Here is a 285,838-nt window from a genome sequence, read left to right as displayed (position 1 = left end):
GGAATTTATATTTGCAACCGTGATAAAAAAACTAAGAAAAATAAAAACAAAGTTAGTTAAAAACAGTAAAAGCAACCCTGACATTGTGTAGAGAGAAGTGCAAATGGCATTAATAAGTGATATGTACACTTTAAAGGTAAGAAAAACGTTTGGATGAAGGTATAATAGAAAATATGTTTGGGATCTTGTGCCTCACAGGTGTGTTCACCTGTGACAGACTGAAGCCTTATTGTACAGATATAACTAAAGATCAGTAGGAATGATTCCCCGAAGTGTTCTTTATGGCAGTGAGGCTGAAAGGTCTGAGGGAGAAGTGTGAAGTGGGAGTGACGGGTCGTCCATGAAGGAGAGCAGCTTATCTGTTTCTTCAGTGACCTTTGACCCTCACCGACTAAATCGCCTCCAAATTCTGACCGGTGATGCTTCCAGCTTTGGAGATTAGTTTATTAATTTACACAATACAGTTAAATAATAATAATGGATTGCATTTATAGAGCGCTTTTCGGGGCCCTCAAAGGGCTGTACAATCCCACTATTCATTCACTCTCACATTCACACACTGGTGGAGGCTACAGGTGTAGCCACAGCTGCCCTGCAGACTGACAGAAACGAGGTTGCCATATCACGCCATTGGCCCCTCTGGCCAACACCAGTAGGTGGCAGGTGAAGTGTCTTGCCCAAGGACACAACGACAGAGACTGTCCGAGCCGGGGCTCGAACCGGCAACCTTCCGATTACAAGACGTACTGCCAACTCTTGAGCCACGATCGCTCTTGTAAATTATATAAACAGACGTGGAAAAGTCACAATAAGAGTGTCCAGGTGGAAAAATAGACAAAGAGGCAAAACTGGCAACTAAAAAATGACAAATACCTCAAATCGACGGCCAAATCGCAAAAATCAGACACTAGAAAACACCTCTGCAGGTAAAACCACAGCAGCATAAAATCCCTTAACATTGTTTTTTATATTTCTGACAGTTGCTTTTGAGTGTCCATACAAAGTAGCAGAGGATGAACATCATTTCAAAGGTGAAGTGAGGCATGATAGTAGGACGATGCTTCTGTTTTTTTTTTCTTTTCGTATATTATGGCATAAACCTTGGTTATTTAACTTAACCTGTAAGTTTAACTGTTACTATTACAGAACATGTTCTTCATTAAAAACACAAAGTTTCATCAAACAATAATAATATCCTAAATTTAAAAAAAGAATAACAGCATATTAACACTGATTTGCTAACGTTTGAGCTTCCTCTGAGCTCCACGTTTCAGTTAGTGTGAACACCTAGGAGAGTAAAAGACGATGTGGTTTTCAAAAGGCATAAACTTGACACATTTCTTGACTGTTCTGAGCAAGAATACTTCCATCTTTTACAGTTTTAAAATAATAAAAAGGGCTCAAAGTAGATGTTTAGGGACCCCACAGTTCTTGCAAGCACCACTTTAGTATGACAGCAATGTAAAGCCTTTTTATAGCAGTTGAGTCTCTTTTAGTTCTTGTTTTGTGGATTTCTTCCTTCTGCGTTCTTCTGTTTCTGATTCTCAGTCCATCTTGCGTGTGGCTTTGTTTGGAACAGATTTTCTACAATGTTATGCTCAGGGAAGTGAGAGACAAGGTTAAACCTTCAACTTAAAACCTCTGAGGTAGTCCACTGTGGATTTTGAAGTATATATTGGCTCAAAGCAGGGTTTGGGAAAGCTTCCAAGTCTGCATTCTTGATAAGAGTGTAGAATGTTATGATAGGCTACCTCTGAACAGATGGACGATCCAGTTTTGGCAACAATAAAAACTGAAAACATTGAGCTATGACTAAAAGGAGGACCTGTTGAACCGCAATGAAATCTTTTTAGTTTCTCTGAAATTATTTTATTTATTTTATGAAATTCTTTAGGATTAAAATTTAATGACACAACAGTTATAAAGTCAATTGTTTTGAAATAAATCTGTAGTTGGAGCTTGTGTGTGAATACTAGAGCCTTTCACACAGTTTTCCAGCTGCTGTGAAGTCTTTCACCTGCAAAACATAAAAGAAATCATAGATAGCATATAGTTGTTTATATGAACAAGTTAACAGAAAGATCAACTCACTGTCCAGGTGAGATGTCTAATTTCCTCCACCGGCTTCTGTGACTGAAAAACACAAATGAATCAAAATGTTAGCCTCCATGTTAGCCTCCATGTTAGCGGTGTAACAGGAGAGCAGTTTTAGTTTCAGAATGAAAATAAACTCTGACAATTGCAATTTTAAAATATCAGTGTTGCATATGTTTTATCATTTCGCTGTTACAGCTGCCCTGTTGGCTGCCCCTTCAAAAAGACAAAAACAAATCTGGAACGTTGCACTATCAAGCTGCAGGGCCAGACTCTCCATTGTTATGTAATTTCCATGGAACTAAATTTGACTGTTGAGCAGCAAGTCAGCACATGTCCAGAGTCACATCCTGACACTGGAGTGTCACACAGACTTTAGAAAAAGGTTGAAGAATTCAGAGATTCTGTCATTTCTCTGTTTTTCTCTGTTTTTACTGCATAAAGCTGGTTTCAAGTGTGATGCTACAAAAAGAAACTTTAGCACTTTGTTACTGTAGGGCTGCATTTTAACGCAGACCAGACCCGTGTAAATGCTGGGCGATTGAGAAAATAAAAAAAAATTCAAAATGTTATTGCGCCAGAAATCGAATAACTGGCCAACTCTTCTTTGTAGAATTGCTTTAATTTGGCCATATTTGAAGGTTTCCAGCATGAACCGCATGTTTAAAGTATCTCAGTCTGATTGAACTTGAACTATTTAAGTTCATGCCAGATACAACTGGTTTTTCACACAAGTCTTGGGGATCATTCAGATGTTTTTTTTTTTTTTTTTTTTTTTTTTTTTTTTTTTTTTTTTTTTTGGTAAACGTGAGACGAGCCTTCATTTTTTTGCTTCTTTGGTTGGCAGTGGTTTTGTCCTTGGACTCTCCTATTGAGGCCATTTTTGCTCATTCTCTCTTTTTTTTGTTGAACCATGACCTCTGACCTTAACTGAGCCAGGTGAGGCCTGCAGTTCTTTAGAAAATGTTCTGAGTTCTTCTGTGACCTCCTGGATGAGTCATTGATGCACTCTTGGAGTAATTTTGGTCGGCTGGTCAGGTTCAGCACTGTCCTAAGTTTTCTCCATGTGTGGATAATTTCTCACTGTTGTTCACTGGAGTCCTGAAAGCCTTAGAAATGGCTTTGTGAACCTTTCAGACTGATAGATGTCAGTGCCTTTTTTTCCTCAGCTGTTTCTTTAAATCTTTTAGCTTACTTCACTTTGTCAGACAGCTTCTATTAAATGATTTCTTGATTGGTCTGGCAGTAATCAGGCCTGATTTAATATGATATGAGGGACAAGTCGTTTTGCTTCAGGTAGGTTTTTCTTCATAAATCAAATCATTATTTAAAACTGCATTTTGTATTTGGTCTGGTTATCTTTTAATAGTACTAACATTTTTAATGATCTGACGCATTAAAAATAGAAATCAAGAAGGGGAGCAGTTCTTTTCCACAGCACTGTATTAACTCTTGTTTTTGTTTTCTCATAATCAAATATTGAAGTCAGAGACCTCTGCTTGGTTTCACCCCTTTTGTGACACGGTAAGCCCCAAATGACAGCAGCGATCAGTTTAGGAAGTTTAAAAGTGAAAGTAAATAAATGAGACCCTTTTATTGTTGGTTAAAAATGTCTGCAGTATTGTTTCTGGTTCTGTTACCCATCGATCTCTGTAGTTAGTTTTTACCCTGTGATTAACTGTGATGACGCTTCTGTGTAAATCCAGATGTACAAATGACCACTAACTGAAACTTGGACATTGATCTCACCGAGTGTTTCCGCCTCGTTGCTACATCCAATCGCTTTCAGCAGGTCCACAGTCACCCCAAGAGCCCCCTCCTCGGTAAAGTGGGACACCAGCACGTCTGCGATCTGCAGGCGGCTTTTATTTTCCACCCTGTTGCGCTTGACGCGTGGCGCTTCCCTGCGGTCCAGAAGCTGGTGGCAGAACTTCTCAAAGTCTTCCTTTGATATGTCCTCCAGCGCGCTCACCAAAGCAAGCTTTATAGTTTTGTCTGACATTTCGTGGCCCAGAAAGTTCTTGTAGCTCTGTCTGAACTGCAAAATACGCTTTTGTCTCGAACTTTAAGGAAGATGACTTTAGAAGGCGCACCCGGAAAAAGACGCATTTACTGCGACTGGGAAATATGGGTGCTCTAAGAGCTATAAGCGGAACACACACAGCAGCAAACATCTGGAACACACTCTGTCTTACGATAACAGTGGGGTCATGTTCCAAGTACAGTAAGACTTGCTGTAGGGATCCACCAACAACGCCTGTGTGAGTAGATCTGTCGACTCATATTGTGCATTGGTTTGCAGTTTTCTTGGTATGTTTGATTTTATAAATCCTAACAACCACATGGTATAGCGCCGCTAGGGGGTTTCGTCCTATTATTGTAGCACGTCTGTGGAGGCTCTGAGTTATGGAGGATCACAAGAGCCATTATTCTCTCGCCTCTGTCAGTGCGCCCCAGGGTGGCTGTGGCTACAATGTAGCTGCCATCACCAGTGTGTGAATGGGTGGATGACTGGATGTGTAAAGCGCTTTGGGGTCCTTAGGGACTAGTGAAGCGCTATACAAATACAGGCCATTTACCATTATTTCGATGCGCGTGGCTCTTGTGGTCCTCCATACTCAGTCATCCAGGTCATCATAGTCTAAGGGCGATGGGGCGATCGTGGCTCAAGAGTTGGGAGTTCGCCTTGTAATCGGAAGGTTGCTGGTTCGAGCCCCGGCTTGGACAGTCTCGGTCGTTGTGTCCTTGGGCAAGACACTTCACCCGTTGCCTACTGGTGGTGGTCAGAGGGCCCGGTGGCGCCAGTGTCCGGCAGCCTCGCCTCTGTCAGTGCGCCCCAGGGTGGCTGTGGCTACAATGTAGCTGCCATCACCAGTGTGTGAATGGGTGGATGACAGGTTGTGTAAAGCGCTTTGGGGTCCTTAGGGACTAGAAAAGCGCTATACAAATACAGGCCATTTACAGGCCATTTAAGGAACCTGGAAAGAAAAGCGTCTGGACTCTGCCTTTCTTTCTCTTCCTTTCCAAGCTCCCTAGAATATTATTGTAGTTGTTGGAGAGTCTCCTAATGTGAGTGCCGCTGCAGCCTGCTGCTCTCCGTGCATCTGTTTAGAGCAGGGCAACTCCAGGTCTGTTGTTCTACACTGTTAAAAAAAAACATCTTAAAAAACAGTAATATTCCGGCAGCTGGGGCGCCAAAATACTACCGTAAAATAACAGAAAACAACTTCCTCATAAAAATATGGTTATTTCCAGCAATGACAATACAGTTTGTTGCGCTAATTTTACATGGGATCTTGCCTTTTCAAGTGATCTTAAACATTAAATTGGGAACATGTTAATGTGATTAAACAATGAAATTATCTATAAATAGGGGGGGAAAAAAAACAAATCCTAATAAAACAGTAATATTCCGGCAGCTGGGGCGCCAAAATACTACCTTAAAATATCAGAAAATAACTTTCTCATGAAAATACAGTTTTTTTTTTCAGTAATGAAAATCGAGTTTGTTGCGCTAATTTGACATGGGATACTGCCTTTTCCAAGTGCTTTTAGACATTAAATTAGGAACATTTTAACGTGATCAAACAATGAAATTACCTATAAACAAGGTCAATGATTGTGGTAATATGATATAATACGTAAATGTACAGAAATATACAGTTAATAGTTGGTGTAAATTATAATGGATTGCATCCCCTGGGATAGACTGACAGAGGCGAGGCTGCCATATCGCACCACCGGCCCCTCTGGCCATCACCAGTAGTCTTGACCACGGACACAATACCGAGAGTGTCCGAGCCGGGGCTCGAACCGGCAATCTTCTGATCACAAGCGAACTGCCAATTCTTGAACCACGATCGCCCTAAACAGCAATGATAATAATACTTATGTGAAGTAACACAAGCTTATAGGAATCATGTTATATACTTTTCCATAGCATTACATTTGAATTCAACAGTTCAATCTTTCAAATAACGGACAGATATTTGTGAAATCACGATACATTTGTGAATGTATTTTAACAATCTAAATATGCATATGTACAAAAAATATATTAAAAAAAAAAACAAGTAAATCGTGTTTTTACTATATTTACAGTGATGTTATGTTATTTTACCTTTGACATGTAAAATCAGTCTACTTATGTAAATTTAATGATATTCTAGAAAGACAGCAGGCTACAACGCTTTAAAATATACAGTAAGATACTTTGACATTACTATTTTTTGGAACAGTGTATTTAACTGACTGGCCTCCGAGTTGTCCGGCCAACATCCACACCACATGCCCGCTGAACCTGCTTGGTGTTCCTTCCTTGCCAGACCGCGGTTACAAAATGTATAACTTCATTTTATGTATTTAAGACAAAACAAACAAAAAAACCCAACAACCTCAACTTGCCATAATGTCGTTGTACAATGAAAATAAAGAGCTGTTCTGTCCGCTTTTTCCTCAAACATGGACACGTGTTTTAGTATTTTGTGGGTGGAATATTTTCTAATCCATGTGTGGGGTGAAAATGTCCCATAATTGGGTCCTGTAAAATGAAAAATGTACAAGGTGTTATAAATGTCAGATTTGCATTCTTGATCAATAACAAGGGCATCAAATAATTTTCTAATGCATTTTCCTTACAAACGTGGCGCCATTTAGGGGGACATAAAAAGGCTTTCCAATAGTATACGATTTATTGCCAAGTAGCAAATAAACAAATGACCACAAGACACATTTCCTTATGTTTTGTAAGTATGTAGTATGTTTACGTTGTTTTCCTGGGGGCTGAAACTTGACATGTTGTGTATATCCCGCTAATAGCCTGTATATGCCATACTGCACATTTTGGTATCAATTTGATACAAAGTAAATAAAGGGCAGTGTTGCTGATACCGATACTGTTGTCTTATAAAGGAATCTTGTGTAGAGGAGAGCTATGTGTCATGACTAATAGTTTACAATGAAGTATATGATATAGATGACAAAAGGAACCATTGTGGTGAAGTGATTCGATCTTTCTGTTAAGTTACGCCAGTGCAAAGCCAAACAAAGAGAAAAGAGCAGGATAAAACTCACGGAGCAAGTCATATAAGACGAAGGGGAGCAAGGAAGTGATGCATATGGCCAAATGAGTATAAAAGGGGGCTCTTAGGAACATTCAGGGTTCTCCCTCTAGTTCTGATCGAAGATCTGAACAGTTTGAAATTATTAGATTAGAAATCCGAATTAGCTCAAAGTAGATTAACTTGAAAAGTATAATTTAAGTGATTTGATTCTATTTGATTCTGATTTGATTTTGAAAATGAGAAAAAAACATATATAAGATAAATCTTTCAAAATTGTTGAATTTTTAAAAAGTTCTCTTTTTTTTTAAATTAGTTGTAGACGCATGAATCCCTCTTTGTCCACCAGGGGGAGCTGCAGTATCATTAATTCCCCCAGCCTAATTTTATAAAAGAAGACTTTAATTCAACACGTTTATATACAGTTTATTTACATCAGACAACCATCACACGTCACTGAAACCTTCACAGCAAGTGCCTGAAAACCGCCAGTTTGTTATTCAGAGTATCAACAGAGGTAGACACGAGTTTTGTATTTAGAAAATAATAATAATAATAATATAAATGCACAAAACTCTACATAGGGTTCATATAAACACTATTTACAAATCCATTCTTTCTTTAGAAAACAAACAAACAAACTATCAAACATAACAACCCCAGAGGAACAAAGTACAAGTAACCCGAGTGCTTAAAATACCCCTGGCTGGTGTCTGTGCTGCACTTAAAACAACCTGAGGTCAAGTAGCTCTTTTTATAGAAACATTTAAGAAAATATGATATGATGTCATTAAATATTGGCTGCACTATGGATCTATATACTTTTAATTATTATTCCCTGAAATGCAGCATCTGTAAACTGCCTACATCAAGTTCGTCCTCTTCCACGAGGCTTGAGGAAGCAGAGTTCACTTTGAAGGCTGAAGTACTCAAAACGTTCAGGTCTGTCAGCCAGCAGCACCGAGGCTCCTGGGGTCGGCCCCTACTGTGAAACCCACGTTTCACTGCTGTGATCAGAGGCTGTCGATACCCCAGAGCACTGCCAGGACTCTGTGTTTGTGGGTAAAACGTTCATACTGCTCAGGACCTCCTGTGCTGACTTCCCCAGCATGCCCTGCACGTCACAGACGAAGCGGTAGACGTAGCGCTTGCCCGCCGTCTTATGGATGATGTTTTTGTGGTAGTAGTAACGCAGGCCACGGCTCAGCTTCTCGTAGTTCATCTTTGGTTTGTTCTTGCACTGACCCCAGCGCTTCGCCACCTGTGGGATCACCAGCAAACACATGCTCAGAAAAATACAATAGAAATGAGTAATGTAATTAAGTAAATGTACTAATAAAAAAATCTGTTAAAGTTTATAATAAGTAAGATGATTTATTTAAGTGCTTCTAAAAACAGAAGAATCCAAGTGTTTATTCAAATGCATTACATGTTTGTGTAAAGCAGTAACATAAGCAGATTCTGTCTTTCAGTAAAGCTGTGCAATGCTCGTTTCTGCCCCCTGTCAATCTGGCTCTATAAGTACCAGGATGAGCAGCATCAGCACTGCAGGTAATATGAACAGGGGCCCCCATCCAGTCATTGCTCTGTTAAATGGTACAAAGTTTCAACACCAGCGGCTCCATTTTTAGGAAAACAAGTGATTCCCGGCCTGACTTTCTTAAATGTGATCAACGTTTCTCCCCAAAGTACAAAGACACACTCAAATGGAAAGTTTTGTGAAGCAGGTAAGAAATAACCTTTTATCGGTTCCATGTAGTGCTCAACAGTGGCTTTGTCTAAAACAGGATTCTTACCTCTGTGGGGTCAGACATCTTGAACTCCCATCCGTCTCCAGTCCAGGAGATGAAAGTGCGGCAGGCAGAGTCCAGCAGAAGCTCCAGTAAAAACTGCCACAGCTGGATTGGACCGGAACCTGAATGAAGAGTTTGTAGATAAATGAATGAGGTCAAAGTAAGTAGCTGGCGCTGTAATGTGTAATCCATGTGTCATTATACAAAGAGGAAAAGAAGCAAACTCTAACCTGGATAAGCCGACATTCCTGTCATCTGCCCCTCCCTGTCCAGCCTCTGTGGAGGGGTGTTTTTTCGTTTCACCACACGGGGGCAGTACTGCTCTGAGGACTGGAGGCCGGGGTTTGAGGGACATGAGGCCATAGATGGGTGTGATGGAGGGGCAGCTAAGTTGGGGGACTGATATTCAGACCAAAAGGACGAGGACTGTCTCTGTGCATCCGAGTCAAAGTAGCTCTGATCTGTTTCGCCTGCACCAAACAGAAGAATCACACACTGAACTACAAAGATCAGGTCACTGGAAAAGTGTTTGGTTTTAACCCACGAGTGAAATGTCTTACTTTGTACTGAGTTTGATCCCGCTCCTGTGAGGAAGGGGCTGTGGCTGCCTTCCACGGCAGGGCTGAACTGTCCGGTCTGGGGCACCAAGTTCTGGTATGTCTGAGGAGACTCCTGGTATCCAGTTTGTGACTGGTCCACTGCCAGTCCATCTGTGCACCAGGAGAGAGTTAGTCACAAACACAATTCCCTTAAAGTCAACTTTAAATGAGGTCAGTGTATGCACAAATAAGCCCTGTAAGCTCGGGCTTTAATCTGCTCTGGAAGCTCAGTTCCAGAAGATTTTTTTTCTGCTCATGGTTCTGTGTGATGTCACAAAGAGGAGACACACACACACACACACACACAAATATCTGTTTTTAAAAAGTAGCTACTCAAAAAGCAACTCTCTGGTGTTCTCGAATAAAACATATGAACACTATAGGTCTCCTTTAGAGTTATTTCACACGTAGCATCAGTGAACGTGAGACGCTCACCTTGTGGATACGAGGCCCACCAGTTGAACTCCTGGTATGTATCCAGGCTGAAGAGGGCAGCGTCACTCACTGAAGGTAAAAGAGCAAAAAATACAAGATAAGTCAAAAATATTTGACTTTAATAAGCAAGCAAAGTATACCAAAACACGTTTTTCTTTTTACCTTTGGTGCCATAAGGATGGGAAGCTTTTGGCGGCTCCGGGTAGCCGCTGTCTGCCGCGTACTGCTGCTGCTGCTGCTGTCCGGGCGCTTTACTGTCTAACAGAAAAGACAGGTCTTCACCAGGGTAGTCTGGAGGTTCAACATAATACAGACAGATGGAGTCAGTGAAGGATGGTGAAGACAGCAGGGAAGCACAGCTCTTTTTAAAGCACCAAGCCGATACAGGATTACCTGTTTAATCGTGCAAACCTTAAACTAATTCATTTTACAGCAGTTTTTTTGCAGCACAGGATGACACTGCTCTTTGTGTCTGGGGGGCATCTTATACATAATATATGTATAAGATTTGCTATAATGAGCAAACAATGAGGATAAACCTAATATTAGGCTACATAATTAAGATTACACTTTTTAATTTAGTAAAGGGTTGAAATACTTTTTTGTAACTTTGTAAAACAAAGTTTGTCTTGCTTACACAGCTGTACTTACAGCTGAGTAAGCAAGACCTATTTGCAAAATGCTTAATTCCTGATAGACTAAGGTGATCCGTGACTTTACTTTCTTTTGCAAATGTTTAAATTATGTTTGTTTTTAAGGTGGATTTTTTTTTCTTATGACTTAACAGATGTGATGACACTGTAAACTCTTTGGCACTGAAGGCACCACCAGCCCTCTGCTGCTTATAGCCTCATAAGGATAACTTTGATCCAGCAGTAAGAGCAAGTTAGCTGCATTATCTTTAAGCTGATTTTATGATTATATTAAGGCAAACAAATACAAAACATGAACTCAAAATCTGCTATGAATGTATAGTTTGCTGTAAATATGAAAGACTATGCTAAAATGCCGGTGTGGTGCTTTAAGAAGGAGGTTAATCAAAGCTCAGTTCTGCAGAAAAAGTCATGGAGAGAAGAATTGTGGGAGAAATCTATAAGTTAGACTTTGGAGTTAGGCTGAAATCGTGACGTGGGACATGAGAAAAAAGAAAAAAAGGCCCCCCAGGTTTTTTCAGTTCTATGGATGGAGGCAGCTTGGAGGAAACAAGGCAGGGAGGGGGAGGAAACGCCAGCGGAGGGAGTGTGACAGAGTAGTGATGGAGGGATGGGGAGTGGGGGGCGAGGGCTCTAAATCTGTTGGAGGAGGAAGTCTGGAGGAAAGGATTAGGAAAGACAGAGAGGGGAGTGCAACACAGAGACCGTCTTTAACCTGACCACCCTGCGTCTCTCTGTCTTTGCAGATCTCAGCCCATTCAGACAATTTCACACACACATAATCACGGGCGTGTCAAGGACTCGCAGGGAAAGCTCTGACAGATGTGATGACACTGTCTGCGAACATGTTTCCTCTGTCCTTCAGCCGCTCGGCTTCAGAGGAAACAGATCGCACAAACATAAAAAAAAACCTGTGTCTGATGTGTCTGAGAGTTTCAGCGCCGTGCACCAGGATCAGCAGGAAAGCCAGATGAAGCAACATCAGAGGGATCCACTAAACTCACCATAAGATGCAAAGTCGAAACCAGCTGGCACTTCCTGCGTCCTGAAGTCTTCTGTGTAGTATCCGCTCTGGCAAACCTCCATCTGCGGTCATATGATTACAACTTTTTGTCACCATTGGGAATGAATTCAAACTTACAAACGCAGTTTAGAATCACGCGAGTGGGGCTGTAACGTTTCCCACTGGTGTTTATCTCGATGAATAATTAGGGAATAAATACATTTTTTAAAAATCGGAAAAGCCAAGAATCCTGCAGTTTTCTGTCAGCTGACGTCCATCCGTGCAGCACAGTTCACGCTCTAAACTGCTCGTTGTGGATGAACGACACTTGCTGCTCATTTTGTGTCGCGTTAAAATATATTTTAGTTTAAATGACCGAGCTTACCTTTACTTTGGAGTCGGCGCTTCTGTCTCCTGCTTTGATCGAAGTGTCCCAGTACATGTGGCTCCTTCACAGCTTCTCCTTCAAACTTGTACCGGCTGCAGCAGCGTGGAGTGGTCACTCTGCGGTCGGCCGCGTCCCGTTATAAACTCAGCGAAAAGAAGTGGGCGGGGCGCGTGCCCGCGGTGAGTCGTGACCTGCTGAGGCACTGAGGTTTGTTTAACACCCCCCACCCCCGACCCCCTTTCCCGACCCCCTCAGCAACAAGTCAATCAAACTTTCATTCATAAAAGCGTCTCAGGTAACAGACACGCGAATGTAGCTTATTCCAAAAAGAACAATTTATTTATTAACTACACAGAAGTTCAAGATTTAAAAGGGGGGGGTATAAATGTTGCTGTAGAAAACAAACTTGCATGTATGAGGGGTGTGTAATTGAGGAGAGAGGATTAAAAATGGGATTAAAAGAAGATAACACGCTGAAAATATAGTATTCATAAAGAACAACATTTGGAATTCAAAAATAGTCCATTATTGAAGTTAAAGTAAAGAAGTCCATTTCTTTCTTTCCATGCCATTCAGACTGAGAACATATACAGATACTGACAATTTTACCATCTTTCTTATTCCCTTTGTTATCGGTAAACTTGTTCCTCTTACACTGCACCCGTATTTAAGTCTTTTCTTAAAACTGACTGTTTTCTTCTTTTGTGGAGGGAAAATGGTCACTGCAGATGAAAAAGTGAGGGAGGAATTTCGTGACATGGTTTAGAATAAGGACAAAGAAAAAAAGGTGTCTTCAAAACGAGTATGCAGACATGATCACATTTAAAGGTCGTCCATCAGGACATTTGGACACATTTTCCTGCATTAAGGACACTTTGGTACCTTTGCATGGATTTGTGGGAGAAAAGTTTCATACAGAGGAGTTCAGCATTTAAATGGTGATGCTCCCGGGTACAATTTCATTTAATTATTCCAAACTATTCTCATTTATTATTAGCCATGCTGAGTCAACACACATTCAGACATGTTTTCCTGTTTTTCTTTTGTGTTTGTCTCCAGACTGAGTTCAATGAGTTGATTCAATTCCCTTTGATATTAGGCTTTTGTTAACCTGCTTAAACGGGGCCCCTCTTTGTGTCACAGAACTTTTACACACAAAAGTTCTCGAGTTCTTTTAAAGCTCAGGTGAGTTTTACTTTTAAACTTTCCGTACATTTGAAACTTGTTGCAGTCTGTTGTGATTTTCAAGACTTGTGAACATCTCATTTCTGTTACTGACTAAAATGAAGGAATACAGACAAACATTAACTTCAGATTAGTTTGAAGTGGCCCGACAACGTTGGGTTTTCAGATTTTTTATCGTAGGACTTCCTTTTCCCTTACAGCTCCTACATGACTCAGATTAAACTTCTATGTGTGTCAGAGGGAAAATTACTTTTGTGATGGGGGGTTTTCAGTCCAATCCTCCTCTTAAATGCAGGTGGCTGTGAAAGTTTGTGAAAATAGTCAGTAACACGACGTTAATTATCTTTTTGTCTCTCTCACACACACACACACACACACACACACACACACACACACACTGTTCATTTTTATCCTGATTATTCTACAATAAAGGGTTACAGTCAGCACTAAACGTACATTTATGCAGAGCTAGAGAACAAAGCAGATACCTGAAGGGTAAACATTTGGATACATAAAAATGGGCAAATTAATGGAGATTATAAAGGCACAGAATAATAAAGTCTAAGATTACATGTAATACTTAACACACTTTAGCCTAAAGTCATAACTCTACCACACAACTCATCACACTGCAGCTGTTAAACAGTTCATTGATGTCACTGCCAGTGAAGTGATTTGTAGGAATAAAACACACTAAAACAACAAGATCCGGATTTGTGAGTCAATTAAATGATTAGTCATTCGACAAATTAATAGCCAACACATCTAATAGTCGGCTAATTACTGAAGTCACACTTTTTTATGATAGAAACAAATGTTTTTTTGGACTGTAGGCCAGATAAAAGAAGACATTTGAAGATGAGATAAGGATTCCCGTTTAGTTTGACAAAAAAAAAAAGTGTCAATTAATTAATTAGTTCCCTGAAAACATTTAAGTGAGAGATTTCTGTCTTGTCTTTCTGTGAGTGAAAACAAAGACAACCTTTCATACAGATCATGCAAATAGGATGATTTAAAAACTAACTAACTGAGAAAAAGTCAAAGTCACAGCACTTTCTCTTAATATCCTTGGTTTTTGGATATTTAGTCAAAACAAAACAACTAAAAGACTAAAACATGAAATTAGTTATTTAATCAGTTAGCAGATTAAGAAAATTAATAAGAAAGAATTCAGAGTAAAGACTGAATCGACTGTTTTTCCTTTCATGTCTGTGGATTTTTGACATTTTTAGCTTTTTATCAAATTTAGTCAAAGTAAGAATATCTCCCCAGCATGAGGCCCCTAAATTAGCCAAATATGATTAGCTGTAAAACAAAAATAGCCAATTTTGTCATGGACAATCATGATAATCAATTAATAATTCAATCATGTATGTCATTGTTTTTTCCACTGATAGTTGGACAAAAAAGAGACATCTGAATATCAAACTTAGTATTTCTTACTACTTTGAGTTCTTTTAGGCCACAGGCCGAACAATCGGTCGATAAAACAATCAATGAATGAACAAAGAAAAATCTGGTTATTAATTAATGGTTCTCTCACTTTTTTTCTTTCATTCCGTTGTTTTCTCTCAGTCTTCTCTGTGTGTGTCTGTAGTGTCTGGTATGTTACACAAAATAAAATTACTTTTCTTTTTCACATTTTGATATTTAGAGGCACCAAAGATTGACCCTCACGAAAATAACACATTAACTAATGTACCACCTGTAAAGCACGATTTTCAGTACAATAAAAAATGACAAATTCTTTCTTTGCTAAACATAATCAATAGTTCCACATACACCGCTGCAGGTTTTACAGCAGATGGGTGGCCTTGTAGAGTGTATTTTTATCGCGTCACTGAATGGCTTTAACATATTTCAGAGCTGCGGTCACTGATTGTCTGACCAAATAACTGAGCCATAGTTTGGGTGGGGTTGAAGTGGAGCCTTTTGAAATCAGAGCTTTTGCCAGTCGCTTTTTTTTTAATGAGGTGGGAGGAAGAAAAAATCTCAGTATCTTTAGCAACCATTCGACAAAACAATGGCCCGTAAAAAACACACAAGCAGCCGCTGAAGAAAGTCTGAAATCACGGCGTGAGTGGCTGCAGCAGATAAGGCCGAGCCCAGAGGCTTGTATAAACAAACATCTCTGCTATTCAGCTCGGACACACACACACACACACACACACACACACACACACACACACACACACACACACACACACACACACACCGCGCCGACTCCATCTGGAAAAGTGCAGCCGGCTGAAATCGTGCGTGGAGACGGGAGTCGTGATTGGGGGCCCCACCCCAACACAAGGACACAACCGGGATAAAGTTACACAACAGACCAAGTGATTAACAACCGTCTGCAGCAAACTGTCAGCTCTGGAATCCACCGGGAATAATCACACACACGGACAGCCTGCGAAAGGAAACTGTCAGCGACGGCACCAGAACGCCCCAGAAATGAAATTCATCAGATTTACTGGAAATCATGAAGGTGTAACCACAACGCAGAGACACACCGGTTACAAAGGCACGGGAATGAAACCGGCAGGGAGAAATCATTTCGACCAGAAACACCAAACTAGATTTAATCCGTGGCCCACGAAAAAAGCTCAATTTGATCCTTTAAGTGGGCCGGAACATTTATTTGAATGTAAATAGGTCTATTGTGATGACATCCACGGAGCAGACGATCAACAGCCTGAGACACAGTTCATTAAAGATGAAAAAACAAAACAGAAAAGCCTCACCTGCATTGTTTCTGCTGTTAAACAGCTATGTGATCATTTATTGACGTGATGAAGATATATCTTCAGTATATCTTCATGTCTGTGTTGTAATTTAATCTAAAAAAAAAAAAGATCACCATAATTACGTCACTGCTGTTTTCATTGACGCGTAAAGCAAAGTATGGGCCGGTTTGGATCTTCGGAGGATGTTTTCTCAGGCCCGGGCCGCATGTTCGACAGCCATGTTTAATACGTCAGCATAATGTTAACGCAAAGGTTACTTTAGCTCAGATGTTGAGAGCCATTTTAGGCCATCTTTTTTCGCTTGCAGTCCTTTACAGCAAGACTGCTACGTATCAGAATGTCACTTCACAGATCAAAATAAAATCAACATAACAATATTATTTTAAAAAACATGAAAATTGGTTGTGTTGTGTGATCTAAAAGTAAAAGAAATCCTGCTTTTTACTATCATATAGGCATTATTAAGAAAATATTGATATTTCATTTTAAATATCCTGATTATCACAAGTTCTCAGTGTTGTGTATGGTACACATTTATAAAGACAACATTTATTAAAACACACACACACACACACACACACACACACACACACACACATTTAGTTCATTTAGTTCTTAAAGCAGCAGAAACATGAATTTCATCTTGTTGAATATAATCGTGTTTTGCGTGTATTTACTAACCTACAGTTACGTCATGCGGTTATGTGGGGCTTTGGATTGCACAGTACTTTTTGAATTGTGATGGCAGAGTAGTTTTACCTGCTCTAATCCCTTTATCTTTACAGCCAGTTTATTTTTTTGTGCTGCTGTAACATCTAATCCTCCCAGCAGGGCATCAATAAAGTGCTATCTTATCTCACCTTTCCCCTGCTGGTAAGTTTTTCAGTTTTACTTTAAAAACTTTGTTTGGTGATTTGTGACTGTTACTGTGTGGCTAAAATATATTTTCCCCAGAAGCCCCGAAGGATAAAAGTGGACTAATTAAAAATATATCTTTTATGTTTCATAAAAATCCAAAAGTTCCTTAGTTAACGAGCCAAGGGCCACATTTTCTACAGCAGTCCTGAATGAAACAGGAACCTCTTATTAAGAGGGCCTGTAAATTTCATGAACTGCACCGTGCTGATGCACTCTGTCAAAGCACTAACTGCCACCATGAACAGCTCTTTTTTCCCCACTGAATGTAGATCTTCTAAAGGTCAGACGCGTTTTTCAAAACGTTACGATCTTTATGAACATGCAGGAAGTTGAAGATTTTTTTTAAAGTGACAAAAAGAACACAAACAGGGGTTTTTTTGTGATATAATCTTTCCTTCTCTTATAAGTGGGGAGGTGAGCATGGGGCTGCAGTACTTCTTATTGGAAAACTTACTCTTCACACCAGGGAGATGTGTCTACATTTTCTGAGCAATATCTTCTCTTTATGGTAGCATGACTTCACTGCAGCTCAGGAGGGAAACAAGACGACCATCTGCTGCACGATGCAAATTGTGGAAGTCTCATCTAAGCTGCAGGTGGACTTTTGAATACATTAGTGTTCATGTGGGCACCTATGCAGCAATTTCAAAACACTTAAAAAAAAGAGGCCTGTGCCCCAAATCCATCACTCAACACTAACATCTGCCACCAAAATGAGACAAGAGCTTGTTAACATAATGGCCCTTAATCTGCTACAGGTTCATAATATATGTGAAAGGTTAATATCCCATAACTGTCTGTTTGCACTTCAAATGCAATCAGGTGGGAGTCTGACAGGAAGTTTAAAAAACTGCTGCACACTGCAATCCCAAACCAAATGAAATAATTGAAGAGCTCAATCACCTACAACGCCGAGCTACTGCTAGAAATATACTTTTAATGTTAACTTTACTTGTGAAAGAAAAATAGGAGAGAGAAAGGGAGGCTTAGAGACAGTAGAGTCCAAAAATACACTTTTATGACTGGTAGGTGCTTCCCTGTTGGTGAAGTAACGGTGAATTATTTTTCTTCTCCACAGGCACAAAAAGGCCAGTTTTACTTTCTGCTTTTTCTAAATGAATCTTTTTCAGTGGGTTTCCTTAAGTGTAAACAGCCAAGGAAAAGCAATTTTTCACATGAGGAGTTTATTAGTTTATTAGTCATGATACACACCTACATCTACTGTGAAATGAAACCAAATGACAACAACAGACACACAATTTCAGGCTGAGCCAGCTGTTTACAACGAGACACGTGCTTTGCTTGATTTTTTTTTTTTAAGAAAATACATATTTTTAAAAAAGGAACCAGTGCTCGCCAAGTACAACATAACTGCTGTTAATAATAAAACCTTATTTTCAAAATATGAGGATTAATTGATCTCATATGTCCTACTCTCAGGGAATGTTTGATATTTATCACAGGAATAAAGATTAAAAGTTGCAGTTATTTATGGAACTCTGTGTGTAGTTTCAGTTATTGTTGGATTTACACCATCGTGGGCGCTGAAACGTGTGGAGTGTAGGGTGTGCAGTGATGAACTTCAGCCTGTCCTATGACTACAGGCTAAAAATGGCCTTCATATGTTCATATAGTCAGGTTGTCTAAATATTCACAAGATCAGTGGAAAAAAAATCAAAACAAAATAATGGCTTCAGTACAACGTGGGACTGAATGAAACATACTCAAACACACAAACAGGAGTTTTATTTCTAGGAGATTTTGTGATTTTCCTTTAATAGCGCTTAAAAACACAAATTTACTAGACTCTATTTCTAATGTCGTGTAGTAAGTTGTTCTAAATCGTGGGCACCTATTACCCAATAAGAATATTTTTGTAATCAAATTACATGCAAATAGTGTGAAGTCTGGCTGTTAACCATTTAAAGCCGCTGGGACTAAAATCACAGAGGCTAGTTGTATTTGACAAATATATATATTCAGTCACATCTCTGCTCTGTCGAGGTGATGCTAAGCCTCGCGCGCTTCAGACAGTGTGTTGATGCTTTGACTTCTTATGAATCTAATAAAGCTTTTTTGTTTTTCCTTCTAAGCAGGACGTGTTGGTTTCATGAGAAGTGACTTTACTGCTTTCAGTGTTGAGAGTGACTTCACTTCCCAATTTAGAGTGTGAAAGAGAGAGAGAGAGAGAGAGAGAGAGCGGGTGAGAGAGGGGGGGGGGGGGAGAAAAAAACTTGCCATCCGGTTTATGGTCTGTGAGCAAAAATTGTAACTGCAATGGTTTGCGCCATAGAGCCAATGCAGCCGTGCACGATTTGAAGTGAGGTTAGGAGCTAAATTAACTGAAACAATCACAAAACGACTAAATGACAAAGACCGCGAGGCTGCTGCTGCAATGGACTGTTCGATAAAGGTAGGTGTTTGCGCCGTTTTTTTAACGCCCGTGTTGAAGATGACAGGCGGCCACCCACACCGTGAGTCTGCTGAGTGAGAGAGTCAAGGCGGTGATGCGAGCTCCCCACTCTTTCCTTCTTGTACAAAATTTCCTCTTCCTTCCCGTTCGTGGTTGTATGTCGGCTCTATAATAACACAACTAACCACTACATCTTTACACTCAGATAAAAACACTAATTGGTGGCCGGTTATACGCGTAAAAGAGGATTTCCAAACGCACGCCTTTCGACTTTTTTCGTAATTTCGTCGAGCTCTTCCTGCATTATTCACGGACCCACAATTAACGACAAGCATAAGGCACGGAGAGTCAAATTACTGACCACCGATCGCTTTCATAAACGCTTTTGTTTCTTTAACGAAGATGAAGTAGATGAAAGGGATGCTGGACTTTCTCGGTGCGCGTAAGGCAGGTGTCCTCGAAGGCGTCATGGATCGAATTGGAGCAGGAGGATCCATTTCCATCAGATGACTGGTATTTCACATTCCACACTATTACAGCTACAGCTGTTTATCGTCTCCTGAGGACCGTTAATTGTTTCGATGTCTTATCTTCTAAGAGAAGCTGAAATAAAGGCCTCTGTGTCAGAGAGAAAACGAACTTTTTACCGAAATTAGCGCCGACTGTTGCGCAACGAGGGGAAAATGCAATTATTTTAATCCGATTGTGCACTCAAGTGACCCAATTCACGCTCGGTTTCTATTAAATTGCGCCTGTATGCAACACTGGGCCTTTATATGCATGTATATAATTCTGTACTGTGATTTTTGCAGTATGCACGATCACAATTCTTAATTTCGACGCTATTTTAATATTGACATTTTTAATTAGTTCAAAATTAATTACTATAACGAATTCCTTTAAAATTTCATTACGGCTGCAAAACCTTTTTTGCAAGAAAAAGCGTTCCTCGGATGCAGGAAGTCATTATTCGCTGATTTCTCGGGTTGTTTCTAACATGCATTTGTATGTGCAGCTGTTTTTAGGCGCTAAACATGACCGAGATACGTGGTTTCTCGTTATGAAAAGGACAGCAATTAAAGGGCTAGTACAAAAAAGGGGCAAAATGAAGCCATACTAAAAGTAAACCTTAAATTATTATTAACATCCTTTATGACGAGTTTTTTTTTTTTTTTTAATTCTTTTTAGTTTGTAGTTTCAGTGTCGGGAGACTCTTTGGGATTCTTTGTTATTTTTATATAATTATCCAGATGCTTATTCTCTTGTACTCTGTAGCTGTCGATTGTGTTTGAGGTTATTTTAAGAATAATTTATAGCAGCAAACGGGAGCACTTGTCAGGTGTCGTTATCTGAACGCAGCAGGCTTCCTGTCTCAAACCTCAGACTTTCCGCACACATTTCCGCTCCCTGGACCAGAAAAAAAAGTCAAAAAGGCAACAAAGGCTCTGAAAGACAGAAACAAAGTGGACAGAGTGAGGCGTTGCGTTGTCGTAGCCGCGCTGCCCGCTCCCTCGCTGACAGGGAGCTGGAGCAGAGAGGCCTGGCCCCGAGTTTGCGGCCTGCAGAGGCCTGCGTGCTGTCAGGATCCGAGCTGTGAAAACCGCACCGTTGTTTGTGCAGCACAAAGCGCAGCTGCTCGAGCCTTTGCAAAATCAGCTCAACTTTTACTTCTCCTTTCTGCCACTTGTTGCTTCAGACATGGCGAGGACAAAGGGCTGTGCCTTTGCACAACGTGATCTCTGGTCTTTTACTGCAGCAGACACCTCATGCGTGGGCTGCACTTAAACACAAATGTAGGTGTTTTTTTTATTATTATTATTATTTAAATTAAACTTAAATAACCCGAAATCAGACTCTTATGTAAGCAGGAGCTCAGTTAAGCTTTAAGACTTTTAGTCTCTATAAATAAAAACACCGAGGGGGGGAAAGAGGAACTCAGAAATCACCAAAATACAATGTTTCTCATTAAAATACCAGCGTTTGAGATGGATATGTGGAAGTCCTGTTTGCGCTGCACTATTATTTATTCAAATATCAATCCAGGTTATTTGTCAGGCTGCATGCAGCATATTTTACTGAAGGCAAGATAATGCAGGCATCAACATATATCACCCAATCCGCTTCTTCAGCCCAAGATAAGCCTTGAGGGGCGTCATAAACGACTAAATATAAAACAGATTTTAATCATGTAACTGCTTCTTGCAAGTTGTTAACCACATCCTTTGTTCCAGCTTAGGGTTAGTGGCTTACCAACCTTTTTGGCCTTTAACCCCTTCATACAGTGTATTGTTTTATTAAATATTGCGTAGAGGTAGAGTTATGGAACATTTATGCAGTGAGCCAGATAAAAGACATATCTTTAAAATAAAATTGTTACACAAATATTTTCTAGTTGTCTTGCTAACCATTTGGCAACCTGCTGGAAACTACGAATTAAATGAACAACAGTAAATTCATCTAAAAGGGCTACTTTTTGTTTTTAGTGCACCTAGATTCCAAACTGGGGAACTGACAGTTTTCCCTCCCCTTTAAAAAGTAGAACCAATGACCTTCTACCTCTATGGTTAGGGGATGTGGTGATTTTGTTATGCTGTGTTGCAAGCATGTTTTGGGTCAAATGATCCCCTCAGTGGTAAAGAGCCACTGTAAATCTATATAAAGTTGTTTATGAAATATTTTTCTCCTATTTAAGGATAACACTGCTTATCCAGGGAGTGAGGGTGAAAGGTGAATGGTTTGAAGAGAATGAAAATGATGTGAATCATAATTGTTTCAGAGTAACCAAATCTCAGCCCACCTTAACAGTTTTGTTAGACCGCAGTCTTCCCTAATATTGCCACACAACAAATACAGAAATAATTGGAAAACCGGTGTTTCATCCTTCCACTAAATGCTTCAGACTGCAGAATCATTTCATTTAGGTTAGTCTGGCTCACTAAGACCTTTTATGTTGGTTTCCTTTAATTTGTTACCCGTTTGTAGCATTTTAAGGCTTACACAGGAATTTCTACAATTTTTGTTTGTTTGTTTATAGATCAAATTATTAACCAGGACATATTCATTAGATTGTAGGATACCTAAATGGTAGTTTTTGGTTGCAGCCCTGGTTACAGGTGAACTTTAGCAGTACAAATACATGTAAAATAGTACATGCAGCAGGATATATTTAAGGGGAAATTTCCTTTAAATGAAAAGGTCTTGGCAGTAAAAACTAAGAGTCTTTGAACACCAACATCCTTCGTGTGTGATTCATAACAGACTACTACCTAACGTTATCTGATTCAGGCTCTGTTGCAATGGCCTTCTCGTGTGCTACTGAAAAATGACTTTTGCAGGTAGAGTTATTAAAGTGAGTCTTGGAATATAAGGCATTTGGATTCATGGTTAAATGTGGATAAACTATGAATCTTATACAAATTTATACAAAGATGAATAAAGATCCCCATCTCGACAGGCCTCCTGTGAGCACGCTTTTAGTTGCTGGCTTGGGCAAGACTGCACTGATGCAACCTGCAAAGCTGCTGACAGCCATGTCAAAAGTTTCCATGCAGGACTTCGTGTTTGTGCGCTCACTCAAAGTGGAAAGTGCGTGCTATCAAAGTGAGCAGCAGCGGCGTAAATTTTAGGACATCGAGGCACAAGGCGGCCTCAGTTTCAAGAAGGTCATGTTTTTAAAAGCAGTTTTGTGTCACTGAGCAACAGCCTGAAACGCTCTCAACAGGAAGTCAGTTGTGGCATCGGCGGTCAGGCCGCAGTTTGGTATATTTGTATCAGTGAGCAGAGGAGATGAAGAGAGAGGGAAAGAGCAGAAAGAAACAGATAAAGAAAGAGCGGGAGTGTGCATGAGCTTTTCACTGAGCTCACTGTGCCAAAGAGCAAACGTTTGGATGAGAAACTGCAAGTGACGATAATATCAGCTTGAATTTTGAGCTCTAAATAAAATTAAAAAACTAAACAAAGCAACAAAAAAAGATACAATCTTCAGCTACGGCTCACAACTGCCTACTATCACGCATTCTCGTGAGAATTTGCTGTCAGCAGCGAGTTTTATCCCGCCTTCAGTTGACTGTTTCACTTCTGCACAGAGCAAAGGGCCCTGGAGTGTGAGAAGACAAACTGACAACACGAGGACAACAGAAGTAAAAGAAAGCAAAGAGATGGAGAACAAAGCACAACATGCAGTCCTGCTAACCACTTCTCAAACATACAACACACACACAGAGCCCTACATTTACAGCATTACATGCGTCAGACTCTGTTGCTGGTCTTTCATATGCGGAAGTATTCCTGTAAACAAAGTGTGAATAAGGTTTTGGTTCGGCTACATTAAGCGTGACAAGAAAAAAAACTGCAAACTCGAAATAAAAACAATATTAGATGGTAGTTTACAAAAGTGTCAGCGTTCATGTTGCATTATGGGTATTGTAGGCAGTTTTTTTTTAAATGACAGATATTCATCTGAAGTAACCATCTGCATGAATTTTGATCAAACAGCAGCCTGAAGCTGAGAGTCCCAAGTTAAAATCTCCAACTTTACAGCACAAATAAACATGTTTACAGTAGAAAGAAAAAACGCACCCCTGAATCGTATTTGTGTGTTCACAGTGACTATACTTGGCGGAGGGGGTTCTCATCTGTGTAGATTTTTATCACGTGGCATTATGAGGCCATCCTACTTTGTTGGTGACTGTAGTCACTGGCTTCATCTCCAGTAATATGAGTCAGAGAAATAGACCCGGCAGTTGTATATTTGGTGTTGGTGCTTTCTGAAGAATTTTCTAAATCAGTTATCTGATATACTGACACCTGCTTTGTAGCCATTTGTAATATAGGACCATCCAAGAAGTCTGGATGGTCCTATAGTGCAGCTTCTCACCTCATTAGTTAATTAGTTTAGAGGAGGCGAGTATTAGCATTGAATTTGGGCACATTAACACTAGTCAGCAGGTGTCTGTGTTTGTATGTAACACTGCCATCCGTCATCCAAATATGGCCACTTTTGGCTCAAATGTTTCCAACGACTCACATTTTGAAACCTAAATCTGAGGCTTCAACAAAGCAAGGAGTCCACAAACCAGTAGGTGCTGACATCCATCTTTTACATACAGTCTATGATTTTGACAGTAGTGCAGTGTTCAATATTTTTCGTAACAATTGTGTCTTTAAAATCTTGAGCAACTTTTTTGTGTAATCGTGGGTTGGAGTGAAATGAAAACGTAACCTTCTTCTAGAAAAAGGGCGTATCCATTACACAGCAGCAAACGCTCCACGCAGCAGAAGCAGTAGCTGACTTCTGTAGGAGTTTGTCTGCAGCATGAAGGAAATGCCGAATTGTGTGCCATGCATTAAGATGTGGTTCACAGTGCTCAGGCAACAATTGAGCTACAAACAAACAAACAAACAAAACAACACACACACACGCACAAATGAAAAACAATGTGATGGCGGCACTTCAATCAAGGCTCATACTCTTCTTTCCGTCCACCCCTCTCCTCTCCTGACCACAGGCCTTTAAGGGTTGTTTTCCAGCTTTAAAATGACCCACATTTTTACACTATGCACCCCCTCCTCCACCATTTCCTCTCCCTTGGCCTGTGCCAAAAGGTTCCTGTGCACATGGCGGCCTGGTTTCCTGTAGGCCACTGAAAAAGCACGGCACTGACGTACAAGGCCCAAAGACAATGCTCAGCTCCTCTAAACAAACATGCACTTGCACCCACTTAGATGGCCGTGGTCGCATCACACATGCACGCACTTAATTTGAGCAGCAGACAGAACAACGGGTCCGGTCTCTGGCCTCCTGAGTATGTGGGATGAAAGTGCCATCTTCGAGCGGTTTTGAGGCCACATTTTGGGCGCTGAGCACAGGAAGACGGACTTAAATCTCAATTAGACTCCACCTTGAGCTAACACCCCTCCCCCTCCCTGCAACCCCGATCCTAACGGCAAAATAAAACTGTGGTTAAGGTTACTGATGTTCTTTATGATTAGACAGCCTCCTGGCTGCTTTCACAGTTCATTTCGCTCCTCATTGTAGTGGTTTCATAACCTCCTGTAGCTTTTTACGTTAAACATGCATTTAAAGTTTTAAACAGTCACAGGGGAATTCTTTATCGTGCAGAGAAGAGTTGAATCCTTCAAACTCAGCCCAGGGCCCAAATCTGGCCTCTTACAAAGGGAATTTCAGCCAGACAGTTGAAGTTCAGGAAAACTGCAATATGTTTGATTGACAGATTTTCATGTGCTTCTGTTTTCAAAAATATGCTCCATTATATCGACATGATTACATTTTTTTAGGGCTTTCTAAAAATACTTTTTCTTGAAATTTGTCATTCAAGTTCTCGTCTTGAGGCCTTCAAGAAATACATGAAAACACAATCAGGGATTATTTTGCTTTTACAAAATCAAAGGAAAATAATCTGCAATGTTATCAAAATTAACAAATTAAACACTTTTAAACATAAATAAAACAATGACAATCTAGACAACACACCACAACATAAACATACATTTTGCAACATAAACAAAAAAACAAAAACAAAAAAAGATTTTCAACATTTTAAAGTTGACAGTTTTCCTGGTTTCTTGTGTAATTACTTCCATTCCTGCACAGTTCATCAAAAATAGTTCATCTGACTGAATTCAACCTTCCAACCAGACAGTTATGTTTCAACGCGGATTCGTCTATTTTGTGCCACTTAGCATTTCTTTATCGGATCCTAAAAACCCATCATTTTGTTTTTGGTTTTTTGGGTCAGAATTTTGCACATCTTTTAATTATATAAAGACCAAATCCCATGTTAGCAACTATTTTAAGTGAAGTATCGGTAACAAATCTACAATAATACCCAGGAACCCAGACTCCCAAACTGGGTTTAGAAGCAGTTAATTTATTAAAAAAAATAAAATTAGATCGTTTATTTTACAAAATGGATTGAACCAAATATAATGGTAAATGTCTAAAACACATTCAGAAGCAGTTTATCGGTGTAGCCACTGAGTGCAACTCTAAAAGTGTGTAATGCAGTCGTGAATTTAACTGAGTTTGAATAAAAGTGAACAAAAACAAACTGATTACACGTTTCATCCACAAGAAATCAAATTAAATATTAAAACGAGACTTCACAACGTATTCAGCCCATATTAACTGACATCGGCATTAATTTGTTGCTTTTTGATGTTTGCTGATTCTCAACCATCGAACTTCTGTTGGAAGCCATTTTTCCCTTTGTTGAGCAAGTTTCCAAAAATAGAAATGTGCTTCCTCGCAGCAGGTATCTGATCTGATATATATGTTTCCTCTCTGCCATTGTTGTCCAAAAACTATTAAGAACCCTTGACTGGGGGACTAGTTTGTTTTGACTCAGTCACACATACATCATCCTGTTGCTCACTAACGTGCATTAATCCACTGGCGAAAATAGTCGCCAACAAATTCATTACTTCCTGCTGTTTGAGTAACATTTCAGAAACAATGAAATTAATTCGTATTCAGTGAAGATCACTTAACCTTCTTCTTAAACTCTATATGTGTGACACAGATTTAACACTTCATGGCAGCATGAATTAATATACTTGAAATACGCGATATTATTTCCTGATTCCAAATCCTGGATGTGATTAATTCAATCTGGTTTCATACAAGCAGAAAACATTTTAGCATTAAAGCTTCAATGCTGCTGCTACAATCAGCTCCTGCTCGTTTCGGTGGATAAAAATAAGTGTTTTGAAAAAGCAGTTTCCACAGGTTGTGACCCGGCAGACACTGACCCGCGGTTCTGTTGAACAGGAAGCGCTGTCCGTGGTGAGTGAGGATCAGCCCATATTCGAGCCAACCTACCCCGCAGCCCCGGCCATGCACATGAAGACCGAGATGACGTCGCCCGGCGGGTTCAGCCAGACAAACAAGCAGAGCCCCGAGCCCACTGAGCCGGAGTGGGTGGGGCCAGGAGCACCAAGTGCTGGGAAGAGAGAACAACACGTCAATGGCACCAGGTGAGTCACGGCACGCCGAGGCCACAGGAGAGCGCGGGTTCCCGTATTATCTGACTCGAGTCCACGTTGGTATGTCGGGTTTTCCACATACTAAAAATATTTGTTTATCGTTCACTTCCCAGATTCCCGCCTCTGATTGTGATCACGGCTTTGTTCATTTCCCCCCCCATCATCGCTACAAAGCGTGGGCCGGCTGTGATGGAAATTTGGGTCCCTATGTTCAATATTTTAATTTCCTGCATTATTGTGGTCCACCTGAACACGCTGCTCACTTTATACTGCGCTGCGTTTACACTCCGCAGCTACGTAATAAAACATGAAACACACAAAAAACATTAAGCATATACTTTCCAAAACTTTTGGCTTCTGAGATATCAATGTTGTGAGCACCTCACAGATTCATTTGAAAACACAGACGTAAAATACAAATCAGTTGTTTGGTTTGTTTGTTTTTCTGTCCCCGCTTCTTCAGTCAGAAACCGCTAAACTACTCAAACGTAGGCTGTTTATCAGCACCCACCTCCCACTGTGAGACATAAACACTATTAGACTGTTGCCGTTCTATTAATTTCAAATGTGACATCCATCACAGCTGACATTTGAATGAATAAGTACTTCTACTTTTGCTACTTAGACTGAAAAAAGAAAAATCTTGTAGAACTTTTTTAAAGCATTTTTCCACATTTGCATAAGGCTCTGTGTAGATCTAATAAGATATCCTAACAAGGCTTGAACAGCTTTTTCATTTAGTAAAGTCAGTGTATTTTTTTAAGTCTTTCTTTTCCTATTTGTTGCATGTTAAATCTAATTGACAGGGATTTATGTCCATTTTTAATAGAAATCCTTTAATTCAAATGGACTTTTTTTAAAAGTTAACTTATTGCAGCACAAGTAATCCCTTTGCACTGAAAGCTCAGACTACTCTAAATGCTCAGTTTTACAGATTTCTTTGGCTCAGTATGATGTCAGAAATCATTATTAAGGCACACAAGCTCAGGCTTTAAGCACAGAAGCCACGTCTTCTTTCTGTTCTTACCTTGTGTTTGTGATAGGCACCCAATCACACTGCAATCCCATTAATGGCGAGGTAGCTAACCAAAACGGATTGTTTCAGACCGCATGAAGCAAGTGGCTGCATGAGTCATTCTCAACAGGACCAGCAGGTTAACAGTGCTGATATGGAGATGGTTGCCAGTTTAGCAACCAACTTTCACAACTTTGACCATCTAATGTGACGGTAAATATTACCGCTTCAATAAAAGAACTGTATAAATACAGAACGTGCAAAACACTTCGGGTAAAGCTCAAAAGTTTTGCTCCTACCAAAACTACCAGATACAAGTGCCTGTATTGTGTTTACTGGGATTCTATGATCAGCAAGATTTCAGCTGGACTTTGAATTTGAAGTAAAATCCCAAGTCGGTGAAATATTCTGGAACCTCCTTCAACTCTGAAGCTTTTAAACAGAATAAATCAAACAAGAATAACATGAAAAATGACTTCAACAAGTTACATTCACAAATACAAATGATTTTTAACCTTGACACATTTACATCTGCTTTCTATATTTAAGTGTAGTACACTCTGCTCATACCATTTCTGCACCGTTATTTAAGTAGGGCTTTTAATTCTAGATCAGCGCTACTGAGTGCAAGTATTTTCTAACAACTTCTATTTTTATGCAAAAACTGTCTATGTGGTGAAAACTGGGTTAAATTAGTGATGCACGCCACCTACTCCTGACAGGTCATTTCAGTGGAAATTGTTGCAGAGAAACAGTTTGACTAAATTTACCTCCTGTCATATACAGACTAGCAAAAACTCTGAGAGGAAATGTAGCTGGCTGAAACTGCATCCAGTCTATTGTCACAGATTTTTCTCTCTTCATAATTTGACTGTGGAGAGTAATTGATATATTCCCGAGACATTTAGAAGACTGAAATTGCTCCTCAGATGCTGACTAAAGCCTCTCTTTTCCTTTTGTCGTAGTCGCGAGTCCCCAGTGGATTGCAGCGTCACCAAGCGTTCCAGACACATGAGCAATGAAGGGGCCTCGATGCAGTACCAGGCCTCCTCGTACACGGAGCCCCGCGTCAGCCCCCAGGCCACCACCCCACCCAGCAGTGCCACTGAGGAGAAGAGGGTCATCGTGCCAGCAGGTGAGCTGAGCCACTCACATGAGCTGGCGCTCAGCCGCCATGATGCATCACTGTCCCCATCACGAGACGGTTTCCCAACAGCCGGCACAGCCTGGGCTTGTGCAACATCAGTACTAACTGAATCAGAGACGGGCATGTGCGTGTAATTATTCGTCTCTTAAAAGAGCCCCAAGAGCCCCGGAGCACAACAGATAAACAATAGCAGGTTTCTAGCAGTTGTGGCACAAGGTGACATCAGGCTTTCAAAAAAAGTGTGAAGTCTAAAGTGCAAAATTAACGCTCAGGACTGTGATATTAACAAAAGAGAGAACAAGCAAGAACAGACCTGATGAGCAGGCTTCAACATTTTCAGTTTTAATCAGCTCGCTTCCTTTTTCAGGACTGTAATGAAAATACATAAATAACCAGCAGCTACGTCTGAAAACACAGTATTTAAATATTCTTTGAAATGAATTCTTTTTTAAACTCAAAGCAAACCTAAGAAATCACATAAATATGTGTGCACCACATTAATACATCACAGGAATTTATCTCAAGGGATGCTTTAAATAATTAACTGAGCACTTCTGCCATAGTAGTTCATTTACTCTCACTTTATTTTACTTTTTATTTTAATGCAGAATTGCAACGAAGCAGGTATGTAATACACAGATTTCACTGTAATATACATCAGGAGATCACATGAAGATTATTATAATAGTGTAATGTAACTCAAACAGCTGGTAGTATTAGACTGCAAAGCTCCTATTTGCTGTGCTTTTATAGCAAGAAACTGTGTACAACATGGTTTTTATGGTATATTAATCAGCAGGAACATGCAGGCATATTTCAGCAGCTTTCATACCTGTTAGTAAATCTATATCGCTATAAAGCTAATAATAAATGTTTGTCCAACCAAACATCCAACGATTTAAAATCAACAAGCCACTGCTGCACTGCGGTAAGATTTTGTAAGGCAAAAGAAGTCCAATATCCAGAACTTGAAAGTTGCTTTTTATGATTTATTTATCCAGTTTGGCAAGCAATAAACAAAGATCCATTTTTGCTGCTTCCAGCTGCTTCTCCTGCTCTGGTAAAAAAACCATAGGCCCACCCCAGTGCATGCTGGTCCTATACCAGTCCCTTTACTTGCAGAAAATGGCCCTACTGTTCTTCCTGGCTGACTTAACAAGATAAACAACAAAACAAAGCAAAAAATGAAACAAGTATTGACCTACAAATAAAACTTATAACGAAAAATATAAGTAAACCAACAACAAATTTCAAAATAATAAAAATAACGAATAAAAAGCTCCAACAATAAATAAACAAATATTTACTTCACATTCTTCTACAGCAACAGTATCTATCTTTAAAAAGTACACATTTGAAAGGTATTAAAAAAAAATCTGAAATGAATGAGACTGATGTCGTAGCCACCGGCTGCTTTTCACATCTGTTGATCTTCTGAGAGTACAGAACAACACCAGCCCTAATATTTAATACACACAAGGCTGATACTCATCAGACGAATGTGAACATGACAAAACAGGAAGGATGTGTCGCTGCGACTAATTCAGTGTATCGTTTTTATAAGTCGTGGTGTCGATGCAAGTTTGTTTCAGCTGAGCGATGTGAAAAATGCACCGATCTCTCTGTTTGCAGAGGAAAAAAGTCGCCCATGCACAAACTGGATTAAACACGCCGATGTGTCATTTCTAGCTGAGTAGTTCAGTTTGCTGTCCCTTTTATCGCTGCTATGAATCACGGGTCCAGTCATCTAAATTCTTCCTCTGTCACAGCTTCCCTGATTTTGTCATCCCCAGAGACTCGTTAAACAGACAGCATGTTTCAGTGCACGTTTCAGCTGGCAGGTGAGGTGGATGATTTTAAAATTAATGTAAAAATCATCCGTGAGTCACCATCACAGAGTTATTCTGCCTTATAATACACGGATGTTGCATCACAGCAACACGTGTTGATCAGAACAATCAGGAGCTAAAGGGCAGGATAACGTCCGCTCAGAGCTGAAGCTGCCGTCCAACATCACAGCCAGTTCACAGCACACAGTCATTGTTTGCTGCTGGAAATGAGCTTCCTGAATCGGACCAGGTATATTTTAACAGATCAACACCAAGCCAAGCTGAAGCTGCCACTGACTTGAGCTTAAAAACATGTTAGGCTCTTAGCACACAGGATACAATTAAAGAGTACAATATTCAGCATTATATAAATGAACAAGAACATGTATTGGATCCCTCAAACAATAACAAAAAAGACAATGAAAATCTAAATGAGCAAAAAGAAATATTCAAGATGAAGTCTATCTCTGTGAGATGCATATTACTACAACACGATTAAAAAAAATACTTTTAAGGCTAGAATGAGTAAAAAAACAGTAGAGTTTAGAGTTTAGGAAATTTCATCATGCGGTGTATATATATCAGAAATATGTTCGTTATTACTTCTGCAGATTATATCAGTAAGGAAGCTGATTAAATATTGACTAATGACATATGGCAAAGGGGTGAGATTAAAAAAATATTTCTATGTCCGAACAAACGTGTAATCAGAGTTTACTCAAAAATGTTTTTGTTTTTTTTAACATGTATTGTATGTAGATTATGAAATATTGGACTCACACCAATGTTTCACCTTTACAATAATAATTTGACCAATAGCAGACCGGTACCATCAATACCAATGTTTCTCTCATTTATTCCCAGTTTGTGTGCAAATCGAATATTAAAATCTTTTTTCATTATTATAAGTTTCAAAGCCTTTCAGCGCTTCATAATAATTTAGAACACACAGCTGATGGGCCATTTTCAGTCCCACCAGCTGCCACTACAACACTAATGCATGTCAAAAATGTAAAACACTCCCACGTACATGAAATATGCTTAATGAACGTAAATATAGACGGCTTTGTCAAAGCCACTGTAATATTTCTAAAAAGCTGTTTTCAGCTCAGTATTATGGTCATTATTTACTCCCTGAATATTGAGCCCTTCAGGGAAATCAAGAGCGCAGATGGAGAAGCAGTTGAACAGTCAGAAGAAAAAAAACAAAAAGAGAAAACACATGGCTGAAACCAAAGAACAGCTTATTTTAAATGTAATTTTCCTAATTATGCACGTACATATAACAGAAGTGTTGTCATAAATTTTAAGATGACTATTGATTTATTAAAAGAAAAAAGAAAAACAATCCCGGCCTCAAATTTCAGTTGACTTCACAGCCCTTTAAAGATCACCAGATACCCTCTGAATGGCTCCACTGGATGAACTTTTATGACTATAAATATAAGCAGGACCCATTTAAACGTGTTCTCTGGTTAGGGGTGTGTTATCTGTTTTGACAGTGTGGTTATTCCCACCCTACCACCTATTTTACAATCACTATCAGAATCACTAAGAAGTATCCGGTGTTAATCAGCACTTTCATGACCTCCAAAACAAACAGGTCGTATTTAGCTGTGTGCTGAGTGCTCTTTAGACCGTTGACTCTTTCATCCCCCCCAATGTGATGGTGTGAAGGATTACAGGCGAGCACTGCTGGTATTTAAAGATTCCTTCCTGACATTTTAGAAAACGTAATTTTCCTGACATCATAAAGGTAAAACTTCAATTTTGTAAAAATTAACATCTTAATAATCTTCACATCCAGGCTGCAGTGCTGAGTTAAAGAAAATCCAGGTTTTAAACTCGTGTGAAAGTCTTCACATCAAAGCTGAAGTTACTGCTTGAGCTAACCACTCCTGGAAGTGTTTTCACAGGAAATCAGTGACCAGATTAATCAGAGTAATTTATGGTAATTCCCCAGTAAGTAGCTTCTACAATTTCCTGTTTGAAAGTTTCTGATACACAAAAAGCAGAACAGCCTCACAAAGGATGTTCAACTCTTCAAAAAAATGCCAAACATGAGTGAAAGTCTGTGTAATAAATGACTAAGCGCCTCTCTTCAATTCCAGATCCTGAGGTGTGGACGCAGGACCACGTGCGCCAGTGGCTGGACTGGGCCATCAAGGAGTACGTCCTGGAGCAGGTGGATGTCATGCTTTTCCAAGCGCTTGATGGGAAAGCCCTGTGCAAGATGACCAAAGACGACATGATGCGGCTCACGTCGGCCTACAATGCAGACATCCTGCTCTCGCACCTCAATTACCTCCGGCAGAGTAAGGCTGGCTTCATGTGTGAGATCTTGCTCTGCAGCTGATAACATTGTTCACGTCTCGCAGATTTCAAAGGTTTTCAAGTGGCAAAAATGCATCGAACACGAGGATCTAACAGTTCCCCGACGCAGCTGCGTTAGTCTCGCTTCAGTCTCACTGAAGCATTTCCATTTTTGTCCGTGTAATGAAGATCTTCTGAAATTAAACACTCGGAAAAGAATTGCAGCAAAAACCATTTTTAAAAGTGTGCATTTGGATTTTTTAAATATTTTTCCTGAGGTTTGTTATCTCAGAATTGGATTTACTGATAAATAAACTCCACCCAGGTATCAGTGCAGTTAAGAGAAACGCAGATTCATTGGGGGCAAATAAAGAGTTCATGATGTTTTTTGTTTTGAGGAACATGATGTCACTTCAGGCTCTCGTTTGTTGTTCTGTTAACCAAATTTGTGGTCTTCACTGAGCGTTGTGGCCACTGTTCCTCTTTGCAAAAGCAGGTTTCCTGTGTTTCGCATAACACACGTACGTCACCATGAGTTTGGATCCGTACTACATTACATAATTTACCAAGTGTTTGTGACTGAAGCAGCAGCAGTTTGACGAGTGCAAATCACTGCAGTCATCGTGTCTGAGCTGGTTCGACAAGAGGTGGACAAATGAACAGCAGCATCCAGTGTTGCACTGAGGGTGGGCTGTGAGGAAGACAATGTGGGTGCTTAGTAGCCTTGAGGTTAGGGAAGCAGACATTTTGAATTAACAAAAATCAAAGTAAAGGTTGCAGGAAAAGGTTTGAGGTTTTAAATGTTCGAAAGCCGATTTAAAAAAAGATTAAAAAGTAGTGAAACAAAAACAGCCGTGGCGATTAATTTACTGCAGAAAATGATGCAGTGTTTGTAAAAGTATTTCTTTCAGTATCACAGGAAATGGTCCTCTCAGATCCTTCCAGAACTTTTCTGGTGAATTGGCACCTCAGTCTTTGATAGATCCTCATTTCTTTAAATAAAGCCTGAGTTTTCACCTTCAAGTTATCCTACTGGTTCACGAGGCATTCACAGTCCATTCTTTTCAACTGGCTGGACAAAAAAGTCGAGTCTGTTGAAGCAACAGGAAAAACAAAGCACCCCCACCCCACAGTTATAACGTTATGCTTCTGACACACAGGACAGGCACTACTCTTTCTACTCTGCTGTGCTTGTTTAAAAGAATATAACATTGATTTTTATTTCATTCTTGAATCTTTTTTCCCCAGGTAGTCCAACGTTCTCCTACCCAACAACTCCCACCAACAACACACCACCACAACAACAGCCGCCCAGACAGGTGAAAACAGGTGAGATCAACCTCTGGCACATTTCACCCATTTTCAGGACAACACATTCTCCTAATCAGCTTCTTTGTGTGATGAGGTCCCAAATATTTTAATACCTAACATGAGGGATTTTGTGTTGTTGCTTAGTGAAAAATCATAATTAGCAACACTAACATCAAAGTTGTTCAGTTATCCACCGATTCCACATATACTAAAAGGTGCCCTTCACCTCAGAATTGAATATAAATATATATATTTTAATGTATTCATTTTGCTTTCGACTGTCTGCATCCATCACCCAAAAGTTGTGCACAGCTAGCTAACTTCAGTTCAGTTCAAAGAGGCAGTGTTGGTAATATTTACCTTCCGTCACGAGCACGAGGCCTAGTGTCAGATACACACTTCCTTCTGCACTGCGATACAGTTAGCGGGTGTAGTTTGATAGAAACAAATAGTTCCTACATGAAACCACTCACAACAAGGTTTGTGGAGGTTTTCAGTAACCTGGTCACGATTTCTGGTAAGACACACGGCTGCTTAGGTTCTCAGATGTATTTTGTGTTTTTGCCGCTTTCAGCACCACAAAGTTACTGTGAATTAGTTGCATTACGTACAAGGAAAGGACGACATTTCTTGGGGTCATGCAAGGTTCATTTTGGGGTGAACTGTAATTAAACTCAGTTATACCTTCATCGTGCAGATGAACCTGATTAGCTGACTTGTGTTAAATTAATAAATAAATTCTAATTTGAGGTTTCGGTTTACTGGGACTGTTATTTACCAAGTGTTGCATTAAAACCAAATCTGAAGGGAGGTGCATTTTTATTTTATGCATCGTTTCTATAAAAGTACATTTCCATTTAATACAGGATGTTAGGGTTCTGAAAAATAGAACAGTTCATAATATTGTGGTCATTCTTCAAAATGAGGTCGCGATAACAACTGTGCAGGACTGAAATGTATAAAACGCTTGGCTGTTAGACTGTCACGAGTCACTTTCTGCAGCAAAACCATCACAATCATCAGAACTGATACTGAAATGATAAAAACAAACCAGTTTTTAATTAAAATGCAGTGGATGTTTACTCGAGTATTGTAGTTAAAGTAAATTATGGGCACCTCAAAATAATTTGATTTTAGGGTATTTTTATGTGTTTAGTCTTAAATTTCAGAGGGAAACAATACCTTCCTTTCTCCTGCACTGCATTTTTCTAGCGGGCACGCTCTGTTTTGCGTAACTATTTTTAAATCCCGGTAGCTCTGCAACCACGTCAGCTAGCGCAATAATTTTTTTTTTTTTTTTTTTTTTTTTTTGCATATGAAACCGGAGGAGTTGTACTTACATCTTATGCCATCAGCTTGTCCTCGGTCACAGTTTCCTTCCACATATAGCTTTGCAAAAACTGCATAAAAGCACTTGCAGCAACAAAAACATAATATTCCAGAAACAGGCTTTGCCGATCCGATCAGCTGTTCGTAACACTTCCTAAATTGGAATAGATGTCAGCGCAAACTTTTGCATGTCCGCCATGAACTGCCCGAAATAGGAAGTGACGTCATTTTCGCGGAAATGTAGTTTTTTTTACCATCAGGGCCTCATGAGCCTATACTGGTGTTTTTAAAAGTTATCTTTGACTTTCTAACTTTCTGTGTCGTTTCTGGGATGCTTAGGACTCATATTGCACTGCTGGAAATAGTTTATTTTGATGCATATGCTGCTTTTTTGCTAATTTGCAGTATAATATTTATTTTCGTTTTTCCTGCAATATATAAAAATTGGTGTATTTCAGAAATAAAACTATGAAGACACTCAAAATAAATTTCCTGTGGTGGGAAACTATTTTGTGCAACTTTTTTCTATTTACAGTTTTGAGGGATAAGCCTCTTAAATTTCTCTAACTAGAAATATATGTTAAAAAACAAAAACCATTTAATTTTTTTGTAGTTTATTGCACTTTTTTGCAATTTATGTAATTACTATGCACTTAATGCAGACATATTATTAAGATTTGGGCTATAATGGTTGCATTGATGTATAGCAACTTGAAATGCTCCCAAAAATGGCACTACAACATGTAAAAATATAATATAAGCTCTGGCGGGCTTGGTTCTATGGTAGGTCTTAAAGGGTTAAAGGTTGCTGATCACACAAACATAAAAACACACACACACAAAAAAAACAAAACAAACAGCTACAGTAAATGAAACCATTGTGAGACATCAGGATTTCCAACCTTTTCTTGTTTCAGGTTTATGTGAACAGCAGTCTTTCCTCTAAACCTCACTGCAGACTCTTATTTAGATCATGTCCTGAACTCTGAGGTTACATTTTCTAATAATACAAACAGCATAACTGTCTTTCATTTCTTTCATGCTTACTACCAAACTACTTACCTAAAAGATTTATAATTAAAAAAAAATTAGAGTAGTTCAAACTAGGCTTTCTACCATGACCAGTAAACTGTACTTGGTGTACTCTGTAACTGTTGAGCATGAGCACTATTATGGACAGCCTCTCCGTTGCTACTTTAAGCATTCATAGCAGATACTGTGGTATGATTTTATTTGGAGCATTGGAGGATTCAAAATTAACCCATTGGGCTTTTTTTGTTTCATACTTTAATTGCTGTACTATATTCAAGTAGCTTAGTATGATCACTATTCAAAATAATCTATATGCATCTATATCCGCCCCCTTAATCCTCCATCTGAAAGAAGACATTGTAGCAGTTTCTCCTGTAAGACAACTTATGATTGGCTGCTGCTCATAAACAGTATCTGAGCTGGGTGGGGCTTTGTATTCACGGGTAGAGATGTCTGATACCATACAGAACCAAGAGTTAAATTAAAAATATATCTTTTAGATGTGTCCTTGATCCAACATAGCTGATTTAAATGGCTAAATTTCCTCCTCAACATGTCTTGAAGTTCTCCAGAGGCCTGGTAATGAACTAATCATCTGATCCAGGTGTGTTGACTCAGGGCGATGTCTAAAACCTGCAGGACACCGGCCCTTGAGGCCTGAAGTTCCCCACCCCTGGATTACATGATGGTGGGGCAATGTCTTAGAGATGTTTCACACCTTGGCCCCGGTGACAGTAACTTTTTTTCTACACCTTGGCTCATGTGACAACAAATGATTAATAACTGATCAGTGACCCAGAGGTGAAACATCTTCACAAACATTTGAGATGGCTTCCTGTACAGCTTGTGTAGGAGGGAGTAGCTTGTAATAAGTACTGATGTGTCTCAGCATTGATAAAGTGTTTCTGTAAGAGGTGGATCAGGACACATTAGCATCTACACTCAGTTACTGGACATTCAACTTGTAGTACTCACTGCACAACTGTGCAGTAGTTCATGTTTGCCACAGTTTGCTATTAGTCATAGTCTGTGTTTCAGGTTGCTTGATGCAACTGGTGGTTTTTTCCATTTTTTCATTTCCATCACCCACAGCCCCTCTCTGTGGGGGCCGGGTTCTGGTGGGGGTCTCTTCCTTTGACTTGTGTCGCCTACGATCATCTGATTATTGAGGTTCTCGCCTTGAGTTCAGAGTTATTATAGTTTTGTGTTGTTTCATCAATTTCCATTTCATTTGACTACAAAGCCTTGAGGTGACTGTTGTTGTGATTTGGCACTATATAAATAAAACTGAAATGAACTGAACAGACTTAAGTCTAGCTTGAAGAGGAGGTTTGCTCATTTTAGTTTGAGTTTTTATTATTATTGTGTGGAGGGCATATGTCAGGGTCAGCACAGGTCTTACAATAAAAACACAGTTGACTTACATTTTGTAGACATCCAAGACAAACTGTGATTAAATTTGACTTAAGTACGAAGTAATAAAACGTCCTCTATATTTTTGTTTCATTCGTTAGTTTTCCAAGTTCACAAAATTGTTTCAGTTGTATTTTCCAAGTCTATTTTTTTGTTGAGTAAAATATTTTGGGGGGGGGGTTTACATCTAGTTTTAGAGTTTAGTTTTAGTTAACTAAAATTAACCTTGCTTGAGAGAACCATTGTTGTGAATTGGTGCCATATTACCAAAAAAACCCTGAATGAAATCAAAGCTTATGAGCGCAGGGTTTTAACAGAGGCCTGAACTACCTGAACATTTAAGGATTTAAAAATGATGTGCTGAGTTTCAGAACCATGTTGCCCAGTGCCAAAGTCTGAAAGGCTCCTTGGCACAACATTGGCCCCAAAACCGACGAGTCCAAACTCAACAGCCAGTTTCAAACAGGAAACAGCTGCACCGACAAAGGAAATGAGGGGGTATGGCTTCGGCTCCTGGGACAAAATTCACAATCTTGTGGCAACAAGGGTGGTCTGAACAAAAGAATGCTCTCCCAAGAAACTACGGGTCATCTCAAGACCTCCAAAGCCTTATCATTGTGGTCTCGGTTTACTAAACTTCCTTCCTACTATAGCTCACTCGTCTTAATGTCCACTTCAAAGATTTTAATGCTCGTCAGTGTCTGGTCTCATCCTCATTGTGTTTGTGTTCATACAGAGAACAGTTTTGATGAAATCAGCCGCAGGAACAGCTGGCCGACAAACACCATGACTACAGTGCCTAAAGGTATGAAAAAAAAGACGATATGAAACCGATAATGAGGATGAACTTTTTCATGCAAGAACACCCAATGGTTTTGCATTTTCTCTGGCTTTAACACAGCAGAAAAATCAAACAATTTCACACATTATACACAAGTTTTATTTTTTTTTTTTTTTAGGTTCTTCAATGGAGCACCAGCACAGTACACGAGTTACAGAGCCTGCTCCAAGGATTGGGCAAGGTACGAAGACCACGTGTATGTTTAGGCAGATCCTGGTTTACTGCTAACATTTTCTTCTTCTTTTTTGGCTCTAACTCATTGCACCCCTCACTGTAGGAAGTATGGGAAAATGAGGAGTCACACAAAATGATATGCAAATGACATCGGTGCCTTTTTAAATGTTTGTTTTCAGTCTATCGAGTCAACGAGCTTCATCTAACAATTATTTCCTTCTTAGTTAACTCACCACAAGCACAATATGGGACAATGCTGTTAGTTTTAATTAAACTGATGCACAAACCTAAACTTTGATTGTAAAGAAAGACAAAGCTTGTGGCCTGAAAGGTCACAGGATCACCAAAGAAACTGCTGAAACACAAATCTGACTGCAATCATTTAACAGTTGGAGACGATCAGATATTGGTTGTGGCTAAAGTGGTGAACTGATCACACATCCCTTATCCCTTAGGCATTATATTAGTTTGACAGGTTTCATTGTGCTCACGTTAGAACATTTGAACTAACCTCCTCAAAAGACCACATTCAAAGCTCTGATTGGTCGAGCGTTTCTTCAATCTCAGCTTGAATTATGCTTATGTGTGCAAGAAAATGTGTTTTAACTCATTTCAGGGCATTTAAATCTTGGAGCATTAATATTAAAGTGACAATGTGTAAAAGTAATATTCCTTTTCTTCTTTACAGACCCATACCAGACATTAGGACCCATTAGCAGTCGGCTAGCCAACCCAGGTAAGAATCTGAACCATCATCAAGATAAATAGACAAGGACGATACAAATGAGGCCTTTACACTGTCTGCTTTGGCATCATGAGAAGCAAGCAAGCAAGCAAGGGCTGGCACACATGCACTTACTTTCCAAAGTGGAGTAAACACCAAGCAACAGCTGTTGTGTCATCACGCTTTACGCTATGACAAAATCCGGCTTCCCTCTCACCAGAATGACTGTTTGCCCTGCTGTTTCCTCACAGAAGGCCAAGCCCTCAACTCATCCAAGAACCGAACAGGCAAACAAAGTGCATACAAGCTCCCTGACCCCAGCGCTCACAGGCCTGTGGGTAGGTTTCTGCCCTGATGTCTATCACTTCAACCAAGCCACACAGTGAAAAGGTCACATTTGCTGAGAAAACAAATAAAGCATATTCTGACTTTTGTTTGGAACTCGTTACACTCAGAAAACCTGACGAGCTATCCAAGAGCAAATGGATCCATGATGAGGCATTTAATCCTATGAGGCTGAAGTAGCCAAGTTACCCCAACTCTGTATTTATTCATTCACTTATCCTGGAAACTAAAAGTGTTTTGACTTTTTTCCTGTCAACACTTGAGAGAACTCATTTAGAAATTGGAGAAAAAAAACAAAAACAAAACCTTTATCTTTACACAAATTTAAATGCTAATTTTAAAGCCGACCTGTTTACATTTTTAAACACTGATGATTGTATTCCTTGAAAATAAATAAATATAGGCACAAACCGTTTCCTTTCTTGTTTTGAGCATGCAGTCACTGTTAAATCAGAACTCTGTGCCTTAACTCTCCTGCGTTTATCCTCCCAGGCTCAGGGCAGATCCAGCTGTGGCAGTTCCTTCTGGAGCTTCTGTCTGACAGCAACAATGCCAGCATCATTACCTGGGAGGGTACCAACGGCGAGTTCAAGATGACCGACCCGGACGAAGTGGCCAAACGCTGGGGTGAGCGCAAGAGCAAGCCAAACATGAACTACGACAAGCTGAGCCGCGCCCTGCGCTACTACTACGACAAGAACATCATGACTAAGGTGCACGGCAAGCGCTACGCCTACAAATTTGACTTCCAAGGCATCTCGCAGGCACACCAGAACCACTCAGGAGATGGTGGGATTGTTAAGTACCAGAATGAGATGTCTTATGTCCAGACCTACCACAGCCACCAGCCCAAAATGAACTTCATGGGTGGCCATCCTGCACCTATGCCCGTCTCCCCTGGAAACTTTTTCGGCCCACCGTCACCATACTGGAACTCACCCAACAGCCCCATCTATCCTGGGTCAGCCATGACCAGACATCCTGCCACTCACTCCCACCTGAGCTCGTACTACTGAGCATGATGCCAACTGAACAGAAAAAACAAAAAAAAGAAACAGGAGAGGAACCCAAGTGCACCAAAGCACGCTCCGTCTCACCTGCCACCGAGCTGAACTCTGTTGAAAGAAGGCAAAATGACGCCATCATTCAAAGTTTAAAGGCATTATTAAGTTGTCTTTGTTACGTTCCGTCTCAAAAACAAAAACAAAAAAAAAAACAAAAAACAAAAACCACGGACAAACATGAGGGTATATTAACCCTGGTATTGTATGCTTCCAGGAGTTTTATAAATAAACTCATAATATACTATATTAATGGTTATTCAGTTATGAATTTTTTCACACATCTGTAAAATACTTTGTTTGATATTGACTGTTGTAAAGACAGACGTCATAGTAGCATAACAGATCTGCAACTGTTCTTTTCACTTCACAGGTCAAAACAGTTATCCCTGACTTTTTGTAAAAGGGAAATTGTACAGAATTAACATGTAGCAATAAAACATAAATGCTTGATGTAAAGCTAATAAATAACACCTGTATGAGGAAAAGAGATCTGATTTTATGTTTACAGTTAAACAAAAACAGCAACAACAACAACCACCCAATCCACTCGGAGGAAAGTTGACCAAAGAAGGTCCCATACTGCAGCCCACAAAACCCAAACCATCTGTCATCAGAGGCCCCAGGACATCCTCAAAGATCCCACACGCCTTACAGCAGCACAAGACACCTTAGATGGTCCTATATTAAATTATAGCACAGCAAATCTTTTAATTCATAATAAACAAGCTAACAAGAAGCTGGATGCAGATTTGCCATTTACAAAAGATGGATGTAGCCTTTGGGTCTGAGATGTTCAGTCAGTGTAGAAGTGCTTTAAACTCCTCGGGATCTAAACAGAAGACCAACTGTATACAAGACTCGGGGAAAACTATAACATCCATTCATCCACCCACTCTATCACCCTGTAAGAGGGGCCCATCCCAACTGTCACAGGGTGAGAGAAGTGGGGCACACACAAGACGGGTGGTCATTCAATCACACCTTCAATTTAGGATGGCTATGCCTTTACTTGTTTTTGTACCGTGGGAGGATCTCTGCATAACCACGAAGAACCATGTAGACACAAGAAGAACATGCAAACAGGGCGCAGCTGGCTGCTCGATTCAAACCAACAAGCTTCTTGATGCGAGGCGACAGCGCTGACCACTGCACCACTCTGCCCCACAAGTTCTCGCCGTGCCGTCTTATGCACGACAACATGGTGAAAAATAACACTTCACTACCAGTGCCTGAATTTTTACAGAAATAGAAATGATGACAAAATGCTCATTGAATTGAAATTAGTTGCATTCATATCTTCTCTTACTGTTGGAGAGATGATCCAGTGTGAGTCCTGCATTTCTTTCTCTCTGTGATTGAAGTCCAAATAATTATTGATAGTACAGAAATGTCTAAACTGAGTCACTGCACACATTCAATTCACACTGACATGCTTTGACCTACACATCTGGTCCTCACAAACGACAAGATGGCAGACCTGGAGCTTCACAATGAAGTTTATTTTCTATAGAACCTATGGGGGTGTCCACTTTCTCACCCATCGCTCAGTAAGTATGAGATTGAATTTCCAATAATCTTTATGTCATTGTTTATAGATTTAGTGATGCAAATCAAATAAAGGTAATCAATTTGCTCAGTATCAACAACAACTTTCTCAAACTTGTTTACCACAGAAAACATTTTTGCAAAAATATAAGTGGAATTGATTTGGTTTGAAATTAGAGACCCGGAGGAAGCTCGTCGCTGATCAAACTCCAGCTTTATTTGTCAAAATCAAATATTTCTTCAAATATCCGGCGGGGTTCTGCGATCACCTCCTCCACAGAAGCAGAGCCCTTCCCCTGCTTTTCCTCACCTTCCTCCTCAGTCCACATCACTCCACCACCTCCAAACGGCCACTCCAAATCCTTCACCGTTTTCTCCACCTTATCCATCGGAAGCGCTGCTGTCACCACCGGCTGTGACGTCCACCTCCACTCAGTCATGACTGACTCCGGTGCCGCTGTTGTTTTGGTGGAGATCGTGTTCCTCTTCAGGGAGCCGATGGCTTTCGCTTTAGGTTCTATGGTCCACGGCCGACTGCTGATTATTTGAGTCTCTGGAAAAGTTGAAAATGTTTTAATATTCAATCATTTAATTCCAGCAGAAAGCAAACAATTATTTTTTTTTTTTTTAAACAAAGAAAAGTTTAAGTGATGATTCACCATTGGATGCTGAAGAGCTACAGTTGGAGTCACAGCAGCTGCACACTGTGTCTGATCCATACAGCTCAGCCCATCTGCACAAAGCAGCAAAGACAACAGACGCTTTCAATATCATCATATCACAGCGTTTTTAAGAAGAGCTTCAGGGGAAATCTAACCTTCTGGCCTTTGTGTCGTAGTTGCAGGACTTGGCTGTGGGTGTAGGCACCGAACTGCTCACAGACATGATGCAGTGCATGTACAGCTGCTGCAGCAGATACAGAAAAAGTAAGTTTACTCTATTAGCTTTTAAATCGCTTTATTCAGTCAAACCACACTGACTCCCAGATATTCCCAAAAATGTTGTTTTTTTTTTTTTTTGTTTTGTTTTTTTTTTTAATATGGGGACCAAATCTAACCCAATTTAATTTAAAAAGGGGTCAGCCATCCAAAACCACTGAATTTTTACAGTTACACATGCACAGGCTTAGCAAACAATTAATTTGCATGAAGCAAATGATTAACAGTGAAAGATGAGTAACTATAACAATGCGCCTGCATAAAGAAGCTCTTTGCTTGTTTTAAATATAAGACTTCTGCTTTACTCAAATTTTTAAATCAAGCGGGTAAAGGCACATGTCGAGATCTACTTACTTCTCAGTACACATGCAAGCCATCACTGATTTACGGCAAAGAACTTGGGATAAAATAAAGTACAAGAACATATGAAGCACATTATAGTCTGGTGACACTTCGGCTGACCTGGCCCATCATTCCCTTGAACAGGAACGCATCCACAGAGAATCTCACAGCATCGTTTCTGTACGGGATGAACCTGGAGCGCCCGCCTTTGCTTTCAACCATACATCTTTATCAGAAAGAGAAAACAGCTGACCATGGCATGATTTTTTTTAATAATGCTTCAGCTTTTTTGACGTGTGACATTCATTACCCAAAGTTTCTCACAACAGGGAATCTAAGCGTGAATGTGTGGGACTTCTCTGGAGTGGCATAACACGAGTGGATGTACAGTCTCTCATCGTGGGACATGGGCAGGGCCTCGGCCTGAAAGTACATGGGCTTTCCGAGCACGTACTGATCTGATGGGGACAGCCTTTCCCATTTCGCTAAAAGGAAAATAGGACAGTAAATTAGCAGTAAAGCGACAGGAAAAGCACCTGCAAAGCTCACTCACACTTTAAAAACAAATCATTTTGATAGCAGTTGTGTGAAAGCAGCTTTGCAAAGTGCTCAAACTGCAAAAATTCACCTGAATATCGACGGAATATCTACTGGACAAAGTATTTTCCAGACAATCTGCAAAATCCTTGACGTGTCAGTTAGGAGTAAAGTTGGTGCCAAAAACAAAATATTAGTAGCAAAGAATGAATCTCTGAAGTCAGCTTGCTACATGATTAAAACCTTGTGTTCCCTGGATATCTTAGCTCATAAAGCATCAACATATTTATGAGGGTGACGTCACCATGGCGCCACCAAGCAGTTTGTTTGTTAGCAGCATGACTCAAATAGTTATGAACACATCTGGATGAAATGTGGCACCAACTTAAGAAATTAATGTTTCTATTCAGATCTGGATTCAATCACTATAGGGAGGATTTTTTATCTTTATGAAATACAACAAAACTGGACATTTAACTTGTGATCTTCATAAACACATCAAATTGAAATAATTAAATGTTTGGTAATCTAAATAAAATACATCATTATTCCAGATATAAATGTCCTCCTGGATCCAAAGACTCATGATTAGTGTGGAGGTGTGTACTAGGATACTGTGCTTAAAGAAACAGTGACTCAGCAAAACCACACGAGTGATTTTGACATTAATCTGTTTCTAGCACCTGCACAGAGTTGCAAGCTTTGCATTTGTCACATTAACATCAAGGTCTTGCTTCTGAATGATATTGAAAAATGTTTATCAAAAATTAATTTAATTTGATAAACAAAGACCACCAAGAACCTCAGAAATCCACCGGGGTTTAATAACTGCACACATTTCTGTAGGTTTACCGTTTCGTGGCGTCAGACTGAATTTAGCTCCGTTCTTTACTCGTTTGAAGAGCCTGCGTATGGGCACCTTTGGTATGTAGCCAATTTTGTAGGTGTATTGGTACCTAAAAGGTTGTTAGCATTAAAAAAAAAATAATGGAAAAACAGCATTAATAAACAGTTTGTGTGTTATGAATAAGTTTCTGTCTGTCCTCAATTTAATCTTTTAAGCTCACCTGTTAAAATAACATGACACAGGTAGGTTGAAGGGCACCACTCGCCTGATTGGTCCTTTGAGTCTCGGTGGGTCGTAACGAAGTGTGTTTGAATAGACAACCTGGTTATCAATGATCTGCAACCAGAATTTTTATATTAACATTTAAATAAAACTTTGTCTACAGTTATGAGACAGGCTTTTATGGCTCAGCAGTGAGCTGAATGCCAACAGTGAATCACAGCAGGTGTAGACATAATCTTACTCAACATGTAATCCTAATCTTATGACTGAAGATTTAGTCAAAAAACTAAAATTCAAATATAAATTACTGCAGTACATGAAAATGTTATGGAAACATACATTTAAACTACTTTTATTGAAATATATCTATTGTTTTCTTATTTGTTCAATAGGAATATGAAATCTTACAGTAATGCTGACATCATCGGGTGTTTTGTGTCACCTGACCAAAACTCCAAACACTCAAAAAGGTTTATCTGACTGTGGTGTCCTACTACAGAGCCCCTTAGTGGACAAACGAGGGTATAAATATATAAATATGTCCACATCTTTCCAGCACAGAAGATTTCTCTATGCAATCAGATGAATAATGCAATACTTTGATTAATTTGTGTGACAGAAATAAGTGCATATACAGACCGGTCATTGAAGCTAGGAACAGGGGGACAAAGACTTGTCCTCCAGCTCTCAGTAAATATGTGTCCTTATGTTCTGTTAATAAATTTGCATTCATTGTGACTTGTTTTGCGCTACATATTTAGCATTTTGTGTTTTATTTAAAGGCAGATTTATTGATTAATAAGTCACTTGTTTAAGTTGGACTTTTGGCAGATTCTGTTCTGCATGGTTCTTGTAAAAAACAACAACAACAACAACAATCTCTTCCAGTATTTTTTCCCCATTTTGTGATCTTATTAAAGATGAATACGCTTAAACAGCAGCACAAAATTCCTGCTCTGAACTAAAAAAAATAATTTTACCCTGCCTGTGCCAAGAAAAAGTCAGATATTGTTGAAATAGTATAATGGATGCTTCTGTATGCAACTCCAAAGATGGACATATTTATAGCTCATCTATAATTTTTCTTTTTCATATTTTCTGTGTGTGTGTGTGTGTGTGTGTGTGTGTGTGTGTGTGTGTGTGTGTGTGTGTGTAAGTAACAGTAACCCCTGTGAGCCAAAGGTCCAGTTTAACAGTTTCCCCCCCGACTCTTGGCTCGGTGTGACGTCATAAAGTTAGTTCCTCTGGCAGTGAGTACAGAAAACCAATCGCCTCCTGATCAAGCCTACATTTGCCAGGGGGAACCAATCAGAAGCAAGCTTTTTTTAAAGTGAGGTGAGGCATCTTGCTCCAGACAGAGGGTGAACTTGGGGCTGTAGGCCCGGTAATCGGTAAAATTAAACAAATCAAGCAAAGCTACTCTAGTGAGTCCAAGAAATAAGTAGTACCAGGCCCAGTTTAACCTACTGGAGCAAAGCCTGGCATATAACTGACATGTTCACCGTTTTAGATGTCGTCATTGGTGTAACAGTTCTGTGTCCACTGTAACCCACTAAAGACGCAAAACAAAGCTGTCTTTTTTAACTGGTTAATCATCTCGGACAAGAACAGAAAATCAGTATAATTCCGTTTTTAATTCTCTGGGGTCCTTTCTTGCCTGAGACTCACCGTGCGCTTGGTTCCACACATACCGAGGCCATACTCAAAATAAAAGTAATCCCTCGTGGATTTGCTGGCTGTGCACGTGCCCAGCTTGAGCTGAGACCGGGCTTCACCCGTTCCCAGAAGGCTCCTCTCCACCTGGACTTGCATCTTTGTCCGCTTACACGTAGTCTTCACGGAAACATCCGAGACGCTGGGCGGAGTGGATTTGGGCGGAATAGGGAGCAGGATGTCCCGGACGCGCTCGGGCAGAGGCTCCACTCCCGTGCCCCTGAGCGGAGAGAAGTACTCCTTATCCACCAGCGGCACTTGAGAGTCCAGAAACACCGGGAGGTGGAGGTACGGCGGCGAAAGGAGAGTCGGCGTTTCTCTCCGGGGAACTTTTCTCATCACCTGCGCTGTCTGCTCCGAAGGCCGAGGGGCCGCTGTCCCCGCTTCAGTGGACGCAAACACGGGCAGCAAGAGAAGGAAAGGTAGGTAAAGCATGCCCGGAAATCCCAGTGACATACAACAAAGTGTCCGAAAGGGCGGAAGGTTGGCTGTCACGGCTGATGATGCTCTCCTCATGTGGAGGTAAATTAACAACACCTGGCGCAGATGGACAGCAAAGGGCGCCACTCACCGGCTGTTTGAAGTAAAAACAACGTTTTGATGTTTTCCAGGAGGATCACCTGACCTCCCCCAGAATCAGCTGCTTTTTCATAGTTAATTAAAACGCGCAATCTCTCATACTATGAAAGATTTCCCAGTTACAGGCTCTGTTAGTACAGAAGGTTGCGTTGACATTTTGTGCTTTTACATTTGCTTTATTTTTCCAGCATTTTTTTTTGTCTTTCAGAAGTACAGAAGAAGACATATATTCAGTTTTCAGGGCAGAAAACAGCATGATTTTTGTTATTGAGCATCTGGTCATGGGATCAGCATCTCATCATGAAACATATATTTTCAATGCAAAATGCCACCAATTTAATGTCTATGATACAGAGGAACAGGAACAATTGGTACCCTGGATGTTTAGTCTACATTTTGGTGCCAGGCTGTGACTCGTCACTGTTTGTGTTCTAAAAGGAGTGAAAAGATTCACCATCTGGTGACAGATGTTCTTATCCTGACTGTTTCAATAACAGGAATCGATTCAATCTGAATAAAAAACCTTTACACTTCTACAGGTTGCATGCTTTGTAAAACCAACACATTTAACTCAATGGACCTCCAAAACACCTGCTGATATATACAAAGGACTGTTAAAGAAAGGCAGTAGTGATGTGCGATACCACTGATTTCCTTTCCGTCGAGTCGTATCGACGATACTGATCCGATACCAATACTCTCTACAAAAACTTAATGTTTCATTGTATTTCATAATACAATATATAATTGTATTATGTAGTCGTAATAATATAACTTCATAATGATTACAGGACATCAGACTACTTGTTCATATTGCTTAATAATGTAGAATTATCATGTAGAAATTAAAAACAAAACTGAAGTTTTGCACTATTTGAACACGTTGCCTGCCTGCAGCACTAAAGGACTCCGCGAAATTCATCTGTCTCCCCTAGCAGCACCTGTCCCTCTCCTCCTCTTCAGTTCGCCTCAACATACGCTCGTCATATTCTGTGATATGATTTACTCTGAGGTGTTTGACAGGTTAGTGGTGTTGACACAGCACCTCACTGTCTTGCCACATGTATCGCAAACCACGTCTCGGCCGTTTGTGGAGGTAAAATACGTCCACACATGACTCCGTTCACGCTCAGCCATTGTTGTGAGTGCCCACGCCAGGGGCTGCCACACATTTATACATTTATATTTCGCATATGACTGTGAAAGGCGTAAGAGGAAGTAGTTCCTTCCAATTTAGACGATCAGAATGATATAGTTTCTTTCCACTGTGTTCCTGTTAATGAAAAACTACAAATTTACCTCAAAGTACTAAAATACCGATATTTTAATATGAGAATCGATTCTAGAATATAAATTACTGGTATCGGAAGAATCTGCACACCACTAAAAGGCAGTCATATCAGTATTTTAGAATGTTTCCATCCTGCTCGTCAGAAACTTCAGGTCATGAAATAAATGCACAGAACAAAGATTTTAAAATGAAAATATCCGCAGGTGAATTCATGCCTCAGATTAATACACTGTAACTGGTTAATGCAGGTAAATTGTTACGATATAAATATGCATATGAACTAAATGTGCAGAGGCTAAAGAAAGCCTGTTTCACTGTGATTCACTGGGATTGGTTTGTATCCAGAAACACAGACATATCATAAAAATGAGCAAAAATTAATGAAGACAAAATATTATAAATGGACTCAAACCTTCAAGACCTGCATATACTGAACGACAAAACGTTTTTTTTAATTTTGTGAGATTTTTGGATCCAACAGAAAATTTACCAGGACATTGTTTGTTTTAAACGTTGTACTTTTTCATGTGTGTCTGTGTGAATTTGGATATTACAGGATGGCTGCTGTGTTGCCTGGGATTACTCCTTATCCCCTACCCATCCCTGTTGCTGGTCACGTGCTCTATAATGTTGTACTGTGGACATTTCTGTGCAGAGGAGTTTTTTTGTTTCCTGTTCTCATGCTGTCCTCCTATAGGAGCCCAGCATGAGTAGAGGTCTCTTTTTTTCCTCTTGTACTTTCCCATTGTAGTGGACATTTCAGTGGTTTTTCTGTAATGCAACCGTTCTCTGACTTGTATCCCCATGTGATGTCTGTGTAGTGTGTGTAAGGTCGGGGGCGGGTTCATTCCACTGCAGGGCAACCTGCCACTGCATGTGGCGAATAAAATTTGAACTTGAACTTGAACTACACTGGTGCGCTTGCCTTATTGTTACCGATTTACTGTTAGAGTAAAAATAAATAAATATAGTGTTTTAAAAAAGTTTAGTACAGCTTTTGTCCATTAGAGGGCGGAAATAGGAACTCTATCTCTGCCAAACTGCTTTATATCATTGACTATTCACCAAACGGAGTACAGAGTTAGAAGTGTGAATAATGTCCCAATCCAGTAGGGGGCAGCAGATGTAGCAGCGCCATTACACAAGTGAGTGTTGCAGCATTCATTGGTGAAGGTGAAGTTGAGTCCCAGCGCGTATTTTTCACCCGTGATTCCGCACAGGGAGGGCAGGACGCAGCTCTTCTCGTACAAAACCACACGGAAGTCCCCTGAAAGAAAGAAGCAAATCACACTGACACACTCCTCCCCGAGCCGGGCGCTGACCTTTCTCGCTTCTTTTTCTCAGTTTTGATTCATTTAAATTTGACTTTCAGTGACTCGAGTTGAACTCACCTTTCTCACCCACGGCTCGGCTGGACAGGCAGAGCTGCCCAGGTGGACACTTCAGGGGGAATCTGATGCAGTCCAGAGGGGAGATGGTGGGGAACACACAGGTGTAACAGAAGAGGGGAACTGAAGTACAGATGTGAGTTTTGCATGTGAGCCACAGTAAAAAAAAGTCAACTGAATCATAATAATCACAAAATACAAGGATGGTAAAAACGGATGTCTTTTAAACTGCCTTTTAAAATGTACTTCAAAATGATTAATCACCGAGATTAATCAGTGGTTAGAATATTTATTTGTTGCAGCCCTAATATGATGAAACACACTGCTTTCTCTTTACCACTAACACGAATGTTAACCACTTCTTCTTTCAGCTGCTTCCTTTAGAGGTCACCATCTGCAGATCCTCCTCCACTACATCACGCATCTTCTCTGAGGTCTTCCTCTTCCTCCTGCCTGGTGTTAAACATCCTTTCTAAAACATATCCACCATCCCTTCTCTGCGCATGTCCAAACAAACTCAGGCTCGCCTCTTCTGATATATTAGCTTCTAATCCTGTCCGGTCACTCTCAGTGAAATCCTGCCTCGTGTTGTTTTATCAGTGCCACAGTCTCCAAACCATACGTCACAGCAGGTCTCACTACCGTCTTATAAACCTTCCCTTTTACTCTCACATGTATCCTTCTGTCTCACCTCCACCCACTCCACCCTGCGTGCACTCTCTTGTGCACTGTCTGTTAGCCTCAGCTATTTAAACTCTTCTATGTTAACTACCTCTGATTGCTAATGCACTTGGATATTTCTTATGGAACGGCATCATGTGACACAAAGAGGTTTTTTATATGTACAAGTAATACAAAGATCAAACATATTCATTACTAAACAAAAATATTTCTGTATTTTAAAATAATTTTATTTGGGCAGTTTTATAAGGTGTAATGGTTCCAGTTTCCCAGTTACATCTTTCTTCATCTCACATTAAAGCTACTTAAATAGTTCTTTTCCAAAAATTTCATACATCAAACAATGAGGGGAAAATAATAGATCTTAATTATGCAAGAAAATAAGGTTTTTTATATTAATGTTAACCTTGGAGTTTTCTGTCTGCTATAGCTGCATGGATTGTGCCTTTAAACACACGAGCAGAAGCATGCACACACCGTCTTTGCTGACTTACCCACAGCTGGAAGTAAACACAGGAGAAGCAGAGAGCCAAGCAGCTTCGACATCACTGATGTTTCTGTCTCACCAGGAGAAAATCCTCCTGCCGGTCGACGCTTCAGCTCTTAAAGGCGTTTCTTTCAGAATATTTTCTAGAATGAATCCGCTGTTTTCATCTTGAATTCAAGAAATCAAGTTGTTTTTTGTTTGTTCTTTTAATTTAAAGCTAAAGTTTTACAAACTAGCTTCACGCAGACGGAGCAGCCACAGAGATCTGAAGGTAAATCTCTTACTGGTTTCTCTTAATATTCCCTTAATCAACTCTGGGAGAATCTCCCACCCCACTCCTTATGATTAAATTAGACTGTTAGACTTCTGTTCGAAGCCATGGCTGCTTAGAAAAGGTCCATTCAGACTTAAGATAATCAACGGGGCTTTATGAAGAAAATCCACATCTGTGTAGCTTAAAATGTGGAAAAAGTGGAAAGTATTAAGCTTTCTTGAGGTTTTTTTTCTAAAGAATGATGTGACATGTGTCTGTACTGAGGTGAAGCAGGGCAGGTTTATTAAATCACATCTCATCTCCTAATGAAAGACGTTGAGTTTGGTGGGAGGGATGTCAAGTGACCTGCAGTCCCATGACGAGAAAAGTGATTAGAAGCAATGAACAGTCCCACAGTTTCAAACTGAACACAGGGTGATTTCATGTTTTTGCACAGTAAGATTTGTTCATAGTGTTTGCATTGAGATAATCTGCAGTATATGATTATTGTGTGTTAGATAAGATAATCGAATTACTCCATCTCTGGATACTTTTTCCTATTTCTGTTTTTCAGGCATACAAAAAGTCATTCTTTCCATTGTTGTTATTATTGTTATTTCAATAACAGATAGCCTAATTAGATCAGAATGAAAGTGTGTGTGTGTCTGTGGAGTGATACGCTGTCTTGAGAGAAACCCACAGAATTATACTGGTTTCAAACCCAGAGCTGAATTCTGTGGAGCTGCTGAAGATTTCATCCTAACAGCACAGGCGTTAAACTCTCCAGTGAGAGAAGGCAGCTCAAACAAAGCTCTCTTTTTTATTTCATCTCTCCTACTGTACATCACAATTTCATTGCACATGTACAATGACAATAAAGGCTATTCTATTCTATCAGGCCAGACTGCAGAATAACAGCCTGCAGTATTTAGCATGCGATTCCTAAATGCTGCAGTTCTTTGAGTGTCCACTTGATGATAGCTCCAGATGCCTGTTGGTGCAAACAACAAACAGACATACCCCATGGTCTTTGATTTTGTATTTTAAGTGTCAAAGATGGTGTTTTGCTTCTCCCACCCCAACCAATCACAGCAGATGGCCCCGCCCCTCCCTGAGCATGGTTCTGCCGGAGGTTTCTTCCTGTTAAAAGGGAGTTTTTACTTCCCACTGTCACCAAAGTGCTTGCTCATAGGGGGTCATATGATTGTTGGGCTTTTCTCTGTATCTACTGTACAATATAAAGCACCTTGAGGCGACTTTTTTTGTGATTTGGCGCTATATAAATAAAATTGAATTAAATTGAATTGAATCGAACAGTGCTCATTTTTTTGGAGCCAGAAGTTGTCGTATTTAACAAGATGATGCAGTATGAGGCTATCAGCTCAGAGTTTGGTTAGAATATCCATCCTCAGATCAGACAGCTCAGACACACTAGAATTTAAATCTGGAGAACAGGATTTTTGGATGGGCTGTACCAACAGAAGAGTCTGAGATTAACATGAAAAGTTATAATAATACTTGTCGGTGTAAAAAACTCTCTCATCATCTGCATGATGGTGATATGCAAATGATGATCAAGTCAAAACTCTAAACTGTATGCCTGTGATCGTTGGACCCTCAGGCAGCCCTGCATTAAAAACCAACATGATTCAGTCATGGAAACAACTGCATGGACTCAGCAACATTTCCAGAAATCACAGTCTTTGAACACAGCTCTCTGCGCCATCCCCAAAAGCAGGGTAACGCACAACCATGCAAAGAACTTCTCTGGGGAAAAAGCTCGTTAAAAGGCAAAGTGGAAAATTGTTCTGTGGACAAACTGAAATCTGAAATTCTTACTGGAAAACATGGACACTGTGTCCTCCAGACTGAGGACGAGAGGGACAATCTGACTTATTATCAGAACTCAGTGCTGGAGAGGCCTGCTTGCATTCCAGACTTTTCATCAACATAAAACCTTTGAAGCATCATGAAACAAGAAATATAACTGGTCCAGCAGCTGCTCTCCCCAGACCCTGGACATTTAGGGACTGGATATAAAAGAAGAGGGGCCACAGGACACTGCCACACAATCTGTCCCAACTTTTTTGAGACGTGTTGCCACATCAAATTCAAAATGAGCTAATATTTCCAAAATTGTATATTTTCTAAGTTGAAACATGTAATGTTTTGGTTTGTGAATAAAATGTGTTTTTTCTGAAATTTGCAGATCACTTGTGTATTAAATATCTATGATTATGTAATACAGTTCAACTAAAACTAAACAGCTTAGGAAAAAACATAAATAAGCCAAAGAAACAAGACTGTGCATGAACATTTTACCTTAAAGTGCATTTTCAAGCTGTTCTAATGTTCTTTAACCTGTAAATAGTTCCCCTCATTAACTAAATTAGCATCACAGCGCCCCTTGCTGGAGGAAGGCGGGCATGGCTCGCTTGTCGACCTGCTGACGCCTCATGCGGACCACAGCTGCGTCCACCTGAGCTGCAGCTCTCTTGCCCTGCAGGTCATCCAGCAGCTGCAGACATGTGTGTTCCAGCTTCCCCAGCTCACCCTCAGAGGACTTAAGACATCGTCTGAGCGCTGCACCGCTCTGAGAGACACACAGGAAACACATTTCAAAATGATTTTGTTTGTCTGAGGAAAAATGAGAGGTTAGAGTGATAAACCACTTTGCTTTTTTAATACAAGTGAACACCAGCCACTGTACTCCATAATGATAATGATACGAATCCTGGTAAATGTTCAGTTTGTGTTTATTTTTAGTCGTATCTGACATGCAAAGCATTATTAAGCATCATTTTAAAGACTGAGCTGAAGAGTGAGACTGTGCTTCACGCCTATCGTTCTGCTTTGAGGTCACAATTTATTTTTGCAAACTTTAAAATGCATGAGGCAGAATTTAGAAACAAGTCTCAGCTTCAGTTTCTGCAGACAAACATGCAGATTAGTTTCTGCTGAGTTCAAGTGCAAACTAACATCACCCCAGAGCATTCAGCTCACCCTGTATTTGGATTTTTTTTTTCTTTGTACAAATGTGTATTAAATATTTATCCATCAGTAATCAGTAAAGTTATTAAATGTTACCAGAATATAAAAAAGAAAACATGATTGGAAATATTAAAGCTGCAGATTAATTATGTTCAATTTATCACTGGTTCAGTTTGCATGTGAAAGGCACCGTCCATGTTGACACACCTGCAGCAGAGTCTGTTAGCTTAGTCGTTTCAGCACAAAAGGTCCAGCTGGCTTAGAGTACACTCCCAGCTTAGCATCACAGTGCAAACACACACACGTAACCTCAGCAGTCAGAGACTCAGATACCTGACATCAGGACGAGGTAAAGGCCAAAACACACTTCAGGAAGTATGATAATGAATGTGGCAGCCGAATGTGTGTCGGACGCACCTGAATGAGCTGAGCAGCTTCAGGTAACTGTGTCCCCGGGTGTCTCTGATAAACCTTCACCAGAGGCCTGTTGAGCTTCTCTCTGGACAGAAGATCGCCGCTGTACTCTGGACCCTGTGAGCAGGACAGCGTGAGCCAAACGTTTTCATGAAATCTCAAATAAACACGCTCCACACGCTCTCTGACCTGTGCTCTGCCGTGGCTGTGACGAATGCAGTTGATCTCCCTCTGCTTACGAAACATGGCCTGCCGGGTGGCTGCAGACGTCAGCGCCAGATTTTGCTACAGAAGACAGAATGATAGTTAAGTATGTGTTATTACTTTAATACAAAAATGCACTTCTGCATTAATTCAGGATCTTTTTACCTGCAGAGTGACTGTCTCTGCAATTTTTTTCACCAGGCCGTCGTTGACAGCGCAATGAGCAGCTTTCTGCCTGCTGATGGCGCTGGTTAGCGTCCGTCTGATGGTTTCTCTCAGTAGCTGCGACTGGTTGACCCTCAGGGAGGACGACTCTGAAGCCTTTTTACACTCTGCAAGAGAAGCAGGGGATATCCTATCTGTCAATTTTAATCCTGAGGACACAGGAGATCTGTTTTAAGATGATCTGCTCTTTCTCTGAGTGTGAGCAGGGACACTGGCTGTGTAGATTAGTGACCACACACAAAGCAACTAATTCGTTTAATTAAAGTTCTGGAGTTTATACTTCTCTGTTTTTAGGATCTTGTTTTGAAAATATATAATTTATGTGTGGTGTAAGAACTGTGCTGTTCTTTTTCTCACTTGTTTCATTGATATTTGGGCAAAATTTGCTCTTATTTCTTATATAATTTCTTAACGAGAGCTTCTCCTTGTCCTGAGTGTACCTGGAGTAAAGGGGCTGATGGGGTCTGTTTTGATAAAGGTCTGAGGTGCAGAGTCATGTCCTCCAGCAGATCCACTGAGAGGGAGCAGTTCCAGTACTCGAGCCCTCTCACTGGCACAGTCCAGCAGCTGTCTGCTGCTCTCACCCAGGGCCTTAAAGAAGAAGGCAGGAAATAATGCATTAGGACAGCAGCTGGCAGACAAATATATAGGTACGGGTTACTTTGCAGAGAGAAAAATGTGGTAAAAAATAACAATAAAAAGTTTCATAAAATAAAATATGTGAGATTTACAAGTGGGGGGTTTTTTCGACTGAAAATGCAAACCGCAAACCAATCGGTTATTTCACAGTGGCTACATGTATCTTTCTGTACAGTCTATGTACATTATTCAGTTATACTCTCTGTTCAGTGCGCTTAGCCAATGCTTGACAACAAACAGCCCATCCAGTTCAGGGGCATTCGGGCCTTTAGCTTATCCCAGCATCCCAGCTCATAAGGCAAATGGTGGACTAGACCCTGAACATGTCCCCGTCTATCACAGGGCCAACACAGAAAGACCTTCATTCAAGCTCACATTCACACATACAGCCTATTCAGAGTCAACAAGCAGTTCTGCTGTGGGGAAAAGCTGCAGCAGCCTAAAGAAACCCATGCAGGCAATCTTTCAATTCTTCATTCAGCTGGTCGAGGCATCAACAGCCTGGATACGCAGCAGAGTTTCAGTAACCCAGTAAACATAAAGATGTTAAGTTTAGCAACCTCAAAGATATATGCTACATGGCTGTTACTTCCTGTTACTCATCCCCTGAAATGCCTGAGCTTTAACTTAAAGGAACAGTTCACCTCAAAAGTGAATTTACATATGTTTCCTCTGGCCTGTAGTTCTAACCAACAAGACTGGACAACTGACTCTAAAACAGACACATCACCGTACCATCTTATCAGTGGGTCTATGCCTTTTCTTGAATATAATGCAACCTAATGGCACTCGCCTTTTGGTCTTCAAAGAACCAAAACAAAGGAACTACTTTTTTTCTACTATCTACATCCACCAAACTTCTAGTCACAAAACTTCTCACAAGTTTTTTGGATTTTTAAATGTGTTAAATTTAAGAGAATTCACTCGGCTCACATCGGAACAGTTTAGGTGGATAAACTGTCCCTATAAATCCAGCAACAACAAAATCTAAAGAAGAAGGGTGGAGGTTAGTGATACCTGAGCATTGTTGTTTTTCTAACCTCTCTCATGCCTGTGAGGGTAGAGTAGAGGGAAAACAAGTCAAGCGATGAAGACAGAGGACTGTAAATCACCTGAAGCTGGCTCAGTGTGGTTTTCAGTGTTCCCTCCAGATCCTGTTTCAGCTCAGCCAGCTCTCTCCTCTCCCACAGCAGCAAGTAATCAGCACCATCTCTCTCCTGCAAAGGGGCAGACCTGTCAGGGCCTCAGTCAACAGCTCTGAACTTCATCAAATAATCCTTGGTGCTGGATTAACTCTCAGTGACACTGGAGGTAATAAAGATTTAATGCTGTATGTGTGTGAGGCAAGCAGGCAAGTTTTTGCACTTGAAATCCTGAAAATGATCCTGAGGTGCCGGGCAGAAAATACTTCACCACGGTTGAGCATCTTTAACACCAAAGTAGACAGAAGAATTTCAGCATTTTAAGTGTTGTGTAAGCTTGCCGTCTCAGTGGTGGATGGCCTCCTGGTTCTCCCCTCCGAGCTCTTCTGGTTGATGGTCAGATTGGTCCTAAGACTGCGCAGCATCCTCTCCAGATGTCCTCGCTCCCTCTCCAGCTTGACACCTTCCTCGGTCACTCTGCCAGCCTGCCTGCGCAGCTGGACCTCCACCTCCCGAACTCTGCGCATGTAGTCAGCAACTACAGCAACACTGGCTCCGGCACACTGCTCACGCAGGCTGGAAGGTGGGAACGGGGCCACAGGTGTCCTCTGAGAGCCACCAGGGAACTTTAAAAAAAGCTCAATGTCTGAGTCCAATACTCAAAAACATCAGTCAACTTTAAAAGATGCAGAAGATGAAAATCTAAATAAAAACAAGTGAAGGCTTTTAATATAGGAAGAGTTCGAAAATAAAGGTGTTTTAAGTCTTAAAATGTCTCAGAGATGAGAGTGTTAAATGAATTTAGCTCTGCCTCTACCAACAAGTGTAAAATATTGCTGATTTATAAAGCTGTACTTTCCTCCGTGGGCTTTTCATTGCTCTGCAGTGTTCTGTAAAGAATGTTTCAGTCTGTTTATCTCCTAAAACATCTCATCCTGGCTCCCTACGAGCTGAGATTCCAACCTTTTCAGGCTCATACCCCATAAATTTAACGTCTGCATGCCACTGGACTGGAGTACTGTTGAGCTCACAATGCCCAACACCACAGGATGAGGGCATGGATAGGGTGAGCAGTGGAATGTAGTAGTAGCAGCAGTTTAGTAGATTTACTTAAATACTTTGCTGATTCAGTTTTAATAGACTTTGTTTAAGTATTTCTCTGTGATTCTGTTTTTTAGATGCTTGAATCCAGGAAGAAAATACTCCACATCTGTGTGCACCACACCATTATTTTTGCTTTGCAGATTTTAAATCTATGAATATGTATAATGCTGTATTAAATAAAGCTATTCAGGGGTATAAGTAATTAAAATCACCTCCAGTGTGTTAATGCATTATGAGTAATTTTAATTTAGGTACTTTTAGTATATTTAGATGCTAAAACAGTTGCTCGTGCTGGGTTATGACATAATTAAAAAGACTGATTAAGTCTTTTATTCTATCTTAGTTATTCTGGTCTGTTATCACATTGGATGTTGTATGCATGTGTATATGTATACATGTATTTATGTCCACGTGCATACCTGTGTGTGTCTATACGTATATGCATGTATGTGTACATATATACTTGTATAGACAAGTGTATTTAAGAGTCTGCTTATGTGTATATATATGGATTTTTTGGATCTTCTTTACCTCCTTTATCTTAATTCCTCTTTTTTTTTTATTCCACGTCCCTCTGTTCAGCACTCTGGCCGATACTTGATGTCTTTTAAATTTGCTCTACAAATAAAGCTGCCTTGACTTAATTACAGAGCAAAACAGTTATTCATTATTATTCAATATGAAATGAAGTTTAAACTCTTGTGCAGTTTTCATATGGATTCCTGTAACTGTGAACGCTAGTTTAGAATAGTTTACATATATTTACTTTTAAAATCTATAACTTCAGGCTTTCACACCACCCTGGCACACTGTGGATCGTTTGTCTCACCATGGCTCCTGCACTTTGGGGTCTTGATATCTTCTGGTTGCAGACGCAGTCACGACTCCTCGGTCTGCACGCCTCCGCTCTTATCTTATCTCTGGCTGTGACTTCCGCTGTGCCGTCTGAGCGCTTTAGGCTTACTCCTGCAGCGGCGCTGCTGCTGCCGCTCCGGGGCTGGCTGCACGCAGCGGGCTGCCCGGCTCGAGTCTGCCGGACCAGGCGCTCAGCACGCCGAATGGAGCGGACCGTACCCTCGCGCCAGGACTGCGGTCCGATGGTAACAGAGCCGAGGGGAACCGACTGAACCTGCATCACTATGCTATGAACTGGCCTCATCTGTGACTGCTACCAAGTATCCAGGGTGAAAACTTTGTGTCATCTCCATAGCAACAGTAGCTAAAGTAACTAGAAACTCCAAGCTGTTTGGTGATTGGAGAGAAAATGGAACAGAGGACACGCAGCACTCAGTGTGATCTCCCCCTTAAACTTTCACAGAAACTCTTAAATGACTGTGAAACACAGCTGTGGCGCATCAGTGCTCCTCTCTACTTCGTATCTGGTTCTTTAAAGGAAGGCGAGGACTGATAGAAGACAGTTTACTTAAAAACAAGACAAAACTATAAGAGATGTGAGAATTCTGCAACAGGTGGGGGTGGAAGTCTACAGCTTTAAGCCTCGTGCTTTTAAAGCTTCAGGAGGAGGAAGTCAGGAGCTCTGTGAATGTGCGTGTTTTTAAATATAAAATCTGACTGAAATTAAAATTTAACTTAGACAGTGCTTTAAACCTGCGTTCTCTATAATGACCAGCAGGGGTCGACTCCCTGAAGCCCCCTGTGGCTCCCGTGATCTTTGACCCTAAATGCCTTCCTGATGAGTTTATGGTTTTAGTTGATAGAATGCATTGTGAAGTCTCATCTACATCAGAGTAAAGTGGAAAATAAAGCAGTCTGCTTTAGCTTGTGCGACTTTGACTGACAGCACTGAATCACTCCTGTTGCATTACTGTAAATCAAAGTGTGCACTTTCCCACAGTGAGAGACTCGTGCTCACGACAGTCTGACAGCATCTAAACATTAAAGCCGTTCCTCTTGGTTGAGCTGTAATGTTAGACGCACACTTCTCAGGGTTGGTGGAACTGCTCACGTTAGGTTTGGGAATTTTTCTTCCAAGTAACTGCCTCGTGAACTTTAAGAGAGACATTGCTGCTGAGTTTTTCAAACATGTGGTTTGCTGCTTTGATTACCATGGAGTGTGAACTGTTTACTTACATTATATTAAAGTGAAGGATCACTACTGCAGAGCAGTCTAAAGGTAAGCAGATTGAACTTTAATTCTGGAGTGAAGTGTCCCTTTAAGAAAGAACAAGTTGAAATGCAGTTTAAAATAACAAGAACTGCAGACTGAACTTATTTGGATCAGAGTTTTTAATCCTCTTGAGTTAAAAGGCAAAAAATGGGGGGAAAAAAAAATGTCTCAGTTCCCGACCAACAATACGAGACATGTAAACATTAAAGATGGTTGAAAATAATTCCAGAAAAATAGAAAGCGAGACAAAGAAAAATGGAAAATTAAAACAGTTAAAAACATTTCTTTGGTTGCACGTTTCCACTTAACAAAGCGTGACATCAGCACTGTAAACAGCAACTAGGCAGTTCTGTACTAAGGAAAAAGATGAATACAAGACGCCACCATAAAGAGTTTTAAAGATTATAATTAGCCCCCCCCCCCCCCGAAAAAAACAAACACCTTTTAAAGCGATATTGTGCCCGCTCCTGCCCTAAAGGACAATGACACCATTCAGAAATGTTCCCGCTGCATGAAATGATCTCACTGCGTAAACCCGTTACATTCAAAATCACATTTATACAGTAATCTGCTCGTATCTGAATCAAGTATTAAACATCCAGCCACAAGGACACACCAAACATTTCCCCTTCCAGAAAACAATCACACCGCCTCACTCACTCCACAGAGAAAAGTAGCTTCTTTCCTTCAAGTCTCATTAATCTGCGAGGATAAATATAAATAGACTTAATGTACACCAAGATAAATATGCTCAGGAGGCAGAAAGGAGGTGCGGAAAGTGCAAAGTGCTCCTCCGTCTTTGTGCAGTGAGTTTGCATGGCGTCGGTGCAGTGTGTCAGCCCGGCTCCTCCTCCTCCTCCATCACAGTGTGTGTTTGACGGCCGTCAAAGGCTCACGTTTGTTCTGCAGGTTCTGCTGCAGCTCTCTGAACAGATGGTCCCGCTCCTCAGCATCCAAAAGGATTTGCTTTAAAAAGAAAAGCACTCATAAGTACAGTGAGTTCATTGTTAGTTCTGTACTCCTCCTACTGCGAACAACAACACTGAAGACAACTTAACCAAGAAGTAATATTTGAATTCAAGTGGCAAGCAAAAAACAAAAACCACCTGTCTGAGCTTAACGATTCTTCTCGCGGTTTGGAAACACAAACAAAGGTTCATAAGTTCGAGAAGTTCCTAAATTAGTGCAGTGTTTCCATATTTTCTGTGATATTTTGATCAAAACGAAGCCTAAAGAACGCAACAAAGAACAGATTCTTTACTGCAGTCGTGTGAGGAGTCTATCAGCAGCAGATGTAAGCAGCAGTGCTTTCCACTACAAATCTTAGGCCCTGTATCAGGTGCTCTGTCTTCACATATATGACAGCAAGGATATACACAAACACTGGCACTCACTCACTTCTTATTTGCCCAACAATAAATATTAAAGAAACATCAAGTATCGGTATTATTATCAAAGAGAGCAGATGGGGCACTCAAAGGATCCTGAACAGAAATCTATGGGTGGATTCAACAAACATGGCCTCCAATCAAGCTGCCAGGTGCATAAAGTGGTTCAGCGCTCTCATTGGCTGAGCAAAAACGCTGACAGTGTTGGTACTGAGCTGTTAATGAAGCTCAAATGTTCTGAGACACTGGCATGTGCAGCACAAGTGCATCTTCCTGGGGATGAAAAGCTTTTTAATATTTATTTTGACACAGATGCAAAATATTTTAAAGCTTTTGTTATTATTTGAGGCGTTCAGAGTAGCTGCCTAAAATGCTGCAGAGTGGCACGAATTGCTTCTTTACCTCGATGAGTTTGTCCCTCTTCTCCAGGCTGTCCCTGAGTCTCCTCTCGCCCCGCTCTCTGTCCTCCCTGTCGTTCTGCAGCGCTCGGTCCGCCTCCTTCTTCTTCTTCTCCTTCTCCCTCAGCTCCTGCCGAGCGTCTCTGAGCTGAGCCGTCAGAGAGGACACCGTCTGACTGTGACTCTCCTGCTGACTCTGGTGAAAAAGCAGAATGAACGGCTCAGATTTGTTGTGGCTGTGATGTGGAGCTTTAGGGTCACAAACAGGAGGCAGCTTATGGCGATGATTTCATTTTAAATTTCAGTGTGGTTTTCCAGCCAGCACTGATTAGAAGCAATTTCTAAAAAACGAAGCACCACATTGTTTTGGAAGAGCAGCATTTTTACTGGTTAGATTATTAAGTTATTCCATTTTTTAAATTTCCTGTCATTTCTGTAAATCACTTGCTCTAACCTGTAGGAAAGGTACATTCAAAAGAAGTTTAACCGCTCGATCAGAGAAGCTGGGACTTAATTATTTTTCACATTATTTTGTACATTAAAAGTTTACAATTTAATATTTTTCCCTGTATTTTCAAAAGTTTCTGTCTTATAATCTATTATAAACTATGAATGTGTGTTTGAATGCAGACTTATTAGGTAAAAGTGGAAATTCATCACAAACTCAGCGGCTTTTTGCTTTTTCAGTTTTCTAATTCACTTGAAATAATTAACTCGTGTGGCCGGGCTAATCTCCCACCTGCACCATGTCCTGGTATTCCTGCAGGGTTGTTGTAAGCTTGGTGACCTCCTGGCACAAGGTGGCGCTGCTTTCCTCTTGATCCTTCAACATAGCTGCCAGTTCAGCCCCGCCCCCTCCTGACTGCTGGCCAATCACAGAATCTGAGAGAGCCTGGAAGAAAATGACACGTTTCTACTTACTGAAGTCAGTATTTACTGACAAACCTCAGCTTAGCCGTACAGAGGGAGGAATGCAGAGTTCATCCAGTCACACAGAGGAAAAAAAACCCACATGTCATATCCTAATAATACGAGAGACATGGCACTAAAAAGATCCTGACTTTAAATCTGGGGGAGAATACAGAAACATAAAAATGCTGATAGAAGTAAAACTTGCAGGGGAACCTTTCCAACTAGTTTTAATCACATCTGACTGATGCTCCTCATAGAAGCAGCTTTGGTTATTAGTCAAAGTTAACTCAGATAACTGCCCACCAGTGCATGGAGGCATTGCCCAGCGTTTCCCGGGGACTAAATAAGCACACAGACAGGCTCATAATTATACTGTTAGCACACTAATGACTGGTGGGTGTGTTTGTGTTCATGTGCATGTGCATGCTAAATACAGGCGAAGCTTTTTCATTATAGTGATTAAATTCAATAAATTCAATTCATAATCTAATTCTAACCCAGAGAAACCAATCTAGCTCACTTTCTAGATTTGCTGATGCTACTGCAGGTTCATTCTGTCTGTGCACAATGACTTCCTGTCTAGTGCCAGGCTGTTCCTGTCTCTCTGCATAAAGCTCCAACAAACCTTCAATAAAGAGATGTGAGATTTGCTCTCAAAGCACTGAAGCATCAGCAGACTACAGCGAAGCGAGCCTCAACAGTTAAGGAGGGCGCGGCTACTTTAGGGGTTTTTCTGCCCTGCTTCTGTGAGTGCTGTGCAAAAACATTTATATATCTCGTGTTTTACGGCCACAGGACAGTAAAAGGAGAAGCTTCAAAGAGGTTTGTTTGGCTGCAGGTGTATTACCTCCATCCCTTTCTCCAGTTGCTCTTTGAAGGTGCGGATGAGAGCCTCCTTCTCCTGCAGGACAGCAGTGAGGGCCCCGTCTCTCTGCCTCCACAATTCCCTCTCTTTCTCCACCTCCTTCAGCAGTTGCTCCTTCTCTCCCAGAGCCACCCGCAGGTCCTGAGTCAAAAACAGAGAGCTTCAAGTACATGTAGCACGACTAAAGTGCTGAGCGTGCGGTTGTGTTTTGCGTTTAATTGAGAGTATTTGAATTAAATAAAGTAACCAAATAAACAGATCAGTATGTATGCAATGTATGAATGAGCATGCCTGCAAAATAAACAGTATGAGAGGAGCTGACAGGATTGTTTTATATTCCCCGAGTTGTCCTGCATCTCTAACCTCGTATCAAAAAGAAATAGAGGCACAGCCAAACAGGAGACCACCCCTGTGGCAGTGTGTGGTCTTACACTGATGATGTCCTGGTTGCACTGCAGCACAGTGTTGAGGGTGTCCAAGTCTCTCTCTCGGTCTCGTCCAGCCTTCTTCAGAGCCTCGATCTCGTTCTCCATGCTCTTCTCTTTTTCAGTTATTTCAGACCTCAGAGCCTCCAGCGCAGCCTGAAGATCAGAAAATGAAACAATCAGCTTATCGACAGAAAATAAACATAATTTTGAACTCAATAAAAAGTGTCCATCACAGTACTTCCACCCTTTCAGGGACAAGAGAGCTCAGTTTGCTGACTATCAGCAAAAATGTGCCTGCTTGTGCCGACAACCGCCGTGCTTCAGTGAGCGGGTAACATGTGTCATCATAAGCAGAGCAAGCTTTGCTTTAATGTCAACAATCAGCATGAGAATGACAGACAGCGCAGCTCTAACCTTGTTGTCAGAGATAATCTCTCTCAAGTTCTCAGTCAGCTTGTTGGCCAGCTCAGTCCCTGCTCCCTCCTCCACACACAGCCTGCTGATCAGACTCGTGCACTCCTGGAAGACAGGAAATATCTGTCTGTGAACACATTCGTGATCAGGGAAGACATTTTACCTGCATTTTCTGGATGTTAAATGATTGAAATCCTTACTAAACGAGGATTACAGCGAGCTTTTAAAGCAAAATACTACAGAGAGTTACAATACCCAGAGGCAATGACTTGATATGGATGCAAGTGAGAAGCAGGTACACGGACATGCTCAAATCTGTTTAAAACCACAACTCTCAGTGTTCAAGTGTAAAGAAGGCAGAGGTGTGGATCAACACAAAATGAAGTATAATGCTGAAAATGTCAGTATTATGTTGGTTCTGCTGCTTTTACAGGACATGGTTCTCCTTTTGTAGCATATATTTACTGTCTTACTCAGTGGTTTCTGCATTAAACGGCTGAGGTAAGCAGACTTTCTTTGAGTGTTAGATGTAAAAATATAAAGTATGTGCATATTTTAAATGGAAGAGTTTCAGATTCAGATAAGGTTGGCAAAGAGAAAGTAAGCTGGAGCCAGAAGCTTGTTAGCCCAGCATAAAGACTGGAATAGAGAGAAAGAGCCAGTGTAAAGCTAGAGACGTGCAGTCTCTGTCCACAAGCACATGTAAAACCAACTAATTATATCATCATATTATCATTGTCCACATAAAATACTAAAACGATTAAAAGATTGTAACTGAAAAGCTCCATCCTATTACATTATCCTTAACCATAAATGTCAATATTTTCTTTAATAGTCTCCATGATCCTCCAGTAACCTTCAGGTAAGAAAAACTTTCTGCTAGGTGAGCCCGGTTTTGTTTTGTGTTTTTGTGAGTCCACAAATTTTCCTGCTGTTAATCATCAACATGACAAGTAGCTACAAACACCGGCAGTCATGATGAAAGCTTTCTCCGATCACTCCTGAACACACAGATTTGGCACTGCCACTTTAAACGTACAGCAGCTTCACAGAAAAACAACATTCCAGAGAGCTTTCGAGTCGGAGCCTCAGCAGCAGCAGCTCGAGCTGCCGTAACGCTTTCCACCTCACCCACCTGGATCAGACGCTCGCGGCTGTGCAGGGAGAGGCCGAGGCTCTGCAGCAGGGAGCTGCCAGCCTCCTTCTCCTGGACCAGCTGGAGGAAAGAGAAAAAACAGCTTCATTCAAAAGCCACAGAGAAGCCATGGAACAGCTCAGACTCCAGTACCTCATCAGAGAGTTTAAAGACGACCATTTCCATTATTGATAATTTTTTTGTGCGTTTGAAATGGTATTGGCTCAGAGTTTACCTACTTTTATAAAATAATTTTAAAAAAGAGAAGCCAATTTTCTTATTTGAGAACTTAAACGCATTAAATATTTGAAGTATTTACTTAATAGGAAACTAATAATAATTACAAAATTTATTTTCTACAGAGTAATCCCTGAAAATTCTCAGCATTGTTTAAACAGTGATTACAACTATTCCAACCTGCTGTGTGATAACTCATAAAACATTTAATAAATATATTTAAATATGCTCAGAATAAGCACTTTAGTCCTTTTTATTATTTCATTTCTGTAAGGATCCATTTAATTTAATACTTGGCAGCTTTGTTTTGGGTTTTTTTGCAAATCCCCAAAACTTAGAAATTAAATACCAAATTTTCCAAAGAGAAAAAAGCTCTTCATTTGTTGATCTGTCATCACCCAACACTGCTTTAAAACTGAAAAGTTTCAATATAATGTGATGAAGAGGCCATGAGAAAATAGGTGGCTGTTGTGACTGTATTCATTTATGTTTCAGTTCAGCCCATTTCTTACAGTTACAAGCCAGAAGCAGCAGGAGGCAGTTTTCAGCTTTTTAATGGAACATAAAAAAAAGCATTCATCTGTTCATGAGGAAAATTCTTCCCTCAAGAGCTGCTGGAGATCAAAGAAAGCTAAAAGAGAGCGAGTACTGAATTTAAAAACATCAGTTTCCTGGAAAGAGAACAAAAACAAAATAAACTGTAACTGCTCGGGGATAAATTAGTAACTTAAATATCAGTTACTGCACGTTTAAACCTGCTGCTGTTTTCAGAGATTTCACATTAATTATTAATAATGTTCACCATGTGAACACAGCAGCCTCGCTGTGACAGGTCATGAGGCCGGTTAATGATATCCTATCATAAGACTACCGAGCCCGGGGCAAACTCCACCGGTCGGGGAAGATTCCAGTGAGAGGCTGTGAGTGTGTTTGTGTTGTGCGTGTCTTTATGTGCACCTGAAAATGAGGAAATGTAGACACACCCTGCACAGATACAAAACCAACCACCCAACCTCCATTCCTTTCATAATGCTATATTTGTACTCGGTCAACACTCGCAGGGTGGCTCACGGAGCTGTTTGGACATGTGACAGAGGAGCTGCTGTGTCACACTGCTGTAATAAACCTGTTTTTCTTCTTAGAAATAAAAGGCTGGAGACATTTACCTCGTGTGACAGTGGATAAAAATAACTCTGTGGTAATAAATAAATATCTCTTAAATCACAATATCAGCAGCATCTCCGTTCAGTTTACCCTTCAAGCTAGTCTAGATACCAGTAGTTAGTAAATATGGCCTTTGGACTACCGAAGCCTAGAATGAGATGTTTTCACCTCCCACCTGGCTTTGCTTTTGCTTTCATATCCACAAGAGAAATGATGGCAATCAGAAAACTGTGTGATGCCACTGTGACATTACCCACTGTGACATCCCAATCTGAAGCTGCACCTTTTAAATTTTGACTGTTGCCATCTTTTTGTTTGTTTTTTTCAACTCAGACATTATGAATTTCAAAGACACCGATGACCCACTTCATCATCCATTTGAATTAAAGTAGGACCATGTTACGGTCCTACCATAATTTATAAAATGAACATGATGCTGCGTTATAAAGGACTATCAAATTAGCGTGTCAGATCAATGAGGTCACAAATTGAGTGAGAAGTAGGACAGTTTTCTTACAGGCCCTGCCGACCTTTTGAGAGAACGCAAATTTTAGGGACTCTAAAGCTTTTTTCAAACTGAAAACTGGATTCATTTTATTATTCAACATCTAAAGAACAAACTGAAAGCTTACAGGGGCCCAGTCTTGTGATCCGTTGACTTCCACTTGTTTGCTTCTCCCATGTTTCAGCTCAGCCTCCAGGGTCCTGATGTGGGATGCAGCTTGGTCAAGTTGGCCTTTTAGGTGCCGGATACCATGATGAACTCTATCAGTAGTCTTCTAAAATAAAATAAAAAAGCCTCACAATAAACACGGTGTGGGCTATTATGCAATACACAAAGAAAAGTAACGCGTGTAATTCTAATCATGTTGGACGTTTGGACAAGCTGCAGCTGTTCCTGGATAAACTATTGCAGCCACGGTCAATATTTACAGCTACTAGCACACATGGCAACTGCTCAAAGTTCATCCAGGCCTGCATGATCTTCTACAGCACACTCACCTCTCGGTGAAGAGGCACGAACTCGTCCCTCAGCAATGTTAGGACATCCCCATTCTCTTCATCCGTTTCATCCCCTCCGTTCTCCACATCCCTAAAGTTCAGCACCCTGGTCACTGTGGGTGATGCAGTCTCCTCGATTTTTCCCAGGTACCTCCCATCCCTTTTGCCCAGAACGGGGATTTTACTTCCTGATGGCGAACTGACCGGCTTCCCTCCAATACTTCTCAGCTCTCTCAGCATGAAGTTGACTGACTGATCACTTGCTGAATCAAAGGGGTCATTCCCATCCAGAGAATCAAGAGACTGAATGGACTCCGTGTGGGAAGGAGCTCGTAACGAGAGACTGGACCCTGCCAGGGAGGCTGGGCTGGAGTTGACGGATGGCACCCTCTGCCAGTGGAGGGGCACGCTCTGGGATCTATCCTGGGACAACGGGGAGAAGGGCTGGAAAGGCATGTGACGAGGAACCCCACAAACTGACTCGTAATCAGAGTCGGACACCCGTAAGGAATCGCAACCTTCGCACCCCTTCCCTTTTCTGCATCTTTTTCCCGTTCTGATAAAATACGGACACGTGTCCCACTTCTCTGACCAGCACTCATACTCTGAAAGCGCCATATTCTCCTTGAGCATCTCCCTGTAGCCTTCCTTCTCCACCTCTCCTTCCTCCTCGCTGGTGCTGCTCCTGCTCTGAAAGTCCTGCAGATGCCTGTGGCAGTAGTTTTGGCGCACCCACTGTCTGATTTTATCCCTCTCATGCGTCAGCTTCTGAAGGCGCTCAGACGAAAGCACCCTCACCCTGGCTATGACCGTGTCAAACTTGAACACGCGTTCTAGCAGGCACACGCATTTGCCACATACAAACTCCCCCTGCCCGCCGCCCCGTGGTACAGACTGCCCCAGTATGTGGGTCAACACCGTGAGCAGATCCACGCTCTTGGAGGGGGAGCTCACGGACATCAGGGACTTGGAGAGAGAAACGGAGGAACCAAGAGATAACGTGCTGCCTGTGAAGAGAAACAAAATGTTTACTTTTACATTATTACAATATGTTAAGCATTTTTTAAGCTCTATACTCACCCCAGGAGCTGCTCTGTGATGACTGGGACCGGCTCCCTCCTCTCAACGACCCTGTTGGGGTCTGAGGCTGACCAGTTTTCTTATTCTGGCCCCCAAACAGCCACCGCCGTTGGTTTCCCTGGAGAGCTCCGCCACATATTTGGCACTGGTCCTTTTTACTTCTGGAGGACATCTTGGACAGATGGATGGATGGACTTCTTCCCCTTGTTGTCCAATAGATGAGGAAACTGTAAATTAAAGCAGAATTTAGCTCAGATGTTTCATACAGACACTGATGGAAATTCTCATCATTTACTACTGACGGCCTGGTGTTGTGAACACTGTATGATCAATATTAGGCAGAACAAAGTTTGCTTTTGAACTACACACATAAGCTGGATCCATTTCCTTTTTGGCCTGGAGGGCAAAAATTCCAAGATTTTCAAACACAATTTTGGATTTTGATTGATCAGACCACAGGAAGCTTTTACTTCCACCCACTCCATCACAAACGAGGCCCAGAGAGGGCTGCTGGGGTTCTGGCCTCTTTTTGTTTTCTTTTGTTTTGCTTGGTGGAGTTCTAACTTCCATTTATGGTTCCAGCACTGGTCTGTTGTAAGCCCACAAAGTGATTTCCACTACAGAACCATGTGTGTTTTAATGTAATTGCAGCTTGAGGATCCAAACATAACACACATTAGTATTTTTCCACCCTTGTTCCTTGTGTAGAGAAGTTTTTTCTCTATTCTCCAATTCTTTATTTGATATATATCATTTTTACACATCTCAACATTTCTGGAAACAGGGTTGTGCATTTTTATGATGTTTGGATTTACATAACGAGGAGACGCTCAAGCTGGTTTCTTTGTGTCAACAGAAAATATATTATGTTAGTGTACTTTGAGGGCTCTGCAGATTACCGTCTTCTTCTTTGGCTTCCTCCTCTGTCACACCCTCTGCTTGTCCTCCATCACTACATCCATAAATGCCTGGCAGCTCTAGCTTCAACATCCTTTCTCCATCATATCCACCATCCCTCCCGTGCACATGTCTAAGCCACCTCAGCCTCGTCTCTCTAACTTTGTTTCAAAAATGCTCGACCTGAGCCGTCGCTCCCAATGACAACTTTAACACCTTCAACTCCGCCACCAGCTCAGCACCACCGTCTCACAGCAGGTCTCCCTACCATATCGTAAAACCGTCCCTTTCTCTCTGCCTGCTATCCTTCAGTCACAAATCACCCTGACGCCCGTCTCCACCCACTCCACCCTGCCTGCATTCTCAACAACAGGTATTTAAACAGCTACTTTTATTGTCTCTGCTCCTTGCATGTTCACCACACCACCTAAATCCCGCTCCTTCACACACGTATTCGGTTTTGGTTCAATTGACCTTCACTCCTCTTCTGTCCACAGCATACCTCCACCTACTCCAACTACAGGTCACAGTGTTGTCTGACAACATGATGCAGAGACTTCTGCCTTACCTCACCTGTCAACCTTTGACCCTCTCTTCTCTATGCTTCTCCATCAACACTCTCAAAGTAAACATCAGGTGTGTGGAGCTCTTTCTCAGAATGAAGCCGCACTGATGCTCACTGTTCCTCACCTCTCTTCTTAACCTAGCTTCAACAATTCTTTCCCATATCTCTAGTGTGTGGCTCATCATCTTCATCCTTCTGTTACTACAACTTTGCACATCAACCTTATTGTTGAAATGGATGAGTAGATCCAAGATTCTGTTGAACAATCTGATTAGAAACTTAACTGCTGTCTCTGACATCACCATAGCTCCACAGGTTTGTCATCGGGGCAAACCACCTTTACACTCTTCATAGCTGCCCTCACTTTCTTTTAATCCTCTGCACTTCCTCATTCTCTAGCTTTCCTCCATCCATCCTAGTAACCCTCCTCTCTTTCTCCTTTTCTTCAGTCATCAGCTCCTCAAAGTACTTCTTCCATCTTCCTAGCACACTCTCTTAGAATGTTATGAAAGCTCCATCTCTATTCTGAATCACTCTAACCTGCTGCACATCCTTTCTAGCTTGACTTCTCTGCCTAGCCAACCATTACAAGTCCTTATCTCCTTCCTTAGTGTTCAGCCTCAAACAAAACTTACTTTTCCTTTGCTGTACACTTAGCTTTTTAGTACTTCTGTCTACAGACTTCATCTCCCTGACTATACCATTTTTTCGTCGAATACCTTCTTGTACTTCCTCATTCCACCACCAAGTCTTCTTGTCCTCAGCCCTCTGCCCAGAGGATAGGCCAAAGAAACTTCTGCTGTGCTTCCTCAGTCATTTGGTAACTCTTTCCTATCACCCAGGGCCTGTGCCAGCTCCACACTGAATCATCTTCCACCATTTAATCCTTGCCTCTGCCTTCATTTGCTTTCTCTTCTTCATTTTCAAAGCCATCCTACAGCCTGCAGACACCCAATCCTGCCCAGCTACATTCTGTCTTTCCGACTGTTCCTTTTGCATAAGATATACTCCCCCACTGTTGCATAAAGCCTTCTGTCTTGATGAAATGTTCACTTTAGCCATGTCCAGCCTTTTGGCACAAACTACTACCATCACCATACCTACCAACACCTATTCATCTACAAGTTCACTCCAATCGTCATTCTTCCCCTGGGGATCCTCCCTGCAGATTACAGTATGTTGATCTAGTTCCACTATCACAGTGGCATACTAGCTTACTGAGAAGGTAATGAATTTCTTCTGGTACAACATTCATCATAGGCAACAGTGTTCCTGACTTAAAGTTTAAATGGATGGCTGAGAATTGTCTGTATTTTCCAGCTGCCTTCACACTTAGCACGACTCGTTCTGACATTATCAGCAGCCTGACTGGTGCTCTGATTTACAGCTTTCTGTTCCCTCCGTGGATGTTTTGAGCCCTGTGCTGTCTGCAGCTACAGGCTGTTTACAGTAGCTCCCCACAGGGCGGGACACGTCGACCTTGAGCCACGCTGACAGTGAAGTGCAGCCAGACTGTCGATGAATGAATCTGTCTTTCCAGCTTTCAGTCCCTCCGAGCGGCTTTCGCCCTTCGAAGGGCGCTCAGCTGTTTTAAACCCCAGCCTGTCCCGTCCCACAACATGTTTCCAAAAAGGAAACCCATCCCCATCTAGTGGAAAACATTTCAACTCCGTCTATCTGCCTCTATTTTAAGCTACCGAGGTCTAGAGATTGAACGTGAAAGCAGCGTAGTTGATCCAGCACGAGACAAATCCACGGGGAAGTTTTCGAATCGGTGTCAACTTACGCTGAAAGTCCTGCGGGCCTCTCAGAGGGAGGAAGGTTTGAAAGAGCCGGCGGAAAGCTTCATGGTCGCGACAGAAAGAAAGAAGCAGGAGACACAAAAGATTTCCAACCAGAAAAATCTCCACCGGGAACTGAGCCGGAGCTGCGTTGCAACACACCGGAGAGGAGGAGGAGAGGTGGGTGTCACCTTAGTGACGTCACCGTCATACCTGTTAAAGAGCAACAGCTGGAGCGAGTCAGTAAAGATCGTTACTGCTCTCGTGTGGCTCTGCGCTGACTCGTAGGCCCACTACCACGCCTGCTTTCACTAATGTAATGAGACACGCAATCGGCCTTTCTGTTATGGAAGCTTTTTTAATTTTCGCATTATGTACTTTTCATATGAAAAGTAGGCTACATAATGCTAAAATTAAATTTTTTTTTTAAAAAAAATGTGTTTTTATTTATATATTTAAGTAGTAGTAGTAGTGTTACACAATAAGTCGATGTAAAATCATTAATTATTACAGATCCACTTCTTGACTCTGACCTTTTTAGTAATTCAGCTGCAGGGTCAAATACTAAGTCATTTTTATGCTATTTTGTCACATAGAATCTAATCTGGATGTAAGAAATAATTATGAGGGGGAAAACTGCGTATGGAAGATTAAATATATTGAATTTTTTCCTATAAAAATGAAATGAAATGAAAAATATATTAGCTAATCACAATTTAAAGTGAGACTGTGAATCAGTAACCCTTGTTGGAGAAAATGAATTGGATTAAGTGATTGATCACACTCCACCATGACGCTTTAATCTAATCATGAGTGAAGTGTCAGCAGTGGGACAAACTGTATGTAAAATCTAAGCCAGGTCAAAGAGCCGGTTTAGATTTTCACTGCTGTTTAACTAGAAAATATGTTGACTTACAATAACGACTTCAACTAGACGCTGGAGAAAAGTTTGGCAGAAGCATTATTTGCTGGTTTACATTCAAAAGTAATTAAGTCTCTATTCTTATGAGCAAAGCTAAATTTGACAATCGTAGGTAGCATCATAAATCTGCAGTTAAAGTCACAGAGAAGCATGAAAATATGAGAAATTTCTGAGAATGCATTTTAGAAAAAAGTTCATATAATAAAGTCATTCAGGTCATTAGCTGAACTGTACAGTCTGGGGGAACCAGACCAAGCATTGCAGAGATGCAAGTTTTCATGAAATATGTTAATGCAATAATGAAATACACCTCATGAAGAGGAAAATAGGAAATAGCTTTGATATAAATACATTGTTATAAATTACAATACAGTTCCACCAGAGGGCACTGAGTGATTAATCAGGAGCTCAGCTATGCATACAGCCGATTCTTCACCACCACGGGTGTGATACTGACAGCAAGCACACAGTGGACAGGAAGTCTCATTTAGTTATACTCTGTACTCCTGAGTATACTACTTCCTCTCTCCTTGTATATCTTGCTCACCTCCTGCCCTTACACCGCCATCTGAAGGTGCACGGAGCGGAAGTGAGGATGTACAGAATGAGAAATGAGAGCAGCAGCTACGCTCAATATTCAAGACATTTCCATTAAGGACTTCTCAAGGTACAAAAAAGGATCACAAAGTTTTGGCTGTGTACAAAATGCACTTTCTGTGAATCAGACAAAAACAACAGTTTAAAAGATGTTTCATAGATAGTTATTATCAACACTGATCAGTGGAAAACGTTAAAACATTAAATAAGATGGCTTATAAAGAGATAGTTCATCATAACCTGAAAGCTGATTATAAATGCAACATATACACTTATATAAGCAAATCATGTTAATAAAATAAAAACCTTTTTAAAAATTTACAGCAGTCAGTTGTGCAGTATGAATAGTGCAGTAAGCACAAATCCTGCACATTTGCACAGACAGGAGTTAAATCATTGTTTTCTTTGATTGCACTAAAAGTATTCACATCTGGACGGACGTCCACGGTTTTACTGTTGGAGAGTTTTTATGTGAGCCACTTCTCCATGCAGTTCCTGAACACTGTGAAGTTGGAGTGCCAGGTTGTGTGCTTCACCCCCGAATGAACACACGTCACCAAGTCGCCACGTTGGTCCAGCGTCTTCAGCCCAAACGCATCGTTCAGGTAAAACTGAGAGGGCAGAAGAAAATGACATGATTCAAGTTTTGTTTTTGAATGAACACAGTGGAGGGTCTGCAGTGAAAATAGTAGAGATATTAAAAAAATCCAAGTTTAGTTTAACACATTTGCAATAAAATACATTCAGCTAACATTTTATTCTCTACAAGAGAGCAGTCTAACACAGCAGTCCAGCAGGAGGAGCTTTTTTGTGTTGGTCTCTGTAACATCCTTTAGTTTTGAGTTCTTTCTTAAACTTCCTGTGCCTACTTCTGGTTTTCTTTGTGTGCTCATTCTCATTTCTCACATTTGTGCCCCTTCGATCCTCCTACCTGTTTATCCAGAAAACAATCTCATTACCCCATTTTGAAGAACGTCTCGATTCCTAAAACACGTCTGGTGACAGACAACAGAGGAGGCTTGCTGCAGGAGCTACGACTGAAGACGCACAGGCGCGTCCTTTTTCAAAAGCATTTTTTTTACCTGTGATGCATGATAGAGGTGTGATACGCTGCTGGAACATGTTGGTGGGAGGAGAACTCCAAAATGAAGTATTCCTACATTTGCAGCATCTGCACAAATTGTATGTTCTGTTCCCTGCCTGACTCCAGCCTCTGCCTTCCTCCTCTTCCTCCTCTGGCTCAGCTTTGAAACCTCTGCACCTAGCTCCACCCGTCTCTCCCTTCATCTCTCCTCAGCAGACTGACCCACCTTCCTTTCAGCCTCAATTCCACCACCACTCCCTCCCCATCAACCACCCTGAGTATTTTTATTTTGCTAATAAAATGATCTGTTCATCCTTAATTTCCTCCCTTCAACATTTGTGTGTGTGTGTTAAAGAAAATGTGTATAATATCCTGCCACACTTGCATGCTGTGAATGTCACTAAAAGTAGCTCTGCTATGAGATAATAAGATACAGCAGACAAATGATTCAGCTTTGCCACACATCCATCCATCTATTCTCAATTCATAAATAAAACATGGACTGTATAATGCAGCACAACTAAGAAACACCACCAATTTCCACAAAGCTGAATCAACACCTCTGTAACAGACTTAATATTATGTCAGTCATTAAGTGAAAACCTACAGCAGGACTGTTTTTTTAGCTACACCTCAATAAAAATGAAGTGTGTTGTACAGGCAGCACTTCAGTTTGCCACTAACCTCCTGCTTCTGCATTTCTACGACGTTTTCGCTGCTGTCATAGAATCCGAAGTGGCTGCACAGAAAAAAGGAAACAGTTGTTTCAGGTAAAGATGTTTCATAACTTTTACCACGAACTGATCACTTTGCAAACACATCGAAGGCTCTGCTGGTAAAAACGTTGTTGTCTCCAAACAGAGTATCTTTACAGTTTTAGTATAGGATAGAATAGAATAGCCCTTTATTGTCATTGTACATGTATAACGAAATTGTGCGTGCTCCACATAACTGTTCTGGAATAAAGTTTTATTAGCAGACAGCAGGAATAAATAGCAATCAGAAGAAATGTGCACAAAAATAAGAGAAAGGCACACATTTGAGAAGAAAACAGTTGCAAAGAGCAAAGAAAAGACTTGGTCTGGCCTGAGTGATGAGGGTTACTCTGGCTCAGACCCTGGCTCAGAGCAGTGAGGTGAGTGGGGGGATGAATGGCTCAGGGGGAGGAACTGTTTGTGAGTCTGAAGGTGGGACCTGACTGACCTGAGTGCAACTGAATACAAATATTGTACTTTGAATCCAATATTGAAAAGGACCGACATGCATCTTAAGGTGACCATCACATAAAGTGCTGCTTTGTGGCCCACAAGCAGCAGAATGCACTACAGGAAATTTTGTTCCTCCAAAATTCATGTCAGGATTTTTTCGATTGATTGAAAGCCAACAGAAGGAAATTGATGGGTCACTTTTTTTCAAACAGTCTCGTCAGTGTGACATAATGAGCCACCTCTCATTTATAAAATGTAAATGAAAGAGAACAAAGAGTGTGCGCTGTAAAGCTGATGACAGTGAGACCTTGACTGCCACGGTGTGATGACACCATCATCCGGTCCTCCAATTAGCACCAACTTCTCGATTTGCAGGAAGTTTTCCCTCCACGCTGTGAAAGGAAAAGCCAAAGGCGTGAACGTTTGTTTTCGTGCTAACCAGTGCATATGATGACTAAACCAGATCCAATACCTTTCATGTCACTGTGAGGTCTTTCACCATTAAGGAGAGGCAGAAAGATGTTGTTCCGCAGGTAGCTGAGTCTTTGGTGAGGGTCTGTGGACAAAATATGTTTTATCTTTCAGTAAATGTGCAGACTGTCTTCAGTTAAATCTGAAGAACTCTTGTTTTCTCACCGTTCCAGTAGTCACAAATAGACACTTTTTGACCGAATTTGTTGTAGCAGATAAAATGCACATTCTTCTTTAAGGTTTTGTGGAATACCTTCTGCAGGTAGTCTGTGTCTGTGGAGTAAGAGGATAAGATCAAGTTCATCTTAAACATCCTGGTGACTATTGAGAAGTGTGTTAAAAAGCTCACATTCTTTAAATGTTGAAGCTTATGCAGACAAGTTTTTAAAAGCTCTCTGACCTCCGTACTGTCCAGCCAGTGGGGATGAAAGTGAAATGAAGGTGTGCACGTTGTGGTTGGGAGTCGTGGAGAGAAGTGCTCGACAAATTAGACCACCTTCATGGAAAAAAAGAGACTAAATATGAGTCTCAGCTTCAGAAATTTCTACCTTAAATTCATCAGTCCTCACTATTATGCAGTTTCTCTATATAACTACTGCGTACTACGATAGAGATGAACCAGCGGCTAGAAGTGGAAGAGTGTGATGTGTCATATTTTTACCTAAACTTGCTTAAACCTAACCAATGAATAAAAGTTAAAACATGATAACAATAATTAATTTAAAAAAATTAAATCAATCACACAGACAAAGTAAAAGCTAAATTCAAAATTCAAAAAGTCCCAGTGGGATATAAACTATTGTCTCCTGGATGAAAATCCTCTAAATTATGACTTTACCACCTCTCCAAACTCTAAATGTGGACCTTCTAAGTCCCCAGAATTGGACCTTTATTTCTCAGTTGTCAGGTGGGCATCAACGCTATAAGACTATGTTTTTGTTATTTTTCTATCAAATCTGTTTTTCTATTAAATGTTTAAGTGTACGGCAGGAGCACCTTGTGAAAAGCACAGAAGATGGACACCATCAGGAGCATTTTTCATGATGGAGTTGAAGGACTGCCTGAAGTCTGGGACCTGCTTCCACAGCGGCTGCAGACTCAACAGGTCGTCGTACAAGTCGATCACTGTGACCTCAGTGCCTGGATGCACCTGAGAAGTGCAAAGAAATTGAAGTGGAAGTAAAACTTTTGGCACAATGAGGGGAAACATCAGCTGTCATAAATCTTCAGCCAGGTGCTCGAATGCAGAACTCTTAAGTCAAAACTGATCCTGAGGAAATGAAAGACACAGAGGAACAGAAATCGCTAACTGGAAACCATTTGCTGATTTTCACTTCACTGTTTTGTTTTATCTGATATGTTATCAAGTCCAATATCATTTTAAGTATTTTATTCCTACTTGAAATACAAAATTCTGCCTTGAACCTACAGTAGGATAGAAGCTCTTGATTTGAGTGTTGAACATTTGGTGGATTCAGGTACCGTTGAGGAAATACCAACCAGTTCAATTTACACACAAACAGATTGTTGTTTAACCAGGAAAGACCCACTGAGATTTATAATGTCCTTTACACGGCCAACCTGGACAACAACAGCACTAAAACACATGACACGTAAATCTTTACAGAGCATGAATTTTTATGTTGATCGAGATTATTAACCCTGTCATGCATGAATTATGAAAACCTCGATCCAGATTTTTAAGCATTTTTATTCATCTTTAGGAATTAAACATGAATAAAAACACTTAAGAAAAACTCTGATTGAGGTTGTCATAATTCATGCATGACAGGCTTAAATAAGATTAATTACAATGAAACACGTCATACATCTATAGTAACATAAAAGGACCAGTGGGTGGTGTGGAGTGACACATCAGTGTCCAGTGTAGAGGTTTATGTGCAAGTATGCCATCGACACTGACACAAATACAAGAAAACAGCCTTTGAATAGCTGTCACTGTAGTGACCACTATACATGAACGGGTTAACATATTATTAACATATAAGGTGAACAAAATTGGCCCCAGAATTGATCCCTGGGAAACACCTTCAACCACATCAAGGAAGCAAGAGGTGATGCGTTCAGCATTCACACACTTAGTTCTGTTGGAAAGATCATCTTTGAACCACTCACAGTTTTTGCTTCAATAGCTCATGATCTACAGTGTCAAAAGCCTTGGAAAAGTCCATGAAAAAGGCTGCACAGTGTTTCTGTGCAAAGCCTCAATAAAATCATTTAGTACTTTTAAGGCTGCTTGAACAGACTGAACACGTGATCTAATATCATGACTGATGAGATATTCCTTCCTATTGCTCACTTACAAGAGACACTTTGGGGGCTTTTCATTCGTCTTTGGAAAGGATCAAACAACAGTCGAGCGCACAACTGTAGTTTATATGGTTTTGGATGAATAATAACAAGCATAGAATCATAAGCACATTATCTGCCTGCTGCGGTGACAGAATACAGTCAGAACATCCCGTGCAAAAGATACTCGGAGCAAATCCAGTTTAAAAAGTAATCATTTCAAAGTCTTTTAACTTGAAATGTAAGTCAAAGAAGTAAATCTTTAAGCGTGATCACTGAGTTCTAATAACTAGTACTTAATGATCAGACTTACCCCCTTTTAGCATTGTTCTCTGTCAATCAACAGCTTGGCGGCTGGATCCCAGCATCCATAAGAGTGTGAGTGTTAGTTCGGTTAAAAGCACCTGAAAATGTTTTTAATGCTCAAATAGAACAGGAAAGCTCTGTGTGAGTACCAGTTTATTTATTATTTTAAAAAATAAAATAAAATCACTGTTGTGAACTGTAATGTTTGATAAAGTTGGCTTTAGTCGAAAAATATGCAGACTTGTTGCCCCAAAGTTACTGAAAGTCAACCGAGAAAATGATACAAACTTGTTTTGACTGCGTGTGCAAATGAGGACAAGCCTCAAACTTGAAAACACATTTTCATTATTTTATAATAAATATGTAAACATGCTTGTACGCAGTATTAAGTACCGCTTTAGAGACAACGCAGGAAAACTGGTTTTAAATTTGAACAGCTACTCTGAACATGAACTTGGCCTGGAGACGTTAATCACTGAGCCCGAGTCCTGCGGTCCGTTAATAGCTAAACACTTCCACCAGAAACACATCCCCGAAAAACCAAAGTCTAAACGCAACCGTGGACACAACAGGGCCGCCTTAAGACTCTAATATCGAACATTAACAGGCCCGTGAGTCTTTGTGCACATACAAGTTTGCACAAAACACATCAAAGTAAAGACATCACCACAAGCACGAATAATACACCACTTTTAATTCCTGTGGTAAATAAAGCGGCTCTAACGCATTTGGAGCTGTTTTCGAGCCTTGTTGTTCTGCAGCAGAGATATCGCACGCTGTGCGCGGTCCTACCTTCTTTATGAACCTTGACAGGTTCTGGAACTGCTGTGGTCCATCAAAGATGCCATGCACGATGATGACTGGTTTATAGCTGTCCACGCAAACACCTGCGACCACCAGCAGCAGCAGCAGCAGCATCGGGCCACGCGACCCTGCGGCTACCCGTGGACACTTCATCTCCGCCCGGATACAGGTGAGAAGCAGTGCGGGGGGCTGTAGATGATCCCGAGGACTTTGACCTGAGGTGGTGTCGTTAATACGGCCGATGAGGGACTACGGCTCTCTTCATACTGACAACCAACCATACATGAGCGCGAGCTGCTTCCTCTTTATACACATGTATTTTTTCCACAGGCCACATCCGCTTTTACAGAATCACACCCCTTCAACATTCAACGGTCTGAACCCCATCGATAAAGCAAAAGTCTTTTCGACCTTTTACTCACTTATAATTAATTTGAGACAATTAAAAAAATGTTGCATTTTAATAAATGAAAGTTTTTTAATTTATATTTTCATCTGTTAGATGAACTCACAAATACACACAAGGCATACGTTAACATCACGTTGCTGATCATCTCTTGCTTCTGTTCATGTGTTTGACTTCATGTTACAAGTGACGTGAACGTTTGTTTGTTTAAATTAAAGTTGTCTGTCTTAGCATTAAGTCTGTTGGTGGTGGTGATATTGTGTGTGTTAGACTGTTATTATAATAGCAGGAAGTTGGGGTGGATCAGTGGCTCAGCTAATATAACTTTATATTGACTCATCATGTACCACTTGTAAAAGCCGCGTGTTTTTGTCATGTTTAATTGTGATCAGAAACAATAAGCTTTAAAATTGTTGTCCAACTAAAAGCCAGAACCTAAAGATTTTTGTTTACAATAAAAGAATTGGGAAATTGAGTTCTGGTTGTGAAATATCTCTAAAAATCATAATATGAATTGAAGAAGCTGGAAACATAGATTCGACAAAGACACAGGACAGTACTGTATGTGAGGCTATGCCCGGTGTATTCAACGCCATTTTCTTCGCAGATTCTACTTCTGATAACATGTTATACTTTCCCCTGTTTACTTTTTTCATAGTGTTTTGTCAGAGAATATATACCTTATTTTATGATATCTTATGAAAGTGGAAAGACAGGCTGACATATGAGATCAGGCAGGACTCTGCAGATGATATTGTGACCTGTAGTGAGAGTATGGAGCAGGTGGAAGAATAAGAAGAGAATTATTAAATGTAAAACGTATTGTCCTGCTCTTATTTTCTGTTTGTTTGCGGAACTGGATGTTTTGGTTTGTTTTATTGCTAGCTGGTGTTGCAGTTCTTTACATGGCCACACGGGGGCAGTGAGTGCTGGCGCCTCTGATGCAGCCCGCTCTTCTTCCCTAGTTTAGCCTGACGTATTTCCGTTTGGAAGTTCAGCGTGCGTTAAGCTAAAACAGCAAAACAGTTTACAGTGTATGAGTGTGTGTGATGTACTTTTAGGACAAATGCACAGTTTTTCGTGTCTACGGCAGGATGCTCGTGTCCGCTAAGTGTCCGAACCGGAGACTTGTGCGCTGCAACTCAAGCTAACGCCTCATCTGTAGCTGGAGTTAGCAGTCGGCTAACTCAACCTGCTGTTTCTGTCACAACAAGAGCGTTTGAGAAGCGGTGAGTGGACTTCAGAGACGGTTGTGTTGTGTCTCCTCTAACGCTCACACTTTGTATAATGCAGGTGTAGTAGTGGATGGATAACTACGCTGTAATATGAAAACTGACAGTATTGGTGCAAAACACTGCGGTTTGAAACGACGCTGAATCCAGATCTGCAGTTAAAGGCGAAGTTATTGGAAACTTGAGCTTGTTTAACGAAACCTAAATGTGAGGAAACATTTTTATTTAGTAGTTTTGCAAAAAAAAAAAAAAAAACAACCACTCACTGCTCTGACTCTTTAGCTTTCACAGAGGTTATCAAATCTAGATTGTCAAAGGTTAATGCTGAAGGTTTGTAACTGGACCTGGTCTGAATGTGGGAAAGGCAGCAGGGAAATCATCTCTTTTTGCACATTTACTGTCCTGGAGCATCCTCCAAGTTGAAGCTGACATGTTGGCTGGCTCCTTTCAGTGTGGAGGTGTAGCATCTCCATTATGAGCTCCTTCACGTCCTGGTTTCTAAAGTCTCCCTCTTAAACCCAGATTTTAAAAGTCTGGATAAAGTTGCTTTTACTTTTGTTCTGCTGTAGATGCTCCAACAGTCATAGCATTGCTGCCTGTTTTTGTGTTTTCACAAAGGGATTCACTGCAGCTCTACAGTTTAGTAAAGTTTTCCCTTTCTAAGGGTGATCCTGTCCATATTTGAAAATTCTGGATAAATCATTTCAAATTTTGTTTTTATTTTTTTAAGTTGCAGTGATCTGTGACTTAATTTAAATCCCGTCCTGGAGTCTGTTAAAACAAGTCTGGTCAAATGTAAAAATCTGTTAGCCTTTTTAAAACAAAAAAACAAACAAACAAACTAATTTGTTTACTCATCATATGGCCAGGTGTGGTCCACATGTGCAGAACAGTATCTACAGTGTTTTAGATCATTTGAACAGTGAATCATGCAAAGCCAGTCTAGGTCATCTTTAAAGAATAGTGTTTAAAATGATCCTTATTTATCCTAAGCTGGGCCTTGGTGCAGCCCTCCATCCACCCTGTGTCTGAAAAGAGCCACGCTGGCTCTATTTTGATTCAGCCTTTCTTTACAACAGCATTCTTTTGATTGGCCGCTTCATGCAAACAGCAACTTGGCGGATGCTGTGCTGATAACCATATTAAGGATATCCTCTGTGTGGGACATCATACATCTAGAGGAGCTGAAAAAGGGGTTTTGGCTCCCAGGCATTACTTATACATATGTTGACCTCATTATCTAAAACTTTGGCGATGTTTAAAATGATCACCCACTGGAACGCTAATTATATAAGAGAAAGTAAGGAAAAATATGTAAGATCCTTTATTTGTTAATTATTTTAAGCTCGTTCTGCAGTCTTTCATGAAGCTGCTGTGGGATTATTTTCTTTGGGAATCAGTTCATTCTTAGGAAAACTTTTTGAAAACATCACAGCCTTCTAAACCTTTATTTTTCAGGCCTTGTATGAAGATAATGGTAACCAGGTACCTGCGCATGTGTCTGTCGCACCGGGACTTTGGATAACCCTGTTTTTGTTCTGTGACTTTGCTCTTTCAGAAGACACCATGGCCAATCTGGAGCAGTGGGTGAGCGACCGTCTCCACGACATCCTCGGGCTGAGTGACAGATACGTGTCTCAGTTCATGATCGGCACTGCTCGGAAAGCATCGAGTCCCGAAGACTTTGTGGCTCGCCTCGAGCAGACGGGCACGATTGACATCGACCAGAGTGTGGCCGCCTTCGCAAAGGAACTCTTTGAAAAGGTTCATTCATGAAATTCTACCCGCGTTCCCTGTGACGTTCACCAAAACTCATTTTCTTTTAGCTCTGGTGGTTTAAAAAACCCTCTAATGTTGTTTTACTGTTGCAGGTTCCTCATAAACAGGTCGTTGAGAAACCGTCCCGAGCGGTGGAACGGCAAGCGATCGAAATGGAGAGGAAGAACCGGACGTACACGTTACTGGAGGACAGCGACGATGCCGATGAAGATGCTGCGAGGGAGAAACAGAAAGGAAAAAAGAAAAGCAAAGACAAGGAACGCGGGAACAAGAGGAAGCACATCAGACAGAAGAAAGGCAGCGAGTCGTCCAGCGAGGAGGAAGCACCTAAAAGGTAATCTGCTTATTTTCTGCTTTTTTAAGATCTTGGTGCTTTTTTGTTTTTTGTTGGGGTTTTTTTTATTACGATAATTTACATTCATATTTATTCTTAGTTGTGGAGGAGAGATAGACACCAGTGTAAAACTATGTATCCTGTTCTCTAACATCAGGGATAAGTCAATTCAAGACGACCACAAGACAGTAAAGAGAGAAGAGGAGGAAGAGGAAGAGTGGGAGAAGGAAGAGAGAGAGCGACTGCAAGACATCGAGGAGAGGGATGCGTTTGCCCTGCGAGTGAGGGAGAAAGACAAGGAGAAGACGCGCAACATAGCCGAGAGGACGGACAAGAAGGTGGGCACGCAGCTCTTTTACGGTCTTTCACAGGTGACCTTGTGTCTCACGCAGGCAAATATTTATCCTGTTGTTTTGTTCTCCACAGGCTTATGAGGAAGCTCAGAAGAGGCTGAAGATGGCTGAAGATGATCAGAAGAATATGGTGGGTGGTACGGGACAATTTGTGCGCTCATTGATTCCTGAAATGGACCTCAGTTGCTCAGCTGTGTGATAAGGTTTCCTCTTCCTCTTTAAAGTTGCCGGAGTTGAGGAAGCGCTCTCGATGGGAATATCTGAAGAAGAGAGAGTCGGAGAAGCTGGAGGACCTGGAGGCAGAGATCGTGGATGACGAGTACCTCTTCTCCACTGAGGAGCTGACAGAGAGGGAGAGGAAGGAGCTGGAATACAAACGCACCATTCGGGATCTAGCTAAAGATTACAAAAAGGCCGGTGCCAAGGAGCAGGAGGAGAGAAAGAACAGATACTACATGCCGGAAGAGAATAGAAGAAAGGTGGGAACGAGGAATGTCACGTGTAGAAACTCGTCTGACTGCAGTTGTCCATATATTTACCGTCTCTCCACACTTACAGGAGGTGCCACAGAGGGACCTGGAGCTGGAGGAAACCCCCATGGAGCTGGGAGGAGAGCAGGGTCGCTGGGAGGAGGAGAGGCTGAAGACGGCCTCCCTCAGCTTTGGGGCCAAGAAGGAGCGAGAGCAAGGAATGAAGCAGGAGCAGGAGAAGTACCAGCTGATCCTGGAGGAGGACGAGATGATCGACTTTGTCACCACCGCCATTACCATGAAGGGAACTCGGTCTGAAAAGGTGACGCTCATCAGATTCCTTATTCTTTTTTATCGTTGTGGGTCTCATTTAATTTTGATCTAGTCTGCAGCTCCGTGTGCAGTACTGATTAAAAGGAAATATCTGCTTATTTTCACCGTCATAGCCGGCGTGCAGGCGTTACACAGCCTCCTGCCCAGCAGCAATAGTTTGTGTAATTTCACCGAGTGCTGTGCTTGATGGAAAATGCAAAGATACTAATTATTACCCGTTTAGATATCATATCTGAAATACCAGCTCTTTCTCAGCTGCATTTAAAAACAAAGAAAAAGACATGAATGGAAAAAAAGTATCAGCAGAAAAAATGGTGACCACCTATTTGTTAAGATTACGTGTTGCATTCGGTTTTTACCTCTTAGACAGATGGACATATTTTTAGATTTGTCCTGATCTGCACTTTTTAACATGAATGTTCGTTCTTCTTGCCTTATTCCCAATGTTCAGCTTGGAAAAGTATAGAAAATTACCACATAATTACATTTCTTTAAAAATATGTACATTTTCTATTTTAAAAAAACTCTTAATGTAAGCATAGAAGTGTAGAACCAAAGAAACATTTCCCAGCTCGGTCTAACAAAAATGTTCATTTTTACTTGAGAGTGATTTTTAAAATTTTCCACACGAAGGAAATTCCTAAATGCAGAGAAGCAGGTGATTTCCAGTTACAGTAATAACAGCAGAGGGGAGAGTCCACTGGCTAAGCCCCAGTTTTTCATGTATTATATCCCATAAATGACACAAGCCTCCAGGCCTCTTGTTTCACCACTAGATGGCAGAACTGATGATCTAAAAAAGCAGCCTCAGTATTTGATCCTTTGCCTGATGAGCACGGTGAAGTATTTTGGACTGTAGTGTTACATGACCTCTGACATCAGCGGATGTTGAGATCTGATCAACTTTTAAGTCATTTTTTTGAACTTGTCAGTGAATCTGAGGAAATAACTACGAAGAACCAAATCTGCAAAGTCAAAACATAATTATGCACCTTAAACGGATCAGAATTTATTCGTTTCCGTTTTCATTTCCACGTTTCTTTTTGCCTTTCTGCTTCAGCGCACAAACGATCAGGTTGACTTCAGAGAGTGCAGTGGGATCAGCCTTTCACCTGTCAGATAATCAATGCAGGTCTCAGAATAATGAATGCCTGCGTTCAGAAAAGAGCTGAAAAACCAGGGTTATTTTGGGTGTCATTTGCATGATGACACAGAAATCCTTAGAGAGGCGTGTAAACAGAACGAGAAGTAAAGAAATTTAGGGAAATAAGAAGAGACTACGTGCAAAAATAATAATTAAGTGATCAAACACAGAAGCCAGTTCATACAAATGTTTTGCATTTAGTAACAATTTAATGTATTTGCTCATGTTTTCACGGACAGTTTCAGCCACATGTGTGTTCCCAGGGTGCAATGCAGCCTGTGTTGTAGTGTGATCTTTGGAGTGATGAAAGGCTGTATTACAAGGAAACATGTTTGAGTTGGTGGAAAAACGAAAATATCTTCCACCTGCGTGCCTTTTTATATGAGTGTAAATAAAAGAACCAGTCGACTGTGTCCTTCCAAACCTTCTGTAAACATCGCTGACACAAATTCGCCTCTGATTCAACCCGACGAGTACACTGTGCATTAGTGTTATCTGTGCAACAAGGTTTCATTTATTACTGAATGATTGTTTTTAAATTAATCTTTTGTAATTATATTTAAGCTTTTCTTTGGTGACACCGCAGGGACTGCACTTATTTTCCTTGTACTTGTTACAGTGAAGAGATTGTGATTCTTCTGCTTCACTGTAAAAACTCAAACTGCCTTTTCTTCTGACCGTGTCACCTTGAGGATCAGGATGCTCCGGCTCTGTCGCAGGCTGAGCTGAAAAAACAGTCAATGCAGGAAGTCCGACGCAGCCTTCCCATCTTTCCCTACAGAGACGACCTGCTGGCCGCCATCCACGAGCACCAGATCCTCGTCATCGAAGGAGAGACGGGCTCGGGGAAAACCACCCAGATCCCTCAGTACCTCCTGGAAGACGTGAGTGTAGAATTTAAATGTAGCTTCATATATTCACGTATTAAACGTGTTAGAGAACAGCGACTGGGGTACCCAACCGAAATATTGGCCTCTACCTCTTGGAGTAAAAAACAAAGTCCACCACATTGTCCATGTATCCTAGGATGTTGAACTATAGACTGCTGTTCCAGTGTGAAATATTTACTTTCCAGAGTAAGGAAAATCCTGAGCATCTTGAAAGTGCTGTCAAAGTAATCCTTAAACACTTTCCATCAGGGCTACACCAAAGGAGGCATGAAGATTGGATGTACGCAGCCTCGCAGAGTGGCAGCCATGTCAGTGGCAGCCAGAGTAGCAGAGGAAATGGGTGTGAAGCTTGGTAATGAGGTGAGCTTAGTACATGACTACACCAACACTTGATGTGTTACTGCACCTTCAAGCAGACTGAAATTGAGTGTTTTACTGTCATCCAGGTGGGTTACAGCATTCGTTTTGAGGACTGCACATCAGAGAGAACCGTGCTCAAATACATGACAGACGGCATGCTGCTCCGAGAGTTCCTCACCGAACCGGACCTGGCCAGCTACAGGTGCCATTAATGCGTCTGTGCCCTCTGCTGGGTTTTTATGTTGCTTTTCATGAAGAGCAGAAAGCACCTAAAAGTAACAGTGCTGACATGGGAGAGTGTACTTCTGTACTGGCTGCTCTTTACGTGTTTAAGTAGTTTATGGAAGCAGGGTAAACGATTCTCATAAACCATTTTCTCTATTAAATCTACATTCTGGGAGCAAAGTAATGCTGCAGAGGATTTGTGGAGTTATGTAGGCTTTACTAGGAAGACAGGGCAGTTGACTTTCAGCCTGCAGACACAACCAGGCGTGCACGCTTGTTAAAGATTATCTTGGTTTAGGCAGGTACACAGTCTTAAAAGTAGGTAACTTTACCAGTACTGACCTTCTCTGTTTCTTGGCCACTACCTTTTTCTTCTGTGGGGGGTTTGGAAACCTCATCTGATTTAAATTTGGCCTACCTCTCCATCAAGATCATTTGGTCATGCGCCTGTGAGCTGCTAGGCTGTAGCGTCTCAAAATAGCAACCGTTCAAACCAACACTGACATTTTCATAATGTGAATGCAGCAGCAGAGTGGTGGATCTTGTGAACAGAGGAAACTGCAGTGATCACTTCATTCCTTCAGCATGTCATTGGTTCTGCTGCTCACTGGATCTGTCACCCTTGAGCTTATTAGAAAATTGCTCAACCTTAGCCAAAGCTGTCGTCACATGAGCGTCCGGTCAGTTTGAAAAGGAAGGTGACATTTTCTCTCTGCACACAGCAAAGTGCAGGTGGTCTAATCTGGTTTAATCAGACACTTTATTTAGTTTTATAAATCCTCTGCTGGCTTCTCTGTAGTTTGACATTTATCACCGAACCCGTTCGTGTCGATCGTTTTGCTCCCCCCACGATCTCTGTCTGTCTCCCCCCACAGTGTGATCATCATAGACGAAGCCCACGAGCGAACGCTCCACACCGACATCCTGTTCGGTCTGATTAAAGACATCGCAAGATTCAGATCGGACCTGAAGGTGCTGGTGGCGAGCGCCACTCTGGACACCGAGCGCTTCTCCTGCTTCTTCGATGACGCGCCTGTTTTCAGGATCCCTGGCAGGAGGTTCCCCGTCGATATTTTCTACACGAAAGTACGATTATATTTGAATCCTCGCCACAGTAAACGTTACAATTTAGAGCCTATAAACCAAACTGTGGTGTTGATGTGTGTGTGTCTGTGTGTTGTCTTATCAAGGCTCCAGAGGCAGACTACCTGGAAGCATGTGTGGTGTCGGTGTTGCAGATCCACGTCACTCAGCCTACCGGAGACATTCTGGTCTTCCTCACTGGACAGGTGCGCTTCATATCATATTCCCAAGAGATCCAGAGCTTCAGACACGACTGTGATGCTCTGCAGCAAACATCAGACTGAAATCTCTCTCAAAGAGTTACACCTAGTTTAACATCATGTTCTCTCCATGCTTTCCTTTGTGTGCAGATGTTTTTATAATATAATCACATTCTAACTGATGGCTGTGAAACAACATTGATCTTCACGTGTTCTGTAGAATAGTTTGGACATACCACTTTATCAAAATCCTGACACAGAGGATCGCAGGTTCATAATGTGAAAGTAAAGTCTTTATTAAATATGGCTTAAGTGAATAAGAAAATCAGCTGATTTTAATGAAACTGATGAAATTGCCTTCACTTACCTGAATCCTTTTTCGTTTCTTTTTTCGTGGAATGAGGAAAAAGGTGAAACGACAGAGTCGCTGTTGCTCAGGACGATTCTTTCTCCATAAACTCTTTGTCACAGTGAACACATCACTTTCTGTGGAAACTTGATTTTCCCATGTGGCTCCTGCAGCACTGATAAAACACAATGAACGTCAGAAAAAGGCCACAGTGAACCTGAAACAGACCTGATCTAAAGCCAAAGAAGGATCAGAGTGAGCTTGATCATCCATGCATGCGTTCATTCATATATTTCTATATTTATTCTTAAGATTTGACTCTGTTTTTGTTAGAAAACAGGTAAAATCCCACGTTCACTCTGAGAAAGTTGATCTTGTAAATTCTACAAGTTTAGAAAACTGTCCTGACATGTACGGATGCAAAGGGAAGGAGAGGGATCAGAACAGATATGTTAGAAACACGGGTACAGTGTCCTTGTGTGTGTCGGCTGATTGTTGAGCCTCGCTGAACGCGTGTCTTGCAGGAGGAGATCGAAGCGTGTTGCGAGCTGCTGCAGGAGAGATGCAGGCGGCTTGGTTCTAAGATAGCAGAGCTGCTCGTCCTCCCCATCTACGCCAACCTGCCGTCTGACATGCAGGCAAAGATCTTTAATCCTACTCCGCCTGGAGCGCGTAAGGTGAGACAGTGTCTTATTTCTGAGAAGCTTTTATTGTTTCTTAATACAGCTGCCCTACAACTAATAGGTCAGTGAAGGACTAATATTTCATTTTGGCTGACACAAAATAGACCAGCAGTCGACCATGACGGGTTTTTGTTAAACCCTTATTTAACCAGGATACCAGAGTCTTGATTTAAAATCTGTTTGCACAAGTGTCCTGGTCTGTTTACTCTGCCAGCTGGATCAGCCTCGGATCATTTTCCTAGACTGGAATATTCACAGTTTGCACCAGCTCATAACAATCACAACAGGCTAACAGGCCTGTTTTTTGCTTTGTTTTGATGAGAGCTGCTGGAGCATTGCAAAGTATCATTAGCATTATGCCAATACGGTGTTGAATACTTGACATAATTTATTAGCTAGCGTGCCTTAGTTGGGAGTTGGATTCTCTGGGAGAAACAGTTGCTTCTCACAAGTCCATCTCACAACCACAGCTGTGGTCCCTGCTGGTCTGCCTCCACTGCAGATGTCTGATGGTGCAGATGGAGGTGAACGGATCTGCGCTGTAATCACAGGGTGAAACCAAACGCTAGCTGTCATGCACTGCTGAACGTGAACTGGATGTGAGGCTCTGAGTGATGTTGGGACAAAGGGAGCTTCAGTTAAATCTTTCCACAGGTTCACCTACGAAACCTTCAAACTTTTAGGCTCTCGCTGGCCCAGGTCGTTCTTTCAGTCTTGACTCCAATTATAATCACTAGAAACATGAATCCTAATTCACATTCAAATTTGTTTGACTGCCCAATCTTAAGACAAAAGTTTCAACCACAGATGATCTTAGGTTAAAAAACGGCAGCTATTAAGACCTAAAACAATTCCAGCTGTTCAGGAGATTTGCGTCCCGTAATCAAGGTGAGCTAAAGCATTTAGTGCTGCGTGTAAACAAGGTTAAGTGTTATATTGGTACATTAAATTCCACTGAGTCAACCCGTCGTATCCTTTGATTTTACAGCTTCTCTGTTAGAAATCCTGGTAAATAAATATGAGCTTCCTGCAGTTGTAAATCATGTTTTTGACGTCTTTTTTTTTTTAACCTCTCATTTATCATCTGGATTTAATCTTTGTTGGTGCAATGTTTTCTAACTTTATCTCTCGGTGTTTCTTTTCTTATCAATCCAAGGTGGTGGTGGCCACCAATATAGCAGAGACTTCATTGACCATAGATGGCATCATCTACGTCATTGACCCTGGCTTCTGCAAACAGAAGAGCTACAACGCCCGCACAGGCATGGAGTCACTCATTGTTACACCTTGCTCACGGGTAACTGCTTTTCCTTAATGTTTAACTAGCAGGAAATCAAAGTGAAGTGACGATAAATTTAAGCCATTTCCTTTTATTGCTGTTCTAAACAATGACGGGTGCATCCTTGGGATTGGTACAGGCTGGTCTGTGGGGTTAGACCAGTCTTCACCACCATGGAGGTACTGAATGGAGTCTTTGTGTCTTTAAATATGAGAGCTCAAAAAGTTTTGAATGAATTTTGATAAAGTTCTTTAAGTGTTTATTAATAGAACAAAGAAAAGTTGAATGCATATATACAAAATACAAAAGTAAATGCTACCCGGTGTGAGCTGCGTGGGTGGAGCTTTTACTTACATATCACTCTAATGTGAGATAAACTGTTACATAAAAAACTAATATTTGGAATATAAATATATTGTTTATACATATTATATTGTTTAAAGACCAAGTCCTAGAAGCTGAATTGAAGAGAAATGATGTCTCGTTTATTAGCTTCTCTTTATTGGCTCACTGTTAAATTGAATTCCTTCTCCTTGTGCTCAAAGTGCTGAATGATTAGCCAACATCATAACTTCATAGTACCATTTTATCCTAATAGAGCACTTTGCTCTCAGACTGCAGGTCTACTTGTGTTCTTAGAGTTTCTCAAATTAAAATGGGAGGCAGAGCCTTCAGCTTCCAGGTCCCTCTCCTGTGCAACCGACTCCCAGTTCAGGTTCAGGAGACAGACACCCTCTGCTTTTAAGAGCAGGCTTCAAAATGTCCCTTTTAAAAAAAAAAAAGCTTATAGTTGGGGGGTGGATCAGGCGACCTTGAACCATCCTTTAGTCATGCCGCTGTTTGAGGCGAACCAAATTAACTGAACTACAGGTGTGAAATCACCTGGAAGGTCAAACATTTGCTGAACTTTATTGTAGCTGCAGCTGAGACATCGAAAGTTCGGTTCAGTTCGTTGGATTTCTCGTCTGTGATTGCTTTTGACTCATTCGTTGTTTTAAGGTGGATTGATTTTGGAGTTTTGTCTCCTAACAAGGCAGCTGGTGCAAACCTGTTTTGTGAAAACATCTTACTGAATATATTTGATTTGATCTGACTCGCACTGTTTTGGCTGCTGAAAGCAGCCCGTGGTGAAATTGTCTTTGAAATATAATCAAAGGTGGAGGAGGGCCTGATTGGCACACTCGAGTCAGCCAGAGATCCTCAGAAGAACAAACCTCTCCAGCTTTCCAAAGAAAAAAATAAATAAGTAAATCTCCTGATAAGCTTGTGGACTTGTGGGACTGTAAATCACTTTGACCCAGGTCAAACATAAAAATACTATGTTAAAGAGACCTCAGAGATATCCTCCACTGGCTTCACAGACATGTATTGTAGCTCAGGTGTGGTGGTGTATTAGTGCAGGTGATTTATCTGTCTGTTTTTTTTCTGTGTGTTTAACTCTCAGGCTTCAGCCAATCAGAGAGCAGGCCGAGCAGGCAGAGTGGCTGCTGGGAAATGTTTCAGGCTTTACACAGCCTGGGCCTATAAACATGAGATGGAGGAAACAACTGTGCCTGAGATTCAGAGGACCAACTTGGGAAATGTAGTCCTGCTGCTAAAGAGTCTAGGTAGGGGAAGAAATGGGGATCCTGTGATTTTAAAACACCAGGTGGCTGCTGTTGTGTAGTGAGCTAATCTTTTTTCCTTGCAGGTATTAATGACCTCATTCACTTCGACTTCATGGACCCACCTCCTCATGAGACTCTAGTCTTGGCTCTGGAGCAGCTCTACGCCCTGGGAGCCCTCAACCACATGGGAGAGCTCACAAAGGTGCAAACCTGGAGACGCTCTCTATATTTTTAATATAGTCATATATATTTATAGAATTTCTGCAATCACAGGTTGCTTATAGACATTAACCTTCACAGTATCGTGATGTGAATATGCACCGTCCGACAGAGTTAATAGAGGCCAAAAACAAAGCTAAGGGAGGGTCGCCAAAAAACTCCACCAAAATCAGATCGCACAGATCCCTGGGTATGTACAACAAAGAGCTGGTGAACTATCTCATCCTATATTTGAATCTGCAACAGGCGCTGCAGAGTTGGACATATTTTACATTCTTACTGTAACTTAAGCTGCGGGAGAGAGATACACCACCTTTTATTTTTACAGGAATAATCTGTGACCATCTCTGCCATGCTCGGCTGCATATTTGCATCACGTACTTTGCACACCTGATGCTCGTAAGGCTGTAAAATGGCTTCCAGCACTGAAGAGTCACTCACTTCCTTGATCGAAAGTGCTGATGCATTTTAACTTGGAGCTTTTATTACCAATCTGATCGTGTTAATGAGTAATTATCAGGGACAGGAGGATGTTTTTAAGAGCGTGTGTAAAGGTGTCATTAGCCAGTTTTGTAGGTCATTGGGTTTGTTTGTTTTTTTAATTAAATGAAGTGTTTATTGGTATTTAACTCTTTCTTTCTCTCGGTCTCTTTTTGGGGCGGCTCAGCTGGGTCGCAGAATGGCTGAGTTACCTGTGGATCCCATGCTGAGTAAGATGATCCTGGCCTCAGAGCAGTGAGTCTCCAGTTTGATTGCATCATAGTCACCTGCTTGAGTCTGTACTACCTGCCAAATTAGCTGTTTATTTATTCAGTCACATTGCACCATGAAAGCGTTAAACTATTAATTATCAGGAAATCTGATTCCCACACTTTATGTACAGGAAGCTTGCATGGTTTGTTGAAAGATTTGTATGGCGAAGTTGTAGAACAGGTAAGCTTGTGTGCACATATTAGCATAATTCCAGTCTGTCCCTCCATCCTCACATCTGTGCTGATTTTAGCTGCACGTGGAGTCTCAGTTGGGTGAGCTGAAGGGTGTCTTTGACGAGACGAAGGCTAGAAATAAAGGTTAGAAATATGGTTTAACACAAGTCGCTGCGGTTTTTACCAACCAGAACACGTCAGTGATGCTCGGTCACTACATCAAAACCGTAACCGTAAGGAAAGAGAGCATCACGACACATCTGTGTGTGCAGATTGTGTCTTTAACGCCCTCGCTGTCTTTGTATCTCGGACATCTCGTTTTATGAACATATGCAGTAAATGGTAAATGGCCTGTATTTGTATAGCGCTTTTCTAGTCCCTAAGGACCCCAAAGCGCTTTACACAACCTGTCATCCACCCATTCACACACTGGTGATGGCAGCTACACCCTGGGGCGCACTGACAGAGGCGAGGCTGCCGGACCTCTGACCACCACCAGTAGGCAACGGGTGAAGCGTCTTGCCCAAGGACACAACGACCGAGACTGTCCAAGCCGGGGCTCGAACCGGCAACCTTCCGATTACAAGGCAAACTCCCAACTCTTGAGCCACGATCGCCCCCCAGTAGAAGATGAAGATGGACTAGAGCAGGGGTGGGGGAACTCCATGCCTCGAGGGCCAGTGTCCTGCAGGTTTTAGATGTCCTTGATCCAACACAGCTGCTTTAAATGGCTGAATGACCTCAACATGTCTTGAAGTTCTCCAGAGGCCTGAAGTTTCCCACCCCTGGACTAGAGGCTGCTGGTGTCCACCTACTGAGAAACTCAAACAAAAAAACAGCTAGTGTGCTTTCGTTGCTAGTTTTTCCACTGATGACTGCTTGGGAAAAACATCCTGCCTGTAGCTAAGCTGACACAGGATGCCATCATCTTTATCTAACAGAAATAGAACTTCCATTCAGCATCTACAGCGATTTACACTGCTGTGTATTCACTTTCTATTTTAAGCGTTTTTATGCATTTTGTCTCGATTTCTTGTCTGACCTGTTGCTATCATTTCCCATTATTATTAGCATTTATATTAACAATAGAAATTATTAATTTTGATGCACTTTTATGAAACTTTTAAATCTGTCATGCATAAATGAAAGACTTTTTTTGTTTGTTTATTACTCCTGCAAAAACAAAAATCACATGGAAGTCGTATCTGTAGCTGTGCGGACTTTCCCCCTTTCCATAAACAAAAAAGCTGTTGCACTTTAACAAAGTGTGGTCAGTAAGTCTGCCTGAGTCCGGTCTGAAGGATTTATAACGCTCATACACTTACGGGCAGTTGGTTTGGAGCAGCATGTGGCTGAACCTCCACATGACAGAGAAACAGACTGAAAGACTGGATTCAGTCAACTCAACACGTCATTGTTCAGCGAATCAGCCATGTTTACCAGTTAGAAACATGATTGTTCATCACTTTGACAGCAGAACGTTGCTGAATTAAACACTTACACTTATTAGAGTGTTGGGAACTTGATCAGCTAGTTCAAGTTTTGTTCACTAAGAGAATGGAAAGCAGTTTCATCAAAGACAAAGAGAGAGAATTAAAAAAAGAATACATAGGATTTTAATTAGCAGAAGTACAAATGAAGACTGTGTAGGACTGGTGGTGTCTCAGAGGGTGGGCAACATCTCATCTTAACACTCGGGTGGTCTCAGAGTAAACAGCATATGATGTTGAGGGGAAAAATGTGACAAATCCCAGTTAGAGATCAGTGGCAGTAACTGAAGGAAGGCTATAATAAGATGAATGAGTGATTCTACATGACCTTCTTGTAACATTCAGTAGTATGAAGGTAAATATGGGTTTGAGGACACTTTTCCACCGCGGAACAAGACTGATGACAAAACAAAAGTGTGATTCACAAGGTTAAAACATGACTGTAGAGATTAAAATTGGATTAAACTCAACTTATGGACTTCTGTGTTTACATCAAACAAAAACATTATGTGCGGCCTGTGAAAGCGGGTCTGCTGTGGAGGAAGAAATGCAGTCTGTCTAATGTGTGGGTATAAAGGATGCAAGCAGGTTGAGTGAAACAGTTCCTTTAAAACCTGAAAAATGTGCATGAATTCAAGACTCGCACAGAATTTCATTTCGGGAACATTTGTTTTTTTTCTCCAGGTACAAATGTTCGGAGGAAGTGTTGACGATCGCGGCCATGCTGTCTGTAAACAACTCTATCTTCTACCGTCCCAAAGACAAGGTGGTGCACGCCGACAACGCCAGAATGAACTTTGTGGTGCCCGGAGGAGACCACCTGGTGCTGCTGAACGTCTACAACCAGGTATAAACTCAGCCGGGTAACATCAGGGCTGGAGATATGTTTGACGTTTAGAAACACATTTGATGCTGTGTTGAAGTTGGCAATCTAAATTCAGGTAAAATCACTGATAAAGACACAAGTATCAGGGCATCATTTTAGAGGCTGATTTAAGAAACACACTCAGCACTGGCTCAGCGCACAGTTTGATTATTGTGTGCTAACTGCAGCTGTGATATCTTCCTCCCACAGTGGGTGGAGAGTGGTTATTCCACACAGTGGTGCTATGAGAACTTCATCCAGTTCCGCTCCATGCGAAGAGCCCGGGATGTCAGGGACCAGCTGGAGGGTCTGATGGATCGCATTGAAGTCGAGGTGGTCAGCTGTCAAGGAGACAGCGTGCCCGTTCGCAAGGTTAGTGACACTGATGAACTACAGTACAGCGTTAGCTGTTCCCAGGCAACAATATGGAGTCTTATTATCAGTCACTTCATATTAATAAGGAACTACAGCTAGTCCCACTCTGGGCTTTAGCTTCATCTGACAGCTGCAGCACTGCTGAGTGAGGCCTTTTTGAGATGGAAACACAGATTGAGATTGAGCATAACTTTGCAAACAAAGACTTGTCTTATCTGCCACGCTCTGGGAAAATAATACCAGTGATATTTATAGCTTGTACAGAACGAGAAAAAGGAAAGTTTGAAGCCTAATCTTGAAAGTAGAGATAGTGTCTGTCTCCTGAATCCAAGCTGGAAGCTGGTTCCACAGAAGAGGGGCCTGAAAACTGAAGGCTCTGCCTCCCATTCTACTTTTAAATACTCTAGGAACAACAAGTAGGCCTGCAGAGCGAGAGCGAAGTGCTCTAATGGGGTGATATGGTACTACAAGGTGTTGATGCATGCTCAATCATCCAGGTAAGTAAATCCCAAAAAGTTGATTCTGTTCATCTGGTCGTAGCATTTTGTGGGAGAAACGTGTCGTGACTCATCAGCTGACTTCTTCAGTCTCAGCTGACTGCAGGTTTCAATCTTATAAACAGTACATTTGCATAATGACTGAAACCAGCCCACTGAGGGAACAATGGGCTGGGAGGTCAGTTCCTTGATCATTAATATACAAATTCTCATTACCATTGATCAACAACCACTGATCAAAGTTCATTGATCAATGGCCAAGAATACCATTCACAGAGAGTTAAGGAATGGCTGCAATCACAGCATTGTAAGATTGTAAGATGATGACAGATGCACCCTCAGGCCCCCTCTTCGATTAGAGCCTGAGGGTGCATCTTTCGCCATCTTACAATCTTACAACACTACGTCCAGATGAACAGAATCAACTTTTGAGGATAGTACTATAAGGTCATTAAGATAAGATGGGGCCTGATTAAGACCTTGTATTTAACAGGGAGCCAATGAAGGGAAGCCAGTACAGGAGAAATCTGCTCTCTCTTTCTAGTCCCTGTCAGGACTCTTGCTGCAGCATTTTGGATCAGCTGAAGGCTTTTCAGAAGTTTTTAGGACTTCCAGCCTGGAAGTAATAAATGCATGAACTAGTTTTGCAGCGTCACTCTGAGACAGGATATTTCTAACTTTAGAGATGTTGCGCAAATGGAAGAAAGCACTCTGGCCTATTTGTTTAATATGTAGCACTCTATTTTATTAGATTAAGCACTAATTAGCTGGCATCTGTATCTGTGCTGTGTACTTAAGCACATTATGGATTCTCCTTACAAAGCAAGGTTGCTTTTAACTCTCCACCCTCTCACCCAGTTATCGTCTTCCGGTTTCAGAACACTGACATGTAAAAATCAAGCCTTCAAGACTGGACTTCACAAACTAAGTAACTATATTCATCTTTAAAGCGGCAGCAACAAACATAAATGTTAGATTGTTAGTTAAATTATTAATTGTTATTAATGAGAGTTGTCCATATAAAAACAATGCTAAAGTAAAAACTACGAGGGCTGGTTTGGTATGCCCTGACTCAACCATTTGATAGAGAATTGGTCTTTATTTGTGGATGTGTTTTCTTTACATACTTACATCCTGACACATCCTGAAAGCAAAAGCTGAAACTGGTTATTCAAGAGATGGGATGGTTCCTCTGGCACATTGTGACTCAGCGAGTTGCTGTGCTGATAAGATTATTAATGTTGTTTACAGTCTGAAATGGCACTGCCGGGTTTAACTGTTTTTAGCACCGTGGCCTTTAAACAGTCAGATATTTCAACCAGGATATAATTAAGAATGAGAACATTTTCTAAATCAGACTTGGAACCGACCACGTTTCACAGCTGCAAGTTTCTTGCCATCAGGAAGCACATTCACTAAAAAGTTTTGTCCTTAAATCAGTGGTTCCCAAATGGTTGTGGCAGTCGTGCAGTATTAGTACACTATACAGCTACACAAGAAGATAGAAATGACCTGTCATTTTTGTGTGTCGATACTTTTGTATGTACTCATTTACTCTCAAAACTGACTAAAAAACACTTGTGCCAGAGGGTAAAAACTAACATCCCTCTAAGAGAAAACTGGCTTACTTCTAAAGAGTGTTGGATCTAAACCAGAGGGAGTAAGACTGATTTTGTGAAGTGTTTGATGACTCAATGGAAGCAAAGTATTTGCTAGTGGAGTGGCAACAATCTTGAAAACTGGGAACTAGCGCGACATTTGCCATTTTTGATCTGCCAATTTGTCAGTAAAATCAAAACAACTAATGACATGCCACATGACTTAGAGACTGTGTAGTGCACGTATGATTGGAGATAGGCCTTGAAATAATTTCAGCTAATTTACCTAGTGAACAGATGTTGCTGTTTTTAGGGTTTTCTGTCCTCATCGGGCATATCGGAGCTCTGTGTTTTTTAACATCCATGCAGAAGCATATAAATCAGCCCAGCCACCGCTTTCATCACCCTCTGGAACTTGTTCTGATATATGGCATAGAAATATTTTACTATATCTCTTAAAACTTCATTTGTATTATAATTTTTAATTATTTCTGCCCGTGTTACAGCAAAATGCCCGAGTAACGAAATCCGCTGGCTCTGATTGGCTGAGCCTACAATGCCTACAATGCCTTCTGAATCATGTGACAACCCCTTGGCTTCCATACTTGCGCTTCGCTGTTCCACTTGAACGACGTATTGTTGTTCTAGTTAGCAATTAGCCTATAGCCTATCGTTCAGCATCGCCTCACTCAAAACGCGCAACGGGTGCTTCGACTTACGAAAGTTTTGGACTTATGAACGAATTAATTTCGTAAGTCGGGGTTCCGCTGTATTCAGATTTCTCCAATTGATGTTTCTGAGTTAACTTAAATAATTTCTTCCTCTTGACCATCAGCACATCTAGACTCTGACAAGACTGTCGAAAAATGTCCTACCATTAATTAATGCTTAAATTAAATATAATCAACATGTCTATGGTATCTAAGCAGATTCTTACTCTGGATGGCATTACCTTGGCCTCCAGTAACGCTGTGAGGAACCTTGGAGTCATTGTTGACCAGGACATGTCCTTCAACACACATATTAAACAAACATGTAAGACTGCTTTGTTGCATTTGTGCAACATCTAAAAACAGAAACTTCCTGTTTCAGAGTGAAAAACTAGTCCATGCATTTATTACTTCTGCACTGTGCTATTATTATTCATTATTGTCAGGTTGTTCTAAAAGCAAGGTTACTAACAGGAACTAGACAGAGAGATTATATTATCCCATATTGGTTCTATTCACTGGCTCCCAGTTACATCCAAGATCAAATTTAAAATAGTTCTCCTCACCTAGATCGTCTTTCGTCCTCTGTATCGTTGTAGGTCTTTACCTTAGAATATAAAGTATCCTGAGTAAATACATAGAATTAAATGGAATTGTTTCTGCAGCTGTAGTTTTAAAAGACACTATGCTCTACTTTTTTATTGGTACATCAGAACTATTAATATTAAACCGAATAAGATGAAATGAAACAAATGAATGGTACAAACAATCCAGGGGAGTCGATGCAAGGTAAAGATGAGTTTCACGACATAATGAGAGAGCGAGGAGAGAACAGGGTAACAAAACCACCGGAAAGATGAATAAAACGGAGTCAATGTCAGAAACGTAGTGTAGGTAGTGACCTGTTCGAGGAGTAATCAACACCATTTCATATTTGCTTCTGCTTTGAATGTTCACAGGTAAACATCAGTGATGCAGTGCAGTGAATGTGATGCACAGGAGGGTGGAAATTTAAAATAATCTGAAGGCCCGAGGGCAAAAAATTGCTTCATTTTTCTCTGACACAAGATTGATGATTTTGTTGTAATGTCTTCCTCTTCTGTGAACAGTGATTTTACTTGCTTCACGTTCACGCTCCAGTACAGCTCAGAGCAGCTCCTATATTGCTCAAGGACAAGACATTAACAACATAACAAGCTTTAAAGAAATCTGGATTCTGGTTCTGTAACTAAAAGAGTACAAGGATCTGTCAGAGGAAGCCTGTAAATCATCAGCAGGCAGAAGCTGTGTGAGTTTCCTTCACATACCTGTACCTGTGTGTGCGGTGAACACCTGAAGTATTCGCGATAAGGAGAGGGCGTTTATTTTCTTAGCTGAGTCACACCTCTTCCCTTTGCACGCTGCCTTCACTCAAGTCAAACATCCTACAGCTTATAGAAAAAAAGACGACGCACAACTTACTTAATGATATTAAATGATAATTGGCGTAAGGAGGATTGTGTGTGTCCAACGTTTAAATCCAGGAAGCATCAACTTCTCAGCTCCTCTACACAACACATAAAAAGCCGAGTCAGTCATCTGATGATTATTCCGTTTTGAAGTGAGAGACAGTTAGGTTACATGCTACATGACTTGTACGTGACAGCTGCTGTCTGTCTGCTGTATCAGCAACTATCAGCACGCCCATGAAGGCGCCCGACACCACCCGGCCTACGTTACAGAAAGTGTGAGTGTTGTAAGGAGGTTTCACTGTGGAGAGGATCTCCATGGTTTCTGTTTGTGAATCCCACATGGATCCTTTCTCAGACCCTGATGTTTCAGTCTCAGTGCTGATTGTCTTCTTTTCCTTTAGTTTCAAGCAGAACAGTCGAGTTTTTCCACACAATCCAGTAACATCAGAGGATTTCATCTCAGCTAAACGAGAACTGATTTCTCTACCTGTCTACAAAGTTGTAATTGTACAATAACAATATAATAACAACAATAAACTTGCATAAAAAAGTTTTTTATCACAGAAAAAATCCACATAAGACTACATATAGCAACTTTCTATTCACATATTCGCTCATTATACTTCAATCCAAGCAATGATAAGAGCATGGTCTGAAATGCGTATCTGCCCTGACCTCTGCTCAGCAGAAACAAACAAACAAACAGAGTCAGCCGACCTGAGTGGCTTGAGGCAGTTTAGGTGCTAGAACCTCTAAATCAAGGAAGTCAAAAACATTTACATGAGCCACATGCAGCCCGCTTTGATGTTATGTGGATCGGGCCAGTGAAACGCCAATCATCAATACGATATCTTAATACTAGACAAAGAAGTGCTATTTCAACAGTCTTGTGTTTTTTACATGATAAAGATATCAGTCAGCACAACTCTTTGGGCTTCAATTATAAGAAGTAAATGTGTAAAATACAGAAATCCATCACTTCCTTATTTTGGTGTATTGTGAATGGCCATGGGGGAGGTCTTTATCAGTAGGAAAAGCTGTACAACAAAACAGTTCATGTTTTTCTGGAGTCTTTACCAGACCAAGTCAGGCCCCCAGGCCTTTTGTTTGACATCCCTGCTCTAAATCATGGTCACTATTGTATTATAAATAACAGCGGCGAAAGTTAAAAGGTTTAGACTAGAGTTAGTGGTAGACAGTCCCCTCACTCTTATTTAAACCCATCTAAAATCTTCCCTTCAGGCAGGATGGCTGATGTCGTAGTCCTGGAGTTCTTTCACTCTTTTATTTCATTTGCTGTGCCCCGTGCTACCAGCACTAGACTAATTCTGGTCACGCTGAACTATATGAGATGAGATAAGGTGTACTTTGTTTATCCTTAAAGTAGGGAAATTCTTGCACTAGAGCAGCCAAAACATTAAACACAGCCTATAGCAGAAGAGCTTGAATAAGCAGAATAGACATATAAAGGTCGATAAATTACACAACAGAGATCTTAATAAATTAAAAAGTGACATAAAAGAAAAGTTAAAGTTCAGGTTAAATGGGGCAGCTAACCCCTGAATATTCAGATCATAAAACACTGCTTTATTATTTAAAAAAAAATCATTTAATGTGTTTAAGTTTGAAAGACTATAAGACTGTAAAACTTGTTTTTAAGAGTATCTCATAAAATAACCTAGTTTAACCTTCTTCAGCCTTGTGCCCAAAGGTAAATGGAGTGCATTACTCGTACTGTACTGATCAACAGACTGGAGGAACCAGTCATCAATGTGCTGAGTCAGCCACAGTGCTGTGGCAGCTGCTTCTCACGTCTTCTGCTTTATCGTTGTTGTTGTTGGTGTTATTATTAAAGTCTTTATTATCATTGTTGTTATCATTAATACTCTTATTTAACACTGTTACACAGTACTTCATGTGTAACGCTTGTATGGAAGTGTGGAGCTATGAACTGTGGCTACACACAGTGGGAGAAAGGATCAGGAGATCCAAGCACAGATTCAGCCGGGCGGATGGGCTGAACCAAGTGTGTGGAACAGGTCTCAGTAGCTCTGAGAAATCAGCGTTTCGAATGCTGGTCAAAAGTAATACCAAGCTCTTAGCAGAAGATTTGATATTGGCGGTGAGCGTGCTGATGTAGTGACTTGGTAAAGAACATTAGATCCTCAGGTTTTCCTCAGAGGTAAGAGAGGAGGTTAAATACAGAAAATACGTCTGAGTGTCATCAGCACAGCAAAGGTAAGAAATACTTTTGAAGCTCACAAGTAGGTGACATGTATTAAAAAAGCAGAACTGGTCCAAGGGTTGAGCTGTGGGGACTCCAGATACGTGGGATGTAAATGAGAACATACAGTTGTTCATGTGAATTCAAATAAGTATGAAAACCATTACGAGAGCCGTGCCAGTGACGCCGGCTCAGCTCTGTAATCTGCATCATCAGTGGTCTCAAAGGTGGGGTTAGCGTCTAGTAGGACTAAAATTCACTGTTGTCACTGGTAATTTTCAGTAATGCTGTTTCTTTGGTAATCGGATTGGAATTTATTATTTGTTTTCCTCAACGCGCTGAAGGAGCTGATGAGCAGCTGTGAATGGACCTGTGGTTATCTGAAACCCGGCAACTCAGGAGGGTTTTTTTAAGCACACGGAAGATGTTGGCTGTGATTGTTTTATAACCGTGAGAAGCTATTGGAAGATGACAGGTAGAATCTCTTTAGGATAATATCGAGTTTGCAGAAAGATGGGCACATGTGACAAACTATATCAACGAGATCTGTTGGGGAAATCGGATTAAACCCAAATAACATAACTGGATGAGACACTTGGGCAGGTTGAAAGGATCCACACTTGAATTTGAACTTTTTCCACAGTCATTGGAAGATACAGCAGGAAAAGCAGACATAGCAGGATTAAGGAGTCTGATAATGGTGTTAACCAAGAGCCTCAGATTGTTAATCAAACCAGCAAAGTTCTTGTCTTTATGGTTGGTTGTTGTGTGTGGTTAGTAACTTCTTAATGTGCAGGTAGCAAACATGGAAATTTGTGAAGACTCTTCTCTTCCCTCCACAGACGTTATCTGCTGTTTGTGTCACAGTCTTGAGCTCAGTTATGGGAAGTTTGTTTTGGGCTGCAGCTCCCCAGTATCTCCTTTCAGACATGAGTTCTTCTAATAAGCAATTAATCTTCTAATAAAGAGTAAATGTTTTATTCTAATCACACTTTGTTCATTGCGTTATATTCTAACGCCATTCTTTTTTGTGCCCAGCGCTTGTGTATTTTTCTTGTTGTTCGTCCCTGCAGAGCCAGGAATCCCTGCTTTATTAACCCATCTGCCCTCCACTGCTTCTTATCCTCCCCTTCTGCAGGCGGTGACTGCAGGATATTTCTATCACACGGCCAGACTGAGCAAAGGAGGCTACAAGACTGTGAAGCACCAGCAGACTGTTTACGTGCACCCCAACAGCTCTCTGTTTGAGGAGCAGCCCCGCTGGCTCATCTACCATGAGCTGGTCTTCACCACCAAGGAGTTCATGAGACAGGTTGGCCTGCTCGCCATGTCATACAGTTTTACTTTTTCAGTTATAAGCTTTTACATATCAGCGACTCCCAGCTGGTAAATAATGATCGGTTAATCAAGTGTATTTGATTAGTGGCACCTGGCTGCAGTAGGGTTGTACGTTTTCACACTGCTAATGCATTTTAAATGCTAAGTTTTGTAAAATGAATAGTAACACAGTGTAATGTGCCATGCTGTTGTCCATTTCAGGCTGTTTAAATAATTTTAGAACTTGCTAAGAGCCAGATGACTATACACAAAATCTCAGAACGAGCATGTAGTCGTCTTTTCCGTGGCTGTTTTATTCCCAACAGGCGTCTAACTCAAATGTTTGCAGCGCTTTCTGTTGTTTTTCACAGCATGAGCCTTTCTCTTGTTTCACATCTAAAGGAGCCAGCTGCACCCTTCTTTGAGTTTAGTACGAGTGGTTAATGAGGATGTGTCAGTGTTTCAGAACAATATTTAACTACAGGCATGGCTGCGTATCAGTCCACTGATTAACCTCCACTCGCCTTCTGTCCTCTGTTGCACTCAGGTGATCGAGATAGAGAGCGGCTGGCTGCTTGAAGTGGCCCCTCACTACTACAAGAGCAAAGAGCTGGAGGACAGCAGCAGCAAGAAGATGCCCCGTAAGCAGGGCAAAACAAAAGAGGAGCTGGGCTGAAGTGAAGGTCAAGGCCGTCCACGGCACATACCATGAAAAAAAAGTGCTTCTCACTCAGGACAGGGTGACAGGACGAGGCGCACGAGTCTGAGTGAAAATGGAAAACGTACCATGTTTCTAAGCTGTAACTTGTTTTTTGACAGCGATCGAAATTTGACCCGCATTATTCAAATCACACCAGTATTTTCAAACAAGTTTCTATTTTCAAAACGGAAAGAGAGAAAGGTCGAGTGAGAAGTGGGCCACGCACCGACTCTGGTTTAATCATCAACCAGCCGGCAGGGCTGGGTCTCCAAAAAGGAAAAACGCAGCAGTGCAGACTCACCAGCTGGTTTGTGAATCGGCACGAGACTGTTGTGCTTTGACCGCTCGCTTATTCGCTCTGTGTCAAACTGTCACAGCTGGCACCCGATTAAAGCACGCTCACGTGTGAGGCTCCTTTCCTTTTCTTTTTTTTTTGGTCTATTTTTCTATGGCAATAAAGTTTTACAATCGATTTGTTTTTCAGCTTAATAATTACTCATCGCAGTAGTATTTGCAGCCTTTTCAACTTGTTTGCTCGTCTGGTTTTATTTTCAGGAAAGTCACAATCGGAAGAAGAAGTTTTAATGTCAGAAAGGCCTCTGGTTTGTAAGGGGCGTATTTTATTTGATTGTTTAAGCCAAAACAAGGCATATACGCTACCTGGCAAAGGAATGCTGACTTTTATGTGCATTCATGTTTTTATTATATAAAGCGTGACGTATTTTCAGAAGATTGTTGAGCTGTTTGACAAACACAACTCTACGATGTGCAGTTGTGCTGCACTGTTAATCTTCAGACTCAGAGTAGTTTATTGATCCATAAGGGAAAATATTTTGGTTACAGTGCTCCAGTACAAACAGTAACAAAGACAGACAATACACAAAGTAAGAAATGGCACAATATATACATACATATAAGTCACTTATTGATAAATAGCTGAATAAGAAAGAAGAGCATGATGTGCAAAAGGGTGCAGCTATTGCAGTAAACAGTGTGTTAAGTTGTACAGGGAGCCACAGGCAGGAATGAGTTCCTGTGTCGGTCAGTGGTGCTTTTTGGTCATCTCAGTCTCTCACTGAACGTGCTCCTGTGACTGGCCAGCACGTCATGGAGTGGGTGGGAGGTGTTATCCAACATTGTCTTTATCTTGGACAACATTCGCCTCTCCGAGACCACCTCAAGAGAGTCCAGCTCCATCCCTACAACATTGCTGGCCTTGCAGATCAGTTTTGAGTCTGTTAGTATCAGCAACCCTCAATCTACTCCCCCCAGCATGCAACGGCGTAGAGGGTTGCACTGGCCACAACAGACTCATAGAAAATCCTGAGCATTTAATGTCAAAGACTTGAATCTGGTGTAGTTATTGTCTCGAGCTGTGTGGCTCTCAGGCACAGAGTGAGTACCTGCGGGCCTGTGGAGTGAGGAAAAGCTATGTAGCTGATCTTGTTTGAGTTGTAAAACCATGAAGTGACAAGACTGTGGCAGAGGAATGACAAATATGACATGCTGATATGCTGTATGTTCACAAAGATGCATTGTCATCCTCTTTATGGAGCCAGAGTGGAATTTTCCTGACGGTGACTGTTGTCTGTCATGACTTGTATCACACTAAGAATCAGAAACAGCGAGACAAGACGTGCTTCTATCATGTGATGCTACAGGTACCTGATCTGATATGTGACACGGGGTTAGTCTGCACACGAGGGAGACATTAGTATGATTCTCTGGGGTGCAATGTCATTTTCATGCATCTTCTTTCAGTGTGAGTGGCCACATGGGGTCATTTAAGTAAATAACTAAAGTATCTATAAAGTCCACAGAGAGAGAAACGAATGAAAACAATAGCAGCTGGTTGAACTGGTCTGACGAGAAAAAGGAGGGCGGGAGGAAGTGTGGCAAAGGGGGGAGGGTTCAGAGGAGGAGGAGACAATGCTGAGTCCTCAATTAGAAAAGTAGATATAAGAGCAAAGATAAGAACAGAAGAGGGAAGCAGGGAGCTCAAAACAATCACTGTTTTTAGTTATGACGTTTAGTCATGAGCAGTGTTGACTGCACTGACACGACTGGATTACATGTCAGATCAACTCTGACGAACTGATCCGGCAGTCATCTACCTCACAGGTCAGTGTGCACAAATTCTTTTTTCTTTTTTACTTACCAGCTTCCATTCAAAAGTCATGAAATCATAAAAAGTCTGAAGTGGGAATTCTTGCAACTTTGCCAACATGTCTGCGCTGCTTTTTTTTTAAACAAATGTGAACAATGTGAATTCTGAGCCTCTTGTTGGTGTTAAAACTTTTTTAAAAAAGTAAATTCACTGGGTACAATGAAAATTTGCTGCAGCGTTACAAAGAAGTCCCAGTTTTGCTTCTCAGAAGTCCAGCCTCCACTTGACGCACTCCCGGCTCATGTTTCCTCACAATTTCTGTGCAGGAAAACCTACTAAACAAATATAGCAACTTATCCATTGTCAAGACTAAAGCAGCACATACATGTTGAATAACAACAGCATTTCAATACAATCGAGATGTCAGCCAGCGATTAGGCGTTCTTGCTTCATCACCGTGAAGCAGCAGTGGTGACTGCAGGTAAATTCCTGTGGCTTACTTCCTGCTCTGCTTGATTTTGGGAGCCAATAAGCTCATCTGAGGTTTAATTTTCCACAGTAGCTGTTGGGAAACTGGTAGGAGTCGAATTCCAGACGGCACTTTACCTCTGACATCACTCCAGTATGAGTGATGGTGGGGAGGGAAACAGCAGGGCCGAAGAGAGCCATGGAGCCAGGCAGCCCCAGGCCCCTAACGTCAAACCCAAACTCGGACAGAATGACAGGAACAGCAAGGAGGAGCACCGGAAAAAAGAGAAATCATTAAGAGTGAGGAGATCGAGGAGTTCTGACTCTGAGAGGACGGAAAGAGGGAGGAGAAGAGAGTCAGACAGGAACCGTGGAGAAAGGAGGCATCGTGGAAGGAGCGAGGAGGGCCGTGGGCGGCGCCAGAGAGACGGAGAGAGCGATCGGAGAAGGATGAAACCCCCTGAAAATGACGTGGAGGACACAGAGTGCGCTGTGTGCTTCTGCACTTACGATAATGTCTTCAAGACCCCAAAGCTGCTGGCATGCGGGCACACCTTCTGTCTGGAGTGCCTGGCTCGCATCAACGTCACCTCACCTGAGCTCAAGACCCTGTCCTGCCCCGTGTGCCGAGAGGTGACTGAGCTCCCTCGCGGCCGGGACCTGCCCCGTCTGGGAAACAATCGGGACATCATCAGCAAACTCCCTTCAGATATGCAGCGGGCGCTGTCCATCCGCTTTAAGCGCAGCCAGGGTAAGCTGATGCTGAAGAACCCTCCTCCCAACAGCCCGAGCAGGCCTAATGTCTTCAGTCTGCCTACCAAGAGTCAAGACACTCAGGCGGCACCAAGCAGGAACCTCCAGCTAAGTGCAATGGAGCAGGGGATCACCCCGACCACTGTGGTGGATGTAGGCAGACCTCCGAGCAGGATGAGAGGTCGCCTGCGCAGGATGTTCCGTTCAGATCAGTGCTACTACGCAGTGGTTGCGACCATCATCACCATCACTGTGGCGCTCATGCTGGTGGGAATTCTGGCTTTTGTGATCATACCCACTGTGTCCTTGAACAACGTTCGTCCCCCACGTCCACAATCAAACAACACTTCACAGCAAAATCCATGAACTAGAGATGCGTCCATGTCAAGGACAGGACTGTGGAGGGTGATGGTTGGGGAGATGAAGTGGACAAGGAGAGAGAATCACACAAAACTTCCAGTGACCCTTGTTCCACTTTGCACACCTTGTGTTTATAATGGTGAAGTACAAACTGAGCTCCTTCAAGCTTGGGTCACGTGGAGAAATGAAGGAAAACCAGGAGAGCAACATTTTTTTAAAAACAAAAGAACTGGCAGGTGCACATGAAGGAAAAGGGACTGATGTGTTTCCTGTTTTTATTCTTTTCTGAAGGTGTTTGTGTTCACCGTGAGAGCGGCTGAACACAATAAAGGAACCTTGTGCACAGATCAAGTAAGCTGTAAATGTTGAAATGCACTACACTCTGTGATGAAAGGTTGGGAAGATCTCTGGATTGAACGCTGATCTCGCAAACCAGAGTTTATAGTTCTTAACTAATTTTGTTTATAGTCCAAACCCATTGTACATACAGATGCCACAGATGATTTATATATTTGCAAGTATTTCTCAACATATCCATCAAATAAAGGCATATTTGAGATTGTCCTCTACTGATACACACCTGCTGCTTATTTCTTTTCAGAAGCCCTCATGCTTCATTTAGACACCTGATCCCCTTTAACCGTGTAAACACACCTGCTAACAGGGTGGATTGAGCAACTTCCTCTCAGCTGTGCATATCGGGATTTTTAGGATGACAAGCCTGTTTGACAAACACGGGCGTCACGCCCTTTGTGGCATTTTTCTGGCTGATTGGGGAGGATCAGTTGCAGCATGTCATCCATCACTTTGATGTAGGGTGGATCAGGAATGTGTGCAACAAGCAGTGAGTGAAAAAACATTTAAAATCAGCACATGGAAAACTTTAATTTGATGGCCTGTTTCAGGATCAGGCTTTTTAACTTCAGCAGTAAGAAGTAAAGAAGTGAGTGATGTCAGATGGGAAATGTTCGTACAGGGCAACAGGGAATTAAAAATTCCGGTGTTAAGAATTGCAGGTGAGTCTTTTGTACAAAACCACAGACATTTCTCTTGAGTCAGTGTGACAGGTTTCATTCTGTGACTCTTATGTATATTTGCAACGAATGATTTTAAAAGTAAAAGTTCAAAACTTCTTTCTGTAAAGTACAAACCAGAAACAGTCACACTTTAGAGGGTACCACCCCGGCGATAAGCTGTAAGGTATCGACTTAGTCAGGGGTTTCAAGAGAGACTCATAACTGACCTGGAGGATCAGTGTTGACCTTTAACCCACTGAGCGTCCACTCACCCAGAGCTCCTCCTGGGGGACACTGGGCAACGTCCCAGAGGGGTGTAGTTAAAATAGTAATAGTGTCCATTCTGGGTCATAACATCTGACACATGAAAAAGAGAAATACTTAAAAACCTGTACCCCGTCTTTCCTGGAAACCATGTCTTAACAGTATCCAGCTATTTCCAATGGCAAAGACCACTTTAAACTGTCTGGATTTAACAAATATTTAAAATCATCACTTCATCAGAAATGAACTGTATTAAATCTGATAAACAAAGGGAAAAACACAACAACATGTGCTGAGTCTAATAGAAATGTCACTCCAGCCTAAATCCTGAAAAGCTTACAGCAAGGACTGTGTGGGCTCAGCTTACTCAAACCTTTGTAACATTATACAACAGCACTACAGAAACGGTATGAATTGCTTTTTAAAAAAGTAGGACAATAAAGTTTACACAGTACAGAAATCTTTATAAAATCTTTTTTGAGGGCATTTTAGCTTAACCTGTAGCGCCCCCTTCAGGAAGTGCTCTCAATAAATGTTTGCGTTTATGTTTGTATTCATTGTCCAGCTCCAACTATTATGTAATTGTCCTGACCAAGGTCACTATAACGAACGTAACGACCAAAGGTTAGTCTGGAAAAACTTTACATTAGTTTAAAAAAAAAAAAGCATTTAAACATGTTAAATAAAAGAATCGAATTCATTTTGGAAATTAACTGAAATGAAATTGAAGTGCAAACTATACTATTTCCACATTAAATGGAAATGATAAACGAAAAGAGAAAAAAGAATATTCAGTAGGTGAAACTTGTTTATTGCTGTTTTGTGCGTTTCTTCAGAGTCACTTTTTATTTATTAACAGAAGTTTTTATTCATGTAGAATTTTGTGACCCGCGATGCCCCCTGTGACCGGTTCTCAGATCTTCGAGTGTCACACTACTACTTTTTTATTTTTAGGAGAAGAAATAGATCGTATAAATCGATCACTCGGGGCAACTGTGCCCATTTTTGATTTACTTCAAAAACCTAAACTGCATTTGTCTCCCAGTCCCTCTGCTATGGAACGCCAGGACTGCCATAATGAATTAATTAAATACACCATTAAATAATTAATTAAATGTGGCAATAATTAATTAAAATTGGAATTAATTAATTAAATAAATAGTTATGACACATGTAATTAATTAATTATTGACACATTTAATTAATTATTTATGTATTTCACATTTTAATTAATTATTGACACATTTAATTAATTAATTATTGACACATTTAATTAATTATTTATGTATTTCACATTTTAATTAATTATTGACACATTTCATTAATTATTGACACATTTAATTAATTATTTAATGATATATTTATTTATTTCATTTTGGCAGTCCTGACGCCTGGCTCTCATCATGAAATAATTTTATCTGTCAGCCTCACCCATCAAACTCAGGGGGCGGGGTTAACGCTGATCGAGTCAAAACCATTGCTTTGGCCTGGTGGCCATTGTTTCTAGCACACAACAACCGGCATGTGGAAGCTAACAGAACTGAGCTTTGAAAAACCCTGTTTGTGTGTTACCAAATACCGTTTTAATATTTTTTTAGCCGAGAATGTAGTGGTTTAATCTTCATGTGTCTGGTCGGTTTGTCAAGATACAGCCTCTTTGCAAAAGTGTTTCGATGATTTCGGAGATGTCGTCCCAGTCTCACGGCAAAGCGTGGGATAGACCCGCTCGCCTCGCAAGCAATCCCACCGACAAAGCGCAGGCCCCGGTACACAGCTGTAGTAACCCCCGCTGACTTCTTTTACTGAGGTTATATTTATCGATGTTTTATTTCCTGATGTTCTTATGTGTCCTACGTGTTTCAGTCACCAATTCTGAATTATAACTAACATTAAAAACATGTTTAAGGAGGAGAGAGAGCAAATAAATCTGTTTAACATCTGATCTTTGGGTTTTTGTTCAGTAATCAGCGTGACCTGTGTATAAACACATAAAAGAGATAACGTTGGTGTTTCCGTCATGTAGTAACTGCTGGCTTTAACTGTACAAAGGTTGTTCGACACTATGAAACACATATAGACTTCATGATGTTCGGCTAATATTTTTATTGTGAATATTAATCATGCTGACCTCGCTCTGTACACCACGCAGCGAGGTCAGCATATCCACGATATCCTCAGCTCCATGAGTTAACACAAAGTTTCCCAGCTGACTATCTAACTGCCAACTATTCCAGAGACGTGAAAATATACAGCATAAAGAAAAGTGTAAGAGACTCAGCAGCAGATTAGAATAACAGTTATACATTTAATAAATCACCAAATGAATCCAAGAAACGAGCAAACCTGTTCCGACAATTTGAATTTGTATTCCCTCAGCTGCAGACTCGCTGCTGTTTAAATGTTTGAAAAGGAAGATTAGATATAAAAAACGTCAAACATAGACTCAGTCTGCCTTCACATTTGATATGAGGCCAGCACGTATAGTGGCCTCAGCAGGCTATTACTGAAATACACGTGCTATATCATAAACTATGATATAAACAGGGAGGTCCTATTAACATGTTTAGTTTTAAAGGACACCTTCCTGCCTTTAGTCTCATTCATGAGCAGTATTAGTTTTCTTCTAACATCCAGAAGTCTGCACAATGTGTTTCATAGTTTGTAACAAGCCTTTGACAGGTAAACATAACATGACCGAAAAAGCAAAAAAAAAGAAAAAAAAAAGAGAGAGAGAGAGAGAGAGAGAGAGTGTTGACATAAGAAGAGAAAATTCTCTCAATTATGGAGACAGACAAATGGTTCATTTATGTTTGATGTGTGTTTATTCCTCCCTAAATATCGTCGGTGAAGTTCGCCATGCATGTCAGATTTTCCTGCGCATTTTTATACCTCTGCCAACAGAGAGAGAAAAAAAATCACATTCTAACAGACAGCTGGTGCTTAGAATACAGTTGAATAACTATTAAAAAACAGATGATATTTAGATGATAGTTCAGTCTAACACATGTGCCAGTGAACCATTAAACGTCTGTGAAACTATGCAGTTATGAAACGTAACTTTAACCTCAGCCAAACCGATTTGCTCAGTTGTAAATAAAACAGCGAAGTAAACGTGACCCGACAGACAGAACCTGAGTGAATGAAGTCCAGCGTTTAACCACTGAGAGCTAAAACTCAGCTGAGGTTTGAAAGCTGTGTGCCGGTGATTGGACATCAGCCGCTGATAAAGCTGTTCGCCTATAAAGTGCTCTGTAAGAAAACGAGCTCCAGCAGCTCTGCGCTCGGGGAAAACACTATATTTACTTATCTTGTGCAGAAAAATGCGCTGACATTGCGTTATATCGAGCACCGGCTGCCCAGTTAAACTGTGACTATCACCAGGTAACTAGGCGTGTTTCTTGAATTAGCAGCAGGTGTTAAACAGCTGACAGATGAGGAGGAGGATGCATGCAGGTAAACTGAGGGTCTGCTGAGCTGATCGCTGGTTTCGTGAGAAAAATGTCAGCTCGTTCTTTATGTTACAGAAGCACAGAGACACAAGACCAGGCGGAAAGAGACGATCGTTCGGTGAAAATGAGAATCTGCGAATGCAACATGTGGAACACGGAGAGTGGAATATGTAAACAAACCGGTTAACGTAACCCCCTCGGTGCACTCTGCATGCTAACTGTTAGCAGAGCTAGTGAAATCTCTGAAAACATCTGAGCACTTTTGCAAACATGTTCTATGTTGACAACCTGACCAGACATACGTCGCGACATTCGCGGCTAAAACACTGTTAAAAGTGTAGCTGGTGACAGAAAAACGGGGTATTTTAAAACTACACCACCACCATTGCTGCTTGTGATTTGATCTGCATTCTGGGATAACTGGCTGCCCCAAGTCTACACAAGCAATCGATTTTCTAGGATCGACCTGTTTTGACTTACTTTGCACGGCAACCAATCAAATGTTAGAGAAGCTGCATGGGCAGCGTTAACCCCGCCCCCTGAGTTTGATGGGTGAGGCTGACAGATAAAATTATTTCATGACGAGAGCCAGGCGTCAGGACTGCCAAAATGAAATAAATAAATATATCATTAAATAATTAATTAAATGTGTCAATAATTAATTAAATGTGTCAATAATTAATTAAAATGTGAAATACATAAATAATTAATTAAATGTGTCAATAATTAATTAATTACATGTGTCAATAATTAATTAAAATGTGAAATACATAAATAATTAATTAAATGTGTCAATAATTAATTAATTACATGTGTCATAACTATTTATTTAATTAATTAATTCCAATTTTAATTAATTATTGCCACATTTAATTAATTATTTAATGGTGTATTTAATTAATTCATTATGGCAGTCCTGGCGTTCCATACTCTGCATCCGAGTACCTGCTAAATCTGTCTCATTTTCATCCAGTGTTTCCACTCCGGGGTGTAAAGTAGCTGCTTGTTCTGCTCTGGCCTAAAGACACACCCACACGAACCCCCCACTGTCACAGTCGAGGCAAATATAGTCGCGTGGACCAGACTAGAAGAAACCCCCCACCCTCCTCTGACCCGCTCCTTACGCAAATAAACCTCTGAAGGTTATGTGAGTGTTTAGACGGAGGCTGGCGTTAAGGAGGAGAGACGTGGACGCTACCGATCACCATGGCTTCCACCCCCTCGGCCTCTGCCCTGTCCGCTGTTCTCCGGTGCCGGGGGAATATCTGGACGAGGAATCCGCCGGCCAAGCGGCCTGCCAGCTCGGCGTACGGCCTAGGACTGGCCGGCGGGGCGCTGCGCGACTCTCCGGGCGAGCGCAGCGGCTCACACCAGGCGTCAGCGGCGGAGGCTTCTCCACACGGAGAGTGTGTGGTGGTCCTGGTGGGAAGAAGGCTGATTGTTTCGTACAGGTCGGACAGAGTGGGGGGTAAAGTTTCCAGGGAAGTGAGTGGATTACGTTACCCAAAACTTTCGCAATCTCCAGCGCAGGCGCAGCTGAGTGCGCGTGCGCTGGTGCGCGTACTAGCGAGCAGACTGTCTGGAAATAATAAATGCTCTAAAATAATTCAGATTAAAGATCCTGCACACATCCGCAAAAGCGCTTTGGTTAAAGACACGAGTGAAATCTCTGCGAGCGTCCTGAAGCTGTCCGTGACGTCCCCTCCGTGTTTAGTGGGACAAATCCCGTCCTTCATGTTAAACGGCTGGTCTGTACTGAGGAGCACGTGCTTGTCTGTGACTTGTCTGGTGTCCAAAATTCTGTTTTTGAATTTGGGAGATGTGCGTAGCTCAGGCAGCAGCCCCGATGAAGCACCACGACATCTGCTGTGCCAGCGGGATGAGAACAACTCCAGCAGCCGGAGCCTCCAGGTGAGAGTCCTGTTGAACCGAGAATAGATAATTCATGTAAATGTTACTGTATGAAAATACATCACGCTTTGTCTTTTAGGCAAACAAACAGACCTCTTACAAGAACAACTCCAGCTCAGCACAAAAGATCACACAGGAAGGACCTGACTGAGTCCAAGGCCTCAGCGCCACAAAGAAGCATTGCGATCAACATCATTTATTGACTTTTCAGGACACACACCACATCTGGACTTCAACCTGCTGATAGAAACCAACCAGCTGTTTTTCATGGCACACTAACCAGTGGCAAATGAATGGAAGAACCAGAATGAAGTGTTTGAAATGAAGCGTTGAGCCTCCACAAACACCATTAGTGCTGTTTGGCAGCAACTCTCTAAATCTCTGATTTGGGCAAGACCATATTTACTGTAAAAAAAAATGTTTTCCCTTATCTGTTTTTTTGATGATAATGGTCGAGGGCAAAGTCCCACATGGATTAGTGATCAATTAGATTGAGATCAGATTGAGTCGCATACTGTGGCAAAGGCTACAGCGTGTGGTTTGCATCATTTTCACCCTCTTAAGACTTTTCAGTGGTTGGGGATATGTCATCATGGAAGAGCCCACTCCCACCAGGACAAAAATATTTAATCATTAAGCTGATGTTTCTGCATAACTTTGTATTGATTTGAAGTGGATCACCACTGCAGGGGCCTACAGCGAGTTCCCCCTCTGTAGGGTTCAGTGGTTCTGGTTTTTTCCTTTAATTTGCCACTTGTCTGTATGAGCAACAAGAAACAAGCATGTATTGCAAGTCTTCTGAATGGATATGCTCACCTTGCGTGCTGCAGATACTCTGTTTGTCAGGGCTCAGTGTTTCCAGTGGGAGAAACGTGTTCTCGCTCGTCCAGGTGACCTCTTCGGTCCCCGCAGACAGAAGAAGTCGGCCGTCTGCAGGTTTCTCCAGCCAACTGAAAATGCTGCGCTCAGATGAGCAGAATCAACTGTCTGCATTAAAACTCTCACCCTGCATAATTTGCACAAAAGCTCATTTTACAGAGACCGTGACACAAACTTCCTCTTTAAATTGGAGTTAAAATAAAGCCTCAAGAAACACACCAATGCACACTGAGTAAAAACGATATAAATGTGTGGAAATAATTAAAAGACGTCCACTGTTTTTATACAGTGCACAAAACATAAATATTCTGTGCCAGCGGAACATATACCAACATACCCTACCAGTCTAAAATGTGAAAACACCTTCTCATTTAATGTTTTTTTTCTTTATTTTCATGAGTATTTAAATTGTAGGCATCAAAACTATGAAAGCACATTACTGCTTTGCACAAGCTTGGAATTTTCTCGTTGAGTGAGTGAGTATAGGGGTGGGATTTAATAAGTTTTCTTCGTCCCACTCCTTTTTCAGGCAAGTTTTGTTTTTTGTTTTGTGTATTTTATGTTCAATATAGGTATTTGTTGTGCCTGAAAATGAATAAATAAATGAAATGAATGAAATGAGCTGAATGCCATTTCACCTGAAATGGTTCTCCAACAGACCTGAAGGAGTTCCCAGAGATGCGGAGCACTCGTTGGTTCTTTTGCATTCACTCTGCAGTCAGTCTCATCCCAAACCATCTCCACTGGGTTCAGGTCAGGTGATTGTGGAGGCCAGACCATCTGGTGCAGCACTCCATTGCTCTCCTTCTTCGTCAAACAGCCCTTACACAGCCTGGAGGTGTTTGAATAAATCTCCAACAGTGTCACCAGCAAAGCACCCCCACACCATCACACCTCCTCCTCCATGCTTCTCGGTGGGAACCATGCATGTAGAGACCATTCACTTTTTCTGCGTCACACAAAGACACGGCGAGTGAAACCAAAGATCTTACATTTAGAGTCAACAGACCAAGGCACATGTTTCCACTGGTCTGATGCCCATTCCTTGTGTTTCTTGGCCCAAACAAATCTCTTCTACTTGTTGTTTTTCCTTAGTAGTAGTTTCTTAGCAGCTATTTGACCATAAAGGCCTGATTCACACAGTCTCCTCTTAACAGTTGATGTAGAGATGTGTCTACTCCTGGAACTCTGTGTGGCATTTATCTGGGCTCTAATCTGAGGTGCTGTTAACTTGTGATTTCTGAGGTAACTCAGATGAATTTATCCTTAGCGGCAGAGGTGACTCTTGCTCTTGGGGCGGTGCTCATGTGAACCAGTTGCAACGTAACGTTTGAACTCTGGCAAACGTACACCTGTGAGTGAAAACCATTTAAGGTGACTACATCATGAAGCTCACTGAGAAAAGGCCAAGAGTTTGCAGCGCTGTCAACAAAGGAAAGGGCGGCTACTTCCAGGAATCTAACATATAAAACATATTTAGAATTATTTTTCTGTTTTTTGCTACATAATTCCATGTATTTGATGTTTTCAGTATCTACAATATATAAAGTAAGAAAAAGAAAGAAAACCATTAAATGAGAGGGTGTGTCCAAACTTCTTACTGGTAGTGTATGTTTGACTTTTTTAAACCTCTACCAGGCTACTGTGCACCATTTAGTAGCCACATGTTAGACATGCACATTTTGATACTGCTTTAAAATAACTGACCAGAGACTCTGTCAAAGGTCACTTGCTTCAGAAGGGACTTCTGGGATCCATACATTTTTATTTTTTTATTGACATTTTTTGAAAAGTGACCCTGCGCAATATTAACATAAATATTGTCATTTGATACGTTGTACCAGAGTTACCTTAAAGCTAATTTGCCTCTCCACTCCCCACAACACTTCCACGCACCGATGAGCACCAAACACGAAAAGACGTCAGTATTTATAAGCCTGTGAGTCTCTTAGCAAATCTTTCAGTCTGCTGATAGAGATAGAGTTGCAGTTCTTCATGAGATCAGCAGGATATTCCTTTGAGTTCAGGATTTCACAGAGAGAAAAGCAAAGAGAGGAAAAGTTAAGTACAGTCTTCAGTTGAATTTTTGATTTTATGGATCTTTTATGGATTCTCCTGGGTGGAGCCTATCCCAGCTGTCATAGGGCCAGAGGCGGGGCACACCCTGGACAGGTCACCAGTCTGTCGCAGGGCCAACACACAGAGGCAGACAACCCTTCACGCTCACATTCACACCTATGGACATTTCCCTACAAACTGCATGTCTTTGGACGGTGGGAGGAAGCCAGAGTACCCATCTCATCTGTTCAAAAGGACACTGATCCAGAAGTCTTTTGATTTGATCAGACTAAAGTTTCTAAACCTTAGCTGTACTGATGTGTTCTTTATGGAGAAGAAGCTTTCTCTAAAAATCCATCAAGTCATTATTTTTCAATTGTTTTCTGATTCTATTGTCATGAAATTTAACATGCTAACTGTCTTAGATGGAGCTCTTGGGTTTTTTAGAGTTTCTCTGAGCATTACTCTGACACTGGGCTGAATTTGCTGGGATGCCTTTGCCATTGTGTTAACAGACCTCCAAAACTTGTGTTTGTGTAGAGGCATTCACAATAATAACTATGGATACATTAAGGGTGTAGCACATTTTTCACATGCTGCATCTGCATTTTGGCTTATATAAATAATGGCCCTGAGTAATATGTCATAGCTTATTGCTCATCTGAGGTTCTATGATTTTATTACTCGATGATATTTAAAACCTAAAAAACTGAAACAAGGTGTACTTTCTGTATTTCTCCAACATTAAGTCTGCCAACATAAACCTCCAAAACAAAACATTAATAAAAATAATATCGTGGCAATACACTGTTTTTGTATTGTCCACTATGTCCTCATGTAATTATTGACTAGTCAGCATTAATGTGACATTTTATCTTCTCCATCCTGATAAATCTTTGCTTGTGGGGATTAATTGAAAATATTTCGTTTTTAGGCTGATTTAGAGTCAAAATAAGATGTTTAAAGGCAAAAGGCTCTATGTCACCTTTATAGACTTAGATTCAGCAGAAAAACTATTCAGGTTATTAATTAATCTATAATGAGTATAATCAACAGCTATGGGTATACAGTGGGGCAAAAAAGTATTTAGTCAGCCACCGATTGTGCAAGTTCCCCCACCTAAAATGATGACAGAGGTCAGTAATTTGCACCAGAGGTACACTTCAACTGTGAGAGACAGAATGTGAAAAAAAAATCCATGAATCCACATGGTAGGATTTGTAAAGAATTTATTCGTAAATCAGGGTGGAAAATAAGTATTTGGTCAATAACAAAAATACAACTCAATACTTTGTAACTTAACCTTTGTTGGCAATAACAGAGGTCAAACGTTTACTATAGGTCTTTACCAGGTTTGCACACACAGTAGCTGGTATTTTGGCCCATTCCTCCATGCAGATCTTCTCGAGAGCAGTGATGTTTTGGGGCTGTCGCCGAGCAACACGGACTTTCAACTCCCGCCACAGATTTTCTATGGGGTTGAGGTCTGGAGACTGGCTAGGCCACTCCAGGACTTTCAAATGCTTCTTACGGAGCCACTCCTTTGTTGCCCGGGCGGTGTGTTTTGGATCATTGTCATGTTGGAAGACCCAGCCTCGTTTCATCTTTAAAGTTCTCACTGATGGAAGGAGGTTTTGGCTCAAAATCTCACGATACATGGCCCCATTCATTCTGTCCTTAACACGGATCAGTCGTCCTGTCCCCTTGGCAGAAAAACAGCCCCATAGCATGATGTTTCCACCCCCATGCTTCACAGTAGGTATGGTGTTCTTGGGATGCAACTCCGTATTCTTCTTCCTCCAAACACAACGAGTTGAGTTTATACCAAAAAGTTCTACTTTGGTTTCATCTGACCACATGACATTCTCCCAATCCTCTGCTGTATCATCCATGTGCTCTCTGGCAAACTTCAGACGGGCCTGGACATGCACTGGCTTCAGCAGCGGAACACCTCTGGCACTGCGGGATTTGATTCCCTGCCGTTGTAGTGTGTTACTGATGGTGACCTTTGTTACTTTGGTCCCAGCTCTCTGCAGGTCATTCACCAGGTCCCCCCGTGTGGTTCTGGGATCTTTGCTCACCGTTCTCATGATCATTTTGACCCCACGGGATGAGATCTTGCGTGGAGCCCCAGATCGAGGGAGATTATCAGTGGTCTTGTATGTCTTCCATTTTCTGATGATTGCTCCCACAGTTGATTTTTTCACACCAAGCTGCTTGCCTATTGTAGATTCACTCTTCCCAGTCTGGTGCAGGTCTACAATACTTTTCCTGGTGTCCTTCGAAAGCTCTTTGGTCTTGGCCATGGCGGAGTTTGGAGTCTGACTGTTTGAGGCTGTGGACAGGTGTCTTTTATACAGATGATGAGTTCAAACAGGTGCCATTCATACAGGTAACGAGTGGGGGACAGAAAAGCTTCTTACAGAAGACGTTACAGGTCTGTGAGAGCCAGAGATTTTCCTTGTTTGAGGTGACCAAATACTTATTTTCCACCCTGATTTACGAATAAATTCTTTACAAATCCTACCATGTGGATTCATGGATTTTTTTTTTCACATTCTGTCTCTCACAGTTGAAGTGTACCTCTGGTGCAAATTACTGACCTCTGTCATCATTTTAAGTGGGGGAACTTGCACAATCGGTGGCTGACTAAATACTTTTTTGCCCCACTGTAACAGTAAGTTTTCAGGGCTTGGACACCGAATTTCAGATGAAATAAGCTTTCTCTAGGTTTTATAGATCCAATTTCTTCAGTGTTATATTCAACACTGAGAGTATGTGTCATAATTTTAGGATGGTAGTGCAAATTTCACAATCTCTTTATGAGATTAATTCTTTATTCCTTTGGAGCTAGCCTGTTTTTGTAAGTGGGCAAGCTTTGTGCAATTTGGATGCAACAATATAAGCTGCAGTAAAGCAGTAAATAGGCCGTACCCTGTGTGCTTTTGTTATGTGCTTGTCTACAAGTACAGCAAATAGAAGGGAAGGTTTTCTTCTTCTCTCCATTCCCCTCTTCCCGTGTGGCTCATGCAAATTACGCGCGCTCCTGTGCAGCTCAAGCAGAAAAAGATAAATTAGCTAAATTAAATGAAAAAGCAGGTTTCCGGGCCTCCCTGGCTGTTCGCTGTCCGTGTGGAAGCCTCGGTGAGGGGAAGCAGACAGTGTGTGTGCACAAAGACTTCAAAGGCTGCCGCTGTTTCTAATTAGCTCCGCTGAGAGCGGCTCTCGCGTCAAACTGTTGCGTAATTTCTCAAGGTGACGGCTGGGGGCGGGACTTCCGTGTCTGCCCTAAAACCAGGAAGTTGTCGTGTTACTTCTTTTCTCCTCCTCTTTTTCTTGCAGCCAGCGAGAAACGGGAGAAAGTCGGCGGCGTGAAGTTGCTCCAGCCGCCGGGGAAGAAGCAAGACACTGGCCTCATTTCTGCGGAACTTTTCCCGAAGAAATGGCCACAGCAAGAAGGAGCGGGCACATTGTGAGGTGAGGGCAGCTTCGAACTCTCCTCCTCAGACTACTGTGTTTACTGTGACGAGCACAAGGCGCCTGACGAGCAGCGTGAGGGAGGGACGGAGAGGGTGAAGTCGGTGATGCCAGCTGTTTTTGTGTTTTAATAAACCGCAGTTTGTCTGCTGTGTCGAGTCAGCCACAGGTGATAAGAGAAAATCGATCACAGGCATTTTGGTGAATCATCACTGTCAACTTCCTGTCTGATTTCCTGCCTTCACTTTATTGGTTATTTAAAGCAGAAACAGAACTTTCAGATGTAGTTGGAGCGGTGTGGGGGCAGGGCGTTCGGGGTTGACCTGGCCCTATTGAATAGTCTTAAACTGCCGTTTTGCATTAAGGGGCGGGGTCATTAATAATTCGTTAGTAATTATCAGGTAAACTGTGCTGGCTGCGAAGTTGTTTTTTATTCATTTTTATTGACTTAATAACAATGTGTTTAAAAACGGAAAATTCCTAATCAAACGTCAGCAGCTTATTTTAAAACAATAAGCTCCAAATGCTGCGTGTAATTGCAGGCGGTACTTAATGGCACGTGAATGACTGTACATAAAAGATGGATGTAGCCATTGTGACGTCACCAAACGCTGGTAATGAAGACTCCCATTTTCGCATCATTGCCTTGGTATTGAAACCAGATGTGAACGAATGAAACTGTCTGAGAAACTAAAGGCAGTTTGTGAATGACCGATCTTGTGCCAGTGAGCGAAAGCTGTGCAGCCCTGCTTTCAAACCGTAGTAACGACCAGACTTTATACCTTTAAATTCACGTTTTATTCAGTAATAAAGTGATCTGCAAGCTCTTTCCTGAGTAAGAGAGCTGAGGGTCGTTGACCCATTGATTTCTTTATAACTGTAAGTCTTTACTCAAGAGTAGTCACCTCCTGCTGGCCATTAGGTTTAAGGCCCTTTTCAGTCCGGGAAGCCGAGTCCATCTAAATACAGCCTATGTCTGCAATCTGCATAGTGAAAAGCCCCAGTTTCTGTTTAGCTGTATTAAAATTCCAGACCACTGAATTTGAATACCGAGAGGTCATGATAACTAAGATAAACATCCACGCACACAGTACTAAGTCTTCATCTCCTGTTCTGACAATAAAGCACATAAACAGTGTTTTGCATTCTCTGATATGTGTAGTTCAGTGTTTTTGCTGAAAAATGGTCAAAAACTCCTGTTAAACCTAAAAAGGGCTGTCAATTTTTTTTTATCTTAAAACATTGGCTTTAAACCTTTGATGGGAGATTTGTTTGGGCAGGATGTGAGAGGGAAAGTTTTGTGAGAGTTGGAAACCTTGATATTGACTTGATTTTATTTGATATTTTCCCTTTTATCTTATTTCAGATAAAAGAGGACATTAAATGTTGAGGATTTTCTCCAAGATGAATCTTGCTCTTCATCGGATTTTAACGACTTGCGCTTTCACCAATGCTGTATTGTGTCTTTATAACTTCACTATCTGCAGAGCGAGCCCGTGATGACACAAAGCATAGGCTGCCCCTCCCATATCCCATTCCTGTTGTCTCTAAAAAGGACACGTCTCTCTGTTCAGACTCTGTCTTCCTGAAATTTCCCACCCTCCCTCTCTCTCAGTTTCTGGGCCATGATCCGTAAGAGAAGCTGTCTGATTTTTTGTGGCGCGTTCCTGTTTATCACATGGAATGCCATACTGGTACTCCTGCTGTGGGGGAGACCCCCACAGGGCCGAGATCAGAAAGAAGGTCCCGAAGGGCCCCCCAGCAATGTGATGGAAGATGTGCTTCGATTTGCAAATGCATTCGAAAGTGAACTTGAGATGCAGAAAAAAATCCTATTGCAAATCCAGAATCATCAGTTGCTCTGGGAGCCATCAGACAACAAGCCAAAGGTGACCGCTGCTCCTCAGCCTGCCATCCCTATCCTTGTCATCGCCTGCAACAGAGTCACCGTGAAGCGCTGCTTGGACAAACTCCTGCAGCACTGGCCCTCAGCAGCGCTCCACCCAATCATAGTGAGTCAGGACTGCGGACATGCCGAGACCGCTGAGGTGATTCGGTCTTATGGAAACAACGTAACTCATCTGAAGCAGCCGGATTTGTCTGACATCCAAGTGAGGCCTGAGCACAAGAAGTTTAAGGGTTACTATAAAATCTCCAGGCATTACCACTGGGCGCTCAACCAAGTGTTCAAGACGCTCGGTCATTCATCTGTGGTGATCGTGGAGGACGACCTGGAGGTGATTATTTTCATGTTAAACACCAATGATTTGTGATCTCTCCTTCATTTTCATTCTTTATTTACAACTTAAATTAATCTTCTTCTTTCAAAACTCGTTATTTCACTTGTTGCGATGGTTATGTAACAGTTGAACTGAATTATTCATCTCTTGCTCTAGGTGGCACCAGACTTCTTTGAGTATTTCCGAGCCTTGCTGCCTTTCCTGAAATCTGACCCCAGCCTGTGGTGTGTGTCTGCCTGGAATGACAATGGGAGGGAAGGCTATGTGGACCCCGGCAAGGCCGACCTGCTCTATCGGACAGACTTCTTTCCCGGCCTGGGGTGGATGCTCCTCAGGGAGGTGTGGGAGGAGCTGGAGCCAAAGTGGCCTGAGGCTTTCTGGGACGACTGGATGCGCCAGCCAGAGCAGCGCCGCAACCGTGCCTGTATACGCCCAGAGATCTCACGGACTTTAACTTTTGGTCGCCAGGGTGTGAGTCTGGGTCAGTTTTTTGACAAATACCTGCGTTACATTAAACTGAATACCGAGATTGTGCCTTTCACCAAGTTGGACCTGAGTTACTTGAAGGAGGAGACATACAAGGAAAACTTTGAGAAGGAAGTTTACAGTGCTCCTGTGGTTAAATATGAAGATGTGAAGCAGGGCCAGCTACAAGGACCCGGGCCCTTCCGCCTTCAGTACTCGAGTAAGGACAGTTTCAAATTGATGGCCAAAAATCTGGGAATAATGGATGACTTTAAGTCTGGAGTGCCACGGTCAGGGTACAGAGGGGTGGTCAGTTTCATGTCCAGAGGACGGAGGATCTACTTAGCACCCCCTCCAGGATGGACCCAGTATGACCTTTAGTGAAGCTGATGATGAAGAACGTCCATGAGCAGTAGCCTTTTATATCTCTTCAATGTGATGGGGGAAAGCATTCCAGACCAAAGAAGAAAATGATCTTTGCTGACGCTGTTTGTCCTTACTGATACAGAATGGATGTCCCTTTCTGGTGTGGGGGTTTGCCAATACTACTCAGGTCTTTTTCATTCTTCCAAAACATTTATACACACGGTGTAGGATCCACCACAACTACGTGTTAGACAAATCTGCTGTAATTCGCCAGAGATCTATTTTTATACGATGCTAAGTGTGCACATGACATTCATTAATGCATTCAATGCAATTACTACTTTGCCACTTTTGTTTAAATTATTTGCAGTCTCGGGTAATCTGTGTGACCTGTTTCTGTCTGCTGTGAAGAGGGAAATGTAATCTGTGGTGTGGTTGCTTATAGTGTTGGTGCCAGGTAATAACTGCAGTATAATCTGTCGTTTGATTCCGATCATTAATGCCTTCTATGGAAATTATTCTTTGTGCTTACTTTTTGTCACATGATCCTGTTTGATACTCTAATGTGATTCTATTTGCAGGCTCGTTACCCTGCAAACTACTACACTTGTTTGTCTGATCATTTCTGGATTAAAAAAAAAATACACAACTTTGATATTTTCACTCGCACTTCATGTTGCATGTGTTTAATAAACAAACAGGAGAGAGGTTTTCTTTAGGTGTGGAATTGGGTCTGTGAACTCGCCACACACACACTGGGATAACTGAGTACACAATATCTTCAACGTATTATTGAGTCATCCTGTAAAAAGGCTGCACAAGCTGATAGATGACCTCTTTTTGGCTCCTGAGACACGAGGGGTGCTTCCCAGAGTCTGACCTGCGTGTGGTAATGTGCTCAGTGCTGTGTTGCCCTCAGTCGTCCTGGTTACCAAGATTCCTGCAGAGGCACTAAAGTACTATTAACTGGATAATTAAATTGATCTTGCACTGCAATATCAGTGATATAGGTCATTACCAAAATATAAATAACTTCTAGTCAGAGTGTATCTGTAGATTTCAGCCGATGTGGCACGGTGACTTTACTGGGTGGGCCTGGACCCCTGGGGGCTGAGCTTAACACCGACACTGGAAAAGAGAAACTCCCGTCCTATTTCCTAAATTGCACGTCCTGGATTTCTCTCCTCCCATTTCAGTCTTTCCCACCACAGATGCGAAGAAGAGACACTGAAGCCTCAGCAGAAAGGTGACTGTCAAGAAGCTTTCTTAAGAAAGAGAAACTGCGAGAAAAGCTTGAAATGTCAAATTACACAAAAACCGGAAATCGGAAAATCAGTGGCAACAGGTCTGATGGAGCGATGAAACCAAACTTTAAAACTGGCCGTCAATATGTAAAGAAGAGATCAGGAGAACGCTACAGCAGTGAAACTCTTTGAAACCGCTTGGGGCTGCATTTCAGCCAGTGGTGTTGGGGACCTTTTCAAACTGGATGGAGAAAAGTTGGCCTGAGAGTTAAAAAATAAAAACAAAACATAAAGGTGGTCATACCAAATTCTGACTTTAAAGCTCAATGGAACTGTACAAAATCGGTTTTTTTGTATACACTGTATTTCTATTTATGTTCGCACATGTTCAATAAATTACTGCAATTATTTCCCATTTCACAGCAACAAAATAGAGTTGAGGACTGGCTCTTTCACACAGTACGTACCTAGAAGTTATTTTATATTCACAAGTCATTATTGTGTGCACGCAAGTCCTTGTCTTGCATGACCAACTTACTGTCTTGTACGGAAATGTTCTTAGCGCAGAGCAGTAATTATCTTTTTTATTTTGTCTTGTTATCTTGTATTAACAAAGTCATATCTTGTACAAACAGTCATCATCTTGTGCCGACGTGTAATTAATTTATTTGCACAAGACAATTTGCTGTAATAAGCTTATTATATACCTTGTTTTTTTGCATGGCAAAAAATATTTGAATTCAACTCCAGAGCCCTTAGATCACCTGTCTGTCGCAAACCTTCAGATAGCCTCCATAAAATTAACAGCATTCACTGCTGTAGTGCAACTACGGTGGCCACCCTGGCTCAAATCTTTAAGTGCGTAGCGCTTCTATTCGCCTGTTTACCTCATTTGTAATGATGATGTGAGGCCGAAACCGCTAGCTAGCTAGCCTAGCTAAAGTACTGAAGAGCCGGTAAAGGATGGAGGGAAAGAGGCGTGTGTCGGGGGGTACATTTTGATAGCCCCCCCTTTTAGTTCTCATCTCCTGGCAGCGGTTTGTTCAGAAAAGCAGCCGTCACGCTTTCATTTAGGCGCTAGCCTGTTAGCATGCTAGGTGCAGGCAAGACTAGCTTTAGTGGGTTTCAGTGTGGTTTAATATGGCAGATAGCAAATTCAACACCACTCCTGACCGCTGGAATAATTTTTTAATTTACCTCTACTTAATAACCTTCGGTCGTTGTTCATAGCACCGGGTTTTTAGGTCAACAAACCCCGCCTGCTGTTGAAGACTCCTTAGCTAACGCTGGTGCTAACCCAAAAGTGTTGCCTGGAATGGAGCCAGGCGACCTGCGAGAGAGCCCCGCCGGCTCCGGGGAATCGGACGTAGGGGAATGGAGGGAGTGTATTGAGGAGGTCAAAGCCGCGGAATGCGATGGAAAGACTCAAGAAATGGCGCTCAGAGACACCTGCGAGGAAGGAGAGAGTGACAAACAGAAAAGCCCCGGAGAGCAATTACACAGTCCGTATGAAGAGGAGTTGGACCCCAGAATCCAGGTACCTCAAAATTCGGACTTTTTGTTTAATCTATTGCTGACCGTTAAACATCCTTCAGCTCTATTATTATATTAATCAGCCGCTTTTAAATTACTGTTACCTACACCTGGGTGTGTACATCCGTGATTACTTTCGATTTAGTGTGACAGAAAGGTAGTAATGTATTCAAATGAGCACATGTTCATTATTCATTTAAAAGATAATGTCTTCATAATACGGTAATCTGTGCAAATCCCTGTCAGATCTGAAGTGATTATCCTGTCACCAGTGTAACACACCTCTGACGTGTGTCACCTTACACTCCCAACCTATTAATCATCGCCATTACAGTCAAATAGCACTACTAATGCTTTCCCAATATAAATACGTGAGATACATATACTGTGTTTTTCCACAGGAGGAACTGGAGCATCTCAATGAAGCCAGTGCTGAAATCAACAAGCTAGAACTGCAGTTGGATGTAAGTGTAAATACGTAATAGATAGAAAGCTATTCAGTTATTACAATCATTGTAAAATATAACTATCAAATAATCTCCTATTATCTTTTTTTTTATTTTTAAATGGCTTCTCTTCTGTCCTCCTGTGTTTGTTAAATGTTTGGGCTTTGGTCAGTTTTCCACTGTTTTCCAACCTTCCCAGAATAGTAACTGATAGGTTAATTGGTGGTGAATATAATCAGTTACAAGTCTGCGTGAAATGTATGACAATTTAGTAAGACTTGCCCTGCTTTTCTTGTCAGATTAAATAAAATTGCTTTGATGTTGACAAAACAAACTCATTATAGATGTGAAAAACCATTTATTGCCACCCTGGGAATTACTTCTCAATGTGTTTGTGTCTAAATATTTTATTAGTCTACCCCGAAGGTGCTAATGAATATGATAATTTTGTTTTTCAATATGTGTAAAGCACAGACTCTGGAAAAGTGTGAGCTCTTAAAATGGAAGATGTAGTGTTGCTTTTTGACACTCACTGAATCGGCTGCCCACTTCCTGTGTGAAATCGAATTAGTTGCTGCATTACAGGTAAATCTAATCCTGTCATTTTCATGCATTGATCGTCCAGGATGCCAGATCGGGATACCGGAAGATCCTCACAGAGTCTGCCCGAAAGCTGAACGCTCAGAGCTCTCAGCTCGGCAGCTGCATTGAAAAAGCGAGACCATATTATGAAGCTCGGCGCCTTGCCAAAGAGGTATACACAACAAGGTTTACATCTGTTTTCTCTGCCAAATGGAAGATGTGTTACAGACATGCATGTTTTTACTGCAGCATCTGGATTCAGGAGTGAGAATCAGGTGTTCTGCTCGAGGCGAGGGAAAAACAAACATCGGGTGCTGCAGTTTGTGAATCAGAATCAGAATCAGAATACTTTATTGATCCCTGGGGGAAATTATTTTTTGTTACAGTGCTCCATTTTAAACCAACATTAAGACAAGACAGACAATACGCTAACTAAGAATAGTACAATATATACATATATATACATACATACATACATAAGTCACTTATAAATAAATATTTGGAAAAGAAACATGTGTAGTTGTAGCAGCAAACAGTGTGTTAAGTGGATGCGTTGTACAGGGAGATGGCCACAGGCAGGAATGATTTCCTGTGTCGTTCAGTGGTGCTTTTCGGTAATCTCAGTCTCTCACTGAACGAGCTCCTGTGACTGACCAACATGTCATGGAGTGGGTGGGAGGTGTTATCCAACATTGTCTTTATCTTGGACAGCATCCGCCTCTCCGACACCACCTTGAGGGAGTCCAGCTCCATCCCCACAACATTGCTGGCCTTACGGATCAGTTTATTAAGTCTGTTGGCATCTGCGACCCTCAGCCTGCTCCCCCAGCATGCAACAGCATACAGGATCGCACTGGCCACAACAGACTCATAGAAAATCCTCAGCATTTTCTGGCAGATGTTGAAGGACCTCAGTCGCCTCAAAAAATAGAGACGACTCTGGCCCTTCCTGTAAAGTGCTGTGGTGTTTTTAGCCCAGTCCAGTTTATTGTCAATGTGTACTCCAAGGTATTTATAGTCCTCCACAATGTCAACACTGACCCCCTGGATTGAAACAGGGGTCAAGTGTTTCCTGGTCTTCCTGAAGTCCACGATCAGTTCCTTGGTCTTTGCCACGTTGAGCTGCAGATGATTCTGCTCACACCACGTGACAAAGGAGTCGACCACAGCCCGGTACTCTGTCTCATCATCCCTGCTGATGCATCCAACCACCGCAGAGTCATCACAACGTGCACAAGTTCTGAGTAGGGAAGGGAAATCTCAGTGCAAATGTTTTTTTGCTTTTTTAAATTATTTATTTATGTTTTTTTGGAGAAACGCACTGATCCCCAGTGTAAAATGCATCTAGGTCTAAACACAATTTAGATGCAAGGTGCTTGTTCTGTTCCTTTACGAGCTCTAGTTTTGGGCGATTTTGCAAACCAGTTAAATCTACAAATCTGAAGTGTAAATCTGCGTTAACTCAGAAAACCATCATTGGTGACATCAGCGAGCATATCTACTGAAACACCGGTGTGTTCACTGTGTGCCTGTATGACTGTGTGTATAATGACACAACGCTGACTTGGATGTGATGAAGCTCGCGATGTCATCTACGTGCTGTGTAGTTACGTTACAGCTAGCTGGCTAACCACCCACGTGTTGGTTGTTACTGTGGAAAATAAATGTCACTTATTAATATTTGCCGTGTGCCATTAAATCATCTACTGCTGGCTAACCTCAGTACTGTGTGATCTGATGTTAGCACACACAGGACAGTGGCCTCTGTGATGATTACGAAACTTTGAGCTGTGCGTGTTTGTCATTGACATCTTGTTTTCTTTTCTAACTGGATGTGACAGATGGGTGGAACTGACTGTAAAACTGCAACCTCATTGGCGACTGGCCAGTGTCTAAAATTGAAATTTACATTACCTGGGCACAAGTGGACCCTGTTACACTCAGACCTGCAGAAACTTTAACATTGATGACAGTTTGAATTTGCCTGATGAAGTAATTTGAAAAATGATCACCCAAGTTATCAAATCAGCTCTGGAGGTTTAAATTTCACTGATCACTTGCTCCTTATATTGCACCTTACAGCATATATAACTTGTATACAGCTGTATATATCTGTGTTTTATCTTTGATTGTGAAGTAATTTTAACGTAAAAATCTACATGCTTCTAATGGAGAGATGCCAAACTGTTTTTCATTGTTCTTGTAACAGTAACAATAAAGATCTATCTTATCTTATCTCTTAGATGAACTAGCCAACCTGGTCCAGCCTGTCATTTGTCTGTGTTAGCAGGCGCACTAGCATTATCTAACATTAGCCAGAAGAGAGAGCGAGAAAAGTTTCAGATTTGATCCCAAAAACCCAACAACCTTGGACAAGCAGGTCTTTCATTGACGTTAATGATTAGTGAATTCCATTTCTAAGATTGTTTTTGACGCTGGGAGCAGAAGAAAGGCGCTGAGACAAAGCACCTGGGAATTACAACAAGCGTCACATTCTTTTCATTTTTGCTGAAAATTTGACCCCAGTCCTTCACATAGAAATCACATGTTCGAGATATGCAGGGAACAACGTCTCATGCATTAAAAGTTACCTAACACATTCAGACTGAAAGGCAGTATTGTTTTCCTGTAATTGCATTGACCTAGAAGCGTTTTGAATATAAAAACTATGATATGCAAACTCATTTCAGCAGAGAGATGACTGTAATTGGATTGAACAGAACAGGGGTGTTGTGTCCTTGTCGTAGTCCACTGCTGTAGGTTGTTAAAGGTGCGTCTGCTCTCCATAGGCACAGCAGGAGACTCAGAAGGCAGCTTTGAGCTACGAGAGAGCCGTTTCCATGCACACAGCTGCCAGGGAGATGGTCTATGTGGCCGAGCAGGGCCTGCTGGCTGATGGCAAGAACACCCTGGATCCCACCTGGCAGGAGATGCTCAACCACGCTACCGCCAAGGTAGAAGAGCAGTTTTAAGATGCGTGGCTAAACAGAATGCTTTCATTTCTATTTGTCACCTCAACAAGGTTGCTATAGTTTTACCAAACAATGCAGAGTTCAGTCATCTCTGAGTTTATCTGGGTAGAGTCAGAATTTTGTCTGATTATTCTTGTTAGGTTTTTGCTCTCCAGTGTTTTTTGCGTGCACACATGCACACCATTATTTTTCTCCGTGATCTCGCTGCTCTGCTGTCTGCATTGTTTGTGGAAAAATAAGTGTGCAGATAAGTGTAGTGATTCTTGGCAGCCTTGGATATACTCACAAACTCACTGTTGCTGGGTTACAATTGCCAGACTCAACAGAAAAGATACAGACAGCTGGTGAACTTCAGTGCCCTCTCAGCTGTAACATGCAGCATGGATGACATGATTTTCTTGGCCTTGAGTGTCACAGAACTCTGTAAATGCTTGACTTGTTTCTTCCTTTCAGTTACAGCACAGTTTAGATCTAAGTGTGATCTGGCTTCTAGATATTATATTGATAGCTGGACTAGTTTGATATTGCTACAGTAGTTTCAGTCATCTGCAGATTTTAGAGAGAGCAAAATGAGTGCTCTGAAAATCTCGCCAACTTTAGTGAAAACTGTGAATGCCTTTAGCTGTTTAAAAACACATTATGTTATCACTCTGTGTCTTGGTAGCCAATAGAAAGCTAGTATAATGCTGTTACCCTGGCTGCTGTAGTCCTGCAAACATAACTTTACTCAAATTATCTATATCACAATAAAAAGATGGACGAAGTCACGGCAGCATCAGCCACCGGTTTTGATTTTCACTCAGCAAAACCAAAGTACAAACTCCTTGGATTGGCTGTACTGCACAGAACGACGTATAGTTCCTTAAGAAGACGCAGTAACGGCGCTACACGGTGAAAAGGTCCGTTCAGTGATTCTAGTTAGCTGAAATGAGGCCTAGCAGACACAAATCAGCTACACCCTTGCATACACCCTTTGACCTGTAAAACTGTGCATGTTAACATGGGAGCTTATAGGCACCGACTCACTTTTAGAGTCAAGCTTAAGTGACCCCCGGAGGAACCGCCATTAGGGCACTTTCATTCACTTACATCTTCATCCTCACAGGTCACCTTTTGTTTGCACCAAATGCTTTGGCTTATGTCGGAGAACTACACTAGTAGACAGACCTGACACGTGGCACCCCACTGTGTCAGCAAATATTTGAAATCTGATTATATAGCTGAATATTTAAAAACATTGAACCTCAAATTTCGGATATAAAAAAACTGCATTTATGGGATCACGAGTAAAATAAGATAAAAATTTCATCTACCATCATCTTTGCTGTGGCAGAATTTTATTTTTTATTTTTTTAATGTCTCTGGCAATAAACACCTACCATAATGTGTCAGAGTCAGCTTAGTGGAGGCCCATTGATGTTGAAAGAGAGGTGAATGATCGATGTTACTCTAACTAGGGAATCTAAGTGGACAGTTATCAGCCGAGTACCTGTAGGTAACCGATGTCAAGGCCCAACGTTTGTCTTGTTCTTAATTTTTCTTCTCCTTTTCTCAAGTCTACCAAGTCGTTCAGGCCTTGAAGTTGGTCTTGATGGTTGGTAGCTTGTGTCTAAAGGAATATCCTAAAAATCCATAACTTCCTGACGCTTTGGTGTAATATGTATTTGACTACTTAGAGTTTGTGTGAGGGCCTTTTAAACAAATAATCAAGTGTCATTTCATTTGGCAGCGCAGACACAGAAAGTACAAAGTCTTGAATTGTGCTTTATTGTGCTATTAAAATGTTTCCAGAAATTTAGAAAAGACAACAATAAAGAGTGTGCCTGAAACTCTGTGGACAGGCATTTACAAACTAAACAAGAAGCCTTTTCAGTTCTTTACTTTTTTAAGAAAATAAGAACTAATGAATGAACAGTGAGCTAAATGGTTGGGAATGAAGATCAAGGCAAAGTTTATGATAAAACCAGTCATATTTGCATTAAGAGAAATGCCGTTTCCTGTTACTGTTATAATACCGTCCGTCTCCTGTGTCTCTCGCAGGTGAACGAAGCCGAAGAAGAGCGTCTGCGCAGTGAGAGGGAGCACATGCGTGTCACGCACGCCTGTCAGGAGGCCGAGGCGCGTGTGCAGATGCAGCAGAAGTCCCTCAAGAGAGTCATCATCAAGTCCAAACCTTACTTTGAGCTCAAGGCCCAGTTCAACCACATACTGGAGGTAACACAAAGAGCCCAGTGAGACCTCTGTTTAGACACCTTCTGTTTAGTGTTTCCTGCACTTAGAAAGCTTTATATGCTGATTTGGCAAAAGTTCTATAATATATTCAGTATTTTATGGATTTACTGGAGGTTACTGGGAGGTTATTTTCCTACTGGCATGAAATCAATGTTGAAATTGATGATGAAAGTTGCTTTGTGTGACTCCAGGAGCACAAGGCCAAAGTGCTGCAGCTGGAGCAGCAAGTAGCCAAAGTGAAGACCCGCTATTCCATCGCCCTGCGGAACTTGGAGCAGATCAGCGAGCAGATCCATGCTCAGAGAGGGCGGGACCCGGGCGAGGGGGGAGGACGCCCTTCTATCTGTGTCGGGCGGAGCCCCCCTGTCGGAGCAGAATCTGACATCAAGGTTCAGTCTGAAGGCGGAGCCTGTGGCGGCGCCATTGGAAGGGATGGAGTGGACGCATCCATCGACCTGCTGGAGAGATACAAGGAGAAGGAGCATGAGAGGGAGAGGGAGCGAGCCGGCTCGGATTCCCTTTCAGTCTTCAGCCTGCAGACCATTGCTTCTGACCTCGAGAAATACGACTCCATCGAGCACCTCGGGAATCTCAGCGACGTGGGGAGCATCACCGGGGATGAAGGGGAGAAAGAAAAAACCGGAGTGACCAATAAGAGAGACAAGCTGGTGGAAACGAGCGCCAAAGAGCGCCAGCAACAGTTCTATAAGCAGCACCACCGAAGCTTCAGTTTGTGAGGCTGTCATAGAAACAGCTGCTGTAAACAATGCAAAAATAAAAACAGCAATCCACACTAGGATAAACTTCCCTCATTAAAAAGGTACCAAACAAAAGTATGAGACAGGGAATTAAGTGAAAAAGAAGGAAAGCTGCAGCGATGGGTGTAAATAAGCACATGCACATTATTCTAAAGCTGAACACAGTAAACAGTGTAGCCTAGTTAGAACACTACAGGATCTACAGAGCTTACATCCCTGCAGGACAAGTATTCAGTATATTTACTCCTCTGAAGGATTCTGGGTAGAATTTGTTCCTTGAGCATGAAGGAGCAGCTAAGAAAGATGAAAAGCCTTGTTTGAACAGACATATTTAAAAAGGCATCATTTTTTGCTTTCCCAGGCTAATCGTTGATCTAACTTGGTGAGACTGGTAAAAACATTCTCCCTCGTCCTCCTCTGTTGCTTCCTCTCCAGTCGAGTCAAGTCTCATCAGCGATTGCTTCAAGGTAGAAGGTCGCAGGGCCCCTGAGATCCCCACCTCCTCAGCGAGTAGGGAAGAATGTAAAAAACGTTTCTTTGTCAGTGCAGAGTGAAAGCATGTTTGAATCCTTGTTCCATGTGTTTATTTCCTGTAACATGCTGCAAGTTGTGCTTTTTTTTTTTTTTTTTTTTTTTTTTTTTTTTTTTTTTTTTTTTTTGGACGTTTTAGCACGAGAGAATGCGTTTTTTGAAAATCCCTGAAATGAGTCTTAAGGCAGCATGCACTCCATCATTTCGGTTTTTGAGCGCTGCTTGCTGAAACAAACACTGACACAATCAGCCTTATTTGTTTTATTTAACTTGGTGTTGTAACACTGGAGTGTCATGATCCAGATGATTTGGATATTGTTTACATTTGTGTATATTTTTTGCCCTTGTTGTAATTTGAGGTGTGCCTTGACACAAACAAATTTAGCTTGAGTAGTAGTTTGTTGTAATCTCAGTTTGGAACCATTTAAATATGAAATGAGTGCCCGTTTTATGATTTTCAAATATTTTTAACAGCCTGACTGATTTTTGACAAGAATTGAAAGAGTTCTGATGATGATTTTTTTTGGTTCTTTTATGATTGTATTTTGTCAAAGAAGCAAAACAATGAAGTCAGAAAAGAAAGACTTGTAAATTTGTGTAATTATTACAAAGCTGGAAAATACTGACATGTACAGATGTTGAATCTTTGCTGTACAGATGTTCTGAGTATCGCAGACATATTTAAAGTCTCATTATTGTCAGTTTATCTGAAAAACCTCACTTTTCACCGCTGTCTTAACAGTTACTTTTCACCCTCTGAATCGCATTTGTGAGTTAGTCGGATTGGATTGTCACACCTGTAATCAATAAAAGCAGATCCTGCTGCCTGGCCTTCTGTTCTTTCATGCTGAATTCAGTGGGATGGGAATTTGTGAATTTCTTCCCTCGCCTTGCTTCAATTATTCAGCAGACATATAAATATGAAGCAGGATCGCGAGAAGATGGAAGAACGGGGAGAGGCTGATTTAATAGATGACCAGTGTTGTGGGGATGACTGATTGCTGCCTCGTTGACTTAAGCTCCAAAGAGCTTTAGAGAAAGGCTTAACAATGTAGACCGCGTTAATACCACAGCGCCATATCTGCACCTCCTCTTGTCTTCCTGCCGTCGAGATAATTATCCACGTGGACTGAATCTGCAAGCTCATAAATCCAAAGCCGCTTCTTAAGATTGTGCTATGTTTTTGCTGTTGTGGGGCTTTAGACGTCGGCATGTTTCATCTTGGAAAGGAGGGAAAGAAAAAAGATGCGATAAATGCGTGAGGGGGGCTGTTACGCACGGCGCGTCTCCATCATGACGTCGTGAATTAGCTCAAGATCGTAGAGGTGGAGAGAAAAAAAGGAGGGGAGTGTGGTGAATCGCTGTTTCGTCGTTTATGGTGGGCTTGCGTTTGTATATAGTGGATGTATGGGACTTTTTTTCTCTATGGATTTTTTTGTCATCTCTTCTCTTGGCCATGCGTAACTGCAGTACACGGAAACAATCCGAATGAGAGCCGTCTCGTTTTTGTAAGATTCTGTTTAGGCACGGAGCAGCTTGCACATTTACTGTATAGCCATATTAACAGAGCCATAAAAATTGTTGCAAAGATGCATATTTCTACCAAATAATCTGACACCGGGCTTTTCCCCTGGCGGGTCCCACCCGGAGGACTTACTCTTATCTTCACTGAGCGCATCGAAACTAATAGTAAGTACACACATGCTACAGCTTTGCTTCAGGGCGCTACATGCTATTAGTGCTGTAGGTCGCGATGTTATAGCGCATTTATTCAGGAGACGCTCCATTTCCCGTGCACGGAATCTAGACAGCTGTCACATTTGAATGCAAGAGGCGTTCATTTTTTCGATGGGCCTGATTTGTTTTGATCCAGCCTGTTTGCATTTACATTTTAAAGCCTTTTAGAGACAGAATGCGAGCTCTGCTCCTGTTTATGCAAGACGCAGCCGCTTTAGGCTGATGACATTATATTTGGACATCCTTTCATAGGAGGGCTTGTTAATATGGTCGGCCTTCCTCTACAGGCCATCACGGATTCCCTAGTCAACACCCGACGAGCAACTACCGGCAGCTTACGGTTGGTGGCACCCTTACTGTGACCCTCACGTCTCTGTAGTTCATGCTCAGCCATGCACAGAATGCAGCATCTGAGTGTGTGTGCATGTGGAACCGCCTGAAAATAGCCCACTGTGGGCTATTCTCAACATCACTGTGGTGCTGAAATGGGCCGGATCAGTCCTTATCCAGCGCAGCTTCCGGCAGCAGACTCGCACAAGGAAGTGTAGGCAGTGTGTATGCAGCAGTGACATTGGAAGTGGATGGGATTGAGGTGTGAGAGATGTTTCATGTAGTAGTGGTGTTTTGGAGGCGCTGTCCGTGGTGCTGAAGCCTTAATTGCTTTTCCAGCTCGAGGCCAGTCGACAGGCCCCCTTCTTTCCCCTCTGTCTGCTCAGTGCCAGGACAGCCTCAGCTGATGGAGTCGGCTGGCTTTGTGCCGTTAGGCTGCTCACTCACACAGTTTGCTTTTATCCGGCTGGGTGTGTGATCGCTGATATTAATGACTCCTGCTGAGCTGTCCTTCTTTCTCTCCCTGCTTCCCACACGGGACCAGAGCGCGCGCACACACAAACACACACACCTATAATATGCACGCTCTAGTGGTGGTGTCTACCTCCTGCATGCTTCTTGTCAGTGAACTCTAAAAATACACTGGTTAATGCTAATGAAGTTTCCAGCAGAGTTTGTCTGCCTTCCACAGGCAAGCCTCGCTGCCATCTGTCTCCCTCACTGTGGTGCTTTACTTTGTTATCCCCCTCCACCCATCCCATCCCATTCCCCCCCCCCACACACACTTGATCAATCCCTGTACTGTCATGTTAAGCGTGAGAGTGTTTGGATGAGTTTTGTTTGGCAACCTCATAAAGCGGAGTTTATGATTCAAAACTGCAAATGAACAGCTATATATAGGGTGTTTATCATCGATACTGTATGTGTGTCTGTGTGTGTGTGTGTGTGTGTGTGTGTGTGTGTGTGTGTTCCCCTGCCTGCCAATACTCCAGGGGCTTTGGGACTCCTGGGTGTTTTCACTGTTTTCTGGTAAGAAAAACATACTTTTTTGTCTGTTGTCATGAAGTCTGTGTACACATTAAATTCAGTTAACCTAAGACATTTTGTGATGTGCATTATGACCAGTAAATTCACACTTTGTGTAAAGAGATTTCCCATATTGAACTCTGGTTACAGGTGTAGAATTGCAGCATATGTGAACATCAAGTTGTATGAGCCCCTTTTGAGGTCCTAAGGGAGCTGCCAAGTTTGATGAATTGCCTCAAGTGAATAAAAAAAATCAGGGCATGTGTGCAGACCTCTGTAGCCCACTCTTTATCTCTGCTTGAGGGCTGCATGAACTGCTGCTGACATTATGGACCCAAATCTGTGATCAAACTGTTGACGGTGTGGTGCTTTCAGTGAATTGCTCAGCTGAATCATTGTTCCTTAAAAGCCTGTCAACACACCAAATAGCGGCACTCATCTTGCAAAAAGAAAGCTTTTGCAGCCACACTAGCTACAGCCATACTAGCTATTCTGGATATTTTTCTACTATGGAAGAGAAGAAAAGTCTGTTGAGTTTGCTTTGGTGTGAAATGGGGATCCACTTTGCAAAAAAATATCAGCGTCAGCCATCAAAGCCTGAGCTGAAATCTTGTCTACAGGGCTTTTGAAATGAACCTGAGCCGTCTGCACGGTGAATACAAACAGAAGCAGAGAGAGAGAAAAGTGGACTCATCGTGCAGCTTATCCGCCAGGTTGAAAAGGGAGCTTTTTTTTTGCCAAAAGGTTGATGCAGTGAAGCGAAAATGACTGCATCTGAGAACAGAGTGTGCGGCATTAATACTGTAAGGATATTTCCTCAGTAACCCATTTCTTTTTTGTCTCTTCCGTCTTCTCCCAAATCTCTTGATTTCCCTGCCACACTTTCCCGTTTTAAAACCTCTCTCTCTCTCTCCTCCTTCTCTTTCAGATCCAGAAATGGCACGGCTATTGTTTCTGATTCTTCTCTGTGCTCTTCCATCTCTCGTTGTGCCCATACATAATTCATCAGCTGGAGGTAATTTGTGTGCAGGAATCGGTGTGTGTGTGTCTGTTTACAATATGCAGTAATGGACAGAAGTAACTCCGCAGAGATTGCTAAGTGACCCGAATGAAACGCTGCAATTTGTGCAGCGAGGAAGGCGTCAGTTAAACTGATAATATATCATGTTGCTGTAATATATCTGCATTATCTGGAGACAGAGCTTTCTTTCTATGCGCTTATCGTCCTTCATTCTGCCTCCTCCTCCTCCTTTTCCCCCCTTTCCCCCAGGCTGTGCCATCATCCGGCCTCCCAGGGATGGTGGGATCCGCTATAGAGGCCTAACACAAGAACAGGTACAGAGAATCTGGTTACTGCAGAGTATTGAAGCTCATCATTCAAATCAATCACATGAGACTGCTGCCAGTTTGAAGATTTCAAAACAAGTGACACAGAAGTAGATTTGTGTCTGTTAAAAAATAAATAAATGTAAAAACATCTCATATAATTATTCACCAATATGCACCTGAAAATATAAAAACAGGCATTTAATAAATTTGAAAATGTGGTGCAATTAACTTTTCTTATAGATGGCTTTTTTTTTGCAATGACTTGTATTAATTTGGTTATAAAATAGGGGTTTGAGGGTGTTGGGGAAAGGAAAGATTAATAATTAAATAAATTGATAAATATAAAATACTCCATAAATGTGTAAATATCATGTTAGGCCACCAGACGTAATATTTAAAAAAAGAAAAGACATAACTACTTTATAAAATGTGAAAAATGTGTATTTTGCATTTAATTTTCATTATTTTATAACAATAATAAAATAATGTAACAAATTTTTTTATTGCTTTTGGAAAATAAACAGAAAAATAAATAATAATAAATTTACAAACAGAGAAACAAGAATACGAAAGTGAATTAAATTAGAAATATCATTTTACATTCTGTAAATGATTTAATGTTGACTGTTGTGCTGTAAATCATGTACCGTCTACAGGTTTTACCTTTGGTGCATTTAATTCAAAACGTTCTTTTAAAAATTGTTTTTGAATGCTTATTTTTTTGGGTATTTTCAATCCTCCGTATCTTCTTTGAAGATGACAAAATTCACCGGTGATTAAAACTTTATGAAGAGAGAGATTTTAGCTAACGGCTGAATGATTTTACACAACACACTGACTAACTAGAGAACACATGTGAGACCTGGCAGGCTGCAGCTGTTGTTCGAAGACACCACGAAAGCCTGTGTTTACTGGAGGAAAAGGAAGTTTATAGCTCATAACCAGCAGAGAACATCTCAAACCTGTCGTCTGGCACTCCAGCTTTAAATGCTCAGTCACACATGCTGTACCAAACGTACGAACAATGAGCTGCGCTCTGAGGACAGGACAGCTTTGCCAAGACCACTTGCGAGCTTTTGTAACTGATAATGGCAGCGAACTGAGGTGTGACAGTGCAACAGCAATCAATAAGGGACAAATGTCTGTGTTGTCAGTAAGAAGTGTCCAAGTCAGTCCCGTTAATCACTGAGCCAAAATTTTACAGAAAAAACCAAAAAACTAAAACGTAGCAGGTTCATTTCCTCTAGCATGAGTGACATGAAGTTATTTACAAATGAAAACTTCCAGTGTGAGTTTGACCATAGACTGTATATAAAAGATGAACTCGGCATTTTGAAACCTCAGCATTAGCATTTTGGGCACTGTCATGTTTTATTTTAATGAATTAAGTTTTTGAGGCAGAAATGGAAAATATTGGATAACAGGTTGGAGTGCTAAGTTATCGCCAAATGCTAGTAAGCTTGGTTGGTCATAAACTGTATGAGTGCAATGCAAAGACATGCATACCTGCTAATTTAATGGTAAGTGACAAACTAATACAATTCCAGAGTTTCACTCCGCAGCACTGAGGCACAAACTTCTTGAATGAGCTGTAGGTCCAGCAGACACCCGTCAGTGGGAGCACCCACTGCACACCGGTCCTAAAGGGGGAAACTATCCATAGAGGGTGACACTGGTTTTATCAGTAGGCTGTAAACATGTTTATTTTTGCAGTAAAGTTGGACATAATGTGGGCGTCTATGTGGAGTTCTGCACATGGCTATTAGTGGAATTGCAGATTTTGGCACCGGCTTCATTTTTCAACCCAAGAAGTTTCTGCTTAAGATATAAAAATTGCATCCAAAACTTCCACAGCTCCCATATGCTCAACAGTCCCACAGAGCATGTTTCACAACCTTGAACATGACATTGTAATAGTTTCTCATGAGATTTAATGTAAAAATTTATAAAGCAAAAGATCCTTAATGATCTAGTTTAGCTCTAACATACGGCCCAACATGCTACCATGAAACTGGCTTCACATAAACATTCAACTTAACTGTTCCAAAAACTCTGCGATTGGGCTCTCAGAGATATTTTTTGCTGTAGCTGCATGCCTCGTTCCAGTTCAGTGACTTTCTGAAGCCTCTGTTTACTCGAGCTGTGTACAGGGTGCCGCAGCACTGTGCAAACTACAGCTACAACCTGGCAGGCCAAAATTTTATCAAGCGTTTAAAGTGATATGCCAGCTGGATTAAAGTGTGCATGGGGATGGATTCGTCCCACAGGCCTTGATTTTGATGATGTCGGCTGGAGTACTGTTATCTTAAAGTGCCCAGTGATATGAGTGTGTGGACAGGGCCAGTGCTGGAAAGTTAATTAGTACGTTTACTCAAGTACTTTACTAAAGTAGTGGTAATTAGGGATGGGTATCGTTTAGGTTTTATCCGGTGCCAAACCAGTACTTTTGAAACGGTGCCGGTGCTTAAAGAATGGAGAACACAAAATTGGTCCAAAAACTCTCATGTTCAGCTGTTTTCCACTTTTTCTTTGGTCATTTTAGCCTTTTTGGCCAGGGTGAAGGGAGCATCTGCCATCAAACAAGAAGACAGCCGCATGTAGCTATGATGATGTTTGCTAGTTCACCTTACATGCATTAATGTAATAACGTGGTTAGCCTACTCAACGTAAATTACACACGAACAACATTAAGCTCCTCACGCAGAGAAGAACGGCTGCTGCTGCATCATCATCCTCATCATTTCTGCTACACTGGCAGGGCTAGGGGCCAGGACTCTCCTCTTCGTGTTTTTGGGGATGTTGCATAACAGGCAACCCACCCGCAGTAGATGCGCTCGGTGTGAGGTCTCGCAGCAAGCTATCAAATACGGTGCATTTCTCGGCTTTTATAAAAAAACGCAATGCGTCGCCAGGTGTTTCATCAGATTCGAGGTGTTACCTCCTTTGCACAGTATCACCTTAAAGCACTTGTTGCTGCTGAGTTTGCATCTTTTGCTGTGAAGTACAGCCAGACTTTTGACCGCTTCGCTTTGGGCATTTTTAATCTGTAGCTCTGCTCTAAAAGAACGTACGTACCTGGGCCCGCCTACTATCCTCGGAAAGGTAAAATGATTGGCTAGAATCCAAAGTGTATCACATCTCAGGGAAAAAAAAAGCACCGAAGTGTGCGCTGCTTTTCGGTCTGGTTACTACCGTTTATGTCAGATGGCACCGGATACCGGTACCCATCCCTAGTGGTAATGCACTTAAGTATTTCCATGTTATACTACCACCTACTCGTACTATACTACATTTTGGATGCAGATGCACTTTGTAAAAATCCAATAATACTTGATTCTGTATATCAGTAAGATTTAAGTGTTAAACACATCAATGCATCAATAATTGTGATCTGGTAATTTATTATTCTTGACGTTAGAGTTGACGTTAGAGTTCATGCTCAAACTTTTTGACCCTTTACTAAACGCTGCTACATAAAGTGATGTTTAAACAGTAAAACAACACCACTTTTTGTGTATTATATCTGACTAAGAACGCAGGGCGGCACACAAGCCTGAAAATTGTTTTAAACATCTCGGAAACAGCGATGACTCTTTGCGCTTTGATGATGGAAACTTGGCAGTTTGATTGAAAGCATGCGTCACTTCAGTTTCTGAAGAGCAGTCCCTCGGTGGCTTTTAAACAGTCACTACAGTCACTGACGTGGGCAGTGAATGGGAACATGGCAGTGTGTTAAAAAATGATTTAAGGGCAAAGCGCACACACACGGATACACCAACCAGCTCTGATAACAGAGAGGGATCAGAACAGGAACTGGATGCTGAGCGATTCGATCAAATTCTTTATTTTTGGACTCTGAACGGTACCGAGGCGACCGAGTTGACACCAAATGAGAAACAATGAATCGGCTCAGTTGCAGCAGAAGTAGCTGAGCATGTGCTTATACAGAGATTATATGAAAGGAGTGTTTGGCAGTACTGTGACACTGAGAGCGGCTCAGGAAAAAGTCTATTTCATACTCAAAAATAAGTCACTTTTTACTTAATTCCTTCAGAAACATGAAAGACAATATAGACACTGGAAGTTCAAAGTCTTGTGAATATTTTAAAGGTTGAATGGAGTTTGTAGCGCAGTGTGAGTCAGAGGAGCTGAGCAGGTTAGAGTGAGCTGGGAGGAGTGTAAAAAAAAAATGGAGGGTTAAACTTGGAGGGATTTTTAAAGCTGGATTTCTCAGCATGAGCCACGTTTATAGTGTCATTATTAGCAGAAATAATAATGATGCTTCAGAGAAAAATGCAGCAATGACCTGCTGCCATTAAGACAAATCCACTTTATTAACTAAAGTAAGATTGCCTTGTTGCTTGATATAAAGAATGATCCTGTTGTGATTGGTGTTCGTTTACACCACGTTTACAGCTTGGCTTGAGTAAGGCACCCTGTCTATGATGAGTAGTAATGGTATAATTTAAAAACACTGGTGGCCCTGCCAGGAGGCTGCTACCCCTCATCCTCCAGCCAGTAGAAATTGTTAGGTGGCACAAATCCTCTGGAAGTACAAGTTTGAGAACACATAATTCCCAGGTCTCAGTCGATCTTAGTGGGGTGCACATGAGCCTTAGTGACTTTATTCAGCATATCAATTCAAAAAGCACATGGCTAAGCAAGAACCAGGAATAACACGTGCTAAAATTCTAATAAACATAAACCACTGAGAGCGCAGGCATCTCCTACGCCTGGTATTATTGCTTTATGACCATTGTGGTTTTTGATTGTTTGTAAGTCAAATAGCCTTTTGATGCTGTTTTTGCTGGATGGTCATAAAATAAAAGTGTATCAGCTGTTTTTTTTTTTTTTTATCTTTTCCTCAGCACAAAAGAATACTGACATCTTTCTCGAGTTAAAGGTTTTCAGAAAATTTGTCCTGTGACCTTGACCTTGAGGTCAAGTAGATACACCTGTGTTATCAATAAGAAAATTCTACGTTGCCTGATTCTCAAATTAACGTGTTCACAAAGTTCTCCGACTATTCTGACTTCCAGCTCTGATTTATTCGCAGTTCCATTCAGTCAATAGTCAGTCAGCTGAAGCTGTCATTTACATCAAATTAGCGGTCGGCCTCACTGACCACTCAAAGCACTTAACAGCATAACCAGACTACAGAATCTCAAGCAAAATCTTAAAATGCCCCAGATTTCATTTTCCTAAACAGATAAACATCACTTGACAAACACGCCGAGTCTGACATTAGTTGGACAAACTATGGATTTTTATGGCTGAAGATCAGTTGAATAGAAATCGAGAGTTTAGTGGTTCCACATGAAAACTGTTGGGTTTTTTTTTATAGCTTTAAAGGGAACTCTGTCCATTTGGAAAAAGAAAGCTCCATCAATATTATCTGGTTATTACAACTTTAAGCTAATGGTTCAGTTTTAGAGAACTTACTGTATCACAGTGTTTCTCAAGCTGTGGGGCATGGAGCCACCGCAGGTCAGCTGGTGACGATCAGAGAAAAAACAGGACGGAAATATAATGAGTGTTTGCCTGTGCTATCATCCCGAGCTTTATTTCTCTAAAAATTCAACTTGGATCCCATTTTATTTTTAATGTTTTTGAAAAAAATAGTGTGTGGTATTATTAATGTTTCTTTTTCTCTTCTTTAAGTGAGGGTACGCCAGAACAAGTTGGAGATCCACTGACTTATCAAGTCATTCAGAATTTAGTGGCTCTGTGGAAAATCTTGAAGTTTTGCTTAAAAAAATATATGTTTCATAGGTCAGCCTTTGCTGCATCAATTTTATGAGTTTGTATATTAAACATTCATATTTTAGAAAAAGAAAAAAGTCAAAGTGCTTCAGACTTGCTATCGTGACCTGGTATTGCTTCAGCTTAGTTGCTGAGTTGTCTGCTCCTGCCAAGGTGTGGATAAAAGCACTGAGGTTGGCTCAGAGGGACGCCACTTCTCGCTAGATCTCATCCTGCAGTTCCTGCTTTTAGCTAGTACTTAGTCCTAGCTAGCTAACATCCCAGCTAGCTGCGTGTTTGACACGAGCCTCTGTTGGGGTTGATGCCCGATTCCTTCTGAACAGTGATTTATTTATTTATTTATTTATTTGATTAACTGGGTCATGAGATCTGCTGTAGAATTTGTGCAATACATTATGTAAACACCATAAGGCGAGTGCCATTTCGTTCCATTATATTCAAAAGGAAGCAGACATTTCTACAGCTGATGTTCCCAAAATAGGGAAGCTAGCAAGAAAACAGTCTGGATAGATAAACAGCTTTACAGGCCACAGGAAACATATGTCAATTTGATTTTTGGTGTAAACTGTCCCTCTTAAAGGTTGGGGGCAAAAAAAATCCAAAACACATTTTATTCTACTTGAGGATTATAGAAATACAGCCACACTATTACATCACATAGAAAAGATTTACTTTAGACACACATGTCTTCCTAATTCAGATAAATATATTTATCATCTTTGCAAATAGGTACTGGGCAAACTTTTGATATTAGAAGCTTTTTGGATTAAGGTGGCCACATTTCAAACTGATATCTAACCAATGGCAGATCTGTGAAGTTTGCAAATGTGACAACGTCCTAGATATGAAATAATATGGTGTTCTGTTGCAGTAAAGCCCCAAATGACATTTACTTTTACCCCCTCATTTTAGAATGAACGAGTAATGAATATACAAAACTTTCATAAAAGTGTCTCAGTCGTTACAACAGTTAATCCTTTAATGCCAAGAGTGTCATATTTGATCCATGAGATCTTCATCATTGTGTGATTTTTCTTTTTTAAAAACCTAACTCCCTTATATATTTGTTTAAGATAAACAAACTGAGAAATTAATGTAGCATAAAATGATCCAATTAAATCTCATTTAATCAAATTGATATTTAATTGAATCTTTTATTTCATTTGTCAGAGGCTCCATTAAACATTCTGCTTTGCAAAATTTGAATTTTCTAGCAGTTATTCCATCGTTCAGGCTTTACTGGGTTAAAATGATTGCACATGCACTGTAAACTGTAAACTGCAAGCAGTGAAGCTTTTCTTCAACATGAAAACGGTTCCTTAGTTTCAAACTGCTTCCTTATTGTTCGTTGTTCAAATGTATGTATGCAGCTATGACCAAAGCCATTTAAAATGAAACATAAACCTTTTTGGCTCGCATATGTTTCCGTCCCCTCACAGGCAGAGGAGATGTAATTCAGAGAGCGACAGCACATCAGTTCAGACAGTATCACACTAAAATGTTTTCCCTTGTCGAGCTTTACTGTCGTGGCCATATGGCACTGTGACACAGAATGAAGAGGCTTCTTAAGTGAAGGAGAAAAACTTGCACACTTTCCTTCCCCTGATCTCTCTGCCCCTGTTCTCGTCACAGATCCGCAGTGTGCAGATCCTGCCTGTGGATTATGAGATCGAGTACATCTGCAGAGGCAACCGAGTGATCGTGGGACCGAAGGTCAGGAAGTGCTTACCCAACGGCACGTGGACAGACATGATGCAGGCCAGCAGATGTTGTAAGTCCTCTTTGGTCTCATTCCCATTCCCTTTTCCTCCCGTTCCTCGTCCTTCTTTCATTTTTCCTTTTCCCCCTGCAGACAGATCTTGTGCACAATAATCAGCTCTTAAGTGTCACGTCTGCTTAATCAGCATCAAATTAAAACCACACTTACGCTGAAATGAAATCCCAGTTGTTTTGACAGTGCTTCACCACCCTCCCTGTTTACTCTTTACACAAAGGAAAGTGTCACATACTGTGCAGCGTTCACTGTCGCCGTCTCCAAAACCGACGGCGGTTTCCAAAGTAAAGTGAACTGATGCAGTCTGACTTAATGAAATGAAACCACACATTTTAATTTGTCCTTTAGTGTTTCTTACACTGAAGCTGATTTAGCCCTAAAAACACTAGCAATCTGCTAATGCACGATGAATGATACATCAAGGATTTACCACAGGACTTCCTCTTTTTAAAGCAACTTCTTAAAGTGATAAGGAGACATTAGAAAGATGGTTACATTTTAACAGAAGCCTCGACGCGTGCAGAAGAAGCAGCCAGTTGTGGGGGTTGAAAATGATGCTGTCTGCTGCTACAAATTCTCCGCTGCTGCTTGCTTCATGCCTGAAATTAAAATGGCAGCTTCTGTAAAGTGGCTTAGGTGCTGCGATGTCTCTAATACTCTCAGAAATATATTTCACCAACATCAGAACCAGTAACACAGAATCTAAAAATGCAACCGTATCTCTTGATCCTTTCTATCAAAAACAAAATGTTTGTCCCACAAAATGCATTAACACAGAAATGGCTCCAAAAGGCCCCATTTCTTCTCAACTTGTCTAAAAATCATGTTTTCTTGAGCATTTAGGGGCCGTTTGGTCAAAGTGGAACTTCACCCAAAGCTCTGAGCCTAACTCCATCCACTGCATAGTGAGAGGGGTGGGGAGAGGGTGTGAGAGTGATTTGCAGACTGCGTAAAATACAGAGCAGCACCCGAAAGCAATTCATTTCCACCTGCCACAGAGTTATGAATTCAAATGGAGGAATTTTCCCTCCAGAATCTTCCGAAACAGGCTTTAATGTGGCGGAGGATCACGGTGGTCGGAAGCCATATTCATTTAAGCCGTTAGTTCATGGACATGGTGACGTGATGTCACCTCAGCGTTAGGTTGCTGCCAGTCTGAGCCAGAAGTGATCATATTTAGACGACAGGGCCGAGTTGTCAGCTAACACTGATAGAGTGTGCAGATACTGAGACATGTCTCTACAGAATAATGAAGTAATACAATGTCACTCATCAAACACCGGAGCTCTGTTTTCTTGGGCGGTCTGTCTCACACCGCGGCCACATTGTCACACAATTCCATTAAAATGCTCCAAATGGCACCAACAGCACAAACACAGTGGAGCAGTCCAGCTCAATGATAGGACACCCATCACAGTAGCCACGCCCCCAACTTTAAGCCTCACCAGTATTCAGGTGGAGTTTGACCACCATACATCGATTACGAAAGGAGGAAACTGTTGTGGCCTCAAGATGTTTATTAGTACGTTTGGTTAATTTAACACAAGAGTCTGTGGTGACCGGCTTTGGGAGCCGGAGGAACTCCAGTGTTTTGGTTTCTTTCTCTCTCCCTCCGTCTCGCTATCAACGGGTCATCCTTCCTTCTCCAACTATGCGCTGATACATGCAGGTGTGAAGAAAGAACGCAGCGTGGCGATTTATTTCTACTCCCGACAAAATCAGCGAAACATTGCACCAAAATCAAGACACACAGAGTAAACTGTAGTGAATGAAGCCTGTGAATTAGTAGCTTCTGTGTTATAAAAGGAGTGTGGTTTATCCATTCAAGAAGAGCAACCGGAGGAGGTGTGCCGCCTACCCCTGATTAGAGGGCATTTTTATCTATTTTTATATGAATTACACGATGTACAGTAATCCCAAATGGTTGCTTCCATCTCACTGGCTTTGCAGCGTTCAGGATGATTGAAAACAGTCGATGGTATGTTGAGCTAATTCCAGCCTATTATGTGTTTTATTCCAGTACAGTTATATGATTTAGTTTGAAAGCGTTTCCTTAATGTTTAACACGATAGACTTGGGTATTTACACATATGGAGCATCATTTGTGCTCATTCGGAGTTTTGTTTGTGTCTGCCTGGCAAATATAAGTGCAATATTTACTGTTTTAGCTCAGTTTCTCCTCCAACTCTGGAGAGAAATACTTGGTCGATGAAATACTGCTGTCTGTGTTGCTAACTCTGTCTGTTTGGCACTTGGTGCTGAGTACAGGGAGTGTACTGGGAGTTCATAAGAGCTTTTCTGCTGACAGTTTCCTGCTGTGGCTGAAAATGATGCTGAGTGAACCAAATCCAGACAAATCTTGTGTATAATATTCAGTTTTCAAGTGTCCTGTCTGCTTAATCAACAATCTTAATTTAAAGCCAAAACTACAATGAAATAAAGCGTCTGATGTTATGACAGCAAAGATTCACGGGGAGCTGTCTGTGCCGTCTCAACCTGCTTTTAGCCTTTTTTTGGTGTCTACCAACTCCTGCTGTGCACTTTGTTTGGCACTCGGTGGGGGTTGCTTTTATACATACCACTGTTAAACTACAATAGCATTAGGTAACATTATTTCTCAAAAGTAATGCAACATATTTACTGCAGTTTAAAGTAACCTGTTACATTACAGTAATACCGACTGAGTTGGAATACTTCATGGCTTTGCTATTAATAGTGGGCAGTTCTTCCTCTGTGATTGCTCATGGAGGATCTTCTGTGTAATACTGCAGAATCTTTACCTTCATCGTCAAGCTCCTTGTTAAATATTAAAGCTCTCATAGACCTCAAACAGGCTGAAATGCTGCAGCGAGATGTTAAGAGAGCTGTGCATAAATGTGTCTCCAAACCTCCATGAGCTGTTTAGAAGTGTGATAATGATCTAATAATAATGATATGATAACATTTGAAGTTACTCCTGTTAAAGATGGTTCTGAAAGCTACCGAAACACTGAGTGTACTCAGGTTTTCACATCACTGTAAATAAAACTGTAAACATGAGTGCAAATAAAATTAAATGCAGCTGAATTAACATGCAGAGAAAGAGTAAAACTTCATCTGGGTTTATAAAAATATTTTGAAACACATCTGATGTATTAAACTCGAAGGTCTTAGAAATACAAAAAAAAGCACATAAGCAGGTTAGTTTCTCAAACAAAAGGCGCCTGATATCAGACACAGTCATCAACCCCGACTCTGCATCTGTAACCAGCTAAACACATAAAAGAGACTGAAGAGTTAATCATGCCTGTGTGTGCTGACTCAGCAGGGATGGGCAAGGTGAGAGAAATTATCCAAAAGTGATACAGAATACTCGAGTACCTCATTACGTTACACTGGAATCTACGGTGAATTGTTGCCTGTGTCTGGTTCTTGTGTTTTCCTTTACATAAATAAAAACATTTAAACCATAAACTGGTGCACACAATAACAACAGCACTAACAGGTTACTGCAGTGTTTACTCTTTTCACATGTGGTTACTTTTCATGTCTTTGCAAACATGTTTTTAACTGGTTATTAAAGCAGGAGAGTCATGCACCATCTGTTTCCTCAGGTATCCGAGTGAGAATATTTCCAGTATTTATATTTATATACATGTACAGTCATGTTAGGTCTTTTAATGAATTTCAGGCACTGAAAGGAGTTCTTGTCCTACTTCCTTGTAAGCCATTCTACCCTTGGTGATGTTTCACTCACATTAGTCCCCAATGGTTTTACTGACCAGGACTGTGGAAAAGATGCCAAAGGAAGAGACTGCAGCATGGTGAAAAGCAAAAGAATGAACGTTATATTTTACATAAACCCTTTTTTTCTGAAAGAAATAAAGATGTAACCCATTTGTAATCACTGATATTGTGATATTTTGACATCTTTACATATTTTAATTATACAACTCTAGTACATGTAACCTTTCCCTCCCTCCATAAACTGACTGGCGCAGAGCAGATCGTGTTCAATGAATTTTCGGAGGTGTTTCATCTGAAAATAGCAGCTCGATTTGGCCGGGCACAATAGGAGAGCAGTGAGAGGGCCAAACCAGTAAAGCTGTAGCCAAACAGTTAAACAGTGAGCTGAAACCACTCCATGAGTCCAGACACTGCTGTAATTTCCCCCCGCTATTTTAAAATTGTCACATGATAACAAAATATTAGTATTCAAAATACTAATTACAGTTATTTTACATTTTCTAGTTTTAAAAGAGCCATTTTTACATGAAGCTTTCAGGTCATTTAAAAATCTATCCTGTTCTGTTTATCCAGTTCAGGGTGTGCAGGGGGGCTGGAGCCTATGCCAGCTGGGAGTGCAGAGGTGGAGCACACCCTGGACAGGTCTGCAGTCTGTCACAGGGTTGGTTAGCACTGTCGCCTCACTGCTTCCTCTGCCTACATCTCCAAAGACAAGCATGTCAAGTTAGTTTAAACTGATACTTCCTTTAAACTCTAACATAAATATGAGTTCAGTAAGATGAGGTACTAATAAAAATGATCCTAAATGCTAATAATACTATGATGTAGAAAACTGCTCTTACCATCACAAAGAATATTACCATATGGCCAGAGGGTGCCTCTCAGCAGCTGCAGGACTGTTTTGACAGGACTAACTGGGATATCTTTGAACATCAGGACTTGGAAATGTTCACAGACAGTGTCCTCTGCTATATAAAACACTGCATAGACACTGTTACAGCAGTCAAACGGATCCGGGCTTATCCCAACCAAAAGCCCTGGATGACCCGGGAGGTCAGGCAGCTGCTGAAGGAGAGGAACATTGCGTTCAGGTCTGGCAACAGGGATTACTACACCATAGCCCGATCCAACCTGAAGAGAGGCATCAGAGAGGCAAAGGGGGACTATAGGAGGAGGATTGAGGACCATCTGAAGAGTAATACCAGCCGGCAGGTGTGGCAAGGCATCCAGCACCTAACCAACTATAAGATCAATCTCGGAGCTGCGGACGGTGACCTGGAGCTGGCAGAGGAGCTGAATATCTTCTTTGCCCGCTTTGAGACCAGGGTACCAGAGGTATTGGAGCCACAGCAGCAACACGCCACCCATAGCAGCACCACCCTCACCCTGGAAGAGCACGAGGTGAGGCGCATGCTGCAGGCTGTTAACCCGAGGAAGGCGGCGGGTCCTGATGGTGTGCCAGGTCGAATATTGAGGGATTGTGCAGGACAGCTGGCTGGGATCTTCACCAGGATTTTCAACAAATCCCTCGCACAGGCGACTGTCCCACTCTGCCTGAAGTCCTCCACCATAGTCCCCTTGCCTAAGAAGCCCCACATCACCGGCCTGAATGACTACAGACCGGTGGCACTCACCCCAGTGGTAATGAAATGCTTTGAGAAGCTGGTCCGCAGACACATCACAGCAGCCCTGCCCCGCAGCCTGGATCCACACCAGTTTGCCTACAGAGCAAACCGATCCACGGAAGACGCTGTAGCCACAGCACTCCATGCTGCATTAACTCACCTGGAAGAGCATGGTAGCTATGTGCGGATGCTCTTCGTGGATTACTGCTCAGCTTTTAACACCATCCTTCCACACAAACTGGTGGCCAAGCTACAAGACCTGGGGCTTCCATACAGCACCTGCATGTGGATCAATAGCTTCCTCTCGGGCCGTAGACAGAGAGTCAGAGTTGGCCATCACACATCCTCAGCCCTGAGTCTCAGCACTGGCTCACCCCAGGGCTGTGTGCTCAGTCCACTGCTCTACTCTCTCTACACACACGACTGCACTCCTCGCCACCACAGCAACATCTTTGTGAAATTTGCAGATGACACCACAGTGGTGGGGCTCATTTCCAAGGGAGACGAGTCTACGTACAGAGACGAGGTGGAGCAGCTGACGTCATGGTGTAAGGCCAATAACCTCCTCCTCAACACTTCAAAAACCAAAGAACTCATAATAGACTTCAGAAGGAAAAAGGCAGAGATCCAACCACTATTCATAAATGGGGACTGTGTAGAAAGGGTGGCAAGCTTCCGCTTCCTGGGAGTCAATATAGAGGAGAACCTTTCCTGGAGTGTGAACACCTCCGAGCTGCTGAAAAAGGCCCAACAGAGACTGTACTTCCTGAGAATTCTCAGGAGGAATAACATCACACAGAGACTGCTGGTGTCCTTCTACAGAGCCACCATTGAGAGTGTTCTAACTTACTGCATATGCATCTGGTACACTAGCTGCACAGGGGCTCAGAGGAAAGCACTCCAAGGGATCATTAACACCGCCCAAAAGATCACTGGCTGCCCTCTCCCCACACTGGAAGTTCTACACAATGCCCACTGTTTTAAAAAGGCCCAAAACATCATAAAAGACACCTCACATCCTGGCCACTCCCTGTTCGAACTGTTGCCCTCAGGCAGACGGTACAGGGCAATCAGAGCAAGGACTAATAGACTCAAACACAGCTGTTATCCAACTGCAATAACACATCTGAATACTACAAAAAAATGTCCATCACGCCACTCTTGTGTTAATCTATGCACGGTCTGAAGCATGTGTGTGGGAATGTATGTGAATGTTTTACTGTTACATCTTATTAGTATTTTAAGTATTCTATCTATTTTATTTATTGAATTTTATTGTTTTATTTATATTTTGATATTGCTAGGGATGATGCAATGATCGGGGACCATTCTTCATTTCGTTGTTCTCGTGACAATGACAATAAAGTTTCTGATCTGATCTGATGTTCGCTTCTACGCCGCTCGTTATAATACTAAGGCAGGAACTGTGATCCTCTGATTGTTGCCATCGACCCCATGCCTTCTTACTAACGCAGACTTGTGCAGATTTTATACTTCCTCATTCAACAAGGCGACGCTCTGATAAACTGTAAGTGAAATGTTAGCGTGAGGAGACCAACAGTCAGTCTTTCCTTCACTGACCTGGTTGCTTCTGAAGGCCACGAGAGGCCGTTCAAGCACTGGAACAAAATGAGTTGTTACATTTGGACTCCTGCACCGTCCGACTCGGCCCTCACGTTCCAATGGTAGATTAAGCTGACTGACAAGGCAACAGAGCAAAATTCATACTGCTCACAAAAGGCTGATGTGAAACATCCATCCAGCTGTAAGCTCTCCTATTCCCAAAGCATTCCCTGCTCCTTTTTCTCATTACAAAGAATACTAAATGAAACCTTTTTGGTAAAGGAAAACTCTTCTGAGTGTAACTGAGCTGCAGCATGTTTTGAAGCTCTACTTTTACTGCTCAAGAAATGTTCGTTTCTAGTTCGTCAGCCACCCACAATACTGAACATCCATGAATACTTTTAGTGGAATTCATGCAATGCAAAAGCAAATACAGTACTGTGCAAAAGTCTTGAGCCACCCATCATTTCTTTATATTTTGCTACAAGAATGTAAAATTATTTCAGCAACTTATTGAAAGACATGCAGTTCTCCAGGCTTCATAAAGGCTCTTCAAAGCTCTTCTTTGGATGTTGGCTGCTTTCTGTTCAGTTCTCTGTCGAGTACTTCCATAGTGTTGACGTTTGGACTCTGGGGAGGCCAATCCATGCCTGATAGTGAGCCATTGTGGTTTATTTTTCTCTCCAGGTGAACTCGTACTGCAATGATTGTGTGTTTGGGATCATTGTTACACTAAACAGTGAACCTGTTGCTAATCAGCCCCAAACCAAGACAGAGCTTCCACTGTGTTTTACAGATGCCTGTAGACACACTGATGACGACTTGAACCAAAAACTACAAGTTTGGATTAATGACCATAAAAGATCTGTTAACCCTCATTTTCAGTCCTGTTCTTGTGTAATTTGGCCCTTTTCTCTATTTCCCTTCCTTAACTGTGGCTTCTTGACAGCCAGTCTTTCATTTACCAAAGAAGAACTTGAAAGAGCTTCGGAGAACCGGAGAGTTATTGCTCGACATCACTTGGGGGGGGAGAGTCTTGCTCCTTGGAAACATAATATGAAAAAATGAGCAGTCACTCAAGTCTTCTTCACAGTATTTTATGTCACCAATGACAGGCTGAAATAAAAGTGGTTACTTTGCAGTCTGACCATTTTTGGTGAGTAAAGCCAACAAGCAGGTGAACAGCGAGTGGGTGAAAAACACAAAGCTTCAAATGGGATGGAAAAAACAGGCTGTGGTCAAAAACAAAACTCCAATGCTTTTCCCTAATCACATTTTTGTTGTTGTTTATGTTGTTGTTGTTTCACCTTGATGGAAAACATCACGAGGTGAAGGAGACTTGGGGAAAACCACCACAGTGCTCAGAGAATCTGCACTTGTGCTGGATTGCTTGATAAGCTCATAACGGATGTTGCTGATATGAGTCTGTTGCATTAAAACTACAACATCTAAGAAGATGAACTACAAAAACCTCACCTTCCATACTAGGGCTGAACGATTATGGAAAATAATCTAATTGCGATTTTTTGCCCCAATATTGCGATTGCGATGCGATATGCGATTATTTTTTAAGGTATTTGTCTTCTGTATTATTAAACAAAGACAAGCAATACATCATATAGTATGGCCAATACTATATTACATTAATTTTAAACTGTTCTTTCCTGGAAGACAGACCTCTGTTATGATGACATGAGGTGATGCATGAATTGATGACTGACATTTTTATTTAACTTCTTCAATCACAACAGTATATTTGAACATACACAATAGTTTATTTTTAGCTCACAAACATCTGAGCATAAAGTGCTGACAAGGAACCCTGGTGTAAACATTAAAATGAAAGTCAGTACAATGTGCAGATTGCAGAAATATACATAAAAAAAATCAGTGGCTTTACCACACTCAGTTTTTCGACATCTGTGAACTACTAGACAGTCATTCAATTAAAAAATAATATTAAATAAATAAAACTAATAAATAAAAAATACACACATCTTACTGATCTCTGCAGTCAGTAACATTACACATAAAGTGCAAACATAATAGCAATTGTATAAACACACACACAAACACGCCTTTAAAGTTTAAAGGCGTGAAATTGGACGGTCTAGTTCTGATTAGCGTCACCGCTGTCTCGGTGGAGTTTAATAAACTCGGCCGTCTGCTTCTTGCTATCTAAAATATAACCAGACACTGGTGTAAATTCTCGACTGTCTCATACTTCTGTTTAATAAGTTTTCTGTTTGACGTTTAGTCAGCTGTGTGAAAACCAAGGAGGAACCCACCCGGGGGATTAATAAAGTTTTATTTTATCTAATCTAATAACTTTAATCTCAGCCAAACCGATTTACTCACGAACAAACAAAACACTGAAAAAAGCCCAACAATAACATTTTTAGGTTGTCTAAGTGACTTATATATTACGTTTAACCCGAGCAGCGAAACTCCGCGGTGATCTGAAAATGATGTGCCGGGAGTTGTGCCGTTCTCGGCCGCATCAGTAACCCTCGAGCTCCCGGCTAGCTGTCGAGCTGGTGGGTAGCAGACGCCTCTGAAAACGTCGAAGCACTTTTGCAAATATGGGATATCTTGATAAACCGAGCAGATATTTGATGTTTACACAACTACTTTCTCGCCTGAAAATATGTTAAAAGTTTATTTTGTGACCCAGAAAGATTAGTATGAGTAATTTTAAAACTTAGTAGCGGCCGCCATTGCTGGAAACTGGAGTTTGGCTGGGCCGCGCTATGAATTCTGGGATATGTTAGTAATTTGGACAGCCTTCGGCGCGTCGCTGTGACGTAATCGGTCTACAAATGCGGCCTCAGGAGGATGCAGCCCATGAATTGTATAATATAATCGCAGTATAATCGCAGCCTTTGCGGTTAGAAAATTGCACTTGATCATGTCGCGATATTATCGCAAATGCGATATATCGTTCAGCCCTATTCCATACCCAATGTTTTTCACCACAGTCTGTATATAAAGGATGGTGTCAGTGACGTCCCACTCTGAAGTCTCAAACTGGCATCTTTTTGGAAGCAGACGTCATAAATGAGGGGTGACTGTGAAACCCTCGGACAACACACACACTGATGACTTGTGATTGACAAATTGCTTGTCAATGGCGCGCTCTGGTTTATTTCCAATTCTCACTCTAATAAGGACCATCATTTGCAACAGTAACATCATGCTGTATTCAGCAAGAAAGAAGGCAAAGGCCACTTTCCCACAGACTTCTACACCGGGAAGAGAAAACCCCCCTGAATACAATCATTTGCAAATCTAATTAACCCATAATTTATTAGCAATAGAACATATTGAATGTTTAAGCAGCGAAAATTCTAAGAAAATAAAATCAGTAATTTTGAATTTGATGGCAGCGACACATCACAAAAAAGCTGGGATGGGGTCGTGTTTCCTACTGTGTAGCATGCCCTCATCTTTTAACTAAAGTCCATCTGGGAACTGTGGAGACCAGCTGTGGGAGGTTTGGGGGAGGAATGCTGTCCCATTCTTGTCTGATTGAAGAATTTTAGCAGGCAGGCCAGTTCAGCACCCCGATTCTGCACAATTTAACAATGTTTTGCTGAAATACACAAGGTCTTTAAAAAAAAACACGTTGCTCTAAAACCTGCATAACTTTCAGCATCGATAGAGCCTTTCCAGATGTGCCAGCTCCACAGACACTAATCCACCTCCATACCGTCAGAGACGGAGGCTTGAGTGCTTATAACAAGCCCCCCCCCCCTCGTCTTTAGTCTGGAGGATGTGGTGTCCATGTTTCCCAAAAAGAATTTCAATTTTCAGTTCGTCTGACCACAGAACAGTTTTCCACTTTGCCTCAGTCCTTTTTAAATGAGCTTTGGCTGAGGCTGGCTCAGGCATCCAATACTGATTTCTGGCCTCGTCCCTTGCACTCGTGTCACACATATCAAATTTGAATTGAGTTAATATTTTATAATATAGTTTCTCAGTTAAAAGGTTTGATATGTTTCTGTGTTCTACGTTTGGTTTATGAGATCTGAAAATCACTGCGTTCTGGTTTTCTGTACATTTTACCCACAAACTGACCTGCACAGCGTCCACATCACTGCAGACACTATTACTGATGTGAAAAAAAGCTCACTAATCATCACAGTGAGTTGAAATGAAGTGGCTGTAATAGAAAATGCTCCCCAGCCTCTGGTCCACTCGTTTTTCCCTCTTCCTGCTGAAGACGATCCATCTTAACAGTTCCTTTACGAAAGCTTTTAGCATCTTTGAAGTCAAATTAATTAACCATAATCCTAAAAGCTGGCAGTACAACAATGCTCAGAATGAGGACGTAAGCTTTGCAAACAGAGCTGCAATACAACCTCTACTTCACTTTGATCATTTTAATTTGGCTAATTATATTTTATTTATGGAGCATTTTTCTAAACCTATGTTACAAAGTGCTGCACGTGGTAAACGGGCCATAACCAGCAGACTCGCCTACATTACTGTTATTTCCATTTCGGCTATTAATTAAACAGTTTGTTCAAAGCACATCAGCATATTTGCAAGTTATGGTGTAAGATGGAAGCAGACATAATTTAAACGATATGATCTGTGACGCTTCTCAGCCTTGTTGTTTCTCCATGAACGGGCTTTTAGTCTGTCACTTTGAATTCTGATCTCATTTCATAAAGACGGCCCAGCGCATGTGCTAAAGAGAGAAATGAAAGAAGCATTAATGCAACTTTCCTTAGTATTTAGAGAATAAGATTAGCTCTTTTTATGGTCACCACATAGATACTTACAGATCACATGACTCAGACCCTCCTGATCATAACTGACTATTTAACCACAACCGCGACCTCCTGTCAGGTAAACCTGTGACTTTTAAACTGGACTTTAATGACCCCATTTTGGACACACGTGGCCAGTGTGTCAAAGCACAGGCAGTGAGAAAAAAACGGGACACAGAGATGAGAATATGTTTATTCTACAGGGGAGATGAAGCCTTTTCCCTCTGCTCCCTGCTTGGAAAATAAGTGAAGGCCTATAAAATAAATACATGTAAATATGAAATGATCTGTACTGTCTCCACTGAGGCCGTCTGTGTCTTCAGAGACATTTAGATGATGTTTAATGAATAAATTTGCACTATGAAATTGATTGTATCTCTCTACAAACCAAATTTGTATTGGCTCTTGCAAATTTTGAAATAAGGGCAGCAATCCAGTCAAATCCCAGTTGAAACCTCCCATTTTTGTTCTTCCAGTTCACATTTAACACCAGTGGAAATCTTCCCAGGAGTACACTCTCAGAAGCAGGATTTTTTGTTTTCTCTGGCTTACGTAAGAGCACAAGCTGCAATGTGCAGATTGGAGTTTTATTTTGTACTCGCATGCTGGAAGGAAGATTCGACAAACTCGGCAGCTTAACAGAAAAACACCGAGGAGCCCGGCCATTTCCAGATCAGACAAAAAAGAAAAAAGCTATTCCTGTTTTATTTTTCCTGGTAACTAACGCAAAACTTTCCATTTTCCAACTTTCTAACGACTCCGTCACTACTTTGTGCCCGTTTTGTTTCTGAGACGTGTGTGGGAACACTGCCAGATGTACTAGAAACTAGTGCCTGGAAATATGCAAACAAGGGAAAAAAATAATCTCACAGGATGAATTCATTTAAATCTCAGACACATTTTCAGCTTTTTGCTCATTTATATTCCACTTTTACCTACTGCAGTGCTTGCTCAGATGAAGGAATCTATTCATGTGTGGACTGTAGGGAAGGTCGTTCGTTTTCTTTCTGCAGCAGCCGTAACTAGAAGAGATGAAAAACCTTGAAAAAATAGACTTTTTTTAACCCGTTGCCTCTGTCACCGAGGCTGCCGTCTGATTGCGTTCCTTTCTTCTCGTTTAGATTAGTCGCCGTGAACATCACAGGGCTACTACATGACGACAGACTCTGCAGTGGAGCCACTTTTCATTACAATTAATGAAATGTGTGGCATCATGACTAGCCTTGTTTCCAGAGAGAGTGACGCTATCCCCAGACCACGTTGGGCATGATTAAAGCTAACTAGAGGCATGCCTGTGGCCAGCTGTGAGGAGGGATTTTTCTGGCTCAGAAAAGCGAGCTTGGGGAGTGAAGCATGATTGGTCTGCATGTAGTTAAAGCAGCGTTTTACCTTATTTAGCAGCAGTCATTTTCCTCTTATTTCTGGGAAGAAATAATATACATAACCATGAAAAACAAAAACAAGTATTTTATGCTTATGTGAATGAAACCCCATTTAAAAATCTTACAAATGGTCAAACAGATTTATATCATTGGTGATTTAACCTCTCTGATGTGTCCCCAAAATATTTTACATGCAAGAAAATCTCCAACAAAGTCTGCCTCAATTTCTTTGATACAAACCAAATGCATTTTACTTTTGTAACTCCTACTAACAGACTATGTTTTACACAAATTTTCCTTTTTAAGGGGTTTCTGTCAGTAAGATCACGATTTGTGTAATTTTTGGGAGCAAAAAATAAGATTTGGATTAAAACGGTGGTTAAGTACTTTCCTCTGAGACATGTTTAATTCAGCTCACTTTCCTGTAATTAAAGGGTGCTTAACATTTTTTACAGAAGGCCCGACTGACTAACATAAAGTAAGTGAAGGGTCAAAGATTGGATAATTAAACATGACACTTGGAGTGCTGAGCTATCCATGAATTTGGCTGATGTGGCAGATTATTTTACAATTGGCAGTTTGCCAGCCTGGGGCCTTCTATTGTTGGAACAGGCTGACTTCCTGTTTCCTGTTAACAGTTTGAAGTGCAGATTGACATGGCTAGTAAAGGATTCTGCAGTCCTGCAGAAACCCCAAGCACACCCATACTGTTTCTACTGGAACTCAGAGGATTAAGATGTAAATGTGAGCACCTCAGTAAAAGCAGAGCTTTAGACAGTTTGCAGGTCTGGAGCGCTCACGTGTGTTTGTGTTAACACAGTGCCAAAATCTTCCCAGCAAATTTCCCTCAAGATCAGACGGTGCAATCATCAGAGAAACCAGAAAAAGTCCAAGAGCTTCACCTCAGACTCTACAGGCCTCAGTTAGCTCAAGACAGTACAACTGGAAATAGGCTAAACAAGTATGGTTTGTTTATGAAGGTTCCAGAAAAAAACCCCCAAAACTCTTCTGTAAAAAGAACCAGCGTGACTTAAGTTTGCCAAGTTACATCTAAACAAGTCACAAGACTTCTGGAGCAGTGTCCTCTGGACAAACGAGACCAAAGTGGAGATGTTTGGCCATAATGTACAAACACTTGCATATCAGCACAAATGCCTCACACCAGCTGTCAGCACGGTGTTGGTGGACTGATGATTTGGGCTCCACCAACACCCGGGCTCCTTACAGTTATTGGTTTCACCATGAATTCCTCTGTTTCAAAGGTGAGGTCATCTGTACAGACGACAATGATCTCAAGATGATCTCGAGCTCAGCAGCAAATCTACAACAGAGCGTCTGCAATGGTTCACTCATAGTCCCGACCTGAGCTGACTGAAATACTGGGGCGGGGCCTCAGGACAGCAGAGTTGTGTGAAAACTCTTTTTCTTTAAAGTATTTCTAATAAATCAATATCGGTGGCACTAACACTGAGGCATGCTTCAGTCAGTTGCTGCTTTGTTTAGTAAGATGAAGCAATAATTGTTTGATATGTTGTTATTAGTAAGAATTGAAAGGTTCACAGCTGTGTAAATTAGGCAGATGTTAAATGTGTGTACTCTCACCAATATTAGCGGCTCATTCACAGCACGCAGCGCCACATGTTTGATTTAGCAGATTTTTGCAATGCCTGATACTCTTCCTGACGCAGCCCTCAATGTCGGATTTGTTTCTCCACACGGGGATGAACTGGGAACCTTCTGCTTGTTAGGCACATCTATAAACCACTACACTGTAGAGCCACTCCTCAAGGCTGTTTCTTAATATTAGGCTTAAGTTAGCTAACATTTACAGACTGCTGAAACTACTGATGAAAAATATATAAATATCACAGGTTTTACTCCTTTCAAATTGACACTGTAGGTGCAGCAACTAAAAACCTCGAACAAGTTTGAATGTCAGTGACCTCGACCTCAAGGTCAGAGGTCAAGTTTTCTGAAAATCAAGTCAGTGTGATAACCTAGCATAGGATATCCAAATTCATAGCACAGGTGCCACTGGCAGCATCTTTATAATTCTGCCTCTGGAATTATAATAATAATAATAATAATTATCCAATTACTTCTGAAAATGGGCGACTTTGTATAAAGAGGCTGTGTCTTCTAAACAGAAAATGAAAAGGTTTTATAAAACAATTTGACTTAAGGCTGAAAGTCGGCACGTTTGATTTAAATCCACTGCAGTGGTGTACCGAGCAAAATCCTGACTGGAGACATACACAGGGAGATTTGAGAAATACAACAACGCCCTATCTTGACTTGTCAACATGTGTTGATTACCAGATATGTGAAAAGTCGAAGGAAAACTGGCTTTTTTTTTTTTTACTTGTGCCTAATCAAAACTGTAAATACGAGAGTGACTAACAGCTTTATAGCTGTGAGTCAGTGACACCGATGTTACTGAACCCGATCTAAAAATTCTCAACTGCAGCTACCAAATTCGATGCCACAGAAATGAAGCACAACAAGCCTCCATCTATTTTAATCATAGCGGCATCAGGGAGACTCTTTACTGAATGAAGGTCGTGTTTTAATGAGCGACGCGCTCTTTTTGCTCCTTTAATTGACTCGAATGAAGCAGTTAATGTTTTTTATGTGAACGTTATCCTGAGTGGAGATGGCTTTCAAGCTTGGTAACACATTATAATCACCGTCAGTATTTACAGTAAATAAACAAAAATATAAATGAACTACATTTGAATCAACTATCAGGCCAAACAGTGAATTATTTTAAAAACAGAGCTCAAACAATGCGAACAGGTACCGAAGCTTGTTTCTGTTCATCTGCGCCATAGACGTTAAATTCTTGAAGCGATGTTTTAAAAACTGTTAGAAATCCCATTATTGTGATTTCATGCCCCAATAATTTAATGTGACTGTCTCTTGAATTTATTAATTTATGAAGGCTTAAAATTAGTGCAAAACCCCCAAAAAACATTTAGAAGTGCCAAATTTCAACGCACCTCTAATCTGAAAGAGGCAGAAATATTCATAGCATGAAGGAAAGCTTCGTTATATATGTATGAAAGTAATTGACCAAACAGATCACGTGATTCTGAGGTGGAAATTCACTGATTTCTTTGCTTCCCATGGTGGATCCACCAGGTTTAAATAAACCATAATTATCCTCTGAGTGTCTTTCAACCCGTCAATTTGGTTTTCGCATTACTACTGTTTTTCACTCTTCCTGCTTTTTTAAATCCTGTTTTCAGGCTTTTTACTGATAAACCTCAGTACTGAACAGCAACCCCATTAAACAAGGAGAGGAACTGAGCAGTGAACGAAGCGGAGCGTAAATCAGCTTAGAAGGCCGAGCGTTTCCCCGGGAGCTGGTAGACAGAGAAATGGAGCTGAGGGTTAAAACTGGACTTGGAGGCACCCGGTCGTGCAGACAATGAATTCATCTCCCTTTGAGCAACATTTGTGCAACTCCTTCTTTGTGTATTTATGGATTTACCTTTCCATAACTCCCTCTTCTTGTTTCCAGTGCTGCTGTGCCCGCGGGTGTGGACGTCTCTGGAGAACGGCAGGGTGACGGCGAAGCCTCCCGGGCCCCCCGTGGAAGGAACCGTGCTCCATTACAGCTGCCACGCCGGCTTCATCCTGGAGGGCAGAAACATCAGCCATTGCACTAAGCTGGGCAAGTGGGACGCGCCTAAACCCACCTGCCTGTGTGAGTGTCTCAGAATATATCAGGTTTTCCATTATACTGCGCCTTCTAGCAGAATTAAGATAATTATGTCATATAGTGGGATGCCATTTTCTGTTACATGAGAGATTCAGCGGGCGAAGCAAGCCGACTGACAACAAAGAGCGTAATTAATGACACTGAAACTATGACTGGAGCCATGACTGGAGTTGCAAATGATGGTGATGAATCATAGTAACAACTGGAGGCTATAATTTACTCAGTGAGGAAAAATATTGAGCCTTTATTGATATTTTACACCTAAAACAACAAATTGGTTAATAAATAGAAAATTAAAACAGCAGCTGCTTTGATGGCAAATTAATACATGGTTTCTGCAGTAATAAAAGAACACTGATGTATTTTAAGACCTCAGGAGGAATAAAACTAGGTCTAAACAACTAATTATGTGAATAATATTCAGGCTTTAATAAAGAATGATAACTGGGTCATTCCCTGGAAAACCAAACGAGTGCCAAACATGGAGCGAACCACAGCTAGAGGATGAGGCTGGTAACAAAATGTAGGCGCAAAGGAGGCTTTTGATAGGCTGTCACCTGTCGCACGCGTGGTCATATAGACCTGGGAAGTTTACACAAAATTGACTTTTTAAAGTTTTCTCCAGTAAATGAATCAAACATCCAGGACACCGATGCTTCTTTCTGTTCCAGGCATTAAATTTATGCAATTTAATAAAATACAATCCATGACATTAATGCTCACAGCTGGTTACAGGAATCAATCAATCATGAAATATAAAATACTTACGGCCTTATTTAGGACTTTTTAATGAACTGGCAACCAGTCTCTGGTTCCAGCTTCGCTAAAGAGCAGATTAAATGCTTTTTACACTAATTAGAAAATCTTTATATTGACACACTACAGGCAAACACAGCACTGATCCATTTCAGGATTCTGACTTGATGCTTTCAGGCTAACAGAAACAAACTATACAGAATATTAGGCAGGCACTTGAATATTTGTTTCTGTAAGATTCGAGCTGGATGTTCAATCTCAGCTTGGTCATGTGACATTTTGTACTTTGAGTAGTGTTCATCAAGCTTCAGTTTATCTCATTTTTTGCTAATCAGCAACTTTGTTATCTAGAACGAGCAACTTTTCATCCCCCTTTAGGAAGTTTTTCTCCTTCTCAAAGGCACGTAGTGAAGAATCTGCAGCACTCCTCTGCAGCACAGCTCTCGCAGCCATTGCTCTCCCGCTGCTCTCCCTCTCTGTTCTCATGCACAGCCTCTATGTGGGAGCTGCTGCTGTGCAAAGTAAGAGACTGTCTGTAGCTTCTAATTTTCCCTGTCAGTGATAATTTTACATGTAAATACAGCTGAAATCACAGCACAGTCTTTGTACATCACTCGTGTAAGCTGTGATTTTGTCAGATTATGTCACAGTTATAAAATCTGACACGAGCTCTTCCACCGAGGTTCTTTGTTCAAGGTAATTACAGGCTTTTTTAAAATGTCGAAATACTTAGAATGCTTCTCATCCTTACTTGTCTGCCAGGCATCCTTCTTGCTCACCGCAGTAATAATCATGCCTCAGTAAACCTCATGTTGCAAACTTTGTCACTAGATTCAGCAACTCTTATACCCGCAAACCAAAGTTTTTCTTCCTAATAAGCAAAAAACTGGGCACGCTCAGTGAGACGGAGGCAGACCCCCCGAGAAACATCATGTTGTCTCTGAGTGACTGTCGAACAGCTGTTATGGATTTAGGTGTTTCTTTTACCACAGTTTGTCTGTTAGACGTTTCTGCAAATCAGTGCAACTATGTAAAATATTGAATTGAGACATTCAAATTTTACCTTTAAAAATATAAGCAATTAGCTCAATAATTGTGATAATACACAATAATCCAGCAACAAATAATAATGTAAACATGAATACTATTTAATGGCACTATGTGTTTGCCTTACACTACTGCTCCCTTCATCTATGATGCATATTCTAAAATGGTGTAATGCAAATTGCAGTTTCCAATCATCTCTGCGGAGCTGTTTTCATTCCTGATAGGAATTTTAAGGCTGATTTAAAAATCACATATTTTAATATAATCGCTTATATTTTTTCATCTTTCAGACACGCAAAACATAAAGAAATTATGTTCAGTTATTTATTTACCGATTTATGCTTTGGGTGACTAAAAACACAACAGGGAACTTGCAGAGTGCCCTCTGGTGGACAAACTATGCAACATCAGCGGTCATGGAAAGGAAGAAGGGTGTTTCCCTCTGTCACAAGAAGTTTAAGTCCTTGAGCAATTTAAAAGCTGATACTGTTAGATGGGTAGATAGCTAATAATAGCTAACAATACTGGCCTACCAATAAATTGCTTGGGCTCTTCTTTTCGTCGTCATTTTGGGTGCCAAGTTCTGGCGGTGTGCTCTAATTCTGGTAGTTCACCGCAAAACATTCAAATTAAAGCCTGTAATGAAAAAAAAATCCCAATAAAAACAAAACTTACATGTATTTGTGTTCTTGGAAGTAAAACCTTGAAAAATCAGACCAGGAAACATTTTCATAATTAAAAATATCACAGTGGCATAAGTAATAAACAGCTGGGGTCATAAATGGCTCTACTTGGTCACGTGAAGGTTAAATAGGATTTTCCAGATCCCAGAAAGTTGATGTGACAGTTTATTCATCACTCAGCGCCTCCCACCTCCCACCTGATCAAAGTACACAGGGGTGGGTTGAAATCTGGTACTTTTAGCTACTTTATTTTTTCCAGCATCTTTGATCCCTCATAACTCCATACGTACAGCAGATAGCTGCACAGTCCTTTTAGGGCTGAAAGCCTCATTTAAACTGTCAAAACCCACAACCAAATCAAGTTTACAGCCACAAATGGGTTTGTTATCGTCAGCACAGCTTTTTCTCTAACCAGTGATGAGCATCGTATATATCAGAGGCAAACTGCACCAGTTTAACTAACGTCTGTGATGTAGAAGAACAGAAACAAGCACCGGTACCCTGGATGTTGATTTATTTTCTGGTCATTTACTGAAGAAAAGTTTAAAAAGCATTCTGGGTAAACTTTCAAGGGTCATCTAATCACAGGCAAAGGTAGCTGCGCTGGTTGGAGCATCTGAAAGGTTTCTTTTTGATACCAGGCTCAACTTGTAGCAGCGATTCTTTGATTCCTTTTGAATCTTTTAGCCAGGATTCCTTCTGAATGATTCCTTCTGAATTATGGCTGGGAGATTCATTAAATATACTAAAGGTATTATACCAAGAAATCTGCTGATTTTCAGTGAGCCAGGTGGAAACTTTTTTTAATATACAGATATATACTCTGGCCTGGGGGTGAGGACAAGCATGCATGTATTATATTTTAATTTTCTCCCGAGTGTCTCTTCCACAGAATCGCTGTAGCCCAGTATTTTACCACTGCTCACTTGGGTTTCAGTCTGCCTCCCGAAAATAGGAGCATTAGGCTTTAAAGATGACAGATAATTGCAAACACCTGCTCTCCCATCAGTGGAGCACTGTTGCTAAGCAATAAATAATGCAGCCAATCACAGTGGAAATCCTCAGAGGGTCGTCTGTACCGTTGGCACGGGCAGGTAAAGCAAATGACGTCCTGTACATGAAACAACAGTCAGGAATAAAGAGCCTGAGTGGGTATTAGTGATGTCACTGACGCCCATCAGTGTTCTCAGTTACAGCAGATGGCGTGTCCGCTGTCGGAAAAGATTTGTTCAAATTAGTGCAAATAAATGAGGATTTTGGAAACAAACACACACACGCACACACACACATAGATGAAACAAACAAGTGAAGGAAACATGATGCCAACTGGTTATCAGAGGAGTTGGCATGGCAACGAGTAAAGTTGCTATGGGAATGGTAGTATTAAAAGAGATGAAAGAGGAATTATCAGCACAGTTGGAAAGTAGGGCCCTTATTGTATAATCCCTAAAAGTCTAGATTTAGAAATGCTGACCTACATGTGTGAATGCTTCAAATAGACTGAAAGAGCATTGAGACAGTGGTTTGTGTTGGGCCTTTATTAAATGAGGTTTATAGGTTTTCTGTTGGGTTTTATATGCTATGTGTTGTTCATACTATTACATAATAGGGACTTCCAGCCAGGCATTGCTGCTAAGCATAAACCTCTTCCAGACCCTTTCACAGGATAACTACGGTGTTGTATTGCTGCCCCCTAGTGGAGCGAAGTAACATTGAACGCTTTCAGTTAAAAACTTTTTTTTACCCACTCTGTTGGAGTATTTATTGTAACAAAATAAAAATCTGAATATATTTGTAATCAATTCTTCTTTTGTCCTTTTTCTATTCCCCTGCCACAGATGACAGAAACTACACAGGTAAGAACTTATTGTTTCCTAATTTTGTGATTTTGAAATCTGTTAACCTCGCTCAGCTCAGCGATGACCTGTTGAAGGTTACAGGGTTAGATTAAGGTCACCGAGTCTCAGTCTTTTTCTGCTGTAACCTTTATAACCTTCCTAATTTTATCAATCATTAACACTAACAAAGGAAGATTAATTTTACTTACTAAAAGTTGGCATTAGCCAAAAATAAACACAACTTATTATCCATTAAAAATCCTATTCATGCAGCCTAGTTTCACTTTGTTCTGCACTCGTTGCTCCTGCCCCATCTGTGGCTCTGGGCAACAGTTGTGAGAGTCACCAGGATCCCGTCCACTCCTTTTTTATGGAATTTTTGCCAAATGGAAAAGCTGACAATAGAAGAACTCTTTGCTCAAAATGCATGTGTAACATTTTAGCTTCTAGTATCTGAAAATGTGCCAGGCAGCTAGTCACCTCGTGGTTGTTAAGAGAGTAAATGATAAGGACAGATATCAAATCTATTCAGTAGTGCAACAGACAACCGTCACCTCAAGATGCTTTGTACTGTAAAGACACTGCAGTGTTTGAGAAAAAGCCCCAATGATCAGCCCCACCCCCACCCTTGAGCAGCATTTAGAGACAGTGGTGAAGAAGAACTCCCTTTTAACAGGGAAATATTTTAAGCAGAACCAGCCTCGATGATGGGCCGTCTATCGATTTGTCAGGGGGTCAGGACAGAGAAAAGAGAGAAAAATCCCAAAACAGACAAAACACAAACTGCAAAAGACCGTAAACAAAAGTCACATGACTGCATATTTTGCAGAGAAGCACTGTTCAGTGTCTGAGTCAAGCAGCAGCAACTAAGAAAACTGATCCCGCCCCAACTGTAAGCTTCATCAGAAAAGGAGAGCTGGAAGCCTAAAAGTGCCGAACATGTCTGTCTCCTGAATCCAGACTAACAGCTATGGGCTCTCCGTCCTTTTCTACCTTTGGAAACTCTGTGAAACACAAATAAGCCAGCAGCCTGAAAGTGAAGTCAGATAATAGTGTGAGGTTTTTAAGATACGACGGAGCCTGATCATTCAGGACTGTGTGGAGAGAGTAGAGGACCCGAGTGCAGACAGAGGCAAGTAGACAAAACTGAACTTAACAAAAAGCGAGCCTTTATTTAGGGCTGAAAACTCAAGGAAATACAACAAGGCTAAACTGAGGGAAAACCTGAACGTAAACTGGGAAACTATGACTCTCACTGAGACTTTATACTACGACTAGACAAGATAACAACTATGGCTTGACTGGGAAACTGTGACAAAGGGTAGGGAGGGTAACACAGACAACGAGACAATGAACACAGGAAGACCGATCTCCACAAATGAGGAGATCAGGGGAAGTGGAGACGTATGAGCAAACAGCTGACTAGAATGAACATAATGATGCCACAGTGGAAGTGCAAACTAAGCACATAGAACATGGAAACAAAACTGTCAAAATAAACAGGAAACATGATGAGATGCAGACACGACAGGAACTTGACAACAAGAACCACAGAGACATGAAGCAGGGAGACTTAGAACAGGGGAGAAGACACAAAAGGATCCACAAACAAAGGACAACAGCAACCTGTGCATTGTAGAAATTACTCAGATAAACTAAACTGAAACTAGAAAACCAATGAATAACGAAATACAATAAAACTCAAACACTGGGCCACACGACCCAGTACCGTGACATAGAGCACCCTGACATAACAGGTTATATCCCGATCCAAAATAACAAACCAATCACCATAGCAAACACGACACAGGTCAGCTGTGCAAACCCAGGCCATGAAGCTCCCGACACACAGCCTTTGTACTGATGTTCATGCTCTGCAGTTACTGAGTCAGCAGAGAGCTGGCAACACGCTGTGACCCTGCTGTGTAACCACCGTGGTCTTACACTGCTACGGATCCTGAATGCTTCCATTGTGCTATAATACTACTTACAGCTGATCATGGAACAAGAAGAAGAGAAGAGATGTCATATGGTGATTTGTTCGAATGATCATTTACAACAGCGGTCTCCAACCCCCGGGCCTCGGACCGGTCCGTGAGTCGTTTGGTACCGGGCCGCGAGAGTAGAGGCTCAGGTGTGAAATGTATGCTTTTCAGGGTTTTCAGCGTGATTTTGTTATCGTTTTTATCGTTAACTCGGTTTTCCTGGGTCTTTTCACGTGTGTTATGAATAAATCTTCTTTTTTTCGGTACTAGTTTTGTTTTGTTGTATTTTGTTTTGTATTTTTCCGCGACACCTTAAAGGCCGGTCCGTGAAAATATTGTCGGGCATAAACCGGTCCGTGGCGCAAAAAAGGTTGGAGACCGCTGCTTTACAAGATGCTTACGTTCAGTGATCTGTTTAGAACAACCACATTCTTTCACAAATGTTTGTAAATAGTGACGCAGATGACGTCACATTACAGGGAATCATTCGGTTATTAAAATGAGTATATATACTATTTTATAATTAGCTTTGTAATGAAGCCCATTAAGCATTTGAAAACTCAACATGGCCGTGAAGAAGCTGAACTCTGAAATTACTTTTTTTAACAATACTGTTCATTTCAGTCACATCTCCTGTATAAACCTCTGCACTTTGATCCTATTGATCTCAGACTCCTGCAGCCATATGCTGAAGTGTCCTTGGGCAGGGCACCGAATCCCAAATACCCTCTGATGCATCCATCTGGGTGTGCATGCGTGTGTCTGTGGATGCAGCAGTTTAAAAAGTGCTTTGAGTGCTAAAAAAATTAAAAACCGACACATCATACAGTCCATTTAGTACACAAACAGATTCATTCTTCCATTCTCATATTTAGCCTACCCCAACATCTAACTATATCTACACACTTTATCACCTTCCTTTGTGTTTGCAGTGCATCCTTCCAGTGTGACATAGTGTCTGCTAGCCTGAACCTAAATATCCTCCATTGTCTTTAAAAATAAAATTCTCAATAGAATAATCTTTTCCTTCTAATCCTTCTGTAAGATGAGCACAAACAGAATAGATGTAAAGTTGTGCAGATGTTTAGCGACATAAAAGTGGACACTGAAACACAGAGCCTCTTTGGAACGTTGGCAAAAATCAGTTTACATCAGATAAAATCAACTTTTTAAATACATGTCAAATCATCACAAATATGCAGTGTTTCAAAGAGTAGACCTCAAATCATAATATATTTCATAAACAGACTTCCATCTTTGATCTCCCGTCAGTCCTCTCAGTTTGACACCAGGCTGCGGTGTGACTTCTTCACCAGAAGAGGGCAGAAGAGATCTTTGAGAAACCCCCCACACTCGGGCGTGTCTCCATGTGGGGCAGCAGTGGCCTGAAGCACCAACAGGCGCTTGTTCTAACTGAAGGTTTAAATCCCCACACCAGCTGGAAGATCTGACTTGAGGGCATGAACAGCTTTGAACAGCTTGTCCAACTCAATATTTTTTTTTTTTACTGCTGTGATAAACAAGATCATAGTTGAAGCTGTAAACATAAGTTGAGGAAGATAGTTTTCATATCTTATATCAGAAAATGCACACATTGCAGAGCTCACGGGCTCTGCTCCAGTTTCCAACGAGCCAATTACACGAAGAAAGGTTCTGAGTAAATCCTTCATTTATGACTTTGAGGACGGTTTCATTTGCTCATTAGTGAGGAAGTATTTTCTCTCATCTAAACGAACCCCCCTGTGTCTTTGCTTAATTGTAATTCCAAAGTTTTAATGGAAATTATATTCTTATTAGTTTGTTGCTAATCACTTTTTCTATGCCCTCTCTGAAGATTCACTTTTTGAAAATGGACAGGATATTACAGGGATACAATATTAGAGGGATGTTCTGCTCACGCCGGCCCGCTGCTACACACAGCGTTACTTAAACACAGAGTTTAAACTGTGCAAGTTCACAGCAGGTCGTTCTCTGAAAATAAACTAATGTGCTTAGTCAGCCTTCCCTGGTAGAATAAAGGGTCGACGCATCTACAAGAAGAGCCACTTGATCTGACCCCTGGCAAGAATCATGAATACATTAGTAACTGTTGCAGGATGGTTCGTCCTCTTGCACAGTTATGTCACCACATTAGGAACTGGCCACGCTTTCAGACTGGTTGTTCAACCTTTTTTGTCTGGTGTTCTCCCAAACACCTGTCAGATGGACTCCTCCATCAACACCTCCTCTCCATAAACTGTCAGTGGTTCATTTCTGTACAGGTACAATGCTGTGCAAAAGTTTAAAGCCACCCCTCATTTCTTGACATATGACATCCAAAGAGCCAGTCTTTGTTCCTTTTAGGTGCTCGTGAGCAGCATCCAAGCAGAGAAAGGTACCTAACTCGAAGGATAAACCGGTGGTGTGAACATAAAAGAAAATTTTAGCAAAGAACACATTTTAAATTGTATCTTTAGGCACTTTGCTACCTGCAGCCTACGACAAAAACACATCATTTGTTCCCATTTTTGTTGAATCTATGAAAAATACCAACGGTAACACAGTTCGACAGACATAAAATTGTATCTTTGCACCAACAAGGTGATTCCAGAAGAACTATCAGCTGAAGACTTGGCATGTCACAGTATAATGTGTAGTGTGTTGTTAAAAAATTGAGGGAAACTGGACGAGTGGAGGACTAAAGCAGAAGTGGCAGGTCTAAAAAACAAAACATTGACAGTGAATGAACAATATCTGAAAGTCGTGTCTTTAAGAAACAGGAAAAATCCATCAAAGATCTGACACAGGACCTGAGAGATGCATCGGGACCTTCGGGTGATCCACGTGCTGTTCACTGAAGCCTCATCACAAACGCTCTCAGGCGTTCAAGAAGCCTTAAGGATGAGAAACTGGGAGAAAAGACTGAACATCAGTGGCAACTGGTCTGCTGGAGTCTGATGAATCCCAGTTTGAAATTTTTGGTTCAAGTCGTGATCAGTGTGTAAGGAGGACGTCAGGAGAGAGGCGCACCAGCGAGTGTCTATGAGGGAGGTTCTGTCATGGCTCGGGGCTGCATTTCAGCCACGGTGTTGGAGATCTTTTCAAAAGTGATGAAACGATGAAAGCAGCGAAGTGGCCTGAACAGAACAAAAGGCAGAAACATCCAAAGAAGAGCTTTGAGCGTCCTTCAAGAAGCCTGGAGAACTTTTCCTGAAGACTACATAAAGAAATGACAAGAATGCTGCCTCACAGAGCTCAGGCTGTGGAGAAGAAAGAAAGCAAGCTTTTTTTTTAAATGCTTTTTTTTTTTGCTTTTTCATTTATGTTAGCACACTTAGATTTAGGATTCAATAAATCACTGCACACAGTTCCTATTCTGCCAGAAATGAAGGGTGGCTCAGTGCTTTTGTACAGCAGTTTTTTAATGCTAACATGAGACAAGTCGGTGCTTCCTGAGGAAATATGTTGCTTAAGTAGAAAATTCAAAAGAAAAAGATTAAATTTTTTTTAACACATCCACGGATGAATATTGGTGGTGAGCGTTAAAATTTGGAAAGGGTCATTTTAAAAGGACCTTATATAACTAACAGTTTAACAGTTATGATAAGCAAACTAGTTATCTTTAACTACAGGTTTGCTAATTACGTTTCTGGTGGACACTTTTTCATTATGCTACTTTTGTTTCCATTACTGCTAACTAACGTTTACACTTTTCTTTCTGTTTTAACTTTCAATCACTCTTTTTAATAAATACATTTCAACTGTTAACTCTTAGTTTATGTATTAGGCTGTTTTCATCCTAAACAATTTCATGTCTTCGTCCATAACTTTAGCAAACAAGTTATAACTTTAATTTGTACGTTTAGCTAAAGAACACCATTAGTGCTTCTGAAGGAATTAAGAGCTAAAGTAGCCTAAGTAGGTAGTTTTGTCAGTTTGTTGGTCTGTAGCATTCAAGTGTGTGTTAACACAATGCCACAGTCTTCCCAGGAATGGAGAGAGCGAGCTGCATGTCCGACTCTACAGGCTTCAGTTAGCATGTTAGAATCTTACAGCTCATAACACTATAATTGGAAAAAAGGCTTCCCATTAAAACCAATGGGAGTGCTCCCTCCACCCAGTTAAAATGCTGTGGTTGGCTGCACATAAAGGACCACCATGATGTGAGAGACTGATACATGTGCATTGATTCTTTTAGTTTACAATTTAAAATTTGACCCTCAGTTAATAATTCCAGACCTTTACACTTTTAGTTTTAACACTTAAAAGAAGCAGCAATACCAACTCACTTAATAATTTTAGCCAGCTAGCTAATATGTTTATTCATGAACGACTGTATTTGTTCATTCAGGCTTTTTGCTAACAATGTTATGCACACTGTTATGAAACATCCTTACTTTTCTCTAATACCTTCAACTTTGGTGAGCTTCTTAACAATTTTCTGCACAAACCTGTTCAGGTCCACTTAATTCTTCAATTAAACTCTAAAATATGTTTTTATTTTTTATATATTCGTTAAGACAATCTGTCTGCGTAATCCCCCGGGGTACTTATACCTCTAATTGGGAATCACTGCCATAGATTCTTTTAGAGTCTGTGACAGAGACCCATAAGGCTGCACGTACACACCCTCTTCATAGTCCCACACAAACAGGATATACAACACTGAACTCTTAGCTTTATGCAGGCAATGATAGGTGGAAGAATAAGTTGCCGGTGAAAAACTTTGCAAATGTCACAGACTTAACAAACACATAATTAACTAAGCAACAGAGAAGACTGTTTCCTCAAATAGAAATTTCCATCCACTGTCTCAACACTGACCTCCTTCTAGCTCTGCTCTGTCTCCACTCCATGTGCCATCACCGCCCACTTACTGCCTCCTCAGCGGGAGAAAGGTTAATACCCTGCTCCTGTCTGAGTCTGCTCAACCTTGTGTGTGTTTCTGTGTGTAGATGCAACAGGACTGCATCTAGTGTCTGTTACTGTTTCTCTGACAACAGTTTAACAACCATATGCGCCCCTCGAAGAAAGGCAGCAAAAACAGGGGCATAATAATCCCCGGAGTCTTTTTTAATATCATCAGATTTTAAAAGAGCTAAGAGGCTATGACATCATGATGGCTGGCTTATTTCTATTTATCTTTTGAAAACCAACAATATGCTTCAGCCCCTGATCATTCCTGACTTTTCAACGCTGTTGTGTTAGCACTTGGCTTCAAGCAAATTTGCTCCGACTGAAGACATAAATCTTTACAAACGGAAAAAGGAAAATTACCCTCTCCCTTCGAGCCTCGCATTTGTCTTTAACCATCAACAAGATTACCTGGTGAAGGGTTGTCATTTTATACAGACAAAAAAAATCAGCCTTCACCTTTTTTTTCTTTTGGATGTGTGTGTCTTTTGATTTTTGCTGATTATTTTATGTAAACTTGTAATTATTGCTGCACAAAAACAAGTAAAAAAGTGTAATTTGTTGGAAACGATGTTCAGTGTATAAAAAGAGTGCTTTTGTAGCAGGATGGTGCAAATGGGCTTCAGTTTATTGTAATTAAAGCAAACAAAGTGGGCTGAAGGATGGTTTATGTGAGCTCCACAAAATTGGTAACACAAGTTCACTGTGGGATTTGGTGCTTTGTGATACCTATGTGAACTTTTTACAGCATGTGATCCATGGGAAGGATGGCATGAGAGCAAAGTAACAGAGAAGTTGGACTGTTATTCTGAGCAAACAGAGGTATTCTCTGAGCCAAATCAGGGGCCAGTGCATGAAACTCTAAAGCCTTCAGCGGATCAATTCATCAAGCCTTGTTCACTGAGAGACAGCAAAGTAGGTTTATCACAGATATAGAATTTACTAAATAAAGAACACAAGAGCTGAATCAGCCAAAGTCAAAAGAAAGCTGTCTAGCTGTGGTCTCAGAGGATGAGGAGCGTCTCGAAACCATTTCCCAGGAGGAGAAACGAGGACAGAAAGTCCACTGATCTTTACCTGGTAAAGATCAGTGGCAGTAACTTGAGGCTGAATGTAAGGAGAGAACGAATGATGCCAGAAAGAGAAAAGTTTGTAGCTGGACACCTGCAGTGAACTGACTCCACCCTGGCTGAGGAGAAGCAGCTCTCTACTCTGCAGAGATGTGCTCCACCCTCTGGTTTGCATTTTTGTGGGGAAGGATTTGTGCTGCAGCAGGATAATTGGCCCAATCACAGCTCAAAACTTTAGGGAAACAAAGACTGCCGCAGACTTTCCTCCACATTCGTATTACGTCAACCCCGCTGAAAGTTTATGAGTCAAAAATTCCCAACCAGAGAGATAATAAGAGAGAGACACAGACATGACACTCAAAGAATTATGAATAGAAATGAGTGAACTCTGAGGCTGTAAAGATGGTGTTAATCTCACCCTGCCTTCAAAGAGCCAATCAACAGTGGAGCTGTGAAACATATGATCTGATCATGTTGTTGCACTGACGCATGCACACAGAGGTTTCAGGTATGTGTTGGCAGCCACTGCTGTCAGTTCATTATTGTAGTTAAGAGAAGTTCAGTGTGCTGCCTATTATTTTGCTCACTTTAGCCATGATGTAAATGAGCGTGGCATTTGTTCAGGGCCTTGATTGTTGATTGTGATTGCACTCTGGATCCACTCATTAGTGAAGCTGTAATGTCACAACTTTGCACAGTAGAAACAAAAACTTTCTTTTCATGCGCGTCGGAAAACTTTTTAAGACTTTTTATCGGAACAAACATGATGACACATATTTGCAGCCTGATACCTATTGATTCACACAGGAATAAACATAACTGCCCAGAAACCTCGCTCACTTAGTCTGTCATAATATGAGGCGAATATTTACAGCCTCGTGTAAAATCGTCCTTCTTCTTTTTCCGTCTTCTTCCGTTGGAGGTAACACCAAATCAAATAGAAGTTCCCGTTTGACCCTTTTGCAGTCAGCTCTTTTTCTTTTGGTAGAATAAATTTAGTCATGAAGAAAAATGTACCTTCACACCTCATTAATGTTTTCTGAGTTACAGGTCAGTTTTTGATCCCACATAACTGCACAAGTACAGAAGACAGCCACAGGAAATCTTCAGAGATGAAAAACATCCATTTAAATGACACGTTTAAAGAAACAAATTGCAAAAAGAGCAAAAGTAGTTTAATCAAGGTGATATGAGTATGAATGTCGCTGCTCCATTACACAGCCATAAGCTACTTTCATGAGTTTTAAAATTGGATTATTATATATGATGAAATGATCTGGATACAGTTGATGAACTGTCACACATATGCTAGAACATGCTTTGATCAGCCACCTATACTTTTACCCAAAATGCACTTTTTAAACTTTCAATAATCAGAAAACAGATCAACATCTGCAATATTAAACTGGAGCATTTTTGTTATTAAAGCTATAACACATCCCCTATAGCTCTCCCTCGATGTATATTGATTCTCAAAGTTGCTTATTGAAAAATTCACGCTGAACAAAATTCAGGTTGGCTGTAAAATAGATTTGGTTGCTTGGAGCTGAAATGGATTTTTCCACCTTGAAAATGTCATGTGGGCTCAAAAACGCTTGGGAAAAAAATAATGGCAATAATCAAACGGAAAACTTCATCCCACCCGTCTGCACTTTGAGGAAAAATATTTATGGCCTATTTGTATAATTTTGCATGACTTCATTAAATATACTAAAGTTACTGTTTAAAAGAAATCATGTGATGGTGAGGGGTCAGGTGGGAGTCGCTGATTAAATGATTATCAAATCATGCTGGGATAATGTGAGTTATCAGGCTTCAACAAGCTTAGACTGAACATTAAGCTTCTCATATATATTGAAATATTTTCTAGTAAATTCAAAACTAATGCAAAAAAGAAGCATTTTCACTCCCAGCCTGAGATTTGTGGATGTCACTGCAGCTGCTGCGAGTTTAGGGTTGCCCCAAAAAGTTGAGCCGCACATTTAAAAAAAATAATTTACCTCAAGTGTCACGCTCCTCACCTCATGCAAATGTGAGTTTGAGACCTGCGCATGGCAGTAATGGATTTCCAAAGCACACGAGTAGCAATATTTTGGCAGAGGAAACCTTCTGACAGTGAAGCAGAAGATATTCTAGATGTTTTCTTACTGGTATACTTATAAAAAATACACAGAAGTTATGTCCCAGTGGAATCGTTTTATAGTTAAGCAGTGGATTTATTATTCTTAACAGAATCCACTCCGCCCCGATACTCAGGCAAGATAGATTTCTCTAATAAGTGAGATGCTGCAGAGTGGAGAGAGCTGCTGCAGGACAAATTATGTAATGATGACACTGTATCTAAGTTAGTCCTTTTTACTGCCTGATGAACTACATTTTTCTAGCATACTGGCCAACATTCATGCTTCCATAAATCACGCTCTTTCAAATAATCCTGGCCGGCACTTCCACCACAAAAGGAAAAAGTTGCGCGTTGAAAAAACCGTACCGTATATCTGAAACAGATCTTGGGAATCCTATTTTCCCCGATATCGATTTTTCAGCACATCAATTTGGATTTCTGCCAGCGTAACACGTGCTCCGCAGGTGGAGGCGAATGTAATCTGTCTATTGTTAAAAAGGAAACAGTATTTTTCCACTAACACGTCTACCAGGAGGAAAACAGGCCATTATTCTGAAGGATACCCATTGTGCAAACTGCAGACACACACATTTACAGTACAAGGCGCCTCATTAAAGCAGCTCAGCAACATGTTACAGCACTCATTTCTCCAATGCAGCTTTTTCAGGCTGTGCCTCAGCTAATGTCTTCTCCCAATGTGGCATTTGCCACCATGAGGGTTGTTAACAGTGCACCGTCCGATGCTGTCGCATCTTGCCTGTGTTGGCTGCAGGCTTATGGAGGGAAACAGCATATAAAGTTCACAGCTGAATAATTGATGGTGTGTTGGATGGGTCACGGGTGGCAGCGAGGAAGAGGAGGTGGAAGTGGAAGGCAAATGCCAGTAGATGATCAATGCACTCATGTCAGCCTGTGAGGGCTTGTTAGCAGCTGGATCTGAATAGCTCTCTGCTACACGGAGATATCCAGATAATGAGATTTGGGTAATGAACCAGGGTTATATAATAGTCATATTCCATCGCCCAACTACAGAGAGATTTTAATTTGGCCCGGAGAAATAATGGTCTTCTTCTCAATCATTGCAATGAGTCATTTTCAAAAGCTAACGCTAACATTACATTGCAATTAGAGCACTTACACAAGAAAGGCAAAAACAAGACCATAAAATGGAATAAGAGTGAAGTCAGTAATCCAATAATGCTTGAAATCGGCTAAAAGTGTCGCCACCGCCGCCACGATTTTCTGAGATTTCAGTTTAGATAATAAGCTGTTAAGTTTTAGCTCTATCATTGCTCAAATGATTCAAAGACATCGAATGATCTCCCAAAACATCAAACATTCATCTGAAAGAGAGACACAAGTAAAAGCCAGCTGAGGCCCGATTCTACGTGTGTGTTTATCATCCAAAAGGTGCGAGTGTGCGTGTCTCTGTGTGTCAGAGATACCGACAGACTGTGCTGAATGTGAACAGAGGGTTCAAACAGCAGGTGTGCCGAGCGTCCAGCCTCCCTCTCATCAACACCAGCTACATCGCCGTCACCACGCTTCTCAGATCGAGATGAAGGCAAATAAGATCAGGCGTGATTGATGCTGCTCACCACGTTTAGCGCTGATTTCTTAAAGCGGCTTCGGTAGCATTTTTAGACTTGATTGTGGAAGAGAAGGCAGAGCTGGCAGAGGTGGTTACAGATCAGTTACACGTTACTTGTGTGCTCGTCTGGCAAGCGTGGAGTGATCGATTTGCAGGTCAAACAGCATCGAGGCATAGGTTTTCTTAGGGTGAAATTATAACATTTTTCAGCTTATTCAACAGCTTTCGAAAGACTGTAATTCAGAGGAAAGGCCTGAAGAATGTCCTGCTTATACCTCGCATAATGATTTTTTCAGTCTCTCTCTATATAATCTACTGCTTATTTTTTCTCTTAATCTTCTGGTCTGTAAAATGTCAGAAGAGGTGAGCAGCTTTCCTGAAGCCATGACATGTCTGGTTTTGTCAGACAATCAGCCTGAACCCACAAAAATATGCTTATTAAAGATAACAAAAAGAAGCAAGCCTTCACCTGAAACGGGCGTTTTACCTGTTTTGGTATTTTATATAGAAGTGCAGCTACAAAAATGAAAGAATATGATCTTCATGAAGAGGTTTGTTGCATTAAACTGAATTATCCCAGATCTGTGATTTAAAAATCCGATATTCTGATATATCAGTCCATTTTTTTCTTTCTAATACACAAATCACAAAGAATTTCCAACATTTGTTACGTGTAGTTTTGCATTTACTTGCGTAGCGGCTGCCGGACGCTGCTCAGATCGGTTGTTGCCTTTGTGGCATTCCACACACGCGGCTGCCACAAGGACGCTGCAGAGTTCCCTCTGGGCAAACAATGCAATGTCAATACTCAAAAGGTGTTTCTCTCATCTCTTCTTTCCTTTTCAGTTTTTGTTTATCGGCTGTTATAAATACAGATACTCATAGATTGGCGCATAGCTAATATTGGCCAATAATATCAGCCTGCTGATAAATTGTTTGGGCTCTACTTTTCTGTAATGGAGATTAACTTGCAGTCCTCCAAAATGCCAACAGCATACAACTCAGTGTCGCTTAAATTACATTTTACTGTTAAAAAAAAAATAACACTGGTGCTACTGTCCATTGCTACCTCGAATTCTGACCTCAAAACAACGCCTCCAGCATTGCCCTCCATCACGGCTCCTTCTCAGTGCAGAAACCATCCACCTTCTCTGAACCTCTCAAATACAGCGACGACCAAAATTGTCAGAATCAGATCGAGTTCAGATCAAAACTCCAAGTTCCTTCCGGTCTCTTGTGTCTTTCTTAGTTCCAGCACTTCCCTTCTTCCTCTTGATTTCTTTGGGCCAGTTCCACAGTCGAGGCTGATGTTCAGAAACACCCGCTGCTTGAACTCGGGGAAAAGCTCATGTTTCACTCTAATCTAAGCTGCTGTTAGCTGTTGATTTCTGAGTTCTGCTGTGCAGCAGAGGGAACTCTGTGGCTTCGTTTCCTGCGGTTATCCTCAGGAGAGCCAGTTTCATCACAGTGTTTGATGATTTTTGTGACTGAACTTGAAAAAACCTTCAGTCCTTAATGTTTTCCAAATAATTGACCTTCATTTCTTAAAATAGGCTAATGATGGACTGCTGTATCTCATTAAGGGACCAGGACTGTTTTTTCCATGCAAACACTACATCAGCACAATATTCAATCATTCAGGAGGAAAAAGTTCCACCTGTTAACCTTTGAAAAGGTTCAGCTGTGAAGTGGTACACATTCGAAATGACAAACTCATGAAGCTGGTTAAGATACTGACAAATAGATGCAAAGTGGTCATTGAGACAAATGGTGGCAGCTTATCTTGGTGCTGCCTCTGAGACACTGTTGTTAATCACATAAAGCCAGACGCCCCCCCCCACCCTGTTAAGGATAAGTGGAAGAGAATGGATAGATGTGTGGACATAAACCCAAACGTGTTGTTTAATTGAAGAAATGCTTGGTTTTGCCCGACAGCGCAGCGCAGCTATTCTCTAACTTAAGACTACCGTGACCCATTTTGAAATCTGAAAATCTTCCACCCAAGCTTTTAATCACAACTCTGATCATGACAAATCTAAGATGAAGTGTTTTCTCTGTTGTCTTTTCATTGTGATCTCCCTTGAAAATCCTTGAAATTGTCCTGGAATTACCACTGATGAGGATATTCTTAAGTCTAAACTCTGCAAACCATCTCGTCTCTCTGGCAACGACACCATATCCCCACACGCCGTCACAGGCTGGACGACTGTACGGTCACACATATAAACACACTGAAATTCATTTGCTTGTCCAGGCTGAATCTCTGAAACAGCTCCACCTCTGCTGCCTGATGCTGTAACTGCAGCTCCATTCAATTCTTTAACTCGATTATGAGATATCCTGTTTTAAATGTAACTGTTTAGCTGGCAGATTTAAACCATTATTACTATCTTGTTATTGCTGTAAATGATTTCTAATGGCTCACCTACATTTCATTCAACATCTACAGCTGTGGCTCAGACTTTGGAAATGACCAGTGTCAGGAAAAGAACAATAGAGAGAGAGAGCATAGCCTCTAATGAGTTTTAACAAACTTGCGATGTGTTGTGTAGATGTCCTTGTCGTCCCTTTGAACTCAACTACAAATCAGTCAGTTAACCCTGCAGTCACGTTGCATTTGGTTATGATTTAGAAAGCTGCAACACTACCAGCTGCTGACACTGTGGAAACAGCTCTATGGTCAGAATATCCAGAGACTTTATAGAACAACAGTATATATTAGTAGTCTAACTATGATGTCATACCAAAGTCACACTATTGTGTTGTCATATTATCCTATAAGATGTAATGCTTTTAGAATGTGTAAATAATATATTTCCAGTGCTTTGTATCCTGCTGCAGTGAGGCTTTGGTCTTATGTTGTTGTTAGTGTTGTGCACTCTGAAGGGTCGAGTACGGGATCCATGGTGGACGTTATTGTGACATTACCCAACCAAACTTTGATTGTAGAGACCGCACTATTTACCCATACATAATTTACTGTTAACATTCTTTTTAACATATATTTTAAAATCGTTTTTGAAGTAAAAACTGAAAATGATCGAGCTTGTGACTAGAAGTTTTCTTTTTTTAATATTGTGTGAGGGTAAACTGGAAACCTTTGGACTGATAAGATGGTGTCACCTTGGCATTCTCAGAACTGTGCTGGGAATCTTTTATTGACATTTTTATAGACTAATAAAAAAATCAATTAATTGGAAAAAAAATAACAGGCAGATTATTGAATAAGGCTTCGCTCAGTGCATCATTAAATCTAGACGTGGAAACACTGGAACGTTAATTATATGTAACCTTGACATTTATGACTCTACAAGAACTCAGCGCAGTTGAGAAAAGCGGCTGAAATATAATTGAATGCCACTGTGAGTGGGATCAAACTGTGCGGACATGTGACCACGTTCAGCAGAGCCACTCACTGAAAACTAACCCAACAAGTTTGTTCTGTTTTTATTGTGTGAAAAACTGAAGCGGCTCACGCTGACACGAGTTAGCTCGTTATATTGATCATATATTGCCTGCCCGGACCTCCTGTAGGCTACCTGTTAAATACCAAAGCTTGTTTTTGGCCATTTGTGCCGATGCGTTGATCAGATATTGATTATGGGCGCACATATGCAAGAAATGTAAAGCCAAAGAATGCGCGTGTGTGCAGTGGAAGCAGTGCTGAAGTTAAAGTCACCGTGCAAATGTCAAAATCTTTGAGGTTTAGCCTCTCTCTCTCTCGCTCTCTCTCTCTCACTCACTCTCAGAGCTCGTGCAGGCTCGCTCTCTCTCCCCTCCTCGCTCTCTCCTCACACTCAGCCAGCCGGTGCTGCAGTGGCTCAGTCGCAGAGCGCTAGCGCGGCTGCTTTTCCGCGGTAACTCGTTTCATCCGTCGGGACACGACTGCGTCCACGGATCGTAGATGCAGCCCTCAGTTTCCGCCGCTTCGTCTCCAAACACGCACCCGTCCGACCCGCTTGACGTCTTCCGCGCGGACTCGGCGTCTCGTTCGTGCGTCCCGATTGCGTAAAAGTCGTAAGTAGCTAAGGGACGCGCTGTCCAATAATCTTGATCGATCGCAGGCCGGAAGCACGCGTTAGTTTAGTTTGGACAATTGTGTCGATGTGCGCGGAGATAGAAAGTTGACCGCGTTCTCACATGATCGCCGCGAGCTCTGCAAAGTAAACGACTCTGTCCCGAAAATATCCAGCATGCAATGCATAATTAATCAAGCATTATGCACAAACACACGCCGATTAATTATTTACTCGATCTGCTAAACACTTGCAGTTTAAAGTAAATAGGTGTCCGCCACAGTATCTGCAAAGCGCAACATAAAGTCCAAACACACTCCAGGGCGGCCGGACACGTGTTGAGTTCAGTGTACGTTTAGCTGTGGGATTGTTCAGAACAGCCCGACCTTACAGCTGCAGCACCGGGGTCAAGCTGCTCCGGTTCAGCTCACCTTGAACCATGCTGGTAATGTGCACGAGTCCTCCGCGGGCAAACCGCCCAGCCCGAGGCCACGCGGCGCTCCTCCGGGCATCTCTCATAATCCTTCTCCTCCTCTGGCCACGGCCGTCTGCAGGCAAGAAGAAGCTGTACATCGGAGCGCTGTTCCCCATGAGCGGAGGCTGGCCGGGCGGTCAGGCGTGCATGCCCTCCGCTCAAATGGCCCTGGACCTGGTGAACAACAGGAGCGACATCCTGCCCGACTACGAGTTGGAGCTCATCCACTACGACAGCATGGTGAGTGCATGTGGAGGAGAGTCAGAGGAGGTGCGCACTTAAAGTGATGTGTGTGTGTGTGTGTGTGTGGTGTCAGCCCCTGAGGGATGTCATGATCTGCCTCTCAGATTATCACGAGGGCTCTTGTCATTTTCTCAGTTCTGTGAGTGTTTTGTTCAATTCTTTTCTGATGAAAAACAGAGAAAGAAATCCTGGCTTTTATTTCCAGTTTTGATTGCAGATTTATGAAATTATACTGGCTGTCTTTTTTATTTTTTAGGATTGCTGGTTTTCTCCAAAGTTAAAGATCATTAGGAACTGCTTTAATGATAGCTCACCTCATAAGGAGAGGTTTTCTTTGAGTATTGTAGATTTTGGGGTCATATTTTTTGAACATCATACTCTTTGTGATGGAAGCGTCTTTACTGATGTTTGCCAAATACCAAAAAATCAGGTATCAGGTGAAAATGTCACTTTTTCTAAGGAAGTGCTTTGGTTCTTTCATGTTTTTATCTATGGGTCACCCCGCTGACAGCTAACCCCCCAGAGTCTTTGCACTCCGTGCCACATTCATTTTGCTAAATGAGCAAACACACCTCCTGCTTGTTGCTCATCAATCATTCATCATGGTGGTATTTTAAAATGTCAGCATTATCGACCAATATAAATCCAATAATCACCCCTCCAGCTTGTTCAGATACTGCCCTTTTTAACCACCCACGCCACCCAAATCAACCTTAATCACAATCCGGGTTATTTCTGTGAGTGAATAATCCTTGTCTTTGGGTTCTCACTGCTGCATATCCTGAAGTTTTTCACTGAAAGGAAGTGTTTTTCTCAACAGTGGGATGAGTGCAGACACAGATTTGTTTAAAAAAAGCAATCCTCTGTCTCTTCTCTTGAGGGTTGTTATCAATCATGCTGCAGGACAGATGCCTGGAGAGTTGGCTGGGGCACCAAACAGTTAACTGCACAGGGACTGGTTAGAAATTTGCTACGAGCTTTATTCTGATTGGTGTACAAGGCTCTGCATTGGAATCCTGTTAAACAGAATAGCAGGGAAAGAGAGCGTGTGTGTGTGTGTGTGTGTGTGTGTGTGTGTGTGTGTGTGTGTGCGCGCATGTGAGAGAGAAAGAGAGCGAGAGTTGGCATGGCAACACAGTTACTCTTGAAGCACACCACAGAAACAAACAAGGATTCAGCTCTGTGGAAATATGTGTGCAAAATCATACGCTGGATGTATGCAGAGCTGATGGCACAGAGCATTTTGTTAGACATACACCTCGTTCTTTGCACTCGAAACAGATTAAATACGTGCGTGTGTCCTCCGATTACAAGTGTAGTGAAGCAGGCATCTGCAGATGTAGCAGCCATAAACATAAAAATAAAGCAAGGAAGAGATTTCAGAGGGATTGGAAAACATCTCTCCTCGTGCTTCAGGAGTCGCTGGCGCCTCCGGCTCGCGAAATAGATGCAGATCCTTTTTGAAGGGAAAAGCTCAAAGAGGCTGGTGTAACATTGTCTGAATGATACTGGTTAATTCCTTGATTTTAAGTCCTAGCGGGAGGGGGAGGGGGAATTTATTGCTCCTACTCTGGGTACAGTGTGGTCAGAATGAGGTTTTTACTTTTTGATTGCAAACGTTTTTCACCTGGCTGGAATGGTAATGAGGATGACAGTCTGAAAACCAATTATAAAGAAGGAGATTAATTATGATATTTGCATGCAGTTATGAGAACCCATTCCACATCCTTGTTTGGTCTGAGAAGAGATCGGCACATTTGAAGCACAACTTGGCGAGATTAAGACGAGGGTTTAAATGGCTCTTTGTTTGCATCTCGAGATGAAGGCTGCGGAGTGTAATTATGCATCAAAGACTCTTAACTGGAATTTATTATGATGAGAAACTTTTATTGCATCTCTAAATGATTAAATAAAAGAAATGCATCAAGGGAGACCTATTATGCATATCTTCAGGTCCATATTTTTATTTGTGTGTTCTACCAGGGTAGCTTTGCAATTAAGAAACAAACATTATTAACGATGTGATCCTCGTTCACCTTAGTGCAGCCCCATTTTCGCTCCTCTTTCCTTACAGCTACCTCTCCTTTTCCTTCTGATTGGCTGTTCCTGCAAAACAAAAGGTGGGTGAATACTGTCAAAGCTGTCAGACGTTGTCATATTTTGGATATCTGCTTTCTTTGACATCTTAACAAACAAAGATTAGAAAAGACAATGCAACTCTGAATAGCAGACCGTATAGGAAAGATGGACATAGCCTCCTGGTTCTCAGTTATTGGTTAGCAAAGTTCTTTGTGAAGCCTCAATCTGAGTGTTTTGAGGTCGCTGTCAGAGTTTGGACGCGACGAATGAGCCGTGGATCAGACTGAGAGAAAGAAAGTGAGAGACACTGCAGTTTAATAGGCTAGCAACTTGTCACAGCGTGCGACTGAAATTTACGACGACGAGAGCCGTTTCCCCACAGACCTATAAAACCAGAATAATAGGTAAACAGAGGAAAAGAGCTTCACTGGCTTCTTTCGGAGCTGGAAGCTACGCCCGTGTTTGAGATGCAGCCCAGCAAACATGGCTCAAACCCCGATGTCATGTCCCTGGTCATCTGAACTGTAAGACAGACGGGTGTTGATGTTGTTTCGAGCTAAACTACAGGTTTAGTGTTTATCAGATTATGAGAATGAAAGAATGAAATTAAAATGTGGTTACTCAGTGGTAAAACAGACATTCATCTGACAGCTTCTCCACATAGAAAAAGTAGTATTACTACTGTAGGCATTGGCCTGTTTTTACAATATAGGCTGAAATTTGAAGGAATTTACATTCTTTCTCATTTATATTGTGCTAAACGTAGCACATCACAAACGCTGTAGCTCTGCTCCTTGTGCCCGTGCTATGCACCCTGTGATGGGAGTCCAGTTAGCTCAGTAGAATGAGAAATAACCTTTGTGGAATATACTTTTCTTTCTTGCAGCAAAGTCTAACAAAGACCTCCAGGCCATATTCAATGTGTATGTTTAGCTCATAAGAAAGCTTTGGTCTGACTTTTGTTTTCAAAGTGTTTTTCAACCACAACTAGACGTCGACAAAAGACCACCAGCTTACAGTTATTCAACATCGCAGTGTGAGCTGGGAGACTAATATACTCAAGAACTCCCACTGTCTACACTCCCGGCCTCATAGCGGGCAATTGTAAGGTAGTCTGGCACGAGTCGGGCTGTACGAAGATGTGGAACAAAAATGTAAATTTCACGGGGTAAACTTTTTTCTTCTGATTTATAATAGTGCAACAACATATATATATATATATAATTCCATATTTATATATTTGCTTTACAGTTAAATGCTTTTCCTGGATACTAAGGATGTCACAGCACAGGTCCACTTAATAGCATCCACCATTTTGATTCAGGCATGAAGCAAAGGACTTCTGGCAGCAGTCACCTTCAGCCGCCAGCACAACCAGCTGCTCCTTATACACACATGGAAATGTCTGTTGTGGTGCTTCTTATGTGTAGTTGTTATTTAGAATCAGATGGCACTGAGAGAGGACGTCCTGTTGTAAAACCTTTACAGACTAACGAGTGTTTATAAGCAGAACGACAACATTTTACTGGTAAATCTGCAACAGTGTGGATTTACTTCAGTTCAGACGCTTTAGCGATGGTAGATCTGCAGAAACTAAATTCAAATGTGGACATTTTTGTCCAGGAGCAGGTGTAAATGATTATTTTAGCTGTTTGGCTCTATGCACTCCCGGTCATTGAGGGCTATTCTGCAGCCAGAGTCTGTACAATGGGATTAATAGGAAGTGAAATGGCTCTTGTAGATCGGCTCTGGCTGAGCTTTTGGCTCACAGGGATTACTTGCACATTCACTGACCTCATTATTTAAAACTTTGTCCATCTTTAATGTGAGCATCGAGCGGTGTAACAGTACACCCGTATGTGGCAGAAAATCAGAAAAAGCAGAGTAGTTCCACCTCTGACGTTTGACTTAGCAAACAGGTGACAATTTGGGCGGGGAGTATGGAACGATGTCCTCAACTTGTTCAACATCATAAAATATTTATGAAGCTCTACACTTAATCCCAGCCTGTCTTTTAAATGGATGAATATACCCCGTGGTAGCAGAACGGCTTGTTTCTCTGGCTATTCTGGCGACAGCATCAGACTATTTACAGCCTTCTGAGATGTGCGCACACATGCACACACAGGATCGCGCGCAGACACGCGCTCTCCACACATGCTGTTGCCATGGATATATCAAAGCCGAGACTGCAAACTTTGATCAATTATTAACAGTGATGAGTGAGACGGTGGAGATGCAGAGAAATGGCGGTGAAACAAGGTGCTTCCCTCACTTCCGTTTTTGATTTTAATTGGCAGCCGTGACACAATTTTCCATCCGCTGTGGCATAACTCGTATCCTTCAGTGGTCCTCGTGCATGTCCGTTGGCACACGAGCCTGAAGTGTGGTGCCAGACGCAATTATGAGGAACTAAGGAGATGTAGCTCTGCATGCTTTGAGATTCAATATTCAGGCGGTCCCCCAAGCCTGATCATATCCCCTATTCACACTTTTGATATTATTCAATCTGGAGTGTAATTAGATGGCATATTATGACGACCAAGTGTGTTTTCTCATTCTTCCTAGCTCAGGGAAACTTCAGTTTCTTTCAAAGCTTCTCGCCAGCTGGGTATGACTGATTGGAGAGACTACATGGGCATGTTAACATGACACCGATATTGGCTGCAGGAATTTCAGCACCAAGGACAGCAGCTGAAGTGCCTATCTTTTGTGGGGTATGTGAGTGTGTGTGTGTAGTTTTATGTACACACACAGTAGCATTAATCTGGGTGTGTGACAGAGAATGTGAATGTGACCATGAATGGCATTGGGGGCCTTCATTGCTGCTGCTCTCATGAGCCAAGGAGGAACAGAAATGAAAGTAGAAATGGTGACGACCCCAGGGGGCTGTAGCAGACAGACCTCCAAGAATAGCAGAGATTCCTCAGCCTTTATTGCAAACCTGCCAACACCCCTGCTTGCCTCTGTTTTTTTATAAGGAGGCCATGTGCTTGCTGATTATGTTACCAAAGGCTTTGTTTGTAAGGTGAATGACTGAAACATTCAACAACTGGAACAGATTTTTTTCTTGCAAGTACATCCAACTTCTGCCACTTACCTTTAAAACCTGTTAATATTACATGTGGAAACAGCACAAAACGAACAGAGACTGTGTATAGAAGATATATGTTGCCACTGTGGAAAGCTTAGTTATCAGGAAATGGTAGCAAACTTGGTTAGCATGTATAGAGACACTACTGGTACATGACACAAAGAGAAGTATCTGACAGTTAAGGCTGAATAACATGCAAAAAAGAGAAAAAAGAAAGAAAGCACACAGCTAGTCGCTACAGCTACCTGCGTCACCACGCACCTGTCGGTCAAAGCCGTCGTGCCTTAAGTAAACATTTAAACAACAAAGAAATCCCCCCATGTTAATCTAATTAAGGGAGAAATTAGCTAGTGTCCAATAGGGATGGGTACCGGTATCCGGTGCCATGATGGTCCAAGAACCCGAAGAGGAGAGTCCTGGCCCCTAGCCCTGCCAGTGTAGCAGAAATGATGATGATGATGATGCAGCAGCAGCCGTTCTTCTCTGCGTGAGGAGCTTAATGTTGTTCGTGTGTAATTTACGTTGAGTAGGCTAACCACGTTATTACATTAATGCATGTAAGGTGAACTAGCAAACATCATCATAGCTACATGCGGCTGTCTTCTTGTTTGATGGCAGATACTCCCTTCACCCTGGCCAAAAAGGCTAAAATGACCAAAGAAAAAGTGGAAAACAGTTAAACATGAGAGGTTTTTGGACAAAGTTTGTGTTTTTTCCATTGTTTAAGCACTGCTTCCAGCCAAGAATCATACCATATATACCCCATAGCTGCAGAAAAGGCTAACATTGTTATCTTTTTACAAAAACCAGCTGAACACGAGAGGTTTTTGGACAAAGTGTGTGTTCTCCATTCTTTAAGCACTGGCACCGTTTCAAAAGTACCGGTTTGGCACCGGTATTGGATAAAACCTAAACGATACACATCCCTAGTGTCCAATGTTTTTCTATATTTCTCTTGTAAAGTTTGACACCAAGTGGCCTTTGGAGGAACTGCAGTTCCTCTAACAAATTAATTTTGTCGTATTAGAATCAGAAAACCAGTGGAGTTGCCTCGTGCAGCAACTCCACCAGTTGAATTTTGATGGTTCAGGTGTTAATTTTTGATTTATAAGTGACCACCTAATGAATCTGCAACGCTATAACAGCAGTTTCTCTCGTAGCTTCTATCTATCTCCCCTCACTCGTGATTAAAAACATCTCCAAGATTGGTCAACATGCTCAATTGGTGGCTTCAGCCATCTTTTATATGCAGTGTGTGGTTTTAAAACAAAAAGCTTCTGTATGATGGGTTTGGCACTGGTTTACCATGAATTGATGTTTGAACTTTTCCATATCATTTTCATCTCTGCACAGTGTTCCCATTATACTATCAAAGGTTTCATTTCTTGCTTTCATAGAAAAATGGCATGATTGAAAAGTACAGCTATGTAGTCTGGTGCTATTTCACAATTGTGTTCAAAAATACACCCTTTCATTATACACCTATTACTGCCTGCTAACCATTTCCTGTTATGTTATTCAAAGTGAAAAGAACATGGAATAAGTAACTGTTCAAAGCAAAATAACTGAATCACCTTCTTAGAAAACTTCCGTCTAAGCTGGTTTTTGTGTGCGTGCCTCCATCTGCTTTTATTATAATGATTAAGGGTTTTAATAGCAAAATTAACTCGATCAGCCTGTTCAGGGATCTTACAAACACTCTGTTACGATTTAAAGGGCTTCTGTTTAATATTGGTTGCTCAAGGCATTTTAAAATGTTTTTTTTAATTTGTTTTCTATTATTTGTAATTGTCTTTCACAACATCAGTATTACTGTTTTTTTTTTTATTTCAAATCAAACATGCTAAATTGTATATATACAGAAAATAATTGCAGGTTTCCCATTGTTATTACCACTGTCATCAATGCCACAGTCACACTAAAAGAAACAGTGGCTGGAGACTGCGGTGCGATCACAGTTATTGCAACTACGTACTTGCAATTTGGTTGCCTTTGAAATGGTTACTTTGAAAAGGGGGACCAGGTCTGTAAGCACTCATAGTCAGCTGGTGTCTTCAGAGCGACTGTGGTGCGTCAAAACGGCGATAAAACAGCATTCGGATGGAGTCAGTCTGCTACCAGGCTGATCAGGATGTGATAGAGACTGGGGTCAAGCTGGTAATTACGAGCAGCCTGTTTGTAATAATACGGAGATTAAATGATAAATCAGCAAATAGGTTATGATGTGTTGGCATCACATTAAACAGAAGTTCACATTAACTACTTATAACTACAACAAGTTGTTGCTGCAGGACAGCGGTTTATCTATGAAATGACACAGCTGCTTAGCAAAACACATTTTCTAGTACCAGAATACCAGTTGAGTATTGCAAAGAAATGTGCACTCATCACTACTCATCAGTGCAGACTGACTCCGATTGATTGCAACGTGTTGGCAATCTGTCTGCATTTCTAAATGATATAAATAGACAGCAGGTATTTCCAAAGTTTTGCAGATCTGTGATTGCAGTCACTGTGAAACGTGGCTCGAACACTGGGCAACAATTTAGCTGTTGCTAGATGAGAAAAAATTTCAATGCAATAACTAGTCAGCTACCATTTTGTTTCTCGTTTTGTTTTCTAGTTGTGAGGAGGTTGCGTTCCTGTTTTTCCTCAAGTGTAACCAAATCATTATATCCTGGCTAGCTAGCCTAGTGTGCTTTGTGAACATTTCTAAGCTCCAAAGCCTGACAGCATGCCAAACTTACGGATGCACTATTTGGATCTGCTGTCAGTGACACCAGGCTGATCCATGTAGTTCACTTACACGTTGTTCTGTATTTTTTTACTCAACCACAAACTGTGTTTAAGTGAGCTGACATGACTGGAAAGCAAAGCTTTCCCTCGCTCACTCGCTCTCACTCCCACAGTGTAACTCTGGAAGTTTTTATGTCTCATCAGTATATTAATATTATTTCACTTGCTCTATGCAAAGAGGTGCACACACAGCGAGACTGAGAGCAGAGGAAGAAGAAACTGGCATGTGAGTAAAACTCAGTAAAGTGCAGCAAAGACTTGTCATTAGGTCATTAATGTTTTTTGTAAATGTTTATTTTTATGTGTCTTGGGTCTGTTGGGTTTTTTTGGGGGGGGGTTTAAGTCTTTGATTTTTTTGTCCAATTTATTTTATAAAGTTAATAAAAGTATTCCTCAGAATACTAGTAGCCTCAGTGAAGCTATATGCAGTCTACTTCCTGTAGCCACAGTGAAGCTACTCATGCACTGTGTAAGAATGGGAGCATCTGATCTGAGAGGCCTGTCTTTATCATTCTTTGATGTCATACTGGTTCTGATGGTCCATGACCTTTACTCATGCAAAGCCATGTTATGTTTAAAAAATACAGATTCTTTTCTTCGGCTCTAACCTAAAGGAAATATGTTTTTGATCCCCAGCGACTGGGTTTTTGCGCTGGTTTGTCATGAATTGAAACAGCTTGAGTCTTTTCTCGTCTTGCTGCCCAGTGTTTCAATTTTGCTTCTGTTCAAGCAAAGATTTAATTTCCTGCGCGCACAGAAACAGTGAATGATTGAAAGCTTCAACTATGTCTGATGCCATTTTGCAATTGTGTTCCAGACTAGACCCCTTCATTTCATACCAGTGCGGCCTGTTAGCCACATCATATTAAGATGAAGGTGGAAAGTGCGAGGAATATCTAACTGCTGCTGGGTAAAACTGAATTTGTTTTTTGATAAACACCAGTGTCAGGTTTAATGATGGTGCCGTTTCACAGAAAATGAAAGCCTGTTTTATTGTAAATTTACTCGTTATCTGTAATAATTAGGCTTTCTACCTGAGAAGTAGTTTTTGACTAATGTGTGCCGAATGTTTGTTCATTTTCTTTGCACACATTCAGCTGCAATCATTAGAAGTATTTTAAAGTAAAGCTCTGCATGCAAGCCTGTTAGTGTAACTACATATATACAGTATAGAGAGAGCGTTAGCAAAACCCTGACTAAGCAAGTTGTCTCAGTGTGAATTCTTAAAGAACGTCCACGAGGTCAGAAACTGCACTTTTAATTCTTCATATATTAGGCAGCAACTTATTTGCGAAATTGATGGAAACAAGCCGTTATTAAACGTGTAATGTGCTGTGGTAAGGACAGATTGATGAAATAACTCAAAGATAATTAGCGTGGGCGGTGAATTACTGCTCAGAATGAAGTTAAAACACTGTAACACAAGAAAACTAACAAGCTTCTCCTCAGCATGTAGCCAGCCCACAGCCACAGTGACAGAGAACACAAACAACCTTCGGGAAAGACACTGTTTAACAAGCTGAAGGCGTCAATCTTCTTCATATGAAGATAAGGCAACAGTTATTTTTATGAGGAGCTGAGAACCATGTGGTTTGTATCCAGCTGATTTCACCCAGTGAGCTGAAGTGATCTGTGAAATGAGCAGGTATGGTGATTGATGGGAAAGAAGACCTGCAGCCTGTCTGCGTTGCATTGCACAGGCTTGGCTGTTTCTGTTCAGTTCAGTTTTAGTTATGCACTCAAAGTGAGGTCAGTGCCTTACATGACCGTGAGAAACCCGACGATTCCCTTTGAGCAAGCACTTACCCTAAATAACACAAATGTTGTGAAGCTGTTTACCACGTCAATATTAATTGTGTTAACCCACCAAATAATGATAGACTGAGGGAGCAATTTCACACTCATTCATTCGCCTGAAAACTTTAATCACTGAAATGATTCGGCTTTGGTCAATATTGTCATGAAGTAACAGAATTTCTGCAAAGATAAACGGCAAAATCCAGCTTAATTCAGAGGTCTTACAAATCCACTCAAACAGGATCCACAGTGGGAGTTTGCACTGCTTTCTACTCCCAGCCCGTCCATCTTTTGGAATTGTGTTTTTCATGGAGGGCTAAAAATAAACACATCAGTTTGTTTGTCAATAATTAAAAATATCAATTTGATTTAAAAACATAAGCAGTTGTTTTGCTATTATTAATTATTCTGTGCTTCTGTCAACACCACCCATCAGAGTCAAGGGGCGGGGCCTAATCAAACACTGACCTAATCAAAAACATTGATTTGTTCCGGGCTCGCAGTGGGTATTTCTCAGAGTTTGTATTGCACACTTGTTAGTTCCTATTGGACCAGTACACTCAGGAGTCCAGACATCCGAGGACAGGAGGATGCAGCGTACTCAACGACATCAGCTCAGCTTCATTGTTTACTTTACTGCGTTTTATGATTAATGTTTACGATGAAAGTAGCACATAAGAGACCTAATTACCTGTGTTCTTTCCAAACACACACACGTTTTAAAAAGCCCTCTGGCAAGATGCTCAGCTATAAAAGGGCCGTTAATGTGAAATTATTTTAAAAGGTCATAAACACTGGACTCATTTGGATGAGGTAAAGAAGTGTACACCGGCAGATTAAATTCAATATTACTGATTATTCAAGCGACAGTTCAGCAGTCGCTATGCATCTATACACTCACTGCTCATCAAAGAAAAAAACACACAGAGCTAATAATTCAAGTAGACTTCTATAACTTATAATAGGCAGCTGGTGTTTAGAATACAGTTGGATAAATATTAAAAATGAATGATTTGATCATCTCTGGAACAGGCCTGACATTACTCTTCAGGAACATCATCAATATGCAAGTCCAGATGTTTCTGCTCTTGGTGAAAATGCTCAGTTTCCTCTCTGTTTTAAAATATTTTTAATGTTGGTTTTATTGGAAAATAAGGTGTCATAAACAAGTTTAACACATCTGAACATCATGAAATAAAGACAAGCAAATGATTCTGTTGAAAATAGAATACAACACTCCAGTGGTGCATCATGGTTCACTAAAACGATCCAGTTATGAAGCTTACCTTTAATCTGAAAATGAACAAACCATCACCGGTTAGATATCATCTCTGTGATTTATATCCTGTGTTTACCCCCGAGTGAGAGGTGAGGGGTTTTGAAAACAGTGTTCTGGGAGCAGGCTGTTCTCAGCAAGCATCATGAGCTCCGATTGGCCGATCAGCTGATCGCTGAGATGAGCTGGCTGTTAGCCTAATGGGACCTGACATGTCACAAAATGTTGGAGAATTTTTGTAAATATGCTCTATCTCAGCAAATCAACGAGATAGTTGAAATTTATAGCACTATGTTCTCACCTTAAAACTCCTAAAAGTGTATTTATTGTAGGATTTCAACGTTTTACTTGCAGTTTGGTGCTTTGCTCCCGCCACTGCTGCTTGTGATGTAGTTTGAAATGCATTCTTGGATACCTGGCTGCCACAAGTCCACACCACCCCCAACCATGAGTCTGTTATCTGGGTAACCAGTCAGATGTTAAGGTGTGTTGATAAGCTGCAGTGACAGTTTAAATTATTTCATGGCACAATAAAGCACAGGAACCATGAAATAATGCAGTGTTTCCCAACCTTTTGGAGCCACGGCACACATTTCACTTTAGAATCACACGTCACGCCACCAAACACAAATGTCACAAAAAGCATAATTTCTCCCCGTGCCCAGTTATATACCTTTTTTGTCTTTCTTCCGACCACTGCTCACGCTGGGCCTTCATCTGGGTCGGAATTTTCTCCAGGTCAGATTAACTACTTTTCAAATATTTATCTATTACTATTACACGCTGCGTTGTCTCACTTGCAGCATGACCATGTAATTTCTTCTTCGTCTTCTGTCTTACTGGCAGTTGGCAACCCATTTAATTAGAGCAGGTAGTTATACTGCCCTCTAGTGGAAGAGAATGTAATTGCTCTGCCCGTTATTCACACTGGTTGCTTAGCGTACCAATCAGGTGAAACGTGATTATCTCCATGGCACACTTGATCATTTCTCATGGCACACCTATGTGCGCCAAAAATCAGTCTCCTCGTGGACTCCTCATGGTTAAGTGTCGGACTTTGCAACAGAAAAAAAGTAGCCACTTTTCAGTATTTATAACTACTTTAATTGTATTATTTTCTAACATGCCCATTCTGTTTTTGTAGGGGTGTAGTTGCTCTGATTGACAGGTGGTTGCCTTCTTGGTTTTATCTCAGCTAACTCGAGTCACTAAACTGGACCTCTAAATTTCTTTCATGTTGTCAGAACGTTTTTAATCCAAGTAACTGACAAATATTCTGACCTTATTTACAGTTATTTGTACTAACAACTCATCCAAGAAATGAATTCTTCAGTTTGGTGAGCAAAACTCTTGTATTATGTTCTGTCTGTCCCATGGAGCCTTTTGGACTCTCTATACTAACCAAAAGTTTGGGCACTCTGCCTTCAAATATGGTGACTTCTGGCTCCAGAAAGTAAGATAATGGTAGTCTAAGGAGCTTGGAAGGAAAAGGTCCTACTACGATGACCTGGATGACTGAGAACCTTCACACATATAAGATAATGGTATCATAAAGCTAAAACCAAGGCATCGAAATGGGCGTTGATAGATCTTATGGTTCCATGGTGACTATGTTTATATAGTGCCTTTGATCAATCCTACAGGACACAAACAGAAACGTGCGGCGCTCCTAGTCGAGGAGTCGTGACAGAGGCAGTGATCTCGGCTGTCTAGGGTGGGCAGTGACCGTCATGATGGCATTTTTAAATGTCTTTGTGTGGTCTTTGCGGTTGAAGTTCCCCCTTTGATTAGGATCAATCCAGGAAATCATACAGCAACATTTACGTCAGAAGTCTGGCTGTCAGAGCTGCTTAATGGGGCTCTGATTGAATTATTTAATTGCATGTAAACGTAACCACTGTAATTCCACCCAATCTAAAGTTAATGGAAAACACATCAATCAACAAGAAGCCCGGCCATTTCACATTCCTGAGTCTCGACTGGTGATTACCACTTCAGAAAAATCACAGGGCTGCCTCAACGAGACAATTCAGCCATCGAGACAAACGCCCCAATTAGGATCTTTATTGGTTGTTGCCATCACCATCTGCAATTCGATTGCTTGTGACACTCATCTAGAGTGTATTTTTTTTAGCCATGCATGTGTGTGTTTGTATTTGAAAGCCATATCTCTTCTTCCATGCCGAATCATTAGATGTGTCAGGCCCGTTTAACTGTGACTCTGATGAGCAGTGTGGTGCAGACGTCTGTAATGTGGCTGACAGAGTGGTGATGGATCATTCAGCCACACTTTCGCCACCTAGACACGCTGTAAATGACTTTATTGGAGGTTTGTAATGGCTCGTGATGGCTGCCGTTGTGATCGTTGTGCTCGCTTTTCTTTGTTTCTGCCTGTTTTTCTTGTTTTTTTTAATGTCCTGATCTGTCAGCGGCGCGGCGCGTGTTGATGAGACACGGCGATGCGGGCTGTATGGATGCTGTGAAACTCTGCAGATAATGCATTTTTCTTTCTTACTGCAGCTCATCTTTTCTCTTCAAATTTGCATCTGCTTGTTTACTGCTCTGTGCTACTTTGGTGCCATTTTCTTCTACTTTGTCGTGACCCTTTCTTGTGCTGCTCTTTCCATTTCCCTGACTTGTCCTTTTCTTTCTCCTACTTGTCTTTTCAACGCACATTTGCATTGGCCTTTTTGTGACTCCACTGCCTCGATGTCATTTCCCTTTACTTTATCTGCTCTCTTCTGTTCTCTTACTCTATTTAGAGACGCCTCCATCTCCCAGTCTCCACTGCTTATTTGTTTCTTTTTTTTCCTCTCGCTCCTCTTTTTTTTCATCTGTCTCCTTCAGTCTTATCGCCTCAGTTTTTTTCTGCATCACCTTCTGTCTCGACTTAATTAATTTCTGTGTCGATCCATTTAAAGCTCACTCTGTCGTTTTTGTCCTTCCAGTGCGACCCAGGAGAAGCTACAAAGTTGCTGTATGACCTTCTGTACACCGAGCCTATCAAGATCGTCCTGATGCCTGGCTGCAGTGGCGTCTCCACGTTAGTGGCTGAAGCAGCTCGCATGTGGAACCTCATAGTGGTGAGTGTCTTCCTTCGCGCTGTTCCTGTTTTACTCCAGATGTTTACATTTTTCAGACAAACGTGAGGCTTAACCTGAAAATCTCTTCACATAATAACAGCCAAAGTAGAATTTGCCCATATTTACTTTTGTGATGTGCACATAACGTCCAAATATGTGTCCATTATTATTTATATCCCTTTACTCCATAAGAGTCTGAATATTATTAAAATATATAATATTTGATATATTGTTAAAATCTTGTTAACAAGCGGTCACACAGGCCTAGCAGCAGGATAATAAGGCACTGAGTGGCTGGTTGGTTGTAGACAGTCACATGGTGAATTAGTGGTAAACAGTAGGGGTGCAACGATACACAAAATTCACGGTTCGGTTCGGTTCGATACTTTGGTGTCACGGTTCGATATTTTTTCGATACAAAAAAATGTTCATGCATTTTTAATTTGTCATTTATTAAAATTATAAATATATATTTTAACTCAAAAGTACAGTTTTTAAATTTAACCCTAACCCTTGTGCGTGTTTTTTATTTTGACAGCGAATACGCACCTGCGGACCACTTATGTGCAGCCCTGGTTATTTAGCTCGTCATATTGCAGCCACAGAAATTCTTTTGTCCATGAAACCATGAAGCTGCACTTTCTTTTTGCCTTATAGTCTGATTTGTCATAACTTCTCCGTTTTGTGGTAAGCTTTTCTTTGGCTGTCACTTCTTCACCCTGACCTGTCTTATTTGGCTCAGCAGAACTGAAATGCTTTTACACACTCACTCACATAAGCTCAGCGATTCTCTGCGCGATCAACCTCTCACATGTTTAAGCTTGCTGCGGGAGAGTTCACTTGTCATGTTTGCATAGTAAGCTAACGATTAATAAGACGATGTCAGAGGAATTGGTGCACAAATTATCATCACTCACAGATCAGTGCTGTCGCTCTCTATACACAGTTCGCACGATTGCAAAGTGAAAGCAAAAAAACGAGCGCAAATTCAAACGCGACTTCAATATGTCACATATTGACAGTGGCTCACCGATGCCAATGACATAATTACCCAGCTACATTTCCGAAAGAATGCAAAAGCATTGACATATATTTTTCCTACAATAGCCCAACGGGCAGGGAAGAGAAAGATTTTGGTAGCCCGACTGAAAAAAATCGCTAGCTCCAGGACGTCGGGCTAGCGATATTGCGAGCCCTGTATCTGATTGAGGAATCACTCATCTTTGGAAAAGAGAGTTTATTACAGAGAAATGGCTCTTTCCAAAATAAAAGCTATACTATCCGCTTCTTCTGGGCTATATTCTCAGCAGCATAAGGAGAATCATGTGCTAACAGCTGTCTAAATGACTCGGCTAAAGTTAGTAGCATGCTTGCTTTTTTTTGTCTGCTTTCACTTGTCTTTGCACTAGGATGATGTCGGCGTAAATGTGCAGTCATATTCGTTGTGTTCCCGCTAGTGCTTTCAGGTTAATCTCGTTGAAATGACCTTAACGCCACAACACGGCAAATCTCCGTTAACGAGCTACCGCCGATCGCTCCGTGCATGGGGCTAGACGGCCAACACGTTAACGAGCTAACTGCGCTAACACACTAGTTCACACCAATGTAATTGAGCATTGCATGGCACATCCAACATACTGTTTTACTTTAGTCCATGACTCGCTTACCTTCAGGGTCATACGTCACATGAAAACCAAAATAATTCCAAACGCCAGATCTGAATGAGGGTCAATTTGCCTGTTGCAAGTAGAGCTTAACTTCTGTCTCGCTAGCTTGCCCTGCGCTCTTCCTTCTGACTATGCTGTCTGTGTTGAGCGCTCAGTGGATCTGCGCTCGACAGTGCAGCCTAGGCGGAGTAGTCGAACACAGATTCACTGAGTGCTCAACACAGACAGCATCGTCAGAAGGAAAATTGATAAAATAAATTACAAATGTTGTATTGTTCGATACATATGCGTACCGAACCGAAAGCACTGTATCGAACGGTTCAATATCGATACGAATATCGTTGCACCCCTAGTAAACAGGTATATGCTGCTGTGCTGTGGTCACTGGCAGGTTGCCACGGTTGCCCACAGTTTGCAAGGAAGATGCTGACTTGTCTGCAAAAACTTGCCAAGTATTCACTGAGCAGCAGTGAAACTTTGGAGTGGATGCAAACCTGAAACTGAAACTGTTCACCTTTAAAGTAAAGTTGCATTTTTGTGTTTATTGCAGAGGTCTCGGTTTCCAACTTGCATGAAACTTTTTCATGTTTCACAACTGCTCAGCAATTAGTTCGGGAGAGCTTGTAGACAAATCGGCTTGTTCTACCAATGATGGGCGACCTTAGCAACCTGCTAGCAACCTAGGCAGGTTTTCAATGTAGCACTCTTTTGTTTTTTTACATCTGATTTCACCTAGCAACAGTAGGCAACTACCAACAACTATAACTGTCAAGGTTAAAATATAGACAGCATTTGGTTGCCACTCTTCTTATTTGACTTTAAAGAGAGTTGCCAGGTGGTTGCAGAGCGGCCTCTGAGTGGCTGAGGCCTGACATCTGTCTCTAACTGTCTGCTGACTTCTGTCCATAAAACAAAACCTTTTCTTTATTTCCTGGATATCGTTCTGTGTTTTTGTTACTTTGCTGCCTACAAAATGGATTTTTTCTCCACCATTTTCCCCTCAGGAGTGCTGGTGTCATCCAACTAGTGCTTCCATTTTGGAAGCTTGTTATGTGTTTTACAGTCATGAAACTGAGTTGTTATTGGACTTTTAAAACTGCAGTCGTTTATGAATGTAGCCAATCATTTTCCCTTTCCAGTGGCAGTTAGTGTGGGTAGTTTGGTTGGATTTCAGCCAAGCTATTCCCTAGTTTTACGCAGCAGGCGCCTACACTATAATTAGTAGCGGGAGAAACACAAAACTGTTTTGAATAATAGTAAAAAGTTTTATAGTAATTAAAGTGCTTCATCGTATCCCTTCATCGGGCAGGGATAGCTCAGTAGGTGAAGTGGTCGCCCCATGATCGGAAGGTCGGCGGTTCGAATCCACTTAACGGCTACCCTGAGGTACCCCTGAGCAAGGTACCGTCCCTACACACTGCTCCCCGGGCGCCTGCTTAGTGGGCTGCCCACTGCTTCACTGAGTGAATGGGTCAAATGCAGAGAAAAACAAGTAATTTCCCCATGGGGATCAATAAAGTATCCATTATTATTATTATTATTATTATTATTTTTCAGTGTCAGCAAAGTGGGTGAAAATAGTATAAGTAGTTAAACTAAGGCCATTTGGAGCAATATGTAAGGAGTGAGAACACCAGCGTCATAGAACCAAAAGGTCTGGATTTATGACATAAAGCATGTTCTAATGCGATATCCCAGATTATAAGACTTTTTGAGTCATGTTTTAGTTTTGTGTTGTAGCCACAAGTACACGATGTTATACCTTTCAAACTTGACTGAAATTGAAAATTTTCCTGGTGATTGTTGTGATTGTTGTCTGTAAGTCTGAGGCTGTGTTCTACATACGCTGCTCACAAAGGTTTCAGGGTTTTCACCTTACAGTATGACGTGCCTCGGGGCTATACAAAGAAAACTGAATCAAAAACATCAAAGAAACACAGTATAACATCAAATCAGTTAAACTGTGAGATATCGATCTGGTCAGTTAAGCAGCAGAGGGCATTGTTAATCGGTTTCAGCTGCTTTGGTTTTAATGAAATTAACAACAGGTGCACTAGAGGGGCAACAATAAGACAACCGCCAAAACAGAGTCAGTGTTACTGTGATACCTGGAGCCTACAGAAGCTGCATGGGTAGTCCAACTCCTCCAGGATGACACCTCAATGTGTGTCATTGCCACAAGGTTTGTTGTGTCTCCCAGCACAGTTACAAAAGCATGAAGGAGATTTAAAGAGAAAGGCAGTTACTCGAAGAGAGCTTTGCAGGGCTATAGAAGGTCCTTAACCCATCAGTAAGACTGGTATCTGCTCCTTTATGTAAGGAGGAACAGAATGAGCACTGCCAGAGCTACAAATAGACCTCCAGCAGAACGCACTGGTGTGAATGTCTCTGACCAAACAGAAAGAGACATCACGAGGGTGGCCTGAGGGCTGGATGTCCTCTGTCTTCACCATTGATTGAAATCCATCATTGGTGCTTTTCACAGATTAGAGCAAGTTCAGCCTGAGCACACGCGACGCGACAGACGTGAAAGGATCTGGAGAAGCTGCGGAGAACGCTATGCTGCCTGTAACATTGTTCAGCATGACCTGTTTGGTGGTGGGTCAGTGGGAGCCAAGGGTGGCATATCCATGTAAGATGTAGAATGTGCAGTGGGTGCTGGGTAGGTTGATCATTTTCATTTTATGCTTCGGAAACAGATGGCAACGTTTCGCTCCTCACGCATTACCCAGTCCAGTATAGATATCCGTGATTTTGATTTTCTTTTTAATATCTGATGTGTTTTCAACGCGTTCCCTTAATGTTTTTTTAAACCAATCCAGTGTCCTCTGAGAGTCGTCTCTCTGATATCGATTGCTGCTTTATCCTAAATCTGAGGCGTGTTTATCTACTGTTTAGGACTCTGTGGCGATACGTCCTGTGAGCCTTTACCTATGTTCTCTGCAATAACATGTTTGTGCACAAAACATTTCTGAACTGGTCATTTAAGTTTCCTGAATCTCTTTCCTGTTAGAGTGAACGTTGATTTAAAGGATTTCTTTATCACTTTGCAAAAAGGAACTCTGAAGAGCTGATTTGGCGTACTTTTAATGGTGTACCTTTTTCCGAAATGTATTGATATATGCCAAAAATATTTAGTAACATGCCAACTTGCTTTGCACTGTGTCAGCATCTCCGGCAAATAATGAATCGGCTTATATTTGAAAGAGGTTTGTAGATGGTTAGCTAAAGCAACTGCTGTAAACAGTAACTGTGTCCACTGCCAGCCTGCACAAGTTTGGAAAAAGGTTTTAGCAACAGCAAGGTGTGAAGATGTAAAGGAGCTGCTCAGCATCGAAGAGCTTCATCTGTCAAATATGCTGTTGGATGTTTTGGCCTTCACACCTGTACCTTACATTTCCCTGATCACAGAACTACAGCAAATAACGATCCCACACGTTTAGCTAAAATGGTAAAATCTAGAAAATTCTTAAATAGCCAAATCAGTTGTGTTATTCTGTAAGCCAACACTAAATTTAGCACTGTGAAGCCCAGTTTCAAAGTTTCAGCATTTCTTTTTTGGAGCTATGAATGATTATATTTAGACTCACCCTCCATAGGACTGTTCTAAAGGATTGCATTGGCTCATACCAGGCTGTAAACATGAGCAGACAGGGGGCTGCTAAGTAATCAGCTCACACTAAGCAGGAACATCTCGGGCTAAATCATTAAGTCAATGTAGAGTCACTTACTGTAAACGAGTCAGTTCCCAAACTCTCATGTTAAAATGGCCAAATATGTCGCATTTTTAGAGCCTGGTACAAAAAAGTTTGAATCCTTAGACCTAAACTTTGTGACAACTACACAGAGACTGAATTTATTTTATAGCTCAACCATTGTATTAAAACTTGAAGGCGCAGGGGAATAGCAGCTTTGACAGGTGGGCCAACACAAGCAGCTGCAGCTGATAGCTCTCTGCTCTGCCTCACCTCCACTAATTGAAAGCACTGAACTGGACCTTTTGACTGTTTTTGTGCTGTTGGTGCCTTTTGAAGCATTTTAATGGAATTATCCGACTAATGTTACGACTTGCTTTATGGTGCAGCCTGTACAAGAAAGGCGTGTTTCGCTCTTGATTCAAATATTTTACTATTCTGTTACTGGGCACTAATTAGCAGATATGTGTGTGTTTGTGTTGCATCCATGCAGGTTCTTGCTACGAAACTATAAACATGGTATTAGCCAAAATGCTAAAATCTGGCTTTAAAATGTGTGAGTCTGTGGAGACTGATTTGCTTTTGGGACCAGCCTCAAGTGGTCATGTGACGAACTGCATGTTTGCCATTTTTTGTGTTGGCTTCCTTTTTCAATCCTGGAAAAAATCCCATTCCAGTTGTTTTATTAGCAAAATTAACAGCGCGGACCGCAGAAGCGAACAAAAGAGGCTCTGTTACAGCAGTTTGTCTGCAGAGAACGAGAGCCAGATGCCAAACAAACAGGCTAAAAAGACAATGCTGTCCCATGTTCCTTTGTCTCTGTGGTGAACTTTGGTTCTGCGTAGCATGGAGAGGGCTGTAAGCTGATAAAATCCTTGACAACGCTGCCATTTATCTCTCTGCTTTGTGCAGCTGAACACTGCAAACGCAGTTTTAAAAGACTTCAGAAAGGATCTTTAATTAGTGTTGAGACTTTACAAGACTGACAGCTGCGCTGCTGTCTATGACAAAGAATATTTATTGGCCTCAATACAGCATCATAATATACGTACAGTATTTATGACAAGTATTAAACACAACCCAGATCTTTAAAAGAGTGAGAGATCCGTTGCTGTCTTCTGCTGCTGTGATTTTGTTGAAAGCATTTCAGCTTTTTATGCCTTCATCACTCAGTTTATTTTGTTTATCTCATTCTTTCTTCTCTTGATCTGCCTCTCTGTCACTCACGGCGCTCTGCTTATTAGCTTTGTCCCATAATTGAAGTTTCATCCAGAGATTAGTCATCGAGAACAATCAGTTCTAGCGGTTGGCATCTGCCCCTCTTTCTCGTTTCTGGGCTTTCTCAGTTTGCCACCCTTTTTTTCCTCGTCGTTAAAGACTCTATTCCACTTTCTGACTCTTCGCCCTCTTTGTCTGTCTCTGCCTGGAGCTGGGCTGCTCTATTACAACCCCAGTTTTTTCCTTCCTTCCTTCCTTCCTTCCTCCTTTCATTCTCTAGCTTTCTCTGTGGCTCTCTCCCACTCTTCATTTCCGCCTCAATCCCTCAACTCGAGCAGTCGATTCTCCCTGCACACAAAGGGATCTGTCTCTCTTTACTACACGCCACCACTGGCACAACCACCTAACCGCCACACTCAATTATTTCTGGATGCGTTCTGCCTGCAGGAACCTCCTCGCATGTCAAACAGCTTCATCACAGTGCTGGGGAGGCAAACGCAACCTCTGTTTTTGGACACTGATCAAGGAGGGTCTCTCCATCAGCTCCTTTTAGCACAGTGTTCATTTGTTCCCCTATCTTCCTTTCTAAAAGCACTGTAAGCCACAGACGGGCAATGATCTGCTACAAGGCTACGAGAGAGCTGTCGATGTGAGAATTGAGAGATATTGTTGTGGTTCTGGGGGAGCTTCGATGTGGAACTCTGCTTGTCTCTGCGTGCTGCTGCGTGGGTCTATTTCTGCCACAGCAGCTTTTGCATTTCACTCGTGTCACTGTTTTCATGTCTGGTGAAGAGTTATTTGAGTGTTGCCAGTGTTGAGTGTAGCTTAGGTTTGACCTCAGTTAAATTATTACACTCTTGCAGGCACTGTGCTAATGAAGCCCCTTCAAAAACAAGCTGAAAACACTTCAGGTTTTCTAAGTGTTTGAGTTGATGACATTAAACGCTCTGTTGACCCAAATTAACAAACTTTCCACTTTATTTTATGTCCCTCATCTACATCTACACCCTCAGGGGTAGGGGTGCAGTACAAGTCAATTCATAGACAGGTACAGTCTTCACAAAGTCTTAACTGGGGCTCATTAATGTACAACAAGATCTCTATGTGTAGTTATTTGAGGGCCAAAAATGTTTCCAAGCAGTAAAGGAACAACTGTGCCATTATTTCATCCACAGTTCACCATACAACAGCACAGATCCTGTAGCACTCATATCAGACATGCATGGACAACAATCTATGATTAAAAACGGGTTTAAGAAGATCAACACAACACAACAATCTCTGAACAGACACGTAACCTGTCCAGCCGTCGATCATATGCTGACTCCCACAGTGGCGCTCAGTTAGCTTTCTTTTTTAAAGATGTAAAAAGGTGTAAAAAAAAAAAAAACAGACACACTGCCATCACCAGTGTATGAATGTGTGTGTGAATGACTGAATGTAGTGTAAAGCGCTTTGGGGTCCTTAGGGACTAAGTAAAGCGCTATACAAATGCAGGCCATTTACCATGTAAGGTCAGGAGAAGGCCTGTGTTTGACCAAAGAAAAACGATTCATTTCTCTTGTGGATTTTAAGGTTTTACTGGTTATTTAAGTTCAGTTAAGAAGATTTAATATATCTGACAGCTTTTAATGTGTATGTGTTTTCTGTAATGGTGTCACAGTGTTAGAAGCTGAGCTTTTGCTCAGTTTTTCCTCTCACAATGCAAATCAATCCATGTTTGAGTTGGCTGCAGGTCCAGATATACAGAGGTAGATTTGAGTAGAAGAGCTACATAAATATCAGTCAATTTCCAAATGTATGAATAAATATGATAATAATATATAATATAAATAAATTCTGTACCTAATTTTGACAGTTTTTTACTATTTAGCATGCATTGGATCACTAGCAAACCAGTCAGATATAGTTAGGGTTGGATTTTAACCAACAAGCCAAGTGTCAGAAACCTGAAGGAGTGGCATTTGAATCTGGTCTTTAAGTGGATGTTTTCCTTACAGTTCTTTTCATTATAATTTGTTTGGTTATACCAAAGTGGTGACAATTTTATATGACTGGTTACGTTTTAGTCTCGTAACCCGAGTCCTGCCTGTGCCTCTACACAGACCGCCAGCCTCCGGGTCGATATCAAGGGCTAAAGTCAGTTTCACTAGAGATTTAAGGCAAGTTTCCACAAATGTAAGACTATGTTTGCAACACCTCCAGGGACAAGAGAATAAAATAAGGAACTTTTTTTGTTTCTAAGTGTAGTGATATTCGTGTCTGGAATTTTTTCCCATTGGTGTTATTTGCCCAGGCTTTGTGATATCAACCTCTGAGACGGGGCCCTCTGCCCTCGGTTGAATGAATCTCCCTTGATGCGTGATAACTGCATGAAAAAAATCACAATTTCAACAGCAACACGTCAAACAACCACTAGGCCTCAAATGACTTTTGCATTCACTTCTCGCCATTTAACAGACATGTGAAAGTTCACTGATGAACAGGAGGCTGAATTGAAGGATACTTATGGATCATTATTTTGAGTGATTATTCACACAAGGCTTGTTGCAGAGGATTGGTCATCACGGCCATAATTATTCCCTGATTTATTCCCCAGTCATACTGTGAGATTGGATTTGTGGGTGACAAAGTGAGGAAGGCTTACAACGACTTTGGTGATCTCCTGAATTTTCCTTGCAATGTTCATCCAAGCTTAAAGTGGACCACACCAGCAGCTGTAGCTGAAAGCTTATACCAAACGATTTCACCAGTTTATGGATACAGCCACGCCATCTACTCCAGATATGGTTATGTATGGGTCCAAAAACCATCAACACTTAAGTCTCGTAGCTAAAGGAACCTACAGTAGGAAATATTACAAACCTCAGTATGTTTGAAACATGCTGGTCGGTATTCTCTTCGTCCGCATGGCTACTTGTTGCTTTCTGTTCCATTTGCCCGAACTGAACTTGGTAGAAGAGCTTTTGTCCATTTAGCACCCTCGGCCTGGAACAAACTGCAGAAGGAAGGGAAAATGACTGAATTCATTTCATTAAGTGCTTTTAAATCTAAACTACGAATCCTTGAGGCCAAGTCCATAACATGTAACTGTTTCAATTAGATTGATTGTCATTTTAACTGACTTTTTTATTTGAATTTTATTTTTTATTTTATTTGTATTCTTTCACTTATTGTTGCATGTGTGTTGTTGCTGCCTGTGTTTGAGTAATTTCTGTAACTGTGAGACATCTGCTGCTGCCTATCTTGGCCAGGTCTCCCTTGAAAAAGAGGTTTTTAATCTCAATGGGATCTTCCTGGTTAAATAAAGGTTATCACACTGACACGAAGTATTCTTCATGCTGAACATGAATGTTGATGCGGTTTTTACTCTTCTGTTCACTGGACAAGTTTGCTTCCTTATTTGGGATTGGCACAAGAGAAACTAGTTTCAGTGTAATGAAAGAGCATTTTGTGCCATGAACAGGAAGTTGAAGTACGGATCATTATTTTGAGTGATAGGCACGATCAGTTCATTGCCTGTTTTGTTGCTTCATGTTGACAGTATAGTTTATGGCCAACCATATTCTCTCACCCCAACCGGTCACGGCAGATGGCCCCTCCCCTCCCTGAGCCTGGTTCTGCCGGAGGTTTCTTCCTGTTAAAAGGGAGTTTTTCCTTCTCACTGTTGCCAAAGTGCTGCTCATAGGGATTCATTCTTTAAAAAATTCTTTAAAAAATAAACATATGTGGCTGTCATTAAACTTCCATCTCAATGGTTGCTTATTCTCATGTATGTATGTTACCCATCACATTTATACCTGAGCATGTGTCATCCTTCAAAGCTCCCGTGGTTTTCTTCAGATCTTTCGCCACCGCTCCCAGATCAGCTGTCACTTCCTGTAAAGTTTCTCCTCCTTCGTATTGATGCCTTCATCTACGTGCCTTTCCTCACAGGAATTTGTTATTGTGGGGAGTCCACATCGCACATGACATTTGACATCAGTCATCGAGCCCCCTCTCGCTCCCAGTGGAGAACATCTCACAGCTATAGGTAATGGGGCTGAGATGAGAGCTGAGAGTAGGAGAGGCAGCTCGTGTCTTTAATGGCTCCCTAAACGGCAGGTTCCTCATTTTAAAGAAGGCCTGTCGAGGATTTTATTTCGACTTGTCACTGTGAGACTAATTGATAGAGGAACGGTTTTCTTCTACTTCTACTGACATTTTCTAACAACCATTTTCCCCGCTGCCTTTTTTGAGGTATTATGGCTGAGAACTCTTATTATATAGGTCCATATTGCTTTGAGACTAGAATAATTTGATTATTTTTAAATATATGTCTGTAATCGTGGCGTCGGCAATCTTGGTTTCATGGCACTTGATGCACGGAGAACCCTGCAAGAGTGATTTAGTGTGTTTTTTGTGGTTCGTTTGTTTTAAATGAAATTATGGAGTTCATCAACATCTAATAAGCCATAGGAAAGCCTAAAGAAGTGAGGGGGTGTGTAAGAAAAGGAGAAAATGGGAGTAGGGAATTTGTTTTTGGTTTTCTTTCTTTGTAATGGCCTTCTTCTCCGGCCCATCAAAGACAACTTTGGACAGGAACATCTATTTACTGGGTGAACCTTCAAAATAGATTACTTTTTCTCTTTTTCCACAAACGCCAATTTCCAGGGCTGAAAAACGAAAGCCAGCTTTCAGACGTGTCAAAATCTGCAGTTCGTCTAATGGCCCCTTGAGGCTGTCAACAATTCGTACAGACTCCAGCGTTAAAATTCGAAACTTTATAGCCCTAAAAATCTACAGAATGGTTTTTGGGATCTATCCATACCCTTTCATAGATCATATTAAAAATCTGATATATTTTCTGTGTTCTATAGCGAGTACAGGGTTTATTATATTTTATTTATATTTTTATCTACATTTCACACAGCGTACTGGCATGTTCACAATTTCCATATATATAGTATATATTTCTTTAAGTGCCTTTTCTGTTTTCTGTCTTGCAACAAGCCCTCTCAATTATCTTTGTGCTCTTGGTGCCTTTGGAAGCATTTTGATGGGATTAGCTGAACAATAACATGACCTGCTGGTTTTTATCACTCGGTTATCATCTGCATTAAGTCTGTGACTTACACTGACAGCCCAAACTAGCAGCCTAAACTTGTTAGCACTCTTTTGTGCCTGTGTAGTCGTTGCCTGCTCAAAAAAACAAGCATCACAAAGGCCAAAATACTAACGCTGAGCCTTTAAAGTATGGCCACCAGCGAGGAGGTGCTACACCTGAACGTCTACAGCGTCCGCTCCTTCCTCATTAACTGTTTTATGCTTCTTTTGTTTTCGCAGCTCTCCTATGGTTCCAGCTCACCAGCCCTGTCCAACCGCCAGCGTTTCCCGACATTCTTCCGCACGCACCCGTCAGCCACCCTTCACAACCCCACCAGGGTGCAGCTCTTCAAGAAGTGGAAGTGGACTCGTATCGCCACCATTCAGCAGACCACTGAAGTCTTCACTTCCGTCAGTACCTTTAATCTTCATCACTCTTTTGTCTTCAGCTCTCTCTTCTTGCTTGCTCACTCCTGGCTTTATGGCCTGAGCCTGGCTGCTTGCTTGCCAGCCTCTGAATGTTTGTTTATGAGCAGGCCAAGCTATACACCTTTAAGCAATCTCTCCTGGCGATTGATGGAGGATTTTTTTTAAAGTAATTTGTTGGAGTATTGCTTGTGAGAAATATTGATCTGGCAGGACACTCTCCTAGCCATAGCGATCGATACCAGCGTCACTTGGGTTGGTGGAGGTTAATGATTCTGCTCGCTCTTCCTTTCCTCCCGCTTCTCGCATTCTTCTTCTTTCCAGTCATGTCTTTGTCAAAAAATCTATTCTCTCCCATGCTGTCTTGTTGTTATTTATCATACATGCCCACAGTCTCCATCCCTCTCTTGGTGTTTCTCATGTACACTTCAGATTTATTTATTCCCCCCCCTCTGGACTTAGCTGCATTTCTTTTGTCTTTCTGTGTAATCTCAACCTGCCTTCTCTCTTCATCTCTCTGTTCGGCCGCCTCTCTAACCTCCTCTTCCTCCCCCCTCCCTGTCTGTCTTCGTCTGTCCTTCCCTTTCATGTGGCAGACTCTGGATGATCTGGAGCAGAGGGTGAAGGAGGCAGGCATCGAGATCAGCGTTCGCCAGAGTTTCCTCACCGACCCGGCTGTCGCTGTCAAGAACCTCAAGGTGCTTTGATTAAAAATTCACCTCAGCTGCTGGTCGTCTCGCTCCCCCCCTCCTCTCCCCCTCTCCTTTCTCCTCTGGCTCACAGCTGCACACGATGCCATTAGCATAGATTTGATAGAGGAAATTAATGCGCCATGCTAATTAGCAGCTCCTGAACAGCAGCATGTGCCATCCTGTGAAGCGGCAAGACTTTGGCACATTGTGCTGCCACATCAGACTGCACTACTGAAGTTCTATTGTTGCTGCTGATGTAACTAAGCAATGTTTTGTTATGATTTGATGCAGCGCCAGGATGCTCGGATCATCGTGGGGCTCTTTTATGAGACCGAAGCACGGAAGGTGTTTTGTGAGGTTGGTACCTTTTCCCTGCTCAATTGATCCCAGAACGCCCAACCTGACTGGCTATTAGAAGAAATTGAGCTCTGTAATGGGCTCTTTGAATGTCTGAATGAACATCCTTGTTTGGCAGCGATACAACACGCTCAACTGGGAATAATTTATCTTTCTCTTCATCCTTCTGTGCTGCAGGTGTTCAAGGAGAAGCTCTACGGGAAGAAGCATGTGTGGTTCCTGATAGGCTGGTACGCAGACAACTGGTTTAAGATCAAAGACCCGGCCATCAACTGCACAGTCGAGAACATGACTGAGGCCGTGGAGGGTCACGTGACCACTGAGATCGTCATGCTGAATCCTGAAACTGTCCGTGGAGTCTCCAACATGGTGGGAATGCAAATCGCTCCTCTATTTAATGCATTAAAGAGATTAGTTGTATTAATCAGGGAAAACATGTGTAGCTTGATCGACAAATAATGAGTGTTGGTAACTGGATTACAGAGAAAACATCGCAATTCAAAGTAATTAAGGCAATTTGATTGAACGATGGTGTTTAATGAGCTTATAATGACATTAAATAGAGCTCACCTGTTCTTTGTCCAGCACTTTGGGGATCCGGTAACACATACAATGCTTTGGTTCATGTCTACAAACTGATGACATTCCCATCAGCCTCGCCTGTGCTTTTGTTGATTAGCAAAAACACAGATTTATACTTCTTGGCTGCCACCAACTTCTTTGAAATGTTTCAATATTCATATTTAAAGTATTGAAACTTGATAAATTTCCAGCCAATTTTCCAGCTTTGTGGTTTGTGGCAAATGCCAGATATAGCAGCGATTCAGCTATAGATAGTAACAGCTGTCAGGAGACGGCTCCCGACAGCTCTGATGGAGTTCGGGACATGACCTTGGTGCAGTTGCTGTAACAGATTATTGAATTGTAAAACCTTAACTCTAACTGTGTGACAACTCACCTGCATGAGTTCCAGAAAAGTAGATTGTGATTAAGCGTAAGGTCCTCACAAATCCTGTCTGTGTTGGGAAAAGGCCTAATTCATAGTTATGAATATTTAATGAAGTTAGCGCTGTTGTGCCGTGCGCACAAATGTGTGTAAATCTGCACAACTCCGATGCTTTGGAAACGTGCAGGTATTTAATGAAGTCAAACAGCTGGAAGCTGGAAGGGCGCTTTGAGGCTTAATATTATTTGGCATGTTTGTTTGGGCAGCGTGAGAGAGTGCAAGAGTGAAGTCAAAAGTGCCAGAACTGTGAGAGTTGGCAAACCTGCATAAAAATGTAATAGAAAAGGAAAGATTTTTATTTTTAATCTCTTTTCCTTTCCTACACTCATAAGGCAGATTCAGGATGCTCTGCTCCTTTGCGAGACGTGGTCCAGATCAGATGGGTGCAGTACGCACCAGGTGTCAAAACCAGCTGTACCAAAAATCGGGGAATGTAGAACTGTTGAAAACATAACACGAGGGAGCGTCACTTCACTCATGCCACGCCCGTCTCCTCGGAAATCTGTGCGTGCAGACAGATCTCGACACTCGCATCTGCTTCCTGGCACGACAGCTGAGGTTTTAAGACAGACGGGTGTGCAGAATGTTCTTTTTGTCTGGGCTCTAAAACAAAACCACCGCTAACATCAAGTAATATTTCATCTTAAAGTTAGCTGGAGGAGCTGTAGCTGGAGGATTTGTTGCAGACTGTGTATTAAAGTGGGGATAATGATGTAAGTGTACACGGCCACGGCAAACAGCGCATGTGGGAGGGTTAACTCACGTGTACAGTACAGATGTGCGCCTGATGTGAAGCGCCCTAAAAAAGTCCAGGCACATTCATTTTTCCTTCTTTTTTTCCTCAGTTCAATACCTTCATATCATTTTGTGACGTCCCCAGTTTGCACATAACCACATCTTTCACCTGACTTTACATTTGTGAGTGAGGTCCACATACCTACATGGTGCGAGATAAATGGGCAGTCAAAGCCCCAACAAGTTCTGCTTTGAACGGCACGCAATAATGAAAGTCTTTTTGCCATTGTGACAAACAATCATCAGAAACTCGCAGTGCATGACGCGTTGCCCACTTCTCTGTTCATTGGTCACAGTTTAAGGTTGCCCTGTTCCCAAAGTATTTCCAAACTGACTCTACTGGAAATCGCTGGGTCACAAATGCCATCATTACAACTATATCACCACAGTTGTTCTTGCTGGCCTAAATGTTCCCTCTGCTGGCCTACAGCATTGCATTTTATAATTTTGAAATGCTGTTAACGTCTCATTTTTATAAAAAATATATATAGAAAACAGCCTAAAAGAGCTGCTAGTTGTTTGTGGTCTCTGTATGCTCCTCTTTTCTCTCTTCTCTTCCCGTCACCCCACCACCACCAGTCGCAGCAGATGGCTGCTCCTCGCTGAGCCTGGAGGTCTCTTCCTGTTAAAAGGGAGCCGTTCCTTCCCTCCATCACTGTGTCAATAAAACTCAATGGAGAAAAAGACTTTTAAAAAAATGAAAAGGACCAAACAAGTGGTACTGATATCAGTCGGTTTGTGCTCTGTTCTACTAATTGGAGTCTGTCTCTTTCCTTGAATTAACAGTGTATGCATAATATAATCAAATCGAACCACACCTGAAATCTTTACCTGGAGATGCACTTAGTGCTCTTTAAAGGCACTTCCTCTGTTTAAATATAGTTCACACCTGTCAACACAATTTGAACACAACCAGCGTGACTTAATGTCCAAAAATCCTGGGCATGGTGTTTAAGCAATGTTAACTGAAGTTGGTCTATGGCCAGGACTTAGTGTGACGTAATGTCATTTTCCTGTAATGCTGCTGTGAGTCAACCAGGAAAGTCATTAAGAGGTGGCCCGGGAAAAGGCGAAGCTTCCTGAGGAAAAACGGGAAAGATTAGAAGAAATATTGGAAGTGAAAACAGCAGCTGCACTCATCTGAAAACATTCACGTTTTAGTTAAAATATGCAGAGAGTAATTACAAAAAGTATTTTATTAATGAAATTAAAGCGATTAAAGCATTTTTGGCTCTTTTTTTTAATTGCTTTAAATGTAATTTAATTTGCTCGCACCGCAGCTTCAGGCGATCGCTTGTAAATAAACAGCTGTGATGACTTCCTCCTGTCCTGTTGATGTGTATTCTGAGCCGTCATTCATTCACTGTTGCCAGGTTTCAGCTCTTATATATCTGGATCCTCGTGAGGCACGAGTTATTTCAGGAACGGCTGGCATGTTAAGAACAATAAAGTCATAGCTTCAGTGAACTTTGCATGACCTGAATCGATAATGTGTTTGCTAAACTGCTGAGAATGCCTGGGAGTTTATGCATTTAAATTATCAGCAGCTCGCTTTTTCTCATTTTTGTCCGACGCTCATTTAGCTTCTCAGGTGCAGTCGCTCTCCTCTGTTTACCTGCTCTAATCCTCTTACGCCGTCTCTTCTTCTCTCCCTTTTCCCTTTTTTCTTCGACCTTCTCCGACTCTGCCGGTCTGTCGTGGATCATCCCGTCATTCTTCTTGTTTACCCATCTCTCCTTTACCATTTCCTCGTCCTGCCTTTTCTCACCACCACCCTCCCCTCCATCCCTTCCTCCTTCCCTTGCACTTCATCAGCAGCTGTTGTTTATATTCATACAGCACCTGCCACTACCTGCTGCTTTAGCTGTTGACGAGTGCTGCTCAACGGGCGATAAGAATTACAGCCAGAACTCCTGCTCCCTGTCCGTCTATTCAAATTCAATTTCTAAGTTTGAAATTGGCATAGCACTCTTAGATAGAGCACTCAGATTAAACTACTATGCCAATACTGCAGGGTCTGCAAAGCACATTGTCAGCTAGTTTTCAGAAGGCAGTGGCAGATTTAAATGCCAAATGCCAAGGTGGAATTTCAATTAGATGAATTTGACATAAGTGAATTGGAGTGCGTGTAGGCCTAATTGGCCTCAAAGAATCCACAGAGACACAATGATGAATGGTAGCAATAATTTCCCATTGCGCGTGTATCCAGGCTTTCAGCGGGAGATAATTTTGATTGGTGTTTAATCACAAAATGAGTTCTAAACTCAAATGCTTGTGAGAAAAGGAAAAAGTTGGCCTGTCTTAAGATTACTGTAAGAGTGTAGCAAAGCAATAAAGATGCCTGGGGATCAACCGCAACCAAAGAAAGAGATGTGACAGATATGTGTGATACAGTTAACGATCAGCTTCCTCACCAAAGGTTAGATGAGACGACTAACAGGGCACGTAAATGAATATGAGGATGGAGATTTTCTTTTTTCTTTGTACAATAACTTTCAATAAATAAAAATGTTACTTTCCCACTATGAATCTCTTCCGAGTTGCAGTTGCTTAATTACGTGGAGTCGGGTGGAATTTAGTTTCTTTTGAAGTCGCTTTATTTTTGATCCTTCGTTAAGGGCTCTGTTCCAGAGAGCAGGTTTCATGAAGATTCAGTTTTTTAACCCTGAGATGAAGCTCCGGGGTTTCTGTTCCAGAAAGAGAGCTAAGTTAAACTTTAAGTCGGTTACCATGGTAACTGACTCTGTGAACCTCATCGGCTTGCCTGGTTTCTTCAGCGAGCTCTGAGTTTCTCTGTGACTCCTCCCCTCCTGAGCAGGAGGGGACAGCTGGTTCCCACCTCAACCAGATTTTTGTACTTTTTTTCTTGTACATTTCCCACCGGCCACCTTTCTTTTTCTTCTCACATCCACTCATTCCTGCGTATTATTTTTAACGACTGATCAAGTTTAATGATTCCCAGGCTTCCGGGAAAAGGTGCTGGAGCTCCTGATGGGTTGTCTATCACTGCAAAGGAAGTGATTTTTGGTACCAGAAGCTTTCTATGAGCTTTTTATTAGTTTTTTTATTTTTATTTTTTTTTTTATGTGATTTGTAAATGGTCAATACTTGGACCATGAAATCTTGGAATTAATATCTGCATATTCTGTCTACTCAGGTACCCTGGAGGCTAAATCACCAGACTAGCACATGATAAGCTTAGATGGGCATACATTTGCATAAATAGGGAAAACACAAGTAAAATCTTGTTTGATAAATCCAAACATGTTTTTCAGGGAGTTCTGTGTTTCATAAGTCTTTAGAAACACATAGCGGTTAGCTTAGCCGACACAGCTCTGAATGCCAGAAGGCTATTCTGTTTAGAAAAGTAAAAGATCAATTATTTAGGGTCCTGTCCACATGAGGGGTATTGAAAGGGTCCAAGTGCCCCTATGCCCAGCTCTACTGGCCCTCAAAAGCCCCTCTGGCTCGCCCAAGTACCCTCTAGCCAGCACAAGAGGCCCTATGGTTAGCACAGATGCTAATCCTGTGTGATCCTAAAGCATAACTCCACCATTAAAGTGGGGCCCACTCCTGACATGCTGCTATTTGCTATGCACCCTTCCTCTTGTTAGCATATATTTTGGCAGACAGATATCAGTTCAGGTTGGCTGCACATAGAAGGAGCTTTTTTATTTCATCATGGTAGAAGCAGTATTTATTTATTCTGAACCAAATTTATTTTTAACACTCCAATCTCCACCAAGTTCAGCTTGTCGCAGAGAGACGGTTTCTGACTCTGAAGCCGCTCACTTTTTTCCTCGGTTTATTTGAAGTAGGAACAAGTGTTTACTACAGGAGAGTAAAAATAAATCCTAAATCAAATACACACATTATAGTGAATACCAGAAATGACTTCCAAAGATCTGAGGGTCGATTCATTTGTTGGCTCTTCAAGTTTTTTGCTTTAGTTATGTGAATATCTAGCAACACAAATAAAAAATGAGTCAATGTAAACCTTCTTTGCAGTGTTGCATTTCTTGGCTCTTTGATGTCCTCTCTGTCTTCTTTTTCTCAGACATCACAGGAGTTTCTCGCCGCCTTGATGTCTCGTCTGGGAGGGAAGAACCCCGAGGAGACCGGCGGGTTTCAGGAGGCCCCTCTAGCCTACGATGCAGTGTGGGCGCTGGCACTAGCCCTTAATAAGACTGTGGCACCGCTGAAGGCTAAGGGCCGACGTCTGGAGGATTTCAACTATAACAACCACGACATCACGTCCGAGATTTACAGGGCCCTCAACACGAGCTCCTTTGAAGGCGTCTCGGTAAGTGCCCTATGACAGCTGGGATAGGCTCCAGCGCCCCCCGCGACCCTGAGAAGGATAAGCGAATGGATGGATGGTTCAAACTATGCAAAATCAAATAATATATAAGTAAATACCCCTTTTTTGACTAGAAACACAGCAATAACTTTCATACATTCACCAGTAACTTCACGTTTTTGGCATTTTCTTCTGATTATCGTCCCTCACGTTTTGCACCGCTCAGTCCTGAGCCAGCTTCAGCTGCTAACAAAAACTAGCCAGCATTTGCACATCACCTGAAATTCAGAATTCATTTAAAAATCTTAAAATGACATGTGGCCTCTACACGGCCAGGCTCACATAGGCTCTTACAGAGCAAGTCTGCTGAGAACTTATTCCAGCGATCGACCTCTCTGATCAACTGTTCCACGCTCTTCTTTGAAAGGTGACCGCGCTTTTGAGGCAGTAGCTCCTAAAATTGGAACAGCCTCCCTCTGCCCATCAGCTGCTGAAAACTCATTTTTACAGCTTATTTCCTGAATCACTCACCAGTTACTTTTGCTTATTGCTTATAAAAGAGCGTATGTTTGACTGTGGGATATGTAGATTTCTCTAATTTACTTCTTTAATTTGTGTTTGTTTGTTTTTTTTATCCAAACTGTGAAGCACTTTGCAGCTGTGTGGTTCCTGTTATGAAAACAACAGATATATGAATTTACAGGATACATCAAATTATTTTACATTAACTTTGTCAAAAGGCATTTTATGTCACTGAAGAAATGACACTGAATAATAATAATAATCATAATAATAATAATAATAATAAAAACCAGTTATAAAAGTATGGAAGTGGGGATAAAATAAAAGCCATGCACAGTCTCGTGTCATTGGGTATAATCTATTGCAGTCCAGTGCAGCTGCTCCACCAGATGCCCAACGAGTTTCCAATCACTGAGCATTAAAAATGAATTTGAATATTGTGATTTTTCCACTTTGCATCTTGGAGACGTCTGCCAGCACATTGTGCACCCCACAAAAATGGACACCTTCCATGCTGTGTTCCAGTTAACACTGGGCACTGATTGGAAGGGACAGTTCACCCCGAAATGTCATTTACATATTTTTGCTCTGCCGTGTAGTTCAGTTTAATCCTCTAGATTGATTTGGTGTGAGATGCCCACAACTATCACCGCACAATCTTTCTGCTGTCTGTCATTCTGCTGGAAAACATCCTATTAAACAGTCAGAAGCATGAGCATCTAAGAACACGTAGTTGCATGCATCCTTCTGCATAGTGATTACTTTGGTTCCTACAATTGCATAAATTGAAATTGCTTTAAAGTTTGTGGATGTTTTTGTGGATGGGTATGACTTCTGGAAAGAGACATTGCTGCTCAGTTAAATTGTATTTTTTGATGTTTTGAACACCAAGGCGAGCGCAATTTACTCCATTATATCTGAGAGGGAGAGAGAGCCAATGCCTCAAAACTGGACAACTCGCACAAAAACAGTCTGGATGGATACATAGCACAACGGGCTAGGGAAACATGTAAATATGTATGGTGCATGATCACAGAGAAGCTGTGAGGGTCTGTTTTGAGAGACAATCACGTGCTCATGTGGGCAGCTCTGTGCTGGATGATCTGATATCCTCGTGTTGGTGTTGTTCCCAGACCATCATGAAAATGTTGTTCCAGGTTCAACATTGCAAGTGACCAATCACATTGTTGTGACGTTATTCTTTTGCGCGCCAAGCCATTCGTGCATTTATGAAATTCCAATGTTGCAAGGACAATATCTATTCTGCTTACTGTTTATTAAAGGGTTACGGTTAGGGTCAGGGTCCGTTGATCGGCGGACAGAGGCGGTTTCACGCAGCTTTAGAACAGTTTTTTGTTTTACGCCGCTTTTTCCCGAAGTCGCAAAAGTATGACGTAACAACATTCTGATTGGTCACTTGCAATGTTGATCCTGGAACAACATTTAGTATGATGATCTGGGAACAACACCAACACGAGGATATCAGATCAACCGTTCTGTGCTAGCAGACAAACCACTAAGGAGAGTCGCCTTTGAACTTAGTCTGAAACCTGGAATTTGACAGATGTTGGCTGTCTTTAGCTTGCAGAGATCATGCTTACTTACTACTTCTAAATTCATTTGTGCTACAGAGCTCTTGTTATGTCTTGTGCCTTTTTTAGTTACACAGTTTGGTTTATTTTGAGCCAAGCTAATAGAAAGATGCACAAGCACATTGCTGTCTGGGCCCTTTGTTGCCGCCACAGACATCCGACAGTCTGGCAGTTGCCCTTGAGAGACGGGCGTTGTGGTCAAAAACACCTGCAGCTCTGCTTCAACTATTACTTCTAACTACCCTGAAAGATATGCAGGCCACCATTTCTGTCTCAACACAAGTTCAAGAAACAGATTATATGAAGAATATATATCATATCTGCACCCACCCCCCGCCGCTCCTCCTTTGATGCAGTGTCTCACTAAATCGATCTGTTGTCATTGATGGCTGAGCTCTTCTGTATGCTGTTCCGCTCTACATCATATAGCGCTAAATGTACTGTACATTACTACGTGAAGATATAACAATCATTATTTGTCTGCAGCGGCGCTGAACTGAACTTTACCGGTTGCCTGGTTTAAAAGCTGTTTGCATTTCTTGCCCATTTTTCTTCATCTCCGGTCTGTGAGCTGCAGGAGTGGTGTTAATCTCAGCAACCATTGGCAAAAAAAAGAATAATAACAAGTAATATTCCCTGAAATCCAGAATTATGTAGTTAAAAATGAGGCTTTTTATTTGCAATAATGTCAAGTTTCTGCTTTTTGAATGTGTCTCAGGGCCAGGTGGTGTTTGACGCCCAGGGATCCAGGATGGCAATGACTCTTATCGAGCAACTGCAAGGTAAAGCGCTTCTACGCTGTCCTCCCACGTTCAATTATAGTTGCAGAATCTGGACTGAATAATAAATGTCACTCATTGAAGAAAATCATTGCTCAATTTATTCAATGATGCATTGATTGCTGCTTTCAGCGCAGTCCGGAGAAAAGGCTCAGTTTAAGGGGCCCTTTAACGGCACATGTGAACGAGCTGGGTGCAGTGCGGTGTTGACTCGAAGCTTCACTCTAATTGGGCACCAGCCTTCGTTTTAAGCTGTTTCTGGAAATGGCATCCTATTTGTCACCAGTGACTTAATGAGTTTCCCTGCATGGGATAAGGTTGAGGATTATTTTCTACCTCTGTTCTCTTTGGCGTCCTAACGGATGAGAATTTATAATCCTGCCCCTTTCCCCTCGCATTCGGTCTCATATTTCCTGTTGTGGTGTCGGGGTAATTTGACATCCACAATGAGACGACCTGACTCGAATCCCTGAATCACTGTGGGACCTCATCAGTATTCCTGGTCAAGACTGCCACATAAGCGCCTTTTTTTCCCTCTCTTTCTTTTCTCCTTCCACTCCCCTTGGTGCTTCTTTGTTTGTCCACCTTTTCATCCGTCGATTCTTTTGCGTATTCATTATGTGCCTTTTCTTTCTGTATTCACATATTGCACTGCCTAAACGGCAGCGGTATAAATATCAATGTTTATCAGCTCTCTCGAGGAGCAAATTAATTACAGAAGCAATGCTAATTAAACTTCATACCTTTCTTGCTTTCTTGTCTCTGCTTCTCAAACATGTAGGAGGCAGTTATAAGAAGATTGGTTACTATGACAGCTCTCAAGGGAACCTCTCCTGGTTTGGCAATGATGTTTGGATAGGTAAGATGGATTTTACGGCACCGATCGCTCAGCTTCCTGTGTCTGTATTTGTGTCCTGTGTCATGCCGTGAGTCAGCCGGGTTACATGTTTGTGCTTTGACTTCAGACCTCCGCTGCGTGGCTTAATTTAGCCTCCTTTACTGTCTAAATGATGTATAATCACGGTGGATTTTTTTGTAACCACTTGTTTAGATGAAGCTAGTTATTTGGATTCTGACGCTCGCCCTCAAATTAGCCGGCTGCGCACTCACTGTCCAACATGTGTTAAAAGTGTTGGCGCAGCACATGCACTGTAATCAAACAGGCCGGCGTCCTACTGTGAGTTAGCCTGTTTTTCTTAACCTATATTTGTTTCCATGCTGGCAAACTGGCACCATTAAAAGTAAACCAAAGTGGCTTTTCACAGTTACTGCTATTGATGTATGATATTTGTCACTGAATTAAATACATGCCTGAAAAAAATTCAGTTTTAATCCAAGTTTTGGAGTAACAGGGGCATCTGTTCTCTGATTTTAAACCCTTCAGTCGAAGTGCTTTTAAATTTACAAGTTATAAAACACCCCAAATTAAACCAGTGATGACTCCACAGCAAACCATGGTAAGCTGATCTGCTGAGACCTGCAAGTTAACATTTCTTATTCTCGCCTAATCAAAACTGTAAATGAGAGAATAAATAAACCGCCATCAGTCAGAGATGGGACTACAACAACCCATTTTAATAATGTTAGTTGCAGGTGGCCTTGACAGCGTGTGCACTGCGCTCAGAAACCTCCAAAAAACTGTCAGCAGGTTGTAATTGCCTGGTCCAGTAACAGAGACCTTCAGGGTGGAAAGGGTTAAGCAAACTCATGGACGATTTTTCTCAATGCACAGCAGAAATGATGTGTAAATGTCAATGACTATAAAAATAAGTGTAGCCTGTGTGTGTGTGTATGTTAGCAGAGTTTTCTCTCTGGAAGTTTTGGAAGTTTTCAAAGTTTGTTTTAAAGCTGATATAAACGTATCAATGTGTCCCAGATAGCGGACACATTCTGGCCCTTTTGGCACTTATGGATCAGTAAAAGCACCAACAAGTACTGTGTGGACTGAACGCGGCCCAGAAGTAATGAAGTGGCCTTGGCATGCATTGCAGGAGATGTTATTATATTATGTGGGCCAGTTTTCAGAACACACCTCATATCTGTCTAATAAGTTAAGGCTCTGTTTGGCATGAGGCAACCAAATGTGGCCCATTTAAAAACAAAACAAAACACACACACACACAACCAAATTGTGCAATAAATTTTCTTGTATATAGAAACTTTTACAGTAATGCATGCACTGTGCACTCAAACATATGCAGTTGTAGAATAATAACATGTACACATTCTGCTTTAAAGAGCAATGCTAATCCAGTAAACCACAACAATACAACCTCTGACAGTAAGAGGGAATAAACTTGATTTTCTTGTTCCAGTGCAATGTTCTCCTAGGAAAACTTCAGGCACTCGTGGGGTTTTTCATTTAGAAATATAATAAATCTAAAGATTTTTGCAGACCCTGCGGTGGCATTATCCTCCCCGCAGCGTGACAGTGTGCCACGCCACACCACCCCACAAAAACAGCTTGAAAAGGCTCAAAGATCACATCACAGATCCCAAGGTGTTGACCTAGCTTCCAAACTCCCCAAATCCGATTAAGCATCCCAAAACAACCTTGCTACCCATAAACCCCAAAGGCACTGCCGCCATTTTCCTGGTATCAGAAACCACAGGCGTCCCATGTGAGTGCCCCTTTGGGTCAGGTTTTTTTTTTTATAACATAAGGAGGACCTAAACAAGATTAGCACATGCATTGGAGCTTTTGTGTGTGAGCAGAGTAGCAGTGGAGGTCTACACAATATTAACAAGAAAATGCTGTGGAAGTTGCACAGCAGTCTCTCCACTTAATAATTTTTGTGATTAATATTTTTCTGATGAAGAATTAAAGGGTGCCACCTTAGTGCTGAATTGGACCGAGTTACTGAAAACTAAAACTGTGAAAATATGCACTTTTCCAGTTTGATGTACATATAGTTCAGTTTGACAGTTTAATTTATGGGATGCTGTAGCGACGGTCCTCCGGGCCTTATTTCAACATTTTGTCCTTGCTGACACTCAGAGCTCCAAGCTCGTGTAATCCCTGGAGGTGGAAGAGTTTTAGCCGATAAAAGAGGGAGGATGGATTTTTTTTAAAGTTAATTGCTGCAGTCCGGTGCGAGGGGTTTCACAGTGCTGCAATGGCCTCCATACACTGTGCATCGCAGCTCAGTTGTTCATCTCTTTGCCTGATCTTAGCTTAGCTTGCCTTGCTAACCAACCAAGTTTTTTTTTTTTTTTTTTTTTTTTTTTACATCTTTCTTCTGCATAAAGAAGCTCGAACTCAAGCCAAAAAGCCCGAACCTGTGCTTTAACTCCTGCTGCCCATACTTGAGTTTACTGTGAAAACCTATTAGCGATGATTTGCCTCAGACACCAAGACGAGTACTCTGGATGTTTACTGGCCCGTCTCTCCCTGAGGAGGTGACATACTTGTGCCTGGACAGAGTGTGCCACTAATCAATCCTGCACACCAAGGCAGCCCACAGAGGGACGCCTTTTTTTAGGCTTTTAAGGAAATGATCTGTTGCCAGGGCTTAACTGAACCCAGAAGAGGTAAAGTTTCCAGGTCAGTATCAGCATCCAGGGACAGGTGACCTGTTTGCTTGTAGGCGACATGTTTTTCCATCAGGCCGGCCTCCAGCTCTTTAGTTTGGCTTGTTGCAACGTGACAGGCTTGATGTCAGTCTAGTTAGAAGCCGCTGATGTGAAACTGACATGTTGTCCAGAGTGTCAGAGGTGAGTTTTGTTTGCTTTTTTAAATGAGCTTCTTCTTTTCTGTTTACCAAATAAAGACACATCCAGCTGACATCTACTTGTTGAGAGGAAATGAGTAATTTCCTGCTTTCTGGAGCTGACTCAGTTCGGGGAAGTTTTCTTCTTGACAGCTGGGGTGGAGGGGATGGGGGAAGGGCGTGCTTGATGTACTGACAGGGTGGAGTAAACAGCGCGGTTTTTAACTTAACCCCTGCGCTTGTTTTCCTTTGTGTTTACCACGCCCCTCCTCGCGTCGCTTTCTCACTCTCTGCACGGTCGCCCTAACAACCACTTTTTAGCTCAGCTCTTGTTCTGATCGCTGTGGCAACTGTTACAGAGCTGGGTCTCCATGGCAACTTCCCATCCTGATTCCCTGATCAAGGACGGAGGAGGGCTTAGATGCTGCAAACACGCTGACTGAATGGACAGTTGACACATATACGCCGTGCACCTACTCAGAGCTGTAATTACTACGACTGTACATTCATTCAGACACGTACATGGCTTTCCACATTCTGGAATTTTAAATATTCCATATTTAAAGTTGACCTTTTATGGTCATTTTCAGGCCTATGGCTTTACTTAGAATCTACTGCAGCACTAATTCATCGCAATCCTTACTCATCTCATACTGGAGATGAATAAGGATCATGCACTGAAATCTGAAACAAGCTTCTGCGAGGTGACCGTATTAGGGATATATGCTCTCAGTGACATCATACAGAGCCAAGCGTAGAAAAAGTGTGTGAAACGGAGCATCAATCTGAAGTGTTAGCTTTTCACCTCAGAGATTATGTGGGAAATTACAACAGTTCCACTTCAAAAAAAATATTATAATTATAGCTATAGGAGCTGCAGTAAGCTCAGTTCTTTCTTACACCCCTGCCAGATCTTTTTTGTTTTCAAGCTTGTGGTCTTCAGTTTTTAGCAAGGTCATTCTAGAGTCTCCCAACCCCACAGTCATCATGGGAGGAGTATTTTAATTATAAAGTGCGTTGGATATTTACTGTCTATAACAGAAATATGTGAAGGTGTGTTGAGGTGTCGAGGGAAAAGCAGCTGGGTGAATGTAGAGTTGCTAAAGCATTCTGAGCCTTGCAAACCAAAAATAAAAATTTAAAACAAAGGAAGTGCAAAGATGATGTAACTACTGTAATATTCTCTCTTTGTGAAACTTTAACAAGCCGGCAGCGAAGCTGGCAGCGTATGGCACGTGTCATACTTCCATATATCACAAAAACACAGCTGCACTTCACACATAGTGAGTGTAACATGTACAGCATTGGTGATGTATGTTTGGTTTCAAATGACAAAATTGGACAGAAACTGTGCGCTTTATCAGATTGTGCCTTTAGGAAACACGGACAGAGAGAAAATATTTCTGAATTTTTCACATCCATGTTCTCTTGACTCGTATAAATTGGTGATGCTTCTTTTTAAAGAAGCAACGATGGCAGATTAATTCATTTGCAGATTATTTACTGACTTGAATGATTCATTATTCAACAAGTATACTGTTTCATGTTGCACTGCAAATCTGTGCATTCAAGATGTAAAGTACATGTTTAACATTTTTACTTGATTATGAGAACAGATGATGTTTTTCCTTTCAAACTACTAAACTGTTTATCTGTTAAGGACTAAATGTTGCACTGTTTCAACAGACTTTAGGCTCTTCAGTGCTTTTGTGCAGAATTTTTGTCGCCACCATCAAATCTGTTGCTAGGAGTTGCTTAAAGGTCATCATCCGATATTGGGTACATATGAACAGAAGCATCAGTGATCCCGTTTATTTTAAATTTCCCTTTAATGTGTCTGTTGTGGCTTTGTGAGTCACGCTGTTTTGGAGGGGATTTCTTATTTAACAGTGTTGCATTTTGTTTGTGTTGAAGATACAAATTTCTATTCAGTTTTTACTTTACCACATGAATAGACTGCTGGTCCTGCTGGATTTGATCCATGTGGAGAGTAATTTTGCCAGTGGAGATCTTAATCAGAAGTCTACACATAAATTTAGCTGAACTTGTGTAATCACATGAAGATTAATTGAGGAATATGGATGGACTGCAGGTATCCTGAATGAAGATCCCTAATGTCCCAGTTTCTCCTCATCCTTTCATCTCACTCAAGCACACAGTTTGATTGATGTACAAATCAGTCAGGACCACTATAGTCAAAATAAGATGTTTGTTTCCATCTGCTGTAAATTATGTTTGACTAAATGTCTGCGAGAACATCAGCGCAGAGCAGAGGAGGCATCAGTAACATCAGATGTGACGGTGATTAAGAGGAGCTTGTAGACTCACAGCAGCTGTAGACCTTATGTGAAATTAGCCTGTTGGATGTGTAGACGGGTATCAGCTGTGTAATCAGCTTATGTGGGCTGGTATTGAGATCAGATCTCTGCGGGCCGACTGATCAATTGTGTTAAAGAGAGAGCTGAACCTGAACGTTAAACTTTTGATTTTGTGATCGATTTACACTCCTACCCTCACCCACGGCCACGAGCTGTGTGTAGTGACCAATGAAAAAAAGAAGCAGGTACAAGCTGAGGAAATGAGCTTCCTATAGAAGCTTGTTTAGAGTGAGAAGCTCAGTCGTTTAATGAAGACACTCCTCCATTAAAAGGAGCCAGATTCGTTGGCTTAAGCATCCTGCTGTGGTTCCTCCTTGGCACTTTGTAGTGTAGAGGTGACTCGGGCATGTCTAAGTGAGGTGAAAGATTATGTGTCCGGGCTGGCTTGAGGCCACCTTATTATCTCCATGGCCGACTGAGTAGATTGATTTCTAACTACTTAAAAAAACAAAACCCTTTATTTCCTCTGGTTTTCCTGCCATACCTCTTTAATTTAACTTGGCACACTGTCTTATATTGTCATTCTACTGTCAGATGTCACCAGACACGAGCTGGCTATGTGGCTGCAGTGACAAGCATCTAAACACAGCATGATTGGCTCTCTGACACTCTGCGACCCCCAAGGGGATGACACTCTGACACTTCCCTCTGACATCTGACACATCAGCTTCATGCAGCGCTGACACTCCCGCCCTGTTTCCTCTCTGACATGAACACACACACCGTCTCCCTCTGTTTTTCTCTCTCTGTGTGTGCCTAAATGCACCCTGGCACTCGTACGCAGCCTCTTCACTATGTTCTCTCATACTTACTCTATCGATCTGCATGCATGTGAATAATTAGACTTAAATTCGCATAAGCATCCTCACACACACACGCTAACACACATCTGCAGGCAGTCTCGGATTTAGGCAGACAGATAGTCAGAGGCTGTTGAGTGTAAAACGAGGCTCCCTGTCCATCTGCCCCTCTTTGAACTCTCCTCACAGAGGAATTCTTCTGGTTTAAAGCTACACAAGCATGAATAATTTGGTCGTTGGTCCACTCGATAAAACCCTAAAGCTTCAACTCTTAATTAACAAAGTTGTCTTCTTGCTCAGTACATTACTTTACAGTATGGTAATTACTGAAACACACATTCAAGCACAAATCGGTGGTTCGTGGCTGTGTGTTTCACAGCATGCTGTTCAACCGTGTCAGAAATTAAAAGCGTTACTAGTTGTTCCAAAGGGCAGAAATCACTGTCATAAGGAGGAGAGAGACTTTGATTAAATTAGGATACCAAGGCACGTTTTCAAACAGTCAGTGTGTTTCAGTTGGCTGCACATGGCAGATATCGCTGGATCCAGAAAGAAAAGAGAAGCCTGCTTTCTTGTGTTGAAGTTGGTGTGAATGAATGTCGCGCTGCAGGTTTTAGGAGGCTGATGAAAGGCTCAGAAAACAGTCATTTAATCTTAAATGTGCAGTCAGTCATTTTTTGTGGTTATTTAATAGAGTAAAAAGCAGATATTCTACTCATAAATATACATAGATTAGTGTATAATTGTCTTCCAGCAAACTGATGCGTTCTCATAAACTCATAATTAATCCATTAAAAGTAAATAGGAGCGCATAAATAGGGACATTTAAATCATCCCTGCACCTTCAGACTCAACATATGAAGTATTACACCCGTGTTTTATCCTCTTCATGTCACATCATCCTGTTCCTCCTCACCCCAAACCTCAAAAGTAAAGTCAGGTTTCTAACATGGAAAAACACGCTTATTTATTCCTAATATTCTAGCGACCCCCCAACTCTGGACAGCTGACAAAATCCAGCTGAACAACACCAACATCTGGTTATAAGCTAACATTATGCAGTGGCCCTGTAGCCCCTTTTGCACAATTATGATTTTTATATCTTGAAGGTAAAATTCTAACAAAACAGATTCTATCTTTGATTTATTTCATTGCTTAATGTGTTTGAGATGGATGTGTGTTTCAGTTTTCAGTTTTATTTGTCATATGCAAGTTAGCCCAGGGTCAACATTGCAATGAAATGTGTTTGACGAGCAGCAGTCACTCAGCAGCATGATACAGTAGGAGAAAATATAATAAAATAAAATAATAAAAAAAATAGAAAAATAGTAAGGAGCAAAATATTAGAGAGACATGGTAAAAGAGAAAAGACGACTAAATATATATGTATCTATAAATATAAATATATGTACACTAGTGATTAAATAAGAAAATCTTGAAAAGAAATATGACGGGAGGGCAGATGGGATATTGCACAGGAATGAGCAGCAGAAAATTACAGTATTGCACTTTTAAATATAAATATCAATAACAATAAAGTAAAGTGACCAGTGCAGATTATACAGAGTACTTGTGAAGCTGCAGGGTAGCTTCGGAGTGCGTCCTGTGGTGTGTGTGTGTTTAAGTGTTGTGTGTGGTCACATATGCATATATAAATTAGAAGGCAGATCATTGATAACAGCGGCACCGGTCGGTAAGTATTCTTTTTGGTGTGAAGGCAGTTTGTGAAATAATCAGTCTTGTTTATTTTTCTTCCTCAACATGATTTGTCAAAGATTATTTCATGTATCTGAGCACAACCTTTGCTATCTGTTCTTTCATCTTCTGATTTGTGTCCATATATGTAAAATCAATATGTTCTGGATTGGATTTAGATTAGAGGGGCTGGAGGGATGTTCATGTTCCTTCATGATGTCATAGGTTACTGATTGCTTGGCCATTAACACCAGTGCGGGAAAAGATGCTGGTTTGGATTTAAATACAGTTGTTGTCTTTCAAAGCTTTGCTGACACACACACACTTTCTCTAGACAAAATACATGCTTCAAATATACTTCCTATTGAAACCCATTACTGGAAAAACTGTGTTAACTGGCATGACAGAATGTGACACTGTGTGACCATTAACCCCAAAAAATAGATACTGAAGAGAGAAGCATCCCTGTCTACTGGTATCATATAAATAAAACTGAATAGAGCTGTAGGTGGAAAAAAGTAGAGCAAGTGCCGACGTGTCCTTCCTCCAGGGATAAAAAGAAATAAATAAAAATGACACACTTTTCCAGCAGTTCGACATTTTCAACATCTAGAGTGATTATTTCTTAGAAGCTCGGTTATCCCGTCTTTATTTTTAGGATAATGCTGATTTTTATATCAGCTTTTCTTTTTAAAACACCATTAACTTTTACATTTTGGAGATGAGCTAAATCACAAAATGAAAAATCTGGTGAGTACAGACGAGAATGAGACGCTATCACGTAGCACTGTCTGCTCCACTGGCAGTAAAAGCTCAGACTGAGCACAAACTCAGATGTAGTACTCTATTTTCTAAACTGTCTCCTTGAAAGATCCATTATCACCACTACCCTAAGAACATATAACCTGTAACCACACCTATTCACACTTTTACAGGGAGGGGGAGAGCCGACCTCTTGAGGTATCAATCTCCTGACTGAGGACAGCGCTGCTGGGCTTTCTGTCACTTTTTTAAATAATGGCTGGATTTCTTTCTGAATTTGAACCTGGACACATTTTTTTTTCTGCCACAAGTTTCACTTTAGACTTTATTTACACGATGGACGTCGACATAATGATGCCAGCCCATTGGTTGGTGGACTTTACACTGTAGCACTTGATGAACTTTTTGAGTCCAGACGGTGTAATATTTAGATGAGAGGGTGGAGTGCTAGCTATCAGCTAACACCAGTGAGCTTGGTTAGCTTCTATGTATGTAACGCTCAGACATGCACAGCTAATTAGAGAGAAACTACAAGAAATGAACCAACCACAACTGAAACACAAACTTCCTAGATGGTCTGCATCTCACTGTATTTTATATTGTTTGTCGAATGATTTGATGCAGAGTTGGACCAAAGCTGGTTTACTAACTCGCTTTGCTGTGTATCGTGGCTCACTTCTCCTTCAGTAACTACTTCACTGCACCCACATTCCCCCTTTTTGTGGATGACTAAGTAAGGTGACCGCAGCTAGCAGCGTTTTTCTTGCTGTTGCGGCAACTTCTCTGACATACTTTCCACTTCAATCCCGCTAAGTCACACTGAGTCACTCACACAGGTGCAGTGAAGCTGTGGTTACTGGGTCGAGCGAAGCACTGGTGAAGGAATTATTTTGAACTTAATTGGCATTCTGTTGTCGTCTCTGGCTCCCGCTCCTCTCCTCGGCTCTGTTTCCTGAGCAAATGCTAGCTCCTCTGTGGCCTCCACTGTTACTCACTGGTGTTTGTTGCTGGTCTAATGAAGTCAGTGCTGTTTGGTGCTCTTATCATCATGATATTTGATTTAAATGGTGTGCTGCATGTTAGAAAGTTAACCATGGTTTCTGACTGAGACTAGGGCTGAACGATTATGGAAAATAATCTAATTGCGATTTTTTGCCCCAATATTGCGATTGCGATGGGATATGCGATTATTTTTTAAGGTCTTTGTCTTCTGTATTATTAAACAAAGACAAGCAATACATCATATAGTATGGCCAATACTATATTACATTAATTTTAAACTGTTCTTTCCTGGAGGACAGACCTCTGTTATGATAACATGAGGTGATGCATGAATTGATGACTGACATTTTTATTTAACTTCTTCAATCACAACAGTATATTTGAACATACACAATAGTTTATTTTTAGCTTACAAACATCTGAGCATAAAGTGCTGGCAAGGAACCCTGGTGTAAACATTAAAATGAAAGTCAGTACAATGTGCAGATTGCAGAAATATACATAAACAAAATCAGTGGCTTTACCACACTCAGTTTTTCGACATCTGTGAACTACTAGACAGTCATTCAATTAAAAAATAATATTAAATAAATAAAACTAATAAATAAAAAATACACACATCTTACTGATCTCTGCAGTCAGTAACATTACACATAAAGTGCAAACATAATAGCAATTGTATAAACACACACACAAACACGCCTTTAAAGTTTAAAGGCGTGAAATTGGACGGTCTAGTTCTGATTAGCGTCACCGCTGTCTCGGTGGAGTTTAATAAACTCGGCCGTCTGCTTCTTGCTATCTAAAATATAACCAGACACTGGTGTAAATTCTCGACTGTCTCATACTTCTGTTTAATAAGTTTTCTGTTTGACGTTTAGTCAGCTGTGTGAAAACCAAGGAGGAACCCACCCGGGGGATTAATAAAGTTTTATTTTATCTAATCTAATAACTTTAATCTCAGCCAAACCGATTTACTCACGAACAAACAAAACACTGAAAAAAGCCCAACAATAACATTTTTAGGTTGTCTAAGTGACTTATATATTACGTTTAACCCGAGCAGCGAAAGTCCGCGGTGATCTGAAAATAATGTGCCGGGAGTTGTGCCGTTCTCGGCCGCATCAGTAACCCTCGAGCTCCCGGCTAGCTGTCGAGCTGGTGGGTAGCAGACGCCTCTGAAAACGTCGAAGCACTTTTGCAAATATGGGATATCTTGATAAACCGAGCAGATATTTGATGTTTACACAACTACTTTCTCGCCTGAAAATATGTTAAAAGTTTATTTTGTGACCCAGAAAGATTAGTATGAGTAATTTTAAAACTTAGTAGCGGCCGCCATTGCTGGAAACTGGAGTTTGGCTGGGCCGCGCTATGACTTCTGGGATATGGTAGGCCACGAAGGACACACCCGACCCATCCTTCAAATTCGGGGAAAAGGAGGACGCATTTGTCGGCTACATTCGGAGGAGTCTACGAATTTGGACAGCCTTCGGCGCGTCGCTGTGACGTAATCGGTCTACAAATGCGGCCTCAGGAGGATGCAGCCCATGAATTTGGACATGTCCAGAGTATAATCGCAGCCTTTGCGGTTAGAAAATTGCACTTGATCATGTCGCGATATTATCGCAAATGCGATATATCGTTCAGCCCTAACTGAGACTATGAATGCTTTTGGCCATGAACAATGAAAATGTGATAAGATAACCTTTTCACAACAAGGTCCGGTGCACTGACCATCAAAAAACTGGACTGACTCATTTAAAAACTGGAATCTATCCACACACCCCAGAACTGTTTATCTGTATGTGATTTTCAATACTGCAAAGTTGGGCATTTTAACATGCATGTCTATGGGGACTGACTTGTATTTTGTGCCATTGCCAAACGGCCATTAGAGGAACTGCAGTTTTTGGCACTTCCACACACAGCAGCACATATGATTACGTGGCATGTCGAGTCATGACTACCTGAACAATGAAAGAACTTTTCTATCAGCACCAAGTGACATGCTTGAGACTGAGAGTCTTTTTTCAAGAAAACACAGCATGTTTTGGGGGGGTTTTCAGGGTTTTTCAGTGATGGACAGATATTGAGATTGTGGCCTCCATGATTTTCTTCCATGATTTGTTTTCATGGTCTGATCTAGAAAAATGCATTTAGCTCAAAATATTATTCAACTAGTTCAAAAATACTCACCTGAATAAATGACAGGTGGACAAAAATGTTTTCAAAGTATAAATTATAACCACACAATCTCACTACCTCACACTGACACTGTAAGTTAATAAAATCATGCACATTCATACCTCGGGGGGAATTTAAAAGCATCACGCCACCAACTGCATGACGTCGGACTGTGGGAGGAAGTCAGGCAGCGAGAACGCGCTAACTCCACACAGAAAGGCCTCGGCCAGACGCTGGATTTAAACCAGGAACCTTCTTGCTTCAGAAGTGCTAAACATCGTGCTGCCATGCAGCTCTTGGTGTGGAGGTTATAATTTATAATGTATGCTTTAAAAAAAGAAAAGCATTATTAAAAGCTTTAAGCTGTCTTATCGTGGTATTCTTTTACCTGTTGTCACTATTCCAACTGATGATGATGTTTTTGACCACAATCATCAGTCTCTGCAACATCTGTGCACCTGTCAGGTTTTCAGAATGCTGACGTGGTACATCGTATTGGGACAAAGTTTCACCAGTGGCACTTTAAACTGCTTCATCCTAATTTAAGTATGGCTTTCTGACCTTATTTAAATGCCCATCAGACACTCAGGATTCATGTTATTCATGTTTAAACATTTCACCTGCTTCTAGACTCCTTTAAATAAGAGAAGGAGAGAGAGAGAGAACAAAGGAGCAGTTTGTGAGAGCGAGTGAGCATGAAGGCAGAGATGATACTTCACTTTAGATACTGCTGCATTATTGAATGTAATTTTGTGTTTAAGAACAAATCTTTTAACACTGAATGTTGAATCACGGTTCTTCTCCTGCTCTCTTTCACCCTTTTCTGTAACTACTGAATCTATCTAATAAAGATAGAAAGGCGATAGAAATTGTCTTTAAAAATGCATCGAATCAGCCTGAGAAGCTTCAGTGACTCAGTCATTATGAAAAGTTATCAGGAGTTATGGTTTCTACTTAACAACACTAAATGGTACTTTAATTATTAGATTCTTAATGCTGCTCGAGCAGTTTGTGCAGTCGTGTATTGAGACATTCATTCATGTTTAGCGAGGATGTGTAGAACCGCTGCTTTGGTTGCCATTGTCTTGGCTTCCGTTGCAAATATAAGGAACCGTGGATTTGCTTTTAACCAGGATATTTGCTCCGATGCACACATAGAACAAGAAGTCTCTGTTAGTCAGGCATCTGAAATTGAAATGAACTGTGCAATCATCACCGGCACTGACTGGTCATGTTCACAGAATAAAAGCAGGAAGGGCAGTGGAATAGCAATGAGCGGTTATTTCCCAGCCAATTAAACAAATGACTGTTTTCATGATTAATGGACTCATTGTTTAATCTTTAAAATGACACAATTATGAGAGAAGGCTCTTTCATCTAAACATGTCTAATCATCACATTTAAGAAGCTGGAATCAGCAAAAATATAGTTGTTATGAGGGGGTAGCTATGGAAACAGGCAAGTTTTAAGCATGTTTCTTGTGACATCACTCACTTTTCAGGTAAGAGTTTTTTACTTTAAAGTCAAGCATGTAAATACACCAAAGTACAAATCGTTACAGTAGTTATACAATAAATAATTGGGAAGCGTATCTGTAACCGGAAGGTCGCCGGTTCGATCCCCGGGCTCTCTGTCCTGGTCAAGACACTTCACCTACTGACTACTGGTGATGGCCAGAGGGGCCGATGGCGCGATATGGCAGCCTGGCTTCTGTCAGTCTGCCCCAGGGCATCTGTGGCTACACTTGTAGCTTGCCTCCACCAGTGTGTGAATGTGAGAGTGAATGAATAGTGGCATTGTAAAGCGCTTTGGGTGCCTTGAAAAGCGCTATATAAATGCAATCCATTATTATTATTATTATTTATGAGGTTGAAGTTTTTCCCATCAATGCTTTTTGGGATGTAACTGCCTGTGAAAAGTATTAAAAGAAGTATTAAGCTACATATTTAGGAGCTGTTGTTAAAGAGTTACATCTAACATATAAAGAACATCGTATCATCATCCTTAAAGTGCTCTGGATGACAGTACAACCCAGTGCGGCCCTCACCCAGTTGCCAAGGGTAATTATTTGAAGCTGTGAGTAAAGGAGGTCTTTAAAGGTTATTGTCTCATTAATGGGATGTTGGGAGTATCCGAGCAGTAGAAGCATTTTCCCTCCCTTTATTTCTTTTCTCTCTCTCTGTTCAGGTGCTGGGCCTCCGGCCGATCGGACAGTGGTGATTGACGAATACAGGTACCTGTCTCAAAAGCTGTTTGCAGCCGTGTCCGTCTTCGCCGGCCTCGGCATCCTGCTCGGCATCGTCTGTCTAACCTTCAACATCTATAACGGGAATGTCCGGTGAGTCCTCGAACACTCGACATCCACATAGCCTGAAATATTCTCCCCTCGTAGTCTTCGCTTATTATTTTGCATTCACTGTCGTTCTGTTTATCTTGCTTTGAGTTTTTTTTGGAGAGGTCATTGTATAAGCTGCTTCTCCTGCACAAGCCTTTTACTTGTTTACTTTGGATTCAAGTGTGTGTCAGTGAAAGTGTGTTTGAATATAAATAAGTGCCTTTGTGAGCACACCAGACATTTTTAAATAACTGTATGTTTTACTCTAAAACTCAACAGAAAAATTATGCTCCAACAATTTTGAGACTTAATTAGATTTTTAAATAAATCCAAAATGTTATAGTGTCAGCTTTTCAAGTGTAGTAATTATTTTGTTTTCATGCTTTACTTAATTAATTGTTTTTAGGTTTTAAAGACTGTTAATGCCACAAAGTTTGGATCTTGAAATTAGCTGTGGTTAAGTCACGCAAGGAAAATCTTCCTTGATGGAGTTACAGATGAAATGGTCAAACAGCCGAAACTAATGAGGACCGACAGAGTCATGTCTCAAAGATTCAAGAGACAGCTTTGTTACACAAAAGTCATCTGTTTGGATAAAAATCTGTGAAGTCAGAGGAAATCAGATCTTGTAACAACCTCCTGCTGCTCACAGAGACCTCATCACTCACTGTGTTTGCACTCCAAGGGTGACTTTGAGTTTTTCTTGGATTTAAAACAGAGCTCAAAATAATTCTCAGAGATCTTCTTCTCCTTTGAGGTTAATGTAAATGAATGGCATGCTGTGTCTCCAGTTTGGGCATGGCTTTTTTTGCTATCTTGCTGCTGGTTTCATTGTCACAGCTTAAACGTAGCTCTAGAGCAAATGCAAATAAATTCACTTTAAAAAAAACTGCCTTTTGAACTAGGATTTATGAGCTTAATACATGTCTGTGAAGCCAGTGGAGGATATCTCTGAGGTCTCTTTAACATAGTATTTTTATGTTTGACCTGGGTCAAAGTGATTTACAGTCCCACAAGTCCACAAGCTTATCAGGAGATTTACTTATTTATTTTTTTCTTTGGAAAGCTGGAGAGGTTTGTTCTTCTGAGGATCTCTGGCTGACTCGAGTGTGCCAATCAGGCCCTCCTCCACCTTTGATTATATTTCAAAGACAATTTCACCACGGGCTGCTTTCAGCAGCCAAAACAGTGCGAGTCAGATCAAATCAAATATATTCAGTAAGATGTTTTCACAAAACAGGTTTGCACCAGCTGCCTTGTTAGGAGACAAAACTCCAAAATCAATCCACCTTAAAACAACGAATGAGTCAAAAGCAATCACAGACGAGAAATCCAACGAACTGAATCTGACACATCTGACCTTTCGATGTCTCAGCTGCAGCTACAATAAAGTTCAGCAAATGTTTGACCTTCCAGGTGATTTCACACCTGTAGTTCAGTTAATTTGGTTCGCCTCAAACGGAGAAACAGATGTTTGCTCTTCAGCTGCGTTTATAGAGCAGGAAAAAGTGACTCAGATCTGGGTTTTTTCACTGAGCTGAATTTTAGAGCGTACAAAAACCACAAACAACAAACATGAGCTGCAATAATGCCATATAAACACCTGGGGAGTGAAGTGCTCAGCGCATCATGGGAAGTCCCCCAAAAGCACATCCATCTAGCGGCATGACTAAAGGATGGTTCAAGGTCGCCTGATCCACCCCCAACTATAAGCTTTTTTTTTTTAAAAAAGGACATTTTGAAGCCTGCTCTTAAAAGCAGAGGGTGTCTGTCTCCTGAACCTGAACTGGGAGTCGGTTGCACAGGAGAGGGACCTGGAAGCGGAAGGCTCTGCCTCCCATTTTAATTTGAGAAACTCTAAGAACACAAGTAGACCTGCAGTCTGAGAGCAAAGTGCTCTATTAGGATAAAATGGTACTATGAAGTTATGATGTTGGCTAATCATTCAGCACTTTGAGCACAAGGAGAAGGAATTCAATTTAACAGTGAGCCAATAAAGAGAAGCTAATAAACGAGACGTATAATCTCTCTTTCAGTTCAGCTTCTAGGACCACTGGATAATAAGGAATTACACTAGTCCAGCCTTCCCAAATGCAGAGTGGTGTGAACAGCACAGATCACATGGACTCATTCCATTCAGACCATTTAGATGTGCATCTTTAATCTGAGCAGTCAAAATGGACTTTATGTGATCAGCCATGAGAATCCCGTGGAGGCACTTACATGTATAGTTAACATCTTCATCCCTGAAACACCCTGTACTGGCTTCAAGCAATATTTGTTACGAGAAAAAAAAAAAACAGAACCATTTTTCAAAGGTCAAAGAGGCCATCTTATAAACATGGATGTAGTATTTGCCATGCTTTATTTCTGTTGCTTCAAATAAAGCTGCAAAGCATTCAGAGTTTGGGCGAAATTATAGTTTAAGATAGTTTAAAGCACCGGTCCCCAACCTTTTTTGCACCACGGACCGGTTTATGCCCGACAATATTTTCACAGACCGGCCTTTAAGGTGTCACGGATAAAAACAACAAAATAAAACCAGTACCGGTACCAAAAAAAAGAAGATTTATTCATAACACACGTGAAAAGACCCAGGAAAACCGAGTAAACGATAAAAACGATAACAAAATAACGCTGAAAACCGATAAAAACCCTGAAAAGCATACATTTCACACCTGAGCCTCAACTCTCGCGGCCCGGTACCAAATGACTCACGGACCAGTACCGGTCCGAGACCCGGGGGTTGGGGACCACTGGTTTAAAGGACATAGGTCTTAAAGCTGAAGCGCCTGCATTCTTTTTCATATATTCCACCCTGGCTGAAAAAAGCTTCCAGTAGAATCGAGAGAGAACAGCCCTCAGCTCATTGACTCTTTGACCTCAGTAAACACTTGGCTGATGACTTTATGCGCTCAATCGCAACTTTCAGGATATAAAAAAATCAACATGGAGTACATTTTATAACGCTTTGGTAATTATTACAGTCAGGAAGGAGAATTAGCCAATGAGCTTCCTGCATCCTTGGTCTCACAGTCAGATCCATCTGTTGTCATGTTTGGTTTTGAAATACAGTCAGATTAAAGTTTATTCTCAGACTCAGTGTCACAGTGGCTGCCAGAGATGGGCAGTAACGCGTTACTTGTAACGCGTTACTGTAATCTGATTACTTTTTTCAAGTAACGAGTAAAGTAAGGGATTACTATTGCAAAATCGGTAATTAGATTACCGTTACTTTCCCGTAGGAACACTGCGTTACTAAAACCGTGATTTTTTTTGCGAGAATGTCTCATGACAGTGACGTAAGCAAGTGCGACGTTGGTGACAGCAGCTGTGTGCAGATCAACAATGGATAATATATCGAGTGCGGGAGAGAGTATGAGCGTGCAGCGTTTAAAGTGTGGAAGTACTGACCTTACTTTGAGTTTGATTCCATAAAAAGTGACAAAAACATTAGCGTCCATCGTGCGTGGGAAGAAAACTTCTTTTTACAGCGAAAAAAACCCCTAAACTTCCGAGCAAGCACCGAGTAGCTACGACGTGATGGGAAACTCACAGAGACACTCGCGCGGATTCTTCAACTGACCGCAGCACACCTACACCAGGGTAACCCTCCGCCTACCCTGCTCCTGCTTTACAGGTGAAAATAGAGCAAAAGGACCGCTGAGTCTTTGACTTTATTTATTTTCTGCTGTGTTTTACTTGCATCTGTTTGAAAGAGTGAGTGAAAACACAAAAAATATTTTATTTTATGTGCTGGAATGTGTAGAAAATAGGTTTAAATGTTAAACTAATTTATTCAAGTCAGAGAATGTTGCATATAATTAAATGTTTTGCTTGATGCATAAAGTTAAAAGATTAAAACTGATAAAACAAGTTAAAAAAAGAGACTTTTCCATTTGATTACATTTTGTATGATGGATTATGTAGAAAAAGTAGAATTGGGCTGAAAGATCTATCACTTTATCACCTCTTCAGGTTGTAAATCGTGTTTTTAAAAAGTAACTAAGTAACGAAGTAACTAAGTAATTAATTACTTTTGAAAATAAGTAATCAGTAAAGTAACGGGATTACTTTTTGGGGGGAGTAATCAGTAATTAATTACTGATTACTTTTTTCAAGTAACTTGACCAACACTGGTGGCTGCACACATTTTTATATATAGTGTATGTTCCAATAACTTACTGCTGTGAGGTTGGCATGTACTTGGTAGTTTACAGTTTTCACCTGAAGTAAAGTCATTATTGTGTTTTCTGGAACCTTTCAAACATCGTCCAACGAACTGATTCTGCTTTCAGGAAAGAGACTGAAAAGCTACTGATTTTCAGTGTTTTCTTGCTCTGAGCACCACAAGGCAAATACAATTTATTTCCATTACATTCATCGGAAGGCAGACATCTCTACACGATCTCCAATACTGGGAAACACAGCACTACAGGCAACAGGAAAAATACTTATATTTGATTAGTGGTTAACATTTCTTGTAAGGGATTTGCATCCTGAAACCCTGGATATTTGTTTCATTGGTTCTGGCCCAGTTCTGGTTGGCACAGGCTTTTTTTAAGCAAACGACAAAGTCATACTGACTCATTAAATGGGTAATTTTGCATTAGCGCAGGATACAGAAACCAAATTGTGGTGACTGACAGCAGGCTGTGCAGCACTCTAATGCTTCTGATCTATATATTTATGCTCCCTGGTGTCACATACATCACATACTGTTATCGTGTGAGAGCAGTCATGCAGAGATGAAAATCGAGCACAGAAGGGGAAAAAAATGACCGTTTTTTCCTCCAACACTGGCCTCAATCAATCATAATTCAAAGCAGCAGTTCAACGCTGTGCATAATAAAAGGAGAAAGCAACACTTCATGTCAGAGAATAACCCCCGCAGCACCTCATACGTCAATGGTATATAACAGACTGAAAGGTTACTTCAGATGTTCTAGCATTCGTTAGCGAGTCAGAGAGTGTACATGTGAATGTATGTTTGTATGCGCTCTACATGAGTGTGGAGCTGTGCTGTAAATAAGCAGTGCGGCCCCCCGGGGATGTGCAAGGGCAGGTCAATGGGATAAAAGAGTCAAACGTGCACACTCTGCTGCAGGAGATCGGCAGCCTGAGCAGAATATATTAAAAACTCTTAAATTGAAACTAAATCTCTTCTTGGGAACATTATAATGCTGAGAAGGTCCCTGGAGGAATTTAAATAAACACATTGTCTTGAACAGAGAGAAATCACTGTGCCTGTTTTTTCTTCTTGATTGTCCATTTAGCTCCTGTCTCTTCTCCCACACTCACTATCGTTTTTAAATATGACTGCTGCAGCTGCAGTGCAGAGGCAAAACTTTCATCTGATTTTTCAAAGCAGGGTGTAGACCACGGAGAGCTTAAAGACACTGTGCAGCTTCCAGAAAACTATTGTTATTAGTCGTATTCAGCAGTGTTGCCTGCATTTGGGTGCAGCTTATGCTCACATGCAGTGTGTGTGCTAGCACCGATTACACTATCCTACTCTTAGGCTCCACTGTTTTATATTGACTACTGGATGCCATGTATGTTGTATAACTGGGAAACCAACAAATGCAGAAATGGTAAAAAGAAAGTACTCCAGGTTTTTCATACCATAATAAAAGTCATGTGGTCCTTAGCAGGTCTTAAAATGAGGTAAATCCAGCCTCAGATCCACTACAAAGTACACATGTACTGCTTCCATAGGAATTCTGATAATCAAATTACATGTATAGAAACCCCAGTGAAGAACGAGTCAGTCCACAGGCTTATGGAGGCGACCAAGAGAACCTTTTTAATTCAGTTAAATTATTTTGTAGCACCAAAGCACAACAGCAGTTGGCTGAAACCTCCTAGGACCTGGCGTCTACACATGCAGACATCACATTCTGGGTTGTCTAGACCACACTACTAAATTTTGCTCTACAAGGGCCTGATATACACTTACGAGGACATTATGCTGCCACTGTTCTATCAAAATTTAAAACGAATGAGCTCATATGTGGATATCAGGCCCTTGGAGCGCAAAATTTGGTAAAAAGATAATTCTTTGTTTTTACATTCATCAGGTCCCAATCAGCCGAAATAGCAAAGAGAAATTAAATATGCATGTCATGAAAGAGTTCGGGTCTTAGGAGGTTATTGTACTTTATATTGTAAGGTACAAGACCCTACAGTAATACAAAGAAAACCCCATCAATCAAACAATCCCTTTTGAGCAAGCACATGGCAACAGTGGGAAGGAAAAACTCCCTTTTAACAGGAAGAAACATCCAGCGGAACCAGGCTCAGAGATGGGCGGCCGGACTTCCGGTTTATGTGACTATGGCGTAGGTCGCACCGAGCGTAGCTCCTGCAGAGTCTAGTTATTATCTAGCATTTCCAGGCACTTTTTGACGGGTTTTTTCTTTTTGTATAGTTCCGAGACAAGACTGTTTTTGCCTTTTGTGTTTACAATGTCGCGTAAGGTTAATAAGAGCGCAAGCACCTCTCAGCCGAACTTGCGGCCTGCTGCTAACACTGCATCCCCGCCTCGTGGTAAAACTTCGCCACGGCCTGGGTCACCCGACACGCCGCTCGTCGATACGGAAAAATTCACGAAGGCTGAACTCCTCTCTGAACTTCGTGAAGAAATTTCATCACTGTTTAAAAAGGAACTGACGGCAGCGTTTGCGGAGAATCTCACGTCTATCAGGTCCGACATACAGCAACTAAAAACGGACCTTTCCTCAGATATAACTACCATGCGGCAGGAATTCGCTGGCCTCAGGAGCACGGTTACGGGGATGGAGCAGTCTCTCTCCACATGTACAGATGATATTGTCCACCTCCAAGCCAAAGTTGATGCGATGTCAAAGGAGTTGGCCAAATTGGAGAATAAATGCGAGGATTTGGAGTCCAGGTCTCGCCGCAATAATATACGCATTGTTGGTGTGCCAGAGGAGAACGTCCTGTCCGCTACAGATGTGTCCATGCTGTTGATGGAGGCATTTCAGCTTGGGAAGGAGCCGCTTGTAGACAGAGCCCACCGAACTTTGGCCCCCAAACCTAACACCGGTGAACGTCCCCGTGCTGTGGTTGTGAGGCTGCACTATTACGCGGACTGTGCTAGGATTCTCCAGAAGGCCAGGGAGCTGCAGAGAGTGCAGATAAATAATATGACCATTTCTGTGTTCCCCGACCACACCGCTAAGACAGCGCGGGCCCGTGCGGCTTTCAATGAGGTCCGTCGCCAGCTTCGCGGCATCCAGGGAGTCCGATTTGGGATCCTCTATCCGGCAAGACTACGGATCACTTATCAAGGAATGCAGCGCGACTTCGTCTCGCCAGATGAGGCCAAGGAATATATTAAGACAATAACCACAAGATAAAAGATATAGCAGGACAATGTTTGTCTGTTTGAAATAGCGTATGATCCTAATCCAAACATCATTGTGGTAAGCTAAGTTTGTTACTCTGCCAAACACTTGTTTTGTTTTACCTGTCTAATAGTAAAATATAATTGGGTTATTTTTATTTTATTTGTGCCTTTTAATCTATTGAGAAAAGACTCTGTTGGAGCTTTGGTTTGACACGATTCGTTTCGTAGTCGGGAGCGTTTTTGTTCAGATTGCTCCGGGTGGGAGCGTGCACTGCCGTCTCCGTCGTTTGGGGATGGGGGCTTTTGCTGTGCAGGGGGGAGGCGGGTGGGTGTGTTTGACGTGTTATTATTATTTTTATTCTGAAGCTGTACTTTTGTTGTTGTGGGTTTGCGTTGTGTGTTTGTGTGAGTGTGTTTTTCCCACTTGTTCTTTCTTTGGGGGTGAAGAAATAAGTATTTTCTCTTTTGTCTTTTTGCAATGATCAGCACTTCAGGTCAGTCCTTAGGCAATAGTGGTATTAGATTTTTAACTTGGAATGTCAAAGGTATGAATAGCCCAATTAAACGATCTAAAATATTTACGCATCTTAAACGTTTAAAGAGTGATGTAATGTTTTTGCAAGAGACCCATTTGCGAGATCGGGATCATCTTAGGCTCAGGTGCCCATGGGTGGGTCATACTTTCCATTCAATGTTTAATTCAAAAGCCAGGGGGGTGGCGATCTTAATAAACAGAAGGGTACAGTTTACAGCCTCTGAGATTAAAGCTGACAAAAACGGGAGGTATTTGGTTGTTGTAGGCACCATGTACAATGTACCCGTCCTCTTAGTCAATGTGTATGCGCCAAATTTTGATAATCCAGGTTTTACAGATGCACTTTTGAGTAGTCTCCCTTCCCTTGATACTCATCTTTTGATATTGGGTGGTGACCTAAACTGTGTTATTGATCCTGCCTTAGATCGTTCGAATCCTCGGACCCTGACCCAATCCTCTATGTCCAAGTCTATTTCTGAGTTTATGTCTCAGAATGGTTTTGTAGATCCCTGGAGGTTTTCTAACCCTACTGCCAGAGCGTACTCTTTCTTTTCTCAGGTACATCAGTCCTTTTCGCGGATTGATTATTTTTTTGTGGACGGTTCCCTTATTCCAAAAGTACTGTCATCTACATATCATCCTATTGTCATTTCCGATCACGCACCACTTAGCGTTGACATCAAGCTCATAGCCCAGTCCTCTTTTTCCTCACCCTGGAGATTTAACTCTTTGTTGCTTTCGGATGAGGGGTTTGTTACCTTTATCAAATCCGCAATTGATGAATTTATGGTGTTTAACGACAGCAATACTGTTACGAGGTCATTGCTTTGGGAATCTCTTAAGGCATATGTGCGTGGGCAAATAATTTCTTTCTCTGCCCATTCCACTAAAAGCCACAAAGCCAAACTTCAAACTTTGACTACACAAATTTGTGACATAGATAGACAGGTTGTTGACAGTCCCACTCCCGATTTGCATAAAAGACGACTTGACTTGCAGACTGAATTTGATTTACTTTCTACGGCAGATGCTGAACGTCTTTTACTTCGTGCGCGTGCGACTTATTATGAATATGGTGATAAGCCCAGAAGGCTTTTGGCCCATCAGTTAAAACGTCAGGCCTCGTCTCGATTAATTTCCCAGATTAAAGATGCGGCAGGCAACTCGGTCTCTGATTCAAAGGAAGTAAACGAGGTGTTTAAGACGTACTATTCCTCCCTATATGAATCTGAATCTGCTGCTGACGCCTCAGAGATGGATTCTTTTTTTAACGGTCTTACAATGCCCACTGTCGATCCTGTTATAGCTGAACAATTAGATGCCCCTCTTAGGCTGGATGAAATTGTGCATGCAATCAAGACCATGCACAATGGTAAGGCACCAGGACCTGACGGGTTTTCAGTTGAATTTTTAAAAACTTTTATAGACAAGTTAGCCCCACTACTTCTTTCAGTGTATAATGAATCTTTTGAACGTGGTCTATTGCCCCCTACATTGTCTCAAGCACTAATTACTGTTCTCTTAAAGAAGGGTAAGGATCCTACGTCTTGCACCTCGTATAGGCCTATTTCACTGCTGAATGTTGATGTTAAAGTCTTGGCTAAAATTTTAGCAATTCGCCTTGAAAAGGTTCTTCCTACTATTATTTCAGATGAACAGAATGGCTTTATTAAAGGCCGCCAGCTGTTCTTTAATGTCCGCACGCTTTTGAATGTCATTCTTTCCCAACACTCAACCACTAATCCAGAAGTAGTTATCTCACTTGATGCTGAGAAAGCTTTCGATCGTGTAGAGTGGAGCTTTCTCTTTGCGGTCTTGCAAAGATTTGGTTTCAAGGACAGATTCATTTCATGGATTCGACTGTTGTACAGGGCACCCCAAGCCAGTGTCTATACAAATGGTGTTTCCTCTGGCTACTTCTCATTGTCACGCGGGACGAGACAGGGTTGCCCCCTGTCCCCCCTACTTTTTGCTATTGTAATTGAACCCCTATCTGTAGCTTTGAAGGCCCTTCCTCATTTTCGTGGTATTTCCCGGTCAGGCCTTGACGTAAAATTGTCTTTATATGCAGATGACCTGCTTCTATATGTTTCTGATCCCTTATCTAGCATACCATCGATTGTGTCTCTACTAAACAAGTTCGGCTCTCTGTCAGGTTACAAAATAAATCTTCTTAAAAGTGAATGTTTCCCCATAAATTCTTTAAGTCTTACACTTAAACAATCTGACATTCCTTTTAGACTTAGCCCTGCTGGCTTTAAATATTTGGGAGTTAACATGACTCGTACTTTGTCTTCTCTATACTCTTCCAATTTCTCCCCTTTAATGACTCAAATTCAATCAGATTTTCAGAGATGGAAATCGCTACCTTTGTCCCTAATTGGTCGGATCAATGCTGTAAAGATGAACATTTTGCCTCGATTGTTATTTCTGTTTCAGAGTATTCCTATATTTTTACCTAAAGCTTTTTTCAAAAAGTTAGACCAGCTAGTTACATCGTTTTTGTGGGGAGGGAAACACCCCAGGGTGAGGAAATCATTATTACAGAGACTGACATTTGATGGTGGTCTTGCCTTGCCTAACTTTTTATTTTACTATTGGTCCTCTCATGTTCACAAATTGACCCATTGGCTTGAATCTCAAGACCTGCTGTGGTGCAAACTGGAACGCCTGTCGTGCACTTCCTCATCCTTAGAAGCTTTATTATTCTCTCCACTACCACTTAAGCCTTCTCATTTCACCCAAAATCCCGTGGTACAGTCTAGTCTAAGGGTCTGGTCACAATTCAGGAGTCATTTTAAGTACATCTCTGCGTCAGTACACATGCCCATCACGCAGAACCATCTGTTTACTCCTGGCCTCATTGATGGTACCTATGTACAGTGGAAGCGTCATGGTATTAATACATTTAAGGATCTCTATAAAGATGGCACTTTCTTAACTTTTTTAGACCTGTGTTCAGAAACAAATCTTCCGGCTACCAATCTATTCCGTTATTTTCAGGCACGGCATTGCACTTCTGCTCTCTTCCCCTCCTACCCTCTTCTCCCAAATGTCCAACCATGGGAGGAATTCTTATCCCTTAAACCCAATAAGAAGTCAATTATATCTTTAATATATAAACAACTTATGGATTTAAATGTCCATTCCGTTGCTAAAATTAGGGGGGCTTGGGAGCAGGAGTTAGGAATAATTTTTTCGGATCAGCAATGGGAGAAAGCAGTATCCAATGTCCGTTATAGTACGTCCTGTGCCAGGTTACAACTCATCCAGTTCAAGGTGTTGTACAGGGTTTACTATTCAAAGTCTCGTCTGTCTGAGATTTACCCACAAGTGATGGATCAGTGTGAGAGATGTCATGCCACCCCATGTGACCTAGGCCATATGTTCTTTCTGTGCCCAAGACTCCATGGCTTCTGGAGTCAGTATTCAGTTATTCTTTCCAAAGCTCTTGGGACCCAAATCTGCATGGACCCTTTTCTAGCTGTTTTTGGGCTTCCAGTCAACACTGGTCTAACCGACCCTACACACTTCAAAATATTAGCCTTTACATCACTTTTGGCTAGACGTTGCATCTTACTCCTTTGGAAATCTTCAAAGCCACCTTCAGTTTCTTTTTGGTTTAGAGATGTGATGTCATCTCTTAAATTGCAAAAGATAGGCCTTGTGGTGAAGGGCAAATACAGAGAATTTTATTCTATCTGGGGCCCCTTCGTGGACTATTGCAAGTCATTAAACGCTCTACCAGCTGATTAATATCATGTCTCCCCCCCCCCCCCCCCCCCCCCCCTTTTTTTTTTTTCTCTTTCCCCCCTTTTGGGGTTTGTGTTTGTTTTGGGTTTCTTATTAGGTTTTGTTTTGTTTGTTTACTTAAGCGTGTGTGTAGGTGTGCCTGTGTGTGTGTTATTGTGTCTGTTCATGTAAGAAAAACTAAAAAATATGTGAGGGGAACAGATTGTGTTGTCATTGTAAACTACTGTACACTTGTCTCTCAATAAAAATATTAAAAAAAAAAAAAAAAGAGATGGGCGGCCGTCTGCCGTGACCGGTAGGGGGCGAGGGGAGGAAGACGGGACAAAAGCCATGCTGTGGAGGGAAGATCTGAGTTTTTAAGCTGAACAGTCTGTTCACACACTGGCAATAAAAAGTGTTTACTTCATGAAAGAGAGGTAAATAGTGCACCTCCACGGGGAATGTTTGCTACTGTGGCAAATGTTAAACTCTGTTTAGAAGGTTATTGAATTAAATCCCCTCAACTAAATCAGACAGTACTCAACTGTTAGATTTTTACAGGTATCTGTGATCCCTAGGAAGTGAGTCATTCTCTCTTTGGCAATCTTTCCTGTGAAGATACAGCAAGAAAACACCCTGACCTTTTGTGTTTGTGTGTTTGTGATAAAAACCTCTACAAAGCAGACTAATGATTTGTCCTGTATTTTATCCATCTAATGCCGTGCACACAACAAATAACCTTTTTTTCTTTGTGGCTGTATGGTGAAAAAATGCCTCACCTAAAATTGTCCTCTTGCACTGCTCACAGAAGATAGGACGTCGCCTTCTGTCTGCACTAATTAGACTAATGAGTGCCAATCACACATCAAAGGAGATGCCCGGGGAGGAAGAGTGTTTCTATATTTGGACCTTCTCAGTGTGATGAATACGCCAGGAGACCGTCCAAACAAGCAAATCAGGATGATAACATTTTAATTTAAAAAAACCTACAAAAAAAGGATGAGCTTTCTTGGAGCTCGCAACAAAACAATTATCGCCTGCTTACAAATTCATTGAATCTACCTTTAAGCTGAAACATGTTTTTTCTTATTGTGTTTTTTTTCTCTTTATTTGTGTTCCTGTGTGAATCTGTTACAATTTCAGGTACATCCAGAACTCACAGCCCTACCTGAACAACATGACAGCGGTGGGCTGCATGATGGCGCTCGCTGCTGTGTTCCCGCTGGGGATTGATGGTCACCATGTCCAGAAGTCTCAGTTCCCCGTCGTCTGCCAGGTAACAAAGAAAACTGTTAACTTGTTATTTTCTGTTTTATCGCGAGAGTACGGTTGCCCGCGAAGTGTTGTTGTTGTGGTCCGTATGTAAAATGGCGGAACGAATAAAAGCGCTGTGAATGAGAGTACAACGTCGTGTCTTTTGAGTTAACATTGGTAGCAGAGGATGGTTTCCAATTACAAAGTACCACCAAAGCTTGATGAAGCCAGGCCATACGAATGCTGGAAGAATGAAGTCAATATCTGGAGACGGGTTACGGAGCTGGATAAAAAGAAACAGGCACTCGCGGTGGCGCTGGGCCTCGAGGGAAGAGCCAGAGAAACGGCCATGGAGATACCCGCGGAAGATTTAGACAAAGATGACGGTATGGAAATACTACTTGCAAAACTTGACGCGGTGTTTCAGAGAGAAGAGAAAGACCGCGCTTATGAAGCCTACTCGTGTTTTGACTCCATTGCAAAGAACCACAGCGTGTCCATGGCAGACTACATTATAGACTTTGAACAGCGTTATAACCGGATGAAAAAGTACAACATGACGCTGCCTGACGCTGTGCTAGCATTTAAGCTTCTAGATACAGCTTGTCTTGATGAGAAAAGTCGACAGCTTGCACTGACAGCGTGCACGGACTTAACGTTTGCGTCTATGAAGTCTGCACTGAAACGGATTTTCGGAGGGAAAGTAACCGGAGTTTTCAGCGGAATTCAACTGAACCAAGAAGCAGTTTTCCTTACGGAACAAAAAGGTCCCAAATACAAACGAAACAACGGTACTTCGTCGCGGAGTGGACAGCGACAACCACTACAAGGTACCAACCCACTTGACAAGTTTGGCAAGCGAACAAGATGTGCTATTTGTCAGAGCACTTACCACTGGGCGAAAGACTGTCCTCATGGTAATGGTGACCAAGTAAAGCTAACTGAAGATGGGAAAGTGGAGGAGTGTAACATTACTTTGTACACTAAAGCCTCAATGACAGACTCTGAAATCTTCCTGACTGAGGCACTGGGGTCAGCCATTATTGATACTGCATGTACACGTACAGTTTGTGGTCAGAAGTGGCTAGATAGTTACATGCGTGACCTCAGCCAAGGCCAAGTAAACAAGCTGTTGCAATCAGAAACCCCCAGCTCCAGACCATTTCGCTTTGGGGATGGTATTGTAGTGTATTCCAGCAGAAAAGTGAAACTTCCAGCAAAAATTGGACAAACAAAATGTGACATTGAAAGTGAAGTAGTTCCTGTTGACATTCCACTACTACTGAGCAAAACATCTCTCAAGAAAGCAGGGACTGTTCTAGACATGGAGAATGACAGTGTTGTCATGTTCAAGCAGCCTGTTCCCCTAGAGCTCACTAGTTCGGGACACTATTGTGTGGACATTAGAGATGAAAATACTACAGAAAGCTGCAATGAAAATGAAGTTCTCATGGTAACTGCTGAAATGTCTACAAAAGAGAAACAGAAAGTCCTTGTGAAACTTCATAAGCAGTTTGGTCATGCATCTGCAGAGAGGATATTGAGGCTCATCCAAAGCTCTGGCAATACAGATAAACAATGTGCAGTTATTCTACAAGAGATAGTTCGTGACTGTGACATTTGTCAGAAATATTGCAAAACCAAGCCGAGACCTGCTGTTGGTCTACCCCTGGCTTCTGAGTATAATGAGACAGTAGCGATGGATCTACATGAGCTGGAGCCCAATGTGTGGTACCTTCACATCATCGACCACTTCACACGCTTCAGTGCTGGCAGCATCGTAAAGACAAAGAAAGCTGCAGAGATCGTCAACTCCTTCATTCACACCTGGATAAGCATTCACGGTGCCCCCAGACGGCTCTACACAGACAACGGCGGAGAGTTCAACAACACAGACATTCGGGACATGGCTGAAAACTTCAACATTGAGGTAAAAACAACGGCGGGGTATAGTCCCTGGAGCAACGGACTACTGGAGAGACATAACATGACACTTACAGAAATCCTCCTGAAGGTAAAAAAGGAACGAGGATGTGACTGGCACACTGCGCTAGACTGGGCCCTTATGGCCAAAAACAGTATGCTTAATGTACATGGTTATAGTCCACATCAACTTGTGTTTGGCCAAAACCCCAACCTTCCTTCTGTGTTGATGGATAAGCCACCTGCCTTAGAGGGCACAACTGTAAGTGCAAGAGTAGCTGAACATATCTCAGCATTACATGCTTCCAGGAAAGCATTTACTGAGGCAGAGTGTTCAGAAAGGATCAGGAGAGCACTACGCAAACAACTTAGGCCTACAGATGACAAATATGAGGCAGGAGATAAAGTATACTACAAACGAGTCGACTGTACAGAGTGGAAGGGTCCAGGTGTAGTTATTGGGCAGGATGGAACTGTTGTATTTGTAAGACATGGGGGGACTCTTGTAAGAGTACACCAGTCAAGATTGACTAAAGTGGATTCACGGACTGGAGATAAACAAATATCACACAGTACTACTGATGATGACAACAAAGACGCAGTTGAAAATGATGACACTGACACACCCGATGGGGAACAGAGTATTAGTGAGGAAGAAGACATCACTATTGACAGAGAAACTAACACTACAGAAAACATGTCTGTCACACACACTACAGAAAACATGTCTGTCACACAAACTGCAAATGAGCCCTCTACACCCACTGATCATGTCTCTGCAAATGTAAAGTTAAGATCAGGACAGCTGATTGCTTTTACCAACAGAGACAACGGTGTTCAACACACAGCCAGAGTGCTAGGCAGAGCGGGAAAAGCAAAAGGGCAATACAAAAACTGGTACAATGTGCAATATCTTGAGCATGATGGTAGTGAAGGTGAAAAGAAAGCTGTAGACATGTCACTTGTTGATGGTCTTTGCACTGAAGCTGAAAACAGAGATGCAGATGTACTCATAACAAAAGATATTTCCTTTGATTCTGCTAAGCAGCAGGAGATTGAGAGCTGGCAAAGTAATGGTGTGTTTGATGAAGTGAAAGACCTGGGTCAAAAATGTGTGTCTACTAGATGGGTCTGTACACTCAAAGAAACTACTAATGGTGTTGTCCCAAAGGCTCGACTTGTGGCACGGGGGTTTGAAGAGGTAAATACTAAAGAACTACAGAAAGACTCTCCAACATGTGCGTCTGAGTCCCTCAGACTGGTGCTAGCTGTGATATGTCAAAACAAGTGGAGAGTAAATTCAATGGACATTAAATCTGCCTTCTTGCAGGGAATGCAACTGTCAAGAGACATCTATCTTCGTCCCCCACCTGAAGCTGGCAAGGACAATGTTCTATGGAAACTGAAAAAGTGTGTTTATGGACTTGCAGATGCTTCACTTTATTGGTACAATAAGGTCAAAGACATTATGCTCAAAACTGGTGGTAAAATATCACAGGTTGATCCTGCAGTGTTCTATTGGCAGAATGAACAATCTGAGGTTACAGGAGTGCTTGCATGTCACGTTGATGATTTCCTTTGGGCTGGTTCAAGTCACTTTGCAACTCATATCATTCCTGTACTGAAATCTACCTTCCTTGTGGGCCGTGAAGAACATGACAGCTTTTCTTATGTTGGTATGGACATTTTTACAGTTAATGATGTAATAGAGGTGCATCAACAACTTTACATTGACAACCTACAACCGGTTCAGCTACAAGCAGCACGGGCTGTACAGAGGGAGGCTCCCTTAAGTGAAACAGAACGTGAGCAACTCAGGTCAAAAATAGGACAGATTTTGTGGGTTGCCAAACAAACAAGGCCTGATGTTATGTTTGACACATGTAGCCTTGGATCTAATATCAAAGATGCAACTGTACAGTCTATTCATGAAGTGAACAAAGTTATCCGTAAACTTAAGGCAGAGAAAGTGACTCTTAAGTTTCAGCACTTGGGTAACAGTGAGGATCTGGCATTGGTTGTTTTCAGTGATGCTTCATTTGGCAACCTTCCTGATGGCGGTACTCAAGGAGGGGCATTAATCGTCCTTATGGGTAAAGGAGGAAAGTTTTGTCCTCTCTTCTGGCAGTCTAAAAAAATCAGGCGCGTGGTCAGAAGTACACTGGCAGGAGAAACTCTTGCCATGTCAGATGGAATAGACAGTGCTGTCTTCCTGGCAACACTTTTTTCTGAGCTTACAACTGGTAACACTGGTCTAAACGCTCTTCCTTTGATCTGTGTAACTGATAATCATTCCTTGTTTGATGCACTCAAGTCTACTAAGCAGGTTACAGAGAAGAGACTGAGGCTAGAAATGAGCAGCATTAAAGAGCTCATACAAGCCAAGAAAATCAGACAGGTTTGTTGGTCAGATTCAAAATCTCAACTTGCTGATTGTCTGACGAAAAAGGGAGTTTCACCTTTAACCCTTCTAAAGGCGCTAGATGAAGGACTCTGGATACTGTAATCCTTTGTCTACAAAGTTGTCTTTGCATTCAAATGTACCATTGTTTATTGTGTGCAATGATAGTATGCTTTAAGTAAAGCAAAGCACTTTTGAAATGTTTTTTTTGTTTATATAAATATATACATATATGTATACAAATGTTTACAGGGGTGTGTATACAAATGTTTACTGGGGTGTGTTTATACTCTTATTTTATTTTTTTAAGAAAGAGGGAGATTGTTAACTTGTTATTTTCTGTTTTATCGCGAGAGTACGGTTGCCCGCGAAGTGTTGTTGTTGTGGTCCGTATGTAAAATGGCGGAACGAATAAAAGCGCTGTGAATGAGAGTACAACGTCGTGTCTTTTGAGTTAACAAAAACGACACAGGGAGGGAAGGGCAAGTAGTAGCCAGAAGTGAAGAGGAGTAATCGTGTTATTGTAGCTACAAATATATTTTTCTAGTGATGTGATACCAGTAGCTGAGAACTTGATAAGCATCAACAAGACACATTATTGGACTGAAAAATGAGGCCAAAAACTTTCTTGAGTGGCTCCAAAAGTAAAACAATCCTCATGGACTTTAAATGCCCAACTTTATATCAGAAGTGCACAAAAGTAGCTCAGGACTCTATAGTTAATTTACAGCTTCATAACTGTATGTGTGAGGGGTGCAGGGGATATATATTTTTAATGTTCCTTTTATTAAGGCTTAAAGTTCACGTGTGCTTTGACAGACGGGTCGATGTTTCCTCTAGAAGCTGTTACACTTCTCCTCAGCTCACTGGAGTTGCAGAATTGAATTGTTTGAGGGTGCTTTGCATTGTTGCTTCTTTTTAGAGCAGACCAGTAATTTGGGTTGCCGTGCGTGTAATTTTTAATAACAGAGCTTCCAAGAATGTGCTCTATTTTTGGTGAGTGAAATTCTGTTTTAATGTGTGATACTTTTCCAGGTGATGTACTCAGGGAGGAGTGAAAAGTGAAACCAACATGAAGTGGTTTTTTTCTTCAGGCCCTGTGTGTTCTTGTTAAAAAGGGGGGAAAAATCACTCATCTTCCTCACAAAATGAACTGAGTCTCACCTCCTTCAGTCAGAGACATCGATAGAGGAACAGGTGATAAACGTATGGACAGAATAAAAAACAATCAATAAAAACAAAATTCAGCTGGGATGCTATAGTTAATCCAACACATCACCCTGCTAGCATAAAAATTACTTGGTTGGTTTAAGAATATTTTAATTCTGATTGTTGATAACAATGTGAAACTAGTTAGTAGGTTAGTAGTGTCAGGACACGGCCACTTTATTTGGCACACCTGTTTAACTGTTCACTAAGACAAATATCTAATAAGCCAATCATGTGGCAGCAGTGCATAGCCAAGGTGACCTGCTGAAGTTCAGACTGAGCATCAGAAAGGTTGTTGGTGCCAGATGGACTGGTCTGTGTTTCACAAACTGCTGATCTACGGGGATTTTCCTACATAATGTCTTAGATTAGAACTTAGATAGAACTTTATTAATCCCTCGGGTGGGTTCCTCTGGGAAATTCGATTTCCAAAAAAGCACAGCACCGACAGAAGTTACAGAGTTATACACACACACATATATATAAATACAGAGACAATATAAATAAAATATACGAAGGGGATAAATAGAATAAATAGGAATAAAAATACAAGTGAATTGCACATTTCAAGTATTGAGGTCTATTGCACCGTTGACTATTTACAAAAGTATTGCACAAAAGGTATTGCACAGTGAGGTGAAGAGGCACTACAGCTTAGTTGTTCCCCCCTCCTTTGTCCTCCTGTTTCCTGTCTCCCCTCCCTCTCCCCTCCAGAGAGGAGTTAAACAGTCTGATGGCGTGTGGGACAAAGGAGTTTTTAAGTCTGTTAGTTCTTGTCTTTGGGAGAAGCAACCTGTCACTGAACAGACTCTTCTGGTTGTTAATGGCCGTGTGCAGAGGATGCCCAGCATTGTCCATAATGTCCATCAGTTTCTTTAATGTCCTTTTCTCTGCCACTGTCACCAGAGTGTCCAGCTTCATGCCGACCACAGAGCTAGCCTTCCTGATCAGTTTCTCCAGCCTGGATGATCCTTCTTTGCTGTGCTGCTCCCCCAGCACACCACAGCATAGAAAAGTACTCCAGCAACCACCAACTGGTAAAACATCCTCAGGAGCTTCCTGCAGATGTTAAAAGACCTCAGCCTCCTGAGGAAGTACAGTCGGCTTTGGGCTTTTTTATACAGGTGCTCTGTGTTGCATGACCAGTCCAGTTTATTGTCCACCCACAGCCCGAGGTACTTGTACTTGTTGACCACCTCCACCTCCTCCCCCTCTATCTGAACCGGTAAGGTTTGTAAGGTTTACAAAATGTTCTGAAAAAGAGAAAACTCAGTGAGCAGCAGTTCTCTGGGTGAAAATGCCTTGATGATGCCAGAGGTCAGAGGAGAATGGCCAGACTCCTTGGAGCTGATAGGAAGGCAACGTAGACTCGAATCGCTACAATCAAGTTACGTGGAAAAGCATCTCTGGATGCACAACACATCGAATTGAACAGAATCCCAGTAGAACAGGGCACAGTCCATTTATCAGTCTCACGGCTTGTGCAAAGAACCCTTCCAGCATCCTGGTGGTTCTCCAGCTGATGCTCCTGTACCTCTTGCCAGACGGCAGGAGGGAGAACAGGCCATGGGAGGGGTGGTGGGGGTCTCTGATGATGGAGATAGCTCTGCGTATGCAGCGCTGTTTGTAGATCTCCTCCAGTGATGAGAGAGGGGCACCAACAATCCTCCTGGCAGTCTTAACTATCCTATTAAGTTAACGCTTCTCGCAGGACTTGCAGCTGCCAAACCAAGCTGTAAAACCTTGTGTCAGGATGTTTTCAATGGTGCCTCTGTAGAAAGTTGTGAGGTGAAGTGTGGAGAGTCCTGCTTTTCTGAGGGAGTACGAAAGGGAGGATGACAGAAGAGCTCTGAGATTTAATGCATGCACAGCAGCGGCTGAGAACAAGGCGGCAAGAAGATGATTGGACTAGAGCAATGATGTCAGCACCGAGTTTGACAGCGCGGGAAAGCGAAAGTGATTTAAATAATAGACTAGCAGCAGATGAGTGATTACAGATCTGCATTAATCTTGCGTACAAGCTTCATAGTGGAAAAACGTCGCTTGCTCTGAGAAGGTAGTTTCAGAATTTGGTAAAAACAACATGAAAGCATGGATCCATTTGGTGTCGTATCAACAGTTCAGGCTGTCGGTGGTGTAAAGGTGTGCTAATATTTTCTTACTGGGGAAGCGGTCACCAGATCGATCCAGTCAGTGCAATAGAGCACCTTTGTGCTGTGGTGGAACAGGAGATTCACATCATGGATGTGCAGCCAACAAATCTTTTATAATTAACTGAGTGATGCTGTCGTGTCAGTATGGTCCAAAACCTCAGAGGAACGTTTCAGGCTCGCTTGTTGAATCAATGCCATGAAGAATTGAAACCAACCTGTTACCAGCAAGGTGTAACTAATTAAATGGCCTGCAGGTATTTTCTCTGTCTTTGAGGATCAAGGGGGAAAAAAACACTTTTTGTCCAGAAGACGGTTTTTGTTATACAGTGCAAGTGGACTAATAACGTGCTCTTTGGGTGTGCATGTGTTATTTTTGTTGAATTACCTTTCACAGGTTATAAATAGGGTGTCACATGGTTTAAATAGCTTTTCCCTCTCTTGTTTCAGCATTTAATTAAAGCTGTCATGTTGCTGCGTGCACACAGGGAAGTGAATTACACAGATATAGTTTTAGTGGCTCAGGGGGTTGGGAAGCATATCTGTAACCGGAAGGTTGCCGGTTCGATCCCCGGGCTCTCTGTCCTGGTCGTTGTGTCCTTGGGCAAGACACTTTACCCTACTTGCCTACTGGTGTTGGCCAGAGGGGCCGATGGCGCGATATAGCAGCCTCGCTTCTGTCAGTCTGCCCCAGAGCAGCTGTGGCTACAACTGTAGCTGCCTCCACCAGTGTGTGGATGTGAGAGTGAATGAATAGTGGCATTGTAAAGCGCTTTGGGTGCCTTGAAAAGCGCTATATAAATCCAATCCATTATTAGTCCCAGATCCTCCAGGATCCTCTTTGGAAAGTTTTACATAGTTTCTGGAAACATGAATTGGAAGTGACTGGTCCAGCTGCATGAGCTCTCAAATCAGGATTGTTTATATGCATCTGTTTAACACATTTGCTTATGTTTTTGCACTTTTCAGATACAGCTGTCAGGTTTAGTAAAGCTCTACCCTTCTGTGAAATTGTGTCTACTTTAAGCAAGCCCACGTTTAGGTGTCATGACGCACGGACAGCTGTGATATTCGTCGCCTGTGGCACGCGCACACCTGCAAACCAGACAGCAGTCAGCTCAGGGTTTTGATCGTGCTTATTTAGCGCATGAAAGACGACCAAAGTTTAAACACTGTCAAAATTCATTAAGCGTTTGAAATGATTTCGTTGTTGCGGCCACGACTTTCTGGGTGTCGGGATGGCACAGACGATGGGATCCCAGCGCTAATGAGGAGTGGGAGTATGTCTCTGTCACCCATGTCGAGCCTTTGTGTAGCAGGCGGAGATTTCCATTTCTGTCGCTTCTCTGCTCTTTGTCCCTGTCCAGTTATTCCCTCTCATGCTTTGTTCTGCCTCTCTCTTGCACTCTGCCTCTGACCTTCTTCTCCTTTTTTCTGTTCCTGCAATCTCGCCATCTCTTGGGATTCATATTATCTCTCCCCTACTATTGCCCGCTCTCTGCATCTCACCTTGTCATCTATCTTTTTTGCACCCCATACTTTACTCTCCCACTCTCCCCTTATATATCTATCAGTGTGTCTGTCTACCCCCATTCTCTCATTCTCCTTTTTTCTTTTGTTCATCTCACCCTCTCTGCTACTCTCCTCTTGCTAACTCGTCCCTCTCCTCCTATTGGGATTGGGTTGGATTTTAAAGAATGAAAACACAGAGCCATATACAGCTTTAATGGGATTTTCTTTCCATTAAGATAAAGATTTTGTTTGTTTCGTTGTTATTTAATAATGGCCGTGTTGGAATTCTTAACAAGCATCACTTAACTCAAACGTCCCCATGCAGCACAAAGGCACCGATCTCCATATATGAAAGATGCAAATACAGAAAATTTGTCATTATTTTATTTAGTGCTTTAATTCAATCCAGTTTTCTTTATATAAGCAAAAGATCTCAACAGTAGTCGTCTCGAGGTGCTTTATATTGTAAAATAAATACCCTACAATCAAGCTAGCACTTGGTGACAGTGGGAAGAAAAAACTTCCCTTTAACAGGAAGAAAACTGATAGACTGCAACAGCAATCTGGTTTATATGTTTGTGTACTTGAACACAAAGTTGCAACTATTTCACATTTTTCCAACAGACTGGGATTCTTCTGTGGTTCTAGTTGGTAAGTTTAATACTGGTCATAGTGTTTAAGCTGCTCTGTGCTATGCTCGAGATAGGGCTGCTCGATTATGGCAAAAATGATAATCAGGATTATTTTCACTGAAATTGAGATCTCGATTATTTGACGATATTTATTTAACAATAACAATGTGTTGAATAATGACTTTAAAAAATAATATAAAATAGTGTGCAAATACTGATAACAGTGCAAATGTTTGCAATATAAAAAATAAATGAAAAATGTGAACATCTATGTTTAGTGAACTTTGCAGTGTTGCTCTGTGGTGCAGCTACGACACTGTTGCAAAGTTTACACACTGTGTCTACTTGATCCACGTCTGACTCCACGAACCCATAATGTTTCCACACCACTGAAGTTTTTTTACCTCTCTTTTCAACCAACGGCAGTCACTCTCCTCTCCAAATTACTTCTGCTTAGCTTTCCGAGCTTCCCTCGGGTCCTCTTAATCAGCGGTCCCCAACCCCCGGGCCTTGGACCGGTACCGGTCCGTCAGTCTTTGGTACCGGGCCGCGAGAGTTGAGGCTCAGGTGTGAAATGTATGCTTTTCAGGGTTTTTATCGGTTTTCAGCGTTATTTTGTTATCGTTTTTATCGTTTACTCGGTTTTCCTGAGTCTTTTCATGTGTGTTATGAATAAATTTTCTTTTTTTCGGTACCAGTACTAGTTTTATTTTGTTGTATTTATCCGCGACACCTTAAAGGCCGGTCCATGAAAATATTGTCGGGCATAAACCGGTCCGTGGCGCAAAAAACTTTGGAGACTGCTGGTGTAGGGGGCTTTCCTCTCAACACTGCTGGAGATTCATTCACAATTAAAGGCAGTGTGGCTACCGCAGCACCCTGCAGAGGCACACTGACCTCTCTGGTTTGAGCTGGATGGAAGCATCATTACTCTGAAAGCAGAACAATGAACAAAAACAGCAACTGTAGGCTCAGTGACGGCTGTTTGAGCTGTTTTCAAACATTATGGAAACCTAAAAGGTGCATCTGGATCTGACATTAGCCATATTAGTCCTTAAGCTTTCCCGAGTACAAAATCTGCGTGATACTCGGTTGCGTCAGCGCGAATAACTAAAATAGACAAATATAAATAAAATAACGCTCTAAAAGTAAGTGGGACTATTTCCTTTAAGTACTATGTGAAAAAGGACTAGTTTGATTATAATTCTGAGGTGATTATCTCAAGCGGCATCAGATCCTGTGACCTCCACCATTACCGACCTAAACCCAGCTGAGATGGGATGAACTGAAGCGCAGAGTGAAGGAAGAGCAGTCAATAAGTGGTCTATGTATGAAAACTTCTGTTTGGAAATGTTCATTAAGCTAGTTAAGAGAGTGAAGAGTGCAAAGATTACACTAAAAATTGGCTGCTTCAAAGAATCTCTTTGAAGTTTTTTCTTTTTAACTTGTGATATAATTCAAATGTGCTGCTCAATAGCTTTTTTCTTAAAGTGTATAAAATCTAAAAGTAATGAAAAACCTGTGAATGAGTAAACATGTCCAAACTTTGCCGTATCCTTGAATAAAGGTATTTTAAAATGAAAATCCTCTCCTCGAGCCTAATCCTCTCATTCCTCCTTCTCTACTCCACTTTTGCTCCTCTCTGTTCTCCTGCAGTTCCGCCTGTGGCTCCTCGGCCTCGGCTTTAGCCTGGCGTACGGCAGCATGTTCACCAAGATCTGGTGGGTCCACACCCTCTTCACCAAGAAGGATGAGAAGAAGGAGAAGAAGAAGGTGAGCAGGATGGAGGCGGAGAGGAATCGAGGGCGGTTGGGATTAGCCTCTCGGGCATCTCCGGAGAGCAGAGAAAGGATGGGATGGCGGGCACAGGCCACGCGGCGTGTGTGGCACCGGCTGATAAAAAAGTTCTTTAAAAAAAACTGTGCAGCCTTCGTAGTAACATAAGCTTCTGAGGGGCGAGCGTTGCATCATCCACTAGCAGAGAGCACGGATAAGGGTTGGACACACACTGATACAGATACTGTACACGTAAAGCACACATGGAGACGAAAGAGTCTGAGCTCCCGATTCCCTCGTCATCACATTTGTTTGCATGCTGGAGCAGAGTTTGTATCTAGTTCTGTGTTTGTGTTAGTTTTTACCCTCTTTAAAGATAGTGTATCCTGCAGCCAGTAAGATATTGCCAGTCTGTGATGTGTTGTGGGAATTTCTAAGACCTAATCAGAAGAATAAGAGATTAAGCCATTTATGGAATATTTATGAATATGGATGAGTATTAAAGTTCAATGCAGAAATCCAGCCTTCGGGGCTTTATTATTTGAGCCAAAGCAGAACGAATCAGGTTGACTTTCAGTTCTCTTCCTGTCCACAGAAGGGCAATTTGCCAGAGAGCTCAGTGAGAGTATTTAAAGAAACTTTCACAAATGGAGGGGACAATGGGCGCTTTTCAAGTCATTTTTCATGCAACTCAAGTGAAGAGGCGGCCCAGGACTGTGTAATGTGTTTTCTTCTTTATTTTATTCTTCAGTTTTGGTTGTTCCACGCTTGAATGGCTGTTACAATGTTGGAGGTGCTGTGCGTGAGCCAGCATGGCTGAAGTTAAAAAAAAAAGCTGGAGAGAGGGGGGAGCAAAGTGGGAAAGCTCATTTTTGTTGCTTGTTTTTCGGTTACGGCTTTATTGCTTCCATTATAGCTCAAGTAAAGAATAATAGAATTGATAGCGCTCGCTTCCACACGAAAGCAGTGTCATCTCAGTTTGTATAAACGATGATTTCAGGTGCAAATACGGGCTCTGTAGCCGCACACAAACTCCTGCTGCTTCTGAAAACGCACACTCTGTCAAGACACACATTCGGAGAGACAATTCGTGCCCAGTCATCCAGAAATCACAAGGACGCCTGTCGCATTATTTGTCCTGGTAGTTTGTCTTTGTTTGCGGACCAGCTCGTGATGCCCTTGGATAGTGATGACTCTTGTGTTTCTGTTTGTGTGTCTCTGTCTCCGACTCACACAGCAACACTTGGAGCCGTGGAAACTCTACGCAACGGTCGGGGTGCTGCTGGCTATCGACTTCCTGTCACTCATGATCTGGCAGATTGTGGATCCTCTGCACATTACTAAGGAGGTAGAGTACTAGAGACAGATGAGATCATTTGTGTGTCACCGCCCGTTTGCACAGACTGTGCAGCCACAGCCATCAGTCAGAAACGCAGTAATGAGACGCTCGGTCGCGACTGAAGAATTGTTCTTTCATTTGGATTCATCTTGACTCAAAGAGCACAGTTTGAACCAGGGATAAATATCATGTTTAAGCGCAGATGAGCAGTAGCACTGGAACACTGATATTTAGGACTTTTATATATTTATCCCGGGAGGAGACGCAAATCCTTTGGGAGTTACACCAGGGAGGGCATCCGGTGTAAAAACCTGTCAAATCAAACCGGCTCAGCTACCTGCTGAATAAGGGAGCAGCCAAATGTAGCCGTTATATGTTGATCTGTGCTTGATGTCTGTTAAAAGCACAGGTTACCCTGTGGCATCTCTATTGTGAGCAAGTTTATCCCTGCCTCTCTGTAGGATCGTATGTTTTAACCACCTTTATTCAAGAAGGACTAAAAACTTGTACCCATTTTATTCTTCATACTCTAAATGATGAGCAGCATGCCGTTTTGCTGTTTTGCATACACTTACTACAAAGTAAAGTATTGCTGCCGTTGCTGTGGTCTTGTACTACGTTCACATTATGAACAATAACTTTAGAAAATGGACACGCGGGCCGGTGCGATTGATGCTAAGCCGCTGTTCAAGTGTTGTAAGAATCATAACTGTGCGCTTGTGATTGGGTCACCCATCATGCTTTGTTTCTTCATACCAACGGCTTCCATTAAATTGTAATAGTACTTTAAACACACCATTAGTATATTTTAAAAAATGGTTCTGTCTGTTTGAATCTTCAGGCTTGCTCATTTTCAGCTCTTACAGTTTAGGAAAAAAAAATCATTTTTTCCCTGTAGTGAAGGGATATGGAGTATTTTTTCACTACAGAGTATACAGAGAAATAGATGTGGTGCCTGTAACATCATACAGTAGTTATTTTGAATCTTTGACACGAGCGTTATGACTCTGACATAGAAACACTGCACTCTCACAAAGCAGCTTCTCTAAAGCAACCAAAGTTTGTATTTATTTGACTCTTAATGAATTTACAATTTTTTATGAAACAAAACTTGACCATAAGCTCAGCAGGAAAGTTTTTATTAATGTATAAACAAACGTAAATGTAACCAACATGGTAGAAAGGTCGTTTTTCCACAAATTTCTGCACACGCTGACTTCTTATCGAAACCACGGGAGGCTCCCCCTGCTGGTCATTTGTAAGACTGCGGGGTAACCGAATACCCATCTTTACTTTTTTAACCATTTCAATCTACCTTTTAAACTTCTTTTTAATTCTTTTCAATAATAACACAGACAATAATTTTCAGAGAAGAAAAACCTCCCATTAAGGTGCCCTGTGTTACCTGCTGAGCACTACACAGCAGTCAGTCAGTCTGTGTTGAAGTTAGCAGCTAAAAACTGAGGGATATTCCTTAAAATATGTAGCTGACCAAAGTTAAAGTTCAACATAGAGAGGGAACGCTGGAAAACCTGCAGCATAAAGAGATGGCTACATATTCCTTTGCTGCTTTTTATCCCCTTAGTGTCCAAATTCAGTTAATGCTTCTATGTTTTGTGTTTTTTGATATCATAATGAGCCATTTTGATGTGTCACAGTGGGGAAAAATGAAACATTGCTGAACTCACTTTGAGCTCAGAACACATTGATAATGGATGATGTGATACTTGCTTATCTACACCAGCTTGAAGAGATATTAGTTGAAGGACAGTTTGGCTGTTTGCTTTGATTTGAAATCTATTAAAATTAAAGTCCAATAACTGGCAATTTAAAAAAAATCTATATTCAAGTTTTACTTTATTTCCAAACTGAATAGTGGCATAACAAGCTTTCTGGTAACCAGTTGAATTTCTTTTAGGTCTCTTTTTATTCTCTGCTAACCTCTGAGAGAAATATCTGGCTCTTTGGCTGCTAAATGAGCTACTATATTCACTAGCTAGTTACTAACTGTGCACAGTGGGCTTTTGCAGCTTTCTTGCTAAAAACGGCTGCCTGCTGCAGCTGAAAACAATGCTTTGAGAGCTGCGGCGAGTAAAAACACTGGGGCAAAATACGCTGTAAAACAGAGAAACTGCAGTGTGTGTTTGTCACTGTGAGTCACCCCTTTCATAAAACGAAAACGCACGCAGGTAAATCATCACTGCTAACATGAAAATTCTGATTTGAAACCACTGCAATGATGGGAAAATTGCAAGTGCTCTCCTCTGCTTCTTTTTACCACTTCACACTTTCTACTCCGCGAAATGATCTGCATTTCAAGAGGAAGAGATCATTTGGAAGATAAGACCAAAATTTATTGCGGAAACGTGAGCATGCAAATTAAAGTTATTTTGGTTAGACTCCAATGAGATGAAACATCACAGAGCAGAGCCACAGATGAAGGGAGGAGATTGGAGTGGATGAGAGCAGGGATGTTGAAACTGAGTAAGAGATGATTTTGTCTGTGTAGGAAAAAACGGAAGTGACCAAGACGAGCCGGAGCAGCAGGAATAGCTCGCATCCAGACAAACAGAGACAGAACGTTCTGTTTAAAACCTGCGCAAAGCCCTAAACTCTCATGTTAGTCCTCATTTGTGTCCTCACCACAGGGAACCTTTGACACGAGTTACAGTGGGTTTTTGTAGTGTTGCCATAGAGTGCATATACAAATGGACAGCTCACCAGCTCTCATCCCAAAGTACAAAAGTAAAGCCAAAATATAACTGAAATAGTTACCATCATTTTGCATTGGAAATGCCCAAAAGTCAGCACAGTAGCCCAACCGGCTTCTGGAATGTCCTTCGTTGTCAAAGAACTAGCTTCATGCTAACTGTTTTCTAGACAAATGTTATTAGCTTCAAGCTGTTTGTCTTCTGCACCTACATGCATAATAATACATTGTCCTTGATACCTTGTCTCCACCCACGGTTACAGCTGTGCAAACTCTGGTTGCAAATTAAGTCATTAGTGCAAGGTGGCAGCGTCCTTCTCTCCACATTTTGCCTTTTGTTCTTATTGCCATTGTTTGTGGGTGTTGCACCAAGCAGCAGCTTCTGTAGCCAAAAAGCAAAGCCAAGACAGTGATGCCAAAAATGGGAAAGCAGTCCCTCAAAGTGTCGCTTGAGACTAGCTCCAAGCAGCACGCAAAATGAGCCCAGTAGATTCTTATTATTAAATATTACTAAGACATGCGGACATATGATGGACATTTTGAGTGATAGGAGATGCTACTAGCCGGTGTCTTCAACTCAGCTAATAATAGAGTCACAGACATGTTTTTAGTGTTGGCGCCATTTGAATATTTTTTTTATTTTAATGGCATCCAGCATGGTCCTCCTGGCTGCTCTGATAAACATGGCAAAGGGGAAAGCACCAACTGTGAGGCATTAAAATGCAGAGTTCACAAATCAGCGATCATGATCTCTAAATTCATCTTTCATATGCAGTCCGTGTCTTGCAGATTAGGAATGGTGTTTGTGCTGAGACAGGGTGGTGACCCACACAGCAAAAGCAAACTGACTTTATCTCTTTAGCCTCATTTAGTAGAAAATGAATGTCAGTGTTCAGGAATCGAGACACAGATGTTATTATTGTGTCTTCGGACAGTCTTCCATTTAAATTTTATGTCCTGAATACAGTCCAAATCAGATTAAGATGAGAACACCAGGATACTCAAATGCACGCAAACATACTCATTAAGCACTTTCGTCCTCAGTCGGGAGCAAGCGATTTACAAACCTGCACCACAGTGGATGTAATTACAGTCAAATCTTACATTTGATGGACTTTTAAAATGCTCATATTTCATATTTATTGGATGTCTGATATCCTTTTAATTCAGTGATCTATATCTGCCTGTCGGGAAGGCCCTATTTACCCGAGGGGATCGGTCGCTGAGGCTTATACTTACTGTGCAATTTTGCCCATGCTACTGTTTCATAGTTTCTTATTATCTCCCCCTCTCTGTCTTCTCGCTCCCTTTCCCTTTCTCACTCTCATCCTTCCATCCCTTTTTCCTTTTCCATTGTCTGCCGTGTGAGTAGAAGTTCACTAAGGAGGCTCCTAAAGAAGATTTGGATGTCCTGATTCAGCCCCTGCTGGAGCACTGCAGCTCAAAGAAGATGAACACGTGGCTCGGTATCTGTCCTCTCTTAACAATCTGTCTCCCTATTCTGCTTCACCCTCCTCTGGTTTTGAGTATCTTTGTGACACGCGGACATATGCGCACACACGTCACTGCCGCTCACTCAGAATTTAACAGGTCTCATATCACAGCCCTCGTATCCCTCAGCCCCCGCCGCCCCTTACATTTGAGTCCTCTTTTCTCTCCTGCTTTACTCCCTCTTTGCTTTTTGTCGGCCCACGCAGTCCCTCTCTCTGTCTGTCTTGCTGCTATCTTTCTTAGTGTGGCAGCTCTTATGAAAGTATAATGGTGCTGAAATTCAAATAATGTGGGTCACAAACTGGGCCATTGCCCCATAGCATTTCCCTTCTCTGGGAAGAAAAGATGGTGCTTTAATATCAGGCGGTGTAAACAAACAATGGACAGTCTGAATAAGTGTTGAATTTTACTCAGTCACCGATTCTCTTTTCTCTCCGACTCTGACTGGATTTCTTTGTATCCTGCATATTTTTCTCTTCAGTATCTATTGTATCAACATTTTTGACTTTACATCTGTGCAGTGTTTTTACTCCTCAAAGGCCACATTGAATTTATCACCAGCACTTGGTGTTAAGTCAGCATGAGCCCAAAATTTGTAAAACATCCATAAATATCTCAGTTATTTTGCATTAAATATACATAAAATGTATTTGAGACACAAACTAAAATAAGACCGGGGGACTAAAGGCCTTTATCGATGTGTAGCTGGTGATTGATTGACTTCTGCAAGTCTCTTCATATGTTGACATCCCCAGAGAGTCCAAAGCTGTCTCACTCTCACACTGTTGTCACATTTTAACACACACTAGTGTCACTTTCCACCATAAACCGTACTGTGTCATGATACAATTTTACCAGGTGAGAAAGCCCAACTAATCGTTTAAAGTCCTCATAAGAAAATCCATGACTTTCATACAGCAGTATGAAGTTTAAGGCTTGTCTGGGACTTTTTTGTTTCATGATTTTAGGTCTCAGTCACACAGGTCTAGAGACCAGGAGGCAGGAAAACCAAAGACATTGAGTTTATTCGCCCAGCCTTCATGATTATACCAAATTCCATTAAATTCATCCAAATCGGAGTAGAATTAATCAGTCATTCAAAATGTGATTGACCAAGAAGAGGCTACCCTTGTACCTCAAGCTAGCTTGCATAGCTAAAAAAGAAAGATCTTACTCTGGTAGAAAAGGTGAAAAACGGCTCTTGTAGCCCCCACAATGCAACACAACCTTGCTTGCAAAAGCTAAATCTGAGATATCAGGGTCACAGATTTGCCTCCAGAGGCATTACGCGGCTGTTTTTACAGGATATGTGATGCTTCCTGTTACTAGTAAATTTGCTGTAACATATACAATTCATGGAGAGCTGACTTTAAAATTAATGGAAGCAGTCATGTCACTATGATGGTATCCTGCAGTGGTATCTAATGGCATACAAGCAAAAGCAAAAACATTCAGGGAAACCAAATCCACAACTACAACTTATCACGTCAGCAGTAAAGACCTAAAGGGTGTGCCAAGCTCAGGGACTGTGATGGACACTGATCGATCTTACCCGGCGGGTGGATCTTTGTCTCCAAAATAGACGGACCAGATTTCAGACATTATTTGGATAAACTGGCCAAATATTCAGGATTTAAGTGGCTACTCTCTCGCCTGAAACAATATTAAAATTTAATGACATAATAGCAATCCAAGGACAAAAATTACAACAGCCTCAAGGCCTTCTGTCTCTTATGTTGCTGCTGATCTGAATGAAGCCCATCAACAACCCCCCAGTTTCTCCTCCCACCTCAGCATCCTGGAGACGTTCCACGGCATGTGCTCTTTTTTTCTCTACCTGTCACATTTCAGCATCTCCTTAGCATCCACTTTGAGAAATATATAGTCTTTGTGGCTTCAAAAGCCAAAACTCTTTACTGACAGTTTTCTTGGCCTAAAAAAACACGACTAAGGTTTGAGGATGTTTTACCTTTACACACGTGTGTTAATGTTAGGTGGACAAATTTGTATTGCATTAATCATGAAAACTCCAAATGATTTTGTTTTAAACATTTTATTCATTAGTTTTCATTTGGTTCATATTTTAATAGCTTTCATTATTTTCTCCGTAGTCACTACCGGGTAAAGGTTATTCTTTACGTTTGTGCCTACAGCACTGGCAAAGGGACAAAACTTGTTGGTTTATGGTAACGGCCTGTAAAAAGTGATTCATTTCAGACTTTCAATAAATGAATAAATAAAAGACATAAATAGGTAAACAACACAAAATGAAAATAAACAAGAAGAACAGCAGCTGCAAACTGCAAACTTAAGAATTGCCTAATAATAAAGAATCCATTTCCAAACACCATCTGAGTCTGAAAAGCAGCAAATGACACAGAGAAACTTCCATTTTTCCACCAGTTTCACTTGATAACAGACTATCTCGCTGTGTCGCTTACACAATTTCAGGGCATTTTGATGTGAAATTGGTCTTTTGGAAATGAGGAGTTTTGCTTCCAATATCTCAGAATTTAGAGGGAACACAGTGTATATGTGACACTTTACAGGGCTATAACTATAATTCAGCATCAGACTGTCCTGACAGCGTGTGCGTGACACTTTCAGGTAGCCTGCTATTGTTCCAAAGTATTTCATTTATGGAGAAGGGACGTGTCCCAAGCAGGGGCGCAATTCCCAGGGGGGTTAGGGGGGTTATGACACCCCAATAATCAGACCCAACCAATATGGTCCCGAGCTGTCATGTTTCACATGTTTGCAGATAGTCTGTGATTTTGTTCATAATATGAATGTGTTCATCTGTTTAGGTTTCTTCAGTCATGTAGTCGTTTATTTATTGAGTGCGTGACCGAACGAACACGCGTGAGATTATGTTCACCAGGAGAATCTTACACTCGAACCGAAATGAAGATTGACTCTCAGAAGCTAATGACCAAACTTATAGCCCCCATGACATCCCAGGAGTCCTACTGTTGGCCCTAACTGTCCCTCATAGTGTTGCATTTATTTAATGCACATGCACATATCCCAGAGTGCAGGGAGACACTAAAGAGTCATTTGGTGATGGCTAGTATTTTAAGCTGTATAGCAACACCATCACACCCTGATTAACACCTAAAGCCTGCATTATGTTCCCTGTAATGATAATACTTTTTTTTTTTATCTCTAACTGCTGCTCCTCTGCTGGCTTCCAGAAGCTAGCCAATGAGTAGCAATTGGGCTTTTAGGGAGGAGCTAAAACTGCTTGTTACAGCTCTTCAGCTGAAGAGCTGCATAGCAGGCAGTATGAATATAAATAATTTTTGGGTGTGTGTGATTCAGGAAAAACTGCTGAGTCTTAACATAAAAATGGAAATCAGCATCATATTTAATATTAATATTTTATATATTATATAAATATTTGCACTTTAAACAACTGCCTGCGTTGCATAACGCGGCTGCTCATCTGTACTCACCTCCATCGCCTCACCGTTCTCTCTCTTCCTCTCTTTTCCTTTAGGTGTGGTTTACGGCTACAAGGGTCTGCTGCTGCTGCTGGGCATTTTTCTGGCATATGAGACCAAGTCTGTCTCCACAGAAAAAATCAATGACCATCGGGCCGTGGGGATGGCTATTTACAACGTTGCTGTGAGTCCGTAAAGAAACAGCTCCATCATGCCTAAGCCCATTTCTGGGTGCGGCGGTTTAAATTTTTACAGCTGTCTTGCTTTTGTAGGATGTGGAATAACAAAGTGGCAATAAGTATGGTTTTTATTACTCCGTAGCACAAAATGCCCGCAGTATATCAGCGGGGAGTTAATCAATGCCAGTGGTCCATGATTACTTTGGAGCTGAGATTTTTTTTTGCCTTCCAGAAGTTACTTTCCTGCTCGTTCAGCCAGGTAGCTTGGCCAGCTCTCGAGAGGCAATACGTTACAGGTTCTGGTCGTTTATAAAAGTTAATGTCACAGGTAATTTAAAGGAACTCGGCATAACTTGTGATCAGCGATATGTACATCCCTTAAGTAAACTGCAGGCATCACTCTTTAGCATGCAGGATGTGCTTGTACTGTGGCGTGAAAGCTAATATTATTCAAAGCAGTGACAGCATACACAAGATCACAATTATATTATGCTAGCTTCTGCAAAAAAACAAGTGAGAAGGGGCCGCTGACTTACAGGGAGGCAGGGGAGGTAGACGGGCTTGTTCCAGACAGAGGAAGAACCGAGGGATGACATAAGATAAATAAGGATTATTATGAATGGTCCTGGAATAAGAATACAGCACTGAAAATGAGCACGATTGGTCCATATTAGGCTTGTATTAGTTGCCCATACATGACTACAATGCTTTGTGTACACCTACAGTTGGGAGTAAATCTTTAATTCAAATTTTAGAGTCAATTTAGATTCAACAAGGAAGTTAATATTCATCTTGATCTGGGATTTATATATATGTGTATATATGTATGTTTTTCTCTTAAATTCAGAGCCCCTATTGCATTTCTATCCAAATCATTCTGCTGCCAGCTCCAGGTGCTGCCTCATCGTACCTGCGCTGCTATGATACTCTTATTTCAAGTCTTGTTTGCAAAGTGCAAACTCAAAGACATTTCACGGTGAAGTAAATGTTAAATGAAATCAAAAGAATACAAAGCAGACTGTTACTGCGCAGCACTCAGATGCAAGCCAACCTTATCAGAGTGCTGCAGTTCAGCTTTAGTGCTGGGCATGTACTGTGTGTTGCACAGTGCGGGTAATGCAAAGTGTATCTCTGAGACCACATGCACAGTATGGAGTTATCCCGTCCCATGGCAGCAATAGGTTTAAAAATGCACCCATTTGGGCACTAAAGAATGGCAGTAAAAGCAGCCGTCAGTCATAAACATTTTTCAGCGGCTGTTAATAGCAAGTGAATCATCTTAAACGCAGGCACCTAGGATGCACTTCACACTGGAATAGCAGCCATTATGTTCACCGTAGCCACTTTAGACAAATTCTTGCTGCCATTTCCTGACACTCTTGACACAGACTAACTTTGGAATTGATGTAAAATGTCTGCAGGAGAAAAAATAAAAGTTGTTTCTGTTGCTTTAACTGCCAGCAGAGGTTTTTTTTCCCTGTTTTGATCAAGAGAAGGCAAACGTTTTTTTATAGGTTGCTGTTTTTAACTGACATTTTCCTGCACTGGCCCGAATCCCCATTAATATATGAATAAGAAAGCTCCCTAATGAGCAGCTGCACATTTATCATCTTATACTCTGTGGATATATAATTAATAAATGGACAGATCTCGCCTCATTTATCGAGGAGAAGATTTATCATCCATCCATCATTTATGGTTGTTTATGATGTCATTAAATGCAGCTTTGCGTGACCATTTCGTCCCATGGCTCCACAATGTGAGTCACGTCTAATGTTGCTATTTTATCTTATAATATTCACATTTCAGTTTTATGACGATGTCAATAGTTAATGGCGTCTGCGAGGGGACCTCCTTCCTCTTTGCTAAGTTGTGAGCTCCAGGCCCTGATGAGATGACAATGTGGAGATTGTCAGCACGCTGTTGCCACTTCAGTCATGACTTTTTAATGCTGTTTTCACATGGGAGCCCTCCCCGGAATGATAAACAGATGCCTGATGCTTTTACGGATGTGATTTTCCTCCCCTCTCATCCTGTCGCTCTCCAACTCTGCTTTATTCTCCACCTCCTGTCCTCCAACCCTACCTCCCTTCTTTCTTTTTACATTTAATCTCACTCTCCCCTTTGTTCTTACTTCTTTCTCTCTCTCTGTCTTCCTGCAGGTGTTGTGCCTGATCACAGCTCCGGTGACTATGATCCTGTCTTCACAGCAGGACGCCTCCTTTGCCTTTGCTTCTCTAGCTATCGTCTTCTCTGCCTACATCACACTGGTGGTGCTCTTTGTACCCAAGGTGCTCCTGCTCATGATTGACACCTTTTAAGATCCGCTGACATTCATAGTGAAGTGAAACTGAAGGTCAAACGTTTCAAATTCAGCATCTTTAGGAATGAGCTGCAGCTTGTAGCGCACGACAGTCACGATCACATTATTCACTCTGACAGCTTTTTTGTTTCCCAACTGCATAAACACGCTTTGACGTTTGAGTGTAGCGCAACATTGGACCGGCTCAAATCATATCTGTCTTACCGTTTCAACATTAAGGTAATAATCTGCGAAATTTCTTGCTGGGAGCTTTTACATTTGTAGCTGCCGTAAACATTTGGAGTAGGAAAAAAAATCTTCCGCAACAAACAAAGTGAGACGTTTTACACGTCTGGCAGTGCCGTGGGTTTTTTGGGTTGTTATGAACAGAAGAAGAGCCGCGCGGTGCACATGCTGCAGACAGAAGGAAGAGTGCTGCTTACAGAAATTCAAATTTCATTAACAGGAAATCACAATATCGTCTCCACCCTTTGATTATCAGGATATTTGTGGGAGCTCACTGCTGTGCAGAGACGGCGCAGCAGCGAGTGCTGAACTTGTCACTAAAGTAAAATAAAAGTCTTCAGTGATGAATAATATTTTTAAGCCTTTAGAGAAATGTGAGTGATTTGGCTGAGAGGGCTGCAAATATTAAAGATGTTTTATTACGGGCTCTGAATAGATGCATTATTCATTGGGCGCAGGGTAGCTGGTCTCAGTCCTGATTTTCTTCTTTATTGAATTCCTGTCTCTGCAACGGTCCAGATGCGGCGTCTCATCACCCGCGGCGAGTGGCAGTCGGAGCAGCAGGACACCCTGAAGACCGGCTCGTCCACCAACAACAACGACGAGGAAAAGTCCAGGCAGCTGGAGAGGGAGAACAGGGAGCTGCAAAAGATCATCCAGGAGGTGAGGACGCATTAAACAGATGCACATATCATTATTATTAAATACAGATTGCAGTTTAACCTGGAGTTCACCCGTGAAGGCGATAGATATACTACACACTCGTAAAAAATCATTGTACAGATATCTTATGTAATTCATTTATTATGTATGTTTGTGTGGCATGCTGAGCACTGAGAGTGCTGCCTGTGTGAACATAGATATGCTGCAAGATGTTCCCATGCAGTGCAAACGTGATGACCTCATTGCCTAATATGTGCATAGAAATGCTCTTAACCTGCACGGTAATTAGATGCATGTGGAAAATTCCTTTTAAGTGTATTTGTGCGTTAGTGTGTCGGAATCATTATAAATCAATAAACGCATGTTCGCTCACTAATCATAGACAATAGAAATGATGGATATAAACACTGTGATGGTGCCGTTTCACTCCAACGTTAGTAAATGAAATCCTGCTATGAAGCATTTTCACCATCGCAGTCTGCACACTCATTGGCTGACAGCTCATTAGCCAATGAGCTTACCTCGGATAATCTTTGTTTTTAATTATATTAATGACTAAGGTAACTTAGCATGTTATTGAGTATAAAACTAGTGCCTAAGACCCTTAAAGGCTAGACGCTCTCTCTAATTGGAAAACTTGGCACTTTTTGTTGGGTTCACTTTTCAGACCTGGAAGCTCTGTCCATCATTAAAACGCTCTTTGTCCTGCCGCCATTCTCTTTGTATGGAAGCACATTTACCTCGGGGTTGAACAGCAAAGAGTGAAGCTGTTTTCTTGGAGAAGCCTGTCGGCTAAAGCAAAACAATCTGAGGATTTTCAGCCAGAGAAACTGAAAAATAAAGAAAAACAGTGTCAGAGGCCAAAAAAAGCAGAGTTTTGATAATGGTTCAAGTTAAAGGGGGAAAACTCTGAAGCTCCGTCTGCATTGACTGAGGAGGTGAGTGTTGCGTTCCCAGAGACACAGACTGTGGCTCATCTGATCTTTCAGTCTAAAACTCAATTATTAGAAACCACAGCTGCCACAGAGCGAGTGAGGACATCCAGCAAAGACTGAAGTTTCTTTCGTTTTTTTAATGGCTGTGATTTTAAACCCTAATGGGAACAAATAAAGTCACCTGAAACCTTAAAACTACAGTAATAACAGTATTATGTAACTTTTAGTGAAAGGTTGTCTGTCGCTTTATGTTTTAAAAGTAATCAAAAACCTGCATCTCTTCACTTATTAAATTCATGTTTGATTTAATTCTTTATTGTTATTTTTATTTCAGTTTCGAAAACTTTAATTATGGTGACAAAATTATTATTGTTGTTGCTTAATTTAAAGATATGTTTTTACTTTTTCTTGCACAGCTGGTCTTTGGTCGTTCTCTAAATGTGATCATGCTGCACAGAGTGAACCATTTACTGTCCCAGTGAGGATGTGTTAGCTTATGTGAAATACCTTTTCAGGAATCGGAGCATTTTCCTGGCAGTTTTGACAATTTCAGAAACAAAGATGTGAATGAAAAAGAAGAAACAACTAGTTAAACATTATAATAATGTTATTGTTGCTGTGGTGATTTTCCTGCTGTTTCCCTCAACCTTTTTTGGGATAATCAAACATTCCTGTATATGCTGGGAAAGTCCTGCCAATGGAGACGGGAGTTTCAGTTATTGTGTTTTTTTGCTGTCATCACTGTTAATAACAGCGAAATAACCGTTTTGTTTTCATGTTATTTCTGGCTCATCTTTCTTTATAAGTAACAATTCATTTCATTATGGTCTGTATTTGTATAGCGCTTTACCAGTCCCTAAGGACCCCAAAGCACTTTACACAACCAGTCATCCACCCATTCACACACTGGTGATGGCAGCTACATTGTAGCCACAGCCACAGCCTGGGGCGCACTGACAGAGGCGAGGCTGCCGGACCTCTGCTGATTACTGTAGTGACCGTGTATTCCAGCTTTCTATATTTAACATTATTAGATCTGCGGTGGCTCACTGGGTTGTGTTATGTGGCGTTTTGCCATCTCCTTGTAGATATTTAGGGAAGTTTCAGAGAATATTTTACAGGAAGTAGCACAAGTTCCCTGCAGGTTTCTATGAATTATATAAAACACTTGTGTTTAAGGTTAAATGTGCTTTTTTAACCTGTAAGGGGAAATTTCTACGTTAAAGCAGCAACAATTGTTTAAAAAAAGTGCCTGAGTGTGACATTTTACTAACAGCACTAATAATAAAAAAATATGAGCAGTGATATAAACAGCATAAAAAGTCTAATTTTAAATCCTGGAATGATCAGAAGGCTAATTTGCTATGTTCTTCGGGGATCGCCGTCCAGGGACACTTGCTGGGTGAGCTAATCAACATGCATATTCATCCACACATCCTGGTTTTGTTTACTTCAGAGTCATAATAGCCCTGAACCTGTAATAACATCTTCTGATGTCTTGTTTTGTCACCCAAACGGTCCCAAAGATATTTCACTCACATAAATCACACAAGCTGAGGAGCTGAAACCCACAAATGTATTTCACTAGGAACATTTCTGAAGCAGTTAATCAGATATCAGAGTTGCTTTTTCACTGTGATTTATTTTTAATCAGTTTAATTATTATTTTTAAAATGTACTTATTAACCTATAGAGGCAGAGTGCAGTTACGTCCCATCCACACAGGAGGGAAAAAATGAATGTCTCTCTCTGACTTTGTTGTGTGAAGGTGACTCCTTGTCAGATCCATCTGCAAGCAAAAAATGGAAAATGACTAAAAGCTGCTGCGTGGTGGAATCCACCGCCAGCAGAATGAGGGACCCGGAAATGGGTTTTTTTTATGAACTTTGTAATTGGAAAAAGTTTCAGGAGCACAAAGTGAGACGTTGGCAGAAAGACAGGGGGTTGTTTATAATCCTGACACTCAGGATGTGAGGGGTTTATCAAAAAGTAATATGAATAAATTACTGATTTACTTCCTGAAGAAAGTAATTTGTTACTCTTCTCGTTACATTACTTTTGAATTTCTCTGCATCATTGCCCAACTTACATTTTCACATAATTATTAGTTAACAGTATAAAATTGCAGCGACTGACACTACAAAAACCCTCTGACAGTGCAGTTTTCATTGGACATCAACTCATAGTTACTTTTCTGAACACCAGATAGATTTTGAATCAGATTCTCTAAAGTCCTGCACAGTATGGAAAAACACTCCTGTCCCTGCGGCAAAATCACATCATCACGCCAACCCTGGCTAATTCAATGTTGGCTAATTTAAACTGACAGTGTAAAAATGATGTGTTTGCTTTAATGCTTTCTGCCACAGAACAGCGACTTCAATGATCCTGAAACAAATGGATCAGCATTAGCTGACTAACATTCTTCATTGCTTTCACCATCAGGTGCAGCAGGTCATTGTCTCAAAGTCAAAAAGTTTTATTTTATTATTTTATTATCACATTTTGTTCTACATCATAAATACTTTAGTAAATACCCCGCTTGTGAATTTTGAAACCTTTGTGCATCTCAGAGAAAGTGTTCATTAATAATCAACTAAATAAGAATACAGAAGTTATCTGGGAAATTCTGCATCATCATAAATGTCAAGTTATGTGACCTGGTGCAAGACCTACTGATCGCATATACACTTCAACAAACTGACATCATGGAAAAATCCCACAGTTTTTGTCAAAGGAACCCAGGCAGTTTTAACTTCATGGCTGGCCACCAGAAAAGTGTTTGTGCTTTTCTTCTTCTGAGAGTTGATATAAAAATCTGTGACATGCTTGTGCTGCAGTTATACAGAGTGTCAGTCACGGGCTGATGCTTCGGCCCCCGGGGCTGTGTGCCGATCACATGACAAATATCTGCTCTAGATCATCGTAGGGATGCTTCAGTTTGTAACTGCAGACTCTGATTGTGTTTTCAGAAAGAAGAGAGGGTTTCGGCGCTCCGCAATCAGCTGGCTGAACGACAGGCTCTACGTAACCGCCGCCGACCCTCCACGGGCCAGAATCAGAACCACAATGCCCCGCCTCCTTCTTCTCAGCCAGATCCCAAGTCCCTGCTCCCTCCGCCCGGCTATCCCAACCCAACCACGGACAATCATTCCCTCCCACCTTCCTTCTCCAACTCCTCCAACCTCTACCCAGCAGACAGCAAGATGAGCCGCAACCACTGTCACAACAGCCAGATCCCGCTGCTGTATAAATAGGTGAAACACGGGAGGGTTCGGGTGGGGGAGGCGCACACGAGGGACACAGAACAGCACGAGACACTGTGAGTTTCACTTGTTTGGGCAACGAGCACAGCGGAGTAGTGACACTGTTTTAAAACACGGCGTGGAAGCTGAAATGAGTACACGGGAGTGCTTTATACTCGGGGAGAGTCACACAGGTAACACCCATCCTCTAAGTTTTGATCTCACTGTGTTCAACCCAGAAACACGGCGCACGCGGTGGCTCGACGTGGCGACAAGCACATCTAAGACTAGCAGCACACGACGTCTTTTTCAAAGATCAAGTGAACAATAGTCTCTTAATCATTCCGCTCCCTCATTCGTTATCTGGTTTCGTTGTGGAGACGCAGTGTCGAGGATCTTCAAAGGATGTGTTTGTGTCTTTGCTATATCGTCTCCACATTTTGTCTCTCGAGTTCATTAACTAGACAGACATGCGGTAGTGATTTATATTGGTCTGTAATATTTGATTGTTTTGTCATAGAGTTGTTGTTCTATTCTCTGTTAAGCTTTCAGGAGAGTTGTGAAAACTGAAATTTGCAAAGGGACAAAGCAATGTACAGTTTTGACTTTTTTTCCCCCTCTAGTGTTTCCTCTAAAAGCAGCCGAGAAGCTCAGAAGCGAAAAATGTGCATTATTAAACAGCCATAATTTAAAACGGCCAGGGAGCTAAGCATGCATGGATGTCTGTTGTCAGGACTGTGTGTTCAAGTACAAAACTGCATTTTAATAAGCTAGTTCCTTATTAGACCCATGTTGAAGAAGACAATGATCAAAGTTACTGATGAATGAGGACAGTTTTGATAGCTTTGGGGTTTGAAATCATATTTTACAATGTATTTTTTGAAGTTTGTGTTTATTTAGCAGTACAGTACAGTAGGAGACATCAAGTCAAGTCACATCAAGCCTGCATCTAACGTATCTTGCAGATATTGTCATCTACAGTCCTTTGGGGTCGTCCTCTTGTGCACTTCTGGATCTTATCCAGCACTGATGCTGACCCTACTTTCAAATCACCATTTGGGGCCCTTAGCTTCAGTGGGGCCAAACACCAGTTATCAGTGGAAATACACTCCGTGTGCAGTTCTGGCAGTCCAGGAGGTCAGGAGTGCAACCAGGATGTTCATGAGGAGTGAAATTTTCCGAACGTTTAAAAGGTTAAACGCAGTAAATCTTTCGTTCTGTCATCGTTTAAGCACATAAAGGATTAAAGACCATGACATCGCCTCCTGAGGGTCAGTTGTTTTTCTTGGCATTTCAAGGGTTAAACACTGTAAATTTGTCACTCAGCCAGATTTAGCTCCTTGGAAATCCATCGTCAGCCCCAAAATAAATGGTGAAGCATTAGTGTTCTGATACATGGAAGCGCATATATGAGGTTGAATGGTCCTTGGACAGAGAATGGAAGTGTTCCAGATGTGCACAAGGAGACTGCATTGAATGGGATATCAGACAGTTTGATTTTTATCTGTGGAGTCCTGGAAACATTTGATATGAGTAATCACCATCACTTACCATGATGACCAAGGCCCAGCTGTCTATTCTGGCTGCCTAATTTCACGGGGTACAGTTATCCGTCAAACACATTCATATACAGTCTACAAAACTGGAGCCATCCAAATTCCAACATACTTAATAGAAGCACAGTCTGTACTTTCTGCCTTTTGTAAATCTAAACCACTTTATGTTTGGACAGCAGTGAAACGTTGAGGGCTTCTGTGATGGCTATTACTGTAGATATGCAGAGAAAGCACAATTTTTTTATACCTGTAAATCTGTTACCCGTCATACTTGTAAACTTCGTTTTTTGTGTCGTATGTATACGTACATGAATTTTTTCCTTTTTCCCACAGACGATTGGGAATGAAGCTAATTTATTTTCTTCATCTTTTGCCTTCAGCTAAGTGGTGAAAGCATCCATGAAGGACTTAAAGTAATGTGACATAGTGTATTTATTCGGCAGTTAATGCGGATGTACTATTTCATTCATGAGCTATTTCCAGATTTTATAAAGCAATGACGCCTGAATGACGCTGTTAGCAGGTAACACAACACTTTGTCAAATATTTTTAAATATCTGTAAATCACAGTGTGCACTTTAAACCGAACAAACGATTCCACTCTGTGTCGCTGTTACTCGGTTTAGCTCAGGGTTTGGGGGAGGACCGTCAAAGTCAACTTAAATGAATGAAATAGGCCATATTTATTAACTGTGCAGTACCTTGATCACTTGATAGTGTAGTATATGAATGCAGAAATTACTTCAGAAATGTTCTATTATCTTGCACATATATAAGAATATACATGGATTTGGGGATATTTGTATTCACTATATCTAAGATATTAAATGTTAATATATTTCAGAGTATGTGTATGCAGATATATGGGTACCATAAATAAAATATTTGTTTTTTCACTGGGTATTTCTCGTGTTTTAATTGATACGTTTTAAAATATGTGGACATATCATATGGATTGTTGTGCATATTCCAAAGGCACAGCACATGTTTACTCATGTTTGCACTATCCACTAGATGTCACCAGTTATTTGTTGTTTTTCTGATTTGCTCGGGCTGTTTTGACCAATTCATCTATGTCCAAGTGAAACTTGATATTTGTCTCTAGGTCAGCTCTGCAGGACTCAAAAAACCAAATAAACCCAGAAGAAAAGCTCATTAAACAAAAGCTAGAAGCAAAATTTGACACGATGACCAACTGTAAAGCCCAGTGGGAACCTCGTTACCGAGACAATGAGTGGATGTTTGCCTTGCATATGAAACAAAAGTAGACAAATTGCTCCCAAGTGCGTCCGTTATTTGTATGATGTGTGTTTATAGATGATGACAGTCTGACAAACCCAGCTGTGCCACAGTCCCATGATCCCTCATCTCGCACAGCTTCCCGTTCCGTCTTTTTTCAGCTGACTGAAAGCAAGGTATGTGGTAATGCACAGGGAAAGGGTTGGTGTCGAGAACGAGAGAGGCTGTGTGTGGGGGTGGATGGCTGCCATTGGGGAAAACCCACTCTGAGCTGAGGCTTCTGTGGGCCTCCACCTGACACAGCACTCGGCAAGAGGCAGAAAAAAAGCAGGAAATTCCCCTCCACTTGTGTGATCCAACAAAGGAAGTATTTGCTGGCTGTGGAGGAATTTCATAGCAGCTTTTGCCAACTAGTGTGTGTGTGTGTGTGTGTGTGTGTGTGTGTGTGTGTGTGTGTGTGTGTGTGTGTGTGTGTGTGTGTGTGTGTGTGCTGCAGCGCCGGCTGGACAGACTTCTAACTATTACAGGAGACCATTCTCTGTAGTTTTCTGCATTTTTATTCTTTTCACAACTTATATAAATTTTTAAAGTTATATAAACTTATATAAATACCTTTAAAGTCCCGGTCCCAGTGATTTAAATACAAATAAATACAAATAAATACATACAAGCTATGACAGCACCTCTGTATCTGAACTCTTGAGCCAAAGAGCCTTGTCATCATCTGATACAGCAGAGGAAATCTAGCCTCATACAATCTCAGGTCAGTATAAATAATATGTCAAAAGTGCCTAAAGTAGAAACAATGTTGCAAACTGTTACAGTTTATATAGTTTTAAAAAACCAGCCTAACGTTTTCAGCTGGGAATTTCATCTCCATTGAGATTTCAATATTTAAACATCACCATGTGGATGAAATAAAAAACTATATGTTCACATAGTTTTTAAGCTCCATGCAGCTTTTCTGCTCAAAGCGGAGAGTCGTTTCAAAGTGCAAACACGCCAAAGAAGGTCCTTCCTTCGTCAGTCTCCAGCTCTGATAGCTGGTTGGTTTCTGTCCACAGCGTGTCTCCTTCGTTCAGCTGAAACACAGCGCCCAGGTAAATGGCGTTGTACCAGCCGTGGTCTGAGAAGCTATCCTGAATGGTGTCTTGGCATGCCGACCTCAGGGCGCTCATCAGAGTGGAGGGGCTTCCCACAGACTCTGAGTAGCGCCAGATCCTGTGGCTGAGAATTGTGAGGCTTTTTTCCTCATCTTCATTGTCATCGCTATTCCCACAGATCACCCTGAAGGATGCCTGGCTGTAGACGAAGTACAGGCCGGTGTGTGGGATGATGATTTTGTTGGCCTCCAACTTGAAGCCGCCCTGAGCAAACGCCTGGCCTTGACCATTCCTCCACTCCAGATGACCTTTTGAGTCGCTGCCTGCAAGTAAAGATCAGAAACGTTACAGCCTTGAAATACCGGAGTGTGAATTACTGACAGGTTTGTTATTTGGAGAGCAGAATGAAGTATTGACTGAAGCTAATGAATGACTTATGGGACTTCCTTATTGTGCTCTTGGTTTCCAAAAAGAAGAGAGCTACCAATACCACAGAGGGAGAAGAAAAACTCAGAAAAGCTCCTTTGAAGGCTGAGATTATGAGCCTATTGTTTGCTGAGGACCAAATCAAGGTAAGCGGTGACTCACCTTCTAGGTGGATGGCTGCCTTGGCTTTGCTGCTGATCCATTTTATCGTGGAGTGGGGCTCTGAAGGAAGGAAGAAAAATGTGAGCTTGTCTCAAATAATCCACAAAGACTCAAATGTAGCTCTCAAAACCTCTCATAAGCACCCATGTGTATAATCACCTGGTTTTTCGCCAGTGTTCTTCGCCTTTAGTGCTTCTGGCTGTCCTACTTGTGTCTGCATGGAGGAAAAAAGAATCCTTAGATACATATATAGACACACACACAGGTTTTGAAAGACTTTTCATCATACTCGAAAAGATGAGATGCTCCTTACCATCCTTTCTGGCCTCGTATTCCAGTACCAGGCAAACAGCAGGACACCTGCTAAACAAAGAGCCACGACGACGAGGACGGCGCACACCTTCCATATCCACTCTGCAGGTGATTTCTTCTCAACTAAAACTACAGTCTTCGCCTCAGGACCGGCCTCGACATCAACTGGTGTGGTTGTGTATGCAACCATGCTGTGCACAAAGCCTCTGCCGTCTGATCTTTAAAGAAATCCAGAAACCGAACAGTTGTCTGTGTCTTCTGTGCTGACACTTCTCTCTTTGAGTGTGCTGTTTGTGTTAAGAGTGAACTTCTGCTGGAGAGTCTGTAGTATTTATGCAGCTGCAGGGGAAACTCCAGTGATGTCACCGTGTAAGTGGAGACAGCGCAGCAGCAACAGCGGTGGCAGCAGCGCAACCGGGGTCATGGAGAAAGGAGAGTGAGAGGGAAGGAAAAGTTACAGAACATTTAGCGGAGTGTCACCGCAGGAGTTATGGTTTCAGGATGGGAAAGTGGTTGATGGCGACTTTTGGTTTTCTAAAAAAATTATATACACAGATATTCAGGCACACACACGATGAGAGACAGACACACAGTTGCACCACACTGTGTCTGAGGTTAACTCGTACAGCTCACCAACATTTTGAGGTCAGAAAAGGGACATTATAAATAAACAACCCCCACCCCACCGTGACTTGTATAAATTATTAGTAAAGTCTTCACAGTACACTGACATAATAGCTTTTCTCCAAATCAAATCTACACATTTTTCTCTGGCATGTAGTGCAGTTCTAGTAACTAGAGTGTTTTTGTTGCTCACGTCTAGCTTGCCTTTACCGTGTATTTCACAGAAGTGTTATTTTGCTCAAAGCTCTTTTGAGAAACAGGGAGCCTTTCACTCAAAAAAAGTACATTCATGTTGTTGTATTCTTTTTACCCATAGACTGTATATAAAAGATGGCCACAACTACCACAAGGTCTCGTTTTTGCCATGTAGGTTTTTTTCAAGCCATAAGTGGCCATTATTTGCCCAGAGGGCAGTGTGCTAACATCCGAGTTTAAACTAAAACGCTTGCTTACTAAACTACCTGGGAGTCTCTAGTGGCCATTAGAGAAACTACAGTTTTGCGGACATCCTCTTTTGGAGTCATTTTTGTGCCACAGAAGTTGCATGTTATTCTTGCTGTACCAAAAAACATGCACAAAAGCCACAAGTGTGTAGAGGACACGGTCTGTCTACACACGATAAGAGGCTTATTCTTGTGTGACACTACGTAAACACTGAACCATTCTCGCCCAGCTGATGCTAGCTGACTACATCTGTTCTGGTTGTTGGATACAGAAAGTACATAATTGCTACTTAAAAATGCCAATTAAAAGGGTTTAATTGGCATTTTGAGCACCTTGCAGCAAAAATGTTGCCATGCAGAGAACTCATTGTCCACAACAGCAATGTTTCCTATGAAGAAATGTGATATATTTTTAGCACACTATCAGTTCATTTTCTATTACATCATCCTACAATATTTACACCTGGCTGGAACTCTTTTACAGTCTGCTATAAATCCATAAATGCTAAATATAGGTGGCGCGCTGAAGTGTTATTTTACTTCTTTATCTTTACAGCATGAGCGAAAGTTCAGCAACTGAAGTATAACCATGATGAGAGGCACATACAAAACGTCATATGTGATGAAAGTTCAAAAGGAATTTTCACAAGTCATTTAAGTGTGTAGAAATTTGAAAGTAGATACACTACAAACAAAACACCTGGATTATAAAGTGAAACAGACGTTTAAGTAATCCATTTCTATATGTCATACATGAAGTATCTTCTGGGGTTTTGGAAGACTTTCTCTTTTTTTCCTTGACATATGGTGTTAACACAGCATTTGTTTCTGAAATTACCTCAGTTTAAAAAAAGAAAACTGAAGCAGAGAAAGAAAAAAAAAACTTGGCAGCTCTCTACTTTCTCTTTCAGAACTGAAAGGTGATGCAACTCAGTTCAAGACACTCCACAAAGCATCTTATAACATCTCTCCTTTGTCTTGCTGTTCCCATTTCACTTTCTCAACTGACTTTCTTTGTTTGAGACATAACGGCCAAGTGTGGGCTTTTTATCTTCACATGCCTCAAATGTCCAGCGAGTTCTGTTTTCATTTGGCTGTGTTTTTCTTAAACACTTGTCTGGTTTCCCTTGTACTGTCCCGATTGCTGTTTGTTTTGTCACAACACGGTTTTAAAGAAGCAGTGAGGATTTGTCTCGTTTGAAGCCATCTTCTGTGTTTTTGATAAACTACACATTATGAGTGATCACATTGTTTAGTCAGTATCATAAAAAAACTTAACAAAAAACATAAAAGTAGAAACCCGCGAGGCAAAAGTGGAAACACCAAAGGTGCAGTTCCTCTAATGGCCACTAGCTGCAAAAGTAGGTAAATCCCCACAGATTCACATGCTGAAATATTTTGTTTTCAGTCAATTTTACGTGATAATTCTCTTCAATTGTATTCATACAGCGCATTTCAAGGCACTTTGTATTCTAAGGTCAACCTTCCAATAATACATAGTACGAGCAAACACTTTGGTGACAGTGGGAAGGAAAAACTCCCTTTTAACAGGAAGAAACCTCCAGCAGAACCAGGCTCAGGGAGGGGCGGGGCCATCTGCTGTGATTGGTTGGGGTGAGAGAAGGAAGACGGGACTAAAGACATGATAA

The 285,838-nt window shown here is 41.4% G+C and overlaps 14 protein-coding genes, 1 long non-coding RNA gene and 1 pseudogene across 25 annotated transcripts; 8 read left to right on the top strand and 8 right to left on the bottom strand.

The window, feature by feature from the left end:
- The window catches only part of LOC146659943 (apoptosis-associated speck-like protein containing a CARD pseudogene), a 17,954-nt pseudogene extending 13,761 nt beyond the window's left edge, over positions 1–4,193 (bottom strand).
- A 3,342-nt stretch (positions 4,194–7,535) lies between these two features.
- On the bottom strand, positions 7,536–12,171 carry etsrp (ETS1-related protein). 2 transcript variants are annotated; one of them, XM_085423921.1, is made up of 8 exons: positions 12,023–12,171; positions 11,639–11,720; positions 10,144–10,272; positions 9,982–10,050; positions 9,508–9,657; positions 9,178–9,417; positions 8,951–9,069; positions 7,536–8,415 (listed from the first exon to the last, which is right to left on the bottom strand). In XM_085423921.1, the coding sequence occupies exons 1-8, from the start codon at positions 12,077–12,079 to the stop codon at positions 8,137–8,139; spliced, it is 1,125 nt and encodes a 374-aa protein (XP_085280047.1). In that variant the 5' UTR covers positions 12,080–12,171; the 3' UTR covers positions 7,536–8,136. The 2 variants fall into 2 exon arrangements, with proteins under 2 accessions (XP_085280047.1, XP_085280048.1); XM_085423922.1 differs by having other exon boundaries at positions 10,144–10,239.
- A 6,947-nt stretch (positions 12,172–19,118) lies between these two features.
- On the top strand, positions 19,119–42,056 carry fli1rs (Fli-1 proto-oncogene, ETS transcription factor-related sequence). Of its 3 annotated transcripts, none has more exons than XM_085423918.1 (10): positions 19,119–19,285; positions 27,075–27,280; positions 29,270–29,439; positions 33,392–33,595; positions 34,842–34,922; positions 39,415–39,483; positions 39,638–39,700; positions 40,382–40,429; positions 40,669–40,755; positions 41,255–42,056. In XM_085423918.1, the coding sequence occupies exons 1-10, from the start codon at positions 19,268–19,270 to the stop codon at positions 41,776–41,778; spliced, it is 1,470 nt and encodes a 489-aa protein (XP_085280044.1). In that variant the 5' UTR covers positions 19,119–19,267; the 3' UTR covers positions 41,779–42,056. The 3 variants fall into 3 exon arrangements, with proteins under 3 accessions (XP_085280044.1, XP_085280046.1, XP_085280045.1); XM_085423919.1 differs by lacking the exon at positions 19,119–19,285 and adding an exon at positions 19,331–19,798; XM_085423920.1 differs by lacking the exon at positions 40,669–40,755 and having other exon boundaries at positions 19,120–19,285.
- Positions 42,057–42,156: 100 nt separating this feature from the next.
- Positions 42,157–48,728, bottom strand: zp3d.2 (zona pellucida glycoprotein 3d tandem duplicate 2). 2 transcript variants are annotated; one of them, XM_085423916.1, is made up of 8 exons: positions 47,926–48,728; positions 46,256–46,371; positions 46,041–46,144; positions 44,962–45,136; positions 44,772–44,877; positions 44,189–44,277; positions 44,031–44,104; positions 42,157–43,924 (listed from the first exon to the last, which is right to left on the bottom strand). In XM_085423916.1, the coding sequence occupies exons 1-8, from the start codon at positions 48,484–48,486 to the stop codon at positions 43,587–43,589; spliced, it is 1,563 nt and encodes a 520-aa protein (XP_085280042.1). In that variant the 5' UTR covers positions 48,487–48,728; the 3' UTR covers positions 42,157–43,586. The 2 variants fall into 2 exon arrangements, with proteins under 2 accessions (XP_085280042.1, XP_085280043.1); XM_085423917.1 differs by having other exon boundaries at positions 44,189–44,274.
- Positions 48,729–48,977: 249 nt separating this feature from the next.
- LOC146659939 (uncharacterized) lies at positions 48,978–52,476 on the bottom strand. The gene is made up of 3 exons (XM_085423915.1): positions 52,404–52,476; positions 51,232–51,351; positions 48,978–51,107 (listed from the first exon to the last, which is right to left on the bottom strand). The coding sequence occupies exons 1-3, from the start codon at positions 52,453–52,455 to the stop codon at positions 50,902–50,904; spliced, it is 378 nt and encodes a 125-aa protein (XP_085280041.1). The 5' UTR covers positions 52,456–52,476; the 3' UTR covers positions 48,978–50,901.
- Positions 52,477–52,481: 5 nt separating this feature from the next.
- tektl1 (tektin like 1) lies at positions 52,482–60,894 on the bottom strand. The gene is made up of 8 exons (XM_085423914.1): positions 60,198–60,894; positions 58,606–58,890; positions 58,235–58,339; positions 56,924–57,074; positions 56,424–56,590; positions 56,244–56,339; positions 56,058–56,171; positions 52,482–55,242 (listed from the first exon to the last, which is right to left on the bottom strand). Exons 1-8 carry the CDS (start codon positions 60,525–60,527, stop codon positions 55,045–55,047), a joined length of 1,446 nt encoding a protein of 481 aa, XP_085280040.1. The 5' UTR covers positions 60,528–60,894; the 3' UTR covers positions 52,482–55,044.
- Positions 60,895–61,528: 634 nt separating this feature from the next.
- On the bottom strand, positions 61,529–73,881 carry LOC146659937 (uncharacterized). 2 transcript variants are annotated; one of them, XM_085423912.1, is made up of 11 exons: positions 73,768–73,881; positions 70,520–70,746; positions 69,440–70,446; positions 69,070–69,213; positions 67,037–67,117; positions 65,902–66,006; positions 65,491–65,640; positions 65,042–65,200; positions 64,022–64,174; positions 63,287–63,478; positions 61,529–62,462 (listed from the first exon to the last, which is right to left on the bottom strand). In XM_085423912.1, the coding sequence occupies exons 2-11, from the start codon at positions 70,689–70,691 to the stop codon at positions 62,358–62,360; spliced, it is 2,268 nt and encodes a 755-aa protein (XP_085280038.1). In that variant the 5' UTR covers positions 70,692–70,746; positions 73,768–73,881; the 3' UTR covers positions 61,529–62,357. The 2 variants fall into 2 exon arrangements, with proteins under 2 accessions (XP_085280038.1, XP_085280036.1); XM_085423910.1 differs by having other exon boundaries at positions 61,531–62,462; positions 69,070–69,216; positions 73,768–73,877.
- LOC146659936 (uncharacterized) lies at positions 73,703–76,628 on the top strand. The gene is made up of 3 exons (XR_014913839.1): positions 73,703–73,942; positions 75,774–75,886; positions 76,225–76,628. It is a non-coding gene; the product is annotated as an uncharacterized LOC146659936 (long non-coding RNA).
- LOC146659935 (lysosomal thioesterase PPT2-like) lies at positions 74,720–81,729 on the bottom strand. The gene is made up of 8 exons (XM_085423913.1): positions 81,453–81,729; positions 79,041–79,194; positions 78,445–78,540; positions 78,210–78,317; positions 78,046–78,129; positions 77,881–77,965; positions 77,050–77,104; positions 74,720–75,892 (listed from the first exon to the last, which is right to left on the bottom strand). Exons 1-8 carry the CDS (start codon positions 81,615–81,617, stop codon positions 75,749–75,751), a joined length of 891 nt encoding a protein of 296 aa, XP_085280039.1. The 5' UTR covers positions 81,618–81,729; the 3' UTR covers positions 74,720–75,748.
- A 1,117-nt stretch (positions 81,730–82,846) lies between these two features.
- dhx16 (DEAH (Asp-Glu-Ala-His) box polypeptide 16) lies at positions 82,847–107,035 on the top strand. Of its 2 annotated transcripts, none has more exons than XM_085423907.1 (21): positions 82,847–83,099; positions 84,661–84,866; positions 84,974–85,215; positions 85,373–85,553; positions 85,642–85,698; positions 85,793–86,047; positions 86,127–86,360; positions 88,214–88,399; positions 88,655–88,765; positions 88,852–88,967; positions 89,866–90,076; positions 90,181–90,279; positions 91,147–91,299; positions 92,462–92,602; positions 94,029–94,191; positions 94,275–94,393; positions 95,078–95,145; positions 97,511–97,673; positions 97,902–98,063; positions 105,685–105,858; positions 106,411–107,035. In XM_085423907.1, the coding sequence occupies exons 2-21, from the start codon at positions 84,669–84,671 to the stop codon at positions 106,537–106,539; spliced, it is 3,162 nt and encodes a 1,053-aa protein (XP_085280033.1). In that variant the 5' UTR covers positions 82,847–83,099; positions 84,661–84,668; the 3' UTR covers positions 106,540–107,035. The 2 variants fall into 2 exon arrangements, with proteins under 2 accessions (XP_085280033.1, XP_085280032.1); XM_085423906.1 differs by having other exon boundaries at positions 88,208–88,399.
- Positions 107,036–107,173: 138 nt separating this feature from the next.
- rnf183 (ring finger protein 183) lies at positions 107,174–112,343 on the top strand. Of its 2 annotated transcripts, none has more exons than XM_085423909.1 (2): positions 107,174–108,684; positions 109,233–112,343. In XM_085423909.1, exon 2 carries the CDS (start codon positions 109,295–109,297, stop codon positions 110,255–110,257), a length of 963 nt encoding a protein of 320 aa, XP_085280035.1. In that variant the 5' UTR covers positions 107,174–108,684; positions 109,233–109,294; the 3' UTR covers positions 110,258–112,343. The 2 variants fall into 2 exon arrangements, with proteins under 2 accessions (XP_085280035.1, XP_085280034.1); XM_085423908.1 differs by having other exon boundaries at positions 109,230–112,342.
- A 3,706-nt stretch (positions 112,344–116,049) lies between these two features.
- On the top strand, positions 116,050–119,373 carry LOC146659932 (uncharacterized). The gene is made up of 2 exons (XM_085423905.1): positions 116,050–116,891; positions 116,971–119,373. The coding sequence occupies exons 1-2, from the start codon at positions 116,187–116,189 to the stop codon at positions 117,040–117,042; spliced, it is 777 nt and encodes a 258-aa protein (XP_085280031.1). The 5' UTR covers positions 116,050–116,186; the 3' UTR covers positions 117,043–119,373.
- A 3,745-nt stretch (positions 119,374–123,118) lies between these two features.
- mgat1a (alpha-1,3-mannosyl-glycoprotein 2-beta-N-acetylglucosaminyltransferase a) lies at positions 123,119–127,025 on the top strand. Its single transcript, XM_085423902.1, has 3 exons — positions 123,119–123,305; positions 124,672–125,542; positions 125,702–127,025. The coding sequence occupies exons 2-3, from the start codon at positions 124,931–124,933 to the stop codon at positions 126,389–126,391; spliced, it is 1,302 nt and encodes a 433-aa protein (XP_085280028.1). The 5' UTR covers positions 123,119–123,305; positions 124,672–124,930; the 3' UTR covers positions 126,392–127,025.
- A 1,447-nt stretch (positions 127,026–128,472) lies between these two features.
- On the top strand, positions 128,473–137,480 carry sh3bp5la (SH3-binding domain protein 5-like, a). Its single transcript, XM_085423903.1, has 6 exons — positions 128,473–129,157; positions 129,555–129,617; positions 130,225–130,353; positions 132,971–133,135; positions 135,194–135,367; positions 135,577–137,480. The coding sequence occupies exons 1-6, from the start codon at positions 128,936–128,938 to the stop codon at positions 136,120–136,122; spliced, it is 1,299 nt and encodes a 432-aa protein (XP_085280029.1). The 5' UTR covers positions 128,473–128,935; the 3' UTR covers positions 136,123–137,480.
- Positions 137,481–137,632: 152 nt separating this feature from the next.
- On the top strand, positions 137,633–280,745 carry gabbr1a (gamma-aminobutyric acid (GABA) B receptor, 1a). 4 transcript variants are annotated; one of them, XM_085423898.1, is made up of 24 exons: positions 137,633–138,363; positions 140,696–140,782; positions 141,038–141,102; positions 148,492–148,630; positions 165,228–165,413; positions 169,753–169,770; positions 185,984–186,144; positions 200,138–200,272; positions 212,178–212,348; positions 212,960–213,061; positions 213,347–213,412; positions 213,590–213,781; positions 219,271–219,516; positions 222,346–222,409; positions 223,188–223,265; positions 237,128–237,278; positions 250,058–250,190; positions 261,652–261,768; positions 263,009–263,119; positions 267,193–267,286; positions 270,811–270,938; positions 273,096–273,224; positions 274,001–274,144; positions 278,052–280,745. In XM_085423898.1, the coding sequence occupies exons 2-24, from the start codon at positions 140,704–140,706 to the stop codon at positions 278,334–278,336; spliced, it is 2,994 nt and encodes a 997-aa protein (XP_085280024.1). In that variant the 5' UTR covers positions 137,633–138,363; positions 140,696–140,703; the 3' UTR covers positions 278,337–280,745. The 4 variants fall into 4 exon arrangements, 3 of the variants coding, with proteins under 3 accessions (XP_085280024.1, XP_085280026.1, XP_085280027.1); XM_085423900.1 differs by having other exon boundaries at positions 137,633–138,751; XM_085423901.1 differs by lacking the exon at positions 273,096–273,224.
- Positions 280,746–281,673: 928 nt separating this feature from the next.
- tnfb (tumor necrosis factor b (TNF superfamily, member 2)) lies at positions 281,674–283,404 on the bottom strand. The gene is made up of 4 exons (XM_085423904.1): positions 283,124–283,404; positions 282,970–283,024; positions 282,811–282,870; positions 281,674–282,545 (listed from the first exon to the last, which is right to left on the bottom strand). The coding sequence occupies exons 1-4, from the start codon at positions 283,310–283,312 to the stop codon at positions 282,106–282,108; spliced, it is 744 nt and encodes a 247-aa protein (XP_085280030.1). The 5' UTR covers positions 283,313–283,404; the 3' UTR covers positions 281,674–282,105.
- Between the last annotated feature and the right edge of the window lie 2,434 nt (positions 283,405–285,838).

Source organism: Rhamphochromis longiceps, linkage group LG11 (assembly GCF_057381845.1).
Source record: "Rhamphochromis longiceps isolate RC_006_pf linkage group LG11, R_longiceps_female_GT1.1, whole genome shotgun sequence".
Classification (NCBI taxonomy): Eukaryota; Metazoa; Chordata; class Actinopteri; order Cichliformes; family Cichlidae; genus Rhamphochromis; species Rhamphochromis longiceps.
The sequence above is the reverse complement of the archived record's forward strand: the minus strand, read 5'-3'. Positions and strand labels throughout refer to the sequence as shown.

Excerpts from the sequence above, each read along its gene's own strand:
- etsrp (XM_085423921.1), bottom strand. The coding sequence starts at position 12,079 with ATGTACTGGGACACTTCGATCAAAGCAGGAGACAGAAGCGCCGACTCC. Across the intron at positions 11,721-12,022 it reads GCGCCGACTCCAAAGTAAAG|ATGGAGGTTTGCCAGAGCGG; the intron begins GTAAGCTCGGTC and ends ATATGACCGCAG. Across the intron at positions 9,658-9,981 it reads GTGGGCCTCGTATCCACAAG|ATGGACTGGCAGTGGACCAG; the intron begins GTGAGCGTCTCA and ends CCTGGTGCACAG.
- fli1rs (XM_085423918.1), top strand. Across the intron at positions 29,440-33,391 it reads GAGGGTCATCGTGCCAGCAG|ATCCTGAGGTGTGGACGCAG; the intron begins GTGAGCTGAGCC and ends CTTCAATTCCAG. Across the intron at positions 39,484-39,637 it reads CATGACTACAGTGCCTAAAG|GTTCTTCAATGGAGCACCAG; the intron begins GTATGAAAAAAA and ends TTTTTTTTTTAG.
- zp3d.2 (XM_085423916.1), bottom strand. The coding sequence starts at position 48,486 with ATGAGGAGAGCATCATCAGCCGTGACAGCCAACCTTCCGCCCTTTCGG. Across the intron at positions 46,145-46,255 it reads GTGTCATGTTATTTTAACAG|GTACCAATACACCTACAAAA; the intron begins GTGAGCTTAAAA and ends ACAACCTTTTAG. Across the intron at positions 44,878-44,961 it reads CCTGTTGTGAGAAACTTTGG|ATGTATGGTTGAAAGCAAAG; the intron begins GTAATGAATGTC and ends TTTCTGATAAAG.
- LOC146659939 (XM_085423915.1), bottom strand. The coding sequence starts at position 52,455 with ATGTCGAAGCTGCTTGGCTCTCTGCTTCTCCTGTGTTTACTTCCAGCT. Across the intron at positions 51,352-52,403 it reads GTGTTTACTTCCAGCTGTGG|TTCCCCTCTTCTGTTACACC; the intron begins GTAAGTCAGCAA and ends TCTGTACTTCAG. Across the intron at positions 51,108-51,231 it reads CCGAGCCGTGGGTGAGAAAG|GGGACTTCCGTGTGGTTTTG; the intron begins GTGAGTTCAACT and ends TCTTTCTTTCAG.
- tektl1 (XM_085423914.1), bottom strand. The coding sequence starts at position 60,527 with ATGAGGCCAGTTCATAGCATAGTGATGCAGGTTCAGTCGGTTCCCCTC. Across the intron at positions 58,340-58,605 it reads GGCCATCCACCACTGAGACG|GAGAGAGATGGTGCTGATTA; the intron begins GCAAGCTTACAC and ends GCCCCTTTGCAG. Across the intron at positions 56,172-56,243 it reads ACAGCCACGGCAGAGCACAG|GGTCCAGAGTACAGCGGCGA; the intron begins GTCAGAGAGCGT and ends TCCTGCTCACAG.
- LOC146659937 (XM_085423910.1), bottom strand. The coding sequence starts at position 70,691 with ATGTCCTCCAGAAGTAAAAAGGACCAGTGCCAAATATGTGGCGGAGCT. Across the intron at positions 64,175-65,041 it reads AACTGGAGAAAGGGATGGAG|GCTCTCTCAGATTCTGTGAT; the intron begins GTAATACACCTG and ends ATTTTCTTCCAG. Across the intron at positions 62,463-63,286 it reads AGAGGGACAAACTCATCGAG|CAAATCCTTTTGGATGCTGA; the intron begins GTAAAGAAGCAA and ends TTCTTTTTAAAG.
- LOC146659935 (XM_085423913.1), bottom strand. The coding sequence starts at position 81,617 with ATGAAGTGTCCACGGGTAGCCGCAGGGTCGCGTGGCCCGATGCTGCTG. Across the intron at positions 78,318-78,444 it reads ACTGGCTGGACAGTACGGAG|ACACAGACTACCTGCAGAAG; the intron begins GTCAGAGAGCTT and ends CTTACTCCACAG. Across the intron at positions 77,966-78,045 it reads ACCTCACAGTGACATGAAAG|CGTGGAGGGAAAACTTCCTG; the intron begins GTATTGGATCTG and ends TTCCTTTCACAG.
- dhx16 (XM_085423906.1), top strand. The coding sequence starts at position 84,669 with ATGGCCAATCTGGAGCAGTGGGTGAGCGACCGTCTCCACGACATCCTC. Across the intron at positions 88,766-88,851 it reads GTGTGAAGCTTGGTAATGAG|GTGGGTTACAGCATTCGTTT; the intron begins GTGAGCTTAGTA and ends ACTGTCATCCAG. Across the intron at positions 95,146-97,510 it reads ATGATCCTGGCCTCAGAGCA|GTACAAATGTTCGGAGGAAG; the intron begins GTGAGTCTCCAG and ends TTTTTTCTCCAG.
- rnf183 (XM_085423909.1), top strand. The coding sequence starts at position 109,295 with ATGAGTGATGGTGGGGAGGGAAACAGCAGGGCCGAAGAGAGCCATGGA.
- LOC146659932 (XM_085423905.1), top strand. The coding sequence starts at position 116,187 with ATGGCTTCCACCCCCTCGGCCTCTGCCCTGTCCGCTGTTCTCCGGTGC. Across the intron at positions 116,892-116,970 it reads CCAGCAGCCGGAGCCTCCAG|GCAAACAAACAGACCTCTTA; the intron begins GTGAGAGTCCTG and ends TTTGTCTTTTAG.
- mgat1a (XM_085423902.1), top strand. The coding sequence starts at position 124,931 with ATGATCCGTAAGAGAAGCTGTCTGATTTTTTGTGGCGCGTTCCTGTTT. Across the intron at positions 125,543-125,701 it reads TCGTGGAGGACGACCTGGAG|GTGGCACCAGACTTCTTTGA; the intron begins GTGATTATTTTC and ends CTCTTGCTCTAG.
- sh3bp5la (XM_085423903.1), top strand. The coding sequence starts at position 128,936 with ATGGAGCCAGGCGACCTGCGAGAGAGCCCCGCCGGCTCCGGGGAATCG. Across the intron at positions 129,158-129,554 it reads AGTTGGACCCCAGAATCCAG|GAGGAACTGGAGCATCTCAA; the intron begins GTACCTCAAAAT and ends GTTTTTCCACAG. Across the intron at positions 135,368-135,576 it reads AGTTCAACCACATACTGGAG|GAGCACAAGGCCAAAGTGCT; the intron begins GTAACACAAAGA and ends GTGTGACTCCAG.
- gabbr1a (XM_085423898.1), top strand. The coding sequence starts at position 140,704 with ATGGCACGGCTATTGTTTCTGATTCTTCTCTGTGCTCTTCCATCTCTC. Across the intron at positions 213,782-219,270 it reads TCCGTGGAGTCTCCAACATG|ACATCACAGGAGTTTCTCGC; the intron begins GTGGGAATGCAA and ends TCTTTTTCTCAG. Across the intron at positions 274,145-278,051 it reads TGCAAAAGATCATCCAGGAG|AAAGAAGAGAGGGTTTCGGC; the intron begins GTGAGGACGCAT and ends TTGTGTTTTCAG.
- tnfb (XM_085423904.1), bottom strand. The coding sequence starts at position 283,312 with ATGGTTGCATACACAACCACACCAGTTGATGTCGAGGCCGGTCCTGAG. Across the intron at positions 283,025-283,123 it reads ATACGAGGCCAGAAAGGATG|ACACAAGTAGGACAGCCAGA; the intron begins GTAAGGAGCATC and ends TCCTCCATGCAG. Across the intron at positions 282,871-282,969 it reads GAACACTGGCGAAAAACCAG|AGCCCCACTCCACGATAAAA; the intron begins GTGATTATACAC and ends TCCTTCCTTCAG.